General features: G+C 42.7%; 1 protein-coding gene across 1 annotated transcript; it reads right to left on the bottom strand.

The window, feature by feature from the left end:
* Positions 1-7,050: 7,050 nt before the first annotated feature.
* On the bottom strand, positions 7,051-169,203 carry COLEC12 (collectin subfamily member 12). Its single transcript, XM_054985963.1, has 10 exons — positions 168,785-169,203; positions 148,048-148,098; positions 57,967-58,089; positions 51,000-51,098; positions 36,395-37,441; positions 18,202-18,681; positions 17,642-17,778; positions 16,058-16,167; positions 11,838-11,983; positions 7,051-9,794 (listed from the first exon to the last, which is right to left on the bottom strand). Exons 1-10 carry the CDS (start codon positions 168,789-168,791, stop codon positions 9,775-9,777), a joined length of 2,220 nt encoding a protein of 739 aa, XP_054841938.1. The 5' UTR covers positions 168,792-169,203; the 3' UTR covers positions 7,051-9,774.
* Positions 169,204-243,793: the final 74,590 nt, after the last annotated feature.

Raw genomic sequence — 243,793 nt, 5'->3', positions numbered from 1 at the left:
AGAGGAGGAGGAGGAAGTTAAGAGGGAAGGAGGGTTCAGGAAGGAGGAGTAGGGAGGCAGTGGCATCAACTAGAAAATGGGAGAATTTAAAACTTGCCAGATTAAAAGCAAAAGAGCTTGGGTGTAAATTGGATCTAAGGGCAAAAAGAGGGGATAGGGAAGTAGAAGCCACTCAAAATGGACGCTCTGCAATTGTAAGCAGTCAGCCCGGCATCCGCCATTTTAATAGCAGTTTTATATATGGCTGCTTGTAATATTAAAGATGTTCAGGCCTCTGGAGTTAAAATGGCTGCTGTATTGCCACTAGAGAGCCTCCAACAGTTGCTAATTCCTGCCTGGGAGAACATGGCATGCATGGAATGCTGCATAGGAATGCAAAGTGATTGAGAAGCGATTGGATTTACTATCCCTCCGGCCTCGAAGTGATCCAGTGCAACAAAGGTCTCACAGAGTCATCCCCACTTAGCACATTCCTTTTCCTCCTCCCGTGATAAGATCTCCTGTCCTTGATTGAGGAGCTAATTAAATGACATTCATAAGTATACAGAGTTGTTCCTGGGAAAGTACAGTCTCCACTTAAAAACCATCAATTCAGCTCCGGTGGAATTCACTAACAAACTATCCCTTTTGTACAGCACTAGAACATGTTTTGCATTTGCTTTCACACACCCCAGCAGCTACCAATCAAGGTACTCCAACCTTTTGTCAAACCCAGGAACTGACCGCTGGAGCCTTTGTTCTAACAGCTAGGTGGGCTGTTCCACCTCAGGGCACATTTTACCTATAAAGGTAAGGTCCTGGCCCCATTCAATTTTTTTTTATTAATAAAATTTTTTATTAGTGAGTGGTAAAACAAAGAAAATTTCGCAAATTTGACACAAATAATCCCATTTTGCCCCCTGCTCTAACCCCACCCTTTTCCTCCCCCCTCCCTATTGACTTCCAACAGCTTTCCAACCCCTAACCCTTCTTATTACTTAAATCTATTTCATTTATATTTCCCTACCAACACTAATTCAATATCTCTTATTCTAAGCACATTCTTATTTATACATAACCTCTATCAAACCTACTATCAATATAGTATATCTCAACTCAATATAACATACTAATATGATATAATATATAACAAAGATCACCCTATCTCTTACTTTAAACTTATTCTATTTCTTTTCTTTTCAACATATACTCCATCAAATACACTATCAATATAGTATATATCACAGTAATATATTATATATATGTTGTATGCTATGCCACCAATGTAGCACAGCACACATCACCACACAACACAGCCACATATCATATTATATATAGAGTCTGATCTACTAACCCGTTGTTTTATGTCATATATCATGTATAGCATACCTCATCGAGATATCTGTTTACCCCTTCTCATTATCCCATATATTCAATGTAAAATCCCCTTAAACATTATATAAGCTTAGATTATAATTACATTCCCCCTAAATGGTAAGATCCCTTCTCTCTTGTCATTACAACACTATTCTTTAAAAAATTTCAAACTGCCACAGTTCTCCTTTTACATCCCATTTTTTTTCCAGAAATTGTTTCAGTTTCCCCCAATCAACAATATTGTGCCCTAGGTCAAGATCTTTAAGTTTCCTTGTCATTTTGTCCATTTCTGCCATGTACAGAAATTTGTAAATCCAGTCTTCTACAGTTGGTATTTCTTGTGTCTTCCATTTCTGCGCATATAAAAGTCTTGCCGCTGCTGTCATGTAAAATAACAATGTGCTGTGCTGCACTGGAACTGTCTCCATTCCCAAGTTCAGTAGCAACAGTTCTGGGTTCTTATTTATTTGTATTTGTAAAATCTCATTTATTACTTCAATTATTTCTCCCCAGTACTGTTTAGCAACTTCACATGTCCACCACATGTGATGTAATGATCCTTCATGTTTTTTACATTTCCAGCACTTGTCTGACATATTGGTATTTCCTAGCGCAATTTTCTTTGGCGTTAAATACCATCTGTATATCATTTTGTACACATTCTCTTTAATGTTCGTACAGGTTGAGATCTTCACTGTATATTTCCATAGGTATTTCCATGCTTCCATTGTTATTTCTTTATGAAAATTTATTGCCCATTTCACCACCTGAACTTTTACTGTTTCATCCACCGTAAACCATTTTAAAAGTAATTTGTAAATCTTGGATATTTCTTTCTTGCCTTCCTGTAGTAACACTTCCTCTAACTGGCCCCATTCAATTTGTACACGCTTACTGCATCCACAAGCGCTGTTCCCTTGAGGCTTGCTCTAAGCCTCTTGTTCTCTTGGCCGAGGACGCTGGATGTTTGAAGCTACTCTCTCTCTCTCTCTTCATTGCGGACTGGACTACGCTTCAGGATAGGTAGATATACTTACTTCCTCTCTCTATTCCCAATCTCTGCCTAAGTTTCCTAGGACTCTCTCTCTCTCTCTCTCTCTCTCTCTCTCTCTCTCTCTCTCTCTCTGTGTGTGTGTGTGATCATTTTCCCCAGCACTTTTGTGCATATGTGAATGAAGCCTTGTTCTTAATAAAAGTTATTGGCAGTATGAAGGGAAAGCATTATTTGTAGATGTAGTGTTTGTGCTGTTATGTGTTTTTTTTTCTTTCCTTCCCTCTGCCCCCTTCTTTCCTTTGTATTGTTAGTAATTAAAAAAAATAAAAATAAAAGTTATTGTTTGATGTTAAGCACCAGCCTTGTTCATATTATTGGAAGGGACCCAGTTAAAGTTGGTGATTGATCCACGCAGTTACCGGCCTCTTGCATAGCCATCCTCCTTGCTCCCCACAAATTATTTATTGCAAGGAGACCACTTCCGGTAACACAATGGTGACTCACTGATTATGACTATGGACACTCACAACCGGGACTACACCAGTTACCCAACATGTGCACGGACTAGGGCTACAGGACATATGTTCATCAGGGATAAAATGGACATGGGCAGGTGGGAACAGACATGATTCTAGACACTCACATGACCTCATGAAATTTGTCTTGTCTAGTTTGGCTTTCAGTCATCAACCAATCATCTCACTCATTCATCCCTCTCTTTCACTCCCACTCTTCATCTGTGCTGCACCAAGCATTTAAAGACACACAAACTTAAAATCATCACAGATAGTATCAGAGCAAACACAGTCTGGGCCTTTCCTCCATGTGTCCTGCAACATGTCCTTTCCCTTCTCTTCCTTATTTCTTCTTTTTCTATTTCACATCCCTTCTCTCATTCTCCCCATACCTTTCTTCTTTTCACCAGCATTCTTTCAAATTACAGGCACAAGTGTAAATGAAAGGAATTCTTTTAGCTTTTTAGTGTTTTATTTACTCTTGATCTTTTACCAGTTGCTTGACAAATGGCTTAAACTATTCTAAACTAACAAAACTAATAAAAATTTTTAGGGGCAAGTACCTTCCTTAGTACCATTGCAAAAGAGGGAATATTCTTTGTACCTTTATTCTTGGTTCCCCCTCTCTCAGCAATCACTCTATCTGTATTATCCATCTGGACCGTTTGCATGATATTCCTTCAATGATTGTTGCTACGATTCTCTGCACTTTCCCTTCTAGGATCCAGTGCTGCTTAGATTCAGATTTTCTTATCAGAATATTAGAGCTGGGTAGAATCAGACAGTTATTAAGTCCAATCTTCTATCTATTTGTCCTTAATTAATCTTGAACTCCTTTTTTTGAAAACATCACACCTTCAGATCTGCCTTTATTTCAACCATAGTTTCTGATTCTAAGTCCTACCTGTAGTTCTTCTCTTCTTCCTTTGGATTTAGGAAATGAAAAGAGTGTCCACACTTATCTCCACTTTGGAAAAAAAATCAAGTAAATATTTACACACTTTCAGATTATTGTGGTACATGGTTATTCTAGAATGAAGATATTCAGAAATTCTGGAACATTAACCATACTTTATTATGAAAACACATAGAAATGTCTGTTCTACTGTGCCAGAAGGAATCAGAAGGAAGAGAAATTAGAATTATTTTACAACAGGTTTTCTTTCATGGACAACTACTCTATTTAGCATTGGTGTGTGCATGTGTGTCCACCAAATAGCTCAAATTGACTCACAAAAAGCAACTGACATGGTGGCTGCCCACCAAGCAAGCTCTTCATGTACATCCTGTCATTATCTAGGTCTGCTGTTTTAACCAGAAATCCTTTTTGGTAGTTTGTAGCAGCATGAGGAAATTGGCAAGCTGCTTTACATGATGCCACATGAGTCTTGCATCCCAAATGGTGGATTTTGTTGGACCAGAGCATCAAAGTGCCCCTAACTTTATTTTTGTCTTAGGTATGTCTAGGCTCTAGAGACAGTCACATATCAGTTTCTGTTAGCATATATAGGCATTGTTCATGAAGATATAACATGCTGGCAGAATGAACATTGAAATCATCTCCATCTACTTTCTACTTCCAGCATTCAAATAATATACAGTACAGTATTCCTTTCTGTTCCAGGCAGCAGGCTCTTTATTTGTATGTTACATGTCTACTCTACCACTACTCTGTCTTGGAACCCAACATACTCCCATTGAAGGCAGTGACTGGGAACAGATGTTGAGCTTCATTTGCTTTCCAACCACACCCTTACACTACAATCCTATAGAAGGTAACTCCACTGAAACCAATCAGCTTCAACTGGAATAAGTCTACGTAGGATTGTACTATTATTAGAGTGATCAGGCTTCTTCCCTTTGCAAGGAATTCTTCCTTTTGCAATCTCTCTTGCAAGAAACATAAGGAAATACAGAGAAGACACAGACGTTACGCATTATGGCTGCAGAAATCCCATATCCTTCATATTATATTGCTGACTTCCACTGGAGGATATTTAAAAACACATTTTGTTACTCGTATACAACCTCTGTCTCAAAACACCTCCATCTTGGATTCCATATTTTTAAAATAAATATGTAAAAACAGGAAGAAAATTAAGAATGGCTTCATTACTCAAAATATGAAATGGCAGAATTAACCAACTCCTAAATCAAAACCAGATTCAGAAATAAAGAGCATGGAATTAAAGTTATTTGCAAAAACTGGGAAATTTAGATTCAAATATTTTAAAGGCTACTTCAGCTTTCTTGTATCAGAAGGACAGGAAGATTTATTTACTGCAGCATCATTAGCTGCAATTCTATTTTCTACTTTCCTGGGAGTAAGCCCCACTGAATAACATTGCACTTACTTCTGAGAAGACCTGCTAGGGATTGCTTCCATAGTATCTTGATGAATATTCAGAGTCTTGTGTACATAAGTTCTCACTGATAGCAGTTGTTTTAGAAAAGGAAAAGCTACCAATGGCATCACAACTCAAAATTTCTCAAATTGCAATATAAAACATTCATTTAAAAAAATCTTGATTTTCTCTAATGATGACATTTTGCTGATGGCGCTTTCCTCTCAACGAATGAGTTTCTGCAGGTGTGAGCAGCTTGTTCCAAGCTTCTTCTGCTGGAGGAAGGCCTCTCAATCAGTGATAATAGAGTTATTAGCTACAATTCTCTATTTTGTGATGTGGAAATAGTAGCTGAGTGTTAAGATTTTTCAGGGTATTTTGTTCAGTAGTAAGGGGATGCACTTGAAAGTGTCTGTCTAGACCTTATTTTTTATTCTTACTGTTGTTGCTTCTGAAGAAGAAAGCAAAAGAAGAAAAAAAAAGGAAAATAGCCTAAGCAAACCTACTTTAAAGGACATTTCATCCAGATCAATACACTAGTCCAGGCCTCTTCATGCACACAGGTGCTCCAGTTCTCAAATGAAATCTCTGTGTACGCAAAGATTTCCCCACATGCTCCAATGCCATGGAAATTCTATGGGTACATCTTTGCATTTCCAGAGCTGTCGCCACCCTTGTATGAATAAGGGAAGTTGGTGCATTATGAAAGCAGTGTATGCATTAGTATGTTTTAGAAGCCTGGACTGGAGCTGGTCTAGGTTTAAGATGTAAACAAATTCAAATAGGTGTAAACAAATCCCAATGTCTTAGGGGTTTGATAGACTTTTCTGAGTTCATTTTCATTCTTGGGGAGAAAACATTATCTGAAGCTATGGCTGCATAAGTCAGTGAATATTTTCCTCTTGCAGTTAATTAATTATATCCTTTAATATAAGCCAGGGCAAATATTTGGAAAAATATGGAATTTACAGACGTTTAGGCTAGCAAAGAAAGTAAATGCCTATCTAAATATGAAGCATGAACAGAGGTAGAATATTTGACATCCCCCAAGTCACACCTGTCTAGGTTTGGATTCTCCAACTTTGTTAGGCCTAGGAGGACTGTTGGAATTTTGTGATAGGTTAGTGGGTAGACATGGGCACGAACCCCAAAAAAACCAACCATGAGGTTCGTGGTTCGTGGATTTTCATGAACCAGGAACCACAAACTGGCAAGGAAGTGGGGCCAGTTATGAACCAGTTCGTGGTTCGTGGGGTTTAAATACCCCTTTCTGGCCGCTTAGCAGCAGCAGGGAAAGGGGCATTTAACAGTTTAAAGGGCCCTTTCCTGCCTTGCAAGTGGCAGGTCCCTTTAAACTATCAGGTGGCGGGGGATCCCCCCCTCGCCACCTGCCAGCTGATAGTTTAAAGGGACCTGCTCATGGCAGGGCCCTTTAAACTGCCCAAACCCCATCCCCTACAACCTCCAGCCTGAGCCCCCCAGCCCCAGCCCCACACTTACCTTCCCCTGCGGCACGTGGCATCCTCCCTCTCCTCCTGCGAGGGGCAGGAAGGCCATTTTTGGCCTCCTCTGTGCCTCTGCGGGCTCGCAGGGTGGTGGAGGACGCCGAAAATGTCCTTCTCACCCCTCAAATGGCCACCGGGGGGCTGGGGCTGGGGTTTGTGGGCCATTTAAAGGGCCCTGCCACTTGCAAGTGGCAGGTCCCTTTAAACTATCAGCTGGCAGGTGGCAAGGGGGGATCCCCCTTGCCACCTGCCAGCTGATAGTTTAAAGGGACCTGCTGCTTGCAAGCTGCAGGAAAAGTTTAAATGGCCGTTTCCTTGGGGAAATGGCCATTTAAACTGTCCCTTTCCCAATACAACCCAAAAGAACCTGAACCAGTAACCACTTCATGGAAGGAGCTTCCACAAACCGTGGTTCGCAAACCACGAACTGTCCTGGTTTGTGCATTTTTGGGGGGTCATAATTGGATTCGTGCCCATCTCTATTAGTGGGTGCTATCATAAAATAGCTGCCATGGGGATGGGGCCAATCACAAAATGACTGCCTCATGGACTGAGCCAATCACAATGGAGACTGTACCACAAAATACTGGAAGATTCCAAGCCAAGTATCCTGTAATGGAGCTAAGTAGGGAAATGGTGGGGAAGGGAAAGCAGAAGACCTTCCCCTCTGTACTGCTCATGGTTGGCCATACTGAGCAACTAAGAGGTTCTTTTAAGGTGAGTATATGTGACTGTGAGATGGGTTGGGGACACTCAAGATGGCTCACATCAAACTTTGTCCTTTGCTAGCCAGTTAGCTGGTGTCAACCTAAAGCTTCTTGTTTTTCCTATTCCAATCACAATTTTTTGAATTTTATCCCAAGACTCAAGAAAGAAGCAGGCACTATGAAACAAATCCCTATGCACAATAGTGCTAGGCAACATGTTGGGGACTTCTGATCTATTCTCTGGACCTGCATAATGCATAAAGCTGAATTCGCAGGAACATCAGAAGAGCCCTATAAGAACATACCAAAGATCAAATATTTTATTTCCAGCAATGACCAGCTAGATACCTCTGAGAGGCTCATATTTGATGGTTCCTAATAATAACATTAGTTATTTGCATACATTATGTGCAACATGATGCCTGGGCAATAGCTCTTTCTAGATGGAAAGAAAAAGGAGGTTTTAGCAAGTTATCAGAATAGGGAACATGAGAAAAACTAGTGACAAACATTTTCAGGATAAACTGATATTTCTGACTTTAAGTTTGTGTTCATTTTATAAACTAATGTTTTTCCTGTATCTAGCTTGTACCCAGAATCTGCAACAAAACTGATCATAGAGATTTCTGCTAAATCTTTATATACAGACATTTGTATGGTATATTCTCCATTTCACAACACTGTATGTCAAAATCCATGATCTGTCTTTTAATTTGATTTAAACCTGCTTCAATGCAAAACATTATGCTATTGTAAAAAAACCTTAATTTGTGTCAGTTGTATGCAGAAGGGTACAACATTCCCTTAAGCTCAAAAACACTTCTTAGAATGAGGATCAAGAGCAGAACAGTGACACTGAGCTTAGTGGTGGTGGTTAACGCTTCCCCCAGCGTCCATTTTCCCCACAGGTAGGGGAAAGAAGAGGGAGGGGGGAAACACGTAACAGAAAAATGGCTGGTAAAGAAAGCATATGCATTAACCCAGCTGTTCTGCTCCCCTTTGGAAGCTGCCTTTGGGTTAAAACAAAGATATGAGGAACGTTACATGCAACTGCAGGAAATGCCTTGTTTGGACCTCAGCTCCCATTTGTTGGCACTAGGATTGTCAGGTCCCCTTATCCTCCAGGTTGGGGGAGGGGCAGGGTGGGAGGCAGCACTCACGTTGTCTTCACTCCTGCGCTTGCACATTTTGGGGCCCAAATCAGCCCACTGAGAAGCATGTGAGCACCATTGGGGCAACATGATGATGTCACTTCCAAGAAGTGATGTTGTCATGCCTCCCTGGGAGCACCCCCAGGAGGCCCATTCCCATGTCTTTCCCCACTCCAGCCAGGTGAGTGGTGGTGGAGGCAGAGGTTGGGGAAGCAGGGGATCCCCTGGGGATCCCCTGAGATCCCTCGTTGGCACTACAATCCAGTCGTCAGCAGCCTGCTTCTCTAGTAGAGGAGAAGCATATATCAAAAGCAGTCCTTCATTCTTGCAGGCAGAGTAGCACCAGCTATTCTTGCAGACATGTTCCATCACCCCATGGCTTATGTGGCAGTCATCACATAGATGAGACCAACCAAGAAGAAAGGGGTTTCGGCTTGCATCTTAACCATCCTTGGAATCATGCCCCCCGCCCTACAATTCCACTTACATAAAATTCTACAAATGTTACCCCAAACCATCTTCAAAGTTGTTTAAACTAGAGTGAATAAAACCAAAAATATCTTTCTACCTGACAATAATTTCTAGTGAGGGAGAACTAGCATCATTGCTATTTTCTTTGGCCTCTTTGCACTAAATTAAAAATTTTAAGGCAGTTAAAAAGACCAATGTAATATGCAAACATTTTGTACAAAAATACAAAAATTTAAAAGCTTTTAAAAGTATATTCTATATTACTGATCAGATCTTGACTATATATATTTATATATAAAATTTATATATATTTATAAATGTATATTTATATAATTTGCCTATATTGGGATTTTATGACGTGGATGTTGTGTGTATGCAGTAGCTTCATATTGTTTTCCTACAGTGGAAAAGTCATGATCTGTAGTCAGCTTGACATGGTCCATTTCTGGCCAGAACAAATTTTGTGTTATCTGTACTATTTATGATTGGAGAAGGATCAATACCTGGTTCAGTTCAATTGCATTTCCAATAAATGCTTTTGTGCAACAGGTTCTAAAGCCCCTGAAAAATTAGAAGATGAAGAGGAAAAATTGTGCTGATGACTCTTTGCTCGTCAAAACCAGTTCTCAGTGCTCCCTCTTTTGGTCAGGTGATGATTCACTCCCAGAGGATTTTCTTTTTTTGTCTTTAAAGAAATCTCAGTCATTTTCATGTTGTAGTTCACAGCCTGTTACAATCTTGAAGCCTGAGCTAAAGTGGAAAAGGAAAATAACAAATTAAACATCTAGAAAAGTTAACTCAGAGACAGGCAGAACCACGTGGCATTTTGCCAAACACTGCTTCCTTATCCTGCACATTTGCTGAAATTATGAAAATGTGGGAGGTGGGCATGTGCCCACAAAAATTAACTGGCAGGGAAAGTTTATCACCATGTCAATAAATTATCCTCTGCAAAGACTTCCCCCATGCCATTTTCCCTGTATCACGTTTAGTTTCATGACTAGGAGGAAAATAAGTTAGCAAAATATGAGAGAGAAATCATGGAAGGGGGATGGATTAAGCATTCCCTATCCACCTACTAATTGTTTTGTGTTAATATCCCTCCCATCCAGATTAACAGCACAAGACAATTGCAGGGTGTTGTGAGCCAGTGTAATGTAGACTAAAACTGAGGAGATTCAAGTTCAAAGCCTGACTCAGTCATGAAGTTTGCTGTGTGACGGGGTGGTCACAGGCCGTTTCCACACGGCTTACCTGAAGCTGGGCCATGGCGCAACGTTGCAGATCATGCCAGGGAAAACGCGAAATATTGCGTTTTCTCATGTGAGTTTTGCGCGACGTCGCACAAAACTTGCACGAGAAAACGCGATATTTCGTGTTTTCCTTGGCATGATCTGCAACGTTGCGCCATGGCCCAGCTTCAGGTAAGCCGTGTGGAAACGGCCACAGTCTTACAGTCTAAAGCTTCACACTGTTGTGATGAAGATAAAATGGTGGAGGGAAAAACCATCTACAAGACTGTCAGCTCCTTAGATGAAGGACACAATAAAACTATGATAGATTGGGGTTCCCAGCCTTGTTAAGCTTGTGGCAATTCTACAATTTGATATATAGTGGTGAGTGCCACTGGAAAATGACTGCCATAGGCCTGGGGCCCATCACAAAATGTTGGGAGGCTCTAATCCAAGAGTCCTCTTGTAACAGAGGCAGCTGCTTCTTTGCAGATGCAAAGGGTGATGCCTCTTGGGTTTTTCTGAAGCCCCTTCTGCTTCAACGAGGTGGGGAAAATGTGATCAGTTTGAGGAAGAGATCCGGTTTTGTTTCATTTTCCAAAGAAAAAGGAGGGGTTGATTCCTGAGTGTGAGCTAGGGTTGCCAGGTCCCCTGGAGCCAAGTCACCAGTGGGTGGGTGGGTGGGTGGGAGGTGCATGGTGAGGGGAACTTACCTTGGAAGTCTTTCTTGTTGCACTGCAGACATCAAATTAGCCCCATGTGGGGGCCTTCCCTTCCTTGTCACGCCGGGAATGACAAGGAAGAGCTCTGGAGTACAGTCCTGCATACTCTGGAGCTCCTCGGCCTATCCCCTGCACTTCCCCTCTGCCAACCAGCTGAGTGGTCTCTGGGGTGGAGGCTGGAAGTGGGGGATCCCCCACTCCCACCAGGGGAATGGTAACCCTATGGTGATCTTACTAAGCCTAGATCAAAGGTAGCCTACGATCAGACTGAAAGTACAGCTGGTGACATGCCTGTTCAGGATGAGGCCAGAGCTTGGCAAGGCAATCAGCAGGTAAAGACTTGACTTGAAGATTTGTTTTTCCCCCGTTCAAGATTTTCTGGATTTTATTCCCAATACCCAAGAAACAAGGGAGTGCTGTGGTATCTATAGCCACCACAATTGGGATCACTGAGGCAGGCTGTGGATAGAGAATGCTGGAAACTTTTTGCCTTGCTATTCTGCTCTAAAGCTGCAACCCTAAAAACACTTTCTTGCCAGTTAAACCCACAGAGTAAAATGGGACTTACTTATGAGTACACCTACTTAGGATTGCTCCCTAAGATAGTTACTTAAATGGTGGGGAAGCAATACTGTCATTTTTTTTTGTCTTTAGCTGCAACAATTAAAAGTGGGGAAGATACTCAAGTAATACAGCGTTGTCGCATGAGTGCATCTGGCTACTAATCCTAGAACTACTTCTATGAAAGCAAAAATATCTTGGCATTTGATGAGACAGCCTTGATTTGCTAAAGGCACTAGGTTGGCTATTACCTATCTTACCTTACTGACCTAGCTTACCTTTGTCCACCTCTTTTTCACAAATAAAACTGTTAACGTCTTCACAGTGAAAGTCATTCCACAGTGCAGCATGGATTAACCCAGCACAATCTTCGCCTGGTCCATGCCCATGGTTCCAGTTGTCAGGCTGCCCAGCCTTCCAGTTTCTTTCAGCAAAGAAATAATGGATTAATCCGCATAACAAATAGCAAGCCACATGTGATGTTGCAACAGAAATGTTTAACAGTAAAGCAAAAGCAAAACAACAACCTGCCCCCCCCCAGCTCTCTTCTGAATATAAAATACACACAATACATGACGCTTCTTGGAAATGGAAACCATCTGGGCTGCAGAGAAGGGAATCAATTCAACAAGCTGCCAAGGCTTGATAGCTAAAATTACAAATATGTGCTTTGTTTTTGTTTGGGGATGCACATGGATTTGAAGGAGGGATGTATGATCCACGGGGTTTCATTTGCCTGCTTTACAGCTGCAGATTAGCTACTGAGATATAAAAATGCCCTCCTATTGGATTTACATTCCCATCCCCAAATCAAAACTAACCTATCAGTTTCTTGCTATCAAGTACAAAGAAAGAAACAGAACAGGGAGTACTAAAAGATGGCAAACTGAATTCACATATCAACCAACAAGAACCAACCTGGGGCAGTAGTTTAGTTGGGTACTATATTTATTTATATGTTTTTTTTCAGCCATTGTTATATATTTAGAAGAAAAGATGTATTGTCTCTCATTATACATTATACTTTTGATAGTGAATAAATAGTCATAAAGATTTTAAAAAGCAAGATCAGGGTCCAATAGCACCTTAAAGCCTTACTAGATTGTTCTAGCTGGTCTTTAAGTGCTATTGGACCCAGCTCTTGCTCGACTGCAGAGGATTACCAGGTCCAGGTTGGGAAATCCCTGGAGATTTTGGGAGTGGAGCCTGGAGAAGATGGGGTTTGGGGAGGGGAGGGGCCTCAGTGGGGTATAATACCATAGGGATCACCCTTCAAAGCAGCCATTTTTTCCAGGGGAACTGGTCTCTGTTGCCTGGAGATCAGTTGTAATCCTGGGAGATCTCCAGCTACCACCTGGAGGCTGGCAACCCTACTGCAGACCAACACAGCTACCCATCTGAAACTATCTTTGAAAATTTTAAGTTTTTATAGAGCTATTTAGAGATGAACTTAAAAGACCTTGCTTGATAGACTCATTCCTTGATTGTTTTCATTTAATAAATCAAACACATTTCCTTCAAAACTTTCAAAGCTCATCTTTCTTGGAGAAACAGGTTATTAAGCACAAGAAGTCTGTTTTTACTATCTGAAATAGAGCCATAATAACCCACTAAAGAACATGCTTGCCCAACTCAAAGGGTCTGAGTGAATTTGTGGGAAGGCATAAAAGTTTCCAGAAGTAACAAGTTAAGTCCAGCTGAAATGACTTTGAGGTCACAAGGGTACGTGGAAAATACAACATAAAGTAAACACTGAGAAAGTAAATGGCTGCAGCATCAAAAACCACAGGCTTGCACTAGCCATTTCATATCTGAGAGAAAAAATAAAATGAAAAGAAAATGAAAATATAGACTATACATGGAGCAGATAAAGTAAGCTGTTTATTCCCAGATATAGCATATTGCATACTTTGTGGGTTACTTGCTATGTTACAAATAGCTGTGATGTGTAGCATTTTGGTCAAATTAGGAGGAGCCCCAGATGCCTAGTCATCTGCTGTTAGAAATACTAGAAAGGTTTCAACTCTCTTATATTGAAACTTCATATTTGGATTTATGCAAGTTTGGCTGAAATATCACATCTGTGGTGGGTTGGGGGGCAAAAGCAGGCAGTAATATATTTTTGGTAGGAAAAGCTCCACGCAGTACAGTGCCACTCTTTTCTTGAAGTCAACATATAAAATTTTAGGAATACTTAAGGAGTACTGCTTGCACCACACTACCCTGAGACATACACAAAGCACTGTGTACAGAGAGGCCAGAGATCAATTTGTGTCTTGGCCTTCAAGTGCTTGGCACTCTTCAAAATTTGCCACCCGTAAGGTAAAATGATGATGGTGTTCCTGATACACTTTCTCCCTTGCCTTGGTAAAATCCAGAGATAACCTTGTCCACCAAAAATTGCAAGAAGGACAACAGAGATTTTACACAACGAGAAGTAGGTTTTATTTTTCTGAAAAGAGAAGTTGTGGGTTTTTATAATCAACTATACACATAACTTATTGAGAGATGGATAAATGGAGATAGTGTTTCCTTACTAAATATGATGTTTCAATGTGGACCATCAGTCATGAACTGCCAGAATTCTTTCTGAATGACAAATCTGCCAGTTTCCCCCGTGTTTGCTAATTTATTTAAAACTATAGTACCTTGGATAAGCCACTCCTCTCAGCCCCAGTTCCCCAGCTGTATTGTGGGGATAATAATAACATAACTTGTTCACCACTCTGGGTGAGGCACTAATCTGTCTAGAAGAGCAAGCAGTATGTAACTGCAGTTATTACTATTACTATTACTATTACTTTAAATCCACAAATCTCAGCCTGCCCCATAGCTTCCCTCTATATCAGAAAGACTACGTCTGTGAGCTTTAAACCAGCGTGCAACTCTACAGGTCACAACACTAACCCAGTCCATCTCCATCTGAAGGGACTGTGAGATAGAGCTAACACGCCTGAAGGACTTCCTGGCTCTATCTGCCCAAGTGGCAGTTAAACTCCTCTTTTTCTTTCTGTGCACTCCTCCTCCTCTCTCCTCCAAAGGTTCTGAGGATCCTGATTGGCCGTACCTGTCCCTTTCTTCCATACCAATAGGACAAAAAGGAGACTGACAGAACAGGTAAAAGGGGACAGTCTAGGATCTGTCTGATGCAATGTCATTTTCTTTACTTCTTATGTAATATGTAAGCCAAAATTTAGCATTTCAGCCTAGTATTTAACCATTGAGCTAATCAATACTCGGGAGGCAGCTGTGATCAGATCTTTATGTAGTATTGAAAAAAGTTGTTAAAAGCTGCTGAGAAGAGTGGAGGGAGAGAGTGCCTTAGGAGGAAACTCAGCCTGGTCCCTAGCACCATTTCCATATCTAAATCTCTCCTCTGTGGCTCTTTTTCTATTTATTTTAAAAACTGTAAAGAGGGAGCCTTTAGAGGTTCCTCAGAAGTATTTAAAGGGAAATGAGAAGTGCTTCTTTATAAAATAGGAAGCTGTTTTAAAGGAAGTTGAGAAAATTGCCATCAGCTGAAAGGGATTGGACTCTAAACGTGTGCCGCTTCAGATTTGTGATCTTACCGCATTCTGTGCTGTTTTATCACTCTGCATTTACTGCTGCATTCTATGGGTTTATTTTTTACAAACAATACTTTGCCTATTGTCTACAAATTGAATCAACACTAGATTTTGTGTGCTTGCAAATGAACTTTTCCCCACAGCTCTATGTCATTTCCCTCTTAGTTCCCCTCATTTGTCGAGTTTCCTTAAACTCTCTTCATATCCTCTCCATATCCCCATCTCAGGGCTGCTGACAACCACTTCAGTCCCTTAGACCAACCAGATGATATAAAAACAAATTACATGACTTGCCCAGCTGAATCAGGAGCAAGTACCGTGAAACTGTGGGACAGAAGAAGAGAGGCATGCTTTAACTCACTGGGAAAGATACATTTGCTCAGGATTGGCTGTGAGCATCATAGTGTATACCCTGAACAGAGTTCAAAGGCACTTGATTCTGACTGGGCGTCCAGTTGGTTCCAAGAAAAAAATTCCAACGGTGTGACATCTTATATAATCAGACAGCAATATTGTTCCATATCAAGTTATGGTCTACTGTTTGACATCCATCAACAAATGGGGATTTTCTTCTTATGAACAGTTATAATTCACATTAAAAGAAGAAAATATTTAAAACATGGCCAAGGGGCCTGATTTCCACCCCTATTTTATGATAATATTCTGCAATGAACTTCTTGGCAAAAAGTGTCACACTGTGTGGTTCTATGATTCTTTTAGTCAATATTCAGTTCTTTTTTGGAAAGGAAATAAAGCTTTGTAGCCACAAAAGGAGGGAGTCTGAGTAAGCATGGAAGAGCAGAATAACCTTTCCAAATAAATCTTTGCTTTACATGGTTCTGGCAACTGTTTCCATTTCAAGATCACAGTTATATGCCAACAAATAATGCAACAGCAAGAACAATATCAGAAAATGTTCTTCCTACACTTACGTATATCCTGGCAAAGTTCCATCCAGCCATTGCCACTCATCCTCCTTCTCTGAGTCTGTGAGGCCAATCCAGAAGCTGCCTTTTCCAGCTATCTGTTTTTTTAGCCATTGCTGTGAACACAAAAAAGTACTAGTTGCACTGTACTACATCTCAGAATATACAAGCAGTACCCATGTGACTTTGTTTTTAAGCAATGGAAGCATGATCTGACCTTAAAAGTTAGTTTAGACCATCATGGTTTTTATGATTTTATAGGTCACCTCTCCTATGAGTGGTTCAGACATGCATTAACTTAATGTGATTTCTCAGCACTTATTGGCAGCTTGAATACATACATGTACTCCTTTGAAAAGCAGCACAACAATCTGAGGTGATGTAAGGGATGTACATATTCTACATATACATATGAATCAATCATAACTTGATACAACAGCTATCAAACAATGAACATGCTGGTATAGGAACCAGTGCATAGAACCTCCATTATTTGCTTCCATGACTTCCTGTTTTTATAGCAATAAATATTGTATCTAACAAAATCCGATATAGTAGCTAGATAATAAAATAATAGTGAGGAAATCTAGAAGAAAGAGAAAACCACCCCCACCACCCCCTTTAGGTTAATTGCTTGGGCTAGGGAACTAAGAAGACATCTCACATGGTATCCTTTACTCCAACTAAGTTATGTGCATGTATTCATTGGGGTGAGAGGAGCAAAGAATTGGTGCCCATAGCTTTTCTGCTGCCTTTCGTGTCCTCCTTATGGCAGCACAGTTTCAGCAGAAGGCATTAGGAAGAGGAAGACAACAGCAAGTACTGCCTCTATGTATGTTTTAAAAACTCTAAACTTTCTTCTTTTGTGTGAGGTTGGTCACAGGTTCCTTTGAAAGAACCTGAAATTATGACCCAGGTTTAAGATGTCCATTACCAATAGAATTTTAAAAATTAAATTATTTTGGATTTCATCTCAGACAACCTTCTATTAAGCATCAGTCCAACAGGGCCAAGTCACATGAGCTGTGACTGATCTTCCAAAGTGTGTGTTTTTTTAAACAACTGAAAAGGAATACACTACAGCCCCAGGAAATTGCTGATGTTTGGAGAAGCAGTGTGTGAGGGCTGTGTGTTTTCTATACCACACCCTTCTCCTAATTAAAATACTTTCCCCTCAACTGTTGTTTTTCTTCTAGGAAAAAAATGCTCCCCCCCCCCAATTTGGCCAACAGCAACTTTGAGGGTATGTGTGATTTTGATTGAATCTCTATGAGAAAGGGTTTAATATTTCCTCCATCGTGGCTGGATTTTAGTCCCCCCCCCCAAAGTTGCCGGGAGATCAGTCACAGGTTTACATTGTTTGGCCCTGAAAGGAAGCATCAGAAGATCCCACTGACTGTTTAGGGGACTGCCAAAGAAGAGTAATATTACTGTTTGTATTATTCCTCTGTGTAAAGTTTTACTGACTTTTGAGTGAAACTGACACTAGCAGGCTTTCCGATGTTTGGGTGTCTTTTCTGTTGAGAAGGTTCCACAATGAAAGAGCCTTCAGAATCTCTAGCTGTAGGGACACCAGCTGTGGTTTTGTACCTGCTCATCTTTGCTGTTTATGAAAACCAAATGTGAGGATGTTTCTTCACAGAAATGTTTTGCCCCTTCAAAAATGTCTCTTTCTGACGAAAAGTAGTAACAGTTGCCAGTAAAATTCTTCCAGTAAGCAGGACAACCTGAAACATGAAATATTTATCTTAAGCCAACAAGAGAAGGAAAACAGAACCAACAAATGTCGTGATTAGATGTAAATAGATGGAATTTTCTATTACTTAAAACACTGTAGCTATCTCTTTAAAAGGCATGCAGGGGGAGGGGGAGACACATTAGACTGCCTGATCCCGCTACACTGAGGGCCCGATTAGGATTGGACCCTAACAGCATTTTTAAATCACCTGCAGATGGACTGCAAAATGGCAGTAACATCCCCAGGTGGCATTACATCTAGTTTGGCCCTTAAAATCAGTGTCCAGAAACAGAGTTCACCTATATAAGTCCCCTGTGGAAACATTGTCAAAAATATCGCCTAGTTTTATGTTTAAAGTATAGTACACAACCGAGAGAAGTCACATTGTTAGGGAAGTGTATGAGCAGCTTACCATTAGCTTCAGGAGCAGTTGTTGTCACACTCTGAAGTGCCATAGGCATTCCTGGACCTGGGGGCCCAGGAGGTCCAGGTTGTCCTGGCAAACCACGCATTCCAGGCAGGCCAGGCAGCCCACGAAGACCATGTACTCCTGGTTCACCAACAGTTCCTTGCAGCCCTGGAGGTCCAGGGGGGCCAGGGGGACCTGGGGGACCATCTTTTCCAGCTATTCCAGGTGGTCCTGGATCTCCACTAGGTCCTATCAAACCCGTCTTCCCAGGTGAACCTCTTTGGCCTTTGGATCCAGGAAAACCTCTGGAACCTTTCCCACCTTTTTCACCTGGTGGTCCAGTTGGTCCAATGGGTCCTCTTTCACCTTGCAATCCTGGTGGTCCTGGCTCACCTTTCTCTCCTTTTTGTCCTTTGGATCCAGGAAGGCCCATAGGACCTACAAGTCCTCTGTCACCCTTGGGACCTCTTGGGCCTGGAGGGCCTAAAATAATTGGAGGAAAATTCATTACTATAATTAGGACATATTTGGACTAGAGACTTGTGCCAAATATGATGACTCCACACACACACACACACACTGGAACTTTGGGAAACTTTGCTTATAATTGTATCTCTTTTCCAGAAGAAATTAGCAGAGAAACTATATGAAACAGAAATAAACAGGAGTCTTGTGGTAACTTAAAATATTAACAAGTTATGAACTTTAAATAAGCTTTTGTGGACTAGAGTCCACTTCATCCAATGCACGTAGTGGTTCCTCACTAGGTAGACATATGTAGCAGGAAAAAGAATCATGAAATGAAGGAAGTAAAGGATGAGATACAATGATGACAAATTCAGATGTAATCAAGAAAAGAATAGAGACCATTCCCAATAGTAGTTGGTGATATAACAATCTTCATATTTTGCTAAATTGGTTAATACTTATAGAATCTCAGGTCATTGTTAAGCCCTTGGGAGATGGTATATATTTCTTGATGAGTTCTAATACAACAGTTTCATGCTGAATATTCCCTTTGAAGTTATTTTGATGGAGACTAGTGACTTTTAGATCACAGTAATGTCTTGGAGTAACAAAATGTACTACAACCAGTTTCTGAATATTGCCATTTTTAATGTTAGATTTGTATCCATTTATTCTTCTGCATAGGGACTGATCTGCTTATCCTACGTAAAGCACATATTTGAGGATGAGAAATTGAATGACCTCTAGATGGTTCAGCTGGTTTATTAGATCATATACTACTATATCCTGAGAGGGTACATGGATGGAATTGGCATCTGGGATTCTTGCAGGGTCTGTTCTCTCATTTTTATCGCTGTTGTGCCCATCATTTCTTGTAAAAAGCTGTCTTTTTGTTTTTATTGTCAATTCCCAAAGGGACTGTTTTGTTATTAGGTTGTTTCATATGATTTTGTTTTGTTATTGCTTCTTTCATTATTGTTTCATTTTCATATTTCTATTTTGTTATTATTTCCTATTGGTTTCAACTGACGGCTCCCCTCCTTCTTGGGTTTGGTTTTCTGTCTGAATTGAACAAAATTCTGGGAGATTGCACTGCTCCCCTGGGACTAGGCTTTTTAATTCCCTGGTGGGGGCGGGAGATCCCCCACTCCCACTGTCCACCCCTTGCCACCACTCACCTGGCTGGTGGGGAGAAAAGGCAGGGGAACAGGCTTCCTGGGGCACGCTCCTAGCACAGTGAAACAACATCACTTCCAGCAGTGGTGTCATTGTGCAGGCTGCGGGAATGCTTCTGTGCTTCGTGATGGGCTGATTTAGGTCTCAAAAGAGACCCGATTGACAGATAGTTGTTGAGGTAAATTGCACTGTTTATTGTATGTCTTGTTTCCCTTTTTACTGCATTGTCTTCTACCCTTTTAACCTCCCTTTTGGCATTATGGTGTGCTATGCCTTAGACAGTTTTTGTTGCCTTGTTTGCATTGTTTTCCACTTCTGTAATCCTTGTTCTACTGTATTGTTTATTAGAGTTTTTTGATGTCTGAATAACTTTTTAAAAAGATTTTGGAACCCACCTTGAGTCTCAGTAGGAAAGGCGAGCTATAAATGATGATGATGATGATGGGGGGCGGGTGATGGTTTTGTCATTCCTTATTCCTCCCTCGGCCCATTGAAAGGAGAGAAGAAATGTGTGGGAAGAACTGAATGGTTTATTGGAAAATCTTAGTGATATTTATATAAATAGTGATTTACTCATGGCAGAGGCTTTTTAACTGAGCTGCTGCTCAGTGGTTCAGCAGAGAATCAGCACTTTACTGGTTCAAATCCCACGGCTGCCATGACCTCAGTAGGTGGCCTCGGGTAAGCCACTCCTCTCAGCCCCAGCACCTCAGCTGTATTGTGGGAATAATAATAACACTGAATTGTTCACTGCTCTGGGTAGGGCACTAATCTGTCTAGAAGAGCAGTATATAAGTGCAGTTGTTGTTGTTGTTAATGCTTGTATTGTTTCTAAATGATAAGCAATGGTCAAAGTTTTGAGAGATAGCTGATTCTGACATAGAATTGGATATATTTTCTTTTTGCTGTTGTTTGTTTATAGGTTTTTTATTTTTTACTGGCAGAATAAAATACCACAAATCAAGCTGAAAGCGTTACAGGATACAAAGGAAAAAGCAGGTTTTGTCTTACCGGACTGGTCATTATACTATAAGGCATGTGTGTTGACCTGGTTGAGAGAATGGATTACCCTGGAAAATGAAAGACTTTTAAACCTGGACTTGCTGATGGGCTGGCATGCATTTCTCTGGTATAAAAAATGGGAACATCATAAATACTTTAAAAACCATTGGATAAGGAAGGCATTAGTGATGGTTTGGGAAAGAACAAGACCCGCCTTCTATGAGAAAATTTCATTGTGGGTCTCCCCAATCGAAGCATTTACACAACCTAATTTGAAAAAAGAGGGGAAAGCCCCTACCTATAAGGTATTTCTGAAACCAGGCAGCTTATTAAAAACTTCAAAAGAAATGACAGATTCAGACATTGAGTTGGGATGGTGGGGCCGGGCACAATTAGAATCTAGATATAAAAAAGATAAGATAATGGGCTTTTATGAAAAGGAGGAGAATATTGATATGATAATATGTGGTGCCAATGTTAAAATGATAAAGAAAATATATAGTATGCTCCTAAATGCAAAACTACAGGGGAAAGAAGTTAAAGATACTATGATAAAATGGGCAGAGAACGTGGGCCATACAATTGATCTAGAGCAATGGTCGCAAATGTGGAAGGGCAATCTAAAGACAAAATCAGCTTCTTTGAAAGAAAATATTTACAAAATGTTTCATAGGTGGCATTTAACTCCTATTAGGGTAGCAAAAATGTCTTCAAATATGTCAAATAAATGTTGGAAATGTGAGAATACCCCAGGTTCATATTATCACATGTGGTAGATTTGTAAAAAAGCAGTAGAGTTCTGGAAGATGGTTCATAAAATGACTCAACAGATACTTAGGATTCCATTGCCTTTGAAATCAGAACTCTTTTTATTAAACCACATACTGGTTCCAGTTAATAAAAACCCTAAACATTTGATTTTGAATATAATCACAACAGCCAGGATACTATACGTGAAACTCTGGAAAACGACAGCCATTCCAACGCAAGAGAACCTGGTTGAAAGAACTCTTGAGACAGCTGATATGGATAAATTGTCGAGTTTATTGAAAGACACGGACAATACAATATATAATGATATTTAGGAGCCTTTTTACATCTGGATACAAAAGAAGTTTGTAGAAACCTAGCTTCTAGCTAAGATGAAGTCTTTTATGGACATTACCTAAAATGAAGGGGAAAATGTGCAAATAAATAGCTGATCTGCAGAACATATTGGGGGACAGAGTGTGGCACTAGGGGAGAAGTTGTCATCCCGCTACCTGTTGGTTTGTGGTGTCCCTCAAGGGGCAATACTCTCCCCCCTGCTATTTAACGTATATATGCGCCCCCTTGCCGAGCTGGTACGGAGTTTCGGACTTGGGTGCCATCAATATGCAGATGACAATCAGTTGTATCTGATGATGGATGGCCGGCCTGGCTCTGCCCCAGATGTCCTGGAACGTGCCTTCGGGACTGTGACTGGATGGCTGAAGCAGAGTTGGCTGAGACTGAATCTCTTGAAGACGGAGGTCCTGCATGTGGGTCTAGGGTCCATGGGTGCGGGACTCTGGCTCCCCGCTCTCGATGGAGCGCCACTTATGCTGGTGTCGAGAGTGAGGAGCCTGGGGCTGGTCCTGGATGCTTCCTTGTCTATGGAGGCACAGGTTGCAGCGGTTGTTTGATCCTCATTTTTCTATCTAAGACAGGCTCGACAACTTGTCCCCTACTTATCGACCCATGACCTTACAACAGTGATCCAGGCAATGGTCACCTCCAGATTAGACTACAGCAACTTGCTCTACACAGGGCTTCCCTTGGGCTTGATCCGGAAACTGCAGCTGGTTCAGAATGCAGCTGCACAGGTGGTTGCCAGAGCACCAATCATGGCTCATATAACACCTGTCCTCCATCTGCTGCACTGGTTACCGGTTGAGTACCGGGTCCGGTTCAAGGTTTTGATGTTGACCTATAAAGCCCTATGTGGACTGGGCCCAGCATACCTTCGGGACCGCCTCTCCCCATATGTTCCCTGAAGGTCGCTTTGATCAGCCACTAAGCACTTGCTGATGGTCCCTGGCCCCAGGGAGGTCCGCCTGGCCTCTACCAGAGCCAGGGCCTTTTTGGTCCTGGCTCCGACCTGGTGGAACTCTCTGTCTGAGGAAACTAGGGCCCAGCAGGATTTGTTATCTTTCCGCCGGGCCTGCAAGACGGAGATGTTCCACCAGGCATTTGGTGGGGGCTAGGCTGTCCTCTCGCCGACCATACCACTGAAGACCTTCCACCACCCTTGCAGGAAAATGCTGTATTTTAATATTTTATACCAATTTTAATTGTTTTGATATGATGGTTTAATGTTTTTATAATGTTTTTACTGTTTTAAACTGTTGATAAACCACCCTGAGCCCATCTGATGGGGAGGGCGGTCTAGATATGTGATAAAATAATAATAATAATAATAATAATAATAATAATAATAATAATATTGATGTTATACTAGATTGAACGGTGCAATGTATTAGAACTATACACTGAATTTCTTTTCCCCAACCCCTCTACTCTGTATCCCTTATTTCCCAGATATACTTTCTTTCTTGATAGGCATTTGGAGGATAAAGAAGTCAGTTTGGCTGGTCAGATGCTATTTGACTTTATAATGGGTAGGAATTTGGTTATTTTGAATGGGCGTAAAGGGACTAATGATTTGGGGGATTTTACATATTTTACAACTAAAGGAGCTAGTTCAATTGATTATTTTTTAGTTTCTCTGGCCCTGACCTCTAATGTTAGGAAAATTCAAGTTGAAGATTTTATCATTTGCCAATTTCTCTCCAGATTAATATTGTTTATGTTTTACTGCCTTAGGAGAAGGAAATTTTGGTTCCATTGGCAGCTGATTTATTAAGATCAACCTGTTGGTCCCTGTAACGATTTTAAGTGTGTCTGTGTGTCTTCAAATGTTTGGTGTGATACAGATTAAGAGTGGGGGTGAAAGAGAGAGATGAGTGAGTGAGATGACTGGTTGATGACTAAGAGGCCCTTTTCACACTGCTTACCTGCTCCCGGGATGTTGAGAAATATTGTGCAAAAAATGTGGAAGATAGAGTCTTCTCGCAAGAGTTTTGCACGATATCACACAAAACTCTCGTGAGAAGACACTGTCTTCCACGTTTTTTGCGCGATATTTCGCAATGTCCCGGGAGCAGGTAAGCAGTGTGAAAGGGGCCAGAGTGTGGGTGGAGTTTTTAGTTACTGAGTGGAGAGAAAAGATTCAGTCTGGGCAAAGCAGGCAACTTCTGTGGAAGCCTGAGGGGATTCTCATTCTAGTTCAGTCAGGCATCCTGTGTGGAAGCCTGAACAGTTTGTGTCCGTGACAGAACATTCTGTCCAAAGCAGGCAAATTGTGTGTGTGCCTGAGAGGAAATGTATTTTTGAGTGAGAGATTAATTTATCTGAAGCAGGCAAACTGTGTGTGTGCCTGAGAGAGAAAATTTATGAAGATCTGTGTGACTGAGCCTATATGAGGAAACTTTAAGAACGGAGAACTATCTTTGAAACCATCAAGCTTAAGTACTAGAGTGAAACCGATACGTTTCTTGTAAAAATAAATGTTTATTTTTAAATCCCAGGGTATCTGTCATTCCTATATATCCCATTCCTATCCTCAGGGCCACATAGTCCCATGAAGGAGCCTGACACTTGGGCACGTTATTAAAAGGGAAATTTAAATTACTTATTTTGGAATATAATTCCTGGTGGCAGCAATCTGCCCAGTGGGTATAAGAAGAGGGTTAAAGGGAAAATCTAACTGAAAAAGAAAGGGGCTTGTAACAGTCCTCATCAGTGAAAGAAAGAGTAGCTAATATTTTGAACTTTTTTGAGGCTAGGGATCTTTTTTTCCTCATTCCGAAAGTTGAAAGGATCAGATTATCTCCTGGAGTTAAAAGTTCAACTTTTAAAACTGTTGAAACCTGCCTTTGTGGCACAGTCATAGGGCTGCCAGCCTCTAGGTAGTGGCTGGAGATCTCCTGGAATCACAACTGGTCTCCAGGCCACAGAGATTAGTTCATCTGGAGAAAATGGCTACTTTTGGGGGTGGACTCTATGGAATTATGCCGTGCCAAGGTCCTTTCCCTCCCCAAACCCCACTTTCTCTAGGTTTCTCCAGGTTTCACCCCCCAGATCTCCAGGAATTTCCCAACTTGGAGCTGGCAACCCTACACAGTCAAATAAAATTAAATATTGCAGAATAAAAGTTATCATTGTTTTGATAAGGATTTAGACCATTTAAAAAGTTACAACAAAAAATTGTGAAGGAAGAATTGGGATCCAAGATATCTTATGATTCTATTTCAACTTAAATCTAAATATAGGCCTGTAATACTGTCTGAAGGAATTTTGGCACCTGATGCCACCATCGTTTAACTTCAGGAAAGTATTAACTTTTTAAATTTTTGCATAAGTTTGGGAGCAGTATTTCACTAGATTTTTTTGTTGCAGCTGGAACATTCAATAAAAATGCACTAGAGGATGTAAATTTAGAGAAATTGTAAGCATTCGATTTTGAATGCTTAAATGTTTTCATGTTCAAAATATTTTGATGTTTATCATCTTTAGGACCCTAGGCAAGTGGAAAGGTTGTGCAGAACTATTTTAAACAAACAAACCTTAATTCAAGAGAGCAATCTTGAGCACAGAGTCCGGAAAAATCAAGGAATAATCCCTAAATGCTGAAATCAAAGTAATAAATGAGCCTAAATGACTGCAGCCTAAAGACGTAGATAATCTACTTCTTATTACCATTGTAGGGGATAAGTAGATGTCAGTGTAAGGAACAGGCCTACTCAACCTTTAAAATCTTGGTCAGTGTCACTGAACTTTGGTTTGACTGTAAGTTGCTGCGGGCTTGGCTCCCGCCTAGCTGAGAAAAAAAAAAGTGCTGGCCTGTTAATTTCCAACACCTGTGGGCCTCTGCCAGTTCTCAAGTGGAGCGATCTTGAGGAGCCTGGATCTCACCTTCCCTAGCCATTATTCCTTTACCATCATGTGTGAGAGACAATTGCTTCCATGCCTGTTACCAACAAGATGCCTCAACTTGCTTGACATGGAGACAGACTCCTCTACTAAACCAAATGGTGAGAACCTGTCAGAGAAGCTAAGATAGCAAGCTTTTAAGTGTTTTAGTTAGACAGTGGTAACTAGCAATAGTGTTATTTGTTTAATCTTGCCCATTCTCTGAGAGAGCTTTATGCTTTGCAAACACTCTCTGTAACTTGCATTCACTGAACAAAAGAGATTTTATTTTGGCCTGCATCTGGAGTCACTTGTTGCATAAAGGTACAACCTCAGAATGGATCCTGTGACTGAAAAGTGTCACAATTAAAAGGAACATGCAGCTTCCTGCTGCCTTAGGGGTCTGGTGTGGGTATGGGGCAGTGCCCAGAATAGGAGCTTGGGGGTACCTGCTTCCTACAGCCATGGATAGAAGATATACATTTTATTCACATTTCTTTCACTCTTGCTTATTCTGTTCTGTTTATCTATGCAATGTGCACTTTTAATTTACTTATTAAATATATCTTCATTTTAAACGTGGTCATTATGATCTCTATGAACTACATTAAGCTCCATTAGGCCCATGCTAACCAAGATCAGAAAAAGAAAGAGACTAATAGACCCTCAAGTGGTTACAGTGCCCCTGAAGAAATTACTTTTATTTGTTTTGCTTTCAGGAAGAACCTGCAGCCAGTGTGCTTACAAAGCAGGGGTGCCACACTTCCTGGCTCTCTTTGCACATAATATTGAGATAAAGAGCAGGATGGTGAGGTAAGGTCACTCAGCAATGGAAGGATTCCTTTTTAGCACAGGCTGGTTCAATTCCCTTCTCACAAAAGCTTTTCGCTGCCTTCTCTTTCTTCCTCAGCCTAGTTCAGCATGGCTTAGCGACTCCATCCCCAGTTATGGGCCCACCAATGCTCTGCAAATGTTTGAAACATGGAGGCTGTCATGAGAAGAGGAAATCTTCCTTAGAAAACATGCACATATCTGTAAGCTGAACAATAAAAAGTCTTAAATTGCATCCAGGATCAAGAGAGACAAATAGATGCTGACAGATGAGCTGGATACTAAAGGAAGCCCCATTCTCACCATTTGGTCAAGCTGTCCAGGAAGCCAAGAGGATCCATTTTAATGTCTAGTCCTGTAGCCCTAAAACCAGTTATGCAAACTTTGGAGGTGACTGGGGAAACGTTTAGCCTGTCCTCGCAAAGCATGATTGGTTCCAGGGCTTTTTTTCAGCTGTAATGCAGTGGAACGGAGTTCTGGCACCTCTTGAAAATGGTCACATGGCCGGTGGCCCCACCCCCTGATCCCCAGACAAAGAGGAGTTTAGATCACCCTCCGTGTCACTGGAGCAGAGGGAAATCTAAACTCCCCTCTGTCTGGAGATCAGGGGGCAGAGGCACTGGCCATGTGACCATTTTCGCCAAGGGTGATATAAACTTTATTTATATCCAGCTGACCCAAAGTGACATCATTGTGTGGTCCTGGGAGCGTGCATGCACTTTGTGCATGTGCATGCAGTACCAGGGGCACCACCTCCCACCAGGAGTTGCCCCCTGTGCTGGCAACCCACTGAGTTCCACCACCTCTTTTCCCAGAAAAAAAGCCCTGATTGGTTCCAAAAAGGCACTCTTGGGCTGCAGAAAAAACTATTGGTATTTTGACATATCGAGCACTGTTCTGATTATTTCCCATCTCTCTGTGTTTGTTTATGTTAGCATTTATGCTTAGTTATTAAAAATCAATTCTCTTTAAAATCTTTTGGTGTGAGCTGATTGCTTTCAAATCTCACTCACATTGCCTAAGATGCTTTTATCATGTGAAGCACCAGAATCCCTCCAAACAAAGGAGTAGCAGCACTGCTAAGGAAATAGAGGTGTCTTCTCATATATCTTGACTCTTACACCCTCTCACTCAAACTTCTAGTGTACCAGTGCATTAGAGGGAGGAAAGGTGGGAAATGAAGAGTACCCTGGTGGTTGGTGACAGATTATGAAAAGTTAACTTTCTAGACTTGGGACGTTTCCACACGTCTTACCTTTTGCCGGCACATCGCAGAGGACAGCGTCTTCTCGTGTGGAATCGGGCGAGGAAGATGCTGTTATCGCGTGAAATTGCACAAGAAGATGCTGTTTTCTGCGATAACAGCATCTTCCTGGCATGATTTCATGCGCGAAGACGTTGTCTTCTGAGATGTGCTGGCAAAAGGTAAGATGTGTGGAAACGGCCCTGGGTGAGGTGGGAAGAAAAGGGTTTATTTTGTGAGGTTAGAAAAAACCATAAGCCATAGGGGTACCATACCCCTGGTGGGGGCGGGAGATCCCCTGCCCCCACCCCTCACACCCCACCCCCACTTACCTGGCTAGTGGGGGGGCATGCACCTTCTGTGCATGCTCCCCTGCAGCGCTGCACACTCCTGTGTGCAGCAGCTGCCTGGATCAGCCCAGTGTGGGTGCACTCCAAGGGGGGGCACCACATGATGACGTCACTTCTCGGAAGTGACGTCATCACGCTTGCGGGAGCGCGTATGCACTTTGCGCGTACACCCCCCCCCCCAGAAAGGTGAGTACCAGGCCCTAATCCCCCCCCCCCGCCGGGAGGTTTAGGGGGCCTGGCAACCCTAATAAGCCAACCCTTCTCTATCACTCTTGGCCAACTCTGGCAAAGGAGTAAAGTGGGGAATGACAGGGCGGTTTATGACACAGCCCCTCACTGCTGAAGTCATAACTCACAGTGATTCCGCACACGTTAGATAATGCACTTCCAATCCTCTTTATAGATCATTTGGAATGGATTTTTTCATGTGTGGAACAAAAAATCCACCTCAAACGATTGATAAAGTGCATTGAAAGTGCATTATCCAACGTGTGCGGAATCACTCTCAGTTTAATCTTTCTATCATGTGACTGTGATGCCACACTTTTTTGCAGTTCAGTGAGTCCCATGTAGCTACCCAGAGGTTAAAGTTGGGCCTTGATTCAAGAAAAGTAGGGGAAAATTATTTAAAGGTGTCTCTTCTTACTTGTGAAACTGTGCAGGGATGAATGGGTTTTCTCTTGTCCCCGTGCAGCCATGATCTGAATCAAGTCCTGCGTGGCTATAACTCTGCTTAAAATGATTTTGGAAGATACAGCTTGCAGATATCACAGTGTCTTATCTGTTTTGCCCTTGAAATACTGGATTTTGAAAAAATGAAAAGCAGCCAAAATTATGTCCCTAGCTATCTGGAATCTTTACTACATAGCTATCTCAGAAAGTGTTCTTTGATGTACAAAGGAAAAGCTAAACCCTAGCTAGTATAAAACATAGTTGTATCCATCTGTTGTTATTTATCCTAAAACTGAATGGTATTTTATATATTTTTTTCATTTTCCCTTTAGCAGGGATTGGGTGTCTGATGGCCCACATACCTTTTAAGATTTTTGTTTATAAGTTTATAAAAAGGTCTTCCTCTTCTATTAAAGATTTTAGAAACCCCGTTGTTCTCTTTGTATCAGCCCCTGAGAATTCCCTTTATCATCTGCTCAGTTTGCACAGCCTGTGCCTCTCAATATTTCTCTGTATAACCATGTGTCTAATTTTGTAATTTATATTTATACACCCATACACACATATATGGCATCTTACATCTGATGAAGTGGGCTCCAGGTGAAGCTTAATGCCTACAGAAGCAAAATTTCATTTACAGAAGGCTAAGTATCAGATGTTCCTCCAATACAGTAATAGTAATAGTAATAGTAATAGTAATAGTAATAGTAATAGTAATAGTAATAGTAATAGTAATAGTAATAGTAATAGTAATAGTAATAAAAAAGGTAAAGGTAGTCCCCTGTGCAAGCACCGAGTCATTACTGACCCATGGGGGGACATCGCATCATGACATTTTCCTGGCAGACTTTTTATGGGGTGGTTTGCCATTGTCTTCCCCAGTCATCTACACTTTACCCCCAGGAAACTGGGCACTCATTTTACCAACCTCGGAAGGATGGAAGGCTGAGTCAACCTTGAGCTGGCTACCTGAACCTGGCTTCCACCAGGATTGAACTCAGGTCGTGAGCAGAGCTTGGGCTGCAGTACTGCTGCTTACCACTCTGCGCCTGTCATTTGGACAATACTTAAAATATAATTAAATCACTTCTAATTATTGGGAGGAAGGTAATTCTGACTTTAGGTTTCAGTCTTCATACATACTTTAACTAATTCTAAATCAAATTTATTTTAAAACCACAAACACAAAATGTGTGTTAAAATATAATTAAGCTAGAGTATTTTTTGCTTTGATATAAACTGGAACCAAGGCATTTACCTAAAACATTCACTATTCCACATTAGGGGTGTGCTACAAGAAAAAAGTTCATTATAACTTCAGATTCAGGATGGGGGCAGGTTTACCATATTTGCTGATTTTTATGTAGGACATTACTGATTTGGGATTCAAATATGGGCTTTTATGCATGGGTTTTTTGTCAGTTCTGGCCACATACAGCTTCAGTTTATCAGCTGATTTCCACACTCATTTTTTGCCTTTAGTTTTCACTTTATTTCTTTTCTTCTTCCCTCATTTTTCCCTTAGTTCTTTCAAGACCTCTTTTACTCTGATTTTTTAAAAAGCAGATTCTTCTGAGTCGAATTTGTCCCTTGTGCAGAATGTTTCTTTTGGTTTTGTTTGTCCTGCCCACTTCTACCCACTTCCCACCCACTTTCAAATGATGGGTTGATCATCCTAGTCAAACCACTCCTCCTTCCCTCCCACTCCTAGTTTCACTTTCAATATTTTTATTGATTGTCAGTTTCATAACTGTCGGTTGAACTTTCTAGCCCCTTCCATTATATCACTGAAATGGAAAGGGCTAGGGAATTTTTAAAAAATGAAAGCTGGGGACTCGGAAAACCTCCTGCATCTATTATTACAATGTTAGGTTGTTGTAACATTATGAAATTTACAATTTTTTAAATCGCAAAAGTCCTGTGGGGGGAGTCTTAAGCATGAACTAAAAACTTAAAAAGGGAGGGGCGCTATGATACCACTGATGAGGCCACTGATGACGACAGCACCCTTGCTGGAAAATCACGATTATTTAGGGCACACAAGGAAGAAAATAAACCAACACAACTGTAAAAATACCGAGGGAGGGCAGACATGTGGAAGAACTATGCCCTAATTGATTTCAGTGCTTGTAGATCAACTGCTAAGAAAGTCAGGAATAAGTTGAACATGTAAGGAAGCCTTCTGGGTAGTTTTTTGAATTCCAGTATTTCATGACCATTATTTTCAATAGGGAATGTATTTGAGTGTCTGGGGCAGCTGTTTATAAAGATAATGGCACAAAGTTTGCACAGAACGTAGCTCTCTCTCTAATGTTAAGAATCCCTAATTATCAAGCAGAATGAACAAAGGGGTTCGATTTTACAGAACCTTGAAATAGGTGCCTCTCAGCATAGGCTCACTTTTCTCTATTGACTGTTATGGGGGTGAAATGGAGGTCGAGAAGCAGCCTATCAGGAGTGTGTGAGGCAGCCACCAGTATTTAAAACAAAAAACATTGCTTTCATTTTATTTTCCTACTCTTACAGCCGCTGGCTGACAACATTTTTTTTTACCTTTCTGCTGAAAACTCTGCATTTGCCACCTTTCCTTGTTGTGGTCTGTTGTTTATTTCCTTCCACAAAGCGAGGAAGTATTTTGCAGAAAACCTCCCTGTCCTGTCCTATCCTGCAGCTCTGCCATGATTCCCTTGGGGAATCCCTTGGGGGATTTGGGGAGAGCTGAAGTGGCTTTTTTTCAACCAAATGACACCAAAACTGCAGTGGTGTTAGTGCTGCTCGTTGATTAAACTGTGGATTGCACAGTGTGAGTCAGTCAGTAGAGTCAATTTCAAAGACATTTCAAAAAACATGTAGAAGGGTATATACATGCAAATTTGCCAAGATTTAAAACCAGCAGAAATTCACTACAGTTGAAGAAATGCTGAAATAGAGCATAAGCAATTCTTAGACTGACATAGTTCCATAGGAACTACCCAGGAAGATTATATTTACAGCAACAGTGGTGAAGTCTATAGTCACTTCCTGTCCTTTTACAGATGCATCTCTTTGAGACCGCTTCCTTATATTACAGCCCTCCTATCTTGAGTAAAAAGCCCTCTTGCATAATTCTGTTTTGCATAGTTTGCAGAAAGCCAGGAAAGTGGAAGATTTCCTGATCTCTTCAGGTAGGCCATACCATAAGGTAAGGGCCACCACAGAGAATACACATGTATAGGCAGCTGTTGATTTTGCCCATGTACAAGGTAGTGCCTGCAGAAGGCCTTGTTCAGATGAGCGAAGCTGCAGGGACGGAAAATAGGGAAAAGGTGTTTATGTAGGTATGCTAGACCAAGGCCATGAAGAGCGTTGTATGTGATAGCTAATACCTTGAATTTGTTGGAAATTGCAATGTCTGGTGTACTGCAGCAGCAAGAAGGGAAGGAAAGCCTTCTATGCAGGGGGCAGCAAGGATCATTTAGTTAAGACAGTGAGAGCAGCATCTCTCTTGTTTCCTGGGGGTCATTTCCTTGTCTTGTCTCCTATTGGGCTAAACAGGGCAATATCCTGCTTCTTCTCTCTCCTGCTTTATCACTCTTCTACAAGACGTAGTCAGATAGCAAGGACCCTATCTCTATCTCTCTTCTTCATTCTCAAGTATGTATTTCTTAAACAAACTTTTTAGCCTCTTTAATCAGCACAGTGTAACTTCTCTGCTCTGCTTGCACTCTGCCAACAGAATTGAGCCCGGTAGCTTATAGGTAGGCAGTGGAGTGACTGCAGAATGGGAGTACCATTCATGCTCCTCCTATCAGCAATAGCCAAGCTGCAGCATTCTGCACCAACTGGAGTCTCCAAGTTAACTTAGAGGGAGACCTATGTACATTTAATTACAGTAGGCAAGTCTCTATGTTACCATGGCATGGATCCAGGTGGCCAGATCAGCCATATCAAGGCCATCTTTGTGGAAAACATTTTTTGCGGCTGCCTTAACTTGCTTTCTAGTAACACTGGATCTAGTATAACCCATAGGCTCTTAACTGAGTCTGCATGGGTCAGTTGAACCCAATGAAAAGTGGGGAATACAATGTCCTTCAAGATCTCTGCCTTCCCAACCAGCATCACTTTTGTCTCACCTGGGTTCCATTTCAATTTGTTTACTTGCAGTTATTTATCCACAGCCATTAGGCAGCGACTCAAAATCTCCTGTGTCCCACAGTGATTTGGATAGTGAAATACAGAGTTGGGTGTCATTTGCATATTGATGGCATTCAACTCCATAGCTATGAATTAGTTCACCTAAAGGCTTTACACAGAGACTGAATAACATGGAAGATGATACTGCACTTTGTGGAACCCTGCAAGATCATTCCCACTCTGCAGATAGTTGGCCTCCTGCAGCAGCTCTTTTGAGTCCGTTCCATGAGAAACGATTTAAACTAGGCCAAGACACATCTCTTGATACCCACTTCTACCTCCAAATGCCTCAATAGGATGGCATGGTCTAATGTATTGAAGACTGCAGATAGATCCAGGAGGAGTAACGAAGAAGCATGGCCTTTGTCTACATTCAGGTGGAGATCATCAACTAAAGCCACCGAAGCCATCCCTGTCCCATATCCTGGTCTGAATCCAGACTGAAAAGGATCCAAAGCTCCAGAGTTATCCTAGAATATCTGGAGCTGGTCAGCTACTATTCTCTCTATCACTTTATCCAAAAAGGGCAGATTAGACACTGGGTGGTAATTGGCCACATCATCTTTTTCTAGTGATGGTTTTTAAGTAGGCAGATAACCGCCTGTTTGAGTGGCCAAGCAAAGATGCCCTGAGTTAGTGACTGATTTAGGATAGCCCTCAAGTTCTCATTTATGATTTTAACAGCCAAGATGGTGAAAGATCCAAGGAAGAAGTAGTGGCCTTCACAGATGCCAGGAAGGAGCCTGTCAATATCCATTGTTGTAACTGGTTCAAAGTACTCCATATGTGAACCAGACCGTGTATTAAGCTTTCTTCCACCTTGCCTATATTACAGCTGTCATCCAGATCAGAGCATATCCATGCTATTTTATTTGCAAAAGTCTTTGCAAAGGCGTCACAGCTAATTGTCTGTTCTTGAGACTGTAACAATTCAGATTTAGGAAAAGATGTCGAGAGATCTTGAACAATTTGGATGGTCATGAACTAGCTAATGAAATGGTTGGTGAGAAAAAACACATTTCTTTGCCGCTCTCATCACTGCTTCATAGGTGTTCCTAAAAATCGCTGCTAAAAAGTGTGGCAAAGTACCAGGAAGTCAGAGCTTCTGGCTGATTGCTTTGTCTTCCCTGTGCTCTTAGCAGCTGCAGTGCAGAACTGCACTAAAAGTAAAATAAATGAAAATGCATTTGCTGAATGCAGTTTCACAGGCCTGGAGCTGACTTAGGCCTCCTGAATTTTGTACTTGCAGTCCCCCCTCTCAGTGGCCCTGATCAAAATACATTACAAATAGTCTATACCTCATTTTGTGTTTTGTCCCCATTCTTACTTTGAACATATACACACCTGGACGTATAACTTTTCTTAAGGACCATCGTCTCTCATATGAATCTACCCACCATCTCCAGTCATCTTCAGAGGCCCTGCTTTCAGTGCCCCTGCCAAATGAGGCAAAATGAGTGGCACCTAATGAAATACTAACTTTTGTACAATGTCCTTTATCCATGCTTAGACAAATACCCTTTAGTCCTCCAAAGAGTGACTTTTACCCAGTTGTTCCTTCTCCACTTTGCTTTATTTTTCATTAAAACAATGCAGATTTTATTATTCACCCTTTTCCAGCATTTTTTTTTATCATAGAATCATAGAGTTGGAAGGGGCCATACAGACCATCTAGTCCAACCCCCTGCCCTGTGCAGGATCAGCCTAAAGCATCTCTGACAAGTATTCATCCAGCCTCTTCTTGAAAACTGCCAGTGAGGGGGAGCTCACCACCTCCCTAGGCAGCTGATCCCACTTTTGAACTACTCTGACCGTGAAATAGTTTTTTCCTAATATCCAGCCGGTACCTTTGTGCATGTAACTTAAGCCCATTGCTTCGGGTCCTACCCTCTGCTGCCAACTGGAACAGCTCCTTGCCCTCCTCCAAATTACAGCCTTTCAAACCAATTTCATTTGGTTCTTTTAACAACAATAACAACAATGTGCTTATATACTGCTTTTTGGACAGATCAATGCCACACTCAGAGCAGTGAACAAAGATTAGAGTCCCATCACTCTTTACCACTACACCAGAGATGTAGTGGCTTTAGAGATCTGGCTTCAGAGATCTGACAAGATCGGGCTATACCATCCCTCTAAGGAGTTACTTGTACTGTCTGTACCCAGCTAGCCAAGTCATCCGAAGTGGCGATATGAAAGACACATAGTAATAATGATATGGTTTAAAAAACAACAGGTAATCAGATGGTTGATTTCAGCTGAGAACTGGAGCTGAACAAGCATACATAATAAGATTACAACAGGATCAGATGCAGAAGATTAATCTGTCAAGCTTGTTCTAAGGAAAATTAGTCTTATACAGGGTGGAGGAAAGGAGATAGAACAAAGCTATTTTCCTGTTTTGGCACAACTGATCTCCTGTCTATGACTGTACTGCCTTCCATCTGGATCAGCACCAACTGGCATGGGGATAATCCATGGTTTGTACTAAAGAATCCTTCATCTGAAACTTTGTGTGCATTCTACATAGGGTTGACCTTGAAGACTTTCAGGAAGCTAGTTGGTAAAGAATGCTGCCGCCAGAATGCTGATTGGAGTGGATCATTGGGACCATATCACTCTAGTCTTATTCCATCTACACTGGCTCCCAATTTGCTTCTGGGCAAATTGGGCAAGATGCTGGTATTGCCCTTTAAAGCCCATGGGCATACCGTAAGGGCCACCTTCTCCCATATGCACCTACCCATTCACCTAGGCATCTTCAGAGGTCCTGCACTGGATGCTCCTGCCATCTAAAGCTAGACATGTGGTAATCAAAGAAATGGCCTTCTCAGTTGAACTTCTCAGGGAGATTTGTCTGTCTCCCTCTATTCTGCCAATGGGTGAAGACTTTTTTTGTTTTGTTTGGTGTTACTGCACTAATTCTTATTAGCCGTCCTCTGTGTGTTTTAATGTATTTATGTGTTTATATCTATTATGTGTTCATATTAGGTTTTATTTAATTGTTTTAAATAATTTATATATATATTTGTATTTTAAATGCTTTTAAATGTGTGAACGATTTTAAATGTTTTAATGCTAGGGACCCAGAAATGGTCAGAAAGGCAACAGATAAATGTTAAACAAACAAACAAATCTGGAGGAACACTTAGTAGCCACATTGTAGTTTTAGAGTCCCCCCCTTAAATTCTGCATTTTATTAATTCTGTAGGATGAAACAATCAAAGCACACTGAATCACTCTTGGCAGTACCTGAATCCCATGACAAAACATTAAAGGTACTTCTTACCTTGCAGAATTGTGAAATTTTTAATAAGCTGGCCGTGCTTGGAATCCACCAGCTTCATTTCTTCCATTATTATCGATAAATTGGATACTTCAGTATCTAATCTTGTCCTCATCACATCCTGCTGCATCTTGATGCTAGTTGCATCCAGACGAATATCTGCTAATGTGTTGTTCATAAAAGTCAGCTCATCTGTGTGTTTACTAAGAGTTTCTGTGCATGTTATCCTGACCTCATTGAGGTTGCTAGTTAATGTCCTCAGATGATGGGCAGTATAACTAATATTGCTAATGATGTTGACAATATCAGTCTCAAAGTTCTGAAATCGTTCTTCTTGCTGGTTAAATTTAGCAGATGTTCCATTTTCATACTTTTTATGGCGTTCCTGGAGATCCTTCAAACCTTGATCATTGGCTTGTGCAATAGTAGTGATGTTGTCCATCTGCCCACTAAATGAGCTAAGCTGACTACTCATATCCTCAAGTGTATCATTATTAGCTTTGGCCAAGGCTGAGTTGTTGGCTGCTAATGTCTGCAAATTCTGTACTTTCTCTTTAAGCCAGTCTGTGTCCTTCCGTGCTTGGAGAGCAACCTGCTGAAGGTTTTGAAAGTCACTTTTGATTCTTTGGATGGCTTGACTTGAATCATCCACAGATCTCTGCAAAGCACTGATAAGATCTCTTTGCTGGACTTGGGTCTGGTTCAGATTGTTTAGATTCATGATGACGACACTATGTGAATGTATTTGACTTTGCAAATTTGTCTGAATGTTATTCTTATCTTGCTGGAGCTCATTGATATAGCCATTGTAGATCTGGAGAGTTTTGTTGACATTGAGGATCATGAAGGAGTTGCTATCCAAAACACCTTTCATTTGGGTCTGCCTGTTATCTAACACACTTCCAGACTCCTGTAATTTTTCCAGTGTATCTTTGTTCTTTGCAGTTTTCTCTGAAATCTCATGAAGTTGCTGACGGAGGGCAAGGATATCAGCTTTGAAGCTTGAAAGTTCTGTACTGGTGTTTTGGGCTTTCTCATCTGTTTGATAATCTGAAAAAATTAGGAAAAATAAGTTCTGTTTACTGTTTAGAGCAGGAACTCTTAGGTAATCCCATCACTTAACTGGTGAGACACACTAGAGGATGTTTTGGCACATGACCACCTGTTTTAATTCCTGTGGAACAGAATGACATTATGGTGCAAAACATGTGAGTACTAATATAATCTGATAGATCATTTCTGTATAAAACAAAAGGTACAACCCAGAGAAAGGCATGATTAAGCACGAGTGATTTCACAAGAACCAAAGCATGTAATAGATTAAGATAAACCAAAATAACACAACGTTGGTCTTAATAAAAAGTACACGGCTTTTGCTTTTTTGGACATTGCTATGGATTGCCACAGCTACCTGCTTTTTTGCTTTTTAAAAATTTACCACAGTTTCTAATCTTCAATGGATTACATATTAATGAAAAATGCAAAGTTACTTAACAATAAGTCACCTAGTCAGTACTGTTATTCTGACTGAGAGCCACTCTTTAAAGCCTCAGGCACTGGTAGCCTGAGATAGCCCAGCTATCTGAAGCTGCCAACCACTGGGTGTCTATTCAGTTTAGATACTGTGCTCAGTAGGCAACCAGTTATATAGTGGCCCTTTCTGCACTGTCATTTTTCAGTGGTTCATATTCCATTCTGCTTCCCATAATCTCTAGAGTTCTGCACGTGCAAGGGAGTCATGGGACCAGGATCGAATTTTGTCTTTCTGCCAAGTTTTCCCTCTGCAGATATACTGTGACTTTTTTTGGTGGTGCTTCCGAGTCACCACTGTTGCATCCAGAGCCGGTGCCAGGCTTTTTTGCGCCCTAGGCAAGGCTAACTACTTGTGCCCCCCCCCCCGCCACTGTTAACCAATTTTCAAAAACAGATGAATTATAGGAAAAATGTAAAGCACAAAATTTGAAATTGCTAATTTTTTTAAAAAATTGTGAGAATAATACAACAGTCTTTGATTTTCTTTCTCAAATACAAATCAGTTTTAGCACACATATCACAAACCATCCTTAAACATAAAAGGCAAGCCATGTTGCCAACAATTCACTTCTTATCCCCGTGCAAGTGCAGTACGCGGGGATAAGAAGTGAGTCAGAGCAAAACGGTTTGCCTCCTTGACACCTCCTCGGGGCCTCCCGAGGCCCAAAAAGGCCCAGTGCAGCTGTGGGAAGGTCCAGGGCCACAGCACCAGGCCTTCTTGCTGCCTCAGGGCTTTTGGAGGCCCAGGAAGGACCAGCGTGGCAGTGGGAAGACATTACAACACGGTCCTGGGCCTTCCCACTGCCTTGGGGCCTGGTGAGGCCCAGCGGTAGAGAGGGGCATGAACAGGGGAAAAAATGAACATGATGTTCGTTGCCATCCATGACCAGGGACTCACGAACAACCGTGAACATGGCCCTGTTCACAAACATGTTCATGATTGGCTGTTCATGGGGGACAGCAGGCTCTCCTCCAGCCATCATCCAAGTCAAGATCCCTACTGCACCACTCCCAGAAACCTGACCTGAGCAGGCACCAGGAAAGGTACCAATAATAAATAATAGCTTGGCCCCAGAGCCTGGCAGCAGCCCTGGAACTTGAAGGGGTAGATCCCTATCACACCACTCCCAGTAACCTTACCTGAGCAGGCAGCAGGAAAGGTACCTACCAATAATAAATAATCACTTGGCCCAGAGCCTGGCAGCAGCCCTGGAACTTGAAAGAGTAGATCCTGATCCCACCACACACAAAGAAAATTCAAGCTCCAATGCACTCTATCAAAATGCCAACAGCAACTGTCTCTCTCCCTCTCCACTGTCTGCAAAGTCAGAGCTGGGAGCCCCCTCTCCCTCCTGCTCTTTGCTTCCTTGTTGTAACAAATTTGGAGCTCCACACTTGAAAGGAAGACCTGCCTATCAAGCTAAATTGGGCTTAGATTGGGTTTTCCAGGGCAACAGCAGGAGTTCAGACAGAGTTCAGACAATCCTTGCCTAAGTTGCCAAGGGAATTTATTGCAGGTGCCAGACTGTCTGGCTTGATGAACAGCAAGACGAACAGCAAGGAACGAGGCTTGCAACGACCACCTGTTCATTTAGAATGGGGCCTCACGAACAACTTGTTTGCAAACAGCAGATTGGGCTGTTCGTGGCTTTTTTTGGTTCATATTGCTGTTCGTGCCCATCTCTATCCAGTGGTCCATTCCGGCATGGGGCTGTCCAGCCCACTGCAGCATGGCGCTGCCCAGTCCATTGCGGTGTGGGGCTGCCCAGACCAGTGTCCCACTGTATTGTGGAGCAACCCAGCCTAGTGGCATACTGCGGTGCAGGCTGGCCCAGCCCAGCTCGCTGTGACGCGGGGCTGCCTGGCTCACTGTGACAAGGGGCTGCCAGGCCCAGCAGCCCACTGAGGCATAGGGCTGCCTGGCCCATTGGGGCATGGGGCTGCCCAGTTTGGCCATCCTCTGTGCTGTGGGGCGGCCCAGCCCGGTGGCCCGCTGCAGTGTGGGGCGGCTCAACCCAGCGCCTGCTGCTAGAGCCTGTTGTATGATGTCACAATGGGCTCTGGTGCTAGTTTTGAATAATCCTGTGAATTGTGATGTTAAAATTTAAGTCGCTTGAATGTTTCTGTTTCAAGAACATCAAAATCTCATTTTGCGTGCCTTTTCCTTTGCAAATTTTATTACCAATTTCTTCAGATCAAGTGCTGATACTTGGGCATGTTCAATTGATACAGCTGCCAAACCAACTAGTCCCTTTTGCAGCATTGTTGAATGTATTTACGTTTTTATAAGTCTGAGGTTTGAGAAACTGCATTCACCACTTGCCACTGACACTGGAAGTGTGAGAAGGATCCTTAGAGCAACGGAAACGATAAGTACACTATCCAGGAGTTTTTGTTGCAAAATGAAGAAAAGTACTCCTTGTGGTGACATAGACTTTGGAAGACTTCGAACTATTGCTATAAGTTCACAGCACAGATCTCCAGCATCAATATCTTTGTTTCCATTGTTCATCAGTGATTTTTCCAAATTCTTGCAGGCCTTAAGTATGTCTTCAGTAAATTTTTTGTTGATACTGTATATATCTTACAGGAACCCAAATAGGGAATTATATTGTTGTAGCCAGGAGTCATTTCGTAGAAAAAGAGCTGGAGGAACTTAGCATAACTCATTAGCATAACTCATTAGCATGTGCCATGCCCCTTGACATCACCTGAAGTGTGTCACTATTATAACTGATTTGCATATGCCACACACCCCTGAATCACCTATCCTGGCTGTTTTGGACCCAATCTTGGCCATTCAGGGCTGAAATTGGGCCCAAAATGGCAAAAAGGGGCTGAAAATGGCCGAAAAGGGGTACAAAATGGTCAGGATCAGGCAGCTGCTGAGTGGGAGAGTGATCCACCACCTGTCAGAGGCCCAATCCAGACTGTTTTGGCCCCAATCCAGGCTGAAATGGGCCCCAAATGGGCCCGTGTGACCTCTTTGGGGAACTGCCGGAACTGCATTCCTATGCATTCCCCCTCAAAATGAGCCCTGGTTGTAGCTGTTGGAATCTCTCTTCAACAAGTTGTATGGCCATGTCTAAGACAGCATAACAGAAACCTACTTTGAATTTCTGCTTTGGATCTTGTTTTGCCTCTTCTTGGGCCTCATACTCAAACTGCTGTTTCTGTTTCCTTTTTCTAACTTGTTCTGTCTGGTAGTATTGTGGTAGTAGTTTGGTAGTATTCCAAGCTCCTTTGCAATCTCAGTAGGATCTATCAAAAGTTATTGAAAATCCACATCACACCTGATTGTCTGCTGAGAGGACTATTCCTCCTACCCTGTTGGGGGATGCTCAATAGGTTTTTCTCCCCTACTCCTACCCTGTTTGCTGACTATAACCCCAGGAGGCAGACCACAGTAGCTGGTGCCAATGGGACTTTTGCAAATGATAGGGGGTGCAGAGAAAACTTTGATAAGACATTATAGTTAATTATATTCTATAGCACTGTTGCAGTATTTATTTTAAAATAAAAATATAAATTGTTAGATGCTTTTAAAAAAGAAACTAAACTGTATAAAACTGTGCCTCTTGGGTCAGCTCTGCTCCCCTCTGAGGTCTGAACCCTAGGCAGCTGCCTAGTTGGCCTAATGGTAGCACTGGCCCTGGTTGTGCCATATGTATATACAGAACTCTTACTCCCTTTCTACTTCTCCTCTCCCCCCTTTTCCTTTCCCCAGGAGCCAATTGATTGGCTACCTGCAGGTAACCACTGGGGGTGTGCAATTCGGCTATCATATAATCGAAAAAATACCAAAACAAACCTGTTTCAGTTTGTTTCGGCATTACCGAAACTTTTCTTGATTACCGAAACATTTTGGTAATACCAAAACAGCGATTACTGAAACGTTTCGGTATGTTTCGGTAATCGTTTCGGTAAGCGAGAATTGCCATTTTGATTTTGCTAGCCGTTTGCATTGCAAGCATCTAGCAAAATCCTGCAGGAAGCTACAGCTACAGCTTCCTGCAGGCTCTTTGAAGAGGGGAGGGGGGAGAAGGGGGGAGTGACTCACTACCTTCTTTCACCCCTCACCCCTCTTGCAAAGGAGGGAATCCTTTTGCTTTGCAAATGCAAGGTGCTTGATTGCTTGCTAGCATTGCACTTTGCATTTGAAAAACAATGGAAGCAAGCAGATTCCCACCAAAATTCCCAGGTAGGGGAGGGAGAGCAGGAAGGAGTGATAGAGTAGGAGTGTGTGGGGGGGGTTAAGGCAAGGGAGGGGGACTTAGGAGTGACCAATCCCACTGCTACATCCTTCTTCCAGCCAATAGATTCAAATCTTTGGCAGAAGCTGCATCAGGGGATTTAAATTTGTGGCAGGACTGGGTCAGCCTCTGTTGCTGCTGAGAGAGGAGAGAGACTGCTTCTTTGCTGCCTGCCTTCATGGACTTCTGGACTGCACCTGGTGGACATCTGCCTGGACTTCTGCCTGTGGAGGATCAACTGTGCTGGACATTCAGCAGGAGAGGAGGACTGGTAGGATATTTTTATTTCTTTAGGGGAATGATAGGAGGAAGGGAAGGCACAGATTTTGTTTAAATTAATTGATGCTGGGCCAATTTGCTGGCCTGGCCTCTGCTAAAAAATGTTTCAGTTTAGTCTTGTTTTCTTATGGCTTGGCTTGGGTTACTTTTTCAGGTTGAGAAAGAGGATAATTTTTGGGGGTGGGGGCGTTTCAACACTGCTTGCTTGAATGTTTCCTGCCTTTTTAATCTCTGGCCTGACTCTTCACTGTGCTGCCTTTGGCCCACAGGCCTGCTCTGCAGGGTGGGCCTTCGTTTTTCCCATGGCTTGGCTTACTATTTCTGCTTGAGAAACAGGATGATTATTTGCTTGAATGTTTCCTGCCTTTTAAATCTCTGGCCTGGCTCTTCACTGTGCTGCCTTGGCCCACAGGCCTGCTCTGCAGGGTGGGCCTTCGTTGTTCCCATGGCTTGGCTTACTATTTCTGCTTGAGAAACAGGATTATTCGCTTGATTTAGTGTTTCCTGCCTTTTAAATCTCTGGCCTGGCTCTTCACTGTGCTGCCTTTGGCCCACAGGCCTGCTCTGCAGGGTGGGCCTTCGTTTTTCCCATGGCTTGGCTTACTATTTCTGCTTCAGAAACAGGATGATTGTTTGCTTGAATGTTTCCTGCCTTTCAATTCTCTGGCCTGACTCTGCACAGTGGCTTTGGCCCTGTGGGCCTGGCAAGGCCAAAACCAGGCCAGGATCTACACTGCATGGTAGGCCTCGCTTTTCTTATGGCTTGGATTACTGCTCCCTGTTTCATCTTTCTGGGCAAGCAGTGGAACGAAACTGTCTGGGAGCTTGCTCACTGGGGGGGTGGGGAGATAACTGCTTGCATGTCTCCTGACTTTTAACTCTCTGGCCTGGTTTTCCACAGTGGCTTTATGCCTGTCCAGGCCCAAAACAGATCTGGGCCTTGACTTTTAGGGGTTGTGCAGTTTGTGACTCTCTGTTAACATCCCACCTTTCTTAACAGCCTCGAGGAGGAGAGGAGGACTAGCTGCACACCTGTCTGCCTGAACATCGCTGGACTGCAGGACTGGTAAGTGAGTCTGTGGGTTTACATTTGAGTGGGCATAGGGTGGGTTTTTGCTAGCTTGGGAGGGGGGAGGCACATTTTCAGAACACTGCATCCACACCCCACAAAGACACACCACAGAAAATTTTTTTCCTGTTAAATAGTGTCTTAGGAAGGCAGGCCAGTTTGTAGGCGTTCAGTGGCTAATTGCCCTCAACTTAATCGATAGGGAACCAAGCGTAGCTTGTTTAAAACAGTAAATAGGGATCAGTAGGACAAGCAGTAGTTAGAGTTAGGTTATATTTGATTTCTATTCATATATATATACATATTGGTATAGCTGTTAATAGGCTTCCCGTTAGTGCCCCCATAACTAGGGTTCCACTGCCCAACTCTGGCACCCGTGGTGGAGCCAGGACAGCCCAGGCATACTAGTCTTGTAAGTGTCTAAGGCTTTCACTTGTTACTGGGGTTTAGGGCCAGCTCAATTCCGGAGGAATTCAGCTGTTTGGCAGGCTCAGGTCCCCCAACATAAATAGGGTTGTTTAAAAAGACATTACATTGACCATCTCCAAGACAAGTTACAGAGCCACAAGAAGAACAGATTTAGAAGTAGGTAGATAGGTCTTGAAAACAAAGTTCACCTTTGTTTTCCCTTGATTACGGAATAGTCAGAGCGGCTTCCGCGAGGGGAAAGCATGGCAGAAAGGAAAGCAGAGAGGGGCCTGGGGGGAAAGGCCAGAGATAAATCTAGATGGGAGGAGGGGAGGGAGAGGGGGACTGCTGCAGCAGCCCCCCCATCTGAGCAGAGGAGGCCCTCCCCTGCACTGCTGCCATTCACCAGCCTGGCTTCTGGTGACAGGAAGAGGGTTCGCAAGGCTCTCTTTCCTGAGGCAGCTGCTGGAGGGCCACCCCCAACCCAGGTGTCTCAGGCAGGGGCTGGCACTGGGCAGGGGCCTGCTGCTGAGGCTCCTCCTCCTCCAGTGGTTGCGAGCCAGCTGCTGGAGGAGGGGCAGCATGTGGTGTCTCCTGGGATGAGCGCGGGACACATGACTTTCCCTGCACTCCCGCTCACCCCAGGAACCCGGAGGATGTTGGAGGAACTGCCCGTGAGACCCCCTGTGGGGCAGTCCACCCCAGTTTCCTCTGAGGCCAGCAGCAGGCCTCTCGCGGCTGTGCAGGAGGAGAGGGTGCAGGAGGAAGAGGAAGAGACTGTGGTGGAAGAGCCCACATCTCTGCCCCTTCAGCCTCGTCCATCCCCGACTGCCCGGCCAAGAGTGGGACACGGTGTGTCCGGCCAGAGTACCTCACAGAAGGTGTCTCAGGGTGGGCCTGTGAGCGCTTCTCCTGTGAAGCATGGGCAGCCCTTCACCTCCGAACTCTGGAATCACTTCCAGAGAACGGAGGACCCCCGAGTTGTCCAGTGCCTGCATTGTAGGCAGCGTGTCAGCCGTGGCAGAGATGTGAACCATCTCTCCACGTCTGGGATGAGGACCCACATGAAGAGGCACCACCAGGTGGTGCTTCTTTGGGGGGAGAGTTCAAGTGGCACACAGTTCAAGTGGCGCACAGCCGCCAGCTAGCCAGAAGGAGGCAGGCTCCTCTGGTGCTCTCCCCCCAAGGGTTCCTGTAGGGCAGGGACGCCAAGCCTCTCTGCCGGAGATGCTTGGTAAGCAGGGCCCTAGTGTGCCCAGAGAGGGGATTCAGAGGGCGAGCCGGCGCCTCACGCACCACATCATCAATATGGTAGCTGTGGATGGAAGACCGTTCTCCATAGTGGAAGACTTCGGCTTCTCAGGGCTACTCCACGATTTCTTTCCCTGGTACGCTGTCCCTGCTCGCACGACGTTGAGCAGATCAGTGTTGCCCTCGTTTTACAGGGCTGCCAGGGACCGTGTGAAGGCACAGCTGTCCCGGGTTGCCGGGAGAACTGTGCACTTCACATCCGACATCTGGACCTGCCCAAGTGTGCAGCAAGCGTACCTGTTGCTTACTGCTCACTGGTGGGAACCTGAGGCGGTTCTGGGGGTGGGGGAGGTGCCTACAGCTAGCCAGGGAAGGATGGGAGACTACCGGGCTGGCTACTGCAAGGCCTTGCTTCACGCCGAGGTTATCGACGTGTCACACACGGCGGAGAACATCGCTGCCACCCTGAGGAGACAGTTGGAGGAGTGGATAGGCCAGGGACCCACCACCGTGGGATGCATGGTGACAGACGGTGGCAGCAACATGAGGGCAGCAGCGGATCTAGTGAGCCAAGAGCACATTTACTGTGAGGCCCACAAGCTTCACCTAGTGGTGAGAGATGCACTTGGGGCGGGCTCCTCGAAGGAACCCCATGATCCCCGGACTCGTGACTTCCAGTTACTGCTCCAGAAATGTCGGAGGCTCACGAGTCACTTCTCGTGCAGCGTGACAGCCACTCACGAAGTGTGCCAGAAGCAGTTCAGGACAGGCATGCCGGAGCACGCGCTGATCGCTGACATCAGCACTCGCTGAAACTCCACCTGTGCCATGCTTGAGCGCTTGGTGGAGCAGCAGGCCGCACTCCACGCGTGGCTCTCCGAGAGCCACGGTGCGAGTCAGGTGGGTGAGTTCAGCCAGGAGGATTGGCTAACCATCACCCAGACAGTGGAGGTCCTGAAGCCCTTCAAGGACTTCACTGTGACGGTCTCATAAGACACGGCGACCCTGGGTCTGGTCATTCCCCTGGTGCACACGCTCCAGAGGAATCTGGCCACCCTTGTAGACCCAGACGCGCCTCGTGCTGACCTCATTCCAGCAGTGCGCGCACTGGTGAGAAGGCTGCAGCGTGGCATAGTTTCCAGGCTAACTCCTCTCACTCAGAATGAGTCATACATGTTGGCGACCATGTGTGACCCACGCATTAAGGGCACTTTCGCCGAGCGGGACAGGAACCTCACCCAAGCCAGAGACGCCCTCTGCTCTTGGGTGAGGCGCAGGCAGGCCACGAGGGGACACCTGTCGACAGGGGGGACGCAAGAGGGGCCCTGCTGTGTGGGTCCCTCTCACGCCCCCTCTGAGCTGCCCCCCCCCATGGCCACCACCGGAGAGCCGATGGAGATGGAAATGCTCCGGTGGGCCCTCGGCCCCTCTGGGATCGTGAGGAACGGGAGAGAGGATTCGGTGGAGGCAGTGGTCAGGGACTACCTTTCGGAGCTCTGCGAGTTGCTCTCCACCGATCTGCTCAGCTACTGGGCCAAGAAGGAGTTGGTCTGGCCGGACCTCTCCCTCAAGGCGCAGCGGCTGCTCTCATGCCTTCTGACAAGCATGGAGAGCGAGAGCGTCTTTTCTCATGCGGGCAACATTGTCAGCCCACATTGCTCTTGCCTTCTCCCATGGAGAGTCGAGCAGTTGACCTTCCTGAAGGTCAACTCTCCCCTCTTTGATTTCTCAGGACTGGACTTCCAGAGTGACTGAGGTGAGCCCGACTTTTGGCCTGCGAGTCCAGTCCTTTGGAATTGCGCTCTCCCCTGCGTAAAACTCTGTAGACGCAGTTAAAACTGGCCAGCAGAAGGAGGGTGGTTAGGTACCAGTGGCAAAGGGAATCCACCCTGCAATTTGAACACCCCCCGCCCAAAGGGAATTTAAAACATCTCCTAGTACTGTGAAAGACCCTGTGGGACCAAATTTATTCTGAAAAATAATGCCCCAGAAACGTTGATTGCCGCTGGAGGGAGAAATAGGTTAAGATTGAGATAGGGACTGCTTAGGTAGGGAATGGGATGCTGATGTGCAGTGTAAAAATGTTAAATGCTGTTTGAATGTTTTAAATGTTTTTTCAAAGTTAAAATGTTAAAAAAAAGAAAAAAAAGTTGAAATGTTACTGTTGGGTTTGCTTGCTGGGTTTGGGGGACAGTTGGGGCAGAGTTGGGGATGGGCACCAGCTGATGATGATGTCTCACAGTTGTTTTGAGGTAAATGCTGAGGCTGGTGTGGGGGAGGGGGGAACCTCTGCAACACTGCTCCGTAAATGCCACTGTGTAGTGCCCGTGGTAGTGCCTGGTCCAGGTTTGTGTTGCTGAACTGAAAGTATGGCTGCAGGAAATGACAATGGTTCTGCTGGACCTTGTTGCAATGGTTTTCCCCTATTAAGTTTGGTTTTGGAGGGATGGGAGATGGCCTCACGCGCCAAGAATTAAAGCGATTTTGGGAAAAAAATTGTCTGTGTGTGGTTTTTTTTATTCTGTCCTTGTTTTCTGCAGTGGAGGATGTGTTATCTAGAGGGGTTAAGCAAATAAGCTGTTTTTTTCAGGTATTGTGTTGTGCCTACTTGATGTCAACTGAGTTGTGTTATTTTCTGGCTAGGATAATGCTGGCATGCCTGTTGGTCTGCCCTACTACTGTGCTACCTAAATCTTTTCAATAAATAAAGTGTTTTTGAAAGGAATTGTATTTTTGGTGAGTCTATGATCTGAAGTGAGTTGTGTTACTTTTGTCTGGTGAAATGCTTTCATGCCCTTTTGTGCCCTCCCACTGTGTAACCCACATCTTTCCCATAAATAAAGTGTTTATAGTGGTTATTGTGTTTTTGGTGATTGTCTGATATGGAGTTGTGTTATTTTTGTGTAATGAGCTGCTATCATGCCCTTTTGTGCCCTACAGCTGTGTAAATCAAAGCTGTTCAAGAAATAAAGTGTTTTTGAAAGGTCTTGTGGTTTTGGTGATGCTCTGATTTGAAGTTAGTTGTTTTAAATCTGTCTAGAATTCTGTCTAGAATGCTTTTTTCATGCCCTGTTGTGCCCTCCTACTGTGTAACCTAAAGCAGCTTCAGAAATTAAGTGTTTATAAAAGTGTTTTTTTTAAAAAAGATTCTTTGATGTGAAGTGAATTGTGTTATCCTTTTGTGTGGGGCACTGTTAATGTGATGTACCATGATGCTTTGCTCAATTGTACTTTGCAAGTGAGAAAATAAATTGTTTAAAACTTGATTCAGTGTGTGTTCGTGGTTCATTCTTTTTTGTGAGGTTGGCTTCCAGAACAATGGGGCAGGCTGGCCAGCCATCTCTGTAGGTGGTGGGGGTGTCAGGGGGAGAGTGTCTGTGTATCAGGTGCTCTTTCACAAGGACAAGCTGGCACTCAGAAGTGTGCCCACCATTGTGGCACCCTTGGGCTGTGCAGAATTGCCCTGGGAAAGAGAGTTTAAAAGTTCCCAGCATAGGGAACAAAGGGGGACGGCTGGCCAGGTTATGATGGGTGTGGGGTTGCTGGAGGTGGATTTGGGTCTGTGAGGGGCTAATGTGGGGATTTGGGTCTGTGTGTGGCTGCTGGGGAGGAATTGGGTATGTGTGGGGCTGTAGGGGGTGGATTTTGGGGGCTGAGAGGACCTACTTTGGGAGGCCATAAAATGACCCCCCAAGTGGGAGCAGGTTGAGACTTGGTGGGGGGTGGGAGGAAAGGTGGGAGAAGGGCCCCTGAGGGTTGGGGGCTTTTTGCATGCAAAATGCCACCCCTAGCAAGACAAGCCTCTGTTATTTCCCACCTTGGAAATAGTGGAGAAAGGGGTGGGGAAGAGCACCTACTTTGGGAGGCCATAAAATGCCCCCCCAGGTGGGAGCAGGTTGAGCCTTGGTGGGGGGTGGGAGGAAAGGTAGGAGAAGGGCCCCTGAGGGTTGGGGGCATTTTGCATACAAAATGTGACCCCTAGCAAGGCAAGCCTCTGTTATTTCCCACCTTGGAAATAGCGGAGAAAGGAGTGGGGAAGAGCACCTACTTTGGGAGGCCATAAAATGCCCCCCCCCAGGTGGGAGCAGGCTGTGCCTTGGTGGAGGGTGGGAGGACAGGTGGGAGGAGGTTCCCTGAGGGTTGGGGGCATTTTGCATGCAAAATGCCACCCCCAGCCACACAAGCCTCTTCATTTTTTGCCCATAGGAATTAATGGCGATCAGCAGCAGCAAGCAAATAATAGGGAATAAGGGAGATCAGCAGCAGCAAGCAAAAAGCTTCCCATGCTAGGCGAGGATAGGGGCACCTTGTTTGGGGGGCCATAACATGGCCCCCCAAAGTCCAATCTTTCTGAAACTTGGGGGGTAGTTAGAGGATAGTTAGGAAAAGGCCTCCACCAAGTTTGGCTTGATTCGGTGGGAAAATGCCTCCCCCAGGCTTCCGGGAAGCCTGGGGAGGGTTTTCCCATTGAAATCTATTACCGAAACAAGCCGGAATATCGAAACGATTACCGATTCACGATTACCGAAACGGTTTCTTGTTTCAGTAATAACTGAAACAGGAATACTGAATCGGTCTGGGTTTGCACACCCCTAGTAACCACTCCTAACCCTCCTCTTCTCTCCATTTTCATTTTCTGCCATTTTTTAATTAAACAAATGGGGTAGTAAAGCTGGAACATTACTGCATTTATATTCCTTCTAATGTGTACATTCTAAATCTAAAAAACTCCACATAAATCTTGGCTAGCATACAGGGAAGTTTACAGAAGGATCATCGCACTGCATCCTCCTCTCTCAAACAGCTGTGGAAACCGCTCTCTCCAGCTCTCCGAATTTCTGCTTTTTAAAAATTAAACAAATAGGGCAGTAATGCTGGAACATTACTGCACTAATATTTATTCTCATTTTTAAATTCTTAATCTAAAAAAGCTCATCTTGGCTGACATACAGGGAAGTTTTTAGAGAAGGATTGTAGCGCTGCATCCTCCTCTCTCAGACAGCTGCGGAAACTGCTCCCTCCCCACCTCTCCACCTGCATCTTTATTTTTTTCACTGGCAAATGAGCATCCACCCCCTCTTTTTTTTTAATTTGGGAGAGTCACAGTGCTGTGAGACATTCCTGAATTCTACCCCTTTAAGTACAATATGCATCCCGTTTCCTGATGGCAATCCACATTACCCACTGATCACCTATTGGGTTTCCTTTTTCCTCCTTTCTTTACAACTGGGGCTCATGTTCAAAAATAAAAAAAACTGGTGGCCACGAGAGACTGCCCAATCAGCAAATACAGGGTCAGGGAAAAGGGGGTGGTGGTGAACAAACTGGGCTCCAACATTGCATTGTTATTATGCATGCTGTTAAATGTTTTAAAAAAATGACGTCAGCTCCAGTCCGGGCCCCCCAGGCAACTTGAAACAGATGCTTCTCAACTCATCTGGAATAAGAAAGCAGACATCAAATCGCCTCGAGGTTGTGCAGTGCAGAATGCTAGAAGCCCAAGCTGATTCAGCATCAGCACTGACTGGCATGAATACTCAGTAGTGCGGGCTTGAAGTGTGCCATGTGGAATGGGCCAGTATCTCAGATCTTCAGACAAACAACTGGCTGGTGACATAAGGGACAAACTGGTATTATGGCAAGGGATTAATCATAAGCCTTCCCCCCTAATGGGAACAGATGCACTACATGCATTTCTTGAAAGAAAGAAAATACAAATGGAATTAAGAACTGGCTAACGGCTAAGGAAATAAAATCAAACAATAAACTAAAGAAGCTACAGTTATGTTATGGCTTTTAAGTGCATATCGATTACCCAGTTCCTTTAGGCCGCTTTCCACTTTTGTAAGTTTTTCTGTGCATGTTCTGTGTGACGTTTCCATGCCACCGGTAACATTGTCCATTTTCTCTACAACTAGAAAGAATGAAGACAATATGTTAGCAAAACAATTTCATGATCTGTGACAACACAGTATTTGATTGATGAGACTGACTTCACCTATGGGTCATGTGTAATTGCCACTATCTCCATATGCTGTGATGGTCATTGTACATATGCTGTGGGGAGGGACCGTAATGAGTTTGAAGTGATTTCAGTATTTTATGCTGCTTCAGGCTGTGCTGGATTTACAGGATAAATGTTGGCAGGGAGCACTTTACCAAAACAATGAAGGACAATATGCAGAATTATCCTTAACAATGGCATAAATAAGGAAGACTTTGTGAATGCTGGAGCTCAGTGTAAATTCCCATGTTGGTGAAGATAACTCTTTGGATATCATGTTCATGAGAGGAGGTCAAGAAAGAGAGTTGAAAGGAAGAGGACGTTGCAAGGATTCAAATGAATTGGATGAGGAAAGAAGTCACACAGGAAGAATATATGTGCTTGAAGAACACAGGATCAGTGGAATTGAAAGACAACGGAGAAAACTGCACAAACTCATTTTGAATGAGACTTATGAAGGTTTGATAATGGAGAGCCAGAAAAGTGGCCACAAGATGAGACAAGAGTGTAAAGCTACAAGTCAGCACAATGTTAGGCATATTTTAAACTTGCTTGATATTGCAGCCAAACTATATAGCAAACACTTTCTAGACTAGAGGACCCAAAGGGTTTGTATCTGTGGATCTCATACACTAGAGAATTTACCTCACTTTATCTTTTTCTGCCCTATATAGACCCCACATCAATGTTTCTGGTGGGATATTTATCTGGTGTAAGCGTATACATAGATGCAGAGAAAATCTGATTTTTACTTTCTGATGTTGATGCATATGTTTCATATAGAGTTTCACTTTTTACCTTTGCTGCTATGAAGATAAAGTCTAATGCAGCAAAGAAAGAGGGTGTTACCTGAACTTGCAGCTAACTTATTGATTGACGGTTTTAATCTGTGTCTGTTTTAATGGAATTTCTCCCACATTTTTTAAAATCAGTATTGAATATAGTTGTATTTTATCTAATCTTTATCTTATCTAATGGGGTTTTTGTAATTTTGTGACAACCCATGGCTATACATAATACACTGAACTGAACATTCAGCTAAGCATGACACTTCCTTCTAGCAGAAAGAACCTCTTGATCCAGATTTTCCTCTGGAGGAAGGCTTGTTCCCATGGAGGAAGGTTCCACACTTAGACGAACTAGGGCTGCCAGACCTCTGGTGGGGGCGAGGGATCCCCCGCCCCCACCATCTCACCCCTTCCCTTACTTACCTGGCCAGCAGGGGTGCGCGCACCTTCCATGTGCGCCCCCCTACGGTGCTGCGCACCCCCGCGCACAGCAGCCACCAGGATCAGGCCTATTTCAGCCTGGATCAGGGCCCCTCTGGAGCGCAGGAGCATTCCTGTGCTCCGCAGGGGCCCAAAATGGACCCAATCTGCATCAAAATGGGCCTGATTTGCGCCAAAATGGGTGTGGATCGGGCTCGTTTTGGCGTGGATCAGGCCTGTTTTGGCATGGATTGGGCCCATTGTGAGCCCCTGCGGAGTGCAGGAATGCTCCCGCGCTCCACAGGGGCCCAAAATGGGCCCGATCCGTGCAAAAACGGGCCTGATCCACGCCCGTTGCGGGTCGGGCCCGTTTTGACGCGTTGTGGACCCCTGCGGAGCGCAGGAATGCTCCCGCACTCCACAGGGGCCCCAAACGGGTCCAATCCGCACGAAAATGGGCCCAATCTGCACCCATTTTGTCATGGATCGGGCCTGTTTTGGGCTGCTGCGAAGTGCAGGAGTGTTCCTGTGCTACACAGCAGCTCCCAACGGTGCAATCCAGGGGCTGCATGATGACGTCACTTCTGTGAAGTGACGCTTGCACGAGTGAGCGCGTGCAAAGCGCGCTTGCACCCCCCCCCCCCAAGGTAAGAGCCAGGCCCCAATCTCCTGCTGGGAGATTGAGGGGGCCTGGCAACTCTAAGATGAACAGAGAGGAAAATCCACAACCTAATATGTTAAACAGTACAGTATTAAGCAGTTGCACCTTTCTAAGTCACCTGAAGTCAATGGGCCTAGGAAGCAGCATTTCTGTTCAGGATTGCTCTCTGGACTAAATGAAATGCTGGATTGTTTTGCAAGAAGAATGAAAAAGACAAAGCAGACCTTAGTAATGTTGGGCAAATAAACCTTTCCTTTCATAGGTAGGGGAGACTGCAGTTGGGAGATGGGAAAGTGCTGAAATTATCAACATCACAAACAAGGTTTGGTGGCAGGAAAGCAAACCAAGGGAAGAGTTAACAGAAGAAACATTTCTGGGAAATGAGAAAACATTAAGAACAGGGATTGAGAGGTATATTTGGGGAAGGAGAATGAATTTCTTAACTATTATTTGTTGAAAGTTAAATCACTTCACACTCATGATTTAGTACTTAGATGCCAATAATATTTACTCACAAATAGGCTTCAGAGAAGCAATAGGATTTACAATAATTTAGCACTATACAAATTTAAACTGTTTAGCCCAAAATGGAATTATGTCTGTGTATAATTTATTCCTTGTTTTAGAAAGCCAGAGCAGTTTTTACTTCCAGGCAGTCATACACTGAAACTTGGTAATAATGCAAGTATGGAATAAGCAGGAAATGTTCATACCTAGCTGCAGGGCTCATTTTGAGGGGGAATGCACTGGAACACCATTCCAGTAGTTCCCCCAAGTCAGGTGGCACCGCCCACCTGACTTTAAAACATTTTGGGCCATTTAGGCCTCGATTGGGGCCAAAACGGCCACAATTAGGGCCAAAATGGCCCCGATTGGGTCAGTGCCAGGTGAGGGAAGGCACTCCTGCCCAACACCGATGTGGTCCCAGCTGTTTCAGCCCTGAACCGGGCCAAAACGGGCCCCAAATGGCCATTTTGGACCCGTTTTGGCCTAGACAAGGGCCGAAATGGCCCGGATTTGGGCCAAAATGGCCTGGATTGGGTTAGTGCTGGGCAGCGGGAGCCTCCCCCACCTGGCACCGATCTGGTTCCAGCCGTTTCAGCCCAAATCCGGGCCGAAATGGGCTGAAACGGCCCAGATTGGGTCGGTGCCATGCAGCGGAAGCCTCCTCTGCCTGGCAGAGACATGGTCCCAGCAGTTTCAGCTCCAATCCTGGCTGAAACGGGCCCAAAATAGCCATTTCGGGCCATTTTGGGCCTGTTTCAGCCCGGATTGGGGACAAAGGGGCCTGGATCGGGTCAGTGCTGGGTGGGGAAGGCCATTTGGGGCCCTTTTCAGACAGGATCAGAACCAAAACCACCAGGATTGGGTTTGTGCCTGGTGGGGGACCCCTCCCCTGCCCGGCACCAACCCAATCTCGGCCATTTTGGGCCTGGTTTGGCCTGGATTGGGAGCAAAATGGCCCTGATCCGGCCACTGCCAGGTGGGGGAACACTCCCCATCTGGCAGTAGCCGAATCCTGGCCAGTTTGGCCCGATCAAGGGGTGTGGCATATGCTAATGAGTTATGCTAATGAGTTCTTGCAGTTCTTTTTCTATGAAAAAGAACTGCAGGTTCAGCAGCTCTACAACTGCTGAACCTGCCAATATAATACAAGGGCAAACAATGTAACAACAATATACCAAATATAACAAAATTTAATATATCAACAATGAATAGAGGTTCAAAATTGAACCAAACATGAATTGAAGCCCCGAAACACAAGGAAGACACAGGCAGCAATAGTCAGTGCAACATAGCAACGTTTTAAGGTGCAAGGTAAGTGCAGTGGAAATCTTTGAAGATCTTGTTTGAAGACAAAGCCTTTGGATCTTAATGTTGCTTGACTTGTGTGTTTTCTCTGCAGGTGTCCATATCCAACCAAGGGATACAAAGACCCCAACGACTCTACAAGGAGCCAGCAAAGAACTTGTTTCAATCTCTCTTCCTCAGGAGTCGAAAAAGCAGAGGAACACCTTAAATACAATAAAGCACCTAGAATCTCTGTTGTTGCAACAATGCCTTTTGAGCATTGGGAATCTGTTTATTTCCATAAAACAGTCAACTTGATCAAAGAATCTCAGAATTTTAAAAACTATTTCCCTCTCCATGGGTAGTGCAGGAGCTTCTAGGGACATCGTTTATTTTCATGCTCAAAGTCTAATGAATCTGAGATTGGGAAGCATTTCTCCTGTTCTGCCTGATTGGTTACTATGGGTGTAAATATTATTTCCTTTATGGAATGATTTGCTTACGTGCTCATTTGAGTTTCTGAGAGCGGACAAAAGGCACAGGTTGGACATTTGTCAGCTTCCCTCAAGTTTTGATGGGAAATGTAGGCAGCTTGGCGGAATGTTGGACAAGTGACAGTTGAAAAGTCCATTGGACAGCAGTCAGAGAGCCAAGCTGCAAGACTAGGATGCCTACATTTCCCATCAAAACTTGAGGGAAGCTGACAAGTGTCCAACCTGTGCCTTTTGTCACTTGTAGTTCCGCTCATAGTTGTATATAGTTGTCCTATGGACACATTAACAGTGAAATCCTAAGCAAGGTTACTCCAGTCTAAGCCCAGTCAAAGATACTGGAGTAACTCTGTTTAGGATTGCACTGTAAGTCATGGTATACCTTGGACAGTGCTGTTCTGTTTTTGCCCTACTTCCCTTGTATGTATAATCTGAGTTCAAATTCTTTTATTACCATTTATGTAGCTTTTAAATATTATAATACACTTTTTAATCATTATATTAGGATCTAGACATCTAGGACTATAATTTGTGAGTTATATTCTATGTAATGGAAGGGAAAGCTGCTCTGGGCAAAGTTGCCACTAAAAGCAGAACAATTAGAGCCTTGTGCCTCCATTCCCTCCCATTGCATACTGAGGGACTTGGCCTGGACCATATCTTCTAGTGGGTCCATCTTCTGCAGGATTTATGTCATCTCCTTTTCTCTGTACAGTATCTGGCTAGTTGGTTGGATCAATTTGTGAAGTATATGCACCTTAGAACTTTGTCTTAGAACTTTCTGCTCCCCTAGAGCTTCCTAAGAAGCTCTAGGGGAGCTTTATTTCCTTTCCATGAGATTTGTGTAAGGGATCTGTGCAGGTAATGGCTATTTACTTCACTCACAGAAGCTGATTAATATATGACATAAAATTTAGACGACAAGTTACTCTTTTTAGTGGGATTCTTAGTTTTTGTCCCAGCATTTGGAAAAAGAGAGAGTTATAAATAATGTGACAGGTGTCTAGCCAATTCCTGCCAGAATCTTCAGCCCTATAAAATTCCTTAGTACATTATAATATAGAGGATCAGGAATGAGAGTCCTATCATTAATACATAGGATTGAAGCAGATAATCTATTTTCATCTGGCAAAGGCTGCATTCCTAAGGAGACTTGCATGGAAATCTAATCCTTGTAAGGCTGATTCTCTAAAGGCCATGTAAGGCTGGTTCTCAAAACACTGGTCAGAAATTCCACATGAATGATAAAATATTAGGATTGCACACATTCACCATGGCATCTGCACACACTCTTAATTTCTGTGATCCTTCTGCCATCCAAAAAAGGAGACAGGTTGGTATGAATTACAGAACCAAGTGCATATATGCACTGTGTACTAGGGTGTACAGAATTTCCGCATGTGGCAATTCTGTGATCTGGTCCTTTACCCATCAGAAAACACATTTGGAGAAGGAAGGTGTATTATTTTATTTATTTATTTATTTATTCAATTTATATACCGCCCATCCCAGGGGCTCTGGGCGGTGAACAGTTAAAATTGATAAAAACAAAAACTAAAATCAATATACAAATAATAAAACAAATGAACAAGGTGCAGTGGTGGGGAGAACCTTCCCCACCCCAAAGGTGGGAGGCCGACATGGCACCGCCCCCTTCAATCACCAAACGCCTGGCGGAACAGCTCTGTCTTACAGGCCCGGCGGAACGATAATATGTCCCGCTGGGCCCGGGTTTCCATTGACAGAGCGTTCCACCAGGCTGGGGCCAGGACTGAAAAAGCCCTGGCCCTGGTTGAAGCGAGGCGGGCTTCCTTAGGGCCGGGGACCACAAGTAAATATTTATTCGCTGATCGGAGCGATCTCCGGGGAACGTACAGGGAGAGGCGGTCCCGAAGATATGCCGGTCCCAACCCACTCAGGGCTTTAAAGGTAAGAACCAACACTTTGAACCTGATTCGGAATTCAACTGGAAGCCAGTGCAGCTGGCGCAGGACAGGTGTGATGTGTGACTGGTAAGGTATACCAGTCAGGACCCGTGCCGCCGCATTCTGGACCAGTTGTAGTTTCTGGATCAGGCCCAGGGGTAGCCCAGCGTAGAGTGAGTTACAGTAATCTAGCCTGGAGGTGACCGTTGCATGGATCACTGTAGCCAGGTCCTGGGGCGTCAGGTAGGGGGCAAGTTGCCTGATCTGACGAAGATGGAAAAATGCAGACTTGGCAACCGCCGTGACCTGGGCCTCCATCGATAGGGAGGCATCCAGGAACACACCCAGACTCTTTACCACTGGCAAAGTTGCCAGTGGTGTCCCATCCAGGGCAGGGAGCTGGATCCCAACATCTGGCAGCCCCCGTCCCAGCTGCAGGACCTCCGTCTTCACTGGGTTCAATTTCAGCCTGCTCTGTTTCAATAATTAATAATTATTGTATTAATAATTCTAATATTGATACAGGCATCATTATAGTATAGTATATAGTATATTGCATCAAATTATCATGTATAGTACAGTCTGCAATGTCTGCAAACATTTCACTCTTGATTTTTTTTAAAAAAAATCCTTGTATTAGTTGCCTTTTAAAAACGGATTCCTACTTAGATAGGAAGAAAATATGACAAATGTGGAACATACCTTTGTATCCCAAAATGGTTACTGTTATTGTCAGCAAGGCACATAATATATACAACAGTATGATGGAAAACTTCAGTGCCCAGTTACTTTTACATTTGGTGCATTGTGTCCCTTCTTGAATACCTGCAAAAGAAAATAAGACTTCAAGTCTAGCTGGTTTGAAATCTGAAAGTTTGAAAGAGACATTAATTACACAGTCAGCACTTGAAACAAAGTTGACACATGCATATATACCACTGAGCATGTGTACAAATGTACTCCACCCTCTCCAAAATAAAACAGGCGTTATAGTGTATAATTCTAGTTTTTTTCTGTTCCTTTGGCCCATATTCCAGACAGGCTGCCTTTTCGTATTTTTCAAGAACCATACATGCATTCATCAAATTATACATTCAGTCTCATTTTACCAAAAAATGCAACTTAAAAAAAAAGTTGGAAAACTGGTCGATAGAGGAACTAAGTAAATGGAATCATAACATCATCGAGGGCTAGACAACCATAATGACCACTGCATGCTTGACAACAACTGAATATGTGAACTAAAAGCCTTAAAAGTGTGGTGAGATGAAGCACTTCTGGGAAGTACAATAGCAACATCAGTACAGAGGTGTGAAACTATTTTGCAGTCAATGCTGCATTAATTCTTAGCGCTATTCCACTGAAGATACAGAAAACAAGGATTAATGAGCGACCAGTTTCTTTGAATAATGAACTTCTTTCAGCTGTTACTCTGTTTGTTCACTATGACTGCAGTAACCTCACAGAACACTTTAAGATTTAATAAACTGCTTGCATCAAATTAATGAGATAGTGAAAATTTGTTTAGAAACTCTTTAGGTACAAATTATGTTTTCCATAAGGATTAGCCTCTGGCTACTTTGTGAACTTTAGCTTTTCAGAGAGTGCATCAGAGGCAGCATCAACTTTTTTTTACTACTGACTAGGGATCCCAGACCCCTGGTGGGGGTGGGGGATCCCCTGCCCCAGCTCCCCACATCCCGCCCCCACTTTCCTGAGCAGCGAGGGGGCGCGCACCTTCCTTGCGTGCTCCCCCATGGTGCAGCGTGCTCCCGTGCGCTGCAGCTGCCTGGATTGGGCCCGTTTGGGCCTGGATTAGGGGTGCTGTGGAGTGCGGGAGGGCTCCTGCACTCTGCAGCACCCAAAACGGGCCCGTTTCAGTGCGGATTTGGCTTGTTTTAGAGCCGCTGTGGAGCGCAGGAATGCTCCTGTGCTCCGCAGCACCTAAAAAACAGGCCCAATCCATGGCAGAACAGCCTGTTTCCAGCACTGCGGAGCGCTCTGCAGCGCCCGAAAACAGGCTTGCCCAGGGGCCGCGTGATGATGTCACGCCCGAAGTGATGTCATCGTGCCTGTGGGGGCACGTGTGGGGGCACGTGTGTGCTCTGCACGTGCTCACCCCCCCTCTCCCCAAAGGTAAGTGCCAGGCCCCTGTCCCCTGCCAGGAGGTTGAGGGGACCTGGCAACCCTACTACTGACGGATAAACATCAGCCCCCAGATTACCTGGGGGACCTGGTAGCAGGATCATGGGGTGAGGAGAGCGAGGCACATGGTGACTGCCATGCTTGTTGGGGATGGGGAGACTCTCAGCGGCCTTCTTGGAGTAGCACACGCTGCCCAAAATCAAATTCTTGGTCCAGCTAATCAGGTCTGGCTGGCCAGGGCAGCAGAGGAGGGAGAAAAGTGGTGGACCTGAGAGAGGTGGTTTCCTCTCAGGTCTTCTGCCAGTGCTTATCAAGGCAGGCAGGCCCAGCCCCTCAACACTCAGCTCATGGCTGGCTTGCAGACAGGAAGTGCTGTGAGCTGCAGCAGCCAGAAGATGGGGGTGGCATTCAGAAGCGGTATTCAGCAGCAGCGGCATTTGGCGGCAGCGGCTGCAGGACGTGAGTGACGAGGAGCATGCCAGCACCAGTCACACTAGTGGAAGCCACAAGAGCAGTCTGCCTTTGGCCCCATGTGGGGCTCGAAAGCAGCAATTTTCCCTGGTGGCTTCAAGGAGGGCAGCCATAGCGGGCGCAGGAGCTGGCTAGCCAACATTTTAAGAGTTCCGAAAAGGTGATAGCTGCCAGAGGAGGACCTAGGACCATGCTGCTTTTCCGAGTGGGCAGGGTAGGAGACAGTTGGGTCAAGGGGCATCTTACTCATGTTGCATCAGCAACCCCCTCCCCCATCAGGGCTGAGGGGGTGAGAAGGGTTTGCTCCTTGGGCACATCACATGTCGTGGGCCTAGCTCACCTTCACCGGCTCCTGGATTTTCCAGGGGGCAGGTGTCTTGAACCATGGGCAGGCCCACTCTGTAGAGCCTTTCTTGGGCCCTAGAGCTCTGGCGCTCCTCTATGAGAGATTGAGCCTCCGGGTTTGGATCAGCACCTGCTGTTCTAGAGCCTGTTGAGCCAATGAGTGCTGGCAGGCACCATCACCCTCCAGCAGTTCCAGCAGCTTGAGCAGCTGAGCACTGAGGAAGAGGCCTGCCAGGAAATACAGTTGTCATCAGAAGGGAGATGATTCAGACAATGAGGGCACTGAAGGTCCTCCTCCTCAGAGGACGCAGGGGGCTGTGATGCGGAGTATTGGGGGGTAGTGGCCCATGTCCCTGGTTTACCAGCCTGGGTGTCACACAGGAGGGCCAAAGGTGGGCAGAAAGGGAGCACCCCCAGGAGGTTTGGGTTGCCAGTCAGGCGGAGGGTGACCAGGGAAACATCCCATCCTTTATGAATGATAAGGATATTCCTGGCATTCACCTGGTGCACAAGGTGCGGGACCAGATTCTTGATGGGTACTATGTGGATGTTTTCACATTGATTAAACCTGCGGCAGAGGATGGGAGGAGCGCCCCTCTGTCCAAAAGGGACAGAAAAGGGCCAAAAAAAGGAGGTTGCTGAGAGTACTTTCAGCAACTGGATGGAGGGCTACTTGGTTTTTATGGTAGTATGGGCAATCTACCTAGAGAGAGACTGGCACCTGTCCAATCACTTTGTGGACCCAGGCCCTAGCTGGGGACAGTACAGCCCTGGAGTATGATGTTTTTCGGAAGCGGGCCTCTCATAACTCCAATGCGAGGATGGACCTCAGTAGACACACGCTGTGGTTGTGGCTGGTGGGGGCCCCACATTAAGAGCAGGAATGAAGATCCTAGGGGCAGGAAATGGTCAGGATGATTGGGTGAAAAGCCTTTGCTGAGAGTACAATCAGGATAAATCTAAGTGTCTATTTGTGACCATATTTGCAACAGCTGCTTTGCCCCTCACCCCAGGCCTTCATGCCCACATGGTGCTGGTGCACAGCACCCCTTTCAAGCTGGCTGGCCCTCCACTGGCAGCTCCTGTAAGGAGGGAGTCTCCAGTGGCCAATGTGCCCAGCCCACCAATGCAGCAAAGTTGACTGGCTCCCCTAGGTATGGAGCTGGCATGCATCCCCATCAGCCTTGATGCCCTTTGCCCCCTCTTGTCGCTAGGGATGGTACTGAAGAAGACCCCTGGGGAGTTCCAACTAATTCACCACCTGTCATACCCCTAGGGTGCTTCCATTAATGATGCAATTCCTCCAGAATTATGTTCAGTAAAACACATTTCATTTGATCAGGTGGTGCGGTTAGTCTGGTCCTGTGGCCTGGATGCTCTTATGGCAAGATGTGATGTTCAGTCTGCCTTCAGGCTCTTGCTGGTGCACCCTGATCACTTCTACCTACTGGGCTTCAAGTTTAACAATGGGTTGTACGTGGACAAGGCCATGTCGATGGGTTGCTTGATAACCTGTGTTGCATTTGAGACTTTCAGCACATTCTTGGAATGGGTTTCAAATGATTGAATGGGATGCCCACATGTCACACATTATCTGGATGATTTTCTGATTGTGGGTCTCCTGGGCAGCATGGCCTGCACTGATTGCCTGGGTGCCTTCCAGGCCTTGGCATGGAACCTGGAGGTAACCCTTACCCATGAGCAAACCAAGGGTCCGCCCACTCAGCTGATGTACCTGGGGGTAGAGCTGGACTCTTTCCTGGACAAGCTACTGGGCTTGAGGGAGCTCATCCTTCAGGCCCTTTTACATCATAAAAGCACTCTCAAGGAGCTCCAGTCCATCATAGGGCGTCTGAAATTTGTGTGCAGGGTGGTCTCCCTGGGGAGGGCCTTTTGTACTCATTTGGCCAGGGCCACGGGTAGGGTTTTCACCCCTCATCACCACATTTTCCTTCCCTTGGGCATTAAGGAGGACTTAAGAGTTTGGCTCACCTTTTTCTTGCCATGGCAGGACCTGAGGGACCCGATGTGCAAATGCATTCTGATGCAGCTGGCAGCACCAGTTCTGGGGTCTATCTGGGCAGATGCTAGTGTGCCCAGAGATGTCCCTATTCCTGGGTGGGGTTGGACATCATTAGTGATCTTACTTTCTTGAAGTTTTTCTGTATTATGGTGCTGGTGTGGCAAGAGCAGCTCAGGAACAAGCAGGTAGTGTTGTGGTGCGACAAATAAGCTGTAGTCCAGGTTTTGGATAGGCATGACCCACTTTGAGTGGGTCATGCTCCTAGTGCACAGGTTCATGCTGGTCTGTCTCTCTGTTAACATCTCATTTTCAGCTTGGTATGTAGCAGGTGTGGATAACAGCATTGTGGATGCCTTGTATCGATTCCAGATGGAAAGATTCTTCAGCCTAGCCCCAGCTGTGTATCGTACTCTGGACCAGTTTCCAGAGGGCCTGTGGAATCTTTGGAGCACATCATAATGCAGAGAGTACTCAACTCCACCGCTCCCTCCACCATCCGGGCCTACACTGCAGCCGCTTCCAGTTTCTTGGCACTTTCTGCCAGCATGGGCGGTGCAGCCTGCTGGCCTACCTCAGAGTCTATCATCTTTCAATATTTTCCTCAATTAAAAGCACAGGGTTTAGCACCCAGGACCATGGGGTGCTATCTGGCAGCCATCTCCTTCTTCAATGGAGCCCACAGCTAACTCAGACCTGGGCAACTCATCCAGTACCCACAGGGCCCTGGAGGGCTTGAGGAAGGTGACTTCTCCCACCTTCGATTCCCACCAGTGTATAACAGTGGCCATCCTGGCTGATATTCTACACCAGCTTCTGGGTATCTGGTGTTCACCTTTCGAAGCCCAGCTGTTTTGGATGGCCTTCCTGCTGGCCTTTTATGGTGCTTTCCAAGTGGGGGAACTGGTCTTGGTGCGCCATAGCAGATCAAGACATTGGGGTGTCTGCTGCCATGGTCCATGTCCTCTTATGATGGTCCAAAACCGACTAGAGGGGATCATGGGTGCACATTTGCTTGGACGCCACTGTAGATATGACACTGTGCCCAGTCCAAGCTACTGGGGCCTGCCTACTCATCTGCCCTTAACATGCTGGCTCTTTCTTAATATATAGGGATCTCTTCCATTTGACAAGGTTTCAGTTCTCTTCCATCCTCAGGTCCTGTCTTGTGGTGACAGGCTTGCTGCCCGCAGAATTTGGAATCCACTCCTTCTGGATCAGGGCCACCATGATGGCTGCTGCCCTCAGCCTTACATCATCCCATATCCAAGCCATAGGGAGACAGAGGTCTGGAACTTATAGGGCCAACATTCATCCGGGCTTGGGGGCCACTCACTAATGGAATCTCTATTGGCAGTTTCTGCAGATTGGTGCAAATCTATCTGGATCTATGGGCACAGTATTGGGTACTGGGCTGGTCTCTCCATGTCTTCGTCTGGATGGAGTATGCAGCTAGGTCTGGATGGTGCTATTAACATCACCTGGATTGGTGTCACAGAAATGTTGTGAGACTTGCTAGTGCCAATGGATCTTCACCACGCTGGTCACTAGGGAGGGGGGCTTGATGCCCTGGTCATCCAGCTAGGGAAGAACAACTTGGGCAGACAGCAGGGTGTGGACTTGCAGCATTCTATCACAGTTGATCTGGAACTCCTCCAGGGACTCTTTCCTCAGATGCACATACTGTGGTTGGACATGCTGGAACATCACTCGTGGCACTGCGCTGCTGATTTGGACTAGGTCAGGAGGAAGTTGGCTAAGGCTCTGGGACAGTTCTCAAAACTGGGGGAGGGGTGGACATCTCTTTCAGAATGGAGGCCTTGTTCCATCCTGACAGCGTGCACCTGTCCAGCAGGAGTCTGGACGTTTGGTTGCAGGACATCCAGGATGGCTTGCTGGGTTGGTTGCCATTCTAGAAGCTTTGGCGGGAGCCATTTTGTGGCTCTTGTGGCAGTTTGGGCATTGGGTGTGGATCCATTTGGGGGGAAACAGGGCCTATGAGCTCAGTTCCCCTATTATGTGGATCCCCTTAAGAGGTCTTGGGAGTGAGTATGACAGATGCATGCCCAGCTTGGAGCTGTCGAGGCATCCTCACTCCCAGGTGGATCCACACAGTGGGCATGCACCCACGTGGTATCCCACTGTCATCCTCAGGTGGTCTGAGGGGGTTGTAGGTCATCAGCTGGCAGGTGAGTCAGCTGATGCTGGGATCTGTCCCCTATATGATGCCAATGCTCCATGAGCTGTAAATCAATGTGGCCTTTTTCAAATCCATCAAGGTTGTCTGGTGTGTTCTGTCACCTTGCCCTTGCTGCTCCTCCCCCATCAGCACTGGGCGTGCAACAGAAATTCAAATAAATCCTTCTTTTTCTAGTTGTAACTATTTCCAGTGCATTCCTTAAACCTAAATTACTTTAGAAAGAGATTTTAACAGTGAAGCAAACTCAAAGCATATTCTTCACATTAAACGTCACAAAGACGTAATCAAGCCAGTTGATTAGAACACTTGATTTAGCAGAGCTTCACATGTGGATTTATCATCTCCACAATGCACTAGTTTTGGTAGACATGGTTTCCCTCATTTTGTATACCTAGCCAAAGGAGGCACTGGCCACAGGAGACATTTCTAGTTAACTTGCATGGTTCTGACATATAAAATAGGCATCAGTTTAATTGCTTTTTGAAGACTTAGTATCACCACCTCATTTAATAGAAGGGACCCTCAAATAATATACACTGATGTATGGACAAAACAACAACAACAAAATAATCCTGAATGTAGATGACATAAAACTAAATATAAAAGTTCCCTTAGGGCCAGTTCCCAGATTATGTTCTCCCTCCAATTTAACTTTAATATCTGACAAAATTAGCTTTGACTGACTTGTGATCAAATATGCTATAGTCAGCATCTAAATTATGGAAGCTTCTGTGTCTAGTAATGGGAACTTCTTGGATAACTTGTGTACCCTACTAATGAAAATGGAAGTTTGTAATGTTTTGTTTGTTGGGGGTCAAGGAGAGGGGAAACTAGTTAGAAAATGCACTTTATTTAGTAATATTGGTGCTTATTTAGCAGTATCAATGCAATTTCTTAAATTAAGCTAAAGATGCTCTGATCAGCAAACTACAGTAATATGCTGAAAAATGGAAAATTGCTCCGTTTATGGTGAATGTCAGACAAGAGTTATTAATTCAGAAGACACAATGTGAGGCTCCTTGAAGACACTGTCTGCCACTTGGCCTTCCATCATGATGTCGCTGTGCCAACCAGTGTCTGGAGGATCATCTCTGCCTTCAGCTGCTTGCCACCCGTGGCCTTTACAACCTCCTCCTCATCGGCGCTCCTCCCTTTAGGTCTCAGAAATGGCAGGCAAGGGAGCTGGCGTTGCAACTCCTGCAGAACTCTCTTCCCATCTGAGAGGCTGCCCTTAATAGTCAGGATCAGTCCTCCACTCTCCTCCCTGGTCAGGGGGTTCTGAGCCCTCTTTATACTCTCACCTCAGTGGAGGCACCGCTTCACTCCCTGGGTCTCTGCCCCTAAGTTGAGGGCCAACACCTGGGTCAGGAACTGCCACATGGCCTCGCCCCAACTCTGCCCCTGCCTTTTGCTAATGGCTGCCACCTGGGTTGGCCCCTTTGCCATACATGGAGGCTGGCTGCCACTTGTGGTGTCTAGGTCATGCCTTGGGGGCGGTCCTGGACACACAATAGTATAATTCTCAACTCTGTCTCTGCAACCCAAGAATAAGAAGCAAGTTAGATTGCAGATGTCAGGAACTTTAGAACTAGACTGCCCTCAATTATTTTTTTTTAAACTACATAGATACAGTTTGCTTATTGAGAATGGGAATTTAGCTTTGAGGAAATTAGTAGTTAGCTAATAAACCTCTACTTGCTTTTGGTTGAATCAGACGGACAAGCTATGTCTAAACTTGTGGTTGCTTTGTTTGAATATGGGATTAGCTATCCATAAGGCCCTCTGGAGGTAACATGTGGAGGTGGAGCTGTGTGTGCTGGGTCACCTCTGAAGATGAGGCCTCTAACTGAGAAGACAATGTGCTTTATTTCTGAAGACAGGATCTCCAGAGCTGAGGCGGTTTCTGAAGAAGGGTTTGAAAGTTGAATTTACAGTGCTCAACTGTGATGGTCAGATGTAAGGCAATCACCTGGTCTGTTTGGGTCAGCACTGAATGACTTGAATGCCTGCCAAACAGGCTTGCACGCCCCCCCCAACCCTGCGAATGTAGAAAATGCTGCCAATTGAAACAGACTGGCAGACATTAAAATTGCTAGGGGATATTAAAATGAACACTAAACTTTTAAAATATATTTGTTTGACTGATTTATATGATTTGTGACTGATCTAACTGTTGATTTAAACAGTTTTCTGCTGACTGGAAGAGTGGTCCAACGAGGACGGGGTAATACAACTCATTTGGGCTGTGTGAGAATGTACATGCATGAAAAATTAAACACACTGTACTGTAGAGATACGAAAGAATATGGTGACACAACCTGTCAAACAGCCATGAACAGATCAACAAGTAGATGAACAATCTGTTGAAAAGTCAGGCTTCTGTTCATAACTGGAGAACAGGACATGAACTAAACCACTTGGTGTTGGAGTATCCCTAATCTGAGGATGTTGGACATATTTTTACAATCGGCGATGCAGCAAGGACTGTTCCTTAGGGTTCTTTTGCAAAATGCTCTGTGAGAAAGGTTACTTTAATGACTACTTCCTATCAATGACTGCTTTTTCCTGGATTTTTCCTGTTCCAAGAAGAAAAACCCACCTATTTTCAGGGTTCTTGATGACCCAGGACCCAGCATTTGCAGCTCCAAGACAATAGACATAGAATACTCTTAATAAATGTATCTGGCATTCTTGACAGTTTCATTTTGGGAAAAAATGTGAACCTTTTTGTCCAAGAAGGCAGACTTGGAAACCCACTAAAACGGAAGCTTGGCACTTTTATCATTGGGGCATGTATGTCCAAATTTCATAATCATTTCAAAATGGTATATTCCGGCCCTGAATCCAAATATCTTTAAGTCCTATTAAAATCAAGGGGGTTAAGCATGCACAACTGGTATAGCATTTCTGTTCATAATTGTTTTGTTTTGATAAAAGTTGTGTATATGTGCAGTAAATCATTTTATTCTTGAGAGCTTTCTCACATCTCATTAGTAGCTAACATTAAACTTCACAGAATAGGACTACTCCATACATTGTTCTGAGAAGAGGTCATGTGTTAAGTCATGCAGAGCTGAGCCTTGTTTGCATCAGATTTTCATGTCTTGTTATTGTTTCATGGTTTGTGCATTCCATTATGCAATCTGAGCACATGGCTTTAATGCTGACTTGCCCTCGGACTTTTGTCACTGGTTGTGCATACCAGAGAGGCTGGGTCACTTCCGAATGTTGCACATTTCTCATTGCTGACTTAAACAACATTTAATAAATATCAGATGGGACACAATGTGCCTCCTTTCACTTGACACACTTTTCTGTTCCCTGACTTATTTTAATAAGAGCTCTGTTTCTTCTTTGTCTCTGTTGGGAAGACATCTGGCTAAACAAACTGGCGCTCAGTACAAAGGGATCCAGCTGGCACACATGTTTTGGGGACCCCCTTTCTTTGGGAGCCAAGATGGTCACAAAAAACAAGCTAAACACACATTCTCCATTGTAATATTTGTTTTTCTAGTATTATATTCCATTGACTGGGTACTTTGTTCTCATGGAGGGGGGGTCCCATCTGCAGATTCTTTTTGGATTGCAGATAAGCAGTTTTACTACTAACAGTTTAATTATTTTTGCCTGTTTTCATTGATGCACTTTGAACGCTCATGAACAGTGGCAGCTGGTGCTAACTGGGGCCGCCAGACTGGACTGATTCGACACTACTCATCTGCTAAATAAAGAAAAGTGGAAAGAAGACTATATATTCTCTCAGATTGTGCTTTTATACACTGAGTCTTTACTCTGCAAATTTCCAGTTGATGCACTAACTGATCTGACTTTACTAAGCCATTACAAATTGCTACATTGTATGAGTGTACAGAATAACTTTAGCAACCAGGAAAATCACCTCGCTCCACAAAGCAACAAAACACAATGCAGATTTCTTCTCTTCTCCTAACTACAGTGGAGCAGAATGGAGGACTTTTGTTGAAACAGAAAGGAGCTGCTCTGTGTGTAAATAGTAATAGCAGAGACAGCCCAGTTAGGCTAGTTCAGGCCATGCCCATCCACCCGGCCCAAGCAGCAACGCATTAGCTCACTGGCTAGCATGAAGGCCTTAATTGTGCTCTGTAAGAATCCACTGAGGAGACCTGCCAATCTTTCCTTACCTTCCACTTAGACTCTTCCTCCTCCTCCTCCTCCTCCTCCTCCTCCACTATTTTGTCATGAGTGAAGATTATCTCTACCCATGAAGAATGTTTTCATCTTGTTTTCTGCTAAGCATGTGATTCTCTGTAGAGCAGATCTTGCCCTGCCAAATTTCACATACCCACAGCAAGAATAAGACTAAGAATGGGGTTGACAGGCTGCTACCTGGAGGACAGGGCAAGAGAAAGCAGCTGAATATCAGCGGTGGGGGTGTGGGAGTGACCCATTTGCTGTAATGGATGAGTGGTCCCCACTCAGCAGTATTCTTGGTTTCAGCATAATTTTGAGAACAATCATACATCTGCTTTCTTGCTGAATAATTCTTAAGGAGTTTCTCAATGATGCTCTACTAGTGAGCCACACATCATGTGTAAAGAAAATGGCTTTTCTGATTCAAAACTGCAGCCATGTTTGAAATCTTTGGTTCAGGAAGAAGGGCCTGGGAAAACTTATAGAGCTTGCAAGAAGCTCTCAGTACACAGCGACTTTGGAGATAAGGTAGCTTGTTAGCTTGTTAGAACCTCCATGGTACAGCTTTGAGCCAATTAACATTCCTGAACACTCAGCGCATCTCGTACCTGTGGGAAAGGGGCTGGGACCAAAGCTGCAGATTGGTCTCACTTCTGCCCACTCACGTACTCTCCCTAGCAATGATGACATCAGCTTTTGGGATCCTGATTGGCTAACAGGCCTGAGCCACTTAGGCCCCCAAGACCCATACAAATAGGTTAGCAACATGGAGCTTCAGGCTTTTAGCTTCAGTTAAGCTTTCAGCTTCTGTGTGGAGTTCTAAGCCTAGCACGAATGGATGGCTATTCCTGCAAGTACTCAACAAAAACAGGAGGGGCAATCCCGCAGGAAATCCAAGCAATACGTTTTCAAATCCCCAATTTATCAATTAAAGTGCAAGTGCTACTTAATTAATCAGTGCATACAAGTCAAAATTGAACAATCATTTCATAACAGCGTATATCCTGTGCAATAAAGCAGCAATGAAATATAAAGAGCAGATTACAATCCATGAACATCCTATACATATCCGGGTATGCTGAAAAATCCTTTCTTGTATGCACTGATTAATTAAGTAGCACTTGCACTTTAATTGATAAATTGGGGATTTGAAAACGTATTGCTTGGATTTCCTGCGGGATTGCCCCTCCTGTTTTTGTTCTGTGTGGAGTTCAGCTTCAGCTATGACTTCGGCTCTGAGTCTGTAGGATGGACGCTCCTCTGCAACCATCTTTTTTTCTGCTGAAATGGATGTGAACAACTGAAATGCTGTTTTTCTCTATGCAAGAGACTCTGTTATTTATACCTGTGTCTGATTTGTGTTTTGCCTTCTGGAATTACTGTGGTATGTATAGTTAGAGCTTACATGCTAAGGTTTTGTTATTTTAATCCCCACAGTCTGTCTTGTTATTTTGAATATCTTTGCACCTTAAATAAATAATTATATTTTTTTATCTTGTGTGGTTCTTGACTCTGAAACCTCAAAGGCTAAACCAGTGTCTTGACCCTTGAACCACCTACCAGGTAAATCTTTGTTCAAAGAACTCTGCCTGCAAGCCACCCTTGCAAGGTAGACTTTCTGTTTAATTCCCTGACAGGCCTGGAGATTTGTCCTTTTGCTCCTGTGCTTTGGGATAGACTAAAAGGACTGGTAGCAGGTATTGAGGCTAATGTGAGAGCAGTCTCTCATTGGCAGTTTTGTAAAGTTCTGTTTACCCGGGATGCTGAGCTCTGTGCGTGTCCCCACCCCCCTTGGGTGGAAATGGTGGTCCCCACGCCTCTCTCTGTGACACCATGACATACTGGTTTTTTTGAGAGGGCTCTACTGATTTCAATGGTTCCTGTTTCCAAATTATTGGGGCCAATCCTTATTAAAGTGTAAAGTATTCGTAATATAAATAATTATTGCTATCACTTATCTTTGAATCCTGCCCCCACAAAGTTTCAGGTGCAACTTCTTTTTCGTGTGGTATGCACATAAAATTCACATGATCACTAGCTATAATTCATGAGAATAATTTAGTTGTAAAATTGGCATATCATAATTATCATCATCATCATTATTATTACGCCTTTCTCACTGAGATCCCAGGCAGATTACACAGTGTGAGTGAAAATACAATATAATCAAATCAGCTAGGACATTCACTGAGCAAAGTATAATAATGAACAACAGTTAGGACATTCAGAGAAAAAAGATACAATAAGATTTGAAAAAACAAGCATAAAGCTGAGCATAGAGATGAAATCTTTCTGAAACAAAGCATAACTAATTTACATGTTTTACAACATGGAAACTCCATAGTAGCCACATGTCCACATCAGCAATCAGTACCCAACAGAGTAGCAAATAATCCCTGTCCCTACCAATGCATCTCTCTGAGTTACTTCTTCTCACACAGCCCTATAATCCAGGTAGAAAGCCCTAATGAATAATTTAGTTTTGCATAGTTTGCAGAAAGCCAGGAGAGTGGGAGCTTTCCTGACTTCCTCAGGCAGGCCATTGCCTAAGGCAGTGATGGCGAACCTTTTTGAGCCCGAGTGCCCAAACTGCAACACAAAACCAACTTATTTATTTCAAAGTGCCAGCACTGCAATTGAATCTGAATACTGAGGTTTTAGTTAAGAAAAAACAACTCATACAGTTGTCCCAACTAATTAACATCTCTCTCTCTCTCTCTCTCTCTCACTCGCTCAGGAGCCACGAATGAAAGTAAAGCAAGTTAAATCAAAGCAGCTTACTCTTCTTTAGAAAGCCAGCCCCAGCAGCCTGGCTACTGCCTCCGCTTCCTGCTGCTAAAGAGACAAGCAGCAGGGAGGCAGCCTTGAGGAAAAGGAATCACGGGGGCAGGGCCAAAACCCATGTGATCTCTGCTCAGAACGCCGTTGCAGGCGTTCCCCCTCCAAATGAGCCCTGGACATAGCGATCGGCAACTTGGCTCGCGTGCCCACAGAGAGGGCTCTGTGTGCCAGCTGTGGCACGCATGCCATAGGTTCACCATCGCTGGCCTAAGGTGTGGGCTACCATGGAGAAAGCATGAGTGCAGGCAGCTGTTCATTTTTCCTAACTGCAGGGTGGTATTTGCAGGAGGCCCAGACCAGGTAAGCAAAGCTGCCGTAGTGGAACAGAGGGGGAGAGATGGTCTCGCAGATATGAGGGACAGAGGCCATGAAGGACTTTATATGTGATAGTCATTACTTTGAAGTGACATATTCAGAATCAGAATTCTGAACTGACATATTGCTCAAAGCCACAAAGACTTCAAGCCATTCAATCTGCTACCCGATCTCTTTTCTGTGAACTGTATAAAGATTATTTTAGAAGTCCAAACCACATTTATAAAACGATGTAAGGGAAGCTGACCACTGAGAGAAAGTGAATGTATGCTTTGATATAGTTAAGATTTTTAGGATAATTGTAGAGAAGCATGTAATTTTTATTCATACTGTAGCTTTTATCCTGGTAGGTCAATAATGCTTGTAATGGGCAATGGCAAGGCCCAACAGTAGAATACTATATTGAAAAATCATACTATTGCATATAAATCATAAATCATTTCCTATGATTGGAATGCACTGAAATATGACAATAAACATCTCGTAAGTTAATAACAACAAACCAACGGTTTAATTCTAACATGGAGAGAAATTGAACAAGAGATAACATCTGAAACTTGAGAACAGTGATAAAAGCATTTAAATTCCTTAAATCAAAGATGAACCTGACATGCACATCTTTCTTAAGTACTGAAAAATACCTAGAATAAAACCCCATGGACTTATCTTGAGAAAAAACGGATTCAACAGCACCCTTAAGTAGCAAGGATCTAATAGCAAATAGGAGGTAGTCAGAGTACCACGTGTCTTCCTTGTTAGGGTGAAACAGGGAGGAAAAGAGTTAAACTCAATCTTGTACCCCTCCCTAACAATGGAGAGAGCCCATGCATCTGAGAGGATGTCTTTCCATTGAGAAAAGACCAGAAAGAGCCTATCTTTAAAAATAGGTGTGCTCATGTCTGTTTCTGGGAATAGTCAGAAGAAAGACTTCTGACTTTGTTGTTCCTTACAGGATTGACAATGAGGGTGCCTAGTCTTGGAATGAGGCCTTTTTTCTTTGGTTGAAAATTAGAACCTCCATATTAGAGCCTGGGTGTCCTGGGACGAGCAGCCACCCCAAGCCCACCACACTCGCCCCGCTCGCCACAGGTACTTACTGGGCGGAGGAGGTGCCTTGCTGCCCAAAGCAGCAGGCAAGCAGCGGTGTGGGCAGCCTCTGCGAAGGCCAGCTGAGTGGTGGTGTGGCCGAGGAGAATGGGTAGCCAACAAATGACTACACATCAATGACTTGAAAGTGTGGAGGGAGCACCTGCCCTCCAAGTGCCAGCTGGCTGAAGACCCCCTCAAGCCATCAGATGGGCAGTTGCCCTGGACCCCATGAGGAGAAGATTCGGCCCAGGGATGGATGAAGCCTTAAGTCCGGAACAGTGGGAACACCTTGAGCAAGTACTTCACGAAAACCGTGGAAGCTTCTCCAACCATCCTGGTTGCACCATGATAGTGTGCCATGCCATACCCACCCCCACAGGCAAAGTAGCCCGGACCCCCTGGAGACCGCTCCCACAGAAGCAATGGGAGGCACTTGCCAAAGAGGTGGAGGATATGCTCCAGCTAGGAGTAATAGAGCCCTCTCATGGCGCCTGGCGCAGTCCAGTGGTCCTGGTACCCAAGCCGGATGGATCCGTGAGATTCTGTGTGGACTATCAAGAGGTCAGTAAAATCACCAAATTTGACGCCTACTCCATGCCCCGGGCGGATGTCCTTATTGACCAGTTGGGGATGGCGCAGTTCCTATCAGCATTAGATCTCACAAAGGGATATTGGCAAGTACCCATGGCCCTAGAAAACCAGGAAAAAATGGCCTTTACCATGCCACAAGGACTCTTTCAGTTCAAAGTCATGCCTTCTGGGCTACATGGAGCCGCTGCCACCTTCCAGCGGCTTGTCAATCAAGCCCTGGTGCAGTGTCAGGGCTTTGCCACAGCCTATATAGATGATATCTTCATCTACTGCCCCAATTGGCCCACGCATTTACAGCACCTGCGGAAGGTCCTCCAAGACCTAGCCACCGCAGGACTCAAAGGCAACCCTAAGAAGAGTAGATTAGGGTCCAGGAACTCAAATATCTAGGATTCTGGGTGGGGAAGGGGCAGCTGTGACCCCTACTGGACAAAGTGGCTACGCTGGAAAGTTGCCCCCGCCCAGTCACCAAGAAGCAACTGCGGCGCTTCCTAGGTCTCGTGGGGTATTACAGTAAGTTTATTGCCCACTACGCCAGCCAGGCCAGTGCCCTTATGGACACTCTGCATAAGGATCAACCAGCCAGGGTCTGGTGGATGGAGGAAAGAGAGAAGGCTTTTCAGGATCTCAGGACAGCTCTCGACAAGGCGCCGGTCCTATGCAACCTGGACTTTACCAAACCTTTCATAGTACAGACCGATGTCTCCGAGTCTGGCATTGAGCCATCCTGGTGCAAGACTTTGAGGGACAAGAGCACCCCATATTGTTCATAAGTCGCAAGTTACAACAAGCAGAGAGAAAGTACGCGACCATAGAGAAGGAAGCCCTAACAGTGAAGTGGGTGGTGGGCACATTATAATACTACCTTGCCAAAAACCATTTCATACTTGTAACAGACCATGCCCCGCTGCAGTGGATGGCATGGCTGAAGGATCACAATGCCTGGGTGTTGAGATGGCATATTTCTCTCTTGCCTTTTAGCTTCTCGACATGTCATCGGCCAGGCAGACAACACGTTAACACCGACTTTATGTCCAGGATGCTCTTAAAAGAGGACAAATCCAACTCTGCGCAAAGGGATGTGTGTTCTGGGATGGCTGTGGCTCCACCTGCTGCTCCTCGAATGAGCAGCCACCCCAAGCCCACCCCACCCGTCCCGCTCGCTGCAGGTACTTACCGGGCAGAGGAGGTGCCTTGCCACCCAAAGCAGCAGGCAAGCGGCAGCGTGGGCAGCCTCTGCAAAGGTCAGCTGGGTGGTGGTGTGGCCGGGGAGAGCGGGCGGCATCCGTGTGAGTGAGCAAACAGTGACTTGGCTCAGCCGGGACGCGGGGACAAGAGGCCCATGACTGCGTGCTTCCAGGGAGCAGCCTTGACCCCCATAGGGGTGTGCTGACAGTCGCCGGAGTGGGGCGGGCGACCAGTAACCCTGGAAACAGCAGCCTCACCCCTCCAGCATGCAGCTGTGTGCCTGCCCTGCCCAGCCGGCTGCACGAATGGCCGCACCTGGGTCCGAGGGGCCTGCTGCATGGGCAGGCCTGCCCCCTGGGTCACGGTGGCGAGGGGTGATTTGCACAGGGCCGAGTGGGCCCAGGCCAACCCAGCAGGAGGGCAGGGACAACAGGGAAAGGCAGGGTCCTGGTCCAATCAGGAGCAAAGGCAGGGATGGGTACACGGGCTATGGCCACAAGTGGCCCAGGTGTTGGGTATCACAATGGGGGTGGGAATGTGGGAGGTGGGAATGTGGGCGGGGCTGGCACTAGGGGATATATGGAGGGATCCAGACTCTGGCCAAGGAGGAGAGAAAGCTGAGCTCTGTCCCTGAATTCAAGGGCAGACTCAGCGGGGACCTGATGGAGATCCTAGGAGCTTGTGCCTACTCTGAAGGGAACCCTTTCTGAGGCCAGTGGGGGAACCCTCGCTCTCCACTGGCAGCTGACAAGCTACCCAGAGGCACCGACTAGGCGGCGGCCAGTTAGGCTACAGAGCAGGACCCGTCAGTAGCATGGTCAGCACGGCCACTTCCCCGTCAACCACACCCACGGACCCGGCGACGTGTGACACTGGGAATCATCATCTAATACAATTGGATCTCATAGTCTTTTAATCCTTGTAGGTGACCTGGACCTGGACTGTACTGTAATCAGAACTGAATGCTTTTTTAGATGTTTAGTTTTCACCTTAGCCTTCTTTGGTGGGAGTTCAAACATGTTTCTGGATGTTGACGGAACTGGTGAGCATGACTGACATCTGACCAGATCCGAAGCTGGATCTGATGGATCCGAGAATGTCGATTTTATCCTGGCCGATGGCTCCTTCGCAGCAATGCTGGATTGTCAAAACTGATACGTACTCTTTCTCAGTGAGCAACCTTGGGTCCTGAGGCTCTATTGCACCCTTCCAGTCAGTCAAAACTAGAAAGTTCATTCCTGACTGCATGCAGTCAGGACTGTGCAGAAGACCACAGATTAACTGATGCTACAGAAGACCCTATGGAAGATATTATTTTGATTTTTTAGACAAAACGTAGTGCCCTTCAAGAGGGTTTTTATTCCAATTTCCTATCAGTGCCTCTAAGAGTCACATTTTCAGTGTCTTAATGGTTCTGTATACAAGAAAACATGATATTTGGGGTCATTTGCATGCTCCATTAATCCTGTCTTTTCCACCAGACATAATAAAGTGTCCTGAAAGGATGCCATTATTTTCTCTGGAACAGTCTCAACAAAGGAAATGGTTTTGATTGAATGTAATGTACACAAACCCTTTTCATCAAATAAAGGAAGAATCCTCATTATCCACTTTGACCAATCTCTCACTTATTTTATAAAGCAGACATTTTGTGTTTGGCTTTGTTCATACTCAATACAGAGATACAAAATGAATTGCTAAAAATCCTAATTATACACTTCAACATCCATAGTCATTTAATTATATGGAACCACCACACAATGCTCTACTGTGATTGTAGGAAGATGATCTCAAAGAGATGTTTCACTAATGAGTTAGGGACCATAGACTCTACCACTATGTTGCCTTATGCTTTACGTATATACTCCCATGTACTACCTGTTCTTTTAAGTATGACCTTACTGGGCAGTTCTAAGTTGTCTAATGTCAGTCCTAGAATTGCTTATGCTTGGTTTCAGCATTTCTTAAACTCTGTATTGGATTTTTGCTAATGTTATGTCTTTGTAAACTTGCATTTATTTACATTATGGCATTGTTTATTGAAATGCCCTTGATACTGACTGTGCTAATCTCTCACTATGTAATCTGCCTTGAGTCTCAGTGAAGAAGGCAGACTATAAATGACATAAAAATAAAAAATAAATAAATCTTAACTGAAAGGACAGCTAGAAAAAACTGAATCCCAACATGAGAAGAAAAAAACCTATAGTATCTCAACTGCATATTACACAAATATGAGCATTAGGATTGCCTTGGTACATTATGAGGAAAATCATCGATTTGTTTTGGCCTTTTTTTTAAGCCACAGAAAAATGCTAAAACTATTAAACTCCTGAGGACGATATCCTTTAAACTGCCAGTTTAAAAAGGCATGTCTCGCTGAATCAAAATCTCACCTACGCACTTGTATTGGTAACATAGTCACTCCCCATCAAAAAGCAAAAACAAAAAAAAGCCACATAAGTTGGAGGAAGGCTTCAAGCTCTTCTCAGGCTTCGCTGTTCTCAGTGGAGCAGTAGAAGGGGGTAGGAGCCATCCCAATACTATCAGCAAGGTAGCCAGTAGCCAGTGAAAATTAAGAACTTTTAAGGTTTCTAAATATCAGTATTTTGTTGTTCTTAGAAATACTGACCCAGCCAAAATATTGCATATTAAAGTCATCATAGAACTGTTCAGGTGAAATATATTTTTAAGGAGGTTATGAGAAAAAAACGAGCGAGTGAGTCTTATAGGATTTCCTTCTCTGTTGTTGGATGATTCAGTTATTGCAGAGAACTTCCAGTGAAAACTCGCACTATTGTGCTGCAGTCCAAGTCAAGTATAGATTTATGATTAAATTCAGTTTGGAATCTGCGATGTGAAAAAAGTGTTCATACTATTGATGGTCTGAGAATTTCCTTGTACACCCTTGCCAAGATATTCTTAATATTATTATATACTACATGTTAAGTACTTTATTACCCCATATTGCAAATTAGTAACAAAGACTGAGTTTATTTACGTGAGACATCTTACAGGGGGACGCTCAAGTGTAGGGAGAGACAATGTTAGCTGGGCAGCATAGCTTAAAAAGACAAAGCTGAAGGCTCTCAATTTTACCTCTCTATTTGAAGGTAGTTTAAAAAGACAGATAAGGTGGAGATCGCTCCTCAGAGGGTTTGTTAATTTCATCTTCATCTCCCCAAAGGCTCTGTTCATTTCAAATTAACAAACCCTCTGAGGAGCGATCTCTGCCAGCTCTGTCTTTTTAAATTATGCTTCCTGGCTAACATTGCTTCTCCCTACACTTGAGCGTCCCCATGTAAGATGTTTCACGTAGAGATATCTGAGAAAATTGCAGGTTCCTGGAGAGAAGCATGCTGGCTTATGGCTCACATTCTTAGTTGCTATTATAAACCAGTTTTCTAGGGCAGAAAATTTTCATTATAAAGAAGCTAGATGTTCCAAGAAAAAAATGATGAAGGCCATAACCTGGGAGTAAGTCTTTTTGAATACCATGAGTAGACCTGCAGGGAAAACATGCAAAGAGGAACTAATTGGTGTTATTTTATAATCGTGAAACTCAAATTGAACAATAGTCTGCAGAGAACTGGACAGTCACATTAAAAAAACCCAAACAGTATATTTTAATAAATTCAATAGTTGTTTGTTTGTGCCAATATCATATTAGTTCTGAAGCTAAATCTCATTCTGAACATAATAATAGTTGAAATCATGTTTCTTAGTAACAGAAATATAAACACGTGTTGCTGTTTGGGACTATCTGCCCAAAGCACTGCTGAAAATTAGGCAAATTCAATACCAGAAACAGCAACCTAAACATGTTGAAAAATAGCATAATGCTCAGAAAAAATGCTTCAGACATCTACACGTAAAAAGCAAAACATAAATATTACACATTTTTCCTTCATGCACATTTTATGAGGGAATCCCTTGATGTTTTATGGTATCGTCTCTGATTTACAAGAAAATGACTTGTTAGTTTTTTGACAGATCAGCTGGTAAACTTGTAAACATAGTTGCCTTTTATGACCCATAAATTTGAGTCCCCACCACCTCCAGCTTTAATTATTCCATGTTTGAGTTCTAGAGGTGAATGCAGCTAAAATTCTTCTGACCTAACATTCAATCCTAAAACGGAGTTATGTCCTAACCCCATTGACTTTAGTGGACTTCAAAGGGTATAACCCGGTTTTGGATTTCACTGTAAGAAACATAAAATGAAACTTGCCTTATGCAGTTCAGAGAAACAAATACTTGTAGTGTTGACATAATCTACCTAGGAATTGCATAACAAATTAATTCTTCTGAGTTGTTTAAAAAGCTCTAACACATGTCTGAGTTTTAAACAAAATTAACGTGTTTTGGCTACTGCATCAGTTGCTTATCCTACACCTGGGTTGTAGAAAATGTTGGATGGTAGTGGCCTAGATCTATTTCATCACCGTTAATTACTGTACTCTTGTACATTTTCCCTAAAGGCTCAGAAATTTATGCTAAACAGAAGAATGGAATAGCTGATTTTTAAAAACCCTGCTGGAAACAGTTTGAGCCTGATCTCTGTACAATTCTATGTACCATTTATCATAGAGTAGTGACAATCTGAGTCACTATTCTATGATTGTTGAGAAATTGATCAGTAATCAAAGTATCTGTTAAATAAAGCGGCCCAGATTTGTAGCAGCTTCATATTCCAATAGTGAATTTGTGATGTGCAAAAAAAAACAATTTAACAGACCGAGAATTACCCCTGAGTGTATATGCAATCAGCTGCTATAGAGCATATTCCCCCTAAACCAGAACCGGGCGGGGGGAGGGGGTTGGGCATCAACTGTTGACTAATTGGTAATGTGGAGCTTTCCACTTTTCTAATGGTGGGAAAAGACAGTGAAGGCACCCACTCTTATTCCTGGCTAGTATGTGTGTGTGTGTAGGGGGGTGGTGCGCTGGAGAAGAAAGCAAATTTTATAACAGTAGTTCTAGATTCCAGACTAAGGCAGACAAGTTTTGGAGGAGCACATTATTTCTTATAAGAATGTGAATATTTGTTTTAGAAAATTAAAATGGCGTGTATGCCTGGAGAAGTTCAAAAATGCACTAGAAAACTATTTTTCCTTCCTTTTCTACTAATATTGAGTCCCATATTGAGTCCTTTCCATTGTAGAAAATATAAACAAACTTGTAGCCCATACCAGCCCCCAGTGGTTTTGTGATGAGCTTGAAATTATATTGCCAATAAAAACCACACATCTAAGAGTCTGATTGCATTGTACTGAAAATATACAGAAAGTAGAAATGATTTATTATTTATGATTAATTTAGCCCTATGGTTTTCTAGACCTTTTGGCAGATTTTTGTCATCTACTTAGGAATTCACCTACCCATTGGGGAGTTAAGATTGTAATGTTGATTTTTCTTACAATAATGTTTTCCAGGAAGGAATACAAAATTAATTTTCATTTCCTTTTTGTTTCATGATGGGATAAAATGTATGGCGTATTTCCTGGTTTTCTCTCATTACTGCCAAATGTTTTAACTTACATTTCTGTTTTGATTCTCAATTCAGTCATTCTCTTTCAAATGTTCACTAAAATTAGATTTCTAAATTGCTTCTATACATACATCTCTTCTTCTTGTGCTATAAGCAACATCTAATCAATAAAACCATCTTTACCCAAGTTCTATCAACAAACTGATTTCACTAAGATGGGTTTGTTGTACATAGCTTCTTAATCATTACTGTGAGAGATTAAGAAAAACTTCCTTGTGGTAACTCCAATGTTGTTTGTTTGCAGGAGCCAAGTAGACCTAGTACTTTTTGTGCATTCCTGTAGGGCACATGGAAGTTAGTGCTATTACAAATGCAAGAGAAGATCCAACCACTGTTGTTACTACAATGTATTATGTTTATACACACTATTTTCTAGGGTTGCAGGAGTATGCCTGGAACTCCCAGGAGAAATTGGGGAGCAAGCCATAGGGAAAGCTGATAGTTGACATGTCACTGTCACTTCTGGCTAGGATGTATAGGAGATCCATGGAAAAGTGCCTTTTGTAAGTATCTGAAGAAAGATTCTAAATAAATAAACTCTCAATGCATTTCAATTAATTTACCGTTCTGGATCCATGGCATACTATTTTATTTTATTACTTTATGTCATTTATATCCCATTTTTCTCCCCAATGGGGGACCCAAAGCCACTTACATCATTCTCTTCTCCTTCATTTCCCCCTCACAACAGCTGTGCAAGGTAGGTTAGGCTGAGAGCATGTGATGAGCCCACAGTCACCCAGCAAGCTTCCATGACAGAGTGGATATTCGAAGCTGGGTCTCCCAGATCCTTCTCCAACACTCTCACCACTACACAAGATTGGTTCTCAGTGTATTTTGCTTTAGCTATGAACTTGCTCATCCTAAACCTTATATTAATGCCAAAAAACAGTGATAATTATATCATGCCCACCAAAATCAGATTTGGTGAATGTTGACTTTTAGTTCTTGTTCTTACCTCTTCTGATCTTCACATCTGCTTGTTATCAGTAGCTATCTCACAGCATGCTTCTGAATCATTTTGCAAACTCAAAGCACATGCTTATGCCTGCTGTGCAACCAGCCATTACCAAGCTATTTACAGGACCTTTGTGACCTGAAGTGTTCTCCATGAAGTAGAAAACTGCCAAGAATTTAAGCTAATGGGATCCCACCCCCCAATTTTAATCATAGATCTCCTTCACAGCTTTTAATCAAGTTACTTCAATCTACTTGCAATAAAGCTCTGTATGTTGATATGGATTTGTGAAGAATGACTAAATAGAAGTCAGACAGCCCAGGTACATTGTTAAAAAACAGTCATTCATGGGTTTTAGTCTTTCATACAGATTTCCAAGCTTTTAAAAGCTCTCTCAGGAGCTGATTATTTGCAGTATAGTGATGGCAGGTGATTCACAACTATGAGTGTGTGTCTGTGTGTACATTGGTTGCATTCCTAGACCCTCCCCCACAATTCCATCAGGAATTGGCAATTTCCCCAACACAGATTTCACAGTTATTTTTAGTCTGAATACTGCATTTCAGATATGTATGTGGAAATCTGCACTCAGTAACAATGAATATATCTCACTTATTTCAAGAGCAATCCTAAACAGGTCTACTAAAAAGAAACTCACATGTTATTAAATGGGCCATACACTGAGGAAAGTGTGTGTAGGATTGCGCTGTGCATTTCTTACATCCTTCTTTAGAAATTCTCTCACTTTAGTTCAATACTCTGATTCATGCCTTAGGCATGACACTTCCAAAGACAAGAAATGATGACCCCCCCCCCCTCCCGCCACTAGAAATTAACTCACACAGCCCAGATTTATCTATCAGGTATCAGTTGTGTGCAGAGGATTTATCTTTAATTTATAAGGAAGAGCTGAGACTAGATGATCTCTGGTTGTTTTGCAGCTCTGTGATTTTATTATTTCGCCTCCACAATCTGCACACAAACATTTATATTCCTCCTCATAACTGGCATTGATTCTTTCATGGACACATTATATCCCACTCTCCACTTTACAGTTCCCATTTGCCTTTCAAACATCAGCCTTGGAACTAATGCAGGCTATGTAGTGTGTGCTTTAAATATGCTTCAGTGGCAACTCTCAGCTTATTAGTGCACCATTTGCTTGAGTATATCACATACTTAATTGTTTTGTAGACTACCACAAAACTACATTTATGGGATAACAGGAACAAATATAGGCAATGATGTCTATAGTCTAGAACTGCCCAATCATGAGAAGCCATTAATACACCTTGAGCCTACATGGTGTAGTGGTTAGAGTGTTGGATTAGGATCTGGGAGAATCCTCACTCTGTCATGGAAGCTTGCTGGGTGACTTTGGGCTGGTTGCACACTCTCAGCCTAACCTACCTCATAGGATTGTTGTGGGGATAAAATGGAGGAAAAATTATATAAGACACCTTGGGTCACCATTGGGAAGAAAGGTGGGGTATGAATGAATGAGAGGAGTTTTAAAATTAGAACTGCCTGACAGTTTATCAAGTTTACACATTATAGAATGAAATATCTGAAATAAACCTGAGTAGCAGTTCTTTAACATCTGTCACTTTAATATGCAAGCAAACAACAGAAATAGAAAAATAAACTTCATCTTCAAATGAAAAAAAGTTTAAAATTTTAGAAAAAACATTGCACTGTCATTAGGAGATTAAAAACATCTGAAAGCCATGGAGATTTCCATATATCCATGTGGAGATGTCTTCAGCTGACATGCTTAACCACATGTTCTGCACACTGCTTCATTTCACACCACAGGGGAACATTTATGCACTCAAAAGTGCCTTGTTCTCAAATGACACAATATGGAGAACTACATAAGTGCAGGGAAAAAAGCACTCAATATGCAAAGGTCAAAATCCAAAGCTTAAACCTAATCCAAATATGCCTGAATTCCTCCACTTACTTTACCAGCTTAATACAAAACAGTATGTTTAGTTAATGCAAAGCTTCTGGCTTCAGCCCAGGTACATTAGGGAAATTCTAAATTTTAAGACAGCTGCTCTATCACCAAACATTAACATTCTGGAAGAAAAAAATGGGCTAAACCATAACTGATTCCCTTATGTCTCAGTTCATTGATTTTTTTATATGTAGAAAGACAAGTTTGCTTCAGTAGAGCTTCTGGCTTAACAATCAGAATTCAACTAAACTACTATAAATCAATTGGAGCGCTGGCAGTATATTATACAATAGAGAGGAATTATGTATCACTGCATTTCTTTCAAGACCCATTAGTTATGTCTGGCAGTTTTCATCCTTCTCCTTGAAGTTTTTAATATTTATATGTATATATCATAGATCATGGTGTGATGCCCATGTAATTTCATTTACTCTCTATATATCAGAATTGATTTTCCTTGAGTAAGCTACATTTTCCCAGATCTGAGACACTGAAATATATATATTTTATTTGCTAGAAAAGACTCCTAAAAGATTTCAGAAGCGTCTGAAAAAATAATGGATGATAAGATGGCAAATGGCTACTAGGTATGACAAGAGGCTAGTAATCTTAGAGTGCCTTTGTGCACAACTACAATTAAATCTATGTAAAGTGTGGGTATCCTTGAGAAACATTGGAAAGATTTAGTAGATACAGCCTATATTTGAGCAAGAGCCATGTGTTAAGCCAGTACTGAAATATCCATCCCTGGATATTCGGAGTTATGGAAGTTGACAGGTTCCCAGTCCCCGAATTAACTTTTACTGTGGATTAAACTAGGTTTCTGAAGCTTTAGGAACAGTGCTATCTGTCCTATTCTCAGGTAGTCATTTTAGGATGGATGGATGAGAAGAAGGCAAGTTAAGAAGATGCTTCTTAACAGAGATTTTTAATACAATAGTTGAAACCAATCAGTGCTGGATGAAAGTTAAGTATTTTGCTGGTGCAGCAACAACTGCTTTGTTACTGATGAAGCAAGTAGACAGATCAGTTATTTGTGATGTTTTAAATGATTGTAAGAGAAATGCATGCGTTTCTTATGCCAACTGTTTTGAATCTGCATTGAGTGGAGAAAGGCAGAACAAAAGTGCCCAAACACGCAAGCAAACAAACAAACATAGTTTCTCTTGGGATAGATAACATTTTTGCATATTTGACACAGAGTCTGCGAAGCTTGGATTTATAATGGAAAGACTACACAACTCTGTTGTGAAACAAGCCACCAACCCCTTGGAGTGAGACCACAACCACAGCAGTTTATATTTCCCTACTGTAGCCATTCCTGTGGCTTTGTTTGTTTACTTGCCACAGTTCTTTGGAGTTTAGGGATATGTTGCAAGTGAAAAAAAGGCAAACTGGTTGTGATTGGCTAGCCTACTGTTTACAGTACATAGAAGGCATTGCTATACATTACAGGACTGCAAAACTCTAAAGTGCCTTGGAGTTGTTTAAAGTCATTAGCTGTCTGGTAGCAATTTGTGTGTTTTTGGGGAACACTGGTGTTATAAACATAAGAGTCATGACCTTTTGTTTCTTTCCCTTGTCAAATATTTAAACCATACTGCAGAACCACCAGTTTAGCAAGATTATTTCTTCATCAGTTTAGGAAAAATCTTGAATTGTTTTGGTGAAATTTCAGTTCTTTTATTATTTCAAATAATATTACTGTTCTCCAAGCAAACAAGGTTTAGAACCATTGTGCTGAACTGCTGGGAACAGAAAGGATATACTAACACATAAAAGATGATAATGCACAGAGGTGAAATTAAGAATTAACTCTTAATAATATATTTTCTATATTCCATAATATCGTAAGGGCCAAGCTACGAAGATGTGCAGGTTTTTAAAGAGTTTGGGAGTAGCTAGGGTTACCAGGTCCCCTTAGACTCCTGGTGGGAGTTGGGGGACCCAGCACTTACCTTTCTGCCTGGTCCATGATTCTCTTTGTGTTCATGGGCCCCACACCAGTGTGATGACATCACTTCTTGGAAATGACATCATTGTGGTGGTGCAGGGGCATGTATGCACTTCACAGAGAGCTGATTTTGGCCTCAAATGGGCCAAAACAGGCCCATTTGGGGCTAAAATCGGCTTGTTGCCAAGCACAGGAGTGCTCTCGGGGTGGCGTGATGACATCACTCCTGAGAGTGATGTCGTTGTGCTGCCCCAGGAGCATGACTGGGAGGCCCATTCCCATGCCTTCTTCTCGCTGCCCAGGTAAGCAGAAGTGAGGGGGGGGAGGATGAAAGTGAGGATCCCCGCCGCCACCGGGGGTATGGGATCCCGAGGCGTAGCTGTTAAAAATAAATGAGACCCTAAATGACCTCAGAATGCCTCCATGGGGGGAGGGGCTCCTCCCTCTCATTTCAAGCCATTTCCCCCTGTCAAAATAGCAGGGGAGGGAGGTTTTTTCACGTTTTTTTCTATTCCACATGAAGTATTCTGTACATATGAAACAGTAAAAACAGGGGGAAATCTCCTCCCATGATATTGTGAAACAGGGAAATGGCTTGAGGGGGGAAGGATAAGCCCTTCCTTCCTCTGCAGAGGCATTCTGAGGCCACTTGGGCTCTCTTTTATTTTTTATCTATATGGCCCTCACTCCCTGCACCCTTTCCTCACTCCCCTCACCACCTATATATCTCTGGCCAGTTTCTTCATACCCTCCATGCATCTGACGGAGAGAGCGGAGGTTCTTGAAAGCTTATGCCTCAATAAAGTTGGTTAGTCTTAAAGGTGCTACTGGACTTTTTACTGTTTTATTTTTTAACAGCCATTTACTGCTGTATGGCTGTGGAAACCTGAGCTGGGTCTGGAGAACCCAGACCCAAGTCTTTAAAAACCTGCACGTTTAGCTTGGCCCTAAGTGGGAATACCCACATTTGGAGACGGCATGTGTGGTGAAATGCCTTACAGCCTTACAGCCCAGGATGAATGCCGAAGTGCAGCCCCAAAGGATAATGTTTGGATTTGCTACCGTTTACAGGCACAGAAGCTATGAGGGACTAGTTGCTGACTAGCTGGATGAGAGAAACAAGTTGGGAGGGTTACTTCAGAAGTAGCCAGTGCCATAGAAAGGCAGAAAACGATGAGCAGCCACAGTCACATCTACCCTACAGTAACACTTAAGCTCTAGAATTTCAGGGGGCCAAAAGGCAGAGTGGACATTTTTTGCTGATAGGAAGAGAAAGAGGGTGAGCTGGGGGGCTGGACTAAGAAAGATAATAAAAAAACTCTCTGAGCATGTTGAAGAAGCTGTCTTGACCATTTCATATACTAAGGAGGAGGAAGAAATCCATCTTGACTCCAAGAAGCAGCTATGAGTACATGGTGCCGAATGCACCAGGGGATGACTCCTAGGTAATGAAACCAAGGGAATAGATATTTCTAACAGAATTATGCAACCTGTCTCAGATTACCAGCTTTAGGGATATCTAAAAGTCATGGTTTAGAAGACTGCATTTCATTCACATCTCTTTTCATCCTTGCTCAGTCAGTTGTGTTCGCAGATGAGGTGTGCATAGGATTGCCAGGTCCCCTTCCCCTTTGGGCAGGAGGAGGGAGATTTGGCACTTATTTTAATGGTGCCCATGTGCGTTCCTGGTCACCGTGATGATGTCACTTCTGGGAAGTGATATCATCATGCACGCCACATGCTGTCCTTGGGAGCGCTCCTGCGCTCTGCAGCAGGCCAAACCGAGCCGGATTTGGCCTGAATTGGGCCTCTGCGGAGTACAGAAGTGCTGCCAGGCTGTGTGACGGGCCTTGAAGTGCTCCTGCGCTCCACAGCAGTATGATTCAGCCCGAATCAGGCCGGATTTGGGCTGAATTAGGCCCGAATCAGGCCACTGTGGAGTGCGGGAGTGCTGCCAGGACAGCACAATGGGTCTCCTAGAATGGTCTGCTCTGCAGCAGCCCGGTTTGGCTGAATTGGGCTGCCACAGCACACAGGAGCATGCCATGCTGCCCAGGACCACACCCCAGGAGGCACATTCCCCCGCCTTTCCCCCTGCTAGCCAGGTAAGTGGGGGTGGGGTGGAGGGTGGGAGCGGGGGATTCCCCACCCCCAGCGAGGGACTGGCAGCCCTAGGTGTGCACTTTTTATTTCCTTATTAAAATTCTTTTCATTTTTAATGCAGTCAGTCTCATCTTTGCCACCTGTGTTAAAACCTGTTTAGTTCATGTGTACCAACAGCAGAAAGGAGAGGGCCAATGGTTTATTCCTACTTTCCTGGTGCAACCAATTGAGCATGTTGGTCCCCTTGTTAGTGAGTGCAAAAGAACAGAGAGACACAAACAGGAAGCTAAAACTTTAAGCAGCAAAGTGACTGAGGTCCCTGAGTGCTAACCAGGTTGGAACCTTAAAAGAAAAATTGGATAGCTGGTGGCAGTGAAAATACCAAAAGACAGAGAGAGAAGGAGGGAAAATTAGGGAGTGGAGGAAGAGACACCTTGCTGGGCAGGAGCTCTGGGATAGCTACATAACTTCCTCAGTCACTGACCAGCAGTCACAGTGCTTGTGAACCCCATTTCCCCACATCATGAAACTTGTCTTTCCAACTTGATTGCTGGGGGAGGCCCTGGAGGTTACTGGCCCTCCTGCTATAAAAGTAGGGTTGCCAACCCTGGGTTGGAAAATTCCTGGAGATTTGGGGGTGGAGTGAGGGGAAGGCAGGGTTTGGGGAGGAGAGGGACCTCAGCAAGGTATAATAGCATTAGAATCCACTGCCCCAAAATAGCTTTCTCCAGGGGAACTGCAGTTTGGAGGTCACTCGTAATTCCGGGAGATCTCCAGGTTTCACTTGGAGGCTAAAAATCCTATATAGGGGGTCATAAGTATGAAATGTCAAGCTGAGAAGTTTATATCTATTAACCTGAAAAAATGTTTATGATCTTTCCCCTCAGACATAGGATAACATTGAGCAGCTGATAATGAGATAAAATATTATAAATATAAAACATCATAAAACGCCAAAGTTTGCAATTAAAATATACAGCCAGATGCAAAAACAACTTAGTAACTAAAATAAATGAAACAAGTAAGATGTGCTACTTTGGGAGGGAGGACACTGAGGAAAGGGGTGACAAGAGAAAAAGTCAAAGAATCCACAGCAGCAGACAAATATTTCAGCAAACCCAACCAGATTATAACAATAACAATAACAAATCCTTCCTGCATATAAGTACAAGCTCCAATGACAGATAAAGCGGAAACACACTCACAACAAGAGTACCTCCCTCTCATTGGCTCTCACACACCCCCTCCCCCAGAATTCCCACAGGATTCCTGTTACAAAGGGGTAGGAACGTGAGTGCAGAGTAGGGAATACACAAAGAAGAATATGAAGGAAAGAAAGAGGCTTGAGGAAAAGAGAAGAAGGGAGAAGGAACGGAAGCAAGAAGCCACTGAAGGGAAAGCTCTCTGAAGAAACGTCACAGAACATAGTCTGGAAAGGCTGCTGCTAGAAAGAGGATGGAGGGAACAATAGAGAAACAAATTTTTGGCAATAAAAAATAATTCTTTCCCACAATAGCATGAAGGGATACAATGTAATTTATGTTGTGAACATCTGTTTCTTCTCTATTTTTGTTCGTTCCAGGACTCCGTCCATCTTACTGCTTTTCAAATAGCATGTAACTTCACATAAGCACATACATTCTTAACATTCCAAAAATACTGCTTTAAGTACAGTCTATATCACTATAATAAACCATATAATTTAATGTTTTCTGAACTAACTTCTGAGATGTCTGGTTGTTCTTTATCCTTTTATTCTGTCTTGTGCAGGTTTGGAATTCTCTTTACTTAGCTTCTCCTCCGCATGACTCTTGCAAATTAAAACAGTAGGCAGAAAACTCGGGCCTAGGATTGCCAGGTCCCCTTACCCTCCGTGCGGGAAGTGGGAGACCTCAGTGCTGCCCACGTGCATGGTCCCGGCCTGTGTGATGATGTTACTTCCAGGAAGTGATGTCATTGTGCAGGTCATGTGCTGCCCCTGGGAGCACTCCTGTGCTCTGCAGTGGGTGAATCGGATGCAATTTATCCCAAATTGGGCCCAATTCTGCCCGAATCAGGCCACTGCAGAGCATATTAGTGCTGCCGGGGCAGCGTGACGGGCCCTGGAGCGCTCCTGTGCTTTGCAGCAGCCAATTTAGCCTGGGAGGCATGTTCCCCTGCCTTTCCCCCCACCAGCCAGGTAAGTGTAGGTGGGGGGTGGAGGGTGGGAGCAGGGGATCCCCCACCCCCAGTGGAGGACTGGCTGCCTTAATCAGGCCTCTCTCCAAAGTGAGGATCATGGGGGCCTAGCCCTCTTCAGGACACTGGTAGAATTTCCCTACTGATATGGCCTAACCAATTTGTATTACTAATTCTGAGAGTCCTGGACTCTACCAATAGCTAATTTCCAACTATTAGTTTACCTCCATCCCCAAACCTGATCCTCAGCCTCTGATCTGACACCCTTTGTGTGCATTTCCTTATTTGCTGCTACTCTGGTGTACTCTCAATGACCTCTCCTCACATGGTGATGAAGTAGACAGAAAGTCAAATTGTATTAAGTACTCCTATAGAAGTTACTCTGCTGTAGGAAGTTATACACAAACAGGAGGGCTGTACTGTAAGGGAATGGTTCCAAGAGATTCATTGGTAAAGAGACAGTAGAGTATATTACTCTGTACTGTCTGTTTCTATAACTATGTCCCTACTGGGTAGTTTCAGCGTTGTTTAGTATGTCAGGTTTAACTGCTTATGTTCTGTTTCAGCGTTGTTTCAGTTCTGCACAGGATTTCTGCTTGTTTTCAAATTTCTGCAATCCATAAACTATTTTATTGTTTATTGAATGTCTCAGTCATCGATCATATTGACTTAACTGTGTAATCTGCCTTGAGTCTGAGTGAGTCTCAGTGAGAAAGGCAATAAATAATGTTAATAAATAAACAAATTCTGCAGTAATCACAATGTAACCCTATGCAGGTTGTTCCAGATAAATTCAAAGAAATAAATAAGCTTAGCCTGGAATAACTCTATGTACTCCGTTGTCAGTCACATACTTGTCATGCAAGGACCCTGAAGCATTTAAAAATTGACAACAGGTACATGGAGGTGCAGTGCTCTATGTAATTATCAATCACATGATGGTTTCATTTGCATCTTATGTGAAAGTTACAGTGAGCATCTCAATAAGCCACTGTCCGCTTGTGTTCAAGCAACTAACCTATGTTTTAGTCAAACCAAGCAACTTGTTGCATATGGGTGTTGTCATACCCTTTACCTATGTCTTCTCCCATCTGCTACTGCCCCTCCCTCCTTTTTTGCTGTTTGCCACATTCCTTAAGTACACAAAATATTAACATTTCACAGTTAATGACTTACATTTGTAAGTTGTCTCTCTGTGTAACTTCAAATAGCATGATATTGTTCATTACTGGTAGAGGCAAGCAAACTGCCTGGATCTGAAACCATTCATGCATGTATATTCTCACACTGCTTAATGGGAATTATATTTATTGGTTTGGGGGGGGGGGAGGCGCAGATTCTAAGTTTCCACAGGCTTCAGCTCATGTTACAAATGTAGCTTATTTGCAAAGGTACAATCTACATATTATACTGTAGCATACAACGCAACACATTATTTTGAACTTCTTAGCTGGTGCAAACAGGTTTTGTGATTTGACCATTTGACTGAGATCTTTTTTATAACACATTTTCTAGACTGCAGTGTGAATTAATGGATGGATGTTATCCCTGCAAAGTAGGGTGGCCATACTGTAAATGGCAATCTCATTCTTGATGCAGAGCAACTTTCGATGGAGTTCATCTGACCGTGGCAGACACTGTTGCCTGAATTGGTGTCCTGCAAAAAAGCAAGCAAATAAATGCACCGTGAAAACCTTACTAACAAAGTGAAATAAACTCTATTGGTATATGTACAGTGTATCAAGAAATAAATACAAAGAAACAGTCAATATTGCAAATTAATTCAAGTTTTGATGTACAGTCATTTCTGGCTGCACAACAACACTCTAAGGCATCTTATTATAATGCATCTGCAAGGTCACATGTCCTTTGGAAGACAAGCTTAACAGCAGACCATATGAATAAACGTAGACTTAAAGTGACCTATGCTTACAATGCTAAAGTGCTAGCGCCTTGAGTATATAAATTTATGTAAGACCAAAGTCTTAATGAGACAGAGTACAGTTTAATTCCAGGAGGAGATGTTCCAATGGAGCATTATAATAAGATGCCTTAGAGTGTTGTTGCGCAGACCAAAATTACTGTACATCAAAACTTGAATTAATTTGCAATATTGACTTTCTTTGTATTTATTTCTTGATATACTGGACATACACCAATAGAGTTTATTTCACTTTGTTAGTAAGGTTTTCACGGTGCATTTGTTTGCTTGCTTTTTTGCTGTTTATCTCCGTGATTCTTTCACGTGTGGATGAATTGGTCTCCTTGCAAATAAGAGAATTGGGGGGGGGGAGAGATTAGCGGCAAGGAAGATGGCTATGTGAGAGGGGTAACGAAGGGATCTTTCACCAATTTTTACAGAGCCCCTTCCCCAAGATAGCAGATGAGGTTGGTGCTTTTAAGTTCAAAGAGTAATCTTTTATTAAAAGAGGAAAAACACATGGAAACACAGGAGTAAAAAATGGTTGCACACACACCGAGTCCTAGGAAGCTAGCCAGAAGTTGGGATAGAATAAGAGAGAGGAAGTATATCTACCTGTCCTGGAGAGTAGTCCAATCCACAGAGGAAGAGAATAGCTTCAAATGTCTAGCATCCTCGGCCAGGAGAGTGAGAGGCTTAACCTCAAGGGAGCAGCACTTTGGATCCAATAAGTGGGGACAGTTTGAATGGGGCAAGGGTCTGTATTCTTATAGGGCAAAACATGCCCTGAGGCGGGAGAGGCATCCCAACCATTGGAACAAAGACCCCAACGGTCAGTTCCTGGGAGTAACAAAGGTTTGATTACCTTGATTGCTTGCTACCGGGGAGGGACAAAAGAGAAAGATTTTACTGTCCTGTGGAATCATAAAGGAACATTTGCAAATTGATGCTCCTGGAGCTGAGTTGATAAATTTAGTTGGGGAATGTACTTTTTCCCAGGAATGAATTACAAAAACTTATGGGTGCTAATTGATTTCTCCTCAGTCTTGGGCTGGGGACCTCATCATGAAAGGAGGGAAAGGAATGTGCTAAGTGGGATGACACTACGAGAACTTTCTTGCTCTGGCTCCACCCGGAGCTGAAAGTAAACTAATCACCTCTGGTCACTCTGCATTTACATTCAGCATTCCATTCATGCCAGGATCTCCCAGGCGGCACTCAGCAACTGCTAGCTGGAATTCTCCTGTTTGCAAACCAAACTGCATTTAATCCAGGGGCCTTGTGGTTTTTAAATCACAGGTAGCTATTAAATAGCTATTAAACATGGCGGAAGCCGGGCCAACTGCTTACCATGCAGTTAAGAGCCCAGGGGCTATATTGGATCCAGTGCTATTACTAGAACAAGAAGTTAAGACAACTGCAAAAAAATGCCTTTTATAACCTCACTGTAGCCTGGAAGATGGCTTTTTACCTCGACATGGCCAACCTGGCCACCTGGAGCCATGCTATGGTAACATCAGAACTATTGTAATGCACTATACATAGGTCTCCCATCCAAATTAACTAGAAGACTTCAATTGGTGCAAAACACTGTGGCACAACTGCTATCAGAAGCGAGCAGGAGCATGAACATCACCCCCATTCTGCAGTCACTCTATTGGCTACCTATCAGCTACCGTGCCCAGTTCAAGGTATTGGTTATCACAAAGCTCTTCACGGCCTTGGCCTGGCATACCTACAAGACCACCTCCGTCCCTATGTTCCTCCATGACAGCTTCACTCACCTGAACAGGGGCTCCTGCAGGTGCCACCCTGCACATGAGCGAAACCAACAGCAACCTGTACATGGGCTTTCTCTGTGGTGTCCCCTACCCTGTGGAACATCCTACCTGAGGAGGTCAGTAGTAGAGGTGGGCACAAACAGGAAAAAAAATGAACATGACGTTCATTGTTCGCTGCCATCCACGAACAGGGATTCACAAACATTGATGGACTTGACATGTTCACGAACATGTTCATAGTTGCAGGTTCGTGGGAGCCAGAACAGCCCTCTTGGGACTTAGCTGAATTTGAGCCGGGAAAGGCATGATCCATGGGTCTCCCCCTTTCACGTCATTTTCTCTTCACAGTGGCAAAAACTGGACTGTCTGCTGGAACCTACTTTGAGGGGTTACAAACTGACCATCTCAATGTCCAATACCCACCAAATTTGCAGGGGACATAGTCCTCACTTTCCTCTGAAGGCCTCCCAAGTTTCAGAGAGATTGCACCCTGAGAAAGGCATGATCAGTGGGTCTCCCCCTTTCATGTCACTTTCTCTTCACAGTGGCAAAAACGGGACTGTCTGCTGGAAGCTACTTTGAGGGGTTACAAGCCAGAAGGAAAGCCAGAAGGAGTTCAGACAGAGTTCAGACAGTCCGTGCCTATGTTGCCAGGGGAATTGATTGAAAGGCGCCAGACTGTCCGGCTTTACGAAGGGCTGACGAACGCCACAAAGAGGGCTTGGAATGAGCACATGTTCGCTGGGAATGGCGCCTCATGAACAGCTTGCTCGCAAACAGCGGATTGGGCCATTTGTGGCTTTTTTTTTGTTCATATTGCTGTTCATGCCCACCTCTAGTCAGGAGAGCCCCCACTCTCCTAGCTTTCCGCAAATGATGCAAAGCTGAATTATTCAAAAAGGCTTTTGTATTATAGGGTGGGGCTTTCAGATCTTTCGCTAATGAGTTAAGGACCATAAACTTCACCACTATGTTGTCTTACGTACTACCTATCTTAAATATGTACTCCTATGAGCTACTTGTGCTTCTAATGTCAGCCCTAGAATTGCTTGTGTTCTGTTTCAGCATTTCTTCAACTCTGTATTGGATTCTTACTAATGCCATGTCTTTGTAAAGTTGTGTTTATTTAACTTATGACTGTACTAATCTCACACTGTGTAATACAGCTTGAGTCTCAGTGAGAAATGTGGACTATAAATGACATAAACAAACAAACAAACAAACAAAACTTTGTATTGTCGAAGGCTTTCACGGCCGGAGAACGATGGTTGTTGTGGGTTTTCCGGGCTGTATTGCCGTGGTCTTGGCATTGTAGTTCCTGACGTTTCGCCAGCAGCTGTGGCTGGCATCTTCAGAGGTGTAGCACCAAAAGACAGAGATCTCTCAGTGTCACAGTGTGGAAAAGATGTAGGTCATTTGTATCTACTCAGGAGGGGTGGGGTTGAGCTGAGTCATCCTGTAAGAGTTTCCCAGGGTGTGGAATGCTAATGGCGGGAGGCTTCACTGTATCCTGAGGAGGTTCTTTTGCATATGGATTGGTACTTGATGTGCTAATCTTCTCTGCAGGGCTATTGTCGGGGATAGAATGTTTTGTTAGCCTAGTGTTTTTCAGAACTGGAAACTATGCTCTGTTCATTCTTAAGGTTTCTTCTTTCCTGTTGGAAGTTTTGCTTATGCTTGTGAATTTCAATGGCTTCCCTGTGCAGTCTGACAAAGTAGTTGGAAGTGTTGTCCAGTATTTTGGTGTCCTGGAATAAGATACTGTGCCCTGTTTGAGTTAGGCTATGTTCAGCCACTGCTGATTTTTCAGGTTGTCCAAGTCTGCAGTGTCTTTCATGTTCTTTTATTCTTGTCTGGATGCTACGCTTTGTGGTCCCGATGTAAACTTGTCCACAGCTGCAGGGTATACGGTATACTCCTGCAGAGGTGAGGGGGTCTCTACTGTCTTTTGCTGATCGTAGCATCTGTTGTATTTTTCGGGTGGGTCTGAATACTGCTTGAAGGTTATGCTTTTTCATAAGCTTTCCCATCTGATCGGTAATTCCTTTGATATATGGCAAAAACACTTTTCCTGTAGGAGCCTGTTTTTCCTTGGTTGTTTGATTCATCCTGGGTTTGATTGCTCTTCGGATTTCATTTCTGGAGTAGCCATTTGCCTGAAGTGCGTGGTTTAGATGATTAATTTCCTCATTGAGAAAGTGCGGCTCACATATCCGTCTTGCACGATCCATTAATGTTTTCATTATGCCTCTTTTCTGTCGGGGGTGGTGATTGGAGTTTTTGTGTAAGTACCGATCAGTGTGAGTTGGTTTCCTGTAGACCTTGTGACCTAACTGAAAGTTTGCTTTGCGGATGACCAGGGTATCCAGGAACGGGAGTTTTCCCTCGATTTCTTTCTCCATTGTGAATTGTATGTTCAGGTGGATGTTGTTGAGATGATTCAAAAACCCCATCAATTCTTCCTCCCCATGGCTCCAAATGATAAATGTATCATCCACAAACCGGAACCATACACTAGGTTTGTGGGGTGCTGATTCCAGAGCTGTTTTTTCAAGATGTTCCATGTAAAAGTTTGCTATAACTGGGCTGAGTGGGCTCCCCATGGCCACCCCATCCATCTGTTCATAGAATTCGTTGTGGTGGAATAAGGCTGTTACATCCTCTGGGAAAATCTGATTAATAAGTGCAATAGTGTCTTTTACTGGAACCTTGGTAAACAGGGATACAACATCAAAACTGACAAGTATTTACACTGGAAATCAAAGACGGTTCCCACAGCAGAAAAATGGTTAGAAAAAATATGGGACCACTATATACAAGAAAAAATACATGACGAATTATACCAGAGTGAACACTATTTGAAAGAAACTGATTTTATTGCAAAATGGTTACCATTCATTGAATTCATTTTCAATACAAATCACTCTCCACCTAAGCATTTACTTTTTGTTACTCAGATTTGAAGCAACGACTATCAAATAATTGAAAAAAAAATGCTAGTTGTCTTTGTTTTAACTATATTGGCATGACGTTTATTGTATATAGTTCACTAAGACTTTGTTGTTGTTCTATTTTACTTCTGTACATTGTTTTTGTTTGTTTGTTTGGTTTAAAAAAATAAAAGAAAAAAAACTGACAAGTATGTCTTGTGGATTGAGTTTCAGAGAACTGATTTTGTTGATGAAATCTGCTGAATCTTTGATGTAAGACGAGGTTTTCCCGATGTGGTCCTGCAGGAGATCTGCCAGATGTCTAGCTAATTCATATGTTTTCCCAGAGGATGTAACAGCCTTATTCCACCATTGTCTGACAACCAGTTACTTCCAATGGGACAACGAATTCTATGAACAGATGGATGGGGTGGCCATGGGGAGCCTACTCAGCCCAGTTATAGCAAACTTTTACATGGAACATCTTGAAAAAACAGCTCTGGAATCAGCACCCCACAAACCTAGTGTATGGTTCCGGTTTGTGGATGATACATTTATCATTTGGAGCCATGGGGAGGAAGAATTGATGGGGTTTTTGAATCATCTCAACAACATCCACCTGAACATACAATTCACAATGGAGAAAGAAATCGAGGGAAAACTCCCGTTCCTGGATACCCTGGTCATCCGCAAAGCAAACTTTCAGTTAGGTCACAAGGTCTACAGGAAACCAACTCACACTGATCGGTACTTACACAAAAACTCCAATCACCACCCCCGACAGAAAAGAGGCATAATGAAAACATTAATGGATCGTGCAAGACGGATATGTGAGCCGCACTTTCTCAATGAGGAAATTAATCATCTAAACCACGCACTTCAGGCAAATGGCTACTCCAGAAATGAAATCCGAAGAGCAATCAAACCCAGGATGAATCAAACAACCAAGGAAAAACAGGCTCCTACAGGAAAAGTGTTTTTGCCATATATCAAAGGAATTACCGATCAGATGGGAAAGCTTATGAAAAAGCATAACCTTCAAGCAGTATTCAGACCCACCCGAAAAATACAACAGATGCTACGATCAGCAAAAGACAGTAGAGACCCCCTCACCTCTGCAGGAGTATACCGTATACCCTGCAGCTGTGGACAAGTTTACATCGGGACCACAAAGCGTAGCATCCAGACAAGAAGAAAAGAACATGAAAGACACTGCAGACTTGGACAACCTGAAAAATCAGCAGTGGCTGAACATAGCCTAACTCAAACAGGGCACAGTATCTTATTCCAGGACACCAAAATACTGGACAACACTTCCAACTACTTTGTCAGACTGCACAGGGAAGCCATTGAAATTCACAAGCATAAGCAAAACTTCCAACAGGAAAGAAGAAACCTTAAGAATGAACAGAGCATGGTTTCCAGTTCTGAAAAACACTAGGCTAACAAAACATTCTATCCCCGACAATAGCCCTGCAGAGAAGATTAGCACATCAAGTACCAATCCATATGCAAAAGAACCTCCTCAGGATACAGTGAAGCCTCCCGCCATTAGCATTCCACACCCTGGGAAACTCTTACAGGATGACTCAGCTCAACCCCACCCCTCCTGAGTAGATACAAATGACCTACATCTTTTCCACACTGTGACACTGAGAGATCTCTGTCTTTTGGTGCTACACCTCTGAAGATGCCAGCCACAGCTGCTGGCGAAACGTCAGGAACTACAATGCCAAGACCACGGCAATACAGCCCGGAAAACCCACAACAACCAAACAAAACTTTCATAGGTTAATTAAGTTTCAGCTTGAGTTGCCTTGTTGCTTGTTTGGTTGTTTTCTGCAAGGACTAACAAGCATGATAGCCTTACCCTTTACAAAGGCAGTCATGTGGATTGGTTAAAAACATTGGGTTGCATCTCAAGCAGTAGCACTCATACAGATAAACCTTGCACTTTCATCCTTCTGCTGCAGCTTACTGTGTTCATTGAAACGTGCCCCCCAGGTGTTGGGGACACTCAGGGATGGCATGGTGGACAACATGCATGGAAGGGAAATGGAAATGAAATGTGTATGAGATGAAAAGGAGTTAGAGTCCAAATGATGATGATGAAGCAGATGATAAACATTTTAGTACAACAAAATTGTGTTAACTCCTTGGGACAGAAACTGTTTTTCCTTGCTTGCATTACTTGATAGAGTCCTCGAGATGGATAGGAGGCTGTCCTGCCACTGAAAGGTAGAAGAGCCACTCAGTTGTTTCATCCCTGAACCTATGGGAGTGCTGCCTCAGCATCCAACCACTTTTCAGATGGGGGATGGGATGCTGGAGGGAAACACTGCAGCAGTTAGTTGAGGGGGAAAGTAATCAGTTTTGTGCATAGTTCTGTCTGGCATTGTGGCTGAGTAGTTCAGTTTTAACTCTGGGAAAGGACAGAGTTGTAAGGACTATTTCTGGTGATGAGCAGACCTCATATGCTTTAGTCTGACTCTTGGAAAAGGCAAGATGGTGTGGGTAGACACTTGCGTATTAGAAAGGTTCTAACCTGGTGGCTGGTCACTTTGACAGAGAACTCAAAGCCTTTACAGTTGCTACCATAAGAACATCTAGCAACTTAGGGGAGGGGTTACCTAGTTCCCCCAAATTATAGGTGGCTGTGGGGGTTCCCTCCATTGGAAGAGAAGGCCTGTCACAGTGCCATGTACATTGCTAGCATTGTACAAGGTGTAAATGGGGGTGGGAGGCTGAGGCTGAGAAATAGTGGCTTGTTTCAGGACACCTAGCTAGTTAATGGCAGGTATGAAATCAGAACTGCAATCTTGCATGTTTGCTGCTAAGCTGTCTGCTGTGTTACTCTCAGTTGTAAGTATTCAGGAAGAAACTATTGTTGCTTAGGATTGCAGTGTTGCAGGCATACTTTCCCCCTGAAAGTCAAATTATTTTTTAAAACATATGGATCTGTTTCTTTTAAATTCAATATATAAAATATTACCCAGGCAGTTTTCATTTAGAAAGCTTTTCCTTACATCATTTCCTTGTAACAAAAGTCCTTGCACTTCATAAATATATGAAGAATGACAGTCCTGAATCTTGGAAAGGAATGAATATAAGATTAGGTTTGAATTATTTATGGTTGTTTGAAATTCAGAATTCAGTGGGAAATTTAAATGCTACAATTGTATGTGGCTGTCAAAAAAGACAGAACCAATTCACAAACCTAAACTCATGATCTGAATAGATTTGGTGTTTTAAACCTTCAAACAGCTGGATTAAAAAGAGGGTAAAAACAACTTTGCGAAGTCTCTTTTTGCTGCTGTTTTCTTTATTTTTTTATGCATCTTTCTCAGATTCAAGGCAGATTATACAGTGCAGATCAATACAATGATTGCTGTTTGTGTTGTGTGTGTACTTACTGTCAGTCTAGGACAGCATGTTTCCAAATTTAGACATTACTTTCAATTAGTACTTTTGTATTATCACAACTCTAGAAAGATGGAATATGAATTGTATTAAATAAAATAAAGTAAATATTTGAAACTGACTAGCAAATGACTAAAATTGTTTAACAAAAGAGTAAGTAAATTAAAGTGGCATAATGGAAGGATTTAAATTTTTTATCAATCCTTGTAATTCAAGAGTAAATATTCTCCTAAATCTACAAAGTGTTAAATAATATGTAAGCAGATATGTATGTTTATAATAAATTGAACAAAATATCTCTGTATAAATAGATATTTCAGGTTTCCTGATATAAAACTGAACTATCTTGGGAGTGGGCTCTTTTTATTAAAGACCCTTCTCAGATGCTCTATTTTTCCTCAGTACAGCTTATACTCACGAGAGGAAACCCTAAAAGCCACCATTTACTATAATGCTAGAGTGGACAATCCAATATTGGTCAGTTAAGTCTCATGGTAGTAATTATGTGGGATTCTTTGCTCTAGTAGTCTGTCTTCATTATAGAAAAGATTTGAAATCTAAAAAATACAGCAAAATTCACTACTCTTAGTAGCTCTATCTTTTGCATGTTTGTTCTGAACTAAGTCCTACTAAGTCTAGCAGGTCATACTCCCAAGCAGGCAGGCATATAATTGCTTCTAACATATCAAATGAAATACAGGAAGTGATGCAATGTCCCTTCTTCTATAGCCTTCATACTTTCATGCCAGGACACCCTTTCTAGAGCAGAATCAACTGCAATACATTGTTTATTCAAAAAGCTCATTAAAAAACCAGAGATTCTTACTAGTTTATCATTCCAGAGTTTGGGCTCTGACATCCAAACAGTTTCCAAAAACAAATTACAAATTAGAATGGAACTTTTGTTTTGGGTGTGCTTTAATGGAACCAATCTTTGTTCTGCCATTTGTGAAAATTTATTTTTCAGAAAATCAACATGCAAATTCTCCCACATGTTGAAAGTTGGAAATTCCACAAGTAAAAAAAAATGTCCTGTCCCTTTAATAGTTTAATGAATGGACATTGGCAATTGAAGCTTTTATGGCACAAAGCTAAATAACATCACCTGACAATTGCTTGTATACTAAACTAAAGAGAAAGCTAGAGGGACCATTGTAGAAAGGGGCAACTATACACACCACTCAGATCTACTTGGGCCACATCTGGAAAACATACCCATACGGGACCTGCATGTTTCCCCCCACAGGAATACAGCAACTTAGTGAAGGAGGGTGGGGAGTGGTGGTGTCTGGAAAAATAGCACGGTACGGAGAGCTAGTCCCACCAATGTCATTGCTGTAATACAAACTGGGTCCCCTATGGCTGCTTTCGGGCTTTAAAGAGGAATATATGGGTTATGTGTTTTTTGGGCCACATCTAGTTTGTTTATCAAGCTCTACACAGTCTAACTTCCTTTTAGGGAAGCAGTTTCCTGTCTTGATTTCACAGATAACCTTTCAGCAACCTTTCTTTAGTTTCCTTTGAATGATGTCCTTAATTTTTATTGTATTCTTTCTCTTTTGTTGGAATGCAAAGTATATTTCCCTTACATTTCTTTGTTTCTATTTTAAATTTTTAAAAATGTTTCTAAAAAACTCTCCACCCTCCCCATGCTCCATTCCCAAATCTCCAAGTATTTTCTGCTGGGACTGGCATCCCTAGTACTCAGATCTGTGCCTTCCACTCTTTCTGCAAGACCTCAGTCGCTTCAGTGGAGGGAGGTTATCATATATATATAAATTAAAGATCACATCATATACATATAAATTAAATATCACACCTATTAAAATATTAATTGGGCAATTCTTGCAGGCAGGCAAGTTCTAGGTGTACAAATGTATTTAGAATCTGAGTAACATTGCTAAAGCTTGGTGCCTTTGAGATGTCATGCAATCCATCCCACTTCATGGGCCTTTCCCCATTTTTTCTGATCTATTTTTAAATGTACTTAACTTAGATAAAGGCTTGATTTTAAAAAGTAAACTGTCTGTGTCACTTCCGTTCTGAATCAGGCCACCTTAAGACCTTTGGGAAACCTGGACAGCAATTCAGAGCCAACTCATATACCTAATCTTTATACTCTTGGCCCATCTTTAATTAGATCACAAGTGACAATGTGCTCAAGGCAATGCTATATAAATTATCACCTTGTTTCATTTTGCCAGTGTATATATTAACACTGAACAATTTTTTTAGGAGGCAAATGCATCAACTATTTATTATCCCCACATGGCCATGGCATTCCAGGCTTTTATGTGCAGGAAGTATTGTGTTGATTTTGGCTTCCCCATGGGTTAAAAATCTTGTTTAAATGCTACAGACTTTAAATGCTCTTTGAGATTATTGTGTTGTTTTATGGAAAAGCTTCTGCCTGATTGTTTACAGATGCTGTCTCCATGTAAGCCAAAAATAGCCCCCCCTTCTAAAATTTCAGTTTTCACATTTATTAGTTTATTGCGTTACCCAGCAAAGTTGCTTTCAGTTCCTTGTAAGAAGTCCTTCAGATCTTATGATGGTAATACGTACAATGAAGTTTGCTTTGGCAAACAGAGAAACTTTACAAAGGCCTTTCTGCTTTCTGAGCCTTATAGTTTCCTTGGCTATGTGGCAACAAAGACTGTTTTTCTCTTTTTCCCATTGCGGTTTTTCTTATCCTGAAGAGAGGGTGCAGATGTTCATGATTTTCTGTTATAACCTGCCTGCTTCTATGAGAAGGTGAGTGAGTTTCTCTTTAGAAACTACTATACAAGTCACCGAGGGCAAGTGCATACACAAATTCAACCACTGTGATATCAAGTGACCTTTTACACGTGTGAACCATCATAAATTAATCATTATAGACAGAGCTTTTCTATCTTTTTTGGCCTTTTAAGCAAGAAGACAAGTCACCAGTAGGAGTGAGCACCAAAATTTTTTGGTAAATATAAATCTGAGAAAAAACACTGAATTTCCTAAATTCCAAATCAATTCTCTAATTTGCTTTGGCTATGTCTGAAAATTTGGCCATTGTTTTCTAAGGGGAAATCACTCTGGTGGCTATTTGGTGGGCTAAGGAGGGCATTTTTCAACCAAAGTGAAAGAAAGGGATCAACATCACATCAAAGAATCACATCCATCCCACCCAAACCAAACTGAAGCAAGGGACATTGTTGCAACTTAGCCCAACAGAAGCAAACTGAAGCAAGGGAATGCCTTGTGCTTGTGGCTGGATACTGCTTGGTTCTGTTCTATGGTGTTTCCCCACTGGCTGAACCCAGTGCCTGGCTGCTGTGAATGACACTGATTCTGTGGTGGGGGTGGGGGTGTCCCCTTGCTTTACTTTGGTTCTACAGAGATTCCAGTCTTGTGCTTCAGTTTGCTTCCATTGGGCTAAGTTGCAACAGTGTTCCTTGGTTCAGTTTGGTTTGGGTGGAATGGTTGTGATTCTTTGATATGATGTTGGTCCCTTCCTTCACTTTTGGTTCTGGGAGGATTCCATTCCTGTGCTTCAGTTTGATTTCTGGGATGAGCTCAGTTTGTATTTGGGAGCATGATTTTGCCATGGCTGTCTTGCCCCAGTGTGTTTCTGCAATGAGAGTCAGCTTTGACTTTTTCCCCATAGGAAACAATGGAGTGGCTGGGGGAACCTTTTCAGGGGCCCATAGAATTGGTCCCCGGTATCCAAACTTCCTGAAACTTGGAGGGCCTTAGAGGACAGTCAGGATTAGGTCTCCTGAAAATTTGGTGGAGTTTTCTTGAAAAATTCCAGTCCTTGGATAGCCCCCAGATATTTTCCCCACATGGAATAATGGAGAATGGGTAGGGGCACCCCAGAACCCTTGGGGTTCCAATCTTCATGAAAGGAGAAAAGTGGGGTCTTTAGAGAACAGTCAGGAGTAGTGTCCCACCCAATTTGTTCAAGTTTTGTTGAAAAATGACACCCCAAAGCACCAGATAGCCCTAGAATGATTTCCCCATAGAAAACAATGGTTGAATTTTTAAAAATTGGGATTTTGATTCATAATATCCATAATACCTGGTTTCTGATTCATAATACCCAGATTTTACTGAATCAGCTAAAAGTGAGTATTTTAATCCAAATTCTTAACTAAACCACACACCTCTAATCACCAGCACCATCATCCATGCCTTTTTAAGAAAAAGGAAACCATGCTGTTGGAACTGCTTTTCTTTAATCAGTTTCCTGGAAACTATTGAACAGTGAGGTGGAAGTATCCATGCCACAGGTGGCTATAGTCATGGAAAAGATTGATTGATTAGTCTTATAGTTCTCTCTTCCTGCAAGCAGGCTCAGAGCGGATAGTATCAATAATATAATTCACATTAAAACACATATCAAGTAAACATACAATTCAGTAAAAAGACAGCTCTAGATGGCAACACATATTGCTCAGCCCCCAGCCAATACATCCTGTAGGGTGAGGAATGGTAAAATAATGGTGGATTAACCATTGAAAAGCCAGGGTGAGGGGTTACACTTTCCCCTCAACAGGAGGCTGGCAAGAAAGCTCATTTAAGCCCCAACCTCAACCGTATGCCTGGTGGAAAAGAAGAGGCATCAGATACGGAAAACATATCTGTTAACAGTGATTGGAAAAAGGCTAGACTCCATTCCCAAAGGTATAGCTTTCTAAAGAGAAAATACAATTGAAATGTAATTGATACTGTGCAAGAGCAAAAATGTAGAGCTATTTAAAGAGTGAATACAAGGTAATGTTGATAGGCTTTCCATGAAGTCAGATTAATATTATTCAGTCAGACTTTACATTCTAGGTCCTCATTGCTTGTATTACATGTCACCTCACTATCACAGCATCACAGTTTCTTCTGAATTTGTCATTTCCAGAGTTAAACATTTTGATGACTAAAAATGTCTTAATCAGTCTACTTTAGTTCACTCATAACAATGATTACAATATTTAAACATTTCTTGTTTCATGCTTTCAAGGTTGTCTTGATTCATACTTCCCACATTCCACGCTCCTATTATTTATGTCACACAGCTCTGGCCTTTCTTTTTGCATCTATTCACACCAGCAACTGAATGTCCTTTCACCTTTAATCCAATTGCATCATTAAGAATGGCACTATTCATACTTCATCTTCTCATCACCTAATTGAGTGCCTTTTTACCTGGGGGTTGTGTCTTCCAGCACTATAGCTTCTTTTGTCTTGGTTGTCTCATCATAGTGTTTTCAAAGTATAAGGTGATCTGAAGTGGTTTGCCATTGCTTTCTTCTGCGCAGTACTAACAAGGGTTAGCAGTACTACCCAGAGTTAGCAGAAGTGTCTCTGCTGATCCTCCGCTTGTATCACCTTCCATTACTGCTGCTGCCCAGTAGCTACCCTTCAAGGATTCCTCTGCTCCATCACCACTGGAATTGTCAGTTCCCTTCTGTTGATGTGACTGCTGATTCATGAAGAGGGTGGATGCATCTTAGTCTAGTGTCTCAGCTTTGACCATTATGCCTTAAGTGACAGAATGACAGTATTTCTCTCAGCTTCACTGACACACCACAATAAGGTGTACATCCAAGACGGAGGCAAATTGATTAAGACACAATAATTTTCAATGGAGGCAGTTCATATATCCATATAGGAATCATCGAATAAATAAGAGGATGCTAAGTGATGTGTGTGCAAGAATGAATCTGTTTTATGGCCGATGTTTCAGAGCAGCTTGAACTGGGAATAGGCAGAGTATAGTTCTTTTTTTTTTAAGGTGTGTCCATTCTTGCATGCTGCTAATGGGATAGGAAAGAGGCATTTCAAGACAGCTCTAGGCCACACCTGTTTTCTTTTTCTTTCCCAGAAATAGGGTTGGCAGGCCACAGCCTGGAGAAAACAACACTTGTGGTGTGTGCGCAGTGTGGTTACCCGGGTGCCGCCATTTGCCTGCCTGCATGGAGGGAGAGTTGGCTCCATTTCCCGGGCATCTGGGTATTTCTGGGGTGTGTGGCTTGACCTTTATAGGCCAGCCCTGCCTTCCTCCATGCAGCAGTTGCCATTGCAAGCTCGTCCCACCATCCTCACCCCCTTTTAATTGCAGTACAGGAATAGCCGGTCGCTGTTTCACAGGGCCAGGTAGTAATTTTTTAGCTCCTGATTGGCTTGTGGTGAGGGATGTTTTTTGCCTACTTTGTACTGCTAGTTAGAGAGTTTTGATGTTGAGTTGGAGTAGTGGTTCAAGTTCCTGGCAGGTTAGTTTGGGTAGGCAGAGCGGGCCGGTAAGCACCCGGTGGCACCTCCCCATTGGTGGGGAACGGGGTATGTCTCAGATCGGCTGGCGGGCTTTAAACCTGCCAGCAGAGAGGGCAGACTACCTGTGGGACCCCCTGGACAAGGCCTTCCCTCGGGCTTCACGGCTGGGATGTATGGCGCATTTAGGGGGGAACCATTCACCTGGCTGACTGGGTTACAGCCATGCACTTGGATGGCTCATGCCTGGGGCAGGGGGTACTCGCCCAAGCAGGTCGAGGAGTAAGTCCAGTTGACCCCTTGTCTCGACCTGTACCACTAGTTATATATACCTCTTGCCGTTCTTAAGTTCTTTTAGTTATTGTTGGTCAATAAATGGCCCTGTTTTCACCCAAGCCTTGTGTCCATCTCTTCATTCTGAATAGGAGGGCAAATTGGGAACGGGCTAAAAACCAGAACAGATGCCTGTGGAAACTCTAGCACTTACAAAAACTCTACGGTTTTATTAAAGAGTTTTTGTAAAATGCTAGTGCATCTATATATCACTTCCATTTTCTACTGGAAGTAATATATAGATGTGCTAGTGTTTTGCAAAAACTCCTGCACCAGCAGGAGGAATTGGGGAGAATGGACTGTGTGCCCACATCACAATGGGGCTCTTTTATCACTTCCATTTTCTACTGGAAGTGATAAAGGATCCACGGTGTGATTCTAGCACGCAGTCCATTCTCCCTAATTCCTCCTGCTGGTACCTGTGGCATGGATGAACAAAGAGATTGGATGCCAGGAGATTTATTTATTTATGTAGAGTATTTGTCTTGGTATTGGTGGCTTGGGCCATGCTGAGATCATGTATTATAAGGACACACATGGTTCTTCAACAGCTGGAAATGATAAAAGGATTTTGAGTTCCTTCTTGAGATCCAAAGAGGTTGCTATTAATTAGGCTCACCAGGACTTTGTTTTAGATAGTTTTTCAATAAGATATTTGAAAAAGTGGCCTCAGTTAAATTGATTTAAACTGCATACTTAGTACTAGGATAGAGTTGGGAGAAAACAAATGTGACACTGTGAAATCAGCATTTGCCCGTCAAATAATTTTTAAAGACTAAATAGCTGTGACATAAGGCCTGTTTCAATGAGATGGTTGATCTCTTCTTCCTGTGTGGTTTCATGCCTATTTCTGCATTGTAATTAGTCTGATAAAGATAAAAAAGCACCCTCTTCCTGATGGTATTTTTTAAATTTTCCAGATCCTTTTAAACAATGGTGCGAAGATCCGATCATAGATATTTCAGCGTTGGCACTTTAGGAACTTCAGTTCTTGAGTCAGGGGATTCTCATAACCAAAATAGAACTAGGCACAGGGAGGCTTGAGTGAGGAGGTGAATTGTGCTAATGGAAACCTTAATCAGCTACAGTTGTCCCACCAGCAGAATAAATTTTGCCTCCTAAAGGAAAGTATTTGTTCTAAGTGCTCATCCTAGCACTATTCTATGCAACCTCATGATGTCATTTTGGCAGCCAGTGTTTTTAATAATTGGAGAGTACTGTCTGCTTCGTTTTATTGTACCTATAGGAAATTTAATAATAATGGCCCATGACTAATGTGCCTAATAAATTGGCCTGTATACTTTTCTATATTCATTGTCTCCGTTATGCATCAATTTGAATTTCCTTCCTAATTTGACATCCATCTTTGTGTTCCTTTGTAACTTTTGAGATACCTAATACGTTTTGTGGCTAAGCACTAACAAGCTCTTGTTGAGCACTGTATAATTAAAACCAGGTCATCAATGACATAATCCGTAAAAAAGGATAGAATTAAATAAAAAATGAGAATTTCACATTATGACAATGTATCCATGGTAAAAGTGGAATCAGATCCTGGAAGTGCAGTCCACCAACCACAGCTGCCATGTTCATTCACAGAACTCCAGCAGGAACACCACTAAAATTAATAGAAATAGTGGCACACATACATTGTGCTCATGGGTTACTACACTGAATTCAGGACAACCACCTGTCCATCATTTTTAAGAACTCATAGTTATGTTTTAACCATGAGCAGCTGATAACATGGAAACATGAAAAATTCACTATGTATTGTAGTATGTTGTAATTCTTCTAATGGAGTCTGCATGGAATTTGGAGTGGCATTGGTGATGAATTGTACATGTCACGCTATTTCTGGTTGACTTGCTAAACAGAAGCAAGACTCCTCCAGGTGATATAGATGAACTATTTATTCTGGTTTTGCTTGTAATTTTGCTACCAAACAATCACAAAACACAGACTGCACCAATAAAATTCACAGGACTTATTTTGCATATTGATAAAGGTCATGCTCAGCATACATAGTCATGTAATTGCTTCAGAACATGCCTTGTAATTGACATTTATTGCACAGTACCACTTCAAGTGGTTCTGACATGGCACAGTAAATGTGGGTTCAAAGTCTGCCATGTGCCACAGAAATCATATAACTGTAATTGTAGCTCAGTGGGCTCTTGAAACCAAACTCTGATGCTACATGAATGCAAGCAAACCACATTTACAAGACGTAATATGAATTTACAAGAAGTATATGAATTGGCACAAAATGTCTAGATTAGTTATCATTGAGGTGATAATTGTGTAATTATGTGAAGTTGGACATAAATATGATTAAATGTTCTTCTATAAACAATCCTTCTATACAGACAACCAGACAGAAAGAAAAGTTGAAACCCAGTCAACTTCCTGACATGCCATTTTTCTGTGTTGAAGGAAGAGTTATGTGTATGGAGAAGTTGCCGCTCTTAGTGGTATTATCCAGAGACAGGTTTGGCAACAAGGTGAAAATGAGGCTCATGACTGCGTACTTTGTTCCACAGAAAAAGATAGGTCCTATCCAAGCTGGTAAAAATGGTTTCCACCAGAATTTCTTGACATTCAGCCAGTCAAGATGACATCCATCAACATCATCACTTGCCAAGGAATTGAACTTGGAGAGAATTATATATAGTTCCCAGCTGTACTTGCCCTACTAAACTGATTCTGAAATCTTCCTGGGAATTGAGTCATAACTGAATAGCCTAGCATTGCTGGGAACTTTAGAAACGGTTGCCTCCTAGGGTTCAACAGGTATAGCATTTCATGTGGACTCTTTCCAGGTGTCATGGAGAGATTAATATGTCCCATACTTGTGTGAATATTTTTAGAAGAGAGAAGGTTGCTGAATAGTGTAGCAGGAGGATTGCAATAAATTACTGCACAATCCTATGCAGAGTTACTCCCGTCTAAAACCATTGATTTAAGTCATCTTAAACTGGATTAAGTCTGTATAAGATTGTACTGTTCATCAAACAAGAAAATGAGGCAGATGACTTTCAAGAAATCTACAGTATATAAGATAACTTATGTTGATGCAAAACTGTATTGCTGGTCTTAAAGAAAGTAAATGTACTAACTATGCAATGGGAGGATAAGTTGAAAATCCTTGGTCCAAAAAGCAATGCAGAGTGCAAAGCAAGATAATATTGCTAAGTGGGGCGGGGGGGGGAGGGGGAGAGCGCGCAGAAGAGAACACCAGTATATAAATGGGTCTAATGTTATAGTTGTCCACCTTCAGGTAGGGCCTGGACATTTCCTGGCCCTATATTTCCTACAACTGATCCCTGGAGAAAATGGCTGCTTCGGAGAGTCTAATCTATGGCATTATACCCCTCTGAGGTCCCTCCCTTCCCCCGGCTCTATCCTATAGTTGCTTGACCTCCTACCTGAAAAGCAGGGGATAGCTATCCCATTATCCCGGTGGGGGATCCCCTACTTCCACCCTCTGCCCTCCACTTACCTGGCTAGTGGGGGGGGGGAGGTCAGGAAAGGGCTTCCTAGGAGTGACGTCATTAAGCTGCCCCAAGAGCGCTCCTGTGCTTCTCAGTGGGCTGATTTGGGACCTGAATGGGGCCTGTTTGTGGCCTGAAATGGTCCACCACTAAGTGAGCGCATACCCCCGTATCTGTGCGAGGAACACACTGGGAGTGACAAGAAGGCAAGTGCTGGATCCCAGCCCTCCTGCCAGCAGGGTAAGAGAACCTAGCAACCTTAGCAGGGGGGTGGGCATGGGTGTGTGTGTACTGAACTTTTTCTGGGCACATGCAAAGCAATCACATGCTCCACAGGCCCCACTGTGATGTCATTTTTGGTTTAAATTGGAAGCTATGGCATTGGGGATGGCAGAGCATGCATGCAGTATGCTCTAGGCTGCCTCTGATCATCTCCCCCCATCCCCACCAGCCAGGTAAGTAGCGGTGGGAGACAGAGACTGGGGTTGGGTGGTCCCCCGCTGTAATGGGGGACCTGGGCTGTTTCCAGACATCCCCCCCCCAGACAATAGCGCAAAACTTACGGAATTACTCGCCTTCATGGTGCAATTTTCCATCATGACTTTGCTTCGTGGCGCGTTTTCTGACATCATCATGCCACGAAGCAAAGTCATGTTGGGAAATAGTGCCATGAAGGTACGTTGTGTGTGGAAGCAGCCCTGGTAGCCCTACTCTGTCCCCAAATCTCCAGGATTTCTCAACCTGCTAATGTGCAGAATTTTGTCCAATGCAAAGAGCCTTCCATCAGCAAGAGACTTCCTCTAGTGGAATAAAGCTTCTTGAACTAGAGGAAGATTCTACACTGAACTGAATGCAGTAGTAGGATTACCACCAAATGACTTTTCATAAAAATACAATGAGAATACCATCAGAATCCATGTAGTGCCTACCAAGTACTTCACTATGATAAACTGCCAAACAGAATGCATTCATTTGGTTTTCATTCCAGACATTAGTTTCATTATTTGGGTGTGATCTGGAAGCAGCATTACTGTTAGATGTATGTGTGCAGCTTTCAAAGTCCTCTGCTCAACAGTTCAAAATCAAAATTAACCCCCTCTTACGCCTCTACAAGTCCAGTATGTACCCAGGCCTCAGTGACAGCTATATGAAATGACAAGCCATATTTCAGTTTAAGAAAGGGAGAAATGTCAGTTGCATTTCTCAACTAAAGATGAGCTCATCTTGAATCAGGCCATGCAGTTAGATCTGCACTTCCAGACTGATTTGAATTATTTGTACACCTATCTCCTTTATACACACATACACACACACAGAGAGAGAGAGAGAGAGAGAGAGAGAGAGAGAGAGAGAGAGAGAGAGAGAGAGAGAGAGAGAGAGAGAGCGTTGAATACATCTACTGCTAAATCAGAAGACCTAAGATAGGAACTGATGGTGTGAAGCACATGGCTTTGTTAAATAAACTGTTGTGTTTGAGAAGAGGAATTATGATGAAATGGGATGATCAAAACTGAATTTCAAGCCTTCCCTTCCTTGTTTATATTACTGGACATATGAATTCTGTTCCCACCCATCCCCTGCAAATTCCTCTTTTAGGCCCTTTACCTTCATTTGCATGTAAAAGATATCTACACAGCCATTTTAGTGCCACAATAAACATTCACAAAATATACATTGTAGCAGTGAAACAAAATAAAATTACTCTTTGTCCATGCATCATTAAAGGCATTGGACATATGAATACGGGACATATGAATATGTTTTACTGGCTTTTGCTGTAATAATAAATGACATATGGGATAAATGATACACTGAAGAAAGATCAAACTCAAAATCTTACTTACATGGACACACAGTTGCATCTACAGAGTGTGCATGAAGCAGAGTTCATGGAACTGATCTTTGCCAATTTCCATACAGCCCCTCTAGTCTCATAACAGCAAGGGCACATGGGTTGCCAGCCCCTGCCACCAGCTTCCATTTCCTGATACCACTCAGAATGGTGGCAGGAGAAAAATACAAACAACATGCCCATTGGGCCAATGGCATGATGTCACTTCCACTCCTCCCTTGGAAGTGCCAGAAACTGTATTGTTTTATCATCGAGTTTCTGGCAAGTCCTAGAGAAGAATGACATCACGCCATTCCTGATAGCCACCCTTGCATGTCCCCACCCCACTGATCTCCCACTGGTTGCCAGGCCTTGTCTTGCCTGGCAACTCTACACACGAGTCATGACTTGTCATTCCAGAGGCTTGGAGGGAGGGATGGAGGGGCAAAACTTGTTTTTTAAAAAAAGTAAAAAAATCATAAGCTTAACCATGTGTTTCTTCCACCTTTCTTGTGGTAATGGAAACAATGCGAGAGGTGGACAATGAGGTCCCTGCATATCCTTACACTGCAGCAGTCGTTCATGTGGCAATGCTTTTCTACTACAGAGGTTCCTTTTTTGCTCCCTGACTGGAAAAAAAAATAATATCAAGGGGGAAAGCATGATTTCAGGTACAAGGAAGAAATGTTTTAATTTTTAAAAAAACCTGGCTGTTGCTTGAAAGTATTCATAGACTTGAATTATTACAAGTAGCCCCAGAGAAGGGGAGCTTTCAGTGCCATGTGCAGGTTGGATGGTAATCTATCACATAGTTTTTGTTTTTTAAATAGAAGTTTTATTGAATGGGTTAACATATTACGTAATACACAATGCATACCCATTTACCCTTATAATTACAGTATATGCCCCCCATCACATCCCCTCCCCCTTTTCCCTTTTTGACTTCCAACAGCACTAAAAACCTTTAATTTCTTATCGTTATCTCTAATTACTATGTAGTCCCTATTATCTAAGGTAAAGTTCATGTTCATTCTCATGGCTCATATTACTTAATAACTATCTAAAGTCCACAGTTGTCCTCTCACATCCCATTTATTTTCCACATAGTCCTTAAACTTCTTCCAGTCAAAAATTCATTCGGATTCTGCTCTCTCAATTTCTTTGTCAATTTGTCCATTTCCGCCATGTGCAACAGCTTTTGGATCCATTCCTCAACTTCTGGTAGGTCTTCTTGTTTCCAGTATTGTGCGTACAAGATTATTGCTGCCACAGTGATATAATATAACAGGGGTGGCCACACTTGCTTAATGCAAGAGCCACACAGAATAAACCTGAGATGTTTGAGAGCCACAAGACATGATGCATTGAAGTGACTTCAGAGGAAGAGGAGGGTTTGGGGGAGTGCCGTGAAATGACATCACAGGAAGGGGTGGGGTTTTGGCACAGTATGCTGGGAGTGACATCATCAGAAGGGGTGGAGCTTGGGAAGGACTACCACCTAACCTTTGACCTGGAAGTGACATCACAAAAAGTGATGTCATCCTTGCAAGGCACCACCTCTAGCGTATTCTGGCTAAAGACTCCAGGTTTTTTTTTAGTTGGAATTGGTAACCCTAATGTTTTATTGAAAATAGGAAATACATGGAAAGAAAGAAGGAAGGAAAAAAGGAAAGGGAGGGAGGGAAAGACATGGAAAGATGGAAAGGAAGAAAAAGACAGACATGGAAAGAAGGAAGGAAAAGACAAAAACGAAAGAAGATATGGAAAGAAGGAAGGATAAAAAAAGAAAGAAAGAAAGATAAGGAAAGAAGGCATGGAAAGACGGAAGGAAAGGAAGGCATAGAAAGATATGGAAAGAAGTAAAGAGGAAGGAAGAAGGGAAGGGAAAGAAGGAAAGAAATACACGAAAGGAAGGAGGGAAGACATGGAAAGATATGGAAAGATATTAAAAGAAGTAAAGAGAAAGGAAAGGAAAGATTTTGAAAGGTATGAAAAGATATGGAAAGAAGAGGAAGGAAGGAAGGAAAGAAAGGAAGGAAGATATGGAAAGGGAAGGAAGGAAGGAAGATATGGAAAGGTATGGAAATATATGGAAGGAAGGAAGGAAAGAAGAGAAAGGAAGAAAGAGGAAGGAAAGAAAAAGAAAGAAAGATGGAAAGAAGAAAGAAATGGAAAGAAGGAAAGAGAAAGGAAGGAAGGAGGGAAGAAAGAAAAATCAAGGAAGGAAGGATCACAAAAGCAGAGCCACACAATCTTAAAGCAAGCACGTGTCCTCTGAAGCAAACACATTCCCTGCTCCTCCATCTCAGCTGTCCTGCACACACTTGTGGGTGCGACAGTCCTCCGTGCAACTAACGAGGCTTCCACCCATGCAAAAGCCCCCCAGCGCAGGCTGTGCTTCATGCCATGAGCGGCTCTCGGCAGCTGCGCACTTGCCTTCTCGGGAGTAAGCCGGAAAGCAGGAAGTCCTGGGCCACCTCTGCCTTGGCGCTTCCTCGTCGCGTCTTCACTCCTCTCTTTCCCCTTCCCCCCAACTGCTCTTCCCAGGCGCTCGCTGAGAGCGCGGGGCTGGCAAAACTCAGTGCTTGCAGAGGAGTGCCCAGCAAAGCGAGGAGGGGTGGGCTGTCCTCAGCCCTGGCCCGCCCCTTCATTGCTCCAGTGTTGGGAAAGGGGAAGCACGCTGGGTGCATAGATCGGGTGAGCGGCTGGTCGGCTCTGCCCCTTAAAAGAGCCTGGAGGAGGAGTGAACTTGCAAGCCTCCGGGAGCCGCCAAATAAGACTTGAAGAGCCGCATGCGGCTTGCGAGCCGCCATTTGGCCACCCCTGTAATATAACAAAGTTCTGTCCCTCATGTTAACTTCTTGCATATTCAATCCTAGCAACAGCATTTCCGGGGTCTTCAACAAATTACATTTCATAATTAACAGCATTTCTCCATAAATCTTAGACCAAAACATTTTGGCCTTTTCACAGGTCCACCACATATGGTAAAAGGAGCCCTCATGTTTTTTGCATTTCCAACATTTATTTGACATTGCACTATTTGCATTTGCTAATTTTTTCGGTGTTAAATACCATCTATAAATCATCTTATAGCCATTCTCTTTCAAATTGTTACATGTGGATATCTTCAAAGTATTCTTCCATAAAAATTCCCAGCTTTCCATTGTCACTTCTTTGTTAAAATTTACTGCCCATTTCACCATCTGTATTTTAACAGCCTCATCCTGTGTATACCATGTCAGCAAAATTTTATATATTTTAGAAATCATTTTCACTTCTTCACCAAACAAAATCTCTTCTAGTTCTATATTTTTTATTCTAAAACCTACATTTCTTTTGTCAGTTTCAAATATATCCTTAATTTGCCTATATTGTAACCAACCATACTCAAATGGTAACTCATCTTTACCTTTTATCTTGAGGGTTTCTTTCTCTCCACTCAATAATTCCTTATAGGTTAACCAATCTTCCCCTCTATAATACATATTTGGGTTCACCACTTCCGCTGGTACAATCCACACAGGTCTTTTTTCATCCAGAAACTTCTTATATTTTTGCCAAATCATGAAGATATTCCTTCTCACAAAATGATGCTGAAACATACCATCCATTTTATATTTCTCATACCATAAATACGCATGCCAACCAAACAAGTTATTGAAACCTTCCAAAGCTAATAATTTTAGATTAGATAATTTCACCGATTCTTTCAGACAGACCAAGCAAATTGCTTCATAATACAATCTCAAATTTGGTAATTGAAAGCCTCCCCTTAAGAACATAAGAACATAAGCAAAGCCATGTTGGATCAGGCCAGTGGCCCATCCAGTCCAACATTCTGTCACACACAGTGGCTAGAAATCCAGTGCCATCTAAAGGACTGTCAGTGAGGCCAGGACACCAGAAGCCCTCCCACTGCCTTCCTTCCAGCACCAAGACAACAGAGCACCACCTCCCCACAAAGAGAATACCATCTATCTCCTGTGGCTAATAGCCACTGATGGACCTCTGCTCCATATATTTGTCCAGTCCCCTCTTGAAGCTGGCAATGCTTGTAGCTGCCACCACCTCCTGTGGCAATGAATTCCATGTGTTTATCACCCTTTGTGTAAAGTAGTATTTTCTTCTATCTGTTCTAACCCGACTGCTCAATAATTTCATAGAGTGCCCACGAGTTCTTCTATTGTGAGAAAGGGAGAAAAACACATCTTTCTCTACCTTCTCTAACCCGTGCATTATCTTGTAAACCTCTATCATGTCTCCCCTCAGTCGTCTTTTCTCCAGGCTAAAGAGCCCCAAGCGCCTCAATCTTTCCTCATAGGGAAAGTGTTCCAACCCTTTAATCATTTTAGTTGCCCTTCTCTGTACTTTTTCCAGTGCTATGATATCTTTTTTAAGGTGTGGCGACCAGAACTGTACACAGTACTCCAAATGAGGCCTCACCATCGATTTATACAGAGGCATTATGATACCGGCTGATTTGTTTTCAATCCCTTTCCTAATAACCCCTAGCATAGCATTAGCTTTTTTTATGGCAGTCGCACACTGTGCTGACGTTTTTAGTGAGTTATCTATCATGACTCCAAGATCTCTCTCTTGGTCAGTCTCCGCCAGTTCAGACCCCATCAACTTGTATTTATATTTTGGATTTTTGGTTCCAATGTGCATTACTTTGCACTTGGCTACATTGAACCTCATTTGCCACATGGATGCCCACTCTTCTAGCCTCGACAGATCCCTTTGGAGTGCCTCACAATCCTCTCTGGCTTTCACCACCCTGAACAATTTCGTGTCATCTGCAAATTTAGCCACTTCACTGCTTAATCCCAATTCCAAATCATTAATAAACAAGTTAAAAAGCATTGGACCCAATACCGACCCCTGTGGCACCCCACTGCTCACCACCCTCCACTGTGAGAAGTGCCCGTTTATACTCACTCTCTGTTTCCTATTAATTAGCCAGTTTTTGATCCACAAGAGGACTTGGCCCTTTATCCCATAGCTACTGAGCTTACTTAGGAGCCTTTGATGAGGAACTTTGTCAAAAGCTTTCTGGAAGTCAAGATAAACAATATCTATCGGGTCTCCCTTGTCCACTTGTTTGTTCACTCCCTCAAAGAACTCTAACAGATTGGTGAGACAAGATCTTCCCTTACAGGACCCATGCTGAGTTTTCCTCATCAGCTTTTGGTCATCAATGTGCCCACTAATTTTATTTTTGATAATAGTTTCCACCAACTTACCCGGTATTGACGTCAGGCTGACTGGCCTGTAATTTCCCGGATCTCCCCTGGAACCTTTTTTAAAGATGGGGACAACATTAGCTACCTTCCAGTCCTCAGGAACAGATGCAGAGTTTAATGACAGATTACATATTTTTGTGAGGAGATCTACAAGTTCACACTTGAGTTCTTTCAGAACTCTTGGATGTATGCCATCTGGGCCCGGTGATTTATCAGTTTTTAAATTATCTAGCAGTCGCATAACCTCCTCTCTCGTCACCTCAATGTGACTCAGGTCTTTCAAAACCCCTCCCAAAGTCAGTGCTTCCGGAGTGGGCATGCACTTCTTATCTTCCACAGTGAAGACAGAAGCAAAGAACGCATTCAGCTTCTCGGCCATTTCCCTATCACCCTTTAGTAATCCTTTTACGCCTTGGTCATCCAAGGGCCCCACTGCCTCCCTAGCTGGTTTCCTACTTCTAATATATTTAAAGAATTGTTTATTGTTTTTCTTTATGTTCTTTGCAATATGCTCCTCATATTCCCTTTTTGCCTGTCTGATCACAGACTTGCACTTTTTTTGCCACAGCTTATGCTCCTTTTTATCAACCTCACTCCGACTAGTTTTCCACTGCCTAAAAGAATCCTTTTTACCTTTTACAGCTTCTATTACATTGCTTGTTAACCATGCTGGCCTTTTCCTAAACCTATTTGTGCCTTTCCTAACCAGCGGTATATATTTAATTATATACCGCTGGTTAGGAAAGGCACAAATAGGTTTAGGAAAAGGCCAGCATGGTTAACAAGCAATGTAATAGAAGCTGTAAAAAGTAAAAAGGATCCTTTTGCGTCACACAGTACCTTCATCTTAATTCTCGGTTTTCTCCCAGCCCAAATAAAATCTAAGATTCTTCTTTGCCATTTATCAAAATGTTTCATTTCTTTAACAATTGGAATCATTTGGAGCAGAAACATCATTCTCGGTAATACATTCATTTTAACAACTGAGATACGTCCTAACAATGACAGATTCAATTTGTTCCATTTCAACAGATCTCTCTCTATCTGCGACCACAATTTTTCATAATTATTTTTAAATAGATCTATATTCTTAGCTGATACTTCTATCCCCAGGTATTTTGTTTTCTGAACCACTTCACACTTTGAAACATTCATTAATTGATCTTGTTTCTTTTTTGTCATATTTTTACAGAGCAATTTCGACTTTGATCTATTAATAAAAAATCCTGCCAGATCTCCGAACTCTTTAATTTTATCTAACAATATTGGTAATGTCTGGATTGGATCTTCTACTATAAACATTACATCGTCCGCAAATGCTCTGAACTTATAAGAAAACCCTTTGAGTTTTATACCTTTAATATTGTCATCATCCCTTATTTGCCTCAAAAGTATTTCTAACACCATAACAAATAGTAACGGTGAAAGTGGACATCCTTGTCTTGTACCTTTTCTTACCTCATATTTTTCTGTCAAATCACCATTTACCACTAATGACGCATTTTGTTCAAAATATATAGCTTTCACTGCATTAATGAAATCTTGCCCCATATCCATCTTTTCCAGCATCAAAAACATAAAATCCCAATTCAAATTGTCAAAGGCTTTCTCAGCATCAGCAAAAAACAGGCTTACTTCAGTAATCTATCACATAGTGATCACCACCACATGTATAGTATAGTTAACCATTAATCTTCTAGTATTAACTTATACTGTAGTAGTCACAGGGAATTTTCTAAACATCAGAAAATTAATGTATGCATATGGACACGCATATTGAAAAATCCCACTGTTTCTGTAATGATTTCACTTTTATGTTTGTGTGGCCTGAATATTGCTGCCTCCTTGACTCCCACAAACGATCTTCACTGCTTCCAAAGGATTTTGCCTTAAATTTCCTTGTAACTTGTAATATAAGAAGGCTTTGATCTAGCTAGTAGCCTGACAGAATGGGTCAGCATATGAGGATGGTTGTGAGGTAAAAAAGGATGTTTTTTCCTTAAACAAAAGTAGATTTTATTTGCAGAGATATAAGCTTGATAGTTGCAGAGTCCTGATAAGTGTTTCAGTTTTCTGTACAATGGAAAGCATATCAACTGGATTTTCTTACAAAGAACAGTGGCTCAACTGGAGAGATTCTCTCTTTCAAAAATCCACTCAATTCAGTTTTCCGCCAGGAGCTCAGAGGCAAGGGAGGAGATGTAACAGGAGGTAGGAAAAAAGTCGAGAGAAAGAGAAAATCCACTATTCGATTCCCCCCCAGGAGAACAATAGGAGGGAATGGAATTCTCTCTCTTGCGCAAAAAAACTTGGCTTTTTTCCTGCCTCCTGTGGTCACACACCTCCCTTCCAAGCTCTCTTAGGATTTTTGAGAGAGCCCCTCCAGTTGCAATTCTCCCCAGTTGAGAATTGCATCAAGCGCCTTTTTTTTTTAAAGACTACAATTCTCAGGGAACCTTGCAGGACCTGACATGCACCCACACGTCTTGTGTAGTTCCACTGTAAGATCAATAACATGCACCCGCTCCATAATTGAAGTTCAGCTAGCAAGAGCCTCGCACTGGGGCATTTTCAATAGGCTGCATAACTCTGGAATTCAGGAGTGTCCTGTAGGGAGGGCAGCAGATTGCCCCATCCCTCCCAGGATGTCTTAGAGCATTAGTCTGTTTGCTATATGTTAGTTTTTATAAGTTGTAGTAAAAAGCTGAAAACAATAGCAATAAATAGTCTTAAAATATACTGCACTTTCAAAAGTAGATTTTGAATAGGGTTGACACTTGATAGGCCTCTGCTCTCAACCCTTGGGAGCTTTTCAGAGTGGAGCATAGGGAGGGGAAGCATTAATCGATATCACAACACTCTAAGAAGTACCATAGAGTTTTTGAGAATTCCTAGAGCATTGTGACATCAATTGACATCCCTTCCCCCATCCTTTTTTGGCCCCTACAACCAATAATTAGGGCAGCAGCAAGGATGGGGCAGGGTAGGTGAGAGCCCAAATGGTAAGTGTAGTCTTTTAAAAATATTGTTTATTTATTTTATATTTTTTATTTTAAGAAACAAAGTTATGGAATAGAGGAAATATAGAAAGAAAAAAAGAGGGTTATATAACAATTGTACAGATCCAAAATAATTATATATAACAGAATATATAAAAAAGGAATATTTCTCTCCAACATCACCTTCATTAAAAAAATTTAAGACACTATCTATAAAATACAATGATATTTACTTATATTGAGTACACTTATATTTAACATTTTAAATTTCAGATTTCATAACCAATCTGTTTTACAACTGCATTGTACGTTCCATCATTACTACACATTCAATATTACATACTTTTGCCACTTTTACATACTCACTATAACTTTTAATAAATAGGTAATATATCAGAAGTGTACTCTTGAATGTAGTTTTGAATGCTTCCAAAAGAGGTCTTTGAACATTAGTGGACATCATGCACATGTAGGGTTACAAAGTCTAGTTGGGAAATTTCTATAGACTTGGGGGTAGAGCCTCAGGAGGGTGGGATGGGGCAAGGGGAGGAACCTCCGCAGGGTATAATGCCATAGATACCACTAAAGGTGTAAATTTATTAGTCCAACCACTCGGGTATATCATCCATAATAAGTCATATTTTGTCCATAACATATGTTTGTACAGAAATTGTTACCATATTACAATGCCAATACATGTTTCCAATACAATTAGTGTAACTGCTGATGGGTTCGCCAGCAAGAGGTTCCCGTTCCGGATTCCCCTTTCTCAAAGCAGTTACCACTGCGAAATATACAAAATAATTTTTAGAATAATTATAAATATACATAATAAGTTATAACCATATCACTACATACTCACAAATACCAGTGCTGATGGATGTAATATCCATAATATGGACTAATAAATTTACACCTTTAGTATTTATGATATAGTTTGGAGTGAGAATATAGTTGATTGAATGGTTATTATAGCCTTTTCATTGACAGTAATAGTCAATACAGCACATGTGCTGCATAGTTAGTTGGGCACGGTTATATACTTTGTTTTGGCTGGTTGCTCCGTGTCTCTCTCTGTTTGTATTTTTCCCACTTGGAGGTTGGCAACCATATGCACACCTCACTATTGAAATCTGCCTCCTCCTTACTAAAATGGCACTGCTGGTGGAATTTCCTTCCATGGAAACTTGTCAAAGTCTGAACCTGACATTTTATTCAGAAGAATCGCAAGATCGTCTTGCCACATGGTGTGGCTTTGAACAGCTGAGTTTGGACAGTGTCGGGCAACTTATTCAACTGAGTATTTTATTTTACAATACAATATAAGATAAAATACTGTATTTAATATCTCATTATGTATTGAATGTAGGATAGGACAGGTAAGAAATACAAATTAAGATCTTGCAACCAGCTAAAACACATCTGAGTTGAAGGTGTCATTTCCAACTTGATTGCATAAATGGTAGATCAGCGTAGGCCAATATTATGTCACAAAAAACCCAGAGTGGCTTTTAAAGCTCCTTAAGCATGTCTCTAAAATAATAAGAGCTTCTGAGTATACTAAGGTGAACAAAATGGTTTGCAAAAAGGCTTATATCTGATGGAGAAAAAGTAGAAAACACTGAGATGAATATTCAGATTGTAAATTGGGGCATAGGGATCCTAGGTAGGGATCCTAGGTAGGGATGTGCAATTTGGGTTCAGTATTTGAATTTAAAGGGGATTACCGAATCAGATTCAATAATAATGAATTTAAATTTACTGAATTTATTTGGTAAAATTCAGTAAACTGGAAATTGCAGCTGGGCTATCCTTGCTGTTCCTTTGCTAAGGAACAGCAAAGAGACACTGCTTCCTGCCTTTTTTAACCAGATAGGAAGGGGAGAAGGGAAGAGGGAGTGAAGAAGAGGCAGAAGGGGGAGGGGGAGGGGGCATGAGTGGTCAATCTTTGCAGGGGCTCTCTTTCTCTGGCCAATGGGATTCTCTGGAAGGAGAGTGCCTTTTTAAAACTGCTGCAAGGAGTTAAATTAGGCAGGTTTGCTTCAGACTGGCCTCCATTTTACTCTGGTCTGGAGATTGAGAGACATGGCTTGCTTGCTGCTGCTGGCTTTTGGCTCTCTTTCTGTGGTCTGGGACACTGGCCTGCTTTGGACTGCAATTGGATCCTGATATGGAGTAAGTGGATTCCTGTTGCTGCCTGCTGAGCCTTGCTGCACCTGGAGGACCTCTGGAGGACTTCTGCTGCTGCCTGGTTTGACAGTCATTAGACTCACTGAGTTTTCCTCTTTTGGAGAAGAAGGGGTTGGCTAGTGTCTGGTGGGAGATAGGGTTGAGGGCAAGGGAAAAGGTTTTTTTACTTTGCATTTTAAAAACTGCTCTTTTGCTGTATGTGTGGTGATTTGCTTGGGAGGGTTGGTTTGAAGTTGCTTATATTCACTGTTGATTTTGCTGCTTGTTCTTCTGGGGCAAGAATCTTTTTTATTTTATCCTGTTGTGGGTGATCCTGTTGTGGTGTTGTGGGTGTTTTAAAGCTCCTTAGGCATGTCTTCTTAAGCATGTCCCAGTTAATTTTATTAAATTCACTTCTGTTTTTGTCTGTTGTTCTTGAGGGGGGGCTGTTTTCCCTTGTTGGTGGTGCTTGTCATGCTGTTTCTTTATAGTATTCGCTGTTTTTTGCTTGGTGTTTTCTGTTGCCATAAGTTTGGTTTGGTGTTCAATTGTTGTTGGTTCAGGGTCGTTGTTCTTTGGGGAAGGAGTGTTTGCTGGGATGCTTGGTTAAGTTTAGTTTAAATTACCTAGTGGCATTTGGGTATACTTTCAGGACTAGGTCCCCTGGATATCCCCCATAGTTTTCCCCAGCCTCCTGGATAGTCCTCCATCGTTTCCTCCATAGGGAATAATGGACATCTGAGATGACTGGGGCACTTTCTTGAGGGGGCATAAAATGGCTCTCCAGGGTCCAATCTTTATGAAAGTGGAGGAGGGTCAGTTGAGGACAGTTAGGAATAAGTCCACTGCAAATGTGATGAAAATTGGTCAAAATGACCCCACAGGCCACTGGATATGCTCAAATTAAGTTTCCCATAGGAAACAATAGTCGAATTTTACTGAATTTGCTTTGCATTACCAAACTGAACTGGAAAATGAATTCAGTTTTTGGGGAACGCCAATTATTTTTTCCAGTTTGGTATTAGCAAACTCTAATTTACTGATCTTTTTTCCTGTGTGCACCTCTAATTCCAGTCCCTTAGTGAGGTTGGGGGATTCCCCTCTCCCACCCTCTCCTCTGCCACCACTCATCCGGCTGTGGGGGCGGGGAGATGGGGAATAGGCCTCCTGGGTGTACTCTTGGGGCAGCACAACAATGTCACTCCTGGGAGTGACATCATTGTGCTGCCCTGGGAGCGCTCCCAGCCCCTGTGTGATGACATCAATTCCTGGAAATGACATCATTGCACCACCCTGGAAGCCAGTTGCAAAGACATCCAAAAAGGTGAGTGCTGGGTCCCCCTTCCCACTTGGAAGGGGACCAGGCAACCCTAAAACTGAAACCACATTACTTTTTCCTTGCAAACTGGTCCTACTTAATCAATTCATTACTAACGGGTTTACATTTCATTTTCATTTATATTTATATTTTTTAAAACCATAAACCTTTTGGTTTTGTCTTTGACTGTCTTCATGTCTGAAGCTAGTATGTTCTTTTACACTCTGGAGGTTTAATTGTGCTTATATTTGTGCACTTTTTTATGTGAATAGTTTTTTTAAAAAATTTAAAAAACATATACTTGAATTTCCACAAACGTAAGTAAAAACACATCCACCAAAATACTGTTACCCCAACCCAGTGAGATAATGCCACAGCAATAGAACAGATTTCTGCATGAGGATTGACCTTGTAGATCAGGTGTAGCTGAATGGAGCGTGTTCATGAGGAAAAATCTTCTATCTTTCTGTCAGGATTATAGGCAATGAATATGTGATTGCTATTGTCTTCTCTGCACAGTGCAAATCACCTCTCTGGGGACTTGTAATGGAAAGTCTTACATTTTCTGCACAAGCCTTGATTTTTTATATACTTTATATGCACTGAAGGGAGTGTATATAAATCACAGATCACAAGACCTGCTAGTCTCACTCTTTTTCAGCATCATTTTTATTTTGCTTAGAAATCTGACAGAGGAGACGGTTCAAATACTTCAAAAAAGTTCCTCTTAGTTAAATATAAGAACAGTTTACTGGAAATCTGTTGGCTATTCTTCACTGGTTAGTTCAAGGAGAGGCAATGTAAGTTCCAGACTTTCAAAGCAATACATTTCCAAGATGAAGAAATATGCTGACTACATGACTCTCAGTGGTGGTCAGATCTGGCAGCTGAAGCAGCCTGAGAACACGTAGCTCCTACCAAAAAGCATCAAAGCCCTGCCAGATGTCCATTTCTCTAACAAGGAAGACGGAAAACAAACAAACAAAATTAGCCCAGTAGGGAAGGTATAATTTTCAGGCACCCAACAAAGAAGTTAGGAAAGCATCATTATAAAGGTGGTCCTCAGTAAATTATCACTTAGATTTGTAAGAATAAGCAACCAGGAAAAACCATTAACTACACAAAGAAAGAATTACTTATAAACTTTTAAGTTTTGTCCAGAAGTACCGCATGGCCAAAATCAAGAGATGCAACTGAGACTCCCACAGGCTCTTATCCTATCATTATGGCAACCCACTACACAGAGTAGATTATGGTTACCATTAAAGGGCAACAAATTATTTCATTTATTATTATATTTTATCACCATCTTTATGTTATGCTCCAAAACCATTCTGCCTATTTCTGAAGTTCACTTAAGATGTTTCTCCTACCCTGTGCCGATTTTCCTTCCAACTTCTGCTCCTCATCACCATCGATCAGTGCTGGCGATTGGCGGGAGGTGGCAAAACCCCTGGCAATTGCCTGCCACTGGCAGGAAACATGGGAAAGCATACACTGGGTGCACTCCCAGCGGGGCACAATAACATCATTTTCCAAAGTGATGTCCTCATGCTGGCTACAGATGTGCTCCTGAGCTTTACTGGGGCTAATTTTGGCCCCAAACAGGCCAGAATTGGCCCTGTGCAAAGTGTGATGATGTCACTTTCCAGAAGTGACATCATCACGCCTTGTTAGAAGCATGTGTGAAGAGACTATTCCAGGTAAGTCTCAGGTCCCTCTTCAATGCTAGCTGAAGGGAGAAACCATGAGATGACAGATCATGGAATTCCACATGGCACACACCTTTGCATGGAGACCCTTGCCACCTGGGAGTGAGCATGCCCCAACAGCCTCCGAAGGGCTTGCCCCTGCAATGCCTCATCCCAAAGATCTGGGGAAACTGGGCACATGGCCTTGTTTCTCGCCAATGCCCAATGCCAAAATCGCCCTATCCAAAGCTGTGATGGACATAGAATAGCCAAGAGCATAAAGCAGAGGTTTATTAACCCAAGAGCCATTACAACCCTGATAACCCCTCAAATAAAGGTGGGCTGGATGGGAAGTCGGTTCAGGAGGTGAGTGCTGGAAGCGCAGCGGTTTTCCAACTTTCCTCCCAGCCAGAAAGAAGGAAGACTGCATCTTTGGGCCTACCACTGGGAAAGCTATTCCAATGCAGGCCCAGCCAGTCCGTTGCCGATTGGCTGGCTGGGCAGTTGACCCACGGGCCATCATACTGCCCTGCCTGGAGGCTGCCAGGAGCTGCAGGGTCCTGATAATGGCAGTCACCATGGTCTGCACCCCCCGCCCCAGCACCCGCGGACTGAAAACTGGGGAGCTATAAAAGTATTATCATGCCATTTTTTGGGTAGTGTTGAGCTTTTCCTACAGATTATCTTCCACTTTAAATCAGTGTTTCTCAACCTTTTTCCGACCGTGGCCCCCTTCCGACCTTGTTTCCTTCCTGTGGCCCCCCGTCTTACCGGTATAAAGGTAGCTATTTTATATGCCAATAAAGGTGTTGTACTTGAAGAAAGCTATTTCAATGTCTTGTTTGTAAATAGCCAAGGAACAAATAAGCATAAACAGACACTCAAAATGCAGGTTAAATCTGAACAAACACAAATGAAAAATTATGTCTGATCCCAATAGATCTTTACAATGAGAAGCAACTGAACGTGGCAACCGTGAAAGGAATGGCAACACAATGGCTAAAAATACCTGAAGATTTCATGCAGAACTCTTGCATGCAGCAGCATACCTCTTCTCACAGTAATACTTGTGTAACTCTAATTTAGTTAAGAGGGATACCAAAGAAAGCTTTTCTTTTCAGTTAAGAACTAAGGGAGTTCAAGTCTTTGACAATGTGATCCCACCTTGATTAACATGTAACAGTTCAGGCCTGCTGTGTTCAGCCAGACCAGGGGGTCAGTCCTTTCTGACTTCCCTTGAAGGTGAACACACTTGCAGCTCTGCGCTGTCTTGGTCTGTCTGTTCCTCCTTTCAAGAGTTCCATGTAGCCCTGGCCTATGAATACATGCTTTTATAATAAAGCTGGAGGGCAGTTCAGGCCCTCCAATAACTCTCAGAAGATTCATATAACATCCATTACTAGGGTTGCCAGCTCCAAGTTGGGAAATTCCTGGAGATCTGGGGGGTGAAACCTTGAGAAACCTGGAGAAAGTGGGGTTTGCGGAGGGAAAGGACCTTGGCAATGGCATAATTCCATAGAGTCCACCCTCAAAGTAGCCATTTTCTCCAGGGGAACTGATCTCTATGGCCTGGAGACCAGTTGTAATTCCGGGAGATCTCCAGCCACTACCTGGAGGCTGGCAACCTTATCCATTACAAAAATTCACAACAACAATCAAAATACAAACTGATAGCCAATCAACATAAGTATAGGAATTCTCATGCTTAGAATATCAAATATGTAGGTTTATAATAAATTCTGGAGTCCTTCAGGCCTCCCAATAACTCTGGGGAAATTGCGCTTTTTCTTCCTTATATGGAATACCCCTGCTCTTTAGCTCCCCCTAGTGGACTCAGGATTACACTTGCATGAAGAAACAGCTCCCCACACACTGTCTTTTCTGTTTTCTTTTCTCGGTCACTTTTCTGTTTTCTTCACTTCTCACTTCCCTCTGTGGCCCCATAGTCTCATGCCGTGGCCCCCCATTTATGCAATTTTTACCTGTGGCCCCCTTGGAATATCCTGGGGGCCCCTGGGGGGCCATATGACCCCAGGTTGAGAACCACTGCTTTAAATCATCAAATTGTATAAATGGAAGGATACCAATGAGCCCTATCTTCCAATGCCCTGCCTACAAGTTGGAAATACTATTTTTAAAGTTTTTCTATCAGATGAGGGTCCAATTTTTCCTTGAAAACCACCAAGATTGAAGGTAGATTCTATGTGCTCTCAGGGAGTTCTATCTAATATTTTTGGTACCTAGGATGAAACACAACAGTCTGAATTGCATCTATCCACCCCTCTCCACTAGTGTGGGCTTTAAAAAAATCAGTAGGAGGTATATTGCTCCAGTGTTATGTCACAGGGACACAATTACTATTGAATTTTTAAAAACAGGCAAAAAGCAGTTGTGGGGAGGAATGGTGGGCATGAGGATACAGGAAGGAGAAATGGTGCCAATGTGAGTGTGGAGTTCTGAAAATCCACACTTTCCTATACACATGGTAATCAAACCCTCTCTGAATTCAGTCTTTCCAGAAAAATTATACCATAGTAGGTTTGAGGGGAAATGCTGAGAGGCAGAAGAAAACCGGGAAGGTAGATGATTGTATAATAATGTTGTATGGAAACTAAAAGAACCTGCTGCAATTTGGGGATAAATGCCGAAATTAAGGTCAGTGTGGAAGCAACCTAAGTTTGTCTGGTGTGTTTAGACATAAATGTAATATGTAAAATACGTTTTAAATTGGAACAATGCATTCTTGTGTAATTGGGAGCTAGCAGGCATGACCCAGCTGGAGGATCCCTTACCAGAACATGCATTTTTGTCTTTTAACAAATAGAGGATGAGAGCATGCTGCAAGTGTCTATTTCATTCAAGGCAAGCTCTAAGAGAATGGTTTAAGATGTAGATGACTAAAAATCTGCTTTGGGATTTTGGAAGTTAGCTATGTATACGTGAAAGGGGGAGGTGAAGCCAGCAATTCTTGGCCTGCTGACACAGCCGTACTAGGATAACTCTCATTTGCTGTAGCTCAGAGGGATATTCAGTTACAGTGGAGAAATCATAACAAAGACAGGAAACAGATCAGCACTCTCTGGATTTAACACTCTCCCTAGGGACCCTGTTTCCAAACTGCAGATGTTTTTAACCTTGTCTTGAAATATGTCTGTATCACATACTCCAGTCTGATGAAGTTAAATACAGTATATAAAACGAAACAATGAGAGAGAGAGAGAGAGAGAGAGAGAGAGAGAGAGAGAGAGAGAGAGAGAGAGAGAGAGAGAGACTGAGACTTAATGTATGCCAGTTGGAGAGACTGAACAAATTTAGATCTCTTTCTATGAATGAGCATTACAAGGATTCATTGTTTAAGAGTTGTGCCCAAAACAATTGTGTATACACATTTTCTATAATGAAAATTTTAGCTAAGTTTTGCTTAGCAGTGAAAATAAAATTTCTTTCATCATCCCTCAGTAAGAGATTTTCACATGAAGGGAGGCTTGAGACGCCTTCACAACCACAACTGCTTCTACAACTATAATTTTTGTCTGTTCTGTTGTACTTTGTTCTCCATTTTTGCCACCCTCAGCAATATAAACATCAAACACAGGAGAACAAAATAAAACTGTCTTCATTCAGTTTTATAAACTTAGTGCCAACAAAAACTGGATATTGGACAGTTCAATACTGGTGGTTGACTTAATGTATCCTAGCAGACAGGATACAGGTAGCCTTTTATAAACTCTACAGATTACTCTACAGTTCTGGGAATATTGAGTTCTAAATAATTTTGACCAAGTTATATAAACATTTCTCAGATTCCATCAAGAACCAATTTGCATTCCATGTGGGATTTCCATTGTAGTAAGATGATTTAAGAGTAGGCTGTACTCATCTGCCAAAGCCCCTGCTGCATAAGATTATGGAAGCAGAACGCCCCTAGATTTTATCTTTCTGTCATACACTTTGACCAGAAGAGAGACTCGGGGGACTTGGAATTATGTTAAACTGCCCTGGATCCACGTCAATGTAAGATGGCTGCGAGTTGCCACAGGCACAGGTGATTTTGTGACTGCTCTGTCATATGCAGAAAATTATTTCAGCTTATCTTTAAATGTTTTACAGAAAAAATTTACAACACTAATCCTCCCCTACCCAAATAAGGTTACTAATTTTTAACAATGCATATACTTTTAGCATAACATACATTTTAGAATTCAGCATTGGTACATAAGGAATGCAGAGGGAATCAAGAACAGAAGTTTTCTGTCTTTCATTCCTTCATTCATGCTCTCTTTCATTCACCAAGTGCCGTGATCAGTCAAACAATGCAAGAGCCAGTAGTGTTTGTTTGAATTTGTACACATACATTGAGTTGAATTCTAAAGTATTTTTTTTAAAGGACACGGAATAATTACAAGCAGGATAATGAATCTTTATCAGAAGATTTATATATAAGAAAGCTTTCTCTTAATCACATGTTTTTGTGTGTATAAGACAGACTGGTTTTAATTAGCATTAGTTAAAGGGTAAGCTACTCCAGGGTAAATGAGATTTTGGTGTTATATATGCTGTGTAAGAGTTTATGGTCCCCACGGTCCAGTATCATCGTGCAGCCTGCACTGATGATGGATCACAAAAAAGCTGTGCATTATGCATACCTGCCCTTCTTTAGTGTGTGTCTGAGTTGTGTGTGCATGTGGATCAAGGGAAAAGGTCTTTTTTCTAAGACATTTCCCATACCCAGATAATCTTGCTGTCCAGGCACATTCTAATAAGAAGTGTTTCTGTGCCTTATTCATCCCCTTGGTATCCCTTCCTTCTTGGAGTGGTATGCAAATATTCCTTGGGAGGTCAGACCCAGATCTGAATCTTCAGAGAGAGATTTATCTCAGGAACCTTCACACTACCTTTACTAACATTCAGAGCAATCCTGTGCAGAGTTCTTCTCGTCTAAGACCATTAATTTAAATAGTCATAGGTCGAATCCACATTCACCCATTACCCGCATGTTTATCGGATATCTTCCGTTTGCCTCCAATCCGCGATTTTTTCCTCTTCGTTCACATTCCTGCTTCCAAGCCGTCTTTCTCGCGCGTCCCTCTGGCCACACGGCCGCTCGAAAACCGCTTTTTTGGGCGGGACCTTTTTTTCCTGCCCATTTTTTTAAAAAAATTTTGAGCGCACTTTTCCGTTATTTCGATCTTGCCTTATAAAGAAACATCATTGAAGATAATGATGCCTCTCTTTCCCCCACTGACAGCACTGATGGCTCTCTCCCGTTTCTTTTTTGGAAATTTGGAAGCATGTGGGAAGCTTTCGTGGGCATTTCCTACGCAGGACAGTTCAGTGCCTGAATTTTACTGAAGTTTCACTTCCTTGGAGTGTCATTATTTCAATATTTCATAATTTAGATATTACAGTAATATAAAATTTAAAAAAAAACAGTTAAAAAGGAAGTTTCGTGAGTCCGTTCTGAGGATGGATTCACCCCAAAATGGTTTTTCAAACTACCAGATTTGATTCAGAAACAGCATAATCAATAAATCCAATGCTATGAAGTCAAAAACAGTCTTCTGCAGACTACAGAGCACTTGCAAGTTGAATCAGCCAATAGGAACTCTCGGAACGGCCGGAGAGACAGGAAGGGGGGTGGTTTTAAAAAAAAACCATGTAAATTGTGCATTGGCCCATTCACGGCCACCGTGAAACTCCCGTTGAAAACCTGTGACCACACATTCGGGAGAAATGCGAATGAAATGCGTCTGTTTAATGAGGTAATGTGACCGGCACTCGGGATTGCGTGGGGAATGCGGGGAACATGCGACTTAGAATGAGTAATGTGGATTTGACCATAGACAAGTAACTCTGCATAGGAATGCTCTAATAATGTCATAAAAACAAACTGATGACTAAGCTTTAACTATTAGATATATTCCTCTTTCATCCTAGTTCCTCCCCCCTGCCCCCCACACCCAAGTTTGTTTTCTTCATTCAGAGGATGAACATATATCTAATTCATAGCTCATGGGTTTATGAATGAACACACAAATAATGCATCAATGTATACTGAAATGTTTTATCAGCATGTCTTCAAGATGCCTTATGTACAAGGACATTAAATCAATTCCTTCTCTTAATATTTGACACAGAAAAGAGAGGTATACTTATAGGAGTAGGAAAGAGTGAGCACAACTTAGAAAAGCATGAGTTTTGAACTTGCTGGCCAAAATCTGTTGCATAATATGCTTTACAGAGCTTGTATAGGCAGTCTGCCACATGTTTGAAAGGGTGTTGCATAACTTCATGATGTTGCTGTAGCTTATTTTGACTAAGCTTTACGTTTTTACTATGATCATGTGGAAGATTCACAAAATGACCAAGACAGGACAGGAATCAAGTGCCTTGTCCTACTCAGGGGACAACATTAATCCTATATAGTGTCCAGTTAAGACTATGAGCACTGCACTTAATCTGCTCACCCTTGATTATCTGTTCTCTAACAACTCAGTTGAATTCTCAAACTTGACCTCATGGGAACATTAATGAGGCCTTTAGTCACAGGGAATTTAACATCAGGTTGATGGGCAGGAAATTTACAACATCCCTTTTTCTACAGAAGCTGGTGTTTGAAACTTTGGCAAACTACAAGGTAAGTAAGTAATTGCACGTGTGAAGACATTAGGTAACAGTCTAGTTAGAAGATGTTAAAACAATCTTCTTTATCCCCATGTCAAAATCAGCTCCTCATATGACAAATCCAACATACTCAGATTACTTCTGCAGTTGGAATATTCTCAACAAAATTTATCTTTTCTCAGTGCTGAGCTTTTCTGGTTGTACCACTGACAACCATCCCCATAAAACAGGCACTATTGCTCAATATGCTTCCATATTTTCCTTACTGGAGTCTTTCATGTCACATATCTTTCATTGTATGCTTCCATCCATCCTAGAAAACCACCACATTTGGTCAAAAACAAACAAGAGAAACTTTGGTTTCTCTCATGTGATAGCTCATTGCAAAAGGGCCAATGAGACAAGACTAAATAAAATTGCTATCCCTGATGTTTCTTGGTTAGCCTTTAGGATCTCACAACTCCTGACAAAGGCTTAATTTGAGTTCCAGTATGCTGACAGAAAAGCAATATAATCATCCCTACTCTGCCACAGGCCTTGTGCCAGTGTCCTTTACTTAGTCCTTTACTTCTACACTTTCTCCAGTCTCCAGTAGCCTGTCTTAGATCTGTGGTTCAAAATCAGCAACATCAGAGCAAGTTGACAATACTACAGCATATGTAAATGAATGTGTAAGTCCGCGTCTCTCAACAAATTTGTACTACCACAGCCCTCCTCTTGTTTATATCACCCACTCTGAGAGATACTCAAAATTTGCAGTAACAATGATTGTTAATTAAATTGTAGCAGTGAGTCCTGAAGCAGTGTCTGAAGCACTGACAATTATTCACTCTGTAGCTACCCTTTTTTTCTGCACGTACTATCTCTAGGAAGCTGCAAAAAAAAAAAAAAGACAACTATTTCCCCTTGGTTTAACACATATCATGTAACTAGGGGGCTGAAGCCAAAAAAAAGTTACACCTGAGAGCACCAAGTATTCCTCACAAAATACAGGTACTCACATTTTACCAGGAATTCTGTTTATTCAGCCATTATGTAGGTGGCCTTCAAATAGTACAATTCAGCAGTTACTCAAAAATTAAAAGAAAAGTAAAGTAAAGAATTGTGGGTACTAAAATGTGATCCTATCATTTTCCAGGTGTCGTTGAAAAATGGGGGAAAGAAGGATAGGAAACCATTAAAAGTTCCTAAGTACATTTTTAGTGATGGTTGCAATGGCATTAAAAAAACCCATGTATATATTTCACATTGGTGATATCATGCCTACAGACAGCAAAAGAGAAAATGTAGGGCCCTAGGCCAGGAGAAAAGAAGGAAGGGGGAAAGCCCTGTTGTGTTCCCAGCTGGTGTGCTTACATGTATCCAAACCAAGAGGAAACAGAGACAGACTAAGCAGCTTGGTACACCTTGTACTGCCTGGCAGTGGCTGGCAGCCTGGGGGAGCCTTGTTTCCCCCAAGTTTATGTTCATCACAGAGACCCAGGATCCTGTAAGAACAATCAGTGGAGAACTTGCATATAATCTCTTAGAAAGAGCAGATAACTCAGGTCCCAACTGATTACTCTGGCAACTTTACAGAGCATTAGAAAGGGTTACAATAATTCAATGTGTGTTCAGGACTTAAGCACTGAAAGCACATTATAAATATTGTTGTTATTAATAAACTGCTGCTCAACCCCATATGAATCAACTGCTGCCAAGCACAGACACTTGTCTCATTAAAAGATTTTATAAAAACAAACTTCATTTAACTATTAAAACTTAGTTGTAGTTTGTTTCTGAATAAAAAGTCCCACCCCTGTGACCATCCTGGGGGTCATTAGCCACTGGTTACCATTACGAATCCCTGCCGTATTTTAAAAATTGCTTCATCTTTCCATATTACAGTGCTTGAACCTAAGCCTTTCTCCCCCATCAAATCTTAAACACACAAAGGTCTATTAAAAAGAACAGAAGGAATAAACTGCCCTGAACTATGATGAAGAGTTAAATTTTGCCAATGACAGGAACAGCCAGTTCTCTGACAAAAAATTTAAGAATGTTATGAAGGAAAACTTAAGTGCTTCCAGAATCATTCCATAATGTGTAGCAATGTGTAGTGGTTAGAGTGTCAGATTAGGTTCTAGGATACCAATGTTCAAATCCCCACTGTGTCATGGAAGCTCACTAGGTGACCTTGGGACAGTCACATTGCTAACCTACCTTACAGGGTTCTTGTAAGGATAAAATGGAGGGGAGGAGAATGATGTAAGGCTCTTTGGGTCCCCATTGGTGAGAAAGGTTGGGTATAAATGAAGTAAATAAAAATAATGATTCATCAAACTGCTAGCTCCAAAAAAACCAATGATATGCTGAAGTAGTACTAAATTTGGTGCTGAGGACTAGTATATTTTAAGGGAATGTTCTATTGGGCTTCACCTTACCTGAAGAAACAAGATATACTCTTAATTTTATTATTTTTTTAATCTTAGGTTAGTTGTGGTAGAAAATACTGAAGCAAATCCTATTAGAAATTTGTTATCATCACTTTTCAGAATTTCTATTCCATGATCATTGCTCCTCTCAAAATTTAATTGGGCATTCTGGCATGTAAACAAAACTACTGTTGTGTCAAGATGTCCAACACCTCCTTCAGATCATTGGCTCCAGCTCAAAGGCCCTTAAATAATGTTGAACAGAATGTTAACCTTATATTTTGTCCTCCACTTTCTGCTGAAGGTGCACTGTTTTTTGCTATCTTCCTTATCCACACACCACAGAACTTTCCAGGAAGCTGTTTCTCTTCATCAGCATATACCAGCAATGGGTTTACATCCTTCCCCATTCTTTCTAATGTCTACTTTTTTATTGTGCAACTGTTGCTAACTCAGCAATAACAAGCATCTAATGAGAATGGAATATGGTTGCCATATAAACAGAGGACATTTAGTAATCATGTGCTGCAGCTTGCAGACACCAAAAAGAACATTCTTGAAAAACAGCCTCCTTTGAGTGATTCTACAAAGAATGAGAGCCAGTTTTGTGTAGTGGTTAAAAGAGTGGGACTCTAATCTGGAGAACCAGGTTTGATTCCCCACTCCTCCACTTGAAGCCAGCTGGGTGATCTTGGGTCAGTCACAGCTTCTAGCTCTCTCAGTCCCATCCACCTCACAGGGTGTTTTGTTGTGGGGATAATAACATGCTTTGTAAACCACTCTGAGTGGGTGTTAAGTCATCCTGAAGGGTGGTATATTGTTGTTGTTGTTATTATTATTACTACAGTTGGGCCCAAAACTCAGCTACATTAAAATGCTCTTTTGAAAGCGTATTGTATTGAACATTGTGTAAATTTTGTATTGAACATTTGTTCCTGATGGCATCAGCAACATATTTATTATATTATCTAAATGGAGGAGAGGCCTTTTCACAATGATGGTAACAACAGCAGTTGCCAACTGCCTGCAGAAAAATCTCCTGTTCATTTAACCAAGGGTTAATGTGATGTTACTTACCAGGTGATGCTATGAAAAGTTACAGCTGTCCATTACCACACAGTAAACTATTGTTTATCAGGTAAGAAACATTAAAGGAGGGGGGAAGGCTTGTAAAGGACTAGCTCACGGTGCCTTGCAAGCTTGGTGCCTAGCAAATAATTTGCAAACACTACCTGTGAGTATGGTTGCCAGAAGTTCTGGAGATAAATGTCCTGTCCCTTTAACAGAGGCTTAATATGTGGAAATAGGCAGCTGAAGCTTTTCATGGCATGGAGTTAACTATCATCACTTGGTAAATAAATCTCTATTAAAAGGACATTTTTGTCTCTCCAGGCAGCTGGCAACCCTAGTTGAGCAAGGATGAAATTGTCTCCTTCGTTCTTTGAACAAATGGCTCCACCCACAACTCAGTCGCATGGCAGCCAAGACACTGGCACAAGGCTTTTAAGGTCCTCCTCCTCCAAGTAAACAGAAGCAGATGTTTTGGCAGGACTTTCTCCTTGTGCACCCCTCAGATGTTCAACCCCATTTCTTTGTGTCTTGTGTCTGAAACACAAGCCATTTGCTTGTGTTTCAGTTTTATTCAAGATGTACCTAATAGGAAAAAGGAGCCCATCGGATTGATCTGCTGGAACCAAATGGGAACCTCTTAGGAGCCAAGATGACCTTACAGGCTAAAAGTAGCCATGACTGTGCACTGTTATGACTGCTGTATTGTGCTGGTGTCTGAGACAACTGAAGGTGTGATAGTGGCATCAAACAGTACAATGATTGCATTCAGCCGTGAACAGTCACCATCACTGGATGAAGTATAGCATTAACACTGACACAGCATTAGGCCAAGACAGGGCAAAGTGTCAAAAGGACAGGATGGGCCTGTCAGCTACTAGAGTATCAAGCTAAGACATGTGAAACTCAAGTCCAAGTATCAATTCAGATATGAAGCCTCTTGGGCAGCCAAGGCGGTTTCCAAGATAAGATATAATAAAAACATAAAACATCAGCACTAAAAACCCAGCCAGAACATAAAACATGGAGCAGCTTAAAATGTCTCCAATAATTCTCAGGTTAAAAGTAGACCATTAAAACAATTTTTTAAAAAATCAATCCCTTAATTAAAAATCCAGAAAAAAAGAAATGTTTTGGCGCCTAAAAGAATAGCATAGGTGCAGATGAGACTCCAGGGGAAAGGCTTTCCTCAGGCAACGTGCCACTGCAGACAAAGCCTTGTTTCTGGTTGTTCACCTCTGTGAGCAGGAGTTCAGAGAGCAGGACTGGTGAGGAAGATCTTAGCTGACAGGCTAGACAGTATAGAAGAAGATGGTCCTTCAAGTACCCTGCTCCCAATCCCTCTAGGGCCTTAAAGGTAAGAACCAGCACTCTGAATTACTCTTGGAAACAGATGAGCACCCAGTCAACATTCTTGCAAGCCAACCTGCTTCACTGGGTTGCTGTAAAGACGAAATGCTCTAAGCTCAATAGAAAAATGGCTACAAATTAACAAGAGATGAATACAGCATCCTAAACACATTTAGGTAGTGCAGAGTCAATTGGAAGCGCATGCGTTTATGTAATTTTTGCTTATGAACCATTAGCAAGAAACTACAACTCTCCTACAGCATAGTGGCATTTCCATGCATGCATGCATGCATGCATCCATCCACATTGCAGAGATTGCCCATCATTAATGTGGCATTTATTTCAGACAGTTCAGGATTATACACCACATTGTTCCTCAAGCAATTTTTACGTGCTCTTAATCTTATATTTAAAATAGAAGGAATCATTTAAAATAGAAGGAATCATCAGGACGATGTTGACAGGATCCTGCAGGGGATGAGGCCAACCACCTGTCCTCTGGACCCCTGCCCATCCTGGCTGGTGAAGGCCAGCTCGGAGGGGCTACGGGACCATCTGGAGGCCATTGTTAACATCTCCCTGAGCTCTGGGGTTTTTCCAGGAGTGTTAAAGGAGGCGGTAGTGCGGCCCCTCCTGAAAAAACCATCTTTGGACCCTACCTACCCATCCAGTTACCGCCCAGTGTCGAACCTCCCGTTCCTGGGCAAGGTGATTGAGCGGGCGGTGGCGGTACAACTGCAGGAATTCCTGAATGATGCTCTAGTCCTGGACCCATTCCAGTCTGGCTTCCGTCCTGGCCATGGGACGGAGACAGCCTTGGTTGCCCTCACAGACGACCTTCGCAGGCATCTGGATCGAGGCGGGTCAGCGCTGCTTGTGTTACTTGATCTCACAGCAGCGTTTGACACGGTTGACTATGATTTGTTGGCCAGTCGCCTTGCCGACGTGGGGATTAGGGGGACAGTCTTACAGTGGCTGGTCTCCTTTCTCCAAGGTCGGGGACAGAGGGTGGCGCTCGGGGGAGATCTATCGGCCCGTCACCCTTTGGTGTGCGGGGTTCCCCAAGGGGCGATACTCTCCCCAATGTTATTTAACATCTATATGCGCCCCCTCGCCCAGTTGGTGCGGAGGTTTGGGCTGGGTTGTCATCAATACGCGGATGACACCCAACTTTTTCTGTTGATGCACGGCCGGCCAGACACGGCCCCAGACAATCTGGCCAGAGCTTTGGAGGCTGTGACGGCATGGTTGAAACAGAGCAGGCTGAAATTGAACCCAGTGAAGACGGAGGTCCTGCAGCTGGGACGGGGGCTGCCAGATGTTGGGATCCAGCTCCCTGCCCTGGATGGGACACCACTGGCAACTTTGCCAGTGGTAAAGAGTCTGGGTGTGTTCCTGGATGCCTCCCTATCGATGGAGGCCCAGGTCACGGCGGTTGCCAAGTCTGCATTTTTCCATCTTCGTCAGATCAGGCAACTTGCCCCCTACCTGACGCCCCAGGACCTAGCTACAGTGATCCATGCAACGGTCACCTCCAGGCTAGATTACTGTAACTCACTCTACACTGGGCTACCCCTGGGCCTGATCCGGAAACTACAACTGGTCCAGAATGCGGCGGCACGGGTCCTGACTGGTATACCTTACCAGTCACACATCACACCTGTCCTGCGCCAGCTGCACTGGCTTCCAGTTGAATTCCGAATCAGGTTCAAAGTGTTGGTTCTTACCTTTAAAGCCCTGAGTGGGTTGGGACCGGCATATCTTTGGGACCGCCTCTCCCTGTACGTTCCCCGGAGATCGCTCCGATCAGCGAATAAATATTTACTTGTGGTCCCCGGCCCTAAGGAAGCCCGCCTCGCTTCAACCAGGGCCAGGGCTTTTTCAGTCCTGGCCCCAGCCTGGTGGAACGCTCTGTCAATGGAAACCCGGGCCCAGTGGGACATATTATCGTTCCGCCGGGCCTGTAAGACAGAGCTGTTCCGCCAGGCATTCGGTGGTTGAAGGGGGCGGTGCCATGTCGGCCTCCCACCTTTGGGGTGGGGAAGGTTCTCCCCACCACTGCACCTTGTTCATTTGTTTTATTATTTGTATATTGATTTTAGTTTTTGTTTTTATCAATTGTTCACCGCCCAGAGCCCCTGGGATGGGCGGTATATAAATTGAATAAATAAATAAAATAAATAAATTTTTTACCAATATTCACTTGAAATAAGGAAAATGAATTCCTGGGAGCAAAAAAAGCTTCTTAAGACCAAAAAAGGACTCAAAATTTGTTCGAGTATTTTTCCAACAGGAGATTCCTAGCTTAGGAAGGGGTTAGCATTGGTGGCAGTTTACTGGAGGAAAACAATATACATACATCTCTAGTCCATTATCTGGGGCAGATTACTTCAAAGAAGCTACTCCATGACTGATGGCTTACTAAAGGTGATATGAAAACACCCTTTGTCATGTGCCCTGAAAACACAGTAGACCAGCATAAGGAACACTGGTTAGCTGGCACACTGGCAATTTCCTAGCACACCTACAACATCCACTTAAAAGAAAGAAGTAGCATAAGCCATGCAAGTTCTAAGAACTTCAAAATGGCAATCCTAGCTATCTCAGCATTCTTTTGTCCGCTGACACGGGATAGTACCATTGCCAGATCCCTCACCCTCCAGGTGGGAAGTGGGAGACCTGACACTTACCTTGGTTGCTGCCTTTGCACCAAACTGTGTGATGAAGTCACTTCTGGGAAATGATGTCAATGCACAGGGCTTTGTGCCACCCCTGGGAGTGCTCCAGCACTTCACAATGGGCTGATTTCAGCCCCAAATGGGCCCAGTTTGGCTCACTGTGGTGCACAGGAGCACTGCCAGGAGGGCCCTGGAGAACTCCTGCACTTCACAGCAGGCCAATTTAGGCCCCAAACAGGCCTGATTTGGCTCGTTTGGGGCCTTAATTGGCCCCCTGTGCAGCAAGAGAGCATGCCGCGCTGCACAGGAGCATGCCCCGGCAGGTGCATTCTCCCACCTTTCCCCCCGCCAGCCAGATAAGCAAGGGCAGGCATGGAGGGTGGGAGTTAGGGTTGCCATTCCCCTGCGTGGGGCTGGGGACCCCCAGATCCCACCCTTTCCCCCCTGTGCCCACTTACCTGGCTGGCAGGGGGCGTGCTCCCTGGGGCACCGCTTCCCTGGGTGGCGTGGTGTGCCACCGAGTAGTAAGCGTGCTCCTGTGCTGCGAGAGCAGGCAGGGCAGTGGCAAGAGCAGGCTGCTCTCACTGCCACCACTGCTGCTGGCTCTCGCTGCTGCTGCCACTGCTGCCACCTCTTGCCTGCTGCCGCCTCTCACCGCTGTGGCCCCTGTGCACCAAATGAGAGCAGGTTGCAGTGAGAGCAAGCAGTGGCAGCAAGAGCAAGTGGCCACAGTCGCAGCAAGAGCAGGCAGCAACAGCAACAAGGGCCCCTTTGACGCGGGGGTGCCCTTTGACCCCCACATGATGATGTCACTTGCAGAAGTGATGTCATCACGCGAGCCAGTAGAAAAGAAGCCAGGGTAAGTACCAGCTCCCAATCCCCACCGGGAGACTCCAGGGACCTGGCAACCCTAGCGGGAGTAGGGAATCCCCCAGTGGGGGACTGGCAGCCCTAGAGGATAACCAGATGCCATAACGGGATCACAAGCAGGGCATGGGGACAATAGTGATCTTAGTCTCCAGTATGTCAGAGGTATGGAGCCTTGGGAAATGGAGAGTGCTTCTGGCAATTATAGCTCACAGGAGTATAAAGTGCTGCCAACTTCTAGGTGAGCTAACCAATATGGGCTCCACCAGAAATAGACTGTAACAGAGAAACTAAAAATGCCCCCAGTGGTATAAGAAATTAAACACTATTATGATTAATTTGTATGGAGTTTCTAATTATTAAAGTGCCAAGTGCCAATCAAGTGCAATAATAGTAACTTCATAAAGTTCATAAACATGCCACTAAATATTTAAAGATACAGAACATTCAAAGAGTGTAGTGTCCAAACACAATCCAACTGGTGAACAGTTCAGAGTATAATGTCCAACTGGTGAACAATGTTATTCAAGTTGTACCAAAACCTGTTTAGGTGTCGATTCTAATTTCTCTATATCCTTAAGTACCATACGCTCAAAAGACTCTATCAGTAGGTCTGGAACCTGAGGGGTAAAGGTAGATCTATATCTAATACCTCTAATAGATTATTAGGATATAAGAGCATATTTCTCTGATTAAAAACAAAATAATAGAAGCGGCCTTAGTAGAACATTTCTTGCAGAATCATCATTCTAATAGGGACTTCAAGGTATCAGTATTATGTGTAGTAGAAACAAGCGGCCAGGTTGAAAGCACACGGAGAGTTTTACAGTTGGAGTCAAATTGGATTTATAGGCTGAACAGTTTATTTCCTAATGGTCTAAGCAATGAAATAGATTTTTCTTGCTTCCTTTAAATTAAGAATAGTTAGGACTGAGGCACTTTAAATGAGAGGAGTGTTTAAATAGGAATCCAATTAGAGGCTTTTTCACAGCATTGTTCTGTCTGCCTTTTCCGACTTGGTGATATGCTATTGTATTATGTGGGACCTGTAAGTATTTTCCTTTTGTATATGATGGATTTTTTCCTTGTGTATATGAGATATATTCAAAAGGATTGAGCACATGATACTGTTATGTTTTATAATATTTTTATTTCAGTTAAAATAAGCCTATGAGGAAGGGGAAACATGAAACGGGAATTGAGAATGATTCTGGCAATGTAGCTGTTGGCTGTATATTGAATGTAATGTTCAGCCTCGGTGCTCTTCTGCTAAACTTGGATCCCGGAAGGTACATTTCATGATTGAACTACAATGAACAACATTCTTCAAAACGAAGCAAAACAGTATATTTCATGAATTGTTCACTAGTCAGACATTATACTCTGAACTGCACCAGTTGGACTGTGTTTGGACATTATACTCTTTGAATGTTCTGTATCTTTAAATATTTAGTGGCATATTTATGAACTTTATGAAGTTACTATTATTGCACTTGATTGGCACTTGGCTCTTTAATAATTAGAAACTCCATACAAATTAATCATAATAGTGTTTCATTTCTTACACCACCGGGGGCATTTTTGGTTTCTCTGTTACAGACTTCCAGGTAAGGCCTGGAGTGCTTCCAAAATTGCAACTGATTTCCATACTACAGAGATCAGTGCCTCTGGAGAAAATGGCAGCTTTATAGGGCAAACTGTATGGTATACTATAGACTCTAGGTGAAATCCCTCCTCAAATCCCCCCTTAGACAGGCACTACCTCCAAATCTCTTAAGGATTTCCCAGGGCAGAGATAGCAGCCTACTGTCTCCTGCTCACTGATGGTTTCAATGTGCTCCCTCAGATCATCTATTTTCTAAGCTACCTTAAGCATAGAAGAAGAAGAAAACGTAGACAGAAAACTTCTCCTAACCTTTGCAACCTTCCCCAGTTGTTCCCCTTTGTTGTTTAATCAAGTACATAAAAATTGCTTGCACATATTTCTCCTAGCACTTCAAAAGAGAGCCAGAGTCTACACTGGTTGTTACTTAATACTTTTTTGGCTTAACATAGCGAGACTATGGTTTTTGCTGTTGTGGAGAATGGTAGCACAATCTGGTATTTCAAATGAGCTTAATAAGATATTGATCCCACAGACAGAGGATGTGGGATGTGCCTGTGTGTGTTAAGGGAGGGAAAAGTAACTGTTTGGATTGTTTTTAAAAGCCCTTCTTCAAAATAAAAGATTGTTTTCATCCTCCAAGAAACACAGAAGTGTAGAGTTAGGAGAAGTCTCTGGGGTAATCTATGAAATGAAATACGCAAGGAGAAAGTACAGTCTTCCTTTCTTTCTCCTCCCTACTGACCCTTTTGCCAATATACTGATCTCTTCATCCTGTGAGCTCCATTGACATCAGCAAAAGCAGAGTAGCTAACAATAATTCCTTATGTGGAGCATTTGGGAAGTATTTTGGTCAGAATGTTCCTTGCCAATCACTGCCCAATTGTGAGTAATGGTGGCCAGTATTATTCCCTCTCTGCTTTTAACTTTACTAGTCTCTTGCTTGTACCCAGCTGTGCACCTCCTGTCACTCATTTGTGCAGCTGTAGCAACAGCAGTCCCATACATAACCACTCCTTACAGTTTAGAAACATTCATCAAGCATCTTCCTTTGCAATCTTCCTTGGCACCTATGCAATGATCCGTGCAGGGGGAATATTCATTATTTCCATTATTCAAGGTAGAAACATATTCCTCTTTTGCTGCCCAGTATGGATGCCCTCAACTTGTCTTGAAGGGCATCTGTCTAGCTTCAAAGTAAGGAAGTGTTCAGCTTCTCCATCCCTAAAAAGTTTGTTTGTTTATTTAAAACATTTCTATGCTCCCTTTCTACCCAGAGAGGGTCCCCAAAGTAGCAAAAATAAAAAAAAACATTTAAATAATTAAAACAGCATATAAATTAAGATATATATAAAATTGTAAACAATTCAATAAAAACATACAGACCCCCAATTCAATAAAAACATACAAACACACACAACCAGAGAGGAAGGCTAATAAGAGTTTACTGAGGGTACAACAAACAAAACAATTTTTTTTTCACCTGCTGGCAGAAGACAATGACAGAGGGAGGCAGGTGAATAATGCTGGAGAAGGAGGTTATAGCACCATGATCAAGAAGGCCTTTTCATGGATTGTCGCCCATCTAGCCTCAGACAGCAGGAGTACCCAAAGCAAGCCCTCCAAAGATGACTAGAATGGATGGGTAGGTTCACATGGGAGAAGGCAGTCCTTCAGGTATGCCATGAAGGGCTTTAAAGGTCAATACTGGCTTCTTGAATTCAAGCAAATTGGGAACCAGTGTTGATGGAAGAAAAGTGGAGTGATATGATCCCTACAACCCACTCCAGTCAACATTCTGGCTGCAGCATTCTTTACCAACTATAACTTCCAAACAGTATTCAATAATGGTAAATAGTTCTTTCAGAAACCCCAGATTTGAAACCATTTAGGCCCTGCTTTCCTGTGATAAAATCCTAAGCGTTATATGACCATTTGCAGTTCCAGGGAGTGATAGTGGTATAAGTTTGAGGCTGGAAATAGGGGGAGGGGAAAACATCACCTGGGCCACAGTTGTGATCTGTCTGTGGACTGATGTCGGAAAATAATGTTCATAAGATCTAATTACAAGTCTTCCAGTTGTGCTTGCCTGTTTGAACTGTAAGTGTTCACCAAGGCATCTGTCAGCCACCCACAACATCACTATTCAAACTCAAAAAGATTAGTGTTGTCTTACATGATAAACAGAAAGTGTGGTGCAGTAATTGTCCTACTGGACTAAGATCTGAGTCCTGAAATCCCTACTCTGTCATAAAATGTGCTGTGTGGCCTTGTGCCAATCATACTCTAGCTCTGTGCAGATCACTCATCTGTGCATTGACTCACTCGCATAGGGAAGGAGAATGGCCACGAGCACATTGACTCTAACCTTGCACCATCACTCAGTTGTCTGCATGGTGCAAATGCACGCATGCCACCCCTCATGCAACATTCAGAACGTAGAGCTGCTTATTACGGAAATGGATACATGCATGGGCACTTCCTCTGCTCATTCACACCATGCACCTGACTATGACTTGATAATCATGCAGAGGCTTGTGTCTCCACTTCCTCTTTATGTGGTGAGTCAATGTATGGACGGATCATCTGCACAGTGCTTCTAACTCATCTCAAAGGGCTGTTGAGAGGATAAAAATGAGGGAGAACCATGTGTGCCTGAGTTCCTTGGAAGAAGTGCAGGATACAAACTAACTAGATAGAATTATCTCAATGATATGAAATATGTGCCATGATTTTCCTTTATGACAAACCAACAATAAGGAGCCACAATGAAATATATAACAAAGTACAAATCAATTTAGTCGTGTATACTATGTACAATAATAAAGTATGTTCATACAAAAATGACAATATAATCAAACATTCTTAACAATGTGACTAATTGCTTCACAATAGACCATAAACCCTCAATGAGTTCCACCAGTGAACAACACTTGTAAATGATTTTTCATGCAGTACATTCCAGGTGCATTCCCCTAGTTCACTGGAGTATCTAGCCACAGGTGGCAAAGCATTGAGGGTCCCTAAGAAAAACTCTTGAGTTGGGGTGGGTCGCACTGTGGATGTGAAGTACCCTATGGGGAATCCAGTCACACCGGGTTGATGGCTGCATCGCCCTACAAGCGTCCGGATTAAACAGCTTGTTATAATAGATACTGTCCCTTTAAGAGTGGAGATATTTAAAACAGTAAGTGGAGGTTTAGTTCATGACCGTCCCTTTCTGGTGCGCTGAATCTATGCATTAAAGAGTGGTTCTCCGTCGACAGTTGGGTGAGTGTTTGTGCCCAGGAACTATTGGAGGGCAGGGGGAATGCAACAGAATGAGACATTTTTATTCTGTACACATAGGACTACACACCAGGGTCGTTTCCACACCGTCCCTGAAGAAGCAGTCATCTTGAAACAAGCTGTTTAATCCAGACACTTGTAGGGCGGTGCAGCCATCAACCTGGTGTGACTGGATTCCCCATAGGGTATTTCACATCCACAGTGTGACCTACCCCAACTCGGAGTTTTTCTTAGGGACCCTCAATGCTTTGCCATCTGTGGCTATATACTCCAGTGAACTAGGGGAATGCACCTGGAATGTACTGCATGAAAAATCATTTACAAGTGTTGTTCACTGGTGGAACTCATTGAGGGTTTATGGTCTATTGTGAAGCAATTAGTCACATTGTTAAGAATGTTTGATTATACTGTCATTTTTGTATGAACATACTTTATTATTGTACATAGTATACACGACTAAATTGATTTGTACTTTGTTATATATTTCATTGTGGCTCCTTATTGTTGGTTTGTCGTTTATTGTGTCTAAGGAGCCGCCTCTGGTTCTGTTGTATATGATTTTCCTTCATGCCACGCAGGGCCAGCACCAGGGGTTCTAGCACCTGATTCCGGGGGCAGCTTCAGGCCTGCTCCTGCCCCCTCGCACGAGCGCAGGGCACATGAGCGCATGCACACCTGGACTGCAGGGCAGCGGGCGGCTGGGCGGGAGAGCTGGAAGACCACCTGCTCAGACTGCCCTGCACTGCTGCAGGTAGCTGGGGAGGTGCACACGTCCTCCCAGCCCTCCTGGTTCGTTTTTCCAGGTCCTTTTACTCCCCCAGCAAGAGCCTGGGAGCCTGGCCCTCACCTTGCCACTCAGGGTTTTTTTTCCACACGCATGCAGAGTGCACGGGTACTCCTGGCTTGCATGATAATGCAGCTCTCCCTTCCGGCGCTGCGGCCAGGCACCTTGCGTTGCACATCCCAGCTGGAGCCACCCGCCTTCTCCAGCCCCTGTCAGCTGAGAGGGCACCTTGCTGCCACCCATTGGACACAACCCTGCACGAAGCCTCCCCGTCCGGGAACAAAAGGCACCCACAAGAGTGGCTCCAGCTCCAGCAGCGGCTACGCTTCCCCCACCCCCCCATGGCAGCAGCATCCACTGCTACTGCCCGCCGCCGCCTCCTTTCACTTTCCCCCTACTCTTCACTCCTTCCCATGTCTGCAAGGCAGCTTTGTTCTTGCAAGAAGGGGTGGGGGAGTGAAAAAACGGGGCGGCTGTGGGTCCAGGAGCGCACAGCTCGGCTTGCGCAGGTCAGCTCAGGGCGCCCCCTCCAGCGCCTTAGCACCCGCGGTGGCTGCCCGACCTGCCTCAATGGAGGCACCGACCCTGATGCCATGCATTCAGACTAGGGATGTCTGAAGATCTGAGTTTCAATTTAGCATTGGTCAATGTCTGCTCTGAAAAAAGGTATTCAACATGTTCCTTATTTTTTTCCTATAGTTTAAAAGAATCATCGTCTCATGACATTAGGGAATATTTAGAAATTGTGCACATATAATTTAGGAACTGTAATTTAATTTTTTGGTATGGAATTATAAATCTTATATTTAAATGAGAAAGAAACACAGTTATAATATGTGATATACAGTTATAGTTTCGGAGAGATTTCAAGATGAATTTGGCGTTTCTGGCTCAAGCTAAAACATCCCAGGAATTTTGAGCAAAGCAAAAAAAGACTTTGATCAGCAACATTTCATTCTAGAAGTTCCTCACACCCTAGTTGCAATCCTGAGTAGTGACAGAGAAGATCATATAAGCACATATCCTATTTATCTAACTGTGAGAAACAGGCTTCCTCAATAATATCTTTTTCAGAGACAAACTAAGAATAGGGGTATGAGCTTCTTAAGAATTTCTTAATAATTGTTCTGAGGAAGGAAAAATGTCACCCTGAAACCAGATGTTGTGACTATGCACTTTCAAACGTAAGGGTTTTGTGTGACCTATGTAGCAATCAGGAAATACACTTTTCTAGAACAAGGAACAGTTTTTTTCCTGAATGTTAGAAGAATATGGGTGATTACTCCCCATATTTCTGTAGATTAGATGCTTTGTACTTTGACAGCTGTCAGGCCTTTGTACACTGTGATGCTCTCCCCTCTTCAGCTGTGTTGACCAGTCCTTGGCCATCCTGCTGTGTCGCACCGAAGAGACTCTCCAGGTTGCAGCAAGGAAAGAAAAGGAGGTTGCTTCACCTGGTTCCTTCTCAATCACAGGATGGCAGCTCTTCTTGGGCCAGAGCTGTGTCCTCCTTCTTCCTTGGCCTCTTCCAGGTGCCCTTTTTTAAACAAGTTGTCTGGCTCGCCTTCCGTTACCACGCACCACCTACCTAGCCATTTCTAGACTATTTCTGGGCATGAAATAGCTCTAGCTCTGTTCCCCATTTCTTCTTGCAAGGCTGCCAACCTTCCACCCTCTTCTAGCTTGCCTCATTGGCTGTGCTCTGGGGCTAGTGTTGCTGGATCCCCTTATCCTCCCAGTGGGAGGGAGGACCTGGCACTTACTTTGGGGCAATGTCCTTGTGCACACAAAAAGCACACGTGTGCTCACAGCAAACATGATGATGTCCCTTCTGGAAGTGTTGTCATCATGTGGGCATGCTCCTTTGGGCCCCTGTGAAGAACAGGAGCATGCCTGCCACCAGGAGCAATGACATCACTTAAAGAAGTGATGTCGTTGTAGCTGATGAGAGCCTGCCCACTGCACCCTAGTCCAGGAGGTTTTTTGCCTCCTTTGCCGCTTCCCTGGGGCCTTTTCCCCCCTCCAGCCAGGTGAGTGGAGGCTGGGGGCAGAATCTGGGAGCAGGGATCCTGCACCCCCTTCCTAGGACAGGCTGAGAGAGGCTGTAGGCCCTCTGTCCCTGTACCCTACTTAGCTGTGGTAGTTCCCACAGTTGTTGCTTTACCAGACACACAGCAAGACAAGGAAGAGCTACAGCGAGATGCTGTGTTGCTTGTCAGCACTTCCAGTCACTGCAGAAAGAGTAGGAGAACTGGAATCACGAGGAAGGCTATTGTTACACATCAGTGATGGTAGTTCAAAACCCTTGACCAGGAAGTGACACCCCATTTCATTGCCTTTCTTCCTGCTAGTACTGATACTAGCAGCCACATCAGGAAAAGACACCAGTGTACTGAGGGCATCAATATGAAACTTTTAACACGAGGCAGCAGGGCCCATTCCTACTAAGCTGGCAAGATTGACAAGAATAATGATGGCAATATGGAAAGGATCAAAGATTCATGTAACTTCATCCATGAACAAATCTACTCCATTTGTCTCAGTCAAATACCCGACCTCTTGTAATTTTCCAGCAATAAGCATACATTGTGCTGGAACTACAGATGTTTTCTTTGTCACTTTGAGAAAGAGAAAATATGAAGATTTAGTCTAACTTACCAAACCTCTTATAACCAAAGGACTGCACTTCGTCCTCTTCTGCAAAGTCGTCTGTATAAAAAACATAGGCAAGATATTGTATCAGAATGGGAAGATCGCCACATACTACACAATCATTGAAAATCCTGTTTAGGAGTTTACTGCATCTGAATGTGCTCTTTGATTCAGTGGAATCTGAAAAAAAATGACTTTTATTGTACTGTCTACCCAGTCTTTAGATGATATGTAACTCTTGGAGACTTGTTTGTCTGAATCATAAGTACAAAACCATCTGGTCATACTCAGCAGCCTGTGTGTGACTGGGTGGTCCAAGTACATAGAGAAGACAAGTTTTCACTTTTAAAATATTACCAAGAAATCAAGCCATACTTGCCTTTAAACTTGCTGCAAAATTACAGTAAGGCAAACAGAGATTAAACTCCTCTCCTGACTTGAATAAAGAAAGGGATCCCTTATGGAACTAAGTTAGGACCTATTAGCAAGAAGATTAGAAGTTTCTGATTTTGCCTCTTGCATTTCAACAAGGAAGGCCGCAGTGGTAGATTTGCCAAGTTTTTATTTTAAGGATTTATTCTAATTTATTATTTGGAATGTGTCTACATTATCAGGCACTGAACAGGAATAAAATTAGACATGGCCCCTGAAGGTACATATTGCAAAAATACATGAACACAGCGAATGAAGAAGTAAATGTCTAGTCAGGGAAAATCTAGGCAAAAAACATTTGAATTTAACAGTCATTTTGAAAGATGTACAAAAAGTTCAAAAGATTAAAGTGCAGGCAATAAGAAATATCACAGCTGAGAAATAGAAGGACTGTAAGGTTTGAAAAGAAAGTTAGCATCAGAAGAATGAGATTGCCATGGTCCACCAGGAGAACACATAAGCGCAAGGCAGATAAGGGGATGAAGAAATGTACATGTAAAATATAAAAATCAAACTAAATGCAGAAAGAAAGATAAAACAAGAGGATGAGAAAAAGAGATGGCGTTCAAATAACTGGTTGTGGGGAAAAGCAGCAGAATTCAGAAGCAAGGGTACTCAGGTTAAAATGAGGAAGGGTATTTATTTAAATATTTTTAGCACATGAGGTCAGAATACAGAGTTGTTGCTGCAGCTTATCATATTAAGATTAAAACAGAAATATATCTCAAATGGGAAGAAAATTAGACCAAATAGATGAAAGAGTAAAGCACAATTCCATCTAGCCAAAATTATTTCTGATGAAAGATTTAGCCTATCTTGGGAAACTGGCAAAAGACCCCCAGATATATCTCCCTGTGAAGAGAGTTCCAAATAGAGTGCCAACCCGAAGAAGTCCAATATATGGTTTCTCTCATCTATACTTCAGTAACTGAGGAAACCCTGAACTATTCCTTCTCGTATTTTCTCAAGAGAAGGCTAGGGAAAATAAAGGTAGAAGATAACCCTTCATACAACCTAGTCTCAAGCTATTTAAGGGCTTAAAATCAGCACTTTGAATCAGGTCCAGAAAGAAAATGGTAACCATGGCAGAACAGGTGTAATATGTTCTCTGTAGTTAACCATCAGCCCCTTTACTGATGCATTTTGAGTTCTCACTCTTCCAAGGCAGCAACCCTGCTAGGCTCCCCGGTTGCCTGCTGGTGGCGGACACTCTACTGGAGGATTGGCCTGATGCTGATCACTGACAATCAGCAGAAGGTGACAACCCACCTCCCTCCCAGCGATCTCTCACCACTTGTAGGCAACCTGGGAAAGCGTGCCCAGGGTGCAGTCCTGGTGGACCACAACAATGTCGCTTCCCAAAGTGATGTCATTGCGCCAGCTGTGGGAGTGTTCCTGTGCTTTGCTGGGGGCAATTTTGGCCTCAAATAGGCCAGAATTAGCCCTGCTCAAAGCACAAAAGCACACCTGTGGCTGGTGTGACATCACTTCCTGGAAGTGACATCATTGCACTTCTCTGGGAGTGCGCATGTGCAAAGTGCATGAATGAGAAGAATACATCCTGGGTTCCCCCTCCCAACAGCACAGTACAGAGACCTGGGAACGCTAAGCCCCATCTATGATAGTCAAGGTTACCACACCATGTATTTCATGGCAAGTTCTTTATTCTCCAGGAGAGAGGACAGCTGGCACCCCAAGCAAAGTTAGAAAAGGCTACAGTTCCTACCTATCCATGAAGTAGCAAGGCCAGGTCTAGAAGCACCCCTTTTCTGTGAACTTGCTCCTTCCAATACAATATAACTGTCTCCATATAGTACCTACTGTTACATCATGAGAGATGCCCACTGTCAACAACTTTTTAGTAACATGGTTTGACCTTCAATCTCTGTGTACCTTCATCAGTGCTTCCAGGCACTCATTCATGGATTCATTTCTGCCTCCCTTGGACTACAGCAGAGTAAGAAATATAGCTGGATAAGTGGAGGAAGGACTTGCAGAGAACCATCAAATTTCCCCTTTCCTCACTCTTTCCCTTCCATGAAAGTCCCCATAGCATCTCTTCATTTCCTGCTTCTTTCATTCCCACCCACCCACTAGCCAGCTTACCTTTATTCCCCTCCACTACCATCTTCAGATTTCTCTCCTTTCCTCTCCCTGGGAGTCTCTCCCTTGAAAAACTGCATGGCTCCAGTTTTCAAGCTGGGCCTGGCCCAGTTGTATGGTGCCAGCTGCCAGGCTGGGCCCAGTTCCATGGTAGAGAACTCTCAAGGATTTGGGGGGGAGGTACATCACTTTCCCCATATCCCCCTTCTAAGGTTGCCAGCTTCCTTTACCCTCCCAGTGGGAGGGGGGAACCTGGTACTTACCTTAGTTGATCTTGCATGTGCACTTTGCTCACGTGAGCTCCTGGCGGGCGCAATGACATCACTTCCATAAGTGACATCATCACGCCCATTGGCAGGCATGCTTCTGTATTTCACTCAGGCCAATTTGGGCTCCTGTAAAGTGCAGGAGCACGTCCTCCAATGGGTGTAATGATGTCCTTTTCAGGAAGTGACATCGTCATGGCAGGTGGGAATGCACCGCTGTGAGCTTACCTGAAAGGTTTTTTTGCTTACTGGGCTCATTTCCAGGGCCTTCCCCACTGGCCAGATGAGTGGCAGTGGGAGGCAGAGGCTGGGAGTGGGGGATCTCCCGTTCCCACCAGGGGTGCTGGCAGCCCTACCCCCTTCCCACACTCTTCTTCTTTTCTTGCTCCTGGCAACTCCCATATCTTCACTGTTCCAAGCACCAGGTTTCAAGTTCCATTGGTAGTGGAAAGAGGGTGACATTTTTGCACACAAGTTTCAGTTTTATAGAAGAATGTTTCGTTTGCTTCAGCTATTTCATGATCTGAGGTGACACCTATTAGGCAGAGGGACCGACTTCCTGTTTGCATTTGCTGGCAGATTGGAAGGGCTGCAGTCTTGGGGGAGGCATAGTGTCTGAGACTTAGGCTACATTGCTCTTCCCCCAGCTATAGGAAACCTTTGGCAGGAAAGCAGAGGAGCAGACTGAGGATGACAATGGCAAAGCTCAAGATACATGTGTCCCGCATCCTAGCAATAGGCATTGCACTTGCCTGAATACTTTGCTTGGCAGGCAGGTATGAGAAACTGAGAGGGTATGGGAGGGACCAGAGAGACACACACATACAGAGAAAGAGAGATCATATCTTGGTTGCACCCCTGACAGGAGAAAAGATTATTAACTGTTGGCGGAGAGGAATGCATGAATAGAAGACAAAGAGGAAAGACAGAAAGTTTTGAAAAACTGAATTTAAGATGATAGAAAGTCATTGAGTGGGTTCGCTTAAGGTAAAGCCCTCTTATCAGTGCAGTATTTTATATCATTTCCTATTTGCTGGATCCCGCACTACTCCAATAGGATATGAATTAGCCCTTGTTACAAATCTGAGATGGGACTGAACCAGTTCAAAACAGAAATAAAAGCAAGAGGGGTTTTTTTACAAAAAAAAATTATTTCTATGAGTTGGAATTGACTGCCAATTCTTCCCTTCTATTGAAGACCTTGTTTTGCCACTCATGCTGTTCCTTTGGGTCCCCTGTCCCTGGTGGGCTGCAGTGGGAGGGGAGTCAGGGAGGAGCTACTCCGTGCACAGGAGTGCACTGAGAAAATTACTAGAAAATTTAATCTGAATCCAGCCCTGTTATCAAATATATAAAATAGAGATAGGAAAAATATGTTTCATTAAACTGATTTTTGGTTTTCCATCAGCAAAAATCAGTAATGTTGCTTAATTTTCCTCCTTCATTCACTTTGATCATTATAGAGTAACTCATTGTATAAAAATATAATGTTAGGATCCTATGACCAACACGGGTCATGCTTAAAAGTAGAGATGGGCACTAATCTAAATACGAACCCAAAAAAAGGCACGAACCAGGCCAGTTCATGGTTCACGAACCAGTGGTAAATGGAAGCTCGTTTCCACAAACTTCCACGAACTGGTCTACTGGTTTGTTTGGTTTATATTAAAAGGGAAGTTTAAATGGCCATTTCTCCAGGGAAATGGCCATTTAAATGTTTCCTGCCCTTTGCAAGCGGCAGTGCCCTTTAAATAGCCCAAACTCCAGCCCCAGCCCCCCAGCCCTCACACTCCAGCTCCACACTTACCTTGCTGCTGGGGTGGTGGAGCCACCCTGTGGGACCGCGGCCTCCTCCTGCAAGGGGCGGGAAGGCTGTTTTTGGCCTCTGCTGCTGCTGCTGCGCAGGCCCGCAGAGTGGCTGAGGAGGCCGAAAACGGCCTTTTCGCACCTCAAATGGCTGCCGCTGCCGCAGCCACCTATGGGCCCGTGAGGCAGTGGAGGAGGTGGGAAACAGCCTCCCCGCCTCTCAAACGGCCATCTGAGGGAGCCATTTGAGGGGCACGAAGGCCTTTGGCCTCCTTTGCTGCCCTGTGGGCCCGTGGCGACTATTTGAGGGGCAGGAAGGCCATTTTTGGCCTCCTTCACAACCCTGCAGGCCCGTGGTGGCCGTTTGAGGGGCAGGAAGGCCTTTTTCTGCCTCCTCTGCCATTCTGCGGGCCGCACAGTGGCAGAAGAGCCCAAAAAATGGCCTTCCCACCCCTCACAGGAGGAGGCCTGCAGGGTGGCTGGGCTGAGGCCTCCACCACCCCAGCAGCAAGGTAAATGTGGGGCTGGGGACTGGGGTTTGGGCTGTTTAAAGGGCCTTTAAACTACCAGCTGGCAGGTGGCAGGGAGGGATTTCCCCTGCCAGCTAATAGTTTAAAGGGATCTGCCCCTTGCAAGTGGCAGGAAAGGGCCCTTTAAACAATTAAAGGCCCCCGTTCCCTACTGCTAAGGAGCTGGAAAGGGGCCTTTAAACCCCACAAACCACGAAGCACGAACTGGTTCATGAAATTGCACCAGTTTGTGGGAGTTCATGGTTTGTGGTTCGTAGTTCGTGAAAACCCACGAACCATGAACCCCATGGTTCATTTTGTTTTGGTTCATGCCCATGTCTACTTAAAACATTTCAGGTTTTCTGGGTTGTGTGTGTACATGCTCCTGGATAATCTCCATCCTATCGTGCTATAAGAACTATTATATACAATACTAAAGGGACAAGAAAGGATAATTAATAATTAACAAACTCTATAACTAGGTACCAATTTTTTTTTTACAAGTAGCAGCATTTTCATTACCTCTGGCATGTATGTGTTATCTGCTGTCAAGTGGCTTCTGATTTATGGCTACCCTATGAATGAATGCCCACCGAAATGTCCTATCATAAACAGCTTTGCTCAGATCATGCAAACTGGAGGCTATGGCTTCCTTTACTGAGTCAAGCCATTTCCTCTTTTCCTACTGCCTTCCATTTTTCCTAGCATTATTGTATTTTCCAGTGAGTCTTGTGTTCTCATTATGTGAACAAAGTACAATAGCCTCAGTGTAATCATTGTAGTTTCTAGAGAGATCTCAGGCTTCATTTAATCTAGAACCCGCTTATTTGTCTTTTTGGCCATCCATGAAATTGGTAAAACTCTCCTCCAGCACCACATTTCAAATAAATCAACTTTCTTCCTGTCAGCTTTCTTCATTGTCCAATTTTCACATCCATACATAGTAATGGGGAATAGTAATGAGGAACGCCACAGTATGACTTATCTTGATCTCAGTCCCTAGAGACACACATTAATCCTTAAGGATCTTTTTCTAGTTCCTTCACTCTCCTTCTGATTTCTTGGTTGCAGTCTCCCTTTTGGTTGACAATTGAGACAAGGAATAGTAAATCTTTAATAATTTCAATTTCTTCATCGTCAGATTTAAAACTGTAATTCCTCGGTAGTCATTTACTTTTGTCTTCTTGTTCAGCTGTAATCTAGCTTGGGCATTTTCTCCGTTCACCTTCATTAGTAGACATTTCAAGTCTTCAGTATTTTCTGTCAGTAATGCGGTGCCGCCATCTGCATATCTCAAATTGTTAATGTTCCTTCCAACAATTTTTACTCCACCTTCATTGAAATCTAATCTAGCTTGCCTTAAACAGTTAAACATATAGGAAGATAATATACAATTATACTTCCATGTTCGTCTTTCAGCATCACTAGCCAAGGTTTGAATTTCCTTTTGATTTCCTGGATTTTGTAGAACAGATCTCTTGTTCTTCCTTTTTTGTTGTTCTTTTCTATTTCTTTGCACTGGTTATTATAATAGTTCTGAAAAGCTGTGTTTAGAATTCTGACCCTATTTCTGTCACCTTTTACTTTTGCTTCTTGTCTATAGCAATGTTAAGAGTTTCATCAGCTACCTATCTAGGCTTTTCCTTTCTTTTGGCTACAGGAACAGTCATTCTTCTTTAACAATGTCTCTGGTTTCAACCCACAGCTCTGAACTGAACACCAGAAAGGTATATATTAGAGCAAAAGAAATGGCAACTACTGTGGTCTTTGCCAATTAAGGAAAGATATATAGTTAGTTCAAGCCAGCTTCTGCGCTCAGTCTTACCCTTTTTTCCTCCTTACTACAGCCCTCAACACACATGGACTTTGTGCATGCAGGTACCATGATCCCCACAATAGCTTTTTTGGATGGGCACTGAAGACTCCTCTTAACAACTAATTGGAGCCTACCCAGAGTCTCTTTAACAGTTGTAACCACACCATCACTTCCTCACCCATGCCCCATATTGTTTTGCTTCAGAGGCAATTAGAATGTTTGCTTAATGCATGAACTGGAGAATTGGAGCCAGCATCCCAGAGCTACTGCCAGCTACCCCACTCAGGGCAGTGGAAAAGCAGTGGGTTGGCTCTGCTTCTTGCAGTAACTCTCCTTTTTCAGACTACTAGGAATATAACATCACCTTGCTGAATCACACACATGTGATTTGTTTCCAAAAGAGACCACCAAATGCTTTGGGAAGCTCACATGCTAGACATGATGGTGACTGTTATCACCTTATGTCTGTCCCTAGTAACTGGTAATCAAAAGTATACCACTGGTACAAATCGCAGTACCATCATCAATATATTGAATTCTCAATGTGGCCAAATCTGTGGATACTTAAACCCGGAGATTGGAACCATGAACAGACAAGGCAGGTGTTACTACAAACCTGAAAAACACCTCAGGTTTGCAGAAAAATCTGAAATCTAATGATGATGATGATGTTAATGGAGGGTTAACCCCACCCCCAAATAATAGAAGCAGCACCTGTAGCTTTAAGAAACAGATGCCCACAGCAACCACACAGCTTTTAAGCATTGGTTTCGGTCAGTAAAAGGGGAAGGAGGCAGGGCCATTTCCAGGGCTGTTATGACCTTTGAATGAGGACACGGGGCAAACTGGGAGTGAAAAATGAAAAGGGCACTACTCCTCCAAGGAGGGAGGGAGGGAGAGAGGAAGAGTAGTTTGCCCACATCCTACCCCCACAAAGGCCTTTAATTAATGATACGTTATGTGAAGAACTAATATTGCTCTCATACGAGGTTATGATCTCAGTTCTCTAATCTTCACTGCCAGGCACATATTATTTATGAAGTACTGAGATCTAGTGGTGGAATTTAGGACTGGCCATTCGTTGATTAATCCTTGGCATGAATACCTTGAAACAGTACAGTTTTAAGGGGAAAGTAAATTGTTCGTACTCAACCAAGTATACATGTTGACTTTACAGAACCATTTATGATGGTAAGAAAGTCCCCATGAGACCACCTCTCTTTATCATTCTTTTAGCCAGGCTTCCTCTTGAGATGAGATCGCAGGTAACCGTGTCCTAAACTAATTGTTAGTTTTCTAATTTTTTTCGACTTTAAATTTACTGGCTCCATAGCTGGACAAGCCACAAAATAGTCTAGAGGCCTAGAATAGAACAACCATGGAGAAGTGCATGAAACAGAGGAGTAACACAGTTATATGCCCTTGTGTAGATTAGAAGAAAATCTAACACATCTGACCCATCTCAATATATACAACACGTTGAGGCACAGGTGCAGAGAGAGTCTGAAAATGACAGGAATGTCCAGCTTCATAAACTGAAGATATAATTTAAGGATGGGTGTATTGGTGGAGGACCAAAAGAAATTCATATGTATGAGAAACCTGTAATCACTAACTTTACATAGACTTTAAAATAAAGTAGCAAAAATGAACAATTTTTAAATACATTAAGAAGATTTTCAAATATAGATAACCTTGTCTTGTGTTTCAAGTTATAAGATAATAAGTTAGCCAAGAATGTTTGCCCGTTGAAGTGGGACAAGTAGACGTTGTTAGGAGATGGTTCTGAAATCCTATAAATATGAGAAACTGAATTGATCATAAGCTTCTTCCTAGAAGGGGCTCCTTGCCTGTGACCTACTTATGTTTAAGATACTTTTTGCACTCATGTAATTACTCTCCTTTAATGATCTATTTATAATGGACGGTACGATTTTCTGTTGATTAAACTGATATTAATGCTGAATAATCATGTTTTAATAATAAAAGCTTAGAAAAAAACTGAGATTCTGTAATAATATTACTGTGTACTATACCTGGTAACAAACCTAAAACATTATTTGTGGTTTATATCTTGCTAGGAGTTAAATGGTTTGACTGATATAAGAAATCTAACTAGATACTTAGGTCTTCATAAGTGCATGCCTGAATCTGAATCAGGTCTGACCAGAATCATCCAGAACAAAATGTATATACACATTGCTTTTTTTCTAAAAAGAAAGATGTGCCAGTAAAAGCCCCGTATATACATATAAGCAGAGAAATGCTTGAGCATTGGAGAATAAGAAAATCATATTGTGAAAATTTTCTTCAGTCTGTAACATTTACTTGTATTAGGGTCCTTTAAAACAGTTGTTCTCAAAAGGTGGCTAAAAATGAACATTTAGCACATGGTGGTTGCTCATGTTACTGTGGGGCACATGTAAACATCTGGGTAATTTGTTATCTATCCACATGATACAATGACTCTTGGTATATATCTCAGCATGGTAACAAATGTGGAGTTGACAGGAAATGGTACTGCAGATTACCCTTTCCCTACATGTTTGCACATGCTCTGTTATAATATAGAATGGTTGTCAAATGGCAAACAAATATTAGTATCCAGTTTTTACAGCTGACATACCTAGTTTAGATGATTTGTGTATAAACTAATACGATACAGAGAGCATGATGCACAGCCAAAACTTATTGTGAAAATGTTGTTATAAGATCACAGAGACTATATGTGTGTGTAGTGTAATTTTCTTTATTACTATAATCAGTTCTGATACAAGTGAGATGTGAGGGCACAAGAATAATCTCTGGGCAGCACAAATTCTGCTGCTATTTATCATCCAAATAAAGTAGACTGAGACAGACGTTTAAAAATATGACTCAACAGATTATGTTTTCAACACGTGCAGTTCTTCAGTCTAGAGCAGCAGTTTTCCTTATCTGCCTTTGATTTTTGCCTGTTCTGTTTATGCTGTTATTTCATATTATAGCATATCTAGCTGCAAATTCAATTAAAGTCTACCAGATTACCAAAGGTACATTCTGTGGACAATAACTAACTTTTGGTTCTCTGTTTCCTGGGACCTTGCACGCACATTCACAAGGGCTTTGTTGAGGAAGATCCATTAATCTGTTTGAATTTAAACACATTTGCTGCTGGTATGGCGAAATCTGTGACGCTAAACAGTGCGATCTCAGCTTTGGTGTTCTAATATTTTTAAATGCATGGGCCACCTGGGACTCACTGAGCTCAAATTGAAAAGTCTTGTGGTCGAGGCCATAAAGATTGCTAAACTTTTCTTACCCATACAGCTCTTAACCTTCCCATTCTCTGGCAGCCTCTCAAATCCATGAGACTTCAGAATAATTTCAGTGGGCTTAGTACAGCCTTACTGTTAGGTTTTTTGTATGTCTTTCTTGGCTAGGGTTCCCAGGGACCTGGAGTCCCTCGATGGGGGATCCCCAGATCCCTCATGTAAGAGGGACCTATAGCACATGTCATGTTAAGAACCAAACAAACCTTTAAAGACTATTCAGAATACAAGGAAGCTTGAGAACAAATGCATTACTTGTTGATGTCATTGTAATAGTCAGGGATTGTTATTGTGACTTTATCAGATATATGCAAGAGTGGATTTTGAAATCCAGCACATTTCAATAGTAATCACAATGATACAAAGTTAATTTTATCATCAACCCTAATGCAGGTTTTAATGCACGTCAATAACGTTTACTCTGAATTGACAAAGCCAATTTTCTGTTAACATGTGAACAGCTAATATATAGATTCCTAAAACCTTACATTTACAGCATGTTTGAACCTTACTGAAAGAGTCTGAATTAGAACTCACAGTACTATAATGATGACTTTTTAATACAAAAAATCTCCCCTGGGTATTTATTATGATAAAATCCACAGGTGAAATTTATTTTCTGTTCCCTAGCCCTGAAAAGTAGATTTCTATGTAGAGTTGACAGTTCCCTGCTGGGGGTGGGGGATCCCCCACTCCCACCCTCTATGCCCTGCTCCCACAAACCTGACTGGTGGAGAAAAGCCAGGGGAACATGCCTCCCGGGGCACACTCCTGGGTGGTGCGATGCACTCCCACAGCCCACAGTGGGCCAATTTGGGCCCTGAATAGGCCAAATCAGGCCCGTTTGGGGCCTAAATTGGCCTGCTGTGAAGGCCCTCATGCAGGGTTCCCATCCCCCTGCTCGGGGTGGGGGATCTCCCGATCCCACCCTCCCTCCCCTGTGCCCGCTTACCTGGCTGGCGGGGGGGGGGTGCGCTCCCTGGGGCTCCCCCTCCCCGGATGGCGCAGCGTGCCCCTGGGTGCTGGGCGTGCTCCCGCGCCCTGAGAGCAGGCGGTGGCAGAGAGAAAGCAGGCGGTGGTTGCAAGAGCACGCCGCTCTCACTGCTGCCGCTGCCTGCTTTCTCGCCATGGCCACTGCTGGCGCTGTGCACCCAGCGCCATCAGGGTTAAGGGGTGCGGCGGCAGCAAGAGAGCGAGCTGCGGTGGCCATGGCCTGCTCTCTCGTTGCTGCCGCCGCCACACCCCTTGTCCCTGCCAGCGCGGGCAACACAGGGGCAGCAGCGGATGCTGAGCGCAAGAGAGAGCTCTTGCCACCGCTGCCGCCCGTGTGCTGCCCACGCCAGCAGGAACAAGGGGCACAGTGGTGGCGGGCAGCGGCAGCAGCGAGAGAGACAGAGAGAACTGCCCGCACTCTCTGCCCTTCCTCCCTGCGTGATGACGTCAAAAATGACGTCATCATGCATACCGGGAGCGTGCGCGTGCATGCGCGCGTGGGCACAACAAGGACAGCCCCTAATGAGGTAGGAGGCAGCGTCCCAGTCTCCCGCTGGGAGACTTGAGGGACCTGGCAACCCTACCCGCATGGCAGTGTTCCCACAAGCACTCCCATGCTCCACAGCTGGCCAAATCAGGCCTGTTTGAGGCTGAAATTGGCCTGCTGTGAAACGCAGAAGCACTCCAGGGCCCACTGCGCTACCCCGGTAGCACTCCCATGCTCCACAGTGGGCTAGTTTCAGCCCCAAACAGACTTCCAGGGGCAGCACGAAGCCCTACACGATGATATCACTTAACAGAGGTGACATCATCGCATAGCCTGGGACAGAAACAAAGGTCTCACTCAGAGTGAGGGGACTTGGCAACCCTATTTCTCTGTCTTCCAGTTCAAATTATGACCAGTTACATATGCACTGCCATTTTGTCAACTCCTTTTTGATAAAGCTCTGATCATTTTTGCACATCCCATTAATTTATGTTTGACTGCATTTGGGTGTTACAGTCTTATATCTGTATGACCAGTTTGTCATTCCTGTGCATGCATATTTTGAAGATTCAGAGGATTCAATGGAAAAAAGATCAAAAAAGATTTGATGGCTAGATCCAATCATGTTGAAATAGCATGACAATACAAATATTAGAAGGATATTTATGTTTATAACTATTTGTTTCATTGTTTTGATTATAGATATTTTGATAAGAGCTGAGACATAATTTCTCTAGGGTGAGTTAAAAACTTGTAACATCACTTTCCATAAATATAATATTGGTGGACAGTGCCCTCAAGTCACAGCTGACTTATGGCTACCCCTGACAGGGTTTTCATGGCAAGAGACTAACAGAGGTAGTTTACCATTGCCTGCCTCAGCAACTCTGGTCTTCACTGGAGGTCTCCCATCCAATCACTAACTATGGCTGACCCTGCTTAGCTTCTGATATCTGACAAGAACAGGCTCACCTGGGCTATCCAGGTCAGGGCAAATATAATATTAAGTTTTGTGAAATGAAAATTTCTATTTTGTATCTGAAATGTTATCAACAGACTGTAATGGGCTTGCAATGTGGGTGGGTGGTACATATACACCTATTCCCTCTCTTCAGGCCTGAGCCATCCTTTTCATTGAATGTGTTCTAAATATGGCCATTGTCAAACAATACAATTTGACTGTTTCAGTGATCGTGTTCATTCATATGAGCAGAATGTATTTATTTATTTTCTGCAGTAGAACAGCAGGATTTGAGTCCAATACCACAGACATCAGCAAGATTTTCAGTTTTTTCTTCAGATGTCTGAAGAAGGGAGGTTTCACTCTTGGAAGCTTATGTCCTGGAAATATTGTTGGTCTCTAATGTGCCATTTATTCACTTGGTTTCTGATGTCCCCAGTACCTCTATATACCATTATCTATAACTGTCTAAAATGTATTCATCTTCAAGGGATTCCCCCCACCCCAAAATAAATCTTTAAATGATTTAAACAACTATAATCGTATTGATTCCAAAGGAATTATTCCAGGTAGAGATCTGTAAGCCTGAGTCACTTAAACATTGCTGCTACCAAATATATGAATGAAATCCCTATTAGGTCCTCCACATCTGAAAATCACTTGGGACCACAGAATGTGGAAAGCAATTGGGTCATTAAGGATAATAGTTTGATGTAGCACAATGGCGCCAGGATAAAACCAAACAAGCAATGGAATAAAACAAATTGTACTTGCAACGTGCAAGATAATGCTTTTGCAAATACAGTAGAAGCATTCTTCAAGGGTTTTTGACAGTCACACACACCTTTCATCTCATAAAACTGAATAAAGATCATCTAAACTGTCATACAAGTTATATGGTTTGCAGTTACAATTAACTAATCAAGACCAATCTGAATTATTCGAGTGCCTTACTGTCTGGTTTCAGTTTCCGGGGCAACAGGTGGCAAGAGGGCAGTGAGGAGAAGAGAGTGATTAGGCAAGAATATGTATGACTGGGATGCTGAACAACTAGAAGAATTTGCCAGTGTTTCAGCTGAACACACATTCAAACGTGTTTACATGTTACAAACATTTTACCAATTGGCATTTCTAAGCACACCATTTCCACTTTCTGCCAGTCATTTAACTATTTTATTATATGGTGTCTGGCACAAAGGCTGGACTTAGGAACCCTCCCAGGACTGCATACCCCATAAACAAGTCTCACGCCCGTCCCCCCCATCCTGCCCTGCCACCCTTAGCACCCACCCAGTGGCATTAACAAGGGTCAAGAATGCAGAGGAAGCATGAAGTGTTTTTGAATTAATTGAATTTAAAAATTTGTTATTTCGCCTTTGCTTTTAATTTTTTAATTTTAAGTTTTTAAAGATACTATGGGTATTGGAGTATTGTACATTTTGTGTGTTTTGTTTTGGTTAAGCGATAAAAGTGATTGGATGGATGGCTAGGATGTAACTTGCTATCATTCTCAGTCATTAATCCATGAGCCATTAAATTGATCCAACCCCCTCCCCCGCAAAAGAACGCAGAGGAAGCTACAGGTGCAGGAAGCCCAAGCAAGGCTTCTGCAGCAGGAGGCAGGCTAGGCAGTGGCCCCAGGGTCCTAGCTACTGACATCTTCCCAGCCAAGGCTCCAGGGCAGCCCCTTACCTCAGCCCAGGGGAAGCTCAACAATCCAGCCAGAGAGAGAGATGGTACAGGAAGCAGAGACAGACAGACAGCGCCATCACTAGCCGATCAATGGTGGCTAAGGCGGTGCCAGGCCACACCCTAGCACAAAGGCAGACAGGGGAAGTGCAGCAGCCCAACAAACCAACAAGCAGGCTAGAGTAGGTTGAAAATAGCCAGGAAAGGTGGCTAGCAGAGCGGCCACAGGTGTGGTTACCTAAGGCAGCCAGGGCAGCAGCTAGGTAGGGGGTGAAACTAGAAGATGGAAACTGGGAATGGTGAAGGGATAAAAGGGAAGTCCACTCACAAGTGGGGGTGAAGAAGAAGGAGTTCTGAGGAGAGTGCAGAGTGAGACCAGAGCATAGCCCAGACAGCAGTGAGGGGCGCCTGTGTGATATTAGCCCAGCCCACGCTCTTTTCCTGAGACCCAGGTCACCCAGGCCGTTTTCACACTACTAACCTGCTTCCGTAACATTGCGAAACGTTGCACAAAAAACGTGGAAGATAGCGTCTTCTCGTGAGAGTTTTGCATGACATCGCGTAAAACTTTCGCGAGAAGACACTATCTTGCGTGTTTTTTGCGCAACATTTCACAACATTACGGAAGCAGGTTAGTAGTGTGAAAACGGCCCCAGCTGGGACCCACCCAGTCAATGATGCTGTAGCTGAACCCACTAAGGTAGGACCAAAGCAGGGGTGAGCCTCACATCTGGGGATATGTCTGCATTCTAGGCACCCAGAGACTAAGCTTTGCTTGTAATCATGGACATGCAAGACTTTGAATTACATCAAAAATAAAGTACTTTCTCCTATCTCTTTGCAATTTGGTAGGAAAGATCCCTTGGGTGACAGTACAACCTGTAGATTTCATTGGGGTCAGGGCTTGACAAAATTACATCTGGAAGTATGTGTCTCACTGAAACCAATGGAAATTACTTTTGGACTGAGTAAAATTATTAGCTCTAATTGTGATATAAGTAAACTGGCTCATGCTTTTTAAAATTACAGAAGAAACTGTCTGCTTTTCTTTGTGTATCCCTATTTTCATGTTCTGCTATGCATATATGTTTAACTAAATTTTTGTATTACTATTGCTTCATAGCTAGAAAGAACAGATTGGGAGGTTTCAATTAACAGACTATTCTAAAAGTCAGCATAGAGATTGCCTATCTCTTAAAAAGATGACAGTGGAAAGAGGGAGAACAACTGATTAGCACACTCAATAAGAACATGATAAGAAGTGATGAGTTCAAGTTATATGAAGTAAAGAGGTTAAATGAGAGAAAAACCTTACTGAAGGAATCCTCAGTAATGGAAGAAGCTACCCAAGGAGCTTGCACCTTGGAAGCCTTGAAAGAAAGCCATCTGTTAGAAATGCCTAGGCATATAATGAGCAGATTGCATCAGAGAGCTGCATCTAGTGTTGCTAGTACCTCTGGATTCAGAAATTCCTGGAGATATGAGAAGCAGTGCCTAGGAAAGGGAGAGTTTGGGGATGGGAGACAGTTCAGTAAGGACTTGAAGCTGCAGACTACACTTCCAAAGCTGCCCTTTCCTCAAGAGGAATTGATCTCCATAGGCTGAAGATCAGCTGTAATTCCTGGAGACTTCCATGGTCTATCTGAAGGTTGGTAGCTGGATTACTTTACAATAATGTCCAATGTTACGCGGGGCTCATTTTGAGGGGGAACACGCCAGAACGCCATTCTGGAACCTGTGAAACGAGATCACATGGGTGGTGGCCCTGCCCACATGATTCCTTTTCCTCCCCCCTGCCCGTGTCTTTAGCAGCAGGCGGTGATGGCAGCGGCAGCAGCACCACCTGCGACCCATGGCGGCCTCCGGAGCCAGCTCCGCAGCCAGCTGGGCCACTCGGGCCTGCACAGCCCGTCCCCCTGGCCCACAGGTCGGTCAAGGCGGCGCCTGCAGCGGCCTCTGGAGCTGGCCCCGTGGCCAGCCGGGCCACTTGGGCCTACACGGCGTGTCCTCCCGGCTTGGAAGCCGGTGTAGGTTGTGCGCAGGCTGCAGCAGCCTCGGAGCCGGCCCTGCGCAGGCCCCAGCAACCTTGGAGCTGGGCCTGCACCTCTTTCCTCTAGGCCTGCAAGCCGTGGTCAGTGTTGCTATTAGCTATCTCCTCCCCCGCGCCGGGTATCTGTGTTTTGCTGGCTTTGTTCTCTGTGGTGAGCTCTGATCTGTCTAGAAAAGCACTAACACACTGTTCTTGTTACTGTTATGTCCCCCCTCCCCAGATGTACAGTGTGCACTTGCAACATTAATTTTTTAAAATCTGTGTTTTGCTGGCTTGGGTGTTGCCTTCTGACACACTTCCGGCGATGTCAGGGGGTGTGGCATATGCAAATCAGTTATGCCAATGACACACTTCTGGTGATGTCAAGGGGTGTAGCCTATGCTAATGAGTTATGCTAATGACTTCCTGCAGTTCTTTTTTTACGAAATGACCCCTGCTCATATGTTACTCTTGAATACAAAGTGCTGAGGAATACCTCCATTGACTCCCACAGAAGAGCTTAACATATGGGGAAATATCTGTACATAGAACTTGTCCTTTTAAATTAATTGAGATTTTGTGAGCTGAAGCATGGGAGTTCACTCCCATTTCTTCAAAGAAATAGCAAACACTTGTCTTTTCAGCTATTCTACTGTATGATCACATATTAATGCAGTTCATAATTTGTTTTTCATTATGCTATAGGTTTAGAAATCTTACTTAAAAGTTTGGCATTCAAGCCTTTCAGGCAGGTACAGAAAAGTTCAGGTTTCTGGATCATTCCATTGCAATCTTTGGTTTTTAGTTGATAATAATTGGCAAATTAACTATGTTTCAGAATCTTTCACATAAGAGAATGGCTGTTTTGGATATTGGTCTCTATCTAGGAAATAATTGCCAAGAAAGTTAATTGTACTACTTTTGAATTCAAGGAGAGGGGAAATTATAAGCTTTCACTCATAAGAAAATTCTTCTGAATCTTCTTTTTTAAAGTCAAACTTACATTTAAATAGCTGAGGGTGCCACATTTTGGATGTAAAAGTTAACATGACCTACCTCTGCACACATATCTCACAAAAATGACAACGTTTTCATAAATAATAAACCTCTTGTTTCCCTTTGTGACCTTTCAGATGAAACCCAACCCAACAGTCATGTACTGGGCTCTACCAGCTCCCTGTATTTGGTAGTCCTCCTGGGCAGGCAGGACAAACAGAAAGTTTCTTGAGTGCCTGTTAGGATGTCATTAATTTCTTACAGATTACATTTAGCTTGGTGGGTTACAAGTTGTGCAGGCCTGCCCCAAACATCTTACCAATGTGTCCTTTGACTGTCCTGTGCTACACATGGCCTGTGCTGCATGTAGAAGGTTGCCAGACTGCCAAAGAATGTGAAGGTTGCTTACAAAGAAAAAATAGTTCAGTTTAAATGTAAAACTCCAGAAAAGTGTTAATTGTAGAAGACTTCAGTGTTAGCTTGACTATATGAATTGAATCCTAATTCTTTATTGCATTAGTGCATCTGCACTAAAACGCTTTGAAAGTGGAACTGATTCAATATCACGCCAGCAAAATCCCCATGAAGGTAGTGGAGGAAGAGTGGGTAAGGGGGAGAGTTTGCCTCCCTTGTTTGTTAGTTATACTCCAGCATGACCAAGAGATGGAATCCAAGAAAGGTTTCACTGAATCAACCTCAACTTCTCCTATGATAAATTAGGTTTTAATACATTAACATTTTTCTTGTTTCCTAGAAACAAGAGCTGTTGCATAACTGACTAAAATAGTTAGATTTCCAGTACCCAGCAATAGTAAATAAAAATACATTTGGCTCCAAAACAGAAAAAAGTCCACTGTTAAATGTAATGGAGTATTACTAAAATCCATTCAAGTTTACAAACTTTCTCTGCATCACTGGATATGAAACAAACATTCAGTTAAATAGGCATCTGAGTTATTTGACACACCACATTAAAATGTCAGCAGTGGAAAACATAATTATTAGTTGCAGATTTCTAATGATGTAATTATTTTGATAATCTTAGCTCTCCAAGAAGTTGGATGCAGGAACAGTTTACTGCATTCTGCAAGTCCGTGCTATTATTACTTGAGAACAGAACATGTGATTATGCTAAGGTCTTAAAAGTTTCAAGGATTTTTTTAAATAAGTGATTTAAATGAAGATTTAACAAAGAATGTACAAAGCCAAATATGTACATTAGAGAAAACAACGGGAAAAAACAAAAGTGAAATTGAGTTGACAGAACTGATGATTTTTAAAATTTTGTGTTCCCAACTGACTCTAAATCTTAACTGAAGGATGTTCTTATTATCTCTGTAATGTAGCCATTCATTTTATTAGCTTTATTATGAGTTTCCACAACTCTGGAGAAACACCCTGAAGTTATTGTGAAATGTCCTATAGAAAGAGTCATTTGAATCCATGTAGGTAACTGAGAACTTGAGAACAACCATACATACCACTAGCACATGAAAATGCCAGAAGTATTTTCAGTAATTATGTTCGCTATGCATGTGGAGAGAACATGCCCCATGTGATCCTTCTTATATGCATGATCTCCATTTTGTCCGAAAGGGCCAATGGATGTATTTTCAGTACATAAGATCCAGAACTCTGAAAATCTCCCCGTATGTGTAGTGAAACTATCAACAAGGTAGGAATGACCTGTGAGTAAATTCAACTAACAATACTTTTAACAGGATGGCTGGAGTTATCACATGATAGTCTGATCCAAAATTCCACCACATGTTAATCTAGCACCCTTTATCATGTACAAATAGCACTATTCAGTCAAAGGGACAGGAAGTTTGCAAACAAAATATATTTTACAGGTTATTCCCATGTGACTTGAGTTACTTTAGCCTGTATAGGAGACAAATTAATAGAGGTTTCCTGTCTGTATCTGGTTCAGGATAACATGCAGTGAATAAGAAGCATTAAGAAAAGTTTATTCCCAAATAAGAAACTCCCTTTATTCCCTTTATTCCCAAATAAGAAACTCTAACAATGACTTAATCCTAACAAGAAGTAGTAACTTTGTCCTAAGTACTGCACTGCAAGCTGTATCCTAAAGAACAGTTGTTCGTTAATCTGCATCAATCCTGGTGGCACTCAATGGCAAGATGAGACCATTGCTCTGCAAATCATTTTTTAAAATTGCTAATAACTGTCAGTGTTTGTACAGCCCACCCCACCAAAATGACATTCAAAATGTTATTTTCTCATGTGTGTGGGCTCAGTAAAACAAAATATTTCTCCCCAAAGGCTGCCTCTCTGGCAAGCTAAATCAATGATCACATCATGTTCCTATTGGTCTCTGGTAACAAACTATTGCAATGTTTACTACCCTTATAGCATCCAGAATTAAACTGCACAATCCAAGCAAGAGACTGGTACCCATAAATAGATTCCTTTATATTTTTTCCTCTTTAACCACTTAGATTTATTTCAGAGAATCTATACTTGCGAGCTCATAACTGCTTTCTAAACATTCCAAAACATTCTTTGATGTCTTGCTTGTAATTATTCCCTGGTGTATAGCACTCTGAGCTCACTCCAAGGTTCTTCCCTTTCAGGAACAAGAGACCTTATTGCAAAATATTAGCATGTGTTTTATTCAGTTGCAGCCACATTAAGGTAGAGATTTATTTACTAATTTAAACAACTAAAACCACAGTCAGTGATCACAAGCTATAGGACATGAATGGACAACCAAATGCGTGTGATCCAAAGTAACTTTACTCTTCAGCTTTTTAGCACATGTAATGCAGAGACCAAATATTTTCCATCCTATGGAGCTGGGGTGGGGGGGAGAAAGATGCCAAATATATTTCACAAGCCAGTTAAGCCTCTACTGGAACCTAATCATTGCCAGATGTTTAGAAGCAACACCAAGAACATCACGAAATGCTGGCAACCCCCCCACCCCCACCCCTCCATGTTCTTCGAATTGCATAGGGGATACAAGAGGAGGGGAATAAAAGATAGGTGGTGAAGAAATATGTCCTAGGGAAAACAGAAATTACAGCACTCCACTCTCGTGAACAGATTTTTCCGATCAAAAAGTCTGAATATGGGACTTGTAAACACCTCAGAAGAAGCTGAGCTCAGACTTTTCTTGAAGAACAAACGGCGGCTTTCATCATTAGAGGACTAGAGCAGCGACCTAACGCAGCTCCAGTTTTACGTCCACATATTTGCCAAAATATCTGCGCCCACCAGAAACGGGCTGCAACATCGCTGACAGACCCGTCCGCTCTCTCCCAACCCGGATCCTTCCCAAACTCTTTCGGAAACCAGTTCTCGGCTCTGTCTCCTCCTTACCTTTCATGCTGGCGCACAAAGCAGCCTCATAGGAAACTTTCAGAGCCCGGAGAAGTGAAGTTGGTTCCAGAACTTTTTAGTGGGCTTTCATGCCGGACACCAGGGAGTTTCTGATCACGAGAAGGATGAGGCTTTGGGCAGGCTGGTTGTAGCGCTGAACTCGCTCTTGCTCTCTCAGCTGCCTCAGAGATTTGGAGTTTACACTCTCTCAACCGGCCTGAACTCACACGACCAGCCTCTGCCCCTCCTCTCCTCTCTCTCTGCTCGGTGAGGAAAAAGGAGAAAAAGCCGCTGGCTCCACAGATCTCCCCAGGCAGCTCTCCCCTTCCCTGGTTCCCCCGCCTCCTCCACGATTTGGGCTGCAGGGAAGAGGTTGTAATAATAAACCCTCAGGCGAAGGTTTACTGAGGAGGAGAAGTTCTGAAGGGGAGCGCCTTCGTTCTTCTAGCCGCAGCCTCCCGTCCCGACTGTCCTGCGAAGGGAGAATTCCTGGACGCTCGGCCTCCCTCCCTCCTCGACGTGGGGTTGATTCCTCTCCAGCGACGGCTTCTCAGGAGGCGAGAATGTTTTGGCATAGGTGTGGGCTTTCCACAGGCCAGGCCTGATGGACAAAGAGAGGAGGCCGGCCTGCCCCAGCTCTTCAGAAAAAAAGGCCGGTCACTCCATAAGATGCTTCAGTGCCTGTTAAGGACTGAGAGACGTCTCGAGAGTCATTCATGCTTTGAACTTTGGTTGAACACCATCATTGAAAAGATTGCTTATTCTGCCTTTTGGAGATATATCTGTATAAAGCTGCATGGTTCACGCATGTTTCATTGCTTGTCCAAAATTTGGTGAAGGCTGACATAGTGCATGCTGACAATCCCTGATGACTTTTGTTAATGTTTGAAAATTGAGATATAGTCACTCACTCCAACCCCCTTGACACATTGCTGAATGTTCTGGTCCAGCTTCTACATGCTGTGTGCATTTTATTTATTTATTTATTTACAAACTTTATATCTTGCCTTCCTGCCCTTATCAGGGCCACCAAGGCAGCTAACAGGTTAGAAACATACATAATAAAAACATCTTTTAAACTATTAAGAACAAACAAACACACCATTTAAACAATTAAAACTAAGTTAAAATACACATGCAATAAAATGCACATACATAAAAATTACAATCAGAAACTGGGCAAGAAGGAAGGATCGCTGAGGGAACACCAGATGAAATGAAGTCTTCACCCACTAGTGGAAGACAGCTACAGAAGGGGAGAGGCAAGTCCCTTATAGTCACCTGTCTTCTACCAATGTAAAAGCCAGGTTGTTGTTTATTAAAATTATTGTAATTATATTAGAAAAAACATAACTGTGCCACAATAATTAATAGTTCAAATATATATTTCATTAGCTGCAATAAAGTGGCAGGGACCATATGATGCCGTAGTGTTCATGGACATGCAATTAACACTTGAGATGATGAACCCATTCCCTACACTGTAGCACACTGGATGAGTGGTTTGGAGGTGAGTCAGCATTCCGCTGATTCGAATTCCACTACTGCTACCAACTCACCAAGGGGCCTTGGGTAAATCACTCCTCCCAGCCCCAGCTCCTCAGTTGTAGTGTGGGGATAATAATAACACTTGACTTCATTCACCTCTTGGAGTGTGGCAGCTGTCCAGAAGGGTGGCATATAAACACAACACTGTTGCTGCTGCTGCTGCTGCTGCTGCTGCTGCTACTACTCTGGAATTTATTTTCCAGGCTCTGAGGGAGGGAGATGAACGGTATATGTTTTAAAAAAACCTGATCATTTTTCAAAGACAAAAACAGGGACAATATAAAAGCAGCAATCTTTCAGGAGCAAGTACCAGAAAGTATAATAATAAAATATTCTGATATAGTTCAAAGCACTTGGAATTTACAATGACTTTATGAGTTGATCAAGTATTATTTATTAGTTTACTTCATTTATGTCCTTCCTTTCTCCACAATGGGACTCAAAGTGTCTTACCATAGTTCTCTTCTACTCTATTTTATCCTCACAACAGCCCTGTGAGGTAGTTTAGGTAGAGCATGTGTGACTAGCCCAAAGTTAAGAAGCAAGCTTCAGTTACAAAGTAAGGATTTGAACTTGGGTCTCCCAGGCTCTACTTTGATCCTTGAACTACTACAATACACAGGCTGTCAGTAGAAAAGATACTAACCAATGAGGGATTTTATTTTAAAGATATAATTGTCATTTATCACCTCTTACATATAATCTATTAAGTTTTCATAATTTTTAATATGGTAGCAATAGACAAGTATTTGGTGTGTAATGTACTAAGGGGACATATTTGGGGAAGTTTTGCATTGGTTGTGAATAGTAACAATTATAAAACTCTTCTATGCATCTTATGTACCTAGCCATTACTCTCCTCTAAAAAGCGGTAGTATATTTTGGTCTGTAAAATTATTGAAATGATCTGGACTTCAGCTGGCCATGACTGTTATGGTTTGGACTACTTGGCATCCTGGTTTCCATTTTTTTTAAAGCCCAAATTTTATAAATCAACAATGTTGATCTTTTAGGGCAGTTTGTTCCTGACACATATATAACAAGATACCTGACCAGACCACTTCAGGAAAATGGTTGTGTATTTTTGTCTGCCTTCCTTTGTGTTTTCTTCCTCTAACTGCTGATCAGTCTTTTTGGTAGGTAGTTTCCCAACCAAGCATTCAAGAGCCAAAGGAATTAACACTTCCTATTAATATAAACTTCCCTGTTTTTCACAAACTTTCCCACAAACTTGTTTGTCTTGTCTGACTCAAAGTGCAGTTGTTGTTACATACCCCAAGAAGGAGAGGGTACTCTTTTTCCAGTTCTGTTGTGGTACTATATTGCTTATAGTTGCTAGCTGGTATGGAGAAAATGTGCTGTCCCTTTAACAGATATTTAATTGGAGGTTATCTACTTCCATGTAATGAAAAGCTTTAATAGTCTATTACACATTTAGCCTCTATGAACGGAACAGGACAGTTTCCTCCAAGCCAGCTGGCAACATTAGATGTGATTTGTAACTTCTTTGTTAAGAGTCTGTGGGATGGGATAAACTTTCATGTTCTGGCTTCACCTTGGATGTGCGTGGGCTTTATTAAAGACACATAGGAACTAAAGTGTTCTGTGACTAGGTATATGGAGTGCAACAATTCTACAGAACATCAAGACATAAATGAAATTTTGGACAACAGTCATGTTGAAATCAGTTGTATTAATAATTTCCACTTGACAAAGTTTGCAGCAGCAAACTGGCTTTGGAAAACTGATCTGTTTAAATCCCATTCCTGTAAATTTGCAAGTATTATCTTATTTTTATGAGGTAGACTATTTTTTAATTTTGCTCTTTGAATACCAAATGATTCTGATTTCCTAATTAATAAATCTTCCCTTACTTTTTGCATAATTTGCAAAAAACACTCTGCTTTACTACCCTTTTACAGATAAAGCTTTTTTTAAAGATGAGAAGTTGAGGTATCCCTAAATATCCAGAGCACGCACAAAACACTGTTTGGGCTTGTAGCGGGTACACTAACTGGTAATATCCAGAGCGCACACAAAACACTGTTTGGGCTTGTAGCAGGTACTAACTGTAGCAGGTTCTAACTAACTTTACTAACTAAAAAAATGTGATTTTAAAAAATAATTTAACTAACAACTGTATATGAGTACAAGGCCGATAAAATACAAGGCTTGTACAAAAATAAAGCCCCAGAGTTAGTCACTATTCATCACTCGATGAATGTTTACCACTCTCAAACTGGAGCTGTGAGTCCATGATGTCAGGACTGGAACTACAATGCTTCTGTCAGTTAATTAATAGTTAAAAATATTTGTTTAAAATATCTTTTTGCCCACCTTTCTCCTGTGCCCTATGCAAAGGTATGCTTTTTAAAAATCTGCTAGTCTAGGAAAAGCAATTTCTTACACAGGGAAAAAGAAACTGAGTTGCAAGGTATGGTAGATAACTATACAGTTTGTTCAATGAAGTTATAGATCCAGAGGAGTCACAAAATAGTAAAGAGTCCAGTAGCACCTGTAAGACTAACAAACTTTATTGTAGCATAAGCGTTCAAGAACCACAGTTCTCTTCATCAGATGCATTCAATGAAGTTAGTATCTTGCGTAATTATTAATGAGAAACAGCATCTCTGTTAATAAAGGGCATGCTGACTCATTGACACTCGATTCTGTTGGATTGTAGTTTCTACCACAGTATAACTTCAAGGGAGCTACTATTGCTGCCTTGATCTAGAGTTAATCTGCATGCCTAGAAAAATCACATGCTATGGCTTCCCTGGGTCTCTGTGCTGCTTTAGGCTGCAAGTTGCTTGTTTGGCAGCCTGGAGACCCTGTTTCCTTTTATAGCCCCTAAAGACAGCCAATGCAGGTATACTTGGTGGCTGCTGCTGAGAGACATTTTGGGGGTTAATGGCTTTAATAGTTCCACATTCTTGCTCGGAGCAGATGCTTCTGTCCTCACTGTGCAGGTGTGAGGCTACTGACTGTATCATTTTTAAAACTCTGATTCCCTATCCCTCCAGTGTGTCTGTTAACAGAATCTTCTCATTAGTACCTGGCCTATTCATGCCAGGTATCTTGAATACTTTTTTGTTTACCATTACTAAATGCATTTATCATGAAATAAATCAAATTAAATCCAAATATATCGAGGTACAAGAATGTATCTTACAAACCAAGTAAATTTCACCTTCTGTTTGTACTAGTGAAAGCTTGCATGCAAATAATCATTTTGGCTTAAGCTCTCAACTTCTGTACTAGTGTAACATAAATGTTTATTTTATATTATTGTCCTGAAACTATACATCTCTAGAATAACAGTAAGTTTGAATGATGGATTTACACTAGCATTTTGTCAAAGTGTTTACACAGAAACTTTTGCAAACTATGCCACTGTCAGGCTACATGATCCATATCCATTGGTAGTTTTGTCTTGAAAACTTACGTGAAACTGGATTCTAAGTGCCTTTATTCATAACTAAGGTATATTGATTTCAACAGATATATTAGAACCATAGCTGTGCCGCTCGAACTGCCATTTGTTCTTCAAGGAAGATCTAAGTTCAGCAACTGGTTCCTGCATATTGACTCAGAAACAAGTCCTACTATATTCATTGTGGCTTATACCCAGGTAAATGTGTATAGGATTGCAAACTTTATTAACGGAGGAATAGTCCATGGAAATTCCAAATACTTTGGAAAGTGTACAGGGAATCTGTGGAAATATCCCTAACTATACAGAACAATGATTACACCATACCCAGAATATATTAATAGGCTCTTTAAAGGAAGGAGAGAGAGACTGCAGTAGATGTAGTTCTAGGCAAATTCCATTACTTTCAACAATAATCTGTTTTACAGGTTTCTTTGTCCCTGGGGCTTTTTGGCAGTGGGGATTTGATCTCCTCTCCCCAAACATTACTAAGAGGTGGCTGAGGATTCACATTGGTTTCACCAACTCTGGGCTGGGTAAAGATGTGTCTGTTTCCTAGCCTTCTTTCTACTGTCACAAGTTCTGTGGGCTGTGGCCTTGTGTGGCATAAGGGGATCTAAACTATGCCCTGTCTGTAGGTCTTGTACTAGATAAGCCACAGTGATTCACAACATTGAGGGTTCTGTATTGTGCTTGGTTTTTTGGTGTTCTGTATGTGTGGGTGTATTTAGTAGGGCATGGTGACAACAGTATGGAGGCATGTCAGCATCATGTGTGGATTGATTCCGTCTGTGAATACACGAGGACATTTTACACAATTAATGAGTGTCAGCAAAGTCACTGTGGACTCTGGTGGTGTTACTAATGTTCTTTTCCCCCTTAGCATTATATGATTCCTTGTCTCCACAGGCAGCTTACCCTTTAAGCTGTGCTGGTATTAATTGGTCACTGGCAGAAACATTGAACAGCTCTGTAACTTTTTAAAAAACCAAAACCCTGGAGTCTCTATAATCTGTACTTAGACACTGATTACAAGGACTCCGAAATCCATTGAACAGTTTTGGTTGTCATCATGAATGGATTTGTACAGGTTATGGTTTAAAATACTTGACTTCTCCAGGGAAAGATAATATAGGATTTGAAGAAAATGTAGATTGTTATAATATTTATAGTTTTTACTATACATTGAATGCACAAAAAATATTACTTTAAAGATATATTACTGAGGGAAATGAGAGGAATGTATTTTTTTTTAAAACACTTGGCAGGGTGAGGATATTGTGGGACTTAGGAAACAGGACCGGCTTTCTTTTTTCCCTTAAAATGTGTTATAATTGGACTGCTATGAAAAGTAAAAAATAATGCTGGTTAGGAATAATTGCATTACTAAAGATTGTCAGAACAGAGATTTGCCAAGAACTTAAAAATCCTCTGATGAAATGTTTGTTAATAATGTTTGCAGTTGCCTAGATGAGGTCCTTAGGAACTGAAATCCAGTTCCCCTGACCTTTGAAAAATATGTTTAAAGAAAAATGGGGGTTGAATTACATTGATGTTAGTTTTATTATTCTTGTTTACATTTGCAAATATATATGTGTGTAGGTAGGGTATACCTGTGGTTTAAGTGTGTAGATTTATTTCATATTTTTTATTTAGAAAAATTCTGTGCTGCTTCCCAAGAGAACCTGTTCAAGGCAGCTTTCAAAATAAAACAGAATCAAAACACAAAATACAATAAAAGTTGGTAACAAAAGCCAGCATTAAAAACCCTGCCAGAATACCAAACTGCACAAAACAATGGGCAACTTAAAATGAGTCTTATAGAACAGTTCCTGGGCTAAAAGCATAAAAGTAATGCTGAAAGATAAGTCTGTAATTAAAAGCTTGGGTAGTTTTGGCCTCATGCCTAAAAGTGAGTAGGGAAGGCACACGGCAAACCTCAAGAAGGGAATTCCAAAGGCAAGGTAAGGTGCGACTACTGACAGGGGTGGCGCCAGGGTTTCTGGTGCCTGCAGCTGCCCCTACATGCGCGCTCATGTAGTGCACATGTGCCCACCCCCCCTGGACTGCATGATGACATCACTGTGTGATAACGTCATCACGCAGCAAGCCGGTCACATTGGCTGGCGGGTGGCTGGAACAGCATGCGGAGGCTGCCTGCGCTCCCAGTCAGGCGTGGTGGGTAGCTGGGGAGGTTCCACACACTGCCCCGGATGCCTGCCGTGCCTGGCCTGCAGCTGCTGCACCCGGCTGGGGGCGCGTGTTGGCAGCAGTGGCGACAGTGGCGCGGTGATGGCCGGCTGCAGCAGCTGCGAGCCAGGCACGCCAGCTCCGTGGCACGCGCCTCCACCCCCAGCACCTCCTCTGGCGCCCCCTTCAGCACCTCAGCACCCACGGCACCAATCTCACCACCTCAGTGGTGGCGCCGGCCCGGACGACTGAAAAAGCCCTGTCTCTTGTCACCTTTCCAACATACCTCGGAAGACAGGAGCACAGAAATCATCACTTGTAAAGAAAATTTTGGCTGATGGGCTGGACGAAGTAGCAGTTCATACTCTATAAATAGTAACTCTCAAGAGTAAATTATGAAGGAAGGAAGGAGGGAAGGAAGGAAGGAAGAGATGCCCCCCACTGGCTTTTGTTGAGAGTTTACATCCTGTGTCTTTTTGCGTTGCAAAGGGTGAGAAATAACTGCTGTTTCTGAAGCTTCAAAAGGCCAGCACCAGGCTGGAGGTGCAGGCCTCTTGGCATGAATCCAATGGGTCTTGGCCTGTGGCTGTTCTTCTGGGGCATGCAGTTGGGGCCCAGCTATTTCACACAACAATTGGAAGAAATTCCATCACTACAACAGGTAAAGGGACATCAGTTGCTTACTTGCACCCAGGTGTTATGTATTGCTTGAGTAGGAACGAAGGCTCCTGAGGCCTACAAGACTATTGGTCTGTTGTGCCGGTAATGGCCAATCATAACTGTCGCCTTATAGTCCAATCACTGTGCTGCAAGTAGTTACTTTGTATATAGTTCATGCAAATGAAGGATTCTAGCTGCTCAGTTTGTATTGGTTGTTGTTACAAGTGGGTGGGGTTTCTATAAGTATAAATTAGTTATTGTTGAGCCTGTCTACTGTCTGTCTGCTTCCAGCTTCCAATAAAGATGTTTACTACAATAAAGACCTGTTAATCTCAATATATAATACGGGCAACAAGGATGGGATCGAAGGTGGGTAGGCAGCCACGCGATGCTGAGAGCTAAATCTCTCCAGGCAGGTAGGCAGCCCTGCGATGCCGAGAGCTAGATCACTCCTGTTGCAATTCACTGACAGTGAATTATGGCCACCAAGGGCCACTTTGAGCCTTTTGACTCAACTTCCGAGGACTGGGAGTCATACATCGCAAGGTTCGAGTTCTACCTTGAGGCAAGCAAGGTCACTGATGTGGACTTCCAGAGAACGACCTTCTTCAGCGTCTGTTGGCGGTCCACTTTTGACACTTTCGACACGATGTCGAAAAAAAAAGTGGCAATCGGCAATAGAAAATTTGGACAAAAAACTTTTAGAAGTGATTAAAGAACTTAAGGATATGAAACCGGAGCTGATTAAAGAAGTAAAACAGACTGTGAAAATTGAGCTTTCAGAAGTGAAGAAAGGTATGGAAACAATGCAAAATGAATTGCAAGGAACACAGCAGAGAGTCAAAGCAGTGGAAGGCGCGATGGAGAATCTAGCTGACACGCAACAAACAGAGATGAGGTTGATGAGGGGAAGAATGGCGGTTGCGGAAAGTAAACATATGGAGAAGCAGCTGAGATTTCGCGGCTTGCCGGAAGTGGAAGGAAAGACAGCTCAAGAACAGATTACTGAGGTGTTAGCTGAATACCTGGGAAAGGAGGAGGAGGAAGTTGTGGCTATCCTAGACGTGGTATACCGTGTAAACTCAAGAATTGCGACCCAGAGGAAATTACCAAGAGACGTGATTGTGCAGTTCACGACCCGAAACATGAAAGAAAAGATTGTGACTAAACAGTTCCAAGATCCATTGGAAATTGATGGCAAGACGATTATCATCATGAAGGAAATACCTAGATCGGTGCTACTAGATCGGAAAAAATATAAAGCTCTAATTCAGATCCTGAAGGACATGAAAATAAGGTACAGATGGGAATTACCAGAAGGACTGACCTTTGAATTTGGAGGAGCTAAAAAGCGTATCAGATCTGAATGTGAGATGGAGCGGTTTATAAGGGACAATGAAAAGGACTTACCAGCAACAAGATTATGATTATGGAGTGTAAAGTTTTATCTTGGAATGTAAATGGACTTAACTCACCGAATAAGAGAAAAAGCATTTTTCACTGGCTATTAAAACAAAAATGTGATATTGTATGTTTGCAAGAGACTCACATTCGAAAACAGGATGTAAAGTATTTAAAATCAAGAAAATTGGGCAATGACTTTGCAGCGGCCTCCAACAAGAAAAAAAGAGGAGTGGTGTTGTATATAAAAGAGGAGCTGCAGCCAAAGCTTGTAATGAAGGATGTGGAAGCCAGATTTATAGTAGTGGAATGTACATGGAATTTAAAGAGAGTGCTGGTAATTGGAATTTATGCCCCTAATGGAGAGAAAGAAAGCTTCTTTGAGGATTTGAGGAAGCAACTAGATGAACTTTCATATGATCAGATAATTCTTGCTGGAGATTTCAATGGAGTGACAGATTTGGAATTAAAAAAAAAATCAACAACTGCAAAAAAAAAAAGGACTATTACCAAAGTTGTTTTTTGAACTGATACAACAAGAAACCTTAGAAGATGTATGGAGAAGACAAAATCCTAAAAGTAGACAATTCACGTTTTTCTCTGTAAGACGCTCCACATTATCGAGAATTGATATGATCTGGGCCTCAAAAGACTTAGCGATATGGACTAAGGAGGCGGAAATAATGCCGATGGTTGGCTCGGATCACAACCCAGTTATGTGGAAGTTGGGGAGAAGGAGTAAAAGGAAAGGATGGAGAATAAACGAGGATTTGCTACAAGAGGGAGAGAATATGGAGATGTTGAGAAGAGAGACAAAATTCTTCATACAATACAATATGAACAGAGAAGTACCAACCAATAAGGTTTGGGACACCTACAAGGCAGTAATTAGGGGCATACTAATGGACTTAAATGGAAGGGTTAGAAAAAAGAAAGAGGAGAAGAGACAGGAGATTATGGAGAAAATAAAAGCCAAAGAAATACAGTTAACGAAAAGACCAGGGAAAAAGAAAATCTATCAGGACATTAAAATACTTCAAGAGCAGTTGACAGCAATGAATAACAAAGAAATGGAGTGGAATCTTAAAAGATTGAACCAGAAAGCGTTTGAAGGTGCTAATAAACCTGGGAAATATTTGGCATGGCAACTAAAAAAGAGAAAAGAGAAGAAAACAATAAATAAAATTTGTGAAGATAACAAAACACACTTGGAACAGACAGCCATTAGTAGAGCCTTTTATAAATTTTATGCTAAATTGTATAATAAGAAGGAGGTGAACAGAGACGCAATAGTGACATACTTGGAGAAAATGAAGCTACCAGTAATTTCGGAAGCTTGGAGAGATAAATTGAATAAAGAAGTAACGGATGAGGAAATAAGAAAGGCAATACAATCAACAAATCTGGGAAAGGCACCAGGGCCAGATGGACTTACAGCTAAATTTTATAAGGTAATGGCCAATGAGCTGGTACCATTCCTAAAAGAGGTGATCAATGGTGTTTTAAAGGATCAACAGATTCCAGACACTTGGAATGAAGCTAATATATCATTGATCCCCAAAGAGGGGCAAGACCTGACTAACGTGAAAAATTATAGACCTATATCGTTACTCAACAATGACTATAAAATCTTTGCGAAGATACTGGCGGAAAGAGTGAAGGGATGGCTTTCGGAAGTTATTGAGGAGGAACAAGCCGGTTTTTTGCCAAATAGACAGATCAGAGACAATTTAAGGACAGTAATAAACGCTATTGAATATTATGATAAGCGTTGTGATAAGGAGGTTGGTTTCTTCTTCGTGGATGCTGAAAAAGCATTTGACAATTTGAACTGGGACTTTATGTTTGCCACTATGGAAAAGCTACAAATGGGAGAAAGATTCATAAGAGCAGTGAAAGAAATATACAGAGACCAGAATGCAGCAATTGTAGTGAACGATGAGGTTACTAAGAAATTGACTATAGGTAAAGGAACAAGACAAGGTTGCCCGTTGTCTCCGCTGTTGTTTATTCTGGTGTTGGAGATTCTGATGATACAAATACGACAAGATGAAGAAATTCGTGGAATAAAAATAAAAGACTTTTCATATAAGGTTAGAGCATTTGCGGATGATATAATGTTAATTGTGGAAGACCCAACGGAGAACATGCCAAAAGTGATAGAGAAGATCAAGGAGTTTGGAGATTTGGCAGGGTTCTATATCAACAAAAAGAAGTCAAAGATACTATGTAAAAATATGACTAAGCAAAAACAACAATTGTTAACGGAAATAACAGACTGTGAAGTAACAAGTAAGGTGAAATATTTGGGAATCGAACTGACTGCAAATAATATAGATCTATTCAAGAACAATTATGAAAAATTATGGACTCAGATAGAGCGAGACTTGATTAAATGGAATAGATTGAATTTGTCATGGCTGGGAAGGATTGCAGCAGTCAAGATGAATGTGTTACCAAGAGTAATGTTTTTGCTACAGACAATACCAATTATCCGAGATTCCAAGCAGTTTGAAAAATGGCAAAGGAAAATATCAGACTTTGTTTGGGCAGGCAAGAAGCCTCAAGTGAAAATGAAAGTTTTACAAGATACAAAAGAAAGAGGCGGAATGCAACTGCCCAATTTAAGACTATACCATGATGCAACTTGTCTAGTGTGGCTGAAAGATTGGATGACGCTGAAGAATCGGAAACTATTGGCCCTAGAAGGATATAAAAAAACATTCGGATGGCACGCATATTTATGGTATGATAAAGTAAAAGCGAACTCTATGTTTTTGCGCCATTATATACGGAGAAGCCTATATACAACCTGGAAGAAATATAGAGACTATTTACAAGAAGGAACCCCCTTATGGGTGGTTCCATATGAGGTAATAGATCCGAGAACTGTCGATAATGAGCAACAGTGTTTAACATATAAGGAGATAACACGAATAGAATTTTCTAAACTTAAAATAAAGACGCAGGACGAGTTATCTACAAATTATGACTGGTTCCAGTATAGACAGATCAGAGATCTCTATAATTCGGACTGTGCAAAGGGAGGCATAAGAATGGAGAATTCGGAATTAGAGCAGACACTTTTACAAGAAGACAAGAAGGAAATCTCCAAGGTATACAAAGTACTGTTGAAATGGTATACTGAGGAGGAGACTGTTAAAGTGCAAATGGTGAAGTGGGCCATAAACTTTAACAAAGAAATAACAATGGAGGCGTGGGAATACTTGTGGAAGAATACAATGAAGATTACGACATGCACTAATATTAAAGAGAACATTTACAAAATGATTTATCGTTGGTACATGACACCAAAGAAGATAGCGCTAGGGAATTTGAATATGTCTAATAAATGCTGGAAGTGTAAAAAACATGAGGGATCCTTGTATCATATGTGGTGGACGTGCGAGGTAGCAAGGCAGTACTGGGGGGAAATAATAAGAGTAATAAGTGAGATTTTACAATTTCAAATTAATAAGAACCCAGAACTCCTGCTACTGAATTTAGGAATGGAGGGTATTCCAGCTCAACACAGGACATTGTTATTTTACATGACAGCAGCGGCCAGACTTTTGTATGCGCAAAAATGGAAAGTACAAGAAGTGCCAACAATCGAGGACTGGATATGTAAATTGCTGTATATGGCGGAAATGGACAAAATGACAAGAAAATTGAGAAATCTTGACCCAGGACAGTTCAACACAGACTGGGAGAAGCTGAAACAATATTTACTGAAGAATTGGGAGGTGGGAGGAGAACTGTGGCAGTTTGAGAACTATTGAAAAATAATAAAATGCAGAGGGGGGTGATCTTACCGGTGGGTGGAGAGGTAAATGTGAATTTCTAAGCAGCTATTTTATTAGATTACCATATATATATATATATATATATATATATATATATATATAGAGAGAGAGAGAGAGAGAGAGAGAGAGAGAGAGAGAGAGAGAGAGAGAGAGAGAGAGAGAGAGAGAGAAGAATAATAGAAAGTAATTAAGTATAGGGATAGACTAACTAATATCATTTCTGGTAATTGTAAAATGTACTAAATTGAATGATTCGGTTTGAAGATATATAGGGGTTAAATTGATTGATGATTCTTGATGATAGCATAATTGCATAATCAAAGTAAAATAATTATATAACTAAAGTAGGACGAAGCTGAGATATGTAGAAAAGTAATATATAGAGTGCAAGTTAAATTGGTTGACCTATATGAATTGTTCATAGAAATATCTGAAATTATGCAGAAGGGGACAAATTGTTTGTTTAATATGGTAGAAGGGACCAAAAGATAGAGTACAGAGTATCAAAATAGTTAAAGAATTATGATTAGAAGAAAGATATTGTTTAGTTATTATTCTTATTATTATGTTAATGTAAGTAAATAAGAGAATACAGCGGTAGAGAGATAAGCTTAGAAGAAATTGAATGTATACGTTAGTTAGACAGAATGAATTTAAAATGAGTAAGGGAAAAGGGACAAAGGGTTGGAAAACTGTTGGAAGTCAACAAAAAGGGGGGAAAGGGAGGGGGTTAGAATTAGGAAATAGGGGAATTGAATGTAATGTGGAATAATAAGATGTCTAATCCAATAAAATTTTATTAAAAAGGGGGGGGGGAGACATAGCCTGGGCACTTGTGGCGCTGGCTTGGCTCCAAGCGACGGCATTCAACGTTATCAAAGACTGACTCTGAGACCATTTCTCACCACAGCCATCAGAGATCACCAGCTGACACGCTTTCTACAAGTGGGACCAAGCCCAGGGCAAGTCAGTGACTGTTTTCATTACAGCTCTCTGGCAAGCAGCACGACAATGCAACTTAACTGACCTGGAGACACCGAGATCAACTAGTATGTGGTCTGTGGACAAGAAGCTGCAAAGACGGCTATTCGCCAAGAAGAAACTCATGTTCAAGGAAGCTGTCATGTCTGTACCCCTTCATCCATGCCATTGTGCTAGGTGTTGAACCATTGCTAATGCTGTGCCTTGATTTCATTTTGCAAATGCTCTAACCAACACTTTTGTTTCTCTAACAGCCTGAGAACACAGCTGTGTATTCTCTTTCTTTGAAGCTCACAGAAGTGACCTTGTACTGTCTGAAATGTTACAGTTATAATAATAATAATAACATTCGATTTATATACCGCCCTTCAGGACAACTTAATGCCCACTCAGAGCGGTTTACAAAGTATGTCATTATTATCCCCACAACAAAACACCCTGTGAGGTGGGTGGGGCTGAGAGAGCTCCAGAGAGCCGTGACTAGCCCAAGGTCACCCAGCTGGCTTCAAGTGGAGGTGTGGGGAATCAAACACGGCTCTCCAGATTAGAGTCCCATGCTCTTAACCAGTACACCAAACTGGCTTACTTTCATGCATTCCCAGACCCTTTCCCGTGCAAACCTGTGGTCTAGTTGGGAGGGGGGAAATGAATGGGTATTTAGAGTTTACTTTCCTCAAGTCTCTATTCCTATCAAGGAAACGTGAATTGCTTAGATGCTTTCCTGCCTCTGAATAACTCTATGGACATATATATGGAAATGATTGGATTTCTGAATAAAACCATTTAACCAAGAGCTTGGATTTCTTGTTGCAATGAGACAAAGACCTGTCTACCATATCCTGTCATCCATAGTCTGACAGAAGCCTTCAAGGAGGCACTAGCAGCAGAAGCAGCTGACCAGTCGACAAGAGAGGTGCGCCATTTGCGGAGTCCTCCCCAGCTAAAAAGGTGGAACTGGTCCACCATGAGAGCATTTAGAGCGATTTAGGAAATGACGACAAGGTTCATAGGACTTAAATGGTACCATCCAAGCGATCTGAACCTCAACGCACCAATGAGTTGCCCTGTGCCAGCTGTGGAGAAAACCACAGTGTTCCAAGTGTTCCAGCTGAACCACAGTGCTGACCAAGTGTTCTAGCCGAACCACAGTCCTGAACACCCAAATAACCACCAGAGAGAAAATTAGGGGAATGGTGCACATTGAAGGGACGCCATGCAAGATGGAGGTCGACACTGGGTCAGTGCTCTCAATCATCTCGATGGACACCTTCCACTGAGTGTGTCCCAGAAAAAAAGACCGACAGCTCGAGTCATGCAACATACACTTGACAGACTTCCAGGGTCGTCAGGTTCTGGTGGTGGGTGTGGGCAAGTTCGAAGTCAGTTTTAAAGACTTCCATGACACCCTCCCCCTGGTCGTCGTAGAGGGGCACTGCATAAGTTTGCTGGGACTCGATTGGTTTGAGGCATTGGGAATCCATATCACTGGCGTCCAACAAATCAGCCAATTGGATGTCAAGGCCATCTGTTCTGAATTCCCAACTGTATTCGACAGCTCCTTGGGGCGGTACACCAGACCACCGGTATCCTTCCACCTGGACCCTACAGTGCTGCCGATCCATTGGAAAATGCGACATGTTCCCTTCATTCTCAAGCCACGCATTGACGAGGAGCTGGACCAGCTGGTTGCACAAGGAATCCTTTAGCCTGTGTCACATCCCTGTTGGGAGACTCCCATCATCACGCCCATCAAGGCTAATGGGGCAGTACGCATCTGCACGGACTATAGTGCACCCTAAATAAGGCACTGCAGCAGCACACTTATCTGGTGCCAATACTGAGTCATCTCCTGGCATCGCTAGCAGGGGGCAAGATTTTTGCAAAGATTGACCTGGCACAAGCATACTAGCAGCTTCCAGTAGATGAAGCCACTGTGGAAGCACAGACTATCATGACTCATCGAGGCACGTTCAAGGTGAAGTGGCTCCACTTCGGGGTCAGTGTGGCACCCGGAATTTTTCAAGGACTTATGGAGGGACTGCTCAAGGACAATCCCACTGGTGTCATTCCATACTTTGATGATGTCCTGATGGCAGGAACGTCCTCTACAGAACTCGCCTGCCGTCTGTGACAGGTACTCCATCGCCACCAGCATTCCAGACTCAAGGTTAAGAAGGAAAAATGTCAATTTGGCATGTCTCATTCCTGATTGATGCCGATGGCATCCACCCCACAGCCAGTAAAGTGCAGGCCATCTGGGAGAAGCGCAAACAGCCACTGGCAGGCACCTGAGAACCCTAGAAGCCAGGTCATTTCCTAACAAAATGGGAATATCCAATTCTCCCTAAACTCCCACAATCCATTTCACTGGAATCCTTTATATCTAATAGGGAGTTCTTCTAAATTCACCTCAAACTCTGGGTCACTGATTCTATTAATCCTGTATGCTTTTCCTGATAAATACTTTTCTTTCTTCACTAGGTTAGTCTTTATTAAGATGACATCTGCCCCTCTAACCCTCCAGCCTATTACTTCTTCGTTGTTTATGTCTTCAGACTCCAAGTATTCCCTATTTAAATCCTCCTGCACTGTCCAGACCTGTAAGACTCTGGTCAGTCTTTCTGTTTGGGCTTTTAGTGGAGAAGGGTCTGAGGAGAGTTCTGTGACTGTTTCTGTCTTTCTAACTAGTTTGACAATCTTGGTTAAATCTTGCTGTCTTTCTTTGTCCAATTTTGGACAACAGGTTTTCATGTACCCCTCTTCATGGCAGTTAAAGCACACTATCCTTCCTTTCCTATGTAGCTCAGAAGTGTTCCACCTCACAGCGTTGGTTTTAAATGGCTCAATTTTCTCTGAGGTGCCACAAACTTTATTTTTCTTGATGGGTGGTAGGTGGGAAAAGAGATCCTCCCAAGTTCCCTTCTATCTGAAAGGGAGCCCGTCTGACGGGGAGGGCAGTCTAGAAATGTAATGTAATAAATAAATAATAAATAAATATCTCATTCAATAAAGTGGCAGCCTCATCGACCATCTTTAATTTTTTATCCCTCAGAAACCATCTAAGTTGTGTGGAATCTTATCTGTAAAACTATTCTGAGTCTATTAATTGCTTCAGTTCCTCAAATGTCTGGACTTTACTTCCTTCAGCCCATCTGTTTATGGCTCTGTCCAGATAACAACCTAGCTGAGCATGTTTCACCCTGCTTTATTTTAATTTCCCTGAAAGTTTTTCTACTTCATTCAGCAATCAGCCCAAATCTAAGGCTGACCCTCTCCTTAAAAAGCACATAATGTGAGGTTTCCTCATCCCTAATCTCAGCGTATACCTCACTCAGTCCTCCACAAATCTATGGGCACAAACAAATCATTCTGTCCTCATCTGGGACTCTAAAATCTCAACAAGTTCATTCAAAACTGGAAAGAAATGCCTCCAACATCATACCCTTTTTGATAACATAGGGATTTCTTTTGTTCCACTGAGGTATTTTCTCCACGTCTCTGTGGAAGCATCAATGCTGCTCTTAACTGAATTTCTCTCATCTTTATATTAGACATTGCTTTTTCATGTTCCCTCTCAGCTTTTCTCTCTCTCTCTCTCTCTCTCCTGCTATGCCATTTTACCTAATTTTTTATCAGCTTAAATTTTGGGTTTTCTTTATCTCTATCTGCCTGAATTTTGGCAAAGTATTTTTCTTTTTCCACTTCAGTTTTGGCTTTTTCTGCTTTTATTTTTGCCAGTTCAGTTTTAATTCTCATAATTTCTACCTCCTGACCAGGATTCTTCCCAGTAGATGTCTCGTCTCCCTCACCTCCATATGCCTCTCTTGGTCTACATGGTGGTGCCCTTTCTGACAGGAATTCTGTGGTAATTCCTCACAAATTTATAAAATATTTTCTGATGTTAGTTTGTATGTGTGATGGGACAAACTAGTTATGGGTTTTACTTTCATATCATGGTGCCACCAATTATAACATTCTCTCATCCTTAAACAGCAGCAATGGCACCAGAGGTGTTTTGAAAGTTCAAAAATAACTAACTAGTTTATTTATTTTAGAAAGGAAAGGAAGGAAATTCAACACACATATATTGTTTTGGAGTTAGGAATGCTGGTGCCCACTTTCTAATACCCCAGTCCCCTTCTCTCCAAACACCAGTGCTTTCCTTCAGTTGTTAACTGAATTCGAAGGTCTCCACAGGCAGTTTCCAACCACACCCAACCAGGGATCTCTTCACTGTCCAGAGCTACCTCCCTGTTTTTTTCCAGGTAGGGAAAAATCTCCTCTCTTTAGAAAATTTATCCCTTTTCTTTACCCTGATTGGGAGTCTGCACCTTCCCAAACTTCCTTGCCAACTTTTCCCCAGTTCTTCTCTTGGTCTTAAAACTGCTGTCCATTAAGACTCTGTCTCCTCCATTCTTCACACTCAATTTCTTTTGACTGACCTATGTTACAACCAGCATCCAAACCAAAACATATTCATGATATTAGCAGACACACAAAAAAAACCTCTGCAAAAGTATAACAACTAATTGTCTGTTCTTGAGATCATAAAGTCTCAGATTTAGGAGTAAAAAGATGCCAAGTTACCTTAAACAGTTGAATTAGCTCATGCAACTAGCAACTAGCTCATGAACTAACTGATGCAATGGAAGCAAAGAAGTAATATTTCTTTGCTGTTGTCACTGCCCACTTCACAGATCACCCAATGGACTTTATAGCATGACCTGTCAGAATCAGTACATTTTCCACAAGCATCATTCAAGATGTCTCTCAGCTATCTTGAAGTCACCCTAAGGGTAAGGAGCATAGTACAAATCCCAGTGATAGTTTGCAGTGGAAGTCCGTGGAAGTTGAAGGACTTTCAGAGGATAATAGCCAACTCTCCTCCCTGGTCACCTATGCAGGACTGGTGGAGGACTTCATAACCAGGCAGAGTTAGTTGGGATAGATAAAGCCCATTATTTTCTTCCAACCACGTTTCTGTTATGTAGGCCAAGTCAATTTTCTCCAAGTGTAATTCCCAGACAGGTGTGTGGTCTTGTGTTTCACCAACTTAGTACTGCAGAAAAGCAGGAAAGAAGTGGAGTTCCTGATATCATGGCAAAGCTCACCTATAATAATTAACAATTAATTCAATGCTGATAGACCTAATACAAGCAGTGATTTCTTATGTATTTGCTATCAGCAATTAACAATTACTTAGTTATTCTGAGAAGTAGGGCTTTTTTCTGGAAAAAGAGGTGGTGGAACTCTCTATTATCACATGTGCGCACGCGGAGCATACATGCAGTCCCAGAAATGTGTGATGACATCACTTCCAAAAGTGACGCCGCTTCCCGGAACCCAGCACAATGTATTACGACGAGATAAATGTTAGTAAGCTTGGGAAATTGCATTATTATAAGAAAGGATTCTTTTCCCTTTCTGTATCCTCTACAAAAAGTGAAATCTTCCATTCCCTTTCCCAAATATTTCATTTCTTTGGAATCATATTTTAAAATATGCAAGAAGGAAGGGACCTCTAAAAATCCAAAACTTATCTCACAAATCTAAATTCTAACAGATTCCCTCTGCCAGCGTAAAAAAAAATCTAAAATTCTTTCTCAAAATTCCAGAGTCTGAAATTCCTAATCTAATGAATATTGAATTTCTGAATTTTCAGGGAGGGTTTTGCTTGACTGGAGCAATTCAAAATTATATACTCAACTTTAGCTGTATTAGAGTGATACTTAGTTTAAAATGGCTTTTTTTCATTGCCTGCCAACTCTATCTTACCAATGGCTAAGTTGTTATGCCATTATGAAATGCTCATAAATATTCCAATGTCCCAGACAAACAATATTCATAAAAACTTCCTTAACACCCATATGTCCACTGCAATTTCAGTGATGTTAATCAGCTGAGGGTGGAGAGAACCATTTGATTTACAGCTATTAAGACATAAGAACACCTATATGCTGATAAATATATTGAGGAAAGCCTTCTGTGACTTGGACACAGCTATCCATTCCTAGCATAAAACTGGAATAACCATAACTGATATTTTAACTAATACAAATAACCATAACTGATATATTTAACTAACACAGAATCAGTCTGCATTCAAAAGCTGTGGGAACCATAACAATGTCAACTTCAGTCAACAAAAGAATGAAAGCAACACACACACACACACACATACGTGCACAGACCCACCCACCCCCATGAAAAGCAGAATGAACTCAAAGCAGCACACATGTGTGCACACACACACACAGCCCCACCCCCTGAAAAGAAAGCAGAATGAGCTCAAAGCAGCACACACATTCAGAGAAACCCCTGAATGAAATGAGAGCAGAATCAGCTCAAAGCAGCACACATGTGCGCGTGCACACACACAACCCCACCCACCCACTCCCCCAATGAAAATAAAACAGAATGAACTCAAAGCAGCACACACATACACGGAAACCCCTGAATGAAATGAAAGCAGAATGAACTCAAAACAGCTTAGCCTCCTCTAGAGAGCTGGCCCCAGCAGCTCTCCTTGTGCTCTCTCTCTCTCTCTCTCTCTCTCTCTCTCTCTCACACACACACACACACACACACCACACACACACAGGAATGAAAAGAAAGCAAAATGAACTCAAAGCAGCTTAGCTTCCTCTGCAGAGCCTGCGCTGGGCCCCAGTTTGCTCTCTCGCTCTCTCACTCACAGAGGAATGAAAAGAAAGCAAAATGAACTCAAAGCACCTTAACCTCCTCTGCAGAGCCCACGCTGGGCCCCAGCTTGCGCTCTCTCTCTCTCTCTCACACACACGCACGCACACACACGCACACACACACACACTCACTGAGGAATGAAAAGAAAGCAGAATGAACTCAAAGCAGCTTAGCCTCCTCTGCAGAGCCCGCCCCAGGCCCAAGCAGCATCTGCTCTCTCTCTCTCTCTCTCGCTCTCTCTCTCTCTCACTCACTCACTCACTCACAGAGAGAGAGAGAGAGAGAGAGAGAGAGAGAGAGAGAGAGAGAGAGAGAGGAATGAAAAGAAAGCAGAATGAACTCAAAGCACCTTAACCTCCTCTGCAGAGCCCACAGGGCCGAAGGAGGAAGGAATCATGTGGGCAGATTCCAGAGCTGCCAGAATGCCATTCCAGGGTGTTTCCCCTCAAAAAAAGGCCTGCTGAGAAGCTGTGTTTAGTTACATTGAGTACCGAAGGCAAGAATTCAGAGCTTTGTCTCAAAGGACAATGGTATATGCTCCCCCAGAGCAGGCATCCCTTGTGGACTAAAAATCCATGCTGGTGGGAGCTGAAGGGCTGGAAGTCAGTGTCAAATGTAAACTATTTGGTAAATGTAAATTCTGAAGGAGGTAAGAATAAAATGTTTTGTGTAAACATGCTTAAGCCTTAACATGATAGAGGTAACATGGCCCTTATGGCCAGAGGAGGGCAGAACGAGGAAATTGCATTGATGGGTTGGAGGAAGGTAACCCAAAGTAGCACAATTAGTGAGGTGAATTTGGCACCTATGCTGACTAAAGACCAGCAATGGCATGTTAAGGCTGTCTTAATGGAATATCAGACCATCTTTTCCAATTTCCCAGGGAGATCACAGTTAGCTCAATGCAAGATCGATACTGGAGATGCCAGTCTTATTGCTCTCCCACTTTATAGAGTAACTGGTCCAAACGCCATCAGTATCAAGACAGAGATTAAAGAAATGTTAAATTTTGGACTTATTATTCATTCTGAAAGTCCTTGGGCCTCACTGGTTATTTTAGTTCCCAAACTGGATCAGACAGTGAGATTTTGTGTTGACTATCAAAGTTTTAAAAAGGTTACAGTCCCAGATGTACACCTGATGCCAAAGCTTGATGGAAACCATTGGGCCTGCACATTTCATTTCCACCATTCATTTAACAAAAGGATATTGGCAGATGGCAATGGATCCTAAGGACCAACCCAAAACTGCTTTTGTAACAAGAGGACTCTTTAAGTTCATGGTCTTAGTGTTTTGGCTTAGGAACGTCCCAGCCATGTTCCAGGGGCTAGTTGATAAGTTGATAACAGGGCTAAAAACTTTGCTCTTGCCTATATAGATGACATAGCCATCTTCAGCCAAACCTCCAACATCTGGCTATTGTGTTTCAAAGATTAAATGAGGCAGGTTTGACTGTAAAAGCCTCAAAATGTCAAATAGCAGAGAGCAACATGAAATACCTAGGGTATGTGCTTGGAGGTGAAATAATAAAACCTGTCTAGAGGAAGGTGCAAGCAATACAGGATTGTTCTAGATCCACAACTAAAAGGCACATCAGAACATTTATAGGGGTCATGGATAGGAAGTTCATTCCCGAATTTATTTCTGCCACTATGACTTTGTGTGAATGCACTAAGAAATATTTTCTGGATAAGGTGACTTGGACACAAGAATGTCAAACTGCATTCCTAAAAACTGCAAACCTAAAAAGAGTACTAACCACAAAGCCAGTGCTAAGAGCTCCTGACTGCATGAAACCCTTTATCCTCTACACTGATGCAACTAATATTGGGATAGGGACCATGCTAAGTCAGACCTGGAAGGATGGAAATCACCATCCAATACTTTACATTAGTAGAAAATTGGGGGATAGAGAGCAACACTCACTTGAGAGACAATGTTTGGCAACAGTGTGGGCTATAGTAAGTTCAAACAGTACCTATGGGGAAGGAAATTCACTTTGCATGCTGATTATTCACCTTTGCGCTGGTTAAACCAGGTGAAAAGTACAAACAGTAAGCTGATTAGATGGAGTCTTCAGTTTCAGGATTATAATTTTGACATAGTACACATAAAAGGGAAGTATAATGTCATTGCAGCTGCGCTTTCCAGAAACACCTAAGGGTGGAGGTTGCAAAGCAGATTGGTATGACTATTAAATGTTGTATACATGTTGGTATAAGATGTTTAACTACTAGTATTAAAGTAAACAGTGAGATAATATGCACCCATTTACTTCACCCATTGCACAGGAGAGGCTTGTGAGAACCTCACCTGAAGGAATGGTGGGACATGTGACAGACTGTATATTTTTAAAAGCCTGGAAGTGTTGTACACACAGCTGCAGGACTATTAAGGGTTAATCCTTCACAAACACAGAGATCTTTGAGTGACAGGCTACTCCAAGGCATCTGATTGGGTAGTGTGAGCTGGAAAGAGGAGGGCTATAGCTGAGAGGAATGCAATGTGAAGAGAGTTGAGAAATGGAGTCCTAATGGAAAGCAGTTTTAACACCAATAGGAAAACTGGATAAAAGTTGGCCAGGAAACTTGAGAAGTAGATGCAGACTCTCCAATTGCAGTAAAGAAAAGGGATAGATCTTTTAAAGAGAGGAGATTTTCTCTACCCAGTCAAACAGAGAGGTAGCTCTGGCAAGTGAAGAGATTCCTGGTTGGGTGTGGCTGGAGTGGAAACTACCTGTGGATACCTTCAGATTCAGTTAATAATGGAAGGAAAGCATTGGTGTTTGAAGGGGATTGGGTTACTAAAAAGTGGGTACCAGAATCCCTAACTCCAAAAGAGAAAAAATACTAAAAGAAAAAAGTCCAGTAGCACCTTTAAGACTAACCAACTTTACTGAGGCATCTGACAAAGACAGCTGTGGTTCTCGAAAGCTTATGCCTCAATAAAGTTGGTTAGTCTTAAAGGTGCTACTTGACTTTTTACTATTTTGCAACTACAGACTAAGATGGCTAACTCCTCTAGTACTAAAAGAAAGTATTCTAGAGTGTTTGGGGGAAACTAATGGAACCAAAGCCTCAAAACAGAAGCATTTAAGTATCTGTGAAGAGCATAAAAACTAAAGTTTGTGCATGTACTGATATTAACTCACAGAGATATATATCGTGACTTGCCTTAGAAATTTTCAAGCCCTAATTTCACCTGACCTTTCCCCTCTAAAATAAATAAACTAGTTAGGTTTTTTTGAATTTTAAAAACATCTCTGGTGCCATTTCTGCCATTTAAGGATGAGGGAACATCATAGACTACACCAGTGAACTCTGGTCTTTATCATAAATCAATCACTAAGGGCACCTTCCCTCAACTACTCAAAGAGGCAGTTATCCGTCCATTACTTAAAAAACAATTTCTATAGAAAAAATGATATGGCCAGTTATTGCCCAATCTGTAATGCACTCTTTCTAGGTAATGTGATTGAGAGAGCAGTAGCAGATCAACTCCAAGTCTTCTTGGATTACTCATCTGCTCTGGATGCTTTTCAGGCTGACCTCAGACTATGGGACAGAGATGCCCTGGTAGCGTTAGCTGATGATCTCCATCTGAATGTAGACAAAGACCATGCCTCTGTATTGCTCTTTCTGGATTTATCTGCAGCCTTTGATACTGTGGATCATGCCATTTGTTGAGGTGTTTGGAGACAGAAGTAAGTGTTTGGGGATGTGCTTTGGATTGGTTTAGATCTTCCTAATGGACCAAACTCAAGGATTGCTATTGGAGATCAGTTGTCATTGGTGTGGGATCCAGCCTGTGGGATTCCATTGAGAGGTAATGCTGTTCATAAAACACTATGAAATCCCTTAATCGTGTGAAAGAGAAAATAACAAACTTAGACTTGGTTTATATTTAGAAAAGAAATGAGTTCCTTTTTAGGAACTCAAAACTGATAGGAAAGGAAGAGACATAGAGCCAAAACACACGTTAAGAAAAACCTAGGTTCAGCACGTGTTCTCTTACCTCAAGGTTTGCCGGGATCTGTAGGAGTCCTGGAAGCTTAAAGTAGGCGTCCTGGAAGCTTAAAGATCTGTAGGGGTCCTGGAAGCTTAAAGTCCTGGAAGCTTAAAGGATCTGTAAGCGTCCTGGAAGCTTAAAGGCGTCCTGGAAGCTTAAAGCTTAAAATACAGGCGCCTGTATTTCCCTTTCCCTTTTTGCTGCTCTGTAAATGCTAAACTTTAAGCTTCCAGGACGCCTACAGATCCCAGCAAACCTTGAGGTAAGAGAACACGTGCTGAACCTAGGTTTTTCTTAACGTGTGTTTTGGCTCCTAGATCCCATCTATGGTCAAATCGACATTACTCATTCTAAATCGCATGTTCCCCGCATTCCCCACGCAATCCCGAGCGCCGGTCACATTACCTCATTAGACAGACGCATTTCATTCGCATTTCTCCCGAATATGTGGTCACAGGTTTTCAACGGGAGTTTCACGGTGGCCGTGAACGGGCCAATGCGCAATTTACGCGGTTTTTTTAAAAACCACCCCCCTTCCTGTCTCTCCCCGGCCGTTCCGAGAGTTCCTATTGGCTGATTCAACTTGCAAGTGCTCCGTAGTCTGCAAAAGACTGTTTTTGACTTCATAGCATTGGATTTATTGATTATGCTGTTTCTGAATCAAATCTGGTAGTTTGAAAAATCATTTTGGGGTGAATCCATCCTCAGAACGGACTCGTGAAACTTCCTTTTTAACTGTTTTTTATTTTTTTAATTTTATATTACTGTAATATCAAAATTACGAAATATCGAAATAATGACACTCCAAGGAAGTGAAACTTCAGTAAAATTCAGGTACTGAACTGTCCTGCATAGGAAATGCCCACAAAAGCTTCCCACATACTTCCAAATTTCCAAAAAGGAAATGGGAGAGAGCCATCAGTGCTGTCAGTGGGGGAAAGAGAGGAATCATTATCTTCATTCATGTTTCTTTATAAGGCAAGATCGAAATAACGGAAAAGTGCACTCAAAATTTTTTTTAAAAAGGGCGGGGAAAAAAGGTCCCGCCCAAAAAAGTGGTTTTCAAGCGGCCTCGTGACCGGAGGGACGCGCGAGAAAGACAGATTGGAAGCAGGAATGTGAATGAAGAGGAAAAAATTGCGGATTGGAGGCAAACGGAAGATATCTGATAAACATGCAGGTAAAGGGTGAATGTGGATTCGACCTATCTATCTAGTCTAAGGATGGACACGGATGGGCAGCACAAGTCTTGCATCCATGGTGGAAGATAGAGAGAAGAGACAGAAGCGTGACCAAGTCAGGAAGAGAAGGATGTCTCGAGAGAGGAAGTCCTCAGAATAGCAATCTACACATCAAAGGATAGGCGAGCATTAAACAGTAAACAGATGCCCTGACCCTGATCTCTCTATCTTTTTAATTTTGGTTTGTCCGGCTCTGAAACCTGAGGGAAGGGAACACTCTGTGGCACATGGAAGCTACACATGCAAAGAACCTCCATGTTCAGGGGCAGTCAGCCCCTGGAGGCACAGCAGTCATTATACCATATTTTTATCTTGTTCTGTTCAGAGCATGCAAGATTGTTGAGAGGGCGACTGGGGGTATAACATTCAGATGGGCCCAAGTCAGATGTTATTTAACATCTATATGCACCCCCTCACCCAGTTGGTGCGGAGGTTTGGGCTGGGTTGTCATCAATATGCAGATGACAATCAACTTTTTCTGTTGATGGACGGCCGGCCAGACACGGCTCCAGACAATCTGGCCAGAGCTTTGGAGGCTGTGACGGCATGGTTGAAACAGAGCAGGCGGAAATTGAACCCAGTGAAGACAGAGGTCCTGCAGCTGGGACGGGGGCTGCCGGATGTTGGGATCCAGCTCCCTGACCTGGATGGGACACCACTGGCAACTTTGCCAGTGGTAAAGAGTCTGGGTGTGCTCCTGGATGCCTCCCTATCAATGGAGGCCTAGGTCACGGCAGTTGCCAAGTCTGCATTTTTCCACCTTCGTCAGATCAGGCAACTTGCCCCCTACCTGACGCCCCAGGACCTGGCTACAGTGATCCATGCAACGGTCACCTCCAGGCTAGATTACTGTAACTCACTCTACGCTGGGCTACCCCTGGGCCTGATCCGGAAACTACAACTGGTCCAGAATGCGGCGGCACAGGTCCTGACTGGTATACCTTACCAGTCACATATCACACCTGTCCTGCGCCAGCTGCACTGGCTTCCGGTTGAATTCCGAATCAGGTTCAAAGTGTTGGTTCTTACCTTTAAAGCCCTGAGCGGGTTGGGACTGGCATATCTTCGGGACCGCTTCTCCCTGTACGTTCCCCGGAGATAGCTTCGATCAGCGAATAAATATTTACTTGTGGTCCCCAGCCCTAAGGAAGCCCGCCTCGCTTCAACCAGGGCCAGGGCCTTTTCAGTCCTGGCCCCAGCCTGGTGGAACGCTCTGTCAATGGAAACCCGGGCCCAGTGGGACATATTATCGTTCCGCCGGGCCTGTAAGACAGAGCTGTTCCGCCAGGCATTCGGTGATTGAAGGGGGCGGTGCCATGTCGGCCTCCCACCTTTGGGGTGGGGGAGGGTTCTCCCCACCACTGCACTTTGTTAATTTGTTTTATTATTTGTATATTGATTTTAGTTCTTGTTTTTATCGATTTTAACTGTTCACCGCCCAGAGCCCCTGGGGATGGGCGGTATATAAATTGAAAAAATAAATAAATAAATAAATAAATAAATAAATAAATAAATAAATAAATAAAGAAAGAAAGAAAGAAAGAAAGAAAGAAAGAAAGAAAGAAAGAAAGAAAGAAAGAAAGAAAGAAAGAAAGAAAGAAAGAAGGAAGGAATCATGCTCCATCCATCGAATGCATTTGGATGTATTATACTTTTAGTGTGGTTCTGCACTATAGCCACTAGGGGCTCAGGGAAGGCAGAGCATAGTAAAGAGGAGCAGCTCTGTACATTGCCTGTGCTTTTCTGCAAACACTTGCCTACAATGAGGTGCTGTTAAGCCTATCAGCCAAGCCAGTACTGGAGCAAGGCATAACTGCCAAGCATAGTTGATGGCTGCAGTAATTACCAGGTTGCAGCCTGCAGCAAAGTTATTGCCTCCAGAAGTAAATGCCTTTCAAAGCTGTTTGCAGCTGAACAAGACACTCCGCTTGTGAGTTCTCTTTCCTCTTGTCTGGTCAGACTGCTGTTTTTTCTGGGCCTTCTTAACTCACCCATTTCTGAATCCAGAATTTGTATTTTGAAAATTAAAGCTCAAGAAAGCCCTATTGGCCACAGTGTATCATTTCCTTCTTCCTTTAATTCCATCCAGCTAGGTCTTGCAAACAGGTAGCTATGTTAATCTGCTGTAGCAAAATTTTAAAATGTAACAACCTTTCCTTCTCCTTAATGTCTCTCCTTCTTTTCCACGCTTTCCTATTCCATTTTCTCTTCCTTTCATGATTTGCTTTCATTTCTCTCCCCTCGCCCGCCTTTAATTTTCCTATGTCCGCCTTCCTCATATTTGTCTCAACTCCTTCTTATCCTTGTCCTGATTATATTAGAAACAGAAAGGAAGACGGGTTCAAGGTAGTGGGTCATGCTGACATCATCCTGCAAGTGTCATCAGCAGACTGGAGATTCATGTATTAAAGACACATAAGAGGTTGGTTCAAAGCTCTCTTATTACTTATCATTGGGGTTGCCAGGTCCCCTTACCCTCTTGGTGAGAGGGGGAACCTGGCACTTACTGGGAGTGTCTTCATCCTGCACACCCAAAGCACATGCATGCTGCCACTGAGCACAATGACATCACTTAAGGAAGTAACATCATCATGCCCAGTGGGAGCACACTCGCTGCAAGATGGCTCAGGAGGTTATTTGCTGGCCAGGTGAGTGGGGGGGGGGCAGAGTCTGGGAGAGGGAATCCCCTGCTCCCACTGGGGGGACTTGGCAGCCCCACCTATCACAGAGACAACCTGGCATAGGATGTTCTGATTCCCTTCATTTTTTGACACCGCAACTTCCATCATCATTTTACCAATGTTGGCCAGTTTTTGAACACCTAGCATTATTTTCTAATGAGTTATGCCTGCTACCAACAGACAACCTTAGCTTCCATTGCAAATAGCTGGGTGATGATGGTGGTTCAGGAAATAATCTGAGTTAAGATAATCTTTATTAACTCGAGTTCTGATGGCAGTTTCTGCCAGCAAGTGAAGTGCTAAACCAGAAAAAGCAAGAAATGTGAAGGTTCATAAGGGAGTTTGGTGCTACAGTAAAGATGTTCAGTTTTGGAGGCGATATGAGGGACCAGGACAGAAGTTAGAGAATTAATTGCTTTGCATCATCAAATTTTTCTTGTGACTGTACGATATAAACTAATCTTGATAGTCTAAGATAGCATAAATCAGCCTAGTGAATAATGCAGTCGTGTGTGTATAGGATAGATTGATTCAGATTTTTGAAGTTTTCTGGATCTTGGAAAGGTACCTGTACAAGTGATTGGTTTAAAAAATTCAGATATATGTTCTGCCCATAAGACAACATAGGTTAGGCAAGCCTTTTAAAAAACCCCAAACAATGCAGAGTCAAAAAGAATGCAAGATGTAAAGATGATTCCAGAGGAACTGATGATTTGCTACAAAAACAGAATGCTTCTTTAAGGAAAGTTATTGAGGTAACGTCTATCCAATAAAACAAAAGCGCCACATAAGGTTACTTTTCTAACAGTTATTTTTGTCTGCTGTAGAGATGGTTGATAAAACAGCCATGGATGGGAGTGTCTAAAGGCCAAGAGGATGAAAGAGTCACTTCTGGTGATGGCCAGATGTACCCTATAAGAATCTCAGCTCAGCAAGCAGGTGTAACTAAATGTAGGAAAACTAATGTTGAAACACACAGCTCTCTCTAGAAAGTATATGGAGGCTTTGCAAGCAATTGAATGTAATACTGATCATACACTATTTTGATCAGTGCCTCTGTAATTTATATAAATGGCTGTTTATGAAAAAAACCCTGACCCTTTGATGTTTTGCTTTCCTAAGTATAATAACTGCTTTAATAAGTGTTTCTTGTTTTCTTTGGCCTTCATTATTTTAGGGTAATGGTGGAGCCATGGGAGCTGAATGTTCTTCAAAAAGTGCTGACAAAGTGAAAAGACAGGAAAAATAAACAACCATCTGTCTACTGCTGAATTCATGATAACAACTCGCCTACCTTTGCGTTCTTCTAGGCTAGTGATCCCCAGCATGGTTCCCTAGTCACCATGGTGCCTATAAATGTGCTTTCTAGCATCTACTTCCATCTCCTCCAAACCAAACAGCCATTCCTGGATTTCTGCTGCCTTCAGAAGAACCCATGAGAATAACTCACATCCACATCTATTTTGAATTTGAAACAGCTGCCTCCATCATAGGAGGATGCTGGGCTTGGAACTTTCCAATATCTTGTTATCATTCCTAGACCCTGTGGCAACCATTTTGTGGTTGTTCCTTCTCCCCATTTTCAAAACAACCTTTTCTCCCTTTCCCATAATACTAGAACTTGGGGACACCCAATAAGTTGATGGGCAATAGGTACAGGCTCAACAAAAGGAAGTGCTTCTTTACTTAACGAGTAATTTAACTGTAGAATTCACTGTCAGTGGATGTAGTGATGGCCACAAGCATAGATGGCTTTAAAAGGTGGTTAGACAGATCCATGGATAGGTCCATCAATGGCTACTAGCCCTGGTGAGTAAAGGGAACTTCCATATTCAGAGACAGTAAACCTCTGAAACCTAGTACTAGGATGCAACATCAGGGGAGGCCTCTGTGCCCTGTTTTCTGGCCCTCCAGGGCAACCAGTTGGCCAATGTATGGAACAGTTTGTCGGACTAAATGGACCAATGGTTTGATTCAGGAGGGCTTGTCTTAAGTTCTTGAGATTTCAGAACTGCTCACAGGTTCAATGAGGTTGTGGAATCTCTGTTTTAGACTGTGTTTATACCATGGGACATCCTTGTCCTGCTTTGCATATTTTTGGTTTGTTTTGCTTCTTGCATTTCTCACATACTCTGCTTCCTGTGGGACTGCATATACATGGAATATCCATCTGTCAATTTCCTAGATGGTCAGTTATTTCTAACAACTATTGTATACTTGCATGTTACAAAAACAGAGCAGAGCAGCAAACAAGAACAAGAAAAATATGACCCAATAAAGTGGAAGAATGGTGTGTGTGTGTGTGTCTCATCTCTCTTCTTATTCTGCCATTTTACTGATAAAAATGGTCCCAAATTGCTTTTGGAAGTAGGTGATTATTTTTTTAATCAGAAAAATGGCTGAAGCTGAAACATCTAACTCCCTCTCTCACGTATAGGCACCATTCTTCGACTTTATGGCTGCATTTTTTTAGAAACAAACTCCCAAAGTCATGTTGGGAAAGCCATGCAAAATAGATCATCATGTATTATGTATTCTGAGGAGCCAAAGTGAACTTTCTAGTTTTCAGCTACCCATCCACAGATATTTGTAGCAAGTTTCATTTGGTCCTTTTTTGACTTGTAGAATTGGAGTTTGGTGATACTGTTGTGCCAACAGTGGTTTCCAAATGTTTACAGTACAGATCATACAGATCAGATGTACATTACAGATGCCTGAAATTTACTCTTGATGCATGATACATGGAAAACAGTTAGCTCAGATACTGTCAGAGATTCTATTCATTGTGCCAGTAATGGAAATTGGGGCTGTTGTAGATCTGTCTGGTGTTACAATTTCAGTTTCTGAAAATGATTTCCCCTTCCCTCATCCCATAATTATCTTACTAACCCAGAACTCTAGGGAAAAAAACTGCTCCATGGTTGTCTTAACTAATATAACATGGCCTGATATGCCTGGAATAAGACTGAATAGAAACCTTGTTTCAGGGCTTTTTGTGCATGGAAATTCCAAAACATGCAGTCTTCCTCATTCCACTGTAATATTAGAATGAAACTGCTATTTGTGCACATCAGAGTTGCAAGCACACAATTTAGTTAATTATATAGTACCTTCCATGTCCTTGGCATCTTATAGAGAATGAGAAGACAGGTCCCTGCCTAAGGAGCTTGCAGTCTAAAATGGCAATCTAAGAGGTGAAGGTGACAATAAATGTGGTAAGAATGTTCTTTTATTCCAGATACGCAAGTTTAGCCTCAGTTTCAATAAGGAATCGGGCACAAAAAGGGTCTGTGCCACAAGCTTTCTGGCAAAAGTAGGTTTTGAGGAGAGATCTGAAGAAAGCAAGACAGGTTGAATCACAAGGTGTTCTGGGAGAAGCCACATCTTCTGTCAAATCCTGCCTCAAAATTGCCCTAACATTGTTGTGAATGATGAACCTATGCTTTTTGACTCAGGATCAAGGATTGCTGTCTTTCTCTTTCAGTTTCCCTTTCATAACTTTCATAATGCATAATGCATATGAACATGGGAAGGGGAAGGTGTGACTGTAGGACTTAGTATGAGTAAAGCCCTTGATTTACTCATGGGATCTACTGTTTCTTGTATTTGGAAGGGGGGTATAGAAATGCAATAAGTTTATTTATGTTATATAATGTTATTTATGTTATATAATTTATTTTACTTATCTGCTCCGGAGAAAGAATCTGCTGCAGATTCTTCTGCTGTTGCTGCGGCTGAAGCTTCACCAACGCTGCTGCTTCCAGAGCAGCTCCCCGGGAGCAGGCAGCCTGCAGGACGCCCTGGGAGAAAGTAGCAACTGCCCGCCCCCAAACGAAACCCTCTTGTGGCTCTTCAGGCAGCGATTCTAACAGAGGGGAAGGACTACTTGGACTTCATTTTCCAGGAAACCTTGCGAGAAAAATCTAGTGTTCTCCATGTGGAGAAAGTCACTTGTAGCTTTGCCGACAGAGAACAATTTTAAACTCCGTGAGCCAGCTACTGCGCATAGAATCCCAGTCAGTAGACCTTAAGGAAATTGAAGGGTCCCTAAAATGTCTTATAATCTAATAATACTCTTGAAATTCAGCAGTTCCACAATTCCAAATATGCTCCTAAAAATGCAGGGTTTTTTGGATACCTTCAGAATCTCTGCCAGCAGAGTTTTTTTGTAATGAGTACATAACTCTTCTCATTTCTCTCAAGGAACAGGCACAGGTGACTCCTTCTGCCTCTAATTATACTGACTTTGTGACTACTAGTAAAATGTCCTCAATCTTATCACTGCAAGTAGAGTGAGACCTGGCTCATATCCAACTACCAGTGTACAAAGAAACCCACTCATCGAAACTCAAAGTGAAGCACAGCTGAATCTAAATCTCAGACAGAAACATAAGAAGCTCCCTTAAACCTTGACTTAAGCTTAAACTATGACCTTATATTTATGCTGACAATGACATTCCCTCATCCTTAACCCACAGAAATGGCACCAGAAGCATTTTTAAAATTCCAAAAATAACTAATTTACTTTAGAAGGGAAAGGTCAGGTGAAATCAGCAGTTGAAAATTTCTGAAGTAATTCAACATATACAGAACATGCACAGACTTCGGTTCTTATGTGCTCTTCACAGATACTTAAAGGCTTCTGTTTTGAGGCTTTGGTTGTCTTGTTTTTCCCCAAGCACTCTAATATACGTTGTATTAGTATTCTCTTTCTCTTTTGGAGTTAGTAATGCTGCTACCAACTTTCTAGTACCCCAGTCCCCTTCTCTTCACACACCAGTGCTTTCCTTCCGCCATTAACTGAATCTTCACAGGCAGTTTCCAACTACACCCAACCAGGGATCTCTTCACCCTCCAGAACTACATCCCTGTTTAATTGGGTAGGGAAAATCTCTCCTTAGAAGATTTATCCCCTTTCTTTGGCCCATTTGGGAGTCTGCACCACTACCCAAACCTCCTTGCCAATTTCCCCAGTTTTCTGCTGGTATGAAAACTGCTTTCCATTAGGACATCATTTCTCAACTCTTCACACTGGATCTGTTTGCTGGGGCTGAAAAATAGATCCTCCTCTTTCCAACTCATACTACCCAATCAAACTCCTTGGAGTAGCTTGTCACTCAAAGTTCTCTGGACCTTTCCCTCCTCTTTCCAACTCATACTACCCAATCAAACTCCTTGGAGTAGCTTGTCACTCAAAGTTCTCTGGACCTTTCCAATGGTTCAGATTCCATTCTGCTTCTGATGATCTCCAGAGTTCTGCAAGTGCAAGGGACTCATGGGATGCAGAATCAAATTTTGTTCATCTTTCCCTGAGTTTTCCCCCTGCAGACATGTGTGTCAAGTCACCTCTGACCTATGGCGACCCTATGAATGAAAGATCTCCCAAATGCCCTATCATTAACAGACTTGCTGAGATTCTGCAAACTGGAGGACGTGGCTTCTTTTATTGAGTCAAGTCATCTTGTTTTAAGTCTTCCTCTTTTCCTATTGCTTTCCACTTTTCCTAGCATTATTGACTTTTACAGAGAATCTTGTCTTCTCATGATGTGACCAAAGTACGATAGCCTCAGTTTTGTCATTTTAGCTTTGAGGGAGAATTCAGGCTTGATTTGATCTAATACCCACTTATTTGTCTTTTTGCCCATGGTATCCGCAAAACTCTTCTCCAGTATCACATTTCAAATGAATCAATTTTCTTCCTGTCAGCTTTCTTCACTGTCCAACTTTCACATCCATACATAGTAATGGGGAATACCATTGGTTGTTGTGGATTTTACGGGCTGTATTGCCGTGGTCTTGGCATTGTAGTTCCTGACGCTTCACCAGCAGCTGTGACTGGCATCTTCATAGGTGTAGCACCAAAAGACAGGGATCTCTCAGTGTCAAACTGAACGTCAGGAACTACAATGCCAAGACCACGGCAATACAGCCTGGGAAATCCACAACAACCATCGTTCTCCAGCCGTGAAAGCCTCCGACAATATAGGGAATACCATTGTTTGGATTATCTTGATTCCCAGAGAGACGTCTTTATCTTTAAGGATCTTTTCTAGCTCCCTTACAGCTGCTCTTCCAAGTCTCAATCTTCTTCTGATTTCTTCATTGTAGTCTCCCTTTTGGTTGATGATTGAGTCAAGGAATAGAAAATCTTGAACAATTTCAATTTCCTCATTGTCAACTTTAAAATTTTGTAATTCCTCAATAGTCATTACTTTTGTATTTGTTGACAGATTCTTGTTACAATTTTGATGGACTCCATTTCTGTAGCTTGAAATAGCTTATTAGTATTCCATCTACTCCAGGTGCTTTGTTTCTCCCATTTGCTTTGAGTGCAGCTTTTACTTCACTTTCTAAGATTTCTGGTTCTTCATCAAAAGATTCTTTGTCGAAGGTATCAGTGATCCATCTCTTTTGTATAGTTCTTTGGTGTATTGTTTCCATCTTTCCTTTATTTTGTCCTGATCAGATACTGTATTTCCATGTTGATATTTTAGCATCCCAAGATGTGGCTTGAATTTCCCTTTGATTTCTCAGATCTTTTGAAACAGATCTCTTGTTCTTCCCTTTTTTACTGTCTTGTATTTCTTTGCACTGGTTATTATAATAGGTTTCTTTGTCTCTGCATGCAGGTTGCTGAAAAGCTGCATTTAGAATTTTGACCCTCTTTCTGTTACTTTTTGCTTTTACTTCCTGTCTGTCTTTAGCAATTTTAAGAGTTTCCTTGGTCATCCATTTATCCTTCTCCTTTCTTTTGGCTACAGGAATAGTCTTTGTACATTCTTCCTTGATAATATCTTTGGTTTCAGCCCATAGTTATTCTGGTTCACGATCAATTAAACTTAGTATTGCAAATCTGTTTTTTACCTGGTCTTTAAATTCTTCAGGAATATTATTTAGATTGTATCTTGGCACTATGATTCTTTTAGTGTTTCACTTCAGTTTTATTCTAATTTTTTATATTAGCAGCTCATGATCTGTATCACAATCAGCTCTTGGTCTTGTTCTAGCAGAAAGAATAGAGCTTCTCCATCTTCTGCTTCCAATTATGTAATGTATTTGGTTTCTGTATTCATGTTTTATGAGTTCTAGCTTACCTGACTTCATACTTCTTGTGAGGGGGGAGAGCTATCTCTGTGACCTTCAATATGAGGCATATCCCATCACTCACCGGGTGAAAGATATTCCACCTTTCCACATATGTGAGTGTGTGTAGCAGAGCACACAGTGAAGTCCAGTGAGAAGAAATATAATTTAAGATAAGTTTGTTTAATTAAAGAAGAGTTTCATTTAAGAACTATTTACAATAATATATACAACAAACTGAGAGAGACACATTCATCACTTATACAGGAGGGAGAGAGAGACAGTTTCACCAACAGACATTTTACAACTGACACAGACAGAACAGAATCTTCACTCACAACAGGGAGGGGCTACTTCACGAGCTACAGACAAACAAACTATACAAAGTATCAGCCCTTCACTCTGCAAGCACCCTGCACATTCAAATGAGGCCACAGTGCTTCATTCCTACCAGGGGTCATTTCCTAGAAAAAGAACTGCAGGAATTCATTAGCATATGCCACACCCCCTGACATCACCGGAAGTGTGACAGAAGGCACCATCCACCCCTCCGGCCCCTTTCCCCAAAAATCTCCAGGTATTTCCTTAAAGCAGAATGAACTCAAAGCAGCTTACCCTCCTCTGGAGAGCCAACCCTTCTTGCTTGCACTCACGCATGCACTCTCTCTCTCACACAAGTCACAAATTAAAATAAAGCAGCAGAATGAATTCAAAGCAGCTTACGTTCCTTTGGAGCCCAGCCCCATTCGGCTTGCACTCACTCACTCACTCACTCACTCACTCACTCACTCACTCACTCACTCATTCTCTCTCTCTCTCTCTCTCTCTCTCTCTCTCTCATCACAAATGAAAATAAAGCAGCAGAGCAGAATGAATTCAAAGCAGCTTATGTTCCTTTGGAGCCCAGTCCCACTCGGCTTGCACTCATTCACTCATTTTCTCTCTCTCTCTCTCTCCCTCTCCCTCATGAGTCATAAATGAAAATAAAGCAGCAGAGCCTGCTGCTAAAGAGGAGGACAGCCAGGAGGAAACGGAATCACGTGGGCGGGGACAAAACCCACATGACCTCTTTTCAGATCTACCGGAATGCTGTTCCGGCGCATTCCACCTCCAAATGAGCCCTGATTCCTACACTTCTCACGTTGCATGTTGCACAGCATGTATTTGTATCTGCAACTGGATGTCCTTTCAGCTTTAAACCAGTCACATAATTAAGAATAGCACTATTTGTACTTGTCCTTAGCTCTTCCCCAGAAGCCAATTGAGTGCCATGCAACCTGGGGGTCCTGTCTTTCAGCACTATATCTTTTTTATTTCGGATTGTCTAATCATAGGGTTTTCAAGGTAAGAGATTAGCAGAAATGACAAACTCAAAAGAAACAGCATTGCTCTAATAGTGAGGCAAGACATAGCACAAGCAATCAAGGGAAGGCACATGCAGTGCGACAAGCACAGAGCAGTGAACGCAGATTGGGGGTGGGTGGAGAGATAATACATTTCTCCAACAAAGAAATAAAGTTATTGAGGCTCAGTCAGCCACTTGTGTATTCCACATGCCCAAATGCAAAATTTAGCAACTTTATTGGTTCTTTTCTGGTAAAAATCTGCAAGGAGGAAGGCATGGAGTTGTTCAAATCTTCCTGGTAAAGTTGAAAAAAAATGGAGCTATGTATTGAGATCAGATGTTGTTATAGAATGAGCAGTGCAGCAGATCATGTTCAATAGACTCTACTTTCCCTGTATAGCATAGGAAAAGCTGTTGAGGGTGTGTAACATGATGGTATCTGCCTTCCAGGAGGGTTGAAGATAGTACATTGAAGTGTACAAGCTTAAAAATTCTCCAATATTTGGGAATCTCAAGAGATCTAAGATAATCTGATTGTTGGAAGCATTTGGCATACTGCAGAATAATTGGATATTTCTGTATCTGCCCCCTATCTGATAGTAGGCCGTGATCCCAGAGCTGCTGCTTAATTGTTTCTTTCGCTTTTTGGTACCCAACATGCAATAAAACTTTGGGGGAAAGGCCATACTCTTGGAGTTTCCCTCAGTAGTTCTTTGCCAAGATGAATGGTGGCTATCAACAAGGATCAAGGATACTAAACCCACCAGACTGAAGATGAGTTTTAACCAATAGATGTATGTATGTGGCCACATATGAGACTGCAAGAGAATCAATCCAGTCTCTAATCTAAGAAGGGCATTCAGGACACATTGTAAGACTCCAAGTATCTTTCGCAACAACATGGATTGCACCATTTCCAATGAACACCTTTATTTGTAGATACAGAGCAGAGAACCTTTCCTTGGAAGACCTTGATTGCTGCAGGGATAAAGGAGGCTCCTTTTGAGAACGAGAATCTTAAAATGGCGGAGAATGCTCTATGGGCAGTCTCTGTTGCATGCAGTGCCTGAGCTCTCCAAAGTCCAAACAACTGGGCGACTATTGTAAGATATTTAAAGGTTTTTGTTTGCCATCTATGAATTTGATGTTTTTGGTAAAGATAAGGACTTTTACTGCAAGCTGCTCCTCTTTACAGTATATGGTGAAGGCACAGAGTGCTCTCCTGAGGCCCACTTGTGAATAAGATAAGACAACAGTATCATCTGCGTATAATAAAGCAGGAATCACTTTGTCAGCAAGCTTTGGTGAATGGAAGCTTGGTTTTCTTAGATGTTACATCAAGGAGTTAATATAGTAGTTAAAACATAAAGGGGCCATTCATTTTTATTCTTATTTCCATTATTGCTGACTTTCTGGAGCCGATCTTGTATCATAATAAGCTATTTGTTTATTTTTTATTTATTTATTTAACCTATATGCTGCCTCTCAACCATATTTAGTGCTTGAAGCAGTTTACAGCATACATATAAAAACACTATTAAAATAATATGAATGTAAACATTAATTTTGGTAATGCAATATTAAAATAGGAGCAAAAACATTAAAAACCAATAATACAGTAGAATACAAACTTTCTACTGGGTGGTAGGTACAATTGCAAAATGACTGCCACAGGAAGTGCAGCTGGCCTCAAAATGTCATGGAGTGATGTTATGCATAACTCTAATAGTAACTCTTCACTATTTCAGGCAGAAGCTCGGTTTAACAGGATGCCTTTTTAAATGAACATATTTTTAAATATCCTGTGGTGGCAGCTTCTCCCAAAGCAGCATTCTTTAAATCTATACAGCCAATCTGATCTCCAATGGCCACTAGAATCCCTGCTGGGCACAAGCCCCATTTGGCCCCTCCCACTTTTTATAAACACTTGGTATGTGCCAAGAAATGTGTTTGGGGGGCTGCTGTGGCACCCGTGGGCACCACATTGTGAACCCCTGCTATAAAGAATGTTCTAATCAAATCAAGGTTTCTTCTGTGCAAGGAATCCTGGGTATAATTAACACAGGAGTTGGCAATTTCCAGCACGAATGCCAAAATGTAACATGACAGATAATTTTGCTTGCCAAGTAGGGCCAGTTTTCTGGTCAAGTTATCAAAGTGAGCCCCTGAGATGCTAGCAGCACGATTTGAGCTGGTGGCATGGAAGACAGCAGCAAACATAGCTTATGCCTGCCATCGCCTCTTAACCCTATACAGTCACCACTCAGATCCAAGGAAAGCCTCTGAGATGCTGACAGCAGCACTGGGGATCACCCTGTTCACAATCTGTCTGGCCGCACACAATCCTCATTTCCCCTTTTGTCTGCTCTCACATCAATATCTTCAGATGTTGTTACTTTTTTAGTATGTGGGCTCCAAAAGTTTTAGTAATGCTGAAGGTAAGACATATTTCATCTGTATTTAATTAATTATAACATTTATTTTCCTTCACCCCCGCCCCGCCCCAGTAATGTATGTGGTGAACTATGGAACTTCTTCAAATTAGAAACATAAATTTCATAGTTCTCTCTTGCAGGAACTTTATGTTTTAAAACTAACTCCTAAACAGCAACCCAGAAACAAGACCATGAGTTTATTTTATTTCATATTTTTTATTTTTTAATGTTTGCAAGCTTTCCAACATACTATGCAGTTTTGACACAATATTATTCTTATTAAGTCATTGATTCCCACATGGCAAGCTTGTTAGTTAAAACACTTCTGCTGCCACAGTCAAGGAACCAAGGAACTCCAGGATATCATCTAAAAACTCAGTTATGTGATGCAACTCAACTTGAAGCTTTAACTGCAGTGATTTTGCCCGGGGTTGTTATCTTTCTAAGCCATTTATAATACCCTCCAACAATGATACTCGGCAAAGCAGCAAAAGATGGAAGTAAATATGTTTTAGCAACTTGCACGTGGCTAAATTGTCTGGTGGGTAACTGTTTCAGTATATTGATAGAAGAAGCTGGTCATAAAATCAGGCTTGTTTTTATGCAAGCTGGATTGACTCTATGGACTTAGGGAGCGTCATCTTCATTGGATTGCTCTTCAGTAGTTGTTCCAAGGGAAAGGAGGGAAAAAACGTTCCGGGATAATCTGAGCATACTCATCATGCACAGATTTGTCACTACTGTAAAAAAGTACCATTTTATTGTCTTTTAAGGTGTACACTGCTGCTGAACAACTTACTGGTTAGAAGATGATGGTGCAGAAAGAGGAAGTGGCAGGAACATTTCCACAATGAATAGGCCTGGCAGTTGGCTGCTCTTGACCTGGTGGTGGTTCCATGTATAGAAGGCGAAATGTGTTTTCTCAGCACTGAATGACTTAACAATGACAAACAGTGGGGCCCCATTTAAAGCTTATGAATGGAATCCTATTGATTTTCCAGAGTTTGGCTCTTGAAATTAATTATGTTGCTTTTTATTAAAGTGGAAACACCAGCATGCAATTTGCCTTGCGCACAAGACAATTTATATTGGACATATGGTAACCAAGCTCTAGGTGGGGCCTGGAGTTCTCCTGGAATTAAAACTGATCTCCAGACCACAGAGATCAATTCCTCTGGAGAAAATGGCAGTTTTGGAGGGCAGACTCTATGCCAGCACGTTCCTGTTGATCTCCCTCCCCAAATTCTGTTCTTCCCAGGCACTGCCCCAAATCTCCTGGAATTCCCAAGCTGGAGTTGCCAACCCTTTGAGTAGATCTGATCACAGCATTTTAAAAAGTGGGTTTTATTCGGATAGTGGAAGGTTAGCTTGTGTGCATTATGTTTGTGCTGCCATTGCACATTTTTTTCTTTTCAGTGTAATGAAAGTCAGTGCATGGCTATGCCTTGCTTGCTTAAAGAGAAACCTTCTGGAGTTATCTTCAAAGGCAAAATCTGACTGATAATGAATAGGCACATAACTATTTCTCTGATCATTCTCCTCTAATTGAGGGTTTCTCATACTGCAGACATGCCATAATCCTTAAAACACAACATATGAAGGAGCGCAAAGTTTCTTATGGGAAAGGAGCCCAAATTTATGAATAAGCATACAAGTGGTACACTTTTCTTTGAACAACTCTTCTATCTGTGCCCATTGTTTTTGGCATTCAAAACAAAGTTATTGACCTACAGTTAGAAACGTGTAACATTTACAACAGTTCTCCAGTAAAAAAATCAAATCTGTTCAAAAGAAAAAACTTTAGAGTGAAGAAGCAACAAGCAAGGCAGGGCAAGGCTGAGGCTTGCCATCCCCCTCCCCCCACCTGCCAGCAAGGGAAAGGCATGGACAGAGCAGTGCATGCACATGCACCCAATGCCCTGCCACCCCCGTTGTGCCAGCAACGGAGGAGCTGCTGGGCATACTGAAGCCCAGCTCAGTAGAAATCCCATTTGGAGGTGATTTCTACTGAAGTAGGCTTCAGCATGGAAAATGAGACTTCAAATGAGGGATTTCTACTGAGCTCGCTTCAGTGTGCCCAGCTGCTCCTTCCTTTCTGAGGTGATGGGGGAACACAGGAGTGTGCAAGCACTTTGTGTACACAAGAAATGTAATTTTCCTGCTGCCCCTCTGCTCCCTATCCCCTTGTACCCCTGCTTTGACCCCTGGGGCTTCTGGAGAAACATCAGACAAGGTGATAAGAACATAAGAGAAACCATGTTGGATCAGGCCAATGGCCAAAAAACCAGGTGTCATCAGAGATCTGCCAGTGGGGAAGGGACACTAGAAGCCCTCCCACTAAAAGTAGAAATCCTGGAGGAATCAGTGGCCATAGAATTGGAATGCTTGGTTCACTTCACTTGAAACTTGGGGGGTCTTTTGGGGACAGGCAGTAGTTGCTCCCTTGTAATTTTGGCGTTATCTGATTGAAAAAAAGCCTTGCCAGCTCTTCTGAAGTCCCTCATAGGAAATAATGGAAAAACTGCCATATCCTTCCTTACTTACAAACCACAACAATGAAGCATGGCAAATGGAGATTTTTCAGCAAAAAGGTGAAATATTTTTATTGTCAGTCACTATAACAGTAGGAAAATGAAATGAATGCAGGGATTTTTTTATGTCAATGCCTGTCTGGAACCATCCTGCTAGGTGACTGCCATTTTAGGAATCAGGAGAGAGAGAGGTGTGGCTATGCAGAGAAGGACCTACTTTAGGGGTCTGTAAAATCGACTCCCTTTGTTCAATATGCTTGAAACTCAGGGGATCTTTAGATTGTGGAAGAATTGTGTTCTGTGACAATTTGGTGCTGTTATCTTTCTAAATGGCTGCCCCAGACCCTTGAATAAATCCCCCATTGAAAATAATGGTCCCTAAGAAAAATCCCATGGATTTGACTTCCTAACTGGTAATATCCTACCCAGAAATAAGCAACCATGGAACTCCCCCACCCCAGTCTGGATCAGAAATTATAATGAAAATATTTCCAATGCCCGATCCTGTTAAACACCCCATCCTTTTCCCACTGTTCTCTTGGTCTTGCTGAAGAGGTTTTCTTTTTTAAAAATGTTGCTGGGGAACTGACACTTATGTTCCCAAGTAAAACATAGGTTGTCCTCCTATGCATTACTTGGGAACATGATATAAATACAAAATGTTCATATGGGCACTGCTTTCACAACATTTCCACTCAGGGGGATGGCACATTGAGAAACAAGCACACATGAGAAAGGTGTGGCCGCACACTGATATTTCTTGTGTCTAGAGCTTCTTTCTTGGACATGTATGGTGGGGCATTGGCAACTGCCAGTTTTCCCACTGAATAAAGTGACCCTAATTTCAGATGGATTTCAGTGGAAGTTTAATGTACGAAGGTGCATTGTGCTATGAAGAGGCTGGTAAGTCATCCTTTAGCCTAGTGTACCCTACAGGCTTTTGTAAAGATAAAATGAGAGGGGAAACGGGTTGAATAGAGAATAAAGAAAATTCCTACAGCAACCCCCAGAAGTGATGTTATATCATCCCCAAACCTCATTCTCCCAAGGTGCTACCCTCAAAATCTCCCAGCATTTGCTGAGGCACTGCTGATAATGATAACCCTAAATTCTGGGATGGTGAGAGAATGGCCATTTCCACATGCTGATAAAGAGACGGTCTACTTACTGAAGGCTGGCTTTTTTTTCACAGATTCCAGATGCCTCTGATTTCGAAGCAGACCGTTTGTCTTGCGTCTGATCAGCGTCCTTGACCCGGCACAGGAAAGAGCGGGAAATCCCGGTCTCAGAAAAGACGCTGATTAGATGCAAGACAAACGGCCTGCTTCCACTTTGAAATCGGAGGCATCTGGAATCTGTGAAAAAAAATGCCAGCCTTCAGTAAGTAGACCATCTCTTTAACAGCATGTGGAAACGGCCATGCTGTTCTTCCTTTCAAAATGGTGTCCCTAAGAGTGGAATCATCACATGAATACTGCAATGCAAAGGAAATGATCACATTGTATGGTTGTGTGTATATATACATAACAACATATGCATATATATAACAAACTCACCCACACAGGGAATTTGTAGCATTCCACCATATGAGCTAACTCTAAATGAGGCCCTAGTTAATTGCATTTGTCTTACAGACTTGGAACAGACATTCTGAGGGAAAGAAGCTAGAAGGCACAGTTTGTAATAATTATATTCCCACAGTGAATAAAAACTCATGTACAAAACCAGCTTTTAAAAAGTACTCCATTAGTACAGTACTGGCAAGAAGAAAATATACTGCTCAAAACAAACTTTGGATTGAAACTCCTGTAATGGTACCTTAGTGGCCAGAAAATTGACACATCAGGAATATGTGATTAATACTGCATCTGTCATTTCAACAGAAGGAATATTACAGCTTTTCCAAATGCAGTTATGGCTTCTCAAAGGACCCATAATAATTCTGGATATTAATGAAAGCAGAATTTTTTGAGGAGATTATTGAACGTGTAATACACTGGAAATCCATACTTCTGGAGAGCCAGTTTGATGTAGTGGTTAAAAGCAGCAGAACTCTGATCTGGAGAACCAGGTTTGATTCCTCACTTCTCAGCTTGAAGTCACCTGGGTGACCTTGGGTCAGGCACAGCTTCTCGGAGCTCTCTCAGCCCCACCCACCTCACTGTCATGTCTCTGTATATCCATGCCATGTTTGTTTGTTTGTTCTGTCACTGATGCCACAGTATATTGTCTAATGTCTAACCTGCTGTATTCTTTAGTAACCATGTTCTTTTCATATTATAACAGTTATTCCTCCAGCCAGGATGGGCCTTCTGTTATCTTACAGAACTATGCATCTCTGAGCTAGAAACGACCTTGGAGACTCCAAACACTTGCCTTTGTTACTTTGCCCAGATGTTGGGAATTCAGTATTGTGTACTCACTGCTTAGCCATAACTATAATGGGTTCTCACAGAACCAGTGTACCCCTGTGCGCCAAAACGTAACCATTGCTGGAATGTGGGAAAACTCAAGTATAATATTGACCTGTTGTTTTGTATTGTCACTTCTACCAAGCTCTGTGAAGGAGATCAGGCCTGAACTGTAAAATCCTGAATAAAGCCTTTTTTATTGAAACCAATGTGTGTTAACTGGAGAGGGACTGAGGGATCTACCTGCCAGGAACTGACACTCACAGAGTGATTGCCGTGAAGATAATAACGCACTTTGTAAACTACTCTGAGTGGGCGCTAAGTTGTTCTGAAGGGTGATTATATAAATCAAATATTATTATATATTATTATTTCCTCCATCATACCTCCTAAGTTGGAGTCCTAGAGGACAGAAACAGCAGAAAGTACATAGGTAGTTTATTTCTTTCACATAATGTCTGTTTGAGTTTGCTAGATATTGGGGTTTTTGTTTGGGCCATATCTATATCTATCTATCTATCTATCTATCTATCTATCTATCTATCTATCTATCTATCTATCTATCTATCTATCTATCTATCTATCTATCTATCTATCTATCTATCTATCTATCTATCTATCTATCTATCTATCTATCTATCTATCATCTATAAAGACAAGTGTCCTCCTGACTAACTCATCAACACTCAGCCCAAAACCCCTGGACCTAGAAACATGAAATTTGAGGAGAACATTCCTTTCTTTTTTTTTAAATAGCTTTTTATTAGTTTTCTCATATAGGAATGGGGGGGGCAAGCGAAAAGGGAGGCAGGGAATATCAAATATATATCATAGAGTCTGCTCAAGTTATAGTTCTACTTATCTATGTCCTTTCTACATAACGTTTTATCAAACATTTAACTGTGATTATTAATAATACATTACAGTAGTGAGAACATTCCTTTCTTGATGTGAACAACCACTAAGAAGGGATTTTAAGAAATTTGCTCACTAAGCGGGTAAAAAGGAGTAAAATGTGTTTTCCCAAAGGGATACACAGCTTCCCTATGTGGCTGGCAGGCTGCTGCCTGCTTGCACCCCTGCCCACTGCCAGCTCAGCCACTCTTCCCTGATTGAGCCAGCATTTCAAGGTTATTTGCATATGTGGGGTGATTGGGGCTCACAGCATTCCACACGTCACCCCCCCACACACACACCAGAGACAGTTGGAACACAGAAGTCATTTACATATGTGGCCTGATTGGTCCTCACCCCCTGTTAGAAATAACAATGTCTGGTGTACTGCAGCAGCAAGAAGTAAGAAGAGCCTACCATGCAGGGGGCAGCAAGGATCACTTAGTTAGGACAGTGAGAGTAGCACCTCTCTTGTTTCCTGGGGGTCATTTCCTTGTCTTGTCTCCTATTGGGCTAAACAGGGCAATATCCTGCTTCTTCTCTCTCCTGCCACACTTCTTCTCTCTCTCTCTGCAAGATGTAGTCAGATAGCTAGGATCTATCTCTCCCCCTTTCCCTCAAGTATGTAACTTCCTCAAATAAAGCTTTTGCCTCTCTGACCAGCTCGGCGTTTAATTCTGCAGCGTAGTTTAACACTCGCTCTAACAGGGTTATGGGCCCAGAGGCAATTAACGCAAGCTGAAGTTAAGAGAGAGCAATAAAAGTTCTGCTGTAGCCGCAGGCTAAAGCACAGAGGGCAGACAATAGAGAAAAGATGGCTGACTCCTACAGTGCACAGCAGGGGTTCCAGGTCGACCGACTACAAGACGGGAGGAACTATGATCTTTGGGCAGAAAGAATAAAAGCCCATCTTATTCAACTGGATGTCTGGTCTGCAATAACAGATGAAAAACCGACTGGAGATCCGCAGAGGGAAGCCAAATGGGTCAAGCAAGACAATAAGGCAAGATCTATTATCATTAATGCTTTAAGTGATAAACAATTGATAAGAGTTATTCATGAGCCCACTTCTAGACAAATGTGGACGTCTCTTCTAGAAATAAACCGTCAAGAATCAATTAAAACTAAAATTTTGCTAATGAGGCAATTGTATCGGATTCAGATGAAGCCTCAGGAAAAACTGAAAGATCATATTGCAAATTTCATGGAATTAACACAGAAATTAAGATCCCTTGGAAAGGAGATCCAGGATGAGGATCTAGCTATAAATTTGCTATCTAGCCTTCCTCAATCTTATGCCAGCATAGTACATGTTTTGGAAATGAGAGAAAGTTTAAGCTTAAACTATGTACTTGCAAGGCTGCAAGAGGAAAGTTTTAGCAAACTGGATCATATAAGTGAGCCAAGAGAGCTAGCTTTAAGAGTCAGTTCAAGAAATGATTTCTCCTGCAGCATCTGGAGAAAGAAAGGACATTTAAAGGAAGACTGTTGGTTTCGTGATTCACAGAGAGTGAGCAAGCCGCCACGAGGGACGGGAACAAAAGGCTTTAGGAATGCTAATGCAGCCATTAAGTCACCTAATGCCGATGGTCAAAGGAAAAGCAGATCTGATAAGAATTGTTTAAATGTTGGTAAAACTGATCAAAGCATATGCAAATGGGCAATTGACAGTGCGTGTACTAACCATCTATGCAATCAAGAGAAGTTTTTTAATGAGATGAAAGAAAGCCACGACAAATTGTATACGGCAAATGGAGAGGTTTTAACAGCTCGGGGACAAGGGACCGTATCTCCATGTTGTGCACTACCCAGTGGCCAAACTAGAGAAGTGCAGATCACTGATTGTCTATACGTACCTGAAGTTAAATCTAATTTAATATCGGTTTCTTTGATGGCCAAGAGAGGAATTGAGACTGTATTCAAAGGAGAGAAATGTTTTATTAGCAATGAAGGTGAATTAATTGCACAAGACACATTAGAGGATGGCCTGTATATGCTGGATTGCTCTGAAGGCGCAGTGAATTTAATTGAAAAGTGCACTCACAAGAATTGTACTAGTCTTATCCATAGAAGGCTTGGACATGCTAATATGGATTATATATATCAGCTTGAAAGGCAGAATCTGACTAATGATTTGCAAGTGAGAAAATGTCCTGATGCAGAGAAATGTGTTTGCTGTATTCAAGCCAAAGGCACAAGACCTTCTTTCACCAAACAGAGTGAGAAGCAGACGACAAGACCACTGGAGCTGATTCACAGTGATGTCTGTGGACCCATGGGAACAGTAACACCCAGTGGAAGTAAGTACTTTCTGACTTTTACTGATGATTTTTCAAGATTTACTGTGATTTACCTGCTCAAGGAAAAGAGCCAAGTACTGGAAAAATTCAAGATGTACCTAGCAATGGTGCAGAACAGATTCCAGAGAAAACCAATGGCTATCCGCACAGACAATGGAGGTGAGTACATGGGGAAGGAGATGACAAGCTTCCTAGCAGATGAAGGAATAGAGCATCACCTGACCGTGCCATACACCCCCGAACTCAACGGGATCGCAGAGAGGAAAAATCGTTCTCTCACAGAAATGTGCAGGAGCATGCTGCAAGAAGCACAGCTACCTCAAAAATATTGGGGAGAAGCTATCAACACTGCTGCCTATCTGCAGAACATGCTACCTACAAAGGGTGCAAGCAGCACACCATTTGAACTGTGGTACAACCGCAAGCCCAATGTAAGGCATCTGAGAGTGTTTGGATCAAAGGCATACACTTATGTTCCGAAGGAAAAGAGGTCTAAGATGGATCTCAGAACAGAAGCAGGCATATTTGTTGGATATGCACTGGGATGCAAGGGATATCGAATCCTCAACCCAGAGACAGACACGGTGAAGATCCGCCATGTGGTGTACATTGATGAAAAGGAGAAGGCAAGCAAGCCTGACACCAGAGAGTCTACACCAAAGGAAACTGATGCAGCACAGCAGCCAGAAATTGTGCAACTCTGGGACCTGACTGAGACGCAAGAGACACCTGCAGAGCCCACAGAAAGAGAAGGGGAAGCAGAGCCAAGTGTCAGACGCTCAGACAGAACAAACAAAGGAGTTCCACCACTGAAATTCTCTTACCTGGCAAAAACAGAAGCTGTACCAGAACCTTCTAGCTGGGAAGACATAGAAGGAATGCCAGCAAGAGAAGCAGAGAAATGGAGAAAAGCTGCAAAAGAGGAAATTGATTCTCTGATCCAGAACAAGACATGGATTCTCACAGAACTACCACCTGGAAAAAGGACAGTAGGATGCAAATGGATTTTCAAAACCAAACTTGATGCAGATGGAGAAGTACAAAAGTACAAAGCAAGACTAGTTGCAAAGGGATATTCCCAGAAGTATGGAGAAGACTATGATGAAACCTTCGCACCAGTAGTGAAACACACTTCAGTAAGAACACTACTGAGCATAGCAGCCGCAAGGAAGATGCATGTGGAGCATCTGGATGTGAAAACTGCTTTTCTTCATGGAGAGCTGGAAGAAGATGTGTATATGACACAGCCTCCTGGATTTGAACAGTCCAAAGACAGAGGACTTGTATGCAAACTGCAGAAGAGCATTTATGGACTGAAACAGGCTGCAAGGGCCTGGAATCAGAAACTGAACCAAATGCTCATCAAAGAAGGATTCAAGCAAGGCGGGGCAGAACACTGCCTGTACTCAAGAAAGAAAGACAACAAATGGACTTTTATTCTGATTTATGTAGATGATATTCTTCTTTGTTATGAGGATCAACAAGAGTGTGATGAAATAATTCAGCACCTGAACCAAGAGGTTGAAGTAAAGCGTCTTGGAAATGTCAGCTTTTACCTTGGCATTCAAATAGAGCGAGAGGAAGATGGAAGCTATCTTCTCAATCAAAAACAAAAGATCATGGATTTCCTAGACTACATGGATATGAAAGATGGAAAACCAACATGTACTCCAATGGAAACAGATTTCCTGAAACAAAATGGAAACAATGAACCTCTGAGAAACATTAAAGTGTACAGAGAAGCAATTGGAAAATTGCTCTACATAAGTACAGTAACCAGACCTGACATAGCAGCAGCAGTTGGAATACTGTGCAGGAAAAATACATCACCAAGTGTGAATGACTGGCAAGCAGTCAAAAGAATGGCAAGATACCTGAGAGGTACTGCACAACTGAAGCTCAAGCTACCAGCAAGCGACAATCCCAGACTAGTGGGATTCATGGATGCTGACTGGGCAGAAGACATCACAGACAGAAAGTCTACCAGTGGACGAGTATTCTTTTATGGTGGAGGAGCAATCAGTTGGACAAGCAGAAAGAAAGACCTAGTAGCGGCATCAACTACAGAAGCTGAATACATATCAGCAGCAGAAGCATGCCAAGAACTCAAGTGGATTCTACAACTATTAGAAGACTTTGGGATAAATGAACCCAAACCTATACAACTCTTTGAAGATAATCAATCCTGCATAAAGCTTGCAAATACAGAAAGAATTGGATCAAGAACCAAGCACATTGACATAAAGAATCACATTGTGAGAAATATGCAAGAAGATGGACTTGTTGAGCTACAGTACTGCCCTACAGAAGAAATGATAGCAGACATCCTCACCAAGCCACTTGCCAAAGAGAAATTTCAAAGTCTACGAGAAAGACTGAACTTTGTGGACTTTGTACACTAGACATTGAGAAGGGGTATTAGAAATAACAATGTCTGGTGTACTGCAGCAGCAAGAAGTAAGAAGAGCCTACCATGCAGGGGGCAGCAAGGATCACTTAGTTAGGACAGTGAGAGTAGCACCTCTCTTGTTTCCTGGGGGTCATTTCCTTGTCTTGTCTCCTATTGGGCTAAACAGGGCAATATCCTGCTTCTTCTCTCTCCTGCCACACTTCTTCTCTCTCTCTCTCTGCAAGATGTAGTCAGATAGCTAGGATCTATCTCTCCCCCTTTCCCTCAAGTATGTAACTTCCTTAAATAAAGCTTTTGCCTCTCTGACCAGCTCGGCGTTTAATTCCGCAGTGTAGTTTAACACTCGTTCTAACACCCCCCACATTCTAAACAATATGTAGTTGCAATTGGGAGTCATTGAACGTGTCCTGAGGTAAAATGCACCTCCCAGTCTTCCTCTAAAAGTTCACTAGGGTTGCCAACTCAAAACAAACAAACAAACAAACAAACAAAATGTTACATACCCATAAGTATTATAACTGGATTTAAAGAAGTTAAATACGGTAGCAAAGCACGGGTGTCAAGCTAGTATATGTATATATATGTATGTGTATATATATGTGTGTATGTGTATATGAACTAGAAAGAATCATCTTCTTCAAACTGCGTAAGGAATGAAGCCTAGCATTAATCCTACTAAGAATGGAGCCATCAGGTCTGCATGTAGGTCTGTGAGTCTGGCTCACAGGCTTAGAAGGGAGTCCTATAAGCCATTTTTAATTTGAAGTGTACCTTAATTTCTAAATGGAAACCATTAAGAAATTACTTATAGAAATGGAAACTAAATGTATTACTGCCTACCAAGAATGCCTGTGGGCACAAAATGGTGCCCAGGTCCCCTTCCCATATTTAGAAATCTGTCATACTGTTCATAGACTTTGTTAGTTCTGGGCATTTATTAATTAAAAATATTTGTTTTCTATCTTTCTACCAAGTTAAGTGTGGTTCAGATCAATAATCAAAACAATAAAATAAAAACAAACCAATTAAAAATAGGAAAAAAATAAACCAGCAGGTTCAATAGCGGAAGCAATAGCAGTACAGGGATGCTCGAATGCAGTCTTTTCATCAATTGTGAACAGGTAGATTTTTCATTTACTTGTTCAGATGTTTGTGAAAGTTTAAGCCATTTGTTGTGATGCTTTTCACATGTTCAGAGAGTACACTGCCGTGTAATCAGCAATGTTTCATGCGTGTGTATTTTCACAAAGCTCAATGTGACTGCTACTTTCTCTGTGCCTCATTTTTTGATGCTGCATGCTGCCTGGTAGCCAATTGTATAAACAGTGGGCAAATCAATCAACTAGCAATATCTATATATATAAAGACAAGTATCCTGACTGACTCATCAACACCCAGCCCAAACCTAGAAAGGTAAAATTTGGGGAGAACATTCCTTTTGTGATGTAGACGCTCACTAAGAAGGGATTTTAAGAAATTCGCCCTCCTAAGGGGGTAAAAAGAGCTAAAATGTGTTTTCCCATAGGGATACAGCTTGCCTGTGTGGCTGGCAGGCTTCTCCTACCCCCATCCCCACCAAAAGCCAACTCAGCCACTCTTCCCTGAGGTCATTTGCATATGCAGCCTGATTGGTTAGCACTCCAACATTCTAAACAGTATGTTGTTGCTGTTCGGAATCATTGAATGTGTCCTGAGGTAAAAATACACCTCCCAAACTTCCCCTCTCGGGTTGCCAATCTCCCTGTGGGGCCTGGCTTTCCTGTGTGGCTGCTCGCACCTCCCCGCCCCCAGTCAGCTGTGGAACTCTGTGTTCTGAGGTAAAAATCAGGTCAAAGAAACTGCAGACAGTTGAAGAAAGACAATACAAGACTCCTGAATTGGGATTTTATATAAAAGTCAGTACGGCAACTGAGTTTTTAAATGTTTATGGGGAGATGGTGCACGACGTTTCTAGAGACCATTTCAATGTGAACCTCTCACATGAACCTGCCGAATTACCCACTACATCACCCCTCCCTCAGTCCAACTACACCTCACACCTCTCGCAGCCATCACCTCTTACTGCTGCCAAGAAGCCTTCTGGCAGACATCGTGCAAGATACATTGATGCTAAAAGGAGAAGGCAACTTAGAGATGTGGCAAAGAAATATGCGCACCCTAATCTTGCGGTGCACTGAGCAACAGTGGCCAAGTACCAGCAAGATCATCCCAAGGTGCACAGAGCGGCAGAGTCTCTATGAGCAAAGCAATCCTGGAAGACGAGTAGAGAGATACTCACTTCCATGGAAGGTCAAGCCTCACTCAGGCATGGCATATGATTCGCTACCTTCACATTGCCTCTTAACCTCATCCATGCAGAAACACCCCTGTTCAGCATCTCAAAACAAAGCAACATGGCCCAAGTACTGTGGAACTCTAAGCTCATTGTTTGGGATGAGGGCACCATGGTGCTTAAGGGGTGTTTTGAGGCACTTAGCATAACCCTCAAAGATGTCAGGGGCAATGAGAGAGCGATGCGAGGAGTCACCGTGCTGCTGGCTAGAGACTTCTGGCAGATTCTGCTAGTAGTCCCAAGGGGAACTCGAGCTGACAAGGTTACTGTGTGTGTCATGGTGTCGTATCTGTGGCCCCTCATCAGGAAACTCTCACTAAGAAAGAACATGAAGGTCCACTTGAGAGGTGAGGTGTCTGCTGGGGAATTCTCTGAACTCCTACTAAAAATAGGGGATGGAGAGTAACCCAAGTCCAAGGGAAAGGTGACTATCCGTGCAGGTCTGGACACAGTAGTGACAACCCTAGCAGACCTAACAGCCACAATATACCCTGAATATCATCACTATCATGGAGAAGTCCATGGACTGGCTGTGCAAGTGTGCCTTTCTGACCCCCAAGAACGACAAGGCTGCCATCATTAATGAAACACAACTTAACTCCCTTGAAGGGGCAGAAATGGAGTACAGATCTGTGGACTCAGTGGTACAAATGGATGATGTGGTCCACTACCCTGTGAAGTTCCTCAACATGCTCAACCCTCCTGGCTATCCAGCCCACAAGCTTCTCTTCAAAATGGGGGCTCCAGTGATGCTGCTCCTGAATCTCAGCCCACCCAAACTCTGCAATGGCACCAGACTACACATGAAAGCTCTCCGCAGGAACATCATCAAGGTCATATTGTTCAATGGCAGTGTTTGGGGGGGAGTTGTTGTTCATACCATGCATACCATTCATACCATCAGATAACCTCTTCGAGTTCAAGAGACTGCAGTTCTCCCTCAAGGTCTGCTTTGCTATGATGATCAACAAGTCCCAGGGGCAGATACTGAAGGTGGCAGGAATTGACTTGACAGAGGACTGTTTCTCACATGGGCAGTTCTACGTGGCCTGCTGCAGAGTGAGCTCACCCAGCAACCTGGTGATCCTAGCAGCTGAAGGGAAAACCACCAATGTGGTCTACAAAGAGGTCCTTCAGTAGAAAAAAAAAGGTTGCACGTAATTTTCACTTTATTTATTGCACTACAATCTTTTCCTTTTAAAATCTCTTCAATGTTACATTTTGAAATTCACTTCATCAGTTTTGGCATCAACAAGCTTCCCTTTATTCAAACACCTTTGTGAAGCTTGGGTACTATGCTATTATACTACAAAACCAACTAAAAGAAAACCCACAAACCAAAAATGTTACATACCCATAAGTATTATAACTGGATTTAAAGTAGTTAAATACCGTAGCGAAGCACAGGCATCAAGCTAGTAGTATATATATAAAAACAAGTGTCCTAACTGACTCATCAACTCCCAGCCCAAACCCATGGACCTAGAAATATGAAATTTGGGGAGAACATTCATTTCATGATGTAAACACCCACTCAGAAGGGATTTTAAGAAATTTGCCTCCTAAGAGGGTAAAAAGGGGTAAAATGTGTTTTCCCAAAGGGATACAGCTTCCCTGTGTGGCTGGCAGACTGCTTCATGCTTGCACCCCCGCCCACTGCCAGCTCGGTCACTCTTCCCTGATTGGGCCAGCCTTTCAAGATCATTTGCATATGCGGGCTGATTGAGGCTCATAACATTCCACACCTCACCCCCCCCCCCCGAGACAGTTGGAACACAGAGGTTATTTGTGTATGCGGCCTGATTGGCCCTCACTCCCCTCATTCTAAACAGTATGCAGTTGCTATTGGGAGGCATTGAATGTGTCCTGAGATAAAATGCACCTCCAGTCTTCTAAAAGTTCACTAGGGTTGCCAATCTCCCTATGGGGCTTGGCTTTCCTGTGTGGCTGACAGGCTCCTCCCTGCTTATACCACCCCCCCTGATTGGTCAGCTGTGGGACTCTGTGTTCTGAGGTAAAAATCAGGTCAAGGAAACTGCAGACAGTTGAAGAAAGATGGTACAAGAGTCCTGAATAGGGATTTTATATAAAAGTCAGTATGGCAACTGAGTTTTTAAATGTTCATGGGAAGATGGTGCATGACCTTTCTAGGGGCCATTTCGATGCAAACCTCTCACATGAACCTGCCGAAGTACCCACACCGCCCCTCCCTCAGTCCAACTCTACCTCACACATCTTGCAGCCATCATCTCTTACTGCCCCCAAGAAGCCTCCTGGCAGATGTCGTGCAAGATACACTGACACTAAAAGGAGGAAGCAACTTAGAGAAGCAGCAAAGAAATATGTACATCATTTGACTTGAGCAGCCCCGGCGCCAGGGTTTCTGGTGCCGGAGGCCAGCCCAGACTGCATGATGACGTCATCAGGTGATGACATCATCACGCAGTGCTGCCGGCAGGTGGCTGGGGCGGTGCAAGGAGGCCGCTCATGCGCTGCACACCACCCCAGCCACCTGTTCTCCCTGGCCCGTGGTTGCTGTGCCCGCCCGGGTGTATGTGTGTGCGGTGGCGGCGGCAGCAGCAGCAGTGCAGGGCTGGCCGGCGGTGGCACGGGATATGCACTTCCACCCCGGCACCCCCTCCAGCACCCCCTCCAGTCCCACGGTGCCCATGGCCCCTGCCTCACCGCCTCAACAGTGGCTCCAGCCCTGGACTTGAGGGTGGACTGTTTCTCACATGGGCAGTTCTACGTGGTCTGCTCCAGAGTGAGCTCACCCAGCAGCCTGGTGATCCTAGCACCTGAGGGGAAAACCACCAATGTGGTCTACAAAGAGGTCCTTCAGTAGAAAAGAAAACATTTGTATGTATTTTTCACTTTATTTATTGCACTACAATCTTTTCCTTTTAAAATCTTTTCAATAAATGTTACATTTTGAAATTCACTTCGTTTTCAGCATCAACACACTTCACTTTATTCAAACACCTTTATGAATCTTGGGTACTATGCTATTATACCACAAAACCAACTAAAAAAAACCTCCACAAACCAAAAAACTTTGCACACCTATAAATATTATAACTGGATTTAAAGTAGTTAAATATTGTAGCAAGGCACAGATATTAAGCTAGTTATAAATAAACACTGGACTTTTTAGAAGTCTTACTATTTAACATTCATTTCATCTGAGTTATGGAGGTTATTTTTGCATGACAATTTTTGCACATTTTTATGGGAGGCAAAGTTCCCCTTGATACCATTTAATTACCTGGCCTGACCATCCATGACCGTGGGTAGAATCATCTCACCCATTGTACAGATGCAAAACACCCCTCAAGGCAAGGAAACTCCACCACCACAAAGAAACAACTTCTACGACCACAGCTATTGCACAGGTTTAAAGATGTTTGACAGTTGTTCAAGGTGGATGGTGGAGAGGCAAACATATTAGATATTTGTCTCACAGGGTATTAAGAGTGGAAAAGAGCAAGAGTCCAGTAGCACCTATAAGACTAACAAAGACGCAGTGGCTTGTGTCTTTTGTGGACATTCCATTGGCACAGCAGCAGCTCCTCCAATGGAACAGATTTTTCATTACAGAGGAGGAGGAGGAGAATTTTACTGAGTCCACCTCTCTGTCTGGAGATCAGGGGGCGGGGCCACCAGCCATGTGACCATTTTTTCCAAGGGCAACCCACTGAGTTCCACCACCCCTTTTCTCAGAAAAAAAGCCCTGGAAAACAGAATCAGGATAAGCCAAGGTCAGGCAACAAAATATCCAAATCCCAAGTAGTATTGTTAGCCAAAGGCAACTGAAACAAAAATGGCATCGCCTGTCATCAAAATATAAGTTTGGGAGGAGATTCTATAAAATGTGCTGTCACAAAGAGGGCCTTTTCCTCTGTTGCCTCTCATCTCAACCAGCTGCAGTTTCCAAGAAACCTTCAAAAGTAGCCTCTCATAGAGTATATTGCAGCTATGTAAACTCGATATGACCAGCAGAAGGATTACTGTAGCGATGTCATGTCTCATCAAGAAATATCAGGCACAATAACAAATTATTCCCTCCTCCTAAAAAAGGAAAAATAGTCCCCTGTGCAAGCATCGAGTCATTACTGACCCATGGGGGGACGTCATATCACGATGTTTTCTTGGCAGACTTTTTTACAGGGTGGTTTGCCATTGCCTTCCCCAGTCATCTACACTTTACCCCCAGGAAACTGGGTACTCAATTTACCAACCTTGGAAGGATGGAAGGCTGAGTCAACCTTGAGCCAGCTACCTGAACCCAGCTTCCGCTGGGATTGAACTCAGGTCGTGAGCACAGCTTGGACTACAGTACTGCAGCTTATCACTCTGTGCCACAGGGCTCTCTTCCCTCCTCCTACCAAGGGAAATATTTCTATAATGTCCTCTGCACTGTCAAACTCTGTCATCTCTATCAAATGATGTGGTATACCTTTCCACTTGTGCTGTTTGAGGGCTGATAGTGCTTTCCAAAGGCATGAGTCATTCATAGGCTGGTGCCATCTCTGTCCTGGCCAACGGAACCACAAAGACTGCAAAACTGTACAGTTCTGGGCTACCCTGTTTTCCATATTTCTTTTCATACACATGAATGAGTTAAGAACTCTATCATTTCCAATCCTAGATTTATAAAAAGAAAGGAAGGAGATATAGCGAAGACATATATTGTAATATGGACCATACAGTCTCAAAGCTTTTTCTTCTGCCTTCAGAGAATGGTTCAGTATGTTGATATTCATTCACCTATTTATGCCAACTTCCTTCTCATCACATTTATATCCCACCTTTCCTCCATGGAATTTAGGGCACCATTCTCCTCCAATTTATCTGTGCAAAAACCCTGTGATGTGGTTTAGGCTGACACTCTGACCAGTACACATTACTGGCTTTCTTTCCCTGTGCATTAAAAGTGATACATAAGTGATGAACACAATTTAATAAAACAAGAACCGTCATTTATCATAAGAAGAAAAGGCTTTTAAATACTTTCCTTCTGATTCCATATTACAGCAAAGAAAAAAGAACCAAAATAGTCTAAAAATAAACAAGTCTGGCCTTAAACTCAGTTTCACTGGTTAAGACATATGCTCTTCCCAGCATTTTTATTGATTACACTTGTTAAAGCTTGCAGCCATAGTTACAATAATGCACAACGTCCTATACTATTTCTCTTTTGGTGATAGTGATTCCTGGAATTATTTAAAATGGTTAAAAAGGAGAAAAGTAATGTTCAGCTGATAACTGGCATGATAGTAATTGTGCCAAGGAGTGATTGTAGACTTCCTGACTCCTGGTCCCTGCGGACAACCTCCCTCCTTTCCTTTGAAAATGTGGATGGTTTACTGGAAGGAAAATTTACAAACAGCGTACATTCCTCTGTCATAGGGAGCCTTTGTTATTTGATATAGGAACTCTTTTAGTTACTTAAATAGCTTCACAGTATGTGATAGAAAAGGGCAAATTTGTTAGTGACTTTTATTAACAGACACCCCAAGAGTACTGTCAAACAGGATTTTGCTGCAGAAGGAAATTTCTTTAGCAAAAATGAGTTAAAGAAGAATGTTTTTGCTCACAATAGAAGATCAATTTGGAAGCAATGAAAAGTGACCAGATTTTGTATTAGCTGTTGGCAATCTAATCCCTTCGAAAGTCAGTTGCAAGTTGGGGCATTGACTTTATTGGAGCCAGACAGCCCAGGTTGGCCCTTGATGCAACTCTTGCCTGAAGGAGGCCTTGATACTAAACACACTTACATGCCTTTACATTTCATTAAGTTTGTATAAATGAAGCTACTGTAAAAGGGTTTAGGATTAGAACATTATGATTTTTCTATAGGGGAAGATCTGGTACATTGCTTGAAAGATTTTCTTCTGATGAATAATGGAATAATGTTAGACCATTATTATTAATAGAACTAGTAAAGGTGATTAGTCAAGCTTAACCTACTTACTTTGATAAGACCATCCAGTGCTGTTGCTATCTACACTTGAGTATGAAGCTCTGTATTGGAAATCGTTTAAAACTCTTTGTGGCAGCAAGGGGAGGAAAACACAAAGATTATGCTAAAAATTAAACTTTTAATGCATGGGATTAACATCGAATATGTTTTTCTGAAAATAGTCACATATAGTTTCCTAGGAATTGATTCAAAATTCAGATACACTAGAATGTAGAGAATTTATTTGCACATTTGATTGTTCTGTCAGATTAGACCATTGACTTGGACCCTGTATTCAAGGATACTTTTGTTCCTAAAAGAGACATTCCCATGACCTGTGCGGCATCAATGCCATTTCAAAATATTCCTTGATATGAGTAATAGTTTTAGGTAGGGTTGCCAACCTCCAGGTGGTAGCTGGAGATCTCCCAAAATTACAACTGGTCTACAGATGACAGAGATCAGTTCCCCTGGAGAAAATGGCTCCTTTGGAGGATGGACTCTATGACCTTATACCAAGCTGAGGTCTCTCTAAATCCCACTGTTCCCAGGCTCCACCCTCAAAATCTCTAGGAACTTCAGAACCTGGAGCTGGCAACCCTAGTTTTACGGAGCATAAAGGGCTGCAGCAAAGAGAATGAAAACCCCATTCCACAACTTAATTGGTGTTGATAAGTTTGAGGCCATTATTACTTTAAGAAAAAAATGACATAAAATTATTTCAGCATTATAAAAAAGGGACAGGAAGACATGAAATTACCATTGAGAAGGCTAGAAAGTAAACCTAGCTAAAACTGAGACCCAGTTTGGTGTAGTGGTTAAGAGCGCAGGACTCTAATCTGAAGAGCCAGGTTTGATTCCCCACTCCTCCACTTGAAGCCAGCTGAGTGACCTTGGGTCAGTCACAGCTTCTAGCTCTCTCAGCCCTACTCACCTCACAGGGTGTTTTGTTGTGGGGATAATAATAACATACTTTGTAAACCACTCTGAGTGGGTGTTAAGTCATCCTGAAGGGCGGTATATAAATCAAATGTTATCATTATTATTAAATTTGTTGAACGTGAATGTCATTTTAGTGATTATACATACAGATGGAAACTTGGTGCTTTTCAAAATTTTTGAAGCATCACACATTTCCATCTGAACATTTACCTTGGAATTTTGGGGGTTCTTTTAAGGACTTGACTGACAGTCTAAATTACATTTTTCACAGTACTTCATCTCCCTTAAGGTGCTCACCTTTAATGAGACATTTAAAACCAGAGAGGCATAGTTGCTTACTAAAGTCAAAGACTCAGATTTGGAAATGCTGAAAAGCACCTAGCATGGAGTTTCTTAATATAATGAAACTGTGAGAATCTATTATTAAAATGTTTACCATCTTTCACTTACCATCTCCTGAAATGAAATCCTGCTCTCAAGTCAAAGTTGACTTATGGTGACCCCTGGTGGGGTTTTCATGGCTATCTGCAAAGGCTACTCCTTGGGGCTCTGATGTCTTAAGGCAAAGTACTATTCTTGTGTTCTTACTATGCAGGGCACAAAAGCACAGTTTATTTGAACCAAAAACACTAACACTAATGTAGCTTTATGCTACATTAATCATACAATATGAGAAATTCTGCTTTTGAATGAAATGTCTGTCTGTCTGTCTGTCTGTCTGTCTGTCTGTCTGTCTGTCTGTCTGTCTGTCTGTCTGTATTTCTTTGTTGCTGTCTAGAGCCACGTTTCTTTTTAGATGTTGCTTGAGTTTGCAGTATTTCATTCAAAATAATGGAAGATTCTTCCCTCAGGGCAGGACTTTGCTACTTCTCATTCGCACAGGAAGGTGTTTGAAAGCTGTGGAGAAATCTGTGAATTCTCAGGGATTTTTTTATGTTGGTGTTTAGGCATGTTACACAGTATCAGGATCCCCCTGTCTTCCACTGCAAATCAATAAACACTGGAAGTTAAAAGGAAAGAAACTATTCCTGAATCAAAGGCAGCTTTGAAAAAGCAACTCCATCTTACAATCACAAAGAAAATGCATCCTTTTACATTCTTAAAGCATAGATACATTTTAAAATAATTATCACAGGGGCCGTCGTCACACGGGCTTTTATTTAGCGCTAAAATGGCGCTATTTCCCGGCAAACACCCACCTTATTCCAACACTGTAGTGATTTTCTCTCTTCTGCTTTGTGCTTGATAGTCGCGCTATTTTGTGCCTCAGTGTGAATGCCTCACATCGATGTATTTCGCCTCGCAACGTCCTATGCCCTCCCTTCAATCCCAGAATCCATTTCTTCCTGCAACTCCCCTTTTTTTATTTTATTATGTCCTTATAACGCCATAACGACATAACACAATGCAAACTTTCTGCTGAAGTGAAAATGACTCAATCGCCATGGCAGAGTCTTCAGCGATGGGGATCACGTCAGACAGGGAGTTTTCTGCGGGCAAAGGGCTATTTATATAATTTCAAAGTTGGAAAAACAAAAGGGTCGTAATGTTTTGCTCTAACGGAATGTTTATATGCTGTTATTCCGTTATAGCGGAATTAAACACCAGAATAATAAAAAAAGGGGGGGAGGAGCTGCTTCTGCGTGGTTAGAGAGAACAGAACAGAATGCTTCGGTGTGGACAGCTGGTGGCACGAAGAGCCATTAGGTGACCCAAAGAAACGTTACTTGCTGATAACAGGTAGGACGCTATATGCTGTAAATTTAACGGAAGAGATGCCCGTGTGACGACGGCCATGGTTTCTTCTTCTGTTTGGCTATGGGACAAGAGTTGACACTAAAATAGCTTTTGTAGTTATCTTGTTTTGGGCAGAAAAAATTCCTAGAGTAACAAATACTTTTCATTTTGGCCCTTCTTATAATCACATATTGGTTTTAAAACATATAAGTTAAAAATGTTTAAATTTTAAATCTCAGTGAATTATGAATTTTAATTCTCAGTCTGTGAACTGTAGATAACAGTGGGCTTTCAGACTAAAAACCTGAGAAATCAAGTATGTCATATTGTGGTAATTAGAGATGGACACGAACAGAAAAAAAATGAACATGATGTTCGTTGTTCATTGCCATCCACGAACAGGGACTCATGAACAACCACGAACATGGCCCTGTTCACAAACATGTTCGTGGCTGGCTGTTCGTGGGGGCCTGCAGGATCTCCTCCAGCCATCATCCAAGTCAAGATCCCTACTGCACCACTCCCAGAAACCTGACCTGAGCAGGCACCAGGAAAGGTACCAATAATAAATAATAGCTTGGCCCCAGAGCCTGGCAGCAGCCCTGGAACTTGAAGGGGTAGATCCCTACCGCACCACTCCCAGAAAACTTACCTGAGCAGGCACCAGGAAAGGTACCAATAATAAATAACTTGGCCCAGAGCCTGGCAGCAGCCCTGGAACTTGAAGGGGTAGATCCCTATCCCACCACACACAAACAAAATTCAAGCTCCAATGCACTCTCTCTATCAAAATGCCAACAGCAACTGTCTTTCTCCCTCTCCACTGTCTGCAAAGTCAGAGCTGGGAGCCCCCCTCCCCTCTGCTCCCTTGTTGTAACAGATTTGGAGCTCCTCACTTGAAAGGAAGACCTGCCTATCAAGCTAAATTGGGCTTTGATTGGGTTTTCCAGGGCAACAGCAGGAGTTCAGACAGAGTCAGACAATCCCTGCCTAAGTCGCCAAGGAAATTGATTGCAGGTGCCAGACTGTCTGGCTTGACAAATAGCAAGATGAACAGCAATGAACGAGGCTTGCAACGACCACCTGTTCATTTAGAATGGGGCCTCACGAACAGCTTGTTCGCAAACAGCAGATTGGGCTGTTTGTGGCCTTTTTTTGTTTGTATTGCTGTTCGTGCCCATCTCTAGTGGTAATCTTGTGTTTGTGATGTGGGAATCATCAGTACAGAGGTGTTAGTGGATGTTTGCCATTTTATTATCCAATAAAAATAACACATCACATTGTGCAAGCTGCTTGGTCTTAATAAAAGGCATAACATTGATTTTGACTTTGGGTTTTGCTGTGGACCAAATGGCTACCACATTTTGCCATTTTACACTTCATCTAAGACACCAGAGTTCCTGTCCACATGGATTCCCCATCCTCTTCTTAAGTCAGTTACTGAAAGATAATGGACCAAGGTTGAATAAACACAAAACACTACAGGTTGGATCCAACCAGTTTTTCTTCAATAAAAAAGGGAGGAGAGGTCCCCTTTGACCACCAAAATGCCAATGTTGGGGATCATAGGACTTGCAAAGGCAAAAGACATGTGAGATGAGGGCTGTAGTATGGAAGGGAATAAAGTGAGATTGAGTGAAAGCTATCTTGATCTAACCCTATGACCTTGATAGGGTAAAACTTGAGATAGCTTGAATGTTATCCACTTAGTCTAATGTGAGTCAGGATTTGCCACACATCAAACATTTCTAGCAAATTAGCTCATACAATAAAAGAATGAATGCAGTTCCACATTTGTAAAATGGCAACAATAGTGATTTACTTCTGGAATGTCATGAGGGCATATGAGAGACACATTGTAAAGCAGATCATACATTAAAAGGAAGTATGGATATAATAATAACTCTTCTATAATATGTAAAATGATATGCATTGGCTGTTGCCTCATTGCTTTTGAGGGTAGCATGACTCAAAGCAAAGTGGTGAATTACATGGGGGAATGACTTCTAGCCAGTGAAAGTGAGATTCAAATTCATGCCATCCTTTTCCCAATAGCCTTCTAATTTCCCTTATAAGAAACATATGCAAGACATGCAAGAGAGCCCGAAAATGCAATCTGTTCTGAATTTTAACATGACAGTGGGCAAGGCTAGTAATGGGAGTATTGTGACAGGATTAATAGTTGGGTAGCTCTTTTTAAACATTGCCATAAGCTGTGTCTCATTCCTGACAACCTCAGAATTCATAAACATAGAGACTGGCACTATGATGTTGGTTTCACTGTTAGCCATTTACTGAATGTTCAAGAATATTTAAGCAATGTAGTGTCAAGGCATGACTGGATGAGGATGTGAAGCAGCAATGATGTGCACCAAGATCAGCAGATTTTGAAGCATTTTGATGGGACTTGCAAGAAAAATGGTACTCTCATAAACCTAAGGAGGCAAAATATGCAGGGCCATGTGCCACCATTGTTATGTCCTATCCCCCATAGTCTTCTATTACTTGCCCACCATCCTGTCACCTCTAAATGTTCACACTCTCCTGCCCATTGTTATGATTAAGCTGGTATAGTGCAGTGGCTAAGGCTGGAACTAGACATTATGCATTATTACTACTAAAAGCAATAATTGTTCACAGGTGGAGTTAATCAGAGATTAAGGCCTCACATTTATTTTTACTGTCTGAGGGTTACTTATCTGTGTCTACAGATGGAGGCTGAGGTCTCATTTGTAAAAAGTCCAGTAGCACCTTTAAGACTAACCAACTTTATTGAGGCATAAGCTTTTGAGAACCACAGCTCTGTTTGTCAAATGCCTCAATAAAGTTGGTTAGTCTTAAAGGTGCTACTGGACTTTTTACTATTTTGCAACTACAGACTAACACAGCTAACTCCTCTGGATCCACTGATTGGTATGACAGCTGTGACTATTCCTTGAAATTGCCTTATTCTTAATAATGATGATTTATTATTTCAAAGTATTGCTTTTGCTGATAATCCACCTCAAGCAAGTCTCTGGAGAGGCAGCATAAAAATTGTCGAAATAAATAAGCAACGGGCAGCGCAATCCTAACAGGGGTGGGGAAAGTGAATAGGAACCGAACTAAGGCTTGCGATGGCGGAACTGGCTCTTACGTGCGTGTAAATGGCCTTCCGCCAGCGGTGGGATGAGGCGTTGCACTGCTGGCGGGCTGGCGCCGGCGCAAGCAACAGGCGGCCAGGCGGAGGCGGAGGAATGGCGTAGAGCCCCGCGCCAGCGTGGGGGGGTGGGGAGGAGGGAGGGGCCAGAGTTAGTTCGCTCCCTATGCCCTTCCAGAAGCGGGAACGCCCACAGCGGCACAAAAGAGCTACGCCACGGAAGAAGAAGGGGTAGCCCATAGGCACCCATGGAATGGCGAAAACTCGGCCCCCTCTCCGAGTGCCCAGCCCCGCCCCCGTGGCCCAAAGGAGCATAGGATGAGAGCTATCCCAGGGACCAATCAGCATGTGCGCCCGGCATGGATGAGCCCTCCTCCCCGCACCCAATCACCCGCGAAGGAACCCTATAAAACATCCGGCCAGCGCCGCCCACACCCCTCAGGTAAGTGAGCACATGGCCGGAAGCTCTGCCCGTGTGCTGTATGCTGTGGCCACTTTGAACAAGGGCTGGGGGAGAGGGCACTCATGGTGGCAGGCATGGAGTGCACTTTGGGGACTTTGCGAGCAAAGTGGGGGAACTGCACACCCGTCTAAGGGAAGAAGGGCAAAGTTCAGAATGTCTGGCTAACTAACAGCAGCCACTCCTGTTTCCTTGCAGGTGTCCCGACTCCGGAGTTCCTGTTCGGTAAGAAGTGATGGAGCGCTGACAGGTGAGGAGGAGGTGGGGCGACGGCAAACCCGTCCCACTGATTATTGCTAACTGCCCCATCACCTGAACCCACCTGATCACTAGCCGCTTCAGGTGAGGCTCGGCAGGGGAGGGGCGATGGTGGCCGCCCCTGCCCGCCCCAGATGCAGTTGCCCCGAAAACTACTCTTGACTAGGTGTTTGTAACTACCAGCTCATTCCCTCCCTTAAAGGTAAAGGCTCCCCAAGGCCAAGTTCATCCTCGCCAGATGGTCGTGCATCAGCTGGTCGCTGCCGCTGCCGCCCTCAACTATGTGCATCCTCTCAGATGTTGGAGTGTGGGGTTTGCCTCAGCCGTGGAATGAGGCAAAGCCCACATGTGTTTCTTTCTCTTGCAGGCACGTCCCGAGCATGCCCGCTCCTCCCCACTCCGCCCCCCCAACCCTCTGTGAGTGACATGCGGATCCAGCCTAGGAAGCAATATCTCACTGCAGTCCACATCTCAGCCTCGCCCCTGGGAGCAAGAAGGAGGGCTGTGCGAAACGCCTTGGCTCCCTTTCCAGCCTAGAAACAGGGGCGCTTTTCCCAGTTTAATAAAACGAGTTGAAAAACAACAAACTTCTGTGTTTGCATGCCTGACTTTGTCCTTAGCCCCTCCCCCAACACCCCATCACACATTTCCGTTCTCACATCCCTACAAATGTATCTAGTAGACCCCGTTCAGCCTCCCCGCCCCCTTCCTCCCCCCAATGTAATGTCAGGCAGAGGGGTGGGAACTGAACCATAGCCCATATATTTCTGTGGGGGGGGGAGGCACTGAGGACTTTCATTCTCTGATAGGCTGAGCGGCTGGCATCTGATAAGCCAGGAAGATAGGGTGCAAGTGGAAAGCTGCTGCCAGGGGGTGGGGTTGTGTTTGCAGAGGCAGGGATGGGCTTGACATGGGGAGGGTCTCTCAGTTCACTCTGGGTGGCATCTCCCCAGTACTGGGACATGGCTGTCAAGGTCTGGCCCCCGCTCTCGCTTTGTAGAGATACAGTGATGTGTTCCCGTTGCACGGCAGCAAGTCTGAGCATGCGTATCATTCCCCTCATTTCCAAACGGCTTCCTGGCCTCCCACATGGTTCCCAATGGGCGTTCCTGTCACTCATTGCCGGCCCCGCCTCCCCCCCACCTGCTTCTCCGGAACCTGGGGTTGCCAGTGTCCAGGTAGCTGGAGATCTCCCGAAAGTACAACTGCTCTCTAGGCAACAGAGATCAACTCCCTACTGTCTGGCCCTACTTTTCAGGGGGGAGGGAAACCTTTTTCTTTTGGTGGTGGCAGTGGAAGTGGGTATGTGCAGGTGCACTGAGCTGCGGCTACCGGCCTGGCCCTCATCAGAAATGGGGGCTGGACGGGCGAGGGGTGTGTGTTCAATCTGGACCTTCACTGTCACCTCTGCCCCTTCCCTGGCAGGGATGCCTGCCCTCTGACAGGGGCCTATTGGCGGTGGTGGCGGTGGCGGCGGGGATCGCAGCTTCCCCATTGGCTGCACCGCCGCTGTTCTCTTGCCTGGATGTGAGAGGCGGGGTGTGGCCATTGGCTGGTGTGAGCGGGGTTGCCAGGGGAACAGTGGGCGGGACCTCCCAGGGGCCGCTCCATTTCACCTTGCCCCTCTTGGGTGCTGGCGGGACTATCCTGCAAAAGTCATTAAGGTGCCGTCCAGCGCCGCCCCATTTACACCGGCGCATGAGCGACGGTGCAGCCTGGGGGGTTAGGATTGCACTGTTAATGAATGAATAAATGGTGTCATCCGACCTTAGCTATCTTTGATCATACTCGAGATAGCACTCGGTTATTTGTCACAAAGCCATGTTAAAAAATTCCATGAAGCTGAGAATGATGCAGTAAGATTGCTAACTGGAATAGGCTATATGTAGTATAACTCATAAAATGTTAAAAGAATTACACTGGTTACTATTTCATTTCTAGATTCTGATTTCTAACTCTAAAGCCTTAAACTGTCTTGCATTAGGAGGTATGAAGAACTTTCATGAGAACTTGTCTAGCTGTTAAGGTCTTCTATAGATCCCTTCTCTGTCTTCATCATCAAAGGTTGTGTGGACAGTGATAAAGGGCAGGGCCTTTTTGATGGGGGCACACCAATTTTGGAATTCTATCCCTACTGCATTTCACTTTGTTTTGAGGTTGGTAAGATGCCAAGTAAAAATCTGATGTTTCCCAGGAATTTGATTGAGAATCTGGTGAAATAAAAAATTAAAAACCCATATGAAGTTAATAGAAGACTCAGAGATGACGGGATGAAAGAAACAGAATGGGAGACAAGAAGTGAAAGCAGGTCAATTTTAGTGGATGGTCTGCTGGGCCAACAAGTATAAGATGCCAGTGACCTCAGTGCAAAGCAATAGGAGCACCTGGAAGGGAAGAACAGGTGAGTAAATAAAACTAATTAGGATTGTTTCGGATGTTAGGATACACAAACCTGATGAGGAAATGACAGTCCAGGGAGGAGGGATGTTTAAGGCTGGCTTTAATTCCTTCAAGCATCTAAACCCATTCATTGTGGGTGCTACACAAAAGTCATTTCATGTGCTCATCTTCTAATGAGAGAGATGATTTTACATTACAGAGCTTGTAAATTTTTCTTTCTGAATCTGACTTGCCATGTGCCCAGTTATCTAATTCCCTTCTCTATAGAATCCTTTCTGTCAACCAATTGGGAGAGTACTTTCATGTGTTGTAACCAATGTTATGACAACTTCAAAGCATTTCAGAATTACATGCCAGCAACAAGTAGGCATCATATTAGTTATGTTTTTAGTAGCAACTGCAAAAGCATGTTAATGAGATAATAACTTTAAGAGCTGAAGAAGCTCTAAATATCATTATTAATTCTAAATAGTAAAAAAAATCATCAATGTACTTAAATACTGGTATTAAAATAATTTTGTAGTTGTAAAACTAATAAAATGTGAAGGGAAAAAACTGGAATAAATTAAACCTTGACTTTTATAGAAGATCCTTCCCGAAGGAACAAATTATATTAATAGCAAAGTAAATAACATATATTAATATTAATTATATTGGATATGTTGAGGAAGTAGAGAGACTGATCATAGCTGTGATGGAAGTGAACTTAATGGACTAGAATATTTTATGTGCCTTTTCTATCTCTATGCAACTTTACTCTATTCTCAGGTGTTATTATAGTATTTTTACTGTGCCATGCAAAGGATGAACACTGGAGCAAAATAGTCAAGCAGAAAACACATGAATGTATGCTAGTTGCTGTGAATGCTGAGGCCAACCATTGTGAAGTGCCTGCTGTTTGTCGTGGGGAAAAGGATAACCCAGGCAGTAGCTCTGTGTATTGATGCTCCTTCATGTTTAATGTTCCTACTCTCTGTGTATTGATGCTCCTTCACATTTAATAAATGTAGTAGACTTGCTTCATTCACAGGACTTTGCGTCTGTCTCTTCTTGGAATTGGCTGAGGGACATTCGAACCACCAATTGTGTGGAACAGCTGGATTCTTCTTCATAGGCTTTTTAAAACATATCATCATTACTAATGAATCCCAAGATGAGAAAAAGAACTAACATCCAACACAGGTATTTTTAAGAAATGATGTTTTCTCAAAAGGAAACATCAAGGAATAAAACCTGCCTTATTAATGCAAGTGTTTTTCATGATTCATTAATACATGCATACCGAGCAAGCTTGCTGCTAGTAAGATGCACCTGCAATCGCTAGGTACTATGCCACACTTATAGGCTGATAAGAGAAAACTCTTTCTGAACTAATTATGCCAGATGTAGCTGTAGAATAAGAATACAGGAGAGAGAGAGACCAGCTGCAGCCATAAAAGTTACTTTCCAAGAGCAAAGAAATATGTACTGAAATTTGGTCTGGATAACGGACAGATAGTAGAGGGGAGGTGATGACAGAAAGAATACAGAGAGAAGTGGGTAGTAAACCACTCAGTGAAAGAAATAAGCTTGCTTCAATTTAATTAGATTAGCAGAACTTTCCAAGGCTATGAGGAGCCCCAAGCAACAGATGTGGGGTACCGAAAGTAGCTTCTAACACATTCCGAAGGAGCGGAGATTGCTCCCCTCCCACTGTACCCAAAAGGAACAATCTCTGTCTGTAAAATACAAGGTTGCTGAAGCAACATTTAGACACCTTTGATAAATGTTACATTGTCAAGAGGGCAGGAAATAATGTGAACCTTATGAATGGGAAAGTGTGAGAAAGGAAAGAGATGTTCCTCGAAGAGATAAAACAATGCACTAAGGTGATAAGCAATGCTAATTGGGAAATATTGTAATTGTGTTGCTGACTGGAATTATTCTTCCAGTAAGGGACCATTAGATCATTGGAGGTAGTCACCTGCATAAACCAATGGGGGCCACAATTATGTTTCAGCCAATGGGACCCCCAACATTGTAATGAACCAAAGGGTACAAAATGTCTTGCACAGCTATTGTAGCTTTGATTAGCATTGGACATGAGGGAACTCTCTGTGTATTGATGCTCCTTCACGTTGAATAAATGTAGTAGACTTGCTTCATTCACAGGACTTTGCGTCTGTCTCTTCTTGGAATTGGCTGAGGTACATTCGAACCACCAATTATGTGGAACAGCTGGATTCTTCTTCATAGGCTTTTTAAAACATATCATCATTACTAATGAATCCCAAGATGAGAAAAAGAACTAACATCCAACACAGGTGTTTTTAAGAAATGATGTTTTCTCAAAAGGAAACATCAAGGAATAACACCTGCCTTATTAATGCAAGTGTTTTTCATGATTCATTAATGTTTGAGCCTGCTTAGCTCTTGAATGCCTCTAAGAGAAACACCCATGAAAAATATTATGAATATTACAAGTTCTTAAACAAATTACTTGGAAGTAATCTGTACTGGAATAAATGGCATTTACTCCAAATGAGTTACGTTTAAGACCAAGATCAAGAACCCAGATATCTGTTCGAAGTCTAACTCTGCTAAAATTAAAGGTCAAATAAATTCCTGACTTGTCTTGCTGACAACTTCATTTTTAATAACATAACATTTGATTTATATACTGCCCTTCAGGATAACGTAATGCTCACTCAGAGCAGTTTATAAAGTGTGTTGTTATTATCCTCATGACAATCACCATGTGAGGTGGATGGGGCTGAGAGAGCTCTGAGAAGCTGTGACTGACCCAAGGTCACCCAGCTGGCTTCAAGCGGAGGAGTGGGGAATCAAACCCAGTTCTCTAGATTAAAGCCCTGCTGCTCTTAACCGCTACACCAAACTGGTGCCACTTTTCAGAAAGGAGAGAGGGAAACAAGGGGATCTGCTATCTTGGACTTGATTCTCACCAACAGGGAAGAAATTGTTGATGAAGTGAAAGTAGCAGGCACCCTGGGTAGTAGTGACCATGTAATTTTGGAATTTACAGTCTTGGGGAAGGGAAAAGCTGTTATGTAATCAGATATATGGGTTGGACTTCAGGAAAGCAAATTTTAACAAACTTAAAGTTATGCTAGGTAGAATCCCATGGTCAAAAATGCTTACGGAGAAGGGAGTTCAAGGGGGGAGTTTCTTAAAAGCAAAATATTGAAGGCACAATCACAAATGATTCCTATGAGAAGAAAAATGGGAGGAGCCTAAAGAAGCCAAGGTGGCTCCATATATAGCTTTCTAAAGATTTGAGAAATAAAAAAGACTCATTTAGTAAATGGAAGGAGGGCCTTATAACCAAGGATGATTATAAACAAATAACCAGTCCTTGTAGGGAGAGTGTTAGAAAAGCTAAAGCTCAGTATGAGCTTAGGCTAGCAACAGATGTTAAAAACAACAAAAAAGGGTTCTTCGCTTATGCTCAAAGTAAGAAAAAGAGCAAAGACATGGTAGGCCTATTGCAGAGACTGGAAAGTGAAATTGTAACAGGTGATGAAGAGAGTGCAAAATTGCTCAATTCCTACTTTCCCTCAGTCTTTTCCTGTGAGGGAAATGGTGCTCAACATGGCATAAACAGAACATATGATGAGGGAAGGAAGTTAGAGTCTAGGATCAGCATAGAGGTGGTACATAAATACCTTTAAATGAAACTAAGTCCTCAGAGCCAGATGAATTGCATCCAAGGGTACTAAAAGAACTCACAGATTTAATTTCTGAGCCTCTGTCCATTATTTTTGAGAATTCTCAGAGAACAGGCAAGGTGCCAGAAGATTGGAGGTGGGCAAATGTTGTCCCCATCTTCAAGAAAGGAAAAAAAGAGGATCCAGGCAACTACCAGCTCATCAGCTTGATGTCTATACCTGGAAAAGTTTTAGAACAAATAATCAAACAGTCAGTCCTTGAGCATTTAGAAAGGATGGTTGTGTGATTACTAAGAGCCAGCATGGGTTTCTCAAGAGCAAGTCATGTCAGACTAACATTATCGTAGACATAGTTTGTTTCGGTTTCAGTAAGACTTTTGATAAGGTTCCATATAATATCCTTGTTGACAAGTTGGTAAAATCTGGTTTGGATCCTATTATTGTTAGGTGGATCTATAACTGGTTGACAGATCTCACCCAATGAATGCTTGTTAATAGTTTTTCATCCTCTTGGAGAACAGTGTTTCAGGGATCAGTCCTGGGACCTGTTTTGTTCAACATTTTTGTAAATGATTTGGATGAAGGAATTGAATGAATCTTATTAAATTGGCAGATTATACTAAATTGAGAGGGGTAGCAAATACGGTAGAAGATGGAGTCAGGAGGATGCAAGATGATCTTGACAGGCTGGAAAACTGGGCTAAAACAAAATAAATTTCAGCAGAGATAAATGTAAAGTTCTGCATTTAGGTAGAATAAAATCAAATGCATAATTATTGGATGGGGAAAACATGTCTTGGCAGTAGTATGTGTGAAAAGGATCTAGGGGTCTTAGTAGACCATACATTGAACATGAGTCAGCAGTGTCATGTAGTAGCTAAAAAGGCAAATGCAATTTTGAGCTGTATCAACAGAAGTACAGTGTCCAGATCACGAGAAATGATGGTATCAGTCTGCTCTGGTTAGACCTCACCAAGAGTATTGTGTTTAGTTTGGGGCACCACAATTTCAGACAGAGATAGACAAGCTGGAAAGTGTCCAGAGGAGGGCAATGAAGATGGTGAGGCTTCTGGTAACCAAGTTCTATGAGCAAAGGTTGAAGGAGCTCAGTATGTTTAGCTTGGAAAGGAGATGACTGAGAGGCGATATGATAACCATCTTCAAGTATTTGAAGGGCAGTCATATAGAGGATGATGTGGAGTCGTTTTCCATTGCCCCAGAAGGTTGGACCAGAACCAATGGGTTGAAATTAAATCAAAAGAATTTTCGGCTAAACATTAGGAAGAACTTCCTGACAGAGTGGTCCCTCAGTGGAACAGGTTTCCTTGGGAAGTGGTGAGCTCTCCTTCTTTGGAGGTTTTTAAGCAGAAGCTAGATAGCTATCTGACAGCAATGCTGATTCTGTGAACCTAAACAGATCACGAGAGGGAGGACAGGAATGGTTACATCAGTACTTAATTCTCGTAGCCTCTTCTTACATGCCTAGAGTAATGTCGATCACCACTTTGGAGTCAGGAAGCAATTTTCTCCATGCCAGTTTGGCCAGGATCCTGGAAGTTTTTTGCCATCTTCTGGGCATGGAGCAGGGGGTCACTGGGGGTGTAGGGGGGGAGGTAGTTGTGAATTGCCTGCATTGTGTAGGGGATTTGACTAGATGACCCTGGAGGTACCTTACATTTCTATGATTCTAAAATGTTCATAGAACATCTATTCTGATCTTTTGCCACAGGTGTTTTTAAAACTCCATGTATAGCCATAGTAGGTTAATATCAGTTTAAAATGTTAGCAGAAACTTAAACAAATGAAACACAGAACCTAAAAGAGTAAAACTCATCCCACTACATTTCAAAGCAAAATATGATGTATTGCTGTGCAAGAAATAACTATGAGCAGAAAGTCTCTAATCAAATCTTCAAGAGCCACCTGGCCAGTTGCCATATCTAGGTCTATCTATAACTGTTCTCTGCAGTTCTATCATGGGCACAGTGATCTGAAACACCTTTCTAAGCCCGCTAGCTTCAATGAATTAAGAAGAGTGTAGCTTGGCTTAGAATGGCACTGTGAAACGGTACTCATAGTCTGGCAGGTTGTGTACGTGCATCTTGTTGGATGTCTCCCCTCCCACATGCAGCAACCATTTGTGCGCAGTAGGATATCTGTAAAAATCCACCTCTGCTTGTAGATCAACATCACTGGAGCCAGGGGGATTCCTCAGAATTATTTCATTTAATTGGAATTTCATTCCCAGTAACTGCATGGGTCTATGGATATAGCTTTAAAATAATTTAAACGTGTACAATTTCAATGTATTCATTAACTTGGTGTTAATTGTTGCAATTCATGCAGATATTTCAACAGTAATCATGGTTTTATTTATTTATTGTCCACCTTTCTCACAGTACAGGTCAGTATAATCACCAGCTAGGACATTCAATGAACAAACACAATAGGGTATGAGTTGCAAAAATTAGAAAACAAGCATAATTCCAAATACAGAGGTGAAACATTGCTGAAACAAAGCATAAGTAATTAAGCACGACATCTTTAACAACATAGAAACTACCCAAAGGAACATATCTATATCAACAGACAGTACCCAGTAGTAGTCTACTGTCCCTGTCCCTTTACCAAAACATCTGTCTGAGCCAATTCTTACAGCACACCCCATTACTGAGTTAAAAAAAAGCCTCCTGAACAATTCAGTTTTGCCTAGTTTGCAGAAAGCCAGGGGAAGGGTGCTAATAGTTACATTGTTCTTCAAAATTCAGTCATCAAATTTCCTTCCAGATGTCAAATCCTTGAGATGACAATAGTATCAACTTAAGATTTTAAAGCCCATAGTGTCTGATTTCAAAGAGTACTCTAGGGTTTACACTTTTAAAAGATTTAAACTATTTCTGTCTAACAAAGCTTAAGAGCCCTGTGGTGCAGAGTGGTAAGCTGCAGTACTGCAGCCCAAGCTCTGCTCATGACCTGAGTTCGATCCTGGTGGAAGCCAGGTTCAGGTAGCTGGCTCAAGGTTGACTCAGCCTTCCATCCTTCCGAGGTCAGTAAAATGAGTACCCACCTTCCTGGGGGTAAAGTGTAGATGACTGGGGAAGGCGATGGCAAACCATCCCCGTAAAAAGTCTGCCAAGAAAATGTCGTGATGCAACGTCCCCCTGTGGGTCAGTAATGACTCAGTGCTTGCACTGCGTTTGGTGTAGTGGTTAAGAGCGCGGGACTCTAATCTGGAGAGCCAGGTTTGATTCCCCACTCCTCCACTTGAAGCCGGCTGGGTGACATTGGGCTAGTCACAGCTCTCTGGAGCTCTCTCAGTCCTACCCACCTCACAGGGTGCTTTGTTGTGGGGATAATAACATACTTTGTAAACCGCTCTGAGTGGGCATTAAGTTGTCCTGAAGGGTGGTATATAAATTAAATGTTCTTATTATGTTATGTTATTATTTATCTAATAAAGAAATAATGATTAATTAATTCTTAAAAGTATTTTCTTGTACTTTATGTTAGCGGCTTCTTTTTCAGTGCATCTTTTTCAGTTTTTCATTTTCTGAAGCACAAGTCAAAAGAGATGTACAAACTTTTGCAAATAGCTTTTGTCACATTACTGCTGGGACTGGAATGTGGAATTTTGTATCACAACCTGGGTGGCTTAGAGGAAAAAACTTCTCCAGATCATGCAAATATTTTTCCTCTTAATATTTGGACTCCATGCATTTCCTAACAGATCATTTATTTTCAGTAACTTAAATTTTGCCACAGCAAATATTTTATATCAGCTGCTTGCTTTGTTTTATGCCTATCATAGTACTAGTAGTTATGAATTAAAGGGATGCAACAGAACTTCCCATATATTGAGGTTATTTATTTACCTCCACAGAACTTAAGTTCCCCAAGGAAGTGTATTATGTTTCTGGTGCTCCTATCTTATGTACAAGAAGAGCACACTAAGCATGATTCAGTACATGTGATCATTGTTTTGTATTTAATGGGCAAAGTGTGTTTTCCAGGCACGGTACTCAGCCCCTGAATTTCAAGGATAACATGCCACAGC

This window comes from Eublepharis macularius, chromosome 7 (genome assembly GCF_028583425.1).
Source record: "Eublepharis macularius isolate TG4126 chromosome 7, MPM_Emac_v1.0, whole genome shotgun sequence".
Lineage (NCBI taxonomy): Eukaryota > Metazoa > Chordata > Lepidosauria > Squamata > Eublepharidae > Eublepharis > Eublepharis macularius.
This window is presented reverse-complemented; position numbering and strand designations above follow the sequence as displayed.

What these genes read in the sequence shown, in the direction of transcription:
- COLEC12 (XM_054985963.1), bottom strand. An exon ending in AACTGCTCCTGAAGCTAATG is followed by an intron (nt 17,779 to 18,201) that starts GTAAGCTGCTCA and finishes TTCATGTTTCAG; the next exon opens with GTTGTCCTGCTTACTGGAAG. An exon ending in TAAACAGCAAAGATGAGCAG is followed by an intron (nt 16,168 to 17,641) that starts GTACAAAACCAC and finishes TTGTGTTCACAG; the next exon opens with CAATGGCTAAAAAAACAGAT.